The sequence below is a fragment of the Gamsiella multidivaricata genome (assembly GCF_025024155.1).
Source record: "Gamsiella multidivaricata strain RSA 2152 chromosome Unknown BC939scaffold_9, whole genome shotgun sequence".
NCBI classification, from domain to species: domain Eukaryota; kingdom Fungi; phylum Mortierellomycota; class Mortierellomycetes; order Mortierellales; family Mortierellaceae; genus Gamsiella; species Gamsiella multidivaricata.
In genome coordinates, this window is record NW_026251717.1 from 66446 (window position 1) to 334716 (window position 268271).

Sequence of the window (268271 nt, forward strand, 5' to 3'; positions counted from 1 at the left end):
ATAAAAGTGTAACGATTTGCTTATCATCAACTCGTTATACGCATGCAACATCATATAGCGGCCAATTATTGTGTCAGTGTCCATGGTTCTCTTTGTAGACCTCCTCTCTTTGTCGCCAATGTTTCTTGTTGTACAAGGGCTAATACGATTGTAACTTTAAATAATGCTGTGTGCATTTTCCCTTTTCGGCATAAACTTAGTTTTGTGTTTGTACTCTCACATAAGTCGTGAAGAAAAAGGCTTTTATTTCTATCCTAATATATCCTGCTCTTCATACCTCTACAGTCGGATTATCATATCAAGCCAAGAGGCCACAGATCAAACACGGAAAAAAATATGCTATTCACCGATTCCTTTCTTCAAACCTGTTCATGAGGGAAGTGGGTCTCAAAGATCAAGTTGATGTTGCTCAGGATCTCGTACCAAACTTTGTTCTGGATAGGTGTCTTTTCATGAAAGTGATAGTTCGCGAACAGCAACATCTGGCGAATCGTCTCTCTGACCTCACCGGATATGGGGTAGGAGGAATGACGAAAAATAACGCTGAGCTTTTCAAGACGCTGAATGACCGCGTCGTGCTGTCGCTGAAATGCCATCATCTGCAGATCGGCAACGGCGCTGTTCGCGTTTTTACTCATGGCCCAATTTGAGGGAAGGGGTGTGGATTCAGGTGATTAAGTAGGTGAAGAGCGCGTAGATGTCTAAAGAGGGTGCGAGTGAGCAGAAAGCGAGCAAAAAAGAGATGGATGATGAGATGAGAATGCTGGCTTTGTGGCATCATTTTTTCCTTATACACTCAAAGCAACAAGCCTTTGGTTGATACATACTCACGCTCTCTAGTTTCAAGGCTAGAAAGCCTTGACTGCTGCAGAAAAGGAGGCTTCCATTGCTTTTGTCGATGGGAGTTGTAGTCGGAGGTGTCACCTCGTTCCTTGTCACTTTGTATGTTCTGTCCAATTAAGGATCGTCAATAAAGGGTTTCTGCGATACCGCTCCTGTAGCACGCGTCGTTCTGACCATAGCCAGTTTAGCCATTCTCGGTAGAGTTGTTTACCGTACTCCGTGTCCTCTAGACCCAGAGCGCATCATGCGAATTCAAACAACAACTCAAGCCACACAATTAGTACACATCAAGCCTTTCTTTACCTGTGCAGTGTACAGTAACCTAGCTTTCCTGAAATAATGCTCATAATGGGTATAAACCCAAAGGAAACATAAAAGCCTGTCTAGATTGGCGCTTCGATGGGTGCGATCTCGTCATTGGCACTACTGCTTAACCATATGTTAAGGAAGAGCATCACTTGACCTTTTTTCCCCTTTTTCGCGTCGGCCATATATTTGTAAAAACATCCGAAAGACATAAGCGTAAGCATAAGCACGGTAAAGGAGGGTCATCGTGTCCTTACGATTCCGCCATCTAGATGATTCACGTAGCACAAACTTCATTGTCAACTACAGAGGGGGCGGGAAAAAAATATTACAGCATCTGCTTTGGTCAACAGAAGAGGTCCCCCTGAAAATTTCCTCCCTGAGAATCCTATGTATGCGGTTAACATCCTGCTCCATACGAACCACCTATATGTTGAGCAGTTATTCGATGAGGATCTGGGAAGCCAATCTTTTTAGGACAGAAGTGTGCCTCCAGCCTGCATATCCATCTAATTTGAGAGCCTAGGGTAGCGTAAACTACACCGCCGGTTGCAAAATCGTCATGTAAGGCAGATAGTGTGTTATGCGCATGTCGATGATATTGATTGAGGACGAAGGGATGCTTTGAGCGAAATTTGGCGTGCGTAGTGCATAGGTAGATTAGGCATCTTCTTGGGCTTACTGTCCAGACTCTCTTGTCAGATACTTAGCTATTATGTCACTCCTTCAAAGGATAAGGGACGAGAAAACTCGCGCTGATAGGGTCCCCGTCCACAGGGTAGGATAGGACAGGGCAAAGGACTACTTCGCAGGTGCATGGATTCGACTGACAATAAGGTATAAGTAAGAGCCGTGGATCTGCTCTTCCTCTTTTTATTTTACTCCTTACCACTACCCTCCTTCTTCAACCACAAAGTAAGTTGAGATTGTCTGCATTGGATGTTCATACATAACTACGACCACAACCGCAGATTCCCAACTAATCATTAACACCGCGTTCTCCATCAGGATGAAAACCTACAGAGTCTGCTATAAATCCGCCGACGCCTTCTTCGAGCATGGAAGAGAGATCGAGCAGTTGCTTGAGAAGGACTTAGGACGTCCCCTTATACAAACCAGAAGCCTGCCCCCATTCTTCCCCCCGGTCCCGCTCTCTGAAGAAACCTACGAGAAATTGACTACTACTTACAAGGACAGTGTCACTGTCGATGAAGCCGACAACGACGATTAAAATAGAGTCCGCTCCTCCTCCCACCCTACCCTTCTTCCCCTTTGTACAGATCACTGTATCCATGAAGATAGGATGTAGCCGAGCACTGTGTCAATCTCTGCAGATAGGACCGAATAAAGAAGACGCTCGAGCAATTGCTCATATACGTATAACTTCGACGCCTAATGTTCAGATCCTATTTATGTGAGCGAAGGATGAATGTAGGCCCTATTTGGATGCCTCAAAAATAAAAAAAGACTGTCCTCCACGTATGATGTACGTGTCTGATGTGGTCCATGTTGCATAAAAAACGGCACGTCTCCATGCTAAAAAGATGGGCTGCTGCTTCCCAGTCGCTCTATATTTTCTTAGCAAATATTCTCAGTGGTTTGGCTATCGCATCCACGACCCATCTTCTGAATACCGATCATGCTGTCCCTGAAGATAGACTCTGGCCTCTCCTCGAAATGATGTTCTACCGATGCATAATCAAGGAAGGGTTGCGCCCAAGCGCTCTTCTTTACGCAGACAGTAAAAAGAGAGTGTCTTTTCAACACAACATAAAGTGCTCTTTCCCGCCATCCGTTTATCGCCATTATAGCTATATTATTATTTTAGATTCTTCGCGTCTTTAAACTGAGAGCTGTGATAGTTGAATTAAGCTAAATAAAGTCTGCTCCTCTCGACGCATCGATCCCTGTGGAAATTGTTCAAGGTGGTTGGGGTTGTCACTAGGAATCCATTGAGAACCCCTCTCGTTGAGCGTCTCTGCAGCAATCTACCCATACCAAACATTGACGCAAAATTCAGGATAGAAATTGCATGGGTTCAGTACGTAAAAAAATTTGACGAAATTTCCTCATACGGAGGAAAGGATCCTTCAGCTCTGCGTTGAGCAGCATGAGCGCACATTCGCATTTTGAAAATCCCAGGCGTCTCATTGTTGCTGTTGCCAACAGCCACCGCAAGTACGCAGGATTCGATATTAGGTTTTGAGGTTGTGTCTGTATAAAAGGAGGGTCAAAGCCAGCGGTCTTTTGTTCCTTGTTCCAGTTGAACAAGAAGACCGTTGTGCTTACCACTCGCCACAGTGTGCGTAGTTTGTGCATTAGACCCTTATATTCAGTGTGCAACATAAGCTATTCGAGCATTCAGATTGGGAGTTTCCATACTCCATACAACTGTAAAAGAACTATCCCCTCGAGCAACAATATCTGGACTCAGTCTAGCTATCGAACACAGAGGCAGCGTGTAAAATAGGCTATATGCCACACTCCGCGGCCCGGCTCTTGAGCAGCATCCGATCATCGAAGGTAACAACTCTGCCCCAACGGCTCACGGAGGATAAGCGCTCCATCAACTTGAACGCCTCGTCAAGGTTCCCCGAGGTCTTCTTGTTCTTAACCTTGAAAGGGTGGCCCTCGTGCAGTCCTTTGCAGAAGTGGTGTCGCGGCCTCAGACTGGGCTAAGCAGAGTGATCCTTAGATCAACAACAGGGACAAGGGTACGAGGGGGTTCGGATATGTTTACTATGATGGATGAAGGAAGAACTGATGCTCTATTACATAATGATGACATTTATACTGCTAGGAATCATGTGCAGGGATAAAAGTCAGGTTGCTATGTACTATCTCGTGAACTGGGCTGGTGTGGTATGTAACTGCAACAGGATTACCACTCAGTTACCTAGCTGCACGGTTACGACACACAGAGCCAGGATGGGAGCCCGGCATCACGACAACGCTACAACACTGTACAATAGGCCCCAGACATGTATATATAGACCCTACTTATGATCATTAAACAGCATTCATTTCTACGCATTCCTACTTGACCACTGCCCTTGATCCCCTGACTCTGCTGCTGTTGCAGTAACTGGTCTTGATCTAGTTCAAACTCGTTGCAATAATCGTAGCGATCTTCCATATGGTGACCAGGAATGCCTTTGCGCACCTGGTCCCTTGAAAAAAGTCGTTGCAGAACTCGAACCACGTACGACGATGTGATCCGCTGATTTTCCAATGACACACCAACGCTTTCATTGTGCCAGTAATCTTCTCCACTGAGAACAACGTTCTGCCCAGGGATTCACCTTAGGAAACGGCTCCGATCTCTCGAACCCACCCTGCAACTGTGAGTACATCAGCCTCGGCGGGCAGCCAGCCCGGTAGGCCATCCAAGTAATACTTCAAGTCGGTCGGCATCGTGATTGCTGCCCCTTGCGTAGATCACCAAATAAATGTTGCTCGAGGGGATAGTTCTTTTACAGTTGTATGGAGTATGGAAACTCCCAATCTGAATGCTCGAATAGCTTATGTTGCACACTGAATATAAGGGTCTAATGCACAAACTACGCACACTGTGGCGAGTGGTAAGCACAACGGTCTTCTTGTTCAACTGGAACAAGGAACAAAAGACCGCTGGCCTCGATCCTCCTTTTATACAGGCGCAACCCCAAAACCTAATAGCGAATCCTGCTACCCTCGGTGGCTGCTGGCCAACAATATTAACTTAAGCCACTGAGCAATAAGTAATTGCTCGGTCGCTGTAATTAAAAATCCCTCTCTTGTTCTCATTGATTCTGGACATAGTCATATCCTTCACGGAGGGTGATGCCCCAAGTGACACTGTGTTGCTGGGCAACACTGCTGTTCCTGGCAAGCAGTACGATGGGTTCATCAAGGATTTCCCGAAGGACAAGGTTGAGGAACTCAGTATGGACGAGCTGACCGAGATGTCCAGTGCCTGGACTCTGACAGCTCTAGGAGAGCCCGGCGACAGGAGCCAATAGCATCCCTGTTCAAGGACAAGCTGCCAGCTCGTCGATTAGGGTACAGAGTGTGGAAATACCGATTGGCCAAGCGTTAGCGGTCTCGAAGCCTGGGAGGCACCAGGCTGGGCCCATCCAGCAGCGAAAGAATGAAAGAACTGGGCTTTCGGTTGGACCTAGTTCTCAGAGAAGGAGCGATAACCGTGATAGCCCATCCCCAATTGGTTCAAGCATGGAAGGAGTGATCCAAGTCCAGACCGAGGATGGAATTCACCAGGTTCAGCAAGCCATTCTACATGTAGCTCTGTAAAAGTGTGATTGCTCCCGTGACCAAAACTTGGCACGGTTGTTCTCTCTATTACGACGGTTCTCATTACCTTTCCTTCATCCCACGAGGAGCATAGTAACTTCGACGAACAATAAATACACATACATACACACCCACACTCCCTACACCCCCTTCGTTCTCGTTGTTAGCCAATGGTTGCACAAACCCGCCAGCAGGTAGTCAAGGCTGCTCGCACGGCGGAACAGGCAAAGGTGACAGCAGCAGCAGGCCTTTCGTTTGACGGTTCCGGTCCGAAAGGCAAGAGCAAGATGAAGCAGATCAACAGAAATGCAGATGAGGGAAATGCAGAGATCTCATTGGCACGTCGGACCATCGCTCGAGATGAGCATGGACTTTTGGTAAGCACTCCACCCCCACCCCCAGTTGTTTCCTCCTCGGACAGGGCTGTTAACGACGGGGCTGAGGACATGGAAGTAACCATGGACGAAGCTGAGCACACTCAGAGCGTTGAGGCGACTGAGATCAAGGATCCAGGAGAGGATGCTGCCAATGGCGAAGGCACTACTGAAGTCATTGCCGGGGATCATCCAGAGGAGGGTGTACGTTTCGATGATATCGCCGAGGATATCGACGAAGACGACCCAGGTAATTTTCAAGTGATTCGACGCACCCGCGAGAAGTTCAACAGGGTTCTGGTCCCTCTATCCTCTCTGCGCGGCGAAACAACTGAAGAAAAGCGGGAGAACCTGATGGGGATACTGAAGGCGGCCGAGGTCAGTGTTTTGGCAAGGATCAAGACAAAGAAATTCGATGGCGAACATCTTTATTCGGTGTCAGTGGAGACAGAGGCTCAAGTTCAGGAACTGCTAAAGATGAGGACTGAGAATGCAGATGGAGCCCGCGCTTTCATCTTCCGCCGCGCGAATGACGACTGGAGTCAGGACCGCCGTCGACGAACAGTGGAGGTGTGCGGACTTCCCCCACGCATAACGGGCACGCTGGTCCGTTTGTCATTGCAGAAATATGGAGAGATCGAGGACATTTCGCGTCACATTTGCAGCCGCTGCAACAGGTTTATGCTCGGTTAAGTGCATTATGATGTCATCAGCGCTTCGCCCATCTTTCTACGACTTTCTAGAACACTGTTGCTATCTATCCAGCCAGTTTATATAAACCCCATCCACACGTAGAACTAGACAGCAGCATTGATACGAATAAAGCCTCCTTTCCACCCTAGATCCACTTCCACCTGATTTGACCGTTTGCAGCCGCGGTATCAAGGTAACCCTTGCAGTGCGTTTCACGTCCCAAGCGGGCATTGGGAAATTGGTAGAAGAGGGCACTACCTTTCTCTTTGTGGGCAATGAACTCGCTCGTCTGGTTCGCCTTGGTGCCGTGTCATTGCAATGGAACACGAGGCATGTATGCAAACTGGCGGGCTTGCCTTCTCAGACGAGCCCTCTCGATCTCTCGGATTTGTTGGAATTGAAGGCTATTTACATTGATATACCCAAGGTATTTGTGGATAATCAAATAAAATACCGACGAGAGGCGTATGTTTACTTCAATTCTGAAGAAGATATGAGAATTGCAACAGCCAATCCTATCAAGCTAGGAGACAGGATTTGGAGTGGTGCAAGGCTGGCCACAAAGTTTGCTACTCGTGTGGTTCAAGTAGGCATCTCAGAGCCGATTGTACGACGCGTATCGATAACAAAGAACGATATCTTCATGTGGAGGCGGTGAGGAAATGCAGTCAAGGACAGCCGCTGCGAGTGAATGCTTCGCGGTCGTACGCCAAAGTCGCCAGCACCAACACCCAGAAGCAACCCGCACAGGCTGCATCGACCAACGCAGGCACCAGTGGCGCCATTGTGGAGGAAACGACGCTCAACACAAACACAGATGTTATTGCCGCGATCCTGGAGCAAATGCGTCAGGACCGAGAGAGAGCTGAGGCCCAGTTCAAGACTGTGGTGTAGTAAATGAGAATCAGTTGGTTGTTCTTGTAAAGTTAATATTAGATCACGGGGAAGAGCACCGCCCCCAGAATAAAAGAATAAACGGTCTGGTACCTGAACCAGAGTCTTCTTTCCACCAAAATCATTTGTATCACACATTGTATTCGTCCAGATTGTCCGGATAACACCGCATCAACGACAGGTACTGACTACCACCGTCAGCAACCCATGCAACGAGATACAATCAATAGGGAATGCCGATCCTGATCATTCGCCACCTTTGCGCCGTCAATCGCTCTTATTTAGACATTGTACTTGCCCCGCAGCGCTTCCCCAATTACCGATCGTCTCATTGAGCATCCGTCATCGGCCCACCCTCGTGAAACGGCATTATAAAGGTACAACGGAGGCCTGATCAGCAACTATTGGCATACAACGACTCCAGAGGGGTGGACTTCATTGTCACGACTCCTCACCTCATCGGACATCACAATATGCGAACTCCTTGCAACTACCCCAGTCATTCCCAAAGGAATATAGTCCTAGCTCGCACCATTTAGCTAAACAGATCCCCATATTTATTCCTTTCCATTTACGTCTAGTCTATTTTACCTTTGTGTTCTTACATTCCGATCTAAAGGAGGACCCTGCACCACGAACCAGTAAGTGACCGAAGCACAGCCTTGCCGAAGTCCTATTCGCGTGGTAACTCCCGTTGTAAATAGAACTAATGGTAGAAGTTATAGAACCCGTTAGTAGACCCCCTACACCGCAAGACCATGATGAAGATTGTTTGTAGCACCCTCGCACAGACGTTTCAAGCACTGCAAGCAAAGGAAGCCCGGCCTGCTCAGGCAGCTACAGCAACGACAACAGGACGATAGTCTAAGGAATGAACAACCGCTCCTGCTATGACATCAAAGACAACGGCACTAACTCAAAAGACAAATGACCAGGACCCGACACAGATGACTTTCCAGCAGCTTTTGGACAAGTCCAAGCAACCTGGAGCCTTTCCAACACCACAGAGCAACATGAGCTCGCTTCTTGCTGCGTGGCAACTTGTAGCGTCGAACTCCGGACCGCCCCACCATCCGCTACCACCTACACCCGCTAAGAAAATGCAACCGGCCGACTACTCAGGAATTAATAATGAATAATACGCCTAATATGCACTCTCTTCAGAATCAATATGGTACATCGGAAAACACTGCAACGGACATCGGACTTAATGACTACAACGAACACAACACCAACAATAACGTAACAATGGAGCGCACACTTCGAGTTGCGACATACAACATTCGAGGAGCAAATGCTCCAGGAAAACTAGACGCCCTCTGCTTTTGGGCAGAGCACGCGGATATATCCATTCTTGGTTTACAGGAAACAAAATTCGCAACACACAAGGAACGATTTACACTCTCTCGGGAGTATTCACACATATACGACACGCATTGGGGAAGCGTCCCACAAAATCCCGCCGCTTCAGGTGTTGGACTCCTGGTGCGCAAGGACTGGAGTAAATATATCATTCACAAGACACGACACCGTGGACGCGGTATTGCCATTGATTTCGCATTCAGGAACCGCTGTACACTTCGTGTGATTAATTGCTATATTCCCAGCGACGCACAGCACCACCCGGAAGGCCAGGCCCTGCAACAATGGCTAAAGCAACAGATCAACGAGGCCATTTTGGGACACTACAAATATATTTTGTTAGGGGATTTCAATGGTACCCTGTCAGTTAGCATCGACAGAAATAACAACAATGGGAGTCACCGACCGGACACGCCCTTTTTGCAGTGGATTTCGGAGCAACCATTGACGGATGCTTACAGATCGCTATTCTCGCTCGAGGCCGGCTTCACCTTCGAGGATGTCAGTCGCATAGACATGGTTTTCCTATATCCAGGGATCTTACCCCGTCTCTTCAACGCGAAGGTGATCGATTTACAGGACCATGTTAAATCGGACCACCAAGCACTGGTAGTGTCCTTAAATCTGTACGCGACATCGCTACTTGGAGACACATCGGCCAGCAAATACAGGAAACCTCAAGGCTTTCGGTTTTGTTTCCGTGAGACATCGAAGGAGGAGTGGACGAACTATGCAGAAGAAACCACGAAAATATTTTCCAGCAGCTCAAGCTTGACCAGGTTGGGTATTAGGGACTTGGACGACAATGGCACGGTTCCCAAGGAGGCCCTAGTTCGGATCAACCTGGAACGCACATGGCAATTTTATTCGGCCTCTTTGGTGAAAGCAGCAAAGGCGACACTCCCAGGCAGAGTGGTAGGTCGCACCGGTTGTCGCCCAGAGAGAGAAGTCAACATGAGCCACATCATCCGTTCCTTATCCAGCCTCCAACAAGCAGCTAAGAGAATGAGGCAAGGACTTTTTGCTGCTCCGGATGTGCAACAAACCCTTTCGCAGGAGGTTAACAGTGCGTTGAATCGGATCGACAATTATTTTCATCGTATGGAGGAAGCGGAAGAAGCCCCACCAATCGACCGGCTAGGAAGACCCCCTGGACACGGCGCAGTCAAGCGATTGGACGCGATGGGTAAAGGAAATCGGGAAGAGATGGTCCACTGCTTGCGTAGCGATTCAAGCACAGCAGGCAGCGAGGCTACAGACACGAATTCGGGAAAATATCAATACTCTACTTTCCCGATGGCAATTGGCCCCACGACAGGTTCTCGACAGTGTCCTTGAGAGGACAAATGGCAAAGTTGCTTTTGGATCGAATCCAGTCACTCAGGATGACCACACACAAAATCTTTTGGAGCCGCAGGAAATCAAAGAGTATGTCCGCGATTGGTTCATCAAGTGGCATGGGCCCCGTCCTGCGCAGCCTTTGGAGCCTGGGTCCAGATGGGAACAACAGTATCGACCCAAGGAGTGGATCGACGAGGAGTGGTACTCCACACTCATGGACCCACCAACGTACGAGGAATTCGAGGAGGCACTGGACGAAGCGCCCAAGTACAAGGCGCCGGGTGTATCAGGGCTATCAAATGACCTATTTCAGAAACAAGGACAAGATGGAAAGCACATTTTGTACCAACTGGTCGCAGGTTGTGTCACCCAGGATCATGTTCCCAAGGATTGGCGCACTGGACGAATTTACTGTATCCCAAAGGCAGCAGAATGGTCCGGTAGCATGGCTGATGTCCGACCGATTACGCTTCTAGAGCACGCTAGGAAGGTCATGTTTACGATCCTCACTGAGCGGCTCAGTACGATTCTTACCCAGCACAACATCCTCCGAGGTCCAAACTATTCGGTTCTGAAGGGTACGACGACAAAGGATCCCATCCACGCGCTGAATTGTGTCATGGAGGATGCAACAGAGTTCAAACAAGAGCAATGGATTGTTTTCCAGGACATGCGTCGCTGCTTCGACTCGGTCAACTGCCATCAGGACGGCATGCTTCATCGGGCAATGACGCGCTTGAAATTCCCAAAGCCCTTTATTGACCTTTGTATGAAGATCGCTGACACCAAGGTCAATCAGGTTATCACTGATTATGGAGTCACGGAAGAGTATCGACCACAGTGCGGATTGGATCAAGGAGGAGTGGAGTGCCCCCTTTTTTGGCGAATAGCTTACGACGCTCTCTTGTGCGAGGTCATGGAGCAAGGACGTGGATATGCGATGAAAGGTGTTGCACAACCTCTTTCTTTGTCGTGTTTCGCTTTCGTGGATGATACTACATGGGTTGCAGGATCTAGGGAAGATATGCAACATACGCTCGACATTGCAACGTCCTTCTTCACACTCAATGGCGTGGAAATCAATGCAAAGAAAACCGTGGTCATGGTTAACCTCCAGGACGCGCAGGACAACACCAAATTGATTTTTGGAACACCACCAGAGGAATTAACACCACTCCCACCTAAGGAAGCAGCACGCGTACTGGGGGTATGGGTTAACTCAGCCCGTTCAACAACGTCTACAACTCGCATTTTGGAAACAGAGGTCGCCCAGCTCTGCAACATTATGAGCCGTAAGGCCATCACCGATCGCATTGCAACCACTATCGTCAACAGCGTCCTGATCCCCAAGATTCTGTATCGCAGCACCATTTAAGTCATCTCGCCGTCGTGCCTCAAAAAGCTCACGGGGAAGTACACCCAACTAATCAAACGCAAATCGGGTCTGCCTTCGACTACGCCCAACAGCATTCTCTTTCACCGGCACCTCGGAGGTCTCAAACGATTGTCCGACGCTCAAGACGAGGAACAGATCAGTTCACTACATAGCCGACTCAACGATGGAGGTATTGTAGGTGATCTCTGCAGAGCACGGCTCGCTGCGCTTCAGCGACGGGGCGGGCTGGAACAGGTGCCCACGGCTACACCGCTACGTGTCAAACCATACCGCCATTGTCTTATCTCCAACGTGTGTCGTTTGATGGCTGACAGGAACATCACATTTACCCTGAACAATGCTGACGCTCTCGGCGTCCCTCCGACAGCACGGAGCATCATGGACTGGCGCACGCAGCCGTCAGGGGAAATCGCACGAGGATTTGCGAGTGTTGGTCTTTTTTCAACAGATCAGATCATGATGAAGGATTGGAGGTGCGGTCGTGGTCCTTCCTTCGCAAGCAGCAACGAGTCAAAGGGCCATCCAGACAATGGTTTCATGATTTCCAGTCCTGGATCACAGGCGACGATCACCGGCGTAGCTTCATCAGCCAGTGGATTGCAGCAGAACGATGCAGGATAGGCGAATGCGCACACGACTGCCCTCGCTGTGTTGACCAAGTTGTACCCCCGCCACAACAAGAAATCCTGCGAGAGGTGATAGGGCCCCTCACGGAGACCGAGGACAGACAAGCGAGGCGTACTGCTGAGGATGCTTTGCATACGTACAATATCGCGGTCCGACTCAAGGAATATAGACAGCGACAGCGACGTGAAAAATATAATGGCATGGATGAGGACCAGAAGGTACATGAAATGGAAAAAGCAGCACTCAAGGACATGGATTCACAGCCAACTACCATTCAGGATGCGGAGCGCTCGCGTCTTGGCTCCGCCAGCACAAACTGATCGATTTCCCATGGGTTGATATTGACCAGGAGACATGGCGAACGATCCGTGAGACTCGATGGAGGATCCCGCCTGGGCTGGAGGCAATTGTCCTTTATTCGGATGGATCAGTGAAGAACGCTGGCTCGGACACAGTCAGCCAATCGTTCGGTAGTGTCTATAGATGCGTCGACGGCTCATTTCAGACGGCTATCTGTGGTACAACGACGGATTACGCATCATCCACCAAAGCAGAACTGGTGGGTCTGCTCGCGACAATTCTGTGCTGTCCCCGGGATCGCAACGCCATTATTCATATCGACAATAGAGCAGTGGTCCAACAGTTTGCGGCGTTAGTTAAGAATCGACATACAGCTACTCCACGACGGCGGTTGAGAGCAGCATATGCCAACTGGTGGGCTGTGATCTACGAGGCGTACGTGCAGCAGGGCAGCAAAGTAAATGTTCAGTGGGTTAAAGGACACAGTGGCGATACTGGAAATGAGGCCGCCGACGAACTGGCGGACAACGCACACGACAGTGGGCGACGGCCATGGCAACTGAACACACAATATTTCACGAGCATGAAGACACATACGACTTTCTGTGGTCAGCCAGCGGAGGACGACATTCGCCAATTGATCAAGCATCAGTCTGCAGCCAGAAACCATCATGCATGGACTTGTCAACAACGAACGAAACAATTTATTCAGCAGTGGGAAGAAGTGGAGTGGCGATCCAGCCTTGCTATAATACATGAGAAAAATCCGCCAGGGGGTTTTTTCACCAGCCTTGCGGATTGCAACCATCGGTCCCACAGGATCAAGAAAATCCATGGTATGCTGCCAACCATGCAGTACATGCACAGGTGGAAGCCGAATCTGTATACCACAGACAGATGCCAAGTGTGCCTTACCATGGTGGAGGATACCCAGCACCTCTGGGTCTGCAGAGTCACACAGAACAGACGACAGGAAGAATGGAGAAAGACACTTGATGGGGTTCTAAGTCTTGGACGCACCTTGGTAGATAAGGCGAGGAAAAAGTGGTTGTGCGACATGGAGGAGGCAATCAAGGATGGTCGACAATTCACACGCACCGAACCGAGTTTTACCCCGTGCGAGTTAGACACCCTTTGGTGGAGTCTGCGTGATATCCGGGGAGTGGAAACGATGGTGGATACGCGGGATGATGACTGGATAAGGCTGCTGGAGGAGCGGCGAGACAGGGACAATGGTGGCGAGGACAGAGAGAATGTCCACGAGGAAGAAGGAGAAGGAGTGAGCAGTCAAGAAAACGTACAGCAGGCAGCACCGCCTACCAGGCTATGGACAACGACAGACATATATCACGGGCTCGTACCAAAGTTCCTGACAACGGATTGGGCGCTACTCTTGAAGACGTCGAAGAGCATCGCGGCTTACCTGGTTGGACGTTTTGTAGAACGAGTTGAGGCTTTTGGCCGAGAGGAGTTATGGAAGGAGCGATGTAGTGCCACAGTGGCATGGGAAAAGTCCGAGGGCATATGCACGAGGATGAAGAAAGCCGGGGTCCAGGTAGGAGGTGAGACCCAGGGCTTTGTGAGACAACAGCCCCAAGAGGAGGTTACGACAGCGGCGAGGAGGAGAGCAGACAGCCGCTTGGTGGACCATCTCCAGGGAAAGGTGGTGTTGAACGAGATGGAGAGAGAAAGGAGGATAAAATTCATATTGGTCCGTGATTTTGACTAGGAGAGGACCCATCGGACCTGATAGGTTGCGTAGCGGTTTTGGGCCCCGGCTCAAGTATTAGAAACCATGCGACTCAGAATGTGCATCATAGGTATTTGGTCCCTCATTTTACATTAGTTTAGTGGGGGCCTTTTGTTAGCTATCTTTAGGTAACTATCGGCCGGCTGACAGTCCAAGCCGAGGCTTGGACAATGCAGCCTGTGGCACACCTGCGCGTCTGGGGGGATCTGGCGTCAATAAAAAAAAAAATTACGACGGTTCTCATTCGCCCATTTTCTTTACGCTTTCTCTTTTGAAGGTTATCCCTTACCGACGTGTCTCCTACGCGCTCGTTTAGAACTCATGACCATTCCTAGGAATCTAACTCCCCTTTATCGATAACTAAGTACCAACGCTGGTACTCAACACTTTATAACGAGCTAGATATCTTACATGCCTTGAAGAGATCTAGACGCATCCTTTTTTATCTTTATTTTTCTATATAAGCTGGAGTGTGTTCCCCTCCAAGGTTAGTTCCTCAGTCCCTATCACACGGATAAACACTCTTCTTCAATACACTTACCTGCCTACTCTGCCTCTCGAACACTCGAGCCCCCCACGACTCGTAAGTCTTGTCAACTTACTCCAGATCTTGATTCATGATTACTTGACTTACCTTGATCGTGATCGTGATCCCGATCCTGACGTACAATTTGTTCCGCCCGCATCGCACTCCGTCAGTCGCCAAAAGCGAGCAGCCCATCGCGACCCCGACTATTGTTAGGTTTGAACCTAACGCGGAGGTATACCAGGGAATAGATGAAGTAGTTGCTGGTAAACCAAAGTGCGTCCGGCGACCGGTGTTTCCAGATTAAGTATTCGTGAAAATTATCGAAGGGCTGAACTTTGACATAGGTGCCATCGCCAAACACAGTGGCAAAATCGCGTCGCAGCTCAAGGTAGCCGTGAACACCGTATGGTTCAAGAATTACCCACCGACGCAGCCCAGTAAATTCAAGGGGACAGTCGCCACCGCAAGGCGAGTGCAAGGAGACATTACAGTGTAGGGGTCTAACAACGAGTTTTGTAACTTCCACCACTAGTTCTATTTATAATGGGAGGTGCCACGCGATTAGGACTTCTGCATGGGAATGCTTCGGTCGCTTACTGGTTCGTGGTGCAGGGTCCTCCTTTTAGATCAAAATGCAATAGCACACAGGTAAAATAGATTGGACATAAATGGAAGGAAATAAATGTGGGGATCTGTTTAGCTAAATGGTTCGAGCCAGGATTATATTCCCTTTGGAATGACTGGTATAGTTACAAGGAGCTCGCATATGTGATATCCGATGAGGTGAGGAGCCGTGACAATGAAGTCCAACCCTTTGGAGTCGTTGTATGCCAATGTTCGCTGATCAGGCCTCCGTTGTACCTGTATAATACCGTTTGGCGAGGGTGAGCCGATGACGGATGCTCAATGAGACGATTGGCGACCGGGGAAGCGCTGCAGGCCAAGTACAGTACCTAAATAAGAGCGATTGACGGTACAAAGGTAGTGAATGATCAGGATCGGCGTTCCCTGTTGATTGCATTTTGTTGCGTGGGTTGCTAACGGTGGTAGTCAGTACCTGTCGATGGTGCGGTGTTATCCGGACAATCTGAACGAATGCAATGTGTGATACAAATGATTTTAAGAAAGAAGACTCTGGTTCAGGAACCAGACCATTTATTCTTTTATTCTGGGGGCGGCGCTCTTCTCCGTGATCTAATATCAACTGGGCAGACGGGCCCCTTATAAAGCACTACCCGTCTGCACCACGTTAAGGGTACTTGTCTCTGCTCGTACGTACTACATAGGTCAATATAGTGCATCAACTTTTTAAGGCCAACCGAATGATTCCCGTTTACTACACCACAGTACGTCGCGGATCTTGTTGTCTGGAGTCTCCAGTGTCATGGACCCCGTGTCGATCTCGAATCCTAAGTGCTGCGGCGTCCGTGAGGGCGTCAGGCTGGACTTGGATGCCTTGTTCAAGGAATCCAGACTCTTCAGTTCGCGTAGCGCCATCTCTGTTGCCTTGAGAGACTGCTCCTCTGTGGCCGCCGCGATACTTAAATCGTCCGGGCATGCCAATATCCGTATGATTTTCCGTCTGGTCCAACGTAGAAGGGGCTTGAGGACCTTCGTGAATACTAGAGGCGCTAGCGACAGACCGAATGGGAGAACCTTGAATCGATAAAGTTGGTCCCGCCATTGGAATTGAAGAAAATGTCGCGATGACGGGTGAGTTGGGATATGTAAAAATGCGTCGCTCAGATCTATAGATGTCAAGTAATCGTTTCGATTTATTAAGTGGCAGACGTGTCTCGGACGCTCTCTGTATCCCTCCTAGATTATCATTAGGGTGTCGGGGTCGTCAGTAACAGTCTACCAATTGCTTGTATCGTGTGTGATAGCTCCCGGCTCTAGGGAGCGATCGCTCCCTCTGCTGCTGCTCCTGCCTCGCTGTTGGCTGTATGCCCTTCGTCTGTTGTTGCCCCTGTAAAAAGAAAGCTGGTGACCGCCAGTATCATTATGGTGTGTATAGTTCGGGTCCCGATGGCGCCGGTCCCATTGTGGCGTACTAATGCTGACTCCAGTATAAAGAGGTGATACCAACAGTAAGACAGCACGTTTTCATACCTTGAGAAGTGACGCAAGGAGACAATTCGTTGGCAGGGAAACTGTGAGGGAGCCATGTAGAGCACATCATTCTTTACACTTGGATAAACGATGGCGAACAATAGAATGGGCGACCGCCACTCAGTGCTACTAGTAAAGAAGACCGAGGGTGGGTGAGTAGAGAATACAATTGAGTTAGAGGTCCTCAGAGTGATTACACAAGAAACTAATTGCTGAGCATGTACGGCATCTACTTGTGGCAGAATGGAGACACACAACTCCGTCCCTACTCTTGCTGGGCAATACGTATGAAATATTTTCTGTTCAGAATGGGCAACGTCGATCAAAGTATTTCTGGGGAATAAAAGGACAAGTAGCAAATTTGGCTCTACCCAGTGCTTTATTATTCCTTTTATTCACGTGGATCAGCATTCGGTTGCGTCACTTTCTGGTTCTTGGAGTACGCTCGAAAAAGCCCCCGAGCTCCTCAGGGATATTGTGCATGAAGTCAGAGAGGGTCAGAAAGTTTGACTGGAGGATATTGACGGGCCTCAGCTTCGGAGAGCTAAAAAAACAGTGCTGGACGTCGGTTCTCGAGGATCTCTATCCGTGCTGTTGAAGCCTTGAAGATGAGAAGTTCGTTGATGGACTCATTTGTAAATTTGGGATACTTGAAGATAAAGGATGGGTTTTTTACGTAAAAATACGCAACTGCTTGATACGTCGTATTTACATACAATATGTCGAATAGCATCTTCACAGTATCTTTAACCCCGGATTCCCAACATCACCACTTCAACATTAACCTGTTAGGCCTTTCGAATTCTAGTCCTGTCATTTTTTGCCTCCAATTCGTCCCGAAAAAATCTCAGAGTGTATTTTACATCCACATCCAATTTGAGAAAGACTATCTGCTCGAGCTGACGTGGAAGCAAAGAAGGAGTCTGACCAAAAGGTATGATGAGTGTGAGAGGGGTGTCACTTCTTCAGACGGCAAACCGAGTAGCCTTTGGTCTGAGTGTCTGTTTGCCACGAGGGATCAGATACAAATCTCGTCTACTGAAGAAGAGAGCCGAGCTTGAGGGTCTCATGACGGCGATGTCAAGTAGAGTTTCTGGTTATCGAAGCAAGGTCTATTTTTTATTAGCGGAGTGTTTGGTTCAGGGCTGGCTGTACTATTCCCATTAGAGAGGCACTCTTATCGACACCAGAGCCATGAACCTGTTGTTCCAGGATATTTACAAAATATGGGTAGCTAACGAGGCGCTCTACATGACAATCAAGGCAGATCGCCCTCATTGAGCCAACCTTGGCCAGCCAACTTCAATAAATTATGGAAATTGGCGTACTACAAGACGACTGGAGAAGCAACCTCCTTCAATTGGAACGATATCAAGGACAAAGTGGGGCGAATCATGGACCAGCAAGACGAATACTCTTCACGGCATCTATAACTGCAACGAGACAGGGATATATCTAAAGCGGAGTCAGGTTGGACTCCCGACGTTGTCGTCTTCTGACGTGAGTCTCAGTGCTCTTTTGCAAGAATGGTATGAGCACTGACAAGCGTAAGTCCTTATCCTGAGTAAGTTACTATGCGCCCGCTTTATCCACTCAAAGATAATATTAGTCAAAGCAGGATGCTTTTTTTTTTTTTTCCTTCGTCCATCGCGCTGTGAAGTACCTGCGAGGACTTGATTCACAATTATTGACACTGAACCGGCACAGCGTTCCCCCTACGGCTGGTGAGGATGGGATTGAGCCCACATTACTCTTCTGCTCTTCAAAATACACATTCAAGGTAAGTTATGTTGCTTTACATGCCGATCATCCAATTTTTTAAACCTCTGCACTTGTCTCAACGCCCGCCCGTACTTCATGCTTCTAAAATTCACCATGGCGAAAAAAAAAAAAAAAAAAAAAAAATTCTTCAGCAGCACGTTCGACCAAAGTAAAAGGCACTTCATCAACGGACGGGCCTGGCACTACCGACTATACACGCTTGCGACAAAGCCATTTCCATTAAATGAGGTTCAGCATTACCCACATACTCGCAAGTCTGCTATTTGCAAGAAATTGAACCTGAAATACAACGCCGCCGCCAATGTACTTTACAGTCAAAACAAAGTCCTCCATGAAAAGGGAAAAATGCTCTCCAAGGCTGTCAAGGCAAAAGCGCGGTTCTTTAGGCGACTTTTGGGGGCATTGGAGAAAGTCGTCCATGAATATATTTGAAGCCAAATAAGCCTAGGTATACTAATCATCCGCTTCCTGGACAAATTTCCGGGTAGTTTCTATTGCTAATCATTCACCTTTTACGACGACGGAAGGCTTCTCAGTCACAGAAAGCCGCATCAAAGGAACAACTATCAAGATAATGTGTGAATTGACGAGAACCACCACCATGATTATTCGGCGGTCAGTCTACCATTCGTAAATGGATGGCTTCGTAGCTCCATGAGGTAAAGACGTCTCAAGCAATACACTGGCTCCTGTGAGAGAGTTGATGTCGATGCGAACAAGCTTCAGGCATGCCTTGAAGAGACTCGGCAAGCACACACAGCGTTTAGTATGGATGATTTCTATAACTACGATGAAACTGGCTTATACCTCAAAACTATGTCTAAAAAGACTATTATGGCTGATCCGATTCGTGCGTCGATTCCTTTTTGCAGCAATGCGACAGGCGCAGGCAAACCGATACCAACCATCCTCAGTAAGTTTTTCATCAAGTGCTGCGTTGCTGCGTAAATTTTTACTATGGTAGATGCTGGGAAACTAAATGATTTTACCTCGAATGTTTATAGACATGCACTGCCTTAAATCATTAAATTGCTGTCTAAAAAATCGCCAGTACTACTGGACACTGGCTTCACAGACAAGGGGCTACACGGCTATCCCCTTTCATGGCTGGTTACTAGATCTGGATGAGAATATGTGGAACCAGGGGCACAACATCGCCATAGTCCTCGACATGGAGCTTAGTCATAAATAATGCGAAGTTATAAAGCTTACCGATATTACAATCAGTTTGCACCGAATGCCTCAGGTAGGCGCGCTACATGGGAGTTGACACTGAACTGCCCTCAGGCCAAAGGAAATAGCACCTTACTGTTTAAAATACTCTTCTATCGTCTAAAGATTAGAGGAAAGATTATTGATTAATGTTCGTTGTTAGACACAGCTGCAAGGTAGCGATATTCAGCATATTGTACATGGAAATATCCATTTATTGACCACATACCGAGGTGCATTCAGTAGGTAAGTACCGATAATGGGAGTGAAGGAGGAGTGCTGTTACGAGTGCTATTACAATTGAAAAAGATGACGATTGCCGTTGATTACGAGTGGGGAGAGGGTGAGCATGAAAAGCGAGGTGAGATAGCATGTATCTATACGAACTAGGGAAGAGGCAAACAGCCCAAGGAAATAAAATAATAAAAGTGCAAATGAATGACAGAACCGTTGTTACCGACTCATGGACATCCCAATATGTTTTGCACTATCTCCATCAAACCATGATATCCACTCGCTCTTCGCTGTGCGTTGTCAGTGATGAACCACTTATTTGTTATTACATCCAAATACCAGTACGCAACGCGTCGTTCGCTCAGACATGGCGAATGTTATTGTTGCAACCCGCAGGAAGATGTTCCAGCGCTTTATTTCCGTGTTAAAGTACATCTAGCGCATTTTATACATATAACTGAAGAAAAAAGACGCTTGAGAACTGAGGGCGGAAGCGACAGACGAACCAAATGTCCCATCAGGCGGCTATGCTATTAGTCAAGTGTCTGTTTGAAGCGGCAAACTGGGCACGTCGATCTCCAAGCTGCGTAGCAAGCTCCATGAAATCTATGTCCGCATCCAAGCGATCCTACGTCCTTCATGGGCTTCAAACAAATAACGCAGCTCTCGTCATCATCTAGGCACAATGTCTCAATAAGCAATCGTCGCCATATCGCCTGCTTGCTGTGAGGGAAAAGTTCGTAGCATGCCTCGGGCTTGACGATCCTCCATTCAGAGGTATACTGCTCCCCTGTGGCGTCCTTGATCCCATGGGTCCTATATTTGCAGTTCATGAACCCAGCGATGATAGGGACAACATTTTTGTTCCCCATTGTCTTGACAAAAATCGTCCATTCGCCCTTGTTTACAGCTCGATAGGTCACAATACTGCCAAAGACAGAGTATTCGGATAAAGGCAGTTGAGTGTTGGCTATAGGAATGCCGTTGATATAGAGGGCATGTTCCTGGATACTCTCCTCAATTTTACCAAGCATGTGAATGATGCGGCTTAGGATTAGATAAGCAGATTCCTGGAATCGAAAGGGTACTACAACGAACCTACCCGGGTCGGTAGCAATGAGAACCTTTAAAGTAGGGAAAGACATTGTGAATGATGTGATAGAGAACATTAAAGGAAGAAAAGACGAAAAAGATCAAATTCGCAGTGCTGTAAATAGTAGAAGCGGAAAATGAAGAACTATGGACAACGACAAAAAGCGGCAAAGGACAAATTGCAAGCGACGGTAGAAGATAAGAAATAAGAAAGCCTTTATAGCGGCACGGCTTTGTGATTTAGGAAGGCGTTTCGTAAGACATTGTTTCTTGACGATGCATGGGAGAGTAGCCGGGCGCGTATGAGTGCCATCTCAAGTAGTTGCAATCTGTGCATGGTAAGATTTTGATTTGAGCCTTCGCTGGCAAAATCAGATTCAGGATAAGATGAATACTGACACAATCGTGCTCCCGCGACCGCCCTGTCGTATCGTCGATAGGGTCCAAAATGGCCTTCCCATTCTCAGAAGAGGCCCAGGAGGGATTGTGCATTAATGCCTATAATGAGTAGTCAGAGTAGCGAGGCCAGTGTCCGCGTGCATGATTGAAACGAGATGACTCTTATTAAGATGACTTACCCGCTTCTTAAGTTCCAATGAAAACCTGTAGAGGTGGCCTCCTACCATATCGGACAGTGTTCTCGCACACTGGCTCATGAAGGAGCCTTCACAGACGTCTCTATCCTTCAGTCGGAATGGTGGTGCCTGGCGTTGCGAGGTGATCTGTAAATACTCCTGAAAAATCTTGTCGGACGCCATTAATGCAGGTGAACTAGCCTTCTTGAGATCGGAATCGTCACTGTCCCATCTGATTAACCGATTCAAAAGCCGCTGAAAAAATGAATCTCGTTTACCCTTCAATAGGATATTGTTGAAGTGTTCCATTCTTTTGTCGCGATGCACTCGTCCTCGATCTCCGTCAATTGCTGGGAATGTTCCGAACGTTCATGCTATGTAGAGATTGGTCACCAAAAGGCCCTCGCGTAGCAAATCAGTATGGACTCTTGCCATCGTCTGCATGGTCTCGAGGAGATGGTCCAATAAGAGGCTACGGTCCTGGTCATTCATGCAAGGGAGCGACTCTTTGAGACTGTGAATAAGACACGACTCAATCCGGCCAGGCCTCATTGCGCGCATTGGATGCAAAGATGCAACAGCGTCGACCACCAGGTTTGTTGGGTTGATCTTGCGGGGAACAGCGTTCTCGTTCAGTGGTACATCGGCATCACGAGCCTCCCTGGAGCTCTTGGTATATGTAATCTTCTTGAATGCCCTTTTCTTGGGACGTTCTGCATCGATAGGCTGGTCCTCAGCTTGTTGATCCCCCTCGTAATCGCTTCCGTTACCAGAATTGTCGTCAGAGTTGTCGTCAGAGTTGTTGTCAGAGTTGTCTTCAGACTCATTTCCGTTCATTGTATTCTCTTCAGCTGAGACAGCAAGAGGAGCAAGGAGGTTCACCACTGCGGCATCATTCGAGATATCTGCATTGTCTGGGAATGTATCATGATCGTCGTCGTCGTCGTGATCTATGAGCACACTAGCCGTGGATCCGGGCCGACCGATGGTCCGATCTTTCACGCTTACAGGCTGCGTGTTTTTGTCCTGACTTGTGAAGGCTGACGTGAAAGCCCTCGGACGGTATTTGTGGCCAGTGGTGTATCTTTGAAATCTGTTTTCCGCAGACGAAGGAGAGAGAGAGAGAGAGAGAGAGAGAGCAGCTAATCAGACATATGCCCTATTTTCAGTACGTACATAGCTTGATTGCACACATTTTAACTCAAATAAACTTACCCATTGGCATGGTTTCTGACTGCAATGCTATCAACGTTTCTTGTCACTGTTCCTGCAGAGAAAGCCATGCGAGCTACCAGTGGAGGCACATGAGGTGCCGTGGTCGACCTTGATTGTAGCTGTGGGAGCGCAAGCATCTCAACCACATTGTCGTTGCCTTCAGTCTCTGAGAGCTGGACAGGGATGGAGTTAATTGGCGTGAGAGTCAAGGGTCTTTGGCTTGGTCGGGACTTCTGTGACCAGTGGCTCCTACGGCTGTGTAATGGTACGAATTGGTGATCAGCCAGTACCTGAAGCAAGTTGGATCGACATAGATATCTACATTTCATTCTTACCAGAGAGTCAATGCCTCGACTCGATATATGATCCTTCTTATGGACTCATCAATCTCGTCATCTCCTTGAGTGTATTGGTCCAGGGGCGTCTCAACCAATTTCACAAAACTGTCCAATGGCTTCTTGACGTCGTCGTGATGAACATTTTTCCTTCTGCAGAGTTCTTTGACATATCCGTCTACCGAACGGTCCTTGCTTTTCTTGCGAAACCAGTCTTTTCTGATCGCAGCGATATCTTTGATAGCCGTGCTGAATGACGTCCGACCCACACTTGGGTCATAGTCATTAAGGCTGACGACAGCGGCAGCGACCCACTCTTCCGGTGGTTTGAGTCCGCAGTGACGAATAATATTCTCAATAGGGTAGCAGTAAAAGCGTATCCCTTTCGGATGTAAGCGGATGAGCCGTTCAGCGCCTACGAACATGAGATCACTGTCGGTTGAAACGACTACGAGACCTGGGTTCTCTCGTACCTTCCTGCCGACACAAACGTCAAATTGACCAGCACACACATGCGCGTTCCAACCGTGAGACTCTTGTAGTTCATTGACGATGGCCCTTGAGGCTCGGGGATCCACACCACGGGTTTTAATCCAGCAGGGAAACAGGACTTTGCTGAGAAACGATTTAAATCGAGAGACCTGGCTGTTGGATAAGTTGGATTTTGCCTCCATTAGCGACAGTCGTGCCTCGGCGATTCCGAGATACTCGGACAACTTGAGGATTTGTTTTTTTGTGGCCCGCTGCCGTCTCTCATGGGCAAAGGCTTTCTGGGTTGTCGGTGGACCATCATAGTGAATGAAATCTGACTTTTTGTAAAATCTGTCGTAAATCCTGTTCAGGACGTTGGCTACGAGGGGCCAAACAACATCGCGAGCGGAGTTCAGTTCGTGATATACATCCATCGGAGGATGTGAAGGAGGTGATAGTGCAGCAGAGGAAAGTGCTGGTGCCGAATAGCGCAGGCCCGATGACGATGATACCTGTTGAGTAGTCGTTGAGTTGATCGAAGAAGCATAGCAAGCGGAAGACGATTTCGGAGCCGTAGACAGATTCAGTGCAGACAGGTCCGATGCGAGACCCTTGGTCGTTACCGGGGACGGCAAAGACCATGATTCTTGATCCCAGTGGGCAAGGCGAAGGACAGGACCAGGGATTCCAATGGAGACATCTTCCTTAGCCATATTTTTCAGTTGCTTGAGCAGTAACCGTCCCTCTGTGGTCTTGAATTTCATGTAAGAAACGGCAAATCCATCAATATCGCATGGACCTTCTTTCTGTGGATCAACAAGCTTGATGGCTTTGCAATCTTTAGCGAGTTCGAAAGCCTGAGTTACACCCATCCTGGAGACAGATAAGTATCGTGATGAGGTAATGAGAACAAGTTTGAGTTAATACTTAGAATGGGGGTAGGAGGGAAACATGTCATTGTTCGCGGTGATCTAAAATTAAATAAAATTGCTGCCTCAATCTTACGTGCTTCCATTCAAGAACGCAAGTTTAATGAGGGAGATTCATCCACTCAAGGGCCTAGAAAGTAAGGACAAGAAAAGGCTAAGAACAACAGTAACCATTGTGCAATGCATTGGGATAAAAAGAGCAAAAGGACGTTACAGGTCGGAACAACGTCCGCGGCTCAAGCCCGGAGGTGTGGCTCTTTCTTGGATTAATCGGATAGAGGATAAGGCCAGAGAGAGAGAGAGAGAGTGAGAGAGAGAGAGAGAGAGAGAGAGAGAGAGAGAGAGAGAGAGTGTGTGTGTGTGTGTGTGTGTGTGGGTGAGGAAAAGATGAGAAGGAAGAACAAACGTTTAAATTTTAACGGCTAGGGGTTGCTCCATGCTAGGCTTTCCCGCCCCTTTTATGTCGTTGCAGCGGCCTATGCCGCACACAGCCACATATCTCTAATTGGACAATCCCTAATTGCACACGCCCTTATTTGCACATGCCCTTTATTTGCACGCCCTCTTCACCTGCACGACTGCTCCTTTTTACCACTGCACTATTTTTGTCCAGGCTGCGCCCAAACCCGGCTGGCTCCTGAACGCTCTCCATCTCATCTATACCCCGTTCGCGCTCTCCATCTACATTTACCCCTGAGTATTAGTCAGCGCGGCACCGACCCAGGCCCCGCTTCTAGTATAAAAACGCGATGCCTACCATGAAGAATAAAGCGGTTCCGAACACCCAGAGAAAGACATACTACCTTTTGCGACTTGACTGAAGTTTATTTCACTTGCCCCGTTTTCCCTCCTACCCTGACCTCTATCTACCTATCTAGCTACCTTACACCCCGCCCATCTACCTTACCCACCTTGCACTTATCTTGCCTACCCCATCCACCCCTTGCCTTCCCCTATAAGCCTACCCTATCTTGCCCCGACTCCGATTACCCGTAACATCGTTGACAAAAATTAAAATGATTGTGTATCCAAAGCCCGTCGCATCGAAGACCGCCTGTTGCACTTGGCGATGTTCTCTCGTGTGCCACTCTATGATCTTAGCCAGTGGGGGTAGCCATCGTCCTTGACTCGGTCTACCCTGTTTTGAATCATTCGTGTCACCAAACACCGACACCCTGTATTTATCTTGACTTCGTTGTTATGTAAATGGGCTTATGATTCGAGCATTTGATTTTCTGATATTCTACGGTGCGATTTGTACTGTTTCACTGCTCGCTCTGCAGCCTCCATTGGCAGTCCCTTCCTGTAAGTGTCCATATATCTAAATGCCTTCCAAGCATACCTTCGTATGGTTTCAATAGGCACCGAGTCCAGAGCCTCAGAGATGATTGACTGGAGACCTCGGAAGGAATAGTCGCAGTGCTTCCGGGTATAGCACTTGCTTGCTCCCCAGTACATCTCTATGAAGTTGAGCTCACAATGACATTTGGGATAGAAGACAATACGCTGTCCTTCCTCCCTTGCAATCTCCTCCAGTATCGAGCCCTGAGCAACAAAATCGGGCTGAAGTTCTAGAATTCGTTCTGCGCAACAGTCCACTCGATCAGGGTGTTTGTCGTCAGCCCTACATCTCGAGCATGTTCTAGGGAGTCCATCAACCCAGAGACCTCGGTCCTTGAGAACCTCTTTCATTCCCTTGGGTTTTCCTCTTAAAGCCTCGTTCGCGTAATTATCTGGAAAGACCATGGTGTAGTGAGTTCCATCTACAATGGTGTCCCGCATGACCGCTTGCTTTCCACCAGATGAAAGGTTCATCCTACTCATCACCAGTGCATCTTTGGCAACACAGTTGCGGTTTGATGAATTATCGAACGCCCAAAGTCCAATCAGATTCGAGTGGTTCCTCTTGTGTATAGTGATCGCTTTCTTGAACTACCGAGCCATGTCTTCAGCGGTCCAATAGCCATCATGAATTTTCCCTGGGTTGATGATCTCTCGAGCACGTATCACCTCGCCATTGTCATCGATCGTCTTCAAAGGTCCCTCAAGTTCGGAAAGAAACTCACTGACCATGATGGATCGACCATAACCTTTCTTGCGCAACGGATGTTGACCATCTGGATCCCAAAGCATAGAATTTCCTTCGTTCGAGTAGAAGATGCTCTCATCGTGAGTGTAAAACACTATCGCCTGTTCGCCTGCAGCCTAGAGCAAAGAGAAGTAATTTAGCGGTGCGAATTAAATACCCACGAGTTATCTCCTAATTGCAACAAGCACTTACCAGAGTGGGCTCGATGATCTTTATTTGATCTTGGCGTCTACGGCTATCATCCTCTTCTCGTACTCCTCCATTCGTACAAGAAATATCTCCCGACACTCTTTCACGTCAGCTCGCTCATGGCGATCGAAATATAGGCCCTTTTTTGCCTCTGAGTATATCCAGCCCAGCGCATGTAGCTACTGACCTGCTGTTGACTCGCTGATTGAGAATTTGATGCCATTTGCTGGGAGGAAGACGTTATTGATGTGCCGCCGGAGTATCGATGGCGTGATAGTGTATTTATGGTTCAACAATATCCAGGTTCTCAACTCGTTAAAGTTATCGCCTTCGGTTAGTTGATTCCTGGTTTTGGCATACTTCCTTTGATGCGACACAGTGATTTCCTCATTGTTCTCCCACTGAGTAGCCCATATCATGATCCTTCGTGAAAAGTGCACGCCTCTGCCAAAACCTTTCGCCGTAACCAGAGCTGCTTTAGTCTTGCTCACTCCTGGGACCAAGCGGCGTAGGTACTGCTGGAGTGCTTGCAAATTAAAGGCCTCGTCACTGAGGGGCGGATATTTCTTGTACTTGTTATCCAAGTAACCTTGAATTTCCAATACCATCCCTGCATCGCGGCGCACATCTACATTCCCGAAAGGTGATATTGCATATATGTTAGTATTAATAATTCATATTATAGGCACACAATATCCAGTTATCATACCTGAAAGTTCCACTTCCTGGATAACTCTCTTCCGGCGAGGAGCTGTCAGTGTTGGCACAGTGAACCCAAACGTAGAGAGGGGAGGGGTGCCTACTGCAGCCCTTTTGAGGACCATCTTTCGGTGGTGCAAGTTTTGTCGAGTGGTTCCATCGCAAGGCTTTGTCGTCTTCACTGAAGCAGCTGCCAATCGCATACTCGTAAGGAGTTCACCCCATTCCTCGTTATTCCCGAGAGTTCTTCTGACTGCCTGCCAATCCTCGTCATCAGTGTCGTCTTCAGCAGGTCCATCATTGTCCGATTCCGCGAGAACAGCATTCCATTCCTCAATATCGCGACTTGACTCCTGTATCTCATAGCCCGCTTTCACAGGCACATAAATGACGTTCTCCTCCTGCTGTTCTTGGTAGACTGGGTCAAGAATAGGCGGGAGTGGTTTGGGTTTTTGCGCTATTCTTCTTAAATGCTGCGTGAGTTTCTTCACTCGAGGTATTCCAAACTTAGAGGAAAGGAATGCTGACGACGATGGAGTGATGATGAGAATCACGGAAAGGGTCGGTTGAATGGAAAATACACATGGACGCTCCAACAATAGGACTAAACGTCAATTGTGACTGCTGCGACCCAATTATTTGACAAAATCCAAAAAAGTGTTGTCTTCAGATGAAGTGCATCATATGGTAGTAAATTACTCTTAAGGTTCAGAGCGGTAGAGGTAGCACAGCTGGGGGTAAGGGATAACACAGGACGCAAAGAATATGATACCGAACAAATGATTTGATGTCAGCCCTGTGCATTGGCCACTGTGCTTTTGTTCTGCTTTACAGTCTATTCAAAATGCGAACTTATTCGAAAGTAGTGCTCAATCGCTCTTTGCAAAGTGAGTGTTTATGTTATGGGCCGCAGTGAGACATACACCGCTGAGGCTTTCTCGCTACAAGCACACCGCATAGTATCTTGTCCGCATGGAGCGAATCCTAGCAGCAATATAGACTTTATGAAAGATGTGAACGAGTGTTTCTTTATTTTATATAAGATGCAAGGTTTTTACGAAAAAAGACACAATTTTTGTTTCTGCCCAAGATGTTGCTCAAGATAAAAAAATACGAGCGCTTCGCGTTTGCAATGTAGCTCTCGTTCACTTCTCAGTATACTCCAGGAGGAAGTTCTCTAGGGACTGAGAGCTGAGAGAGTGACTCCTGTGGAAAGATATCGTGGAAGCACTGAGTAATATGCTTCCAGGCTTCTCCCAGATAAAGCTGATCACAGGCGTGATAGCTTATACAGAAAGAATCAAGCCTGATGTTGTGGTCCATAAAAATGCGATGCCATGGTTTGATTCCTTTCGCGCCTTTATCTGTGGTATTGTGGTTATGAAGATGCATTCCAAACACCACATATATCCTTTGTTGTCGACTAACGCGTGTCTCAATGAAGGGGAGGGGTTTTTTTTTTTACCGAAGCTTTATTGTGCTCTGTTTGTAGATAATGCACGCTTCTCGCAAAAATTAATAACCTTCTGACTCTGCTGCCTAGAGAAAGGCTCTTAGCTCACTCTTCACATGTGCTCTAGTGTTGTCCACTTTAAGTAATAGAAGAATATCTTCGTGCGATTGCTTCTAGTCAAAAAGCAGCAAAATGAGTGTCTGGATGAGAGGGGGAGGGAGGAAGGGGGGTCTGTAAAGAATAGAGCACTTTGAGGTAAAAGCCTTTTCCTCATCGGCGTGCTGGCTCTTGCTCACTATATGATTTGAGAGCAACCTGATATCATGGATCTCCTCTTCTCTGTGGATCTAGTTTTTTGAGATATCGCCTTTGAGAACTACAAGGTATCAATTTAGACAATTTAGAGAGTACGCACGGACACAATGCACCACTTTGCTTTTTATTGCTCCTATCCAAAACACTATTTCGAGTGATGACTACGCCTGGCAGCATTTCATTCTGGAAATTTCAACTGAACCCTTTATCAATGCCTTCAAAAAAAAACAGCAGCCAGATGTTCCTGGTAGAAGGCGTATCTCGGAGCTGATATAGTATCATATCCAGAGATGAATTCTATGTAATTATATAGATGTCGTAGCAGCCCGAGTGAAAGCTTGCACGTTTCCCACTATTTAGTCAGTAAAGCCAGGACCCTCATCTGCTCTGGGGCCAGGCCACATGGATATTAGGGTTAGCGGGGTTTCTATAGAGTCCAGGTGTCATGGACTGTTAGTGCCGCTCGCCTTTTCAAGACCGCTGATGTTGGGAGTAGCGGCGTTCATCATAGACGTAAGGTAAGAAAGCTGGGTTTGATGATAAAATGAGCAGAGGAAGCAAACGCTTTATCTGAAATGAAGACAGTGTATTTATACTCTGAAAGCCTTCAAGCATTACATGTCATTGTCGTTCATGTCAAAAAAAAAAAAAGAATTGAAGCTATCAAAGCTGCGAAAATGGGTTTTTAGAAGCAATTAAAAAGCCATTTGCCGACTTCATAGCGCTTTTCATTGGTTTTTATTGAGATTAACGAGCTGGCTATTATTGAAACGCTACGTATTTGTCTCATGCGATATGTGCCTGTATTCGTTTTCAATTCTGTGCATGAGAATACTCTTGGTCCTGCAAGTATCCAGGGCCTCAAAGACCTGGAAGCTGCTCGCCGGGAAAGTTGGAGACGAAGACCTCGATGATATCCTCGTAGATATTTCCCCATGTGAAGTGATCCGGTGGGGTATTCCACTCATAGTGCGTGGAGACTAGAATACGCAACCCTCGAATATGGTCCTTGACAAAGGCGCTCAACCTCGAATGATGTTCTCGATACAAAAGAATAAGTCTGTTAACGCGTATTATCACAACTCTTTGTCGTTGCTGTTCTGGAGTGAGCTCCGAGACGACATCATTATCAAATGCGCCATTGGTATCGATTAAAGCGATATCACGGAGCTCATTTTGCTCATTGTTTTCGGTCTTTACAATTAGGACTGGCATGGTGGGCGTAGTTTCTTTTTCGTTGTGTAGTTATGTAGTTGTAGGGGGAGTGAAGAATAGAGGGAATGACAGAGAGCCATATAGCTTATATAAGACTTCGAAGTGAAAAGATATCAATGGTTGAATGTGGTAGCAGGCGGCCGTAAGAACTTTGCTGATTACAAGTGAGGTGTTGTGGAAGCCTTTCTAAACAAGACGTGTTCATAGCCTTTGGGCCAAATACTCGCGACTAATTCAGGGTTCGTTTGCAGGGAGATCCACGCATTATGCCGTCGTGTTCCAAGCTCCACTCTATTGTCGATCGATTCATGCCATTGCGGTTGTCCCTTGCTGATTTGCCAATCTCATTGCTTTACCGCTTTTACAAGAGATCCACAAGGGCGACGCATCGAAAAACACAACTGGGAAACAGTCGGCCAGCTGGTGGTGTAAGGGTACGCGCCTCATATTGATTTTCTCATCACTTCAGCATCAACTCATTCATATCCTTCATCATTAAAGGTCTCTTTTAACATAAATAGCAAACTCGCTAGATCCCGCGGACCCTCATCTTGATCGGCCAATAGGCTCTGCTGTGGAGTGTCATTGAAACATTATCTCTCTTATTCGTCTTCAAGATACAGGTATTTCCCTTCAAGGAGCTCTTGCTCAGCCTATCTGCCTCACGTTATTTTCGACAAATGCTCCTCCGCTCTTTTGGAATACCGCTGCTATACAGGTCGTCAATCGAATCCCCCTAGGACTCCTACAAAAGTATGTGTCGTATACATGGATCTTGAGCGACGAGACTTTGTACAGCCGTATTCTTCGGGATGAGTAACTATAGCACATGAGATTCATAAGACTGCAGTGGATTACGGCGCAGGGGAGTATTGAAGAAGATCTCAGATCTGCGAGCCCCCCATCTGAACACACCGGAACCCGCCACACCAGACGACACCATCTGAAATAGACTGAAGCACTTCGAAGACCATTGGCTAACAACCAATTCATTACACTATCGTGACGAACACAGCAATATATTCCTTGCGATCAATCGCCTCGGTATTCCAGGATACTTGCGACGAGAAATTGATATCCATCTCTCAAGATGTTGGGTATCGAGGGCGCTCTTGTTCGATTGATCGACTACTTTTCGCACAGCTGCCCCAATTTCGGATCTGAATATGTTTTTGGATACGGCGAGCTGGAAGAACCCTGGGCCTTTGAAAAATATGGCGATCAGAAACTGGGCCCTGATACTTTTTGAATATGAATCCGGAGGGATAAGAGGTATCGGTGGCGTACGCAACCGAGGAACAGTGGGCAGCCAGCATATGGTTGATGATGCAAAACAATATGTAGTGGGGGCTATGAAACTGAATGGACAGCATCGGTTCAGAGGGCGAGCAGTCGAGTTTTGAGGCCAAAATAATGATCGCATTTTTCCTTACCTGAACAACTCCCGACACGATCTTCTTTATCAGGCCAGACGATGGGGAAACGCTTGGAGACCTGGTCCACTAGACTGGACGAGCGCGAGGACTGAACAGTCCGCCATCAAAGTGACTAAAATACTGACATCGCTTCCATAGAGATATTATGCGACATAAGGGCTCATTTGCCCGATGTGTAAGTTCCATATGCAGTTGTTGAAGGAGACAGCAGAGTGAATGATACCAATGGTGCTTTCTTTGTTGCAACGAATATAAAGATGTTGCTGCCGGGCAATGTTTTTTGTACAATACATATTCAGCAACTTTTTATTAAGCTTTTCGGGCTGCTCTACAGCTCCATGGCTTCGCCCTCCGTAGTCGTTGACGAAGAACTAGTTTCAACAAGCATATTCGAAAGCAAATAAAGCAATCAGTTAGTAACGACTCTCACAGAAGAAATTCAAGGGTGAGCTGCGTCGGAACGAAAATAAACACCTACTCGGTACTACTCTCCGAGTTCTCTGCAAGAGTGCTCGTCCTGTTCTTCTTGTTCATCTTGCTTTTCCGCTTCTTTTCCCGCTTCTTCTCCTTCCTCCTCTCCCGTCGCTCTTCCTCCAAATCCATCGCCGAATCCTCTGAACCTATTCCATTACTCTTCGCGACCTTGTGTGCTACTCCATCCGTCCCTGACCCCTCGCCTTCAGAATCTGTGGTATCCGGATGGCTCTCTGAACCCGACTCTCCATTAGAGCTCTGTCCTACCTCTGTAGAATGATGATGATCGTCCTCATCCGTATCCGCTGTTCCTTCGGCATTCACGCTGCTGATCTGACGCTTTTTCTTATTCTTCTTCTTCTTCTTGGCCTTCGTTGCCGCCGGCGCAGCGCCATCCTTCGACGCAGGACTTGATCCGTTCAAGCTTTCATTACCCTCACTTGCAGTCGTCGTCATTGTCGCAACAACAGGGGTTTTCCCATCCGGGATGATCAGTTTGGGCTTCCCAGCAGCGCCGCCTTCGCCTTTGACCTGGTTGATTCCCAGCACGGCATTGATAACGCGCTGAGGCGGGATCAGTCTCCAGTCCACATTCGGCATCAAGTTTGCGAGCGCCTTTTGGACCTGAAGCTCATGATCCTGTTCTGCTTTCTTCTTGACCTCCTCTTCTGCAGCACGGTCGTACTTCATCGGCACTCCAAACCCAAGCGAGTTGCTGTCTATTTCCGTAAAGATAATCGTGAAAGAATAATAGCCAATTAGGCAAGAATTCGCGTTTGTGCCGATGCGCGTAAAAGATGACTGCATGTTTACATTGTGATCCAAGATCGATGCCGTCGTTGCCTCGAGCTGATACACCAGGGATCCCGATATGTCTCTTGGTGAGTGGCGCCTCATTAGGATGCTTTGACTGAAGCGGAGCAAATTGAAACCGCAAGTTCGGGTCCATATCACATAATGTGTCCCGTATTTGTTCTAGCGTCGCCGCTCGCAGTGTCTCCTGAAAGTTCTCCCACTCCTGGTTGACGCGAACCAAGTTCGTCCAGAATGTTGGTGAGATCGAGCCTGCCTCTGTACTGGCTGTCGCACTCTCAATTCCGCCCGCACTGGTCTTTTGCTCCAATTCCACAGACAGTCGAATGCAGTTGAGGATTAGAATGATGTATCCCCTCGACCCTGTAGGCTGCTCTGTTTTTTTGTAGTGCGCAATCAAACGGCTGACGAAATTGGTCTTAACAAACAGTCGGTCGTATACAGTCGCTTGCTCTGAGTACAGGACTACACGGAACAGTTTGTAAAACTGTACATGAAAGGCATTGTTGAAACTATGATGAGTATTGAAAGTCATCGAAAATCAATTTGTGAGATTTTTGGACACTTGCGTCTTGATATCAACGCTGTTTTCCTTGACCCACGTCGCTCACCGAAAGCGGAAAAAGCTATCGACCAAAAGAGTCCAGAACGCCTCTGGAATAGACTCCAAGAGGATAGGGTCATCCTTGACGTCCTCCAGACAATGGTATATTGAGTCCAGAAGCCACAGGCGAGCAACGGTGAATGAGCAAGGAACTGTGTACCCGGGCAGCATAACCCTAATAAAAAGAGTGGATGGCACAAGAGGTAACTAGAGGTCAGTATGTTGACAACGATCAGAGTCACAGCATAGACGCTCAGATAGTTGCTCCATCAGCGTACTGTTCGCCACTAGATTCCGATCCGGTGAAAGCGCGGCATAGGTCGGGTATGTGAGGTGCGAGGTGCTTTCCGAACTCAATGGAGATCCGCTCTAGATGAGATTCGACTCTGTCAAAGGACCGCTCTCTGATATAAATACTATTGAGGAACATGTCCTGGAAAGGTACTTGTATACTAAAATTGTATAGTTCAACCGTCAGAAAGGGTATATTGACCCATATCCTATTCGTAAAGATTAAGGCAGTGGCCATGCACTTACCTGCGAACCAGTATGGAGTAGATGATTTCAATACAACCATGACGTTTAGCAACAGATGCAGATTGAACTCCTTGTGCTAGACGCTCGGCCCAGATTGGATCATCTACCAGACAAGTCAAGACGATCTTCGCCTCCTTGGCGCGCGTGGCCTCGTCCAGAAGGGAAACCACAAAGTCGGCCATATTTGGGGACGGATCTATCAAACAGTCATATCTAGTCATTAATTTCATCCATACCAATTAATGTCGTGAGTATACTGCCATAGATGCGGTTAATACACTACCCTCCGTCAGAGTGACCATGGCAAGGAGCATTTCCATGAAATGGCCTGTTTGCAGGATCTTGTAGTAATCCTGAATTTTCTCCGCAAGGCCGTACGTAAATGTCGGAAATAGAACTTTGACCATCGACAGAGCCACGGGCGCCTGATCCAAGAATGGTAGCATGTCAAAGATCAAGGGCGTCTTGATAACGCCCGTCTCTGAGTCCACGTCTTCAAAGAGGGTCGTCATCGTTTGCGCTCTGAACTTCTTTAATATGGTCTCGAACACTTTCTGGAAGTGATAGAAGTTCCCCTGCGACTCCGGTCTGAAGATCTTAAATAGCTCTTTGACTAGGCCAAAAAAAAAAAAAAAAAAACTATTAGAATCAAGCCTCAGAAAAGTGCCTGCAGTTCATTCCTTTTCGCCATGCATTATGTCCTTACCGATCGACTGGTGGCTACTACTGAGAATGAACTCGTTGTAGACATCATTCCTTGTAAGAAAATTCATAGCGGTATAGGACTTCTTCATGAGATCCAGATCGGAGTAGTCGCGCATTCGCCGGCACTGCTTCACGCGTGTCATGAATTTCGTCTCTTGGTTGTAATTATCGTCCATGCCATTGCTGATATTCTTGGCGATCTCAGGATCCAAACGAGTGATGCTCTCAATAACATATGGTATCATGCCTACCATAATTGGTGATAAAAAAAACGTTATTGTCGCGCTGCGTAGCAGCTCAAATGCAAGGCAATACAGATATCAAATAAAGCGTGCGCTTACCATTAATCATAAAGACCTGAAGCAACTTGTCGTTTAGCTTGGTGTTTTCGAGCTCCAGGAACCGACTCACAATGGGCTTGGCAGCCTCCAACTTCGCCTCCTCTGTCGCCTGCCGTGCTGCTGCGGTACTCAGGGAGCCCTTGCTGCTCTTTGCCTTGACGGACTTCTTTGACTTTTTGGTGATCTTTTTCGTGGGGGTTGCAGAGACGATCTTTGAGGGCGAAGTCGATAATGATCCAATAGAGGCACGTTTCTTCTTTATAGGGAGACCAGTACGTGAACGTTTGGAAGTGTCCTTGCGTCCATTATGTTCCTGCGCACTGCCCACTCTGTCTGCCACATTCTCCATGTCATCGTCGCTATCCTCGGATGTTCCTTGGTCCTGACTGGAGTTCCCTTCGTCGTCATCATCGTGGTCGTGAGCATGCGCGTCAGCGTCATTCTCGTCATTGTCGTCACTCTCCGCAGCATCGCTGCTGTGGCCGCTGCTGGAGCCGTTGCTGCTGGAGTCGTCGTCCGCGGATGAGATATGGAGACGGGAGGACGATATATTGAGGATGTTCTGCGCAGTGTCCTCGTCGTCGAGCATATCTTCGTCCACTGCGTCCTCACTGATGGCGTCCAGGTTGGTGGTGTGAGATGCTGTCTCTGGCAAAAAGGTGCTGGCTGTCCATGCTCGGCCTTTCTCTTTTTTCGCTGCCATCAAACGGTTGTTGTGGAAATTGCTGATTAAGTTGATTCTTGTCGTGTATTTCGGAAGTCGTTTTGGTCATGGGCACAGACTGATGTTCGCTTCCAGCTGTCCGATCTAAAAGAGGGCGGGAATCCTTTTCCAGTCCAAGGGATTGGGGAGCTAAGGGCCTTACGTAAACCTATAAACATGCATATGATTCTTTACGAAGACCTATCTGAAATATGCATTATCACAACCGCGTAAAAGTCCATATGAGCTCTCTATCAGATGGGGAATGCGATTTTCTGCGAACAATAATCTTATCAGCATTGTGCATTTCTGCAAGGGAACAACCCGCCAAAAATAAACAACAGTAGACCTCGCACGTGATGTAACCAAGGCAATGGAAGCTGCAGGTCCTAGACAACCTGCAGCTTCATTGTTAGAAAGAGTTGATGAAACGTCATGGATCAAGCATGAACAACGATTCAGACAATAGTGCCACGCAGGCAGAGATCGCCGTTATCGACCAGGAACTGAGCGCAATCGAGGAGCAGATCACGGACTTGAAATGCCGTCGCATCGAGCTCGAAGAGTACAGGGACACTCTCCTGATCTCTCTCTCCTCCAACAGCGCGTTATCTCAAGGCAAGGGGCAAGCATCTACAGCTCAGGACAAGGACTATGGTCGAGAGGATTTCTCGTGGTCTAAGGAACTGAAGCGGTTGGCACGCTCACATTGGAATATCACCAATTGGAGGGACAAACAACTGCATGCCATGAATGCCTCCTTGGACAAGCGGGATACATTCGTTCTCATGCCTACAGGTATGAAAGCATCGGCTCGCCAATTGTCTTCTCAAGATGGTATCACTGTGGGTGTTAAAGAGATTGAACATGGTCTGTAGGTGGTGGCAAGTCGCTGTGCTACCAACTCCCAGCACTGGTCACCCCAGGCATCACCCTCGTCGTATCCCCGCTCTTGTCGCTGATCCGGGATCAGGCCTTTCATCTGGAAGAGGCCTCGATTGGAGTGGGCATGTTGACATCCTACACGTCTAAAGAAGAATCCAAACGGATCATGGATGCCATGCTCGGACCAGTTCTACCAAAAGGAAGCACATCCAAACAGCAGAACAAGAACTCTATTACATCAATCAACATTGCGGACTCTGACACTGCAGCACAGGGCCCCAGTATTACTCTCAAACTAGTCTATGTCACGCCTGAAAAGATCAGCAAGTCCAAACGCTTCATGAGCCACCTGGAAAAGGTCTATACCGCAGGGAGGTTGAGTCGGATTGTTGTTGACGAATGTCATTGCTGCTCCAACCTTGGACATGACTTTCGACCGGATTACAAAAAGTTGGGTATTCTACGGGTTCTTTTCCCGCACACCCCAATCATGGCTTTGACAGCAACAGCATCTCAAGCTGTCATACAATCTGTCTTAACCACGTTGAACATGGCGCCGATCGAGCAGACTGGTGGGACACTTCTCTTCGACTCGCCTCTATTCCGACCCAACCTCGCCTACAGAGTGTTGGCTCGGCCGAGCTCCAACGATGAGACGTTTCAATTTTTGGCCAGTTATATCCAGAAACAACATTCCCGGTCGAATGGAATTCTTTATTGCCTGTCCAAGAAAGATACTCATGTGTTTGCGGAGGGAATCTCGAAAGCAAGCAATGATCATATTGCCACAAGTGCCTACCATGCCGACATCGAGGATCATGAGAAGGACCTAATACATGAGCAGTGGAGAGACGGCCGTATTCAGGTTGTTTGTGCGACTATTGCATTTGGACTGGGTATCAACCACCCCAACGTCCGGTTTGTCATACACGTCTGCATGGCAAAGTCCCTGGAGGGTATGCTACTTAGTACCATTGTCAAAGATTGCGAACTTCACTTGCGTTGAATTTAATATTTAACCTTAATTATAACACATCTAGGGTACTATCAAGAATCTGGTCGCGCTGGTCGCGATGGCTTGCCGGCAGACTGCATATTGCTATACCGCGATCAGGACGCCTCCCGACTCTCGACTCTTTGTATCACAGAACCCGAGGGAATCACAAATGGTATGAAATACCGTGGGCGGTTCGCATCCATCTCATCTCTCAATGTCAAAATTGTGATCTTAACCATGTCTGCATATCATCTCAGTATACATCATGACCAAATACGCACAGGATGTCCGAACATGTCGCCATCAATTGTTTGACACTCACTTCTCGAAGCATCTTGCCCAACAACTACCTCCATGCGGATTCTGCGACAATTGCATCCTAGCAGGATCGGATATTTTCACGGAGGACTTGCGAACAGAAGTCCGCGCCCTATGTCTTCTTGTCGATCGGCTGAAGGCTGTGAACGAGCGAGTGACATTGAATAAGCTAGTCGAAGCGTGGAGGGGGGTGGGGTCTCTCCGGGCTATAGCCAAGGTCGTCCGGGACGAATACCAAACAGACGTTGTCCCTAAGCGAGCCAACAAAGATGTAAGGGGTACCTTGCGCTTTACCAGCTATTGTCTACTGATAGAGCTGATACGATGAATCGGCCAGCCCTAATGACGAACGGTCATAATCTCATTGATAGGACTATGAACGGATAATCAACCACCTTATTATCAACGGCTATCTTCGAGAAGACTTTCACTTTACAGCATATTCTACACTGGCGTAAGTATATTTGTTAAAAATTGGCCATTCACTGTTTCATAAATGTGCGCATCTATTAACGACACCACTCTTTGCTATAGGTACATTGTCAATGGGCCTCGCGCAAATCCTTTCCTTTCGAAAGTTCCATCATCTATACTGCCTTCTATCAAAATTGTCTTTGGCAGAGATACATCGAGGATAGCAGATGACAACAGTGCTGGTACACCATTTGGGATAGGGAAGCGTCCGTTTAAGTGTGCAGCTGGTCGCGTAAGCAAAGATGACGACGTGGGTGGCGAGATATCTGAACGACACATTCAGGAGATTTTGGATGACGAGGACTCAGCGGAGGATGACCATGCGTCACCCCTTATGGAGCGGCGAAAGCGGAAAATAGGCAGCGAAGGATCATTGAGGGGTCGTCATGAAACGAACGAGTCCTCTTTGTCGTCCAAGAATCGCAAACTAGTCATTACTTAGCAATGGACGTCCTGAACAATAAATACATTGTTCATCTGCCTGACAAACCTATCGTGCCTGAATGCTATGCCTAGCCATTGGGTAGCGCGGAGACAACCACATCCGTCAGCCTTTCTCAAGACTGTTCAGATGCATCTCTGGTGCCCGTGTTAAAGAATGTAGGCATTGATCCTCATCCCACCAATTTCACACTGCGGCATTGAGGTGATGACCAAGTGCGAACAAAAAAAAAAAAGACGCGGAGCAGTAATGGGATGCTCAAAGGTATGCCGATACGGAAAAGGAAAGGAATCGAAAAGTAAAAGTTAAAATGTAAAAAAGGCTGCTCTCATGCATAAACCTTTACATGGCGATGAGGATAACACAGTTGAGATGGGAGCTGAGGTTGGTCCATCGCCCTCATTGACATTTGTTCGGGAAGTTGAATTCTGAATCTGATTCCGCATCCACTTTTCTCTTTCTTCTTCATTTTCTGTCCCCCGTGCCTGAACCACATTTACACACACTGCCTCACACAAATAAGAGTCCCCTGCTGCCCATATCCACATCTTCACACGCACACTTCCATTTTTTCGTAAGGACAACACTCCTCTTCATCTTTCTCACCCCGTACTCTTTCTGATCCATTAATCCTTCTTTCTGAGTATCACAACTGAGTACTCTGCCTCTCATTGCCATCTCCACCTTATAATCCTTTTCACCTCATCCTCCCCAAGAGCCAAGTACAAGACGAGCACGGTCCAACCCTGTGACCAGGCTAACTTTTCTGTTGTGCTTCGCCCAAGCATTCAACAGTGTGCTGTAACACAGTGTAACTGATATTCCAACAATGAGCCGAACTCAGAGTGTAACTGGCGTCTACTCTCCCGATAGCCAGTACGACAATAACAAGGACGACAACAACTCCACGGAAACGCTTTCAAAAATCGACTGCAGCCAACGACAAGGTATAGGCTATAATTGTTATTAATGCGCATAAACTAAAAAAAAACGTTGGCGAAGGAAAAATAACAAAACGGCTTGTTTGTTCATGAACAAGTTGACTAATTGTCGTCCCGCCTTTTTTTTTTACCCGCCATCCCTTCCGTCTTTCCCACTGTTCTCTCGCCCAATCTTTCCATCTCCCTCTACTATCATCGCCATCGCCATCGCAAATAGCACACTCTCACGACCCTCAGACATCTCTCAGCACACCTCCCCCAACACCCAAAACACCTCGGAAATGCACAACCAGCACCATTAGCGACAATATCACACAAAGATCTCATCTCCTCCCCAATCCCCATCTCCATCTAACAGCTGACACCATCGCGGATCCAAAGGATATAGATACTATTGCTGCAGCCCGGGGAGATGTATCTGAGAGCCCACAACTTCCTCTGCATCCGCTACAACTACTGCTCGACCCCTCCCTCCTCCCTCGCTGTAGCTCGACTGATACGGACGAGCGCGAATCCTCTGAAGAACATGGCACTTTAGAAGGCAGTCTAGGAGGTCCACATAGCATTGTAGGAGAGAAAAGGACAAGGGTAGGAGGAGGAGAGTCTAGAAGTTCGTCTTCCACTCGCGTTTCACGCGCCGGAGGATTACGAGCTACAGGAAGAGACGTAACGAAGGGTCCTCCTCCTGTTAACGAACGACCCCGCTGGGTCGGCGCTTGGTCATCACTGGCGACCTGGAAGGACCTCAACAAGAATGATACGAAGAACAAGATACCAACAATGATGCCCGCAGACCGACGTCAATCTATCACAACATTGTCTCGGCCATCCACCCCAACCTCCCCGTCCACGACAGCACGTCCTTCGAAAGTACCATTCTCTCCAGGGCTTAGTGGGGCAGCAGCACGACGTATTTCCCTTCAGCCAAACCACCTAAACCACCGAGGCGAGGCCGATAACAACAAGCCCTCAGGGCATGCAAGGGGTCGTTCAGACTCTATCGCCAGTAACACTGGGAGACCTTTGAGCACACTTAACCCCACGAACAACAAGGGCAATAATAGCAACAGCAGAAAGGGAAACATTACCAGCACCAACAAGGATGGGTTGCGTCCCAAAATGCTTAGCAGCCAAATCAGTGCATCGTCTAAAGAGAGGCAAGGGCCCGCCAAGAGCACCAACAGCAGTGCAGGCATCGATTTCATTGTCCAGGCCCCTGTTGTGCAAAGGGCGGAATCTTCTCAGGAGAACAATAATAACACCAACACCATTCACGAAAACCGAATGAAATCTTGTGCAACATCAAACGCCGACGCCCAGTCCTCTCCCGCACTAATTCGAAGATTCTTGTTTAGTACTACGACCGCTGCCAGCAGTAGTGATGTCGCGTCCACGACAACACAGTCTACGTCCGAAGAGGCCAGGACCTCTTCTGACGCATCTTTTAATACTGTCGAGGCCGCTAGCAAGATGCACAATCTTACTGCACCTATGGCTGTTGTCGCGTCCTTCGTGGCCAATGCCACATTTGACCACCCTCAACAATACGCGTACAGTGACTCGAGTTCCTCCAGTTCTCTCCACCGCCGCCGTGACTACGGCTCTGCTGCATCATCCATTGCATTCGCTGATGACGCTATGTCTTCTATGTCTTCGATGACTGCCGGAGAAATGGCTGCCCGTGAGAGTCAACCGGCCCATGCACCCGGCTACCCCTCCTCATCTGCCTCCTCGATCACCGCTCCCACTTCACCATCCACCTCGTCCGCCCACCAAGCGTTCTCCAAAATCATGGAACAGAACGACCGCCAACGCAGTGTCTTTGACGTGCTAGCTTCCAAAACTCGACTCTATCTCTCCAGTGGCAGAGATTCAAATACCATTGAAGAAGGACAGCTTCGATCAGGACGACGAGAGTCCAGTTACAAAACGACCTCCCCGGTCACGCCAGAGAAGAGATCAAGGCTGCCGATGGAGTTGGCCGCGTCTGAAAGCGATGCTTCGAGCCTTTATCATGTCCGTGTGTCGAGCATCGAGTCGTTTCCGAAGCACGTCATGTCCAACTCCTCGGCTCCGACGATGCAATATCTCCGGGGTCTATTCCGCCGTGCTTCGGTATCGGGTGCAGAATCTACAGTAGCAGCAAGAGTACCGGCTGATGGAACGGATAGCAAAGCAGTTAATAGCTGAAAAATGAATAAAGATATGAACAAGTAAAAATGAACATGCACTTATGTCGTAACATCAAGAGATATCATGCTCAACGTGCGTCTATCTCAAGCTATGTGGGTACCAATCTAGCTGCGTGAACTCGCATATGAGGGACCCGATCTAGCAACCTTGAACTACAGCATTGATGTTCGCCAGCCTATAGCCCATAGGAAGAGCGCATCTGAAGCTGCTTCTGTTGTCCATGTGCCCAATATTCAACTCGCAAGCACCTACCACTGGTTTAACGCATCCTTGTTTTATGGCTCTCTCGAGCGGAGATGCCTCCGAATTGTCGCATTTACCAACAACGGTTTCGACCCATCTCAACTAGCGCTGACGTTTTGCCGGTCAAGTCCCTCATTGCTTCCTCGGAGTCCACTTCTGAACTAGTGGTCAAGAAGTCCGGCGTCGAGTGGGGTGAAAGAGATGGGTTTGTTATCCAATAGCTCCAAATGGAACAGCCTGTCTATTTCTGTGCCGATCTTGGTTGGAAAACGATATGCGAAAAAAATAAAACTATCATTAGATATCAACATAGCAATAGGTTGAAGCAGATACTGATGAAGCTTGCTACCCTATACAGCAAGAGCCAAAATGTCATAGCTCAGGAACATCCTTGACGAGCATGCTCATCAAATGAAACATCCCGCTCCAAAGCCGGCGAAACAACGAAATGCAGCCTCGAAGGACGTATTGAGGTTGCGATCTGATTGAGTTTTGCGAGACGCTCCATCTTCCATCCAGCTTCCACGCTGCTTTTCGTCCAATAATGATTGAGGCTCAGACACGTGCCCCGCATCTAGAGTCTTCGCGGTCGGCTTTGTGGTTTGTGGTAACAGACACAGCTGCTAAACCGCGCGGAATGCAATGTGAGCATGTCAACAAATCAAAAAACTGTTAAACAGATGCCGTTACTCAGATTATCATCTTACCTTTGGTTAGCGCCTCGAGTATTGATTTCCTCGACTGCCTTTTAGTATCATATTCCAAGGAGGACAGTCATTGAAGACAATAAAGTGTCGGTGAAACACAAGGAACCTTGCCATCGACGACACGATCCATACCACTCACAATTTCGATGTAGGGCCGCCGCGCGCAAGGTCCACACAAATTAAATGCCATCTGAAGACGATCCTGCTCTTCTCTTGCGCGCGCAGTTGTAGTTCTCTAACATTCTTTGAGATGATGATGCTGGCACGACGGACAGTGTCGTATCCTGTCCTTATGCCTGAAGATACATAGAAACCGTCGTTGTGATTTTGACAATCAAACAAACACTTGGTTTCTTTCAACGAATAATGTGCAGCTGTAGTATGTCTTTACGCCTCGAACGATGTCGGAGGCATAGCAGACAGGGCGGGTTTTGCGTAAGAACTCCCCTTAGAACGCGTCGGAAACGCGCCTGGACCGTGGCTGTGATGGTTTTATTCGTATAAATCATGTGACATAATGACTTTTAGACCCTCCGAGCAAGTTGCAGCGCTGCAAGCTCACCCAGCAACGCATTTTCTCTTTTGTTTTTGTATGCTTTATTCTCATTTATCTGCTAAGAAGAAGAAGCCGCTATATCCACCGCGGGTAATGCTGGTGCCAGCCCATTGTCCACCCTAAGAAGCGAAAAAAATAATAGAAAATAGTAGTTGCCCGGCAATGTACGTAATACGCAATGTACCAGAAAGTGTGCGCACCATAGGGATACCAATGCACCGAATGCTCAGGAGGCGCCAAAGTGAGTCTATTGACGACACATAATCGCCTTGATCCAAAAGCGGAGAGGGGAAAATGTTAAGTCGCGTTCTGAATGTTTGCCACTAAAATTGAGGGTGACGTACCAAAAATGTTCAACTCTATATGCCCAAGGCCCCGAAGATTGACCCTCGCTTCATTACTGATTCATTCACCAAAAGGTACGTCTGGACAACGATCATTTCTTCAACAACCGCAATAAGATCAGCACAACGGGATGATGATTACAAACACTTCAAGTAATCCGAGTTCAGCTCAGGTTGGGGTTACAGCCTCATAAATACAAAAAATACAGCACTGCAGCAGGCATGAGAGTGTTTCAAAGCGATGAATGCGGATAGGTACTCATGGAAGGTTCTTCAGAAAGAGGGTTCGCGTCCATGATACGACGTTCAATGCACATCCCCTCGGGTTCATCCGTGACATTTCCCCGGCCACGGTAGTATTTGGGCGTTGGCCGACTCCTCTTCGATTGTCCCCGTATTCATACTCGCTTAGAATGGATGCAAGTCCTTTTTTCGCTGTGGTTTGGTACGGATCGAGGCCATCTAGTTTTGTGTTCTGGTTTCCAACATCACAACCAAGCAGATGGATTGAGGAGTCAGCGTGGGATATGGAGGATTGTCCTGTGGATGGTTTTGAGTCAACGGCGCGCCTCATTCATGACTCCTTTCATAATATTGAGACTCTCCATCGCCATATGCTTCCGCTCTTCTCGCTTGCTAACGCAGTTGCTTGCGTTTTTGTTTAGCCTGGATTGTACCTTGACTTTAATAGGCACACGAATGAATCCCTTTCCTTTGCCCCTTTCCAATTGCTTGTCCTGCCAATGCTCCTTGACTGACCCTGGCCACTTCATTTTGATGCCTAGAAGAGCCTACTAGTCCCTGCTGAGGCACTATCGCACCACGGATTCGCGGTTTGACCGAAGAGGCGCCAGGGCGGACAGGAAAACACCTGGACTACAGGGATAGTGGTCTCGTCAATAAGTCGCGATATTATAGATTTTAAAATAGTCCTGTCATGTCAAAAATATATGGTGGCATTTATTGACAAGAACTTTAGAACTTTATGTCGCCACCAATGTCTTAAAAAGACCTTCAGATCGCGTCTTGAGGCATGCTTCCTACACTTCATCATTTCTGATCCAATCCTCATCAACACCATGTCGTCTGCCCAACAATGCCGACAGAGGGAGCAAAACTCTCTGGCGTGCACGTCGATCCTCGACAATGACCTCTACAAGTTCACCATGCAACAGGCCGTGCGCCAACACTACCCTAACACGCCCTGCGACTATCTTTTCACGAACCGATCCCCAGACCTCGCCAAGCTGCCGCATAAGGCACTTCCATGGTTGAAGGAAAAGATCCACGACATGGCCGCCCTTCACCTGACGCCAGACGAGCGTTTGTTTCTGGAGGCTAAGTGCCCGTATCTGACAAAGGATTATCTCGACTGGTTGCAGAATGAGTTCAGATTTAAACCGGAGGAGCAGGTTCAGATCAAGTTCGCGGCAGTAGCAGCAGCAACAGGAGCAGGAACAGAAGCAGAGAAATCAATTGACACTAGCGAACATGGGTCAGAGTTGGTCAGGATCATGATTACGGGCAAGTGGGACGAGGTGATCCTGTACGAGGTACCGATCTTGGCGCTCGTCTCCGAGGCGTACTTCCGGTTCGGTGACCAGGACTGGAGCTACGATGGGCAGTTCGAGGCAGCACAGACAAAGGCCAGGCGATTGGTTCATGCAGGAGCCAAATTTGCAGAGTTTGGAACCAGGCGTCGACGGGACTATGAGACGCAGCGGATCGTGCTCGAAGGACTTATCGCCGGATCGCCGTCACCTGCAGAGGCTGTCAAGACCCAGCCGGGGCAAGGGTTCTTGACCGGCACGAGTAACCTGCATTTTGCGCATGTGATGAACCTAGTACCGATTGGGACAATGGCGCATGAGTGGTATATGGGCACGGCCGCGATCCTGCGGGATGCCAGCCAGGCGAATAAGGTGGCGCTCGAGCGATGGTCAAGGACCTACCCAGGCCAAGTGCTCGGAATTGCATTAACAGATACGTTCACAACGGCTGCGTTCCTGAAGGCGTTTAAGGGCAAGATCGCGAAGGAGTGGTCAGGCGTGCGACATGATTCCGGGGATCCATTTGAGTTTATGGATCGCATTATCCAGCATTACGATCAGGATCCGATGGTGGGACCCGAAATGCGCAAGATGAAGAGGATTGTGTTTTCGGATGGGCTGAATACAGAGAAAGCGATCCAGTTGCAGGAAGCAGCAGATGCGAAGGGGATTCAGGTGTCGTTCGGGATCGGGACGCATTTTACGAATGATTATCAGTGTCTGGAGGGGGCAAAGGGGACAAGCAATGCGATGAATATCGTGATCAAGTTGTATTCGTGTGCGGGCAAGGAGTGTGTCAAGCTGAGTGATGACCATGGCAAAGAGAGTGGAAGCGATGAGGCTGTGTCGGAGGTGAAGCGACAGATCGGCACGCTTTTGTAGCGCAGAAAGCAAGTAAACACTTACTCATGAGTTTCATTTCAGTCCATAGTTGGTGCAGGGAAAAGCTGCTGATTTGTATTGTGGATTTCTCCGAATAGAGATTAGCACAGGAGCATTCACCTGCTGGTTGCCTTGCTTCTTGCGGTACTTTCTCTGCGACTATCTCAAATATCTGTCAGATCTACCGACAACTTCGTGCTGCTATGCGTCTGCTCGATTCTCTTGAATCGATTGTGAGCCAGGTGTAAAGTGTGCTGAGACCCAGAGACGTGTTCAGATATAAATACTACTTCACTACAGTCTCATTAGCATGCCATTAAAGCGGAAAAAAAAAAAAAAAAAAAAAAAGAGCCAGCACACGCGTGTGAGGAGCCTCACAACACCAAAATATCAAAGAGAAGACGAGGAGATGGCAAGGCGAGGAAGAGAAGGGCGGAGATGGAACAGTATGCTCTAGCTTTTCGTTTCAGCAGCAACCAGCTCGCCATTCTGGTTGAGTTCATGCAAGCTCCATCCAACTTCACGACACTCTACAATCATGGCAAGTCAAAAGGCATGGCATCAGAGAAATTTGGATTTCGGACCCATCTCCATTTTGACATATTTTAATGGAGCTATAATACTCCCCTTGGAGGCCATCCTCGGCCAGACAAATTTCAACGCCATTATCGCCTATGCCTATGTAGCCGTCATGGATATTGCCGCCGTTGTTCTCTAGGTTATCCGTTGATGATGAATCTATAATGAAAAGGTTGCTATTATCATAGGGATCAGCAGCGTTGATCACCTCAAGGGCTCCTGTCCATGCTTCTTCTCCCACAAGATCCTCATTCAGCATTGCCTCTTCATGGTCCTCCTCCTCCTCAGGCCCTTTCACTAAAGGCGTTACTGTCGTGGAGGCTTGCGCTGGTTTATTACCGACTGATCTCGTCCGATTCTGACACTAGCTTTCTACGCAGAGACAAAGGTACTAGGAGGTATGCCTACAAAGCGTCTATCAAGCATCGTCTTGAGATTCAGGCGTGACAGGTCCCCTGTGGTTTGGCTGGCGACCATTTGCTTGACGACTGCCCAGATTTTCTCAATTGGCTGGAGCTCGCAATGTTAAGGAGGGATTTTGTATATAAGGCGGCCATCATTGTCAACTGCAATGTCATAAATGGTATAGCTGGATCGATCGGGGAGGTCTTTGATGTGCTGCAACATTTCCACTTTAGTTGGTACTCCGTTTGGTCGTGTAGTCGCTGGCAGTTCATGGCCCCTGTCCTGAACCCATTTGATCATACCATCCACCTTGGTGGATCTGGCAGGCTTTTTGCTGATTTTGCGGAAGTGGTAGTGAATATTGCGAAGACCATATCCCATTTGTTCAAGGTTGATGTATAGCTGCCTGAAGATGCTTTCAAATAAATATGCCAAGAAGTTGTCATGATAATCGCGATTGTCAGCAATGATGTTGGAATCGCGGATCTCCTTTGAGATATTGCGCTACAGCGCAGAGTCGTACTGCTTCTTGCCTTCTTTCGGTTTCGTCGCAAGGCGGGATTTCCCGATCGCAGGCCAGATGTATACACTGTCCTGCACAAAATCGGGCCTGCAGCTTTCGTTTGTTCTTGTTCCATGATACAGCTAATGTGGCGAATATGACAAGAAGCGGTTCCCGACCTGGTTCCGAAACGATGCCACCCTTCTTAGGACCCCATCGGTTTGCCGCAGCCTGATCGAGATGACAATATGACTCGTCCAAAAAACACCTCGAGACGATGTGGTCTGATCTTATCACCTTTGTTAATCTGGTTCTTCAAGCGGCGTTCAAGATAGCCGAGTCGATAGGTAACATTTTCCTTTTCCTCAGTACAGCCCTGGCTTGTGGAGGCCGCATGTAATCGATCGTGCAGACCTCTCGATGTTGTATTCTGCCCTCAGTTCGTTCGAAATACGGCTAGCTGAGTTGGGAATGCCCTTTTTGTTGGATTGAGTGATGATGTCGCGAATCTTGGTGGCAAAGTTCTCGTCCAGTCCATCTATAGATCGTCCCGATCGGTCAGTCTTCTCTCTGTTGTCAATGGTCCCACTTTCTGCGAAATCCGCTACCTTTCTGCAGGTGCGCTCTCCTGCACCAGTCAGAGCCGACAGCTGATGCGATAGTCCCCTCCCAAGAGGTTTCATCCAGTCTCGAACGGTGGGAGGAGTGTCAGTTGAGGTCAGCTTCTTGAAGACATGTGCCAGGAATCGGTATTCAGAGGGTGCGTAGACTGAACTGCCATGGTTGAACGTATCAATGCCAATGCTGGCGTCGGCAGGAGACTCCACGCTCCAAAACGGGTTGCTCTCTTGACCGGATTGACTGCAGGGGGATTGCTGTCATTTTTTAGAGGCGGCCTCTCTGGGCTAGGTACAGGAACTGGTGAAGAAGTGGTACCAGCCTTGTTGCACTTAGGGATGACTTTAGTGGAAGTACCGGCGTAACGAAGTGGAGAATTGGCTGGGATCTGTCACCCGTAGCGGATGGGGGAGCTGTTGAGCGATGTTGTGCTGCGATGGGGGGAGTCGCCAAAGTCCAGCGTTTTCAGGCTAGGGGAGAGTGAAACAAGTCGCGCGCCTCTCCTGGGCGAAATATTTAGAAGCTGGGTCCTGGTGGGCGTGGTCTTTGTAGGCGTGACGACTGACTCCTCAGGAACAAGAGATCCAGCAGGAGCAGACACGTCTTTCCGTCCAGACATAGGTTACGCGTTTTAGAAACCATTTAGGAATTGGGGGGGAGATGATGGTGATGGAGTTCGTGATGAGGCAGTTGCGCACACTTTTTTCTTTCTCTCTCAGCCCCTTATTCCTTATCCCATATATGGGACGAATTTTAATAAGAGAATGCACTTTTTTGCAATTGTGTAAAATACTATTATGATTGCCACCCCCTCTTTCTAGGCATATATTGACACCTGGTCCCTGGTGCATCTAGATATGTAACTTGTTTGGCATTTGCTTGGAATTAGTATTAAGGAAGGAGCCGAAATGGGATCACCCTCATTGAGAATGCCACATATTTTTTAAAATAAAAATTTCAATTCATCAGGGAGGTGACCCGTCTAAAAGGCATGCCATCCCGTATTTTCAAGCAATACCATTTCTCCACTCAATTGTGAGGGTCACACATGCATGCCGAGGGCGCAACGGAAGCCACGGGCACATTGCAAGAGGAGCATCATCATCAACAGACTCATTGCGACTATCTATTCAATGGAGAACCCGTTTATTACCCCTGGTGCTATGCCTACTGGCGTTGGTACTGACACTGACCAAGACACCAGCCCTGTGGGGTCCCCAACTGACTTCCTGTCCGTGCCAAGTGACGACCCTTTACAATATCTCAGTGATGTCGCGTCTCCTTCTAGTGATATTGAGTCCCCTCCAAGCGGAGCTGTTGCCGCAAACAGCTCGCCCAACAGCTTGCCACTTCGAGTTATAGCTGCATCTCCCGACAGGTACCTGCACCTTCGCCTCAATGGAACTCCTACTCGCTCGCCACGACGTCGCGAAGAGTGACCTCTACTAGGGACAGTAAGCAGCCTCATACCTCCATACCTCATACGTCCCAATACGGAAATCATTCAATCAATTTGAAAAAATATATGGCGCGTTACTTATTGTCGAGGACTCTAATTAACAATCCAGTTGTCTAGGATAAATGATTACCTTCATTCTTGTTGCTATCATGCTATCCTCCAGGGAGACTACAGTCTAGAAGCCTATGGCGCCATGATTTTCTCGTAGGCTCCCTCCTGATACGAAATACATTATCTTGCAGCAACTGCAGTTTTTCGCTGCCCCAGTCTAGGTGGTTTATGAGAACAGTGATCAATCACTGTTAGATACGAATGAAATAATCGATAATCAGTGTGGACACTGCAGTTTCCATAACATAGTGCATGAATATACAAACATTTTGGACGTAGACTTTGGAGTCTTAAAAGAAATATCATTCCTCACATCCTTGACCCCACTTCTTCCCTCATCCACTCCCTTATCAGCTCTCAAGCACTGTCGCATATTCTCAACGTGAGTCTTGAATGCTTCTGCGAATGGATACGTGCACCAAACTCGATCTTCATTAGCTGTCTACTTTGACTTGGCCTTTATTGTAGCAGATGGGAGTCACTGGGCTACCCAAAGCTACAAAAGACACCAAAGGAACGCTGGCTTATGATCTGCAGGGCAAGAAAGTTCATGTCGATGTCTTACATAAGTCTGTACTTCGGATTCTTGCAAACAAAGACCTTCAAAGCGACGTGTAACAGAGTCGCCAAGGAAACGAGAGCTGAGGCAACGGCTACGACAACTACCAGCGCATCAGCGGCTTCTATCCTAACAGCAACGGCGACTTTTCTCGCAGTGCCCACAGCCCCCGCAGTTCCCACAGCCTCAGCAGCGCAAGACGCGCCTTCTGTTGCAGACGGCAGCACTAGCAGGAGAAGCGGGATCAAGAAGCGCGCCCTGAGTTTCTCCGAGGCTCCATCCAAGCGAGGAAAGGCTTGCTCTAGTTATACGAGCGAGGTACAGGCTGCCGGAGTGCAACATCCTGCACTGTTCATTAGCCCTAATGGACGATTGACACCAGACCGACCTGGAACAACAGAGCAGGTAATTAAATGTGCCAATGGTTTCGTATCAGCTTACGCAGCATACAGTGCTGTTCAAAACTGAGCCAATGTTTTGCAAATTTTTACTCGGAGAGCTGATACTCACAAACTAGCGATCGGATTACCTTGAGACTTTGTAAAAGTGTTCTTTGGCCATTGTAGAAGACGTTTATAAAAGATGAAGTCGGTACCAGCAACCGTTATAAAGTATAGTCGTTGGTAGAGGCCACATCATTGGCTCAGTTTTGAACCATACTCGTAAAAAAATACTAAACGTAGTGTTATAAATATTTTTACATAAACAATGGATCGCTTTCTTTTGCAAATAGTTACATCTTACCACGGTACATCACTCTGCCAAAAATGAGGCCGATCCCTCCACTCAAGGTCAAGGAAGCTATAAGCCTGATGATGGATAATGTTTCGACTCGGGAAACCGCTCGTCGACTCGATATTTCGCAAAGAGCAGTCGCAAGGATCTATTCCGCCAATAAGGAAAAGATGCCGATCAACAAGGGAGGCCGTCCAAGAAAGATTGGCAAGGAAACTATCGAGTTTCTCAAGCTAAACCTGAAGAGAGGAATTTTCCGGAGCGCTGTGGTGTGGTAAACCCACACGGAGTATAGACGGGGTATCCAGGTACAAGGGACGGACACAACACCTGATATGACACGATGGGAGGAATAGGTACAGGACACTCATACGATCATACCAGGCACGTGCTGCACGTGCAGTTACAGGATGTGCAAGTAGAAGGACATGCAATTAGACAAGAGTCAATAGGGTTTGCATTTATAGAAATTTTCTTTGGTCAATAAATATCACAGAACGACAGGACCAAATGGTTCCTGGTCTGTTTCCTCACTATACTTTGCTCAACACTTGCCCCCGCACGACACTTCAAGTCGCTCCACGCATCCCTGTCCCAACACACTGTACCCTTCGATCGGTATACTCTGCCACAGCTGGCCTTCATAGCATATCGCCCAGCAAGAGTAGAGACGGGACCCGTGCGTCTGAACTGCTGCACCTCTAGTGCCCCCCCCCCCCCCCCCCCCCCCCAAGTGTTCCTGCGAGTCCGCTCACATTACCTGCCTGCCCCACGACAGGTAATGATCATGGTCTCATAACGAACAAGAGCGGAGGATCAAGAACAGTACCCCTCGATGCCGACGTCTGGACACAGGAGTCAAGACAGAGTCCCTTTGACCTTGCAGATCCCTAACCCGAGTGTGTTGTCGCCTTTATTATTCTTGTAAATAGTTTTGCTGTCTTTATTATCCTCATCGTTGAAAGATCTCTTACCAGTGCCCCCACATCTGGAGCTTTATTCATACACCGTAAGATAATTATTATGTAGAGACTTCGTAAAGCAGAAGAGACTTTTATTGAGCAACATATTCACAGCTAGTACTTTTACCTGATATAGAGCCACTACACCACACCGGGAACCACCGAAAAGTTGCAAAGAGCTATGGGAGCGCATCTCGAAGGAATGGTACAACATTCCTAAGGAGTACTGCCAAAACCTTATCAGCAGCATGCCCAGACGGCTTTGTGCCCTTCATAGGGCTAAGGGAAAGCGCACCAAGTACTGAAAAAGATGGGTTTTTAATAAAAATGGAAATTTTGTGGGTATGGTTCAAAACTGAGCCAATCATGTGGCCTCTACCGACGACTATAACTTTACAATGGCTACTGGTAACGACTTCATCTTTTATAAACGTCTTCTACAATGGCCAAAGAACATTCCTACAAAGTTCCAAGGTAATCGGATCACTTGTTTATTGGTGTCGTAGGACTGAGGAACTAATCTTGGAGGGGAACACACTCCACCTTATATAGAAAAATAAAGATAAAAAGGATGTGTCTAGACTCTTATCAAGTGATGAATACTTGAGCGTCAGCTCAAGTATCTGGTTGTTAATAAAGGGATCTAGATGTGTAGAGACGGGCCTCGGCCATAGCAGTGCGCGTAGAAGACGCGTTGTTTAGGGATATGGAATCGTAGAAAACATAAAGGTTAATTCTAGCGAATGAGAAAGGTCGCAAACAGAGAGAGCAATGTGGGCAAGGTTCGCCTGGTCCACAAAAAGCAGTCACTTTTGTTAACACGGAGCTCCATAAGGATAGCGCGCTCATGGTCTGATGGTTTAAATTCGTTGGTGAAGGCAGTTTTGAACTCCTCCCATGGTGTGTCGTCGGTGAGGGTAGACATACGGTACTAGGTAAGAGCAGTACCCCGCAGGTGGTCAGCAGCGGCGGAGGTCTACTCCATCGGGGTGAGCTTGGTACATCTGCAGTATCGCTCGAGCTCCTCCAACCAGTCGCGCGTGGCCAGAGCGTCGCGGCCGCCATGGAAGAGCTGTGGTTTGAGGGGTTTGCAGGCAGAAACGGAGCGAGATGAGTCTTGGATGACCGATTGGATTTGGTGGTAGGCGCGCTGCCTGTCAACGGCATTCGAAAGGTTTAGGCTGCTAAGGCCGTTGATGCAAATAGTCAGGAGTCGGAGGGGTTCTAGGGTGGAATCAGAGGTTTATTCGATGATTGATTACTGTCTAATCCTACGTTTGAAGGGCTCTTATATACTAGACACAGTTGTGTTGGAATGCTCTAGAAACTAGGCGCAGCATGGTTATGACCATGACATCATTCTCGAATAAACAGTTGTACCTGTTGCAGTTGACAAGGAAATCGATGGAGTCCATGATGCTGGTTCGAGTGGTAGGTAGTGAGGTGTCTGGGGGTGTCTGGGGTGTCTGGGGTGTCTGGGGTCTGAGATATCTGGGGTGGGTCGAAAGGTACCTTTGCTACCAATGCAAACGGTCAGATCAAGTGGAAATGAATCTAGGGTGGAAATGCGGTGTAGGGGGTCTATTAACGGGTTCTATAACTTCTACCATTAGTTCTATTTACAACGGGAGTTACCACGCGAATAGGACTTCGGCAAGGCTGTGCTTCGGTCACTTACTGGTTCGTGGTGCAGGGTCCTCCTTTAGATCGGAATGTAAGAACACAAAGGTAAAATAGACTAGACGTAAATGGAAAGGAATAAATATGGGGATCTGTTTAGCTAAATGGTGCGAGCTAGGACTATATTCCTTTGGGAATGACTGGGGTAGTTGCAAGGAGTTCGCATATTGTGATGTCCGATGAGGTGAGGAGTCGTGACAATGAAGTCCACCCCTCTGGAGTCGTTGTATGCCAATAGTTGCTGATCAGGCCTCCGTTGTACCTTTATAATGCCGTTTCACGAGGGTGGGCCGATGACGGATGCTCAATGAGACGATCGGTAATTGGGGAAGCGCTGCGGGGCAAGTACAATGTCTAAATAAGAGCGATTGACGGCGCAAAGGTGGCGAATGATCAGGATCGGCATTCCCTATTGATTGTATCTCGTTGCATGGGTTGCTGACGGTGGTAGTCAGTACCTGTCGTTGATGCGGTGTTATCCGGACAATCTGGACGAATACAATGTGTGATACAAATGATTTTGGTGGAAAGAAGACTCTGGTTCAGGTACCAGACCGTTTATTCTTTTATTCTGGGGGCGGTGCTCTTCCCCGTGATCTAATATTAACTTTACAAGAACAACCAACTGATTCTCATTTACTACACCACAGAAAGGGGACTTTATTCGTATCAATGCTGCTGTCTAGTTCTACATGTGGATGGGGTTTATATACACTAGCTGGATAGATAGCAACAGTGTTCTAGAAAGTCGTAGAAAGATGGGCGAAGCGCTGATGACATCATAATGCACTTAACCGAGCATAAACCTGTTGCAGGAAGGCCCAGATTTTCACATTTGCCATGTCCTGGTGCGCTGTCGATTAGCAAAGCGATCTTGCGTCTCTTCCTGTGCATGTCCCAGTCTAGTTCCCAGAGCCATTCGGCGAACAGATCGTGTGTCATGTAGCCGCTTCCTTGAAATTCAGCATCCATTTCCATCATTGTCGCTGTGGCCAACCCATTTGGACGGTGCTTAGCTTCATTTAAAAAGAAAAGAAAATCAGCAAGCAACCCTTTTCAACTCCACTGTCGTAGGCCTTGAATAATGCTTTATTACTTACAAAGAATTAAAGCTTGCGCTTGTCTGTGCCCGTGGCATTGCAGCGCAATAAAATTGACACTCGAGCAATTCGGCTAATCTTCTTGCCGCGGATGGGACCAGTGGCTATGGTCTTGTTTGACATAGCCTTTAGAAAGAGACCCGTCTCATCGTAATTGTAGATGTTGTCTGGGCCAAAGTCCTCGAGCCTCATTTGGATGTTCTCGATTTGGGGCTGGTAGAGACTTAAGTCGACTGATCCGCTTCCACCATGGCCAATGTATCTCTTGAATCCTTTCTGTTTCTTGAAGTTTCGAAGCCAGCCATTCGAAAAGCTAATCGGCTTTGGCAGGTGCTCGGGACGAAAGTAACTCTTCATGAGGATCCATATCACCACAGCAGTTCCTTTCAGGCGATAATCAGACACGTTGATGCCTACTAAAACATATGGATTAGGAGTATGCTTAAGAAACGAGCAACTAAGGGTCAGAAATTGACTTCCGTACCTAAAGACTCCTGCAGTTTATACCAGGCATAGAGGATCTCTTCCACAATCTCCATTGGCCTCCGTATGGCGCGTGCAATCGCTTTTGTTGCCGAAAGCGGCCGTGTCGCCATTGCTTGATGGATTTTGTCTTCCTCCTTGAGTATACGGGCGGCTGTGTAGGGGTGTATACCCAACGTTCTTGATATGGCGACATGGGACTCAAATGGGTTATGCTGTTGCTCTGCACGATACTTTGTAAGGAATTGCCACTTGTCGTAAAGAGTGTACTTCTTTCGAGACATGTGTGATTTGGAAGCGGAGGTACCAGAGCCAGCACGTTTGGTGTTTAGTGGACTAGGAACTGGAGCCGTCTGACCAGAGCGCGTTGTTTTGGGCATGGTAGAAGTAGAGGACAGGTTGGGTTCAGGAAGTGAGAGTGTGTGAACAAATGTTTAAATTATTACGTATTTTCAATTGGACTGAATACATGACTGCTTCTCCAACATAAGTTGCAAAATAGAACTTATGTTGGAGTTCGACCGTACGTTGCTTATCTATACAGTCCGTGTTCGCATCCTCTGAAATTTTTCAGACGATGCGGGCTTCATATGTAATCCTGCATTTTTATTGGTCAATTCTATTTTCTGCTCTTTTTCCCTATTCATTCCTCAACATCCGTAAAATCACAAGGAGACAGATATCAACCGCGCTTTCTGCCTGGGATGTATGCCTCGACCAATAAAAATGCAAGATTACATATGAGGCCCGCATCGTCTGAAAAATTTCAGAGGATGCGAACACGGACTGTATATGAAAAATACAGATTGTGTGGAAGGCCGAGTCGTAGTTTTGTTCACATTTCTCGATTCCAGGGACCCAGGCGTCATTCCGCGAACACTCTTCAGCGTGCGAGCACACTGTTACTGCGTCCTTGTCCCCTCCTCGACTGGAAAAGAAGTTTGCCCCGACAACCCCCGGGATGATGATTTTTGCGATGAGGAAATAAGTCTCGCGAGTTGCCAGCTTTTTTTTTTTTTTTTTTTTTTAATCAGGGTGCTTTGATCAGTAGGGTGAAGGTACCAGGGGAAGGGCGGTGGGAGGGCGTGAGAATGCGTGGAGATGTTCCCTGAGAAATAACCTTATTTGAGGAAGAGACATTCCACCAATGAAAAGCGGTGCCTGAAAAGAACAGGCCATCTGCTGAAGCACGGGCCCCTCACCCACCCGAAGGAGGAGGGTTACACTCTGTGGGAAGAAAACTTCCCAATAAGGTTTACCCTAATTAAGGTTCTGTCAAATCATCTTTTAGCTCCTTCCTTCCTCCACTCCATCCTCTCCATCCTTTATTTTTTCCTCTAAACCCTTTCCATCCCTTTTAAATGCACCCATTCTCTTCCTTTTCATATGTAATCAACCTTCCTACCACTCTACTACCCTAACCTCATCTGCACCCCCCTCCTTACCCTACTTTCCCTACCCTCTTTACCCTTCCCTCCCTATCCTACCCTCTTTATTTTACCCTCCTTCTACTACCCTCCCTACATTACCCTACACTACCCCACACTGCCCTACACTGTCCTGTACTACTCTGCAATTCCCTATACTATCGTTTGCTACCCCATATCACCCTACGCTGTCCCGATATGCTGAATGGGCTCCTCTGCTTGAATGGGCTCTACAATTAGACTGTGCTATCGCCCTGGTGCTATAAAAGCTGCGAGAAGAACCCTTGCTCTTTCTCAAGAACAGCACCCTTCTTAGAGAACACTCTCTGGCAAGACTAACATTTTTCTTGCACTTCAACTCTCGCTCTTGCTCGCACTTGTTCGTCACCATTTTTCTGTCATTGCTACTAAGATATTGTAAAATAAATGTTTTTCTTTACCTTGGCTTCCTGTTATTCTCGATCAGCGTGAGCCTACTTGGTGGAGCTCCGCAGGGCAACAAATATTGTTGGATGCAAGATACCAGTCTGAATGGCGGTCGCCTGGGAAAGACGGCTGGGTCGTTAGTTGGTGGGCATTCTGCAGGTCTCCAGCGGAATGGCAACCAGATGAAAAGCCGATGGTGAATGGCGAATGTGGATTAGATGGAGGGATGAGAGATGATGAGTCAAGAGAAGAGTATAACCCACCCGTCCTGCGCCTCGCGGAAGATTCTCTGCTCTCTGCGCTTTTTCTACTTTGCCTTGCTCACTTTCTTTTACTTTGCCATGTTCTGTTCGCTGTGTAACGTCGGCGGGAAATTATGGACCCATTTGGTTACAAGGATTGGAGCAAGAGCAACAACGGGAGAGTCAGGTTGGAGAGTCGACCGAGACGAGCAGTGCTTTACCACAAGGTCACCATGGAACAATCGTGGTCTACTGCACCGCCATAGTTTCCGGAATGTAGCAGGTTCTTTTAAAAGACTCCGCAATCGCATGCAACACTTAGCAATCGAGCTCCATTGGAATCAAGCGGGACAATACAAGATAGAGTAGGAGTCGTAGCATTTCTACAATTATATTTATGGCCGCTACATATCGCCTTTTGTTTTTTTTTTTGGATCGCTTTGACTCTTCTTCCTGGTCCTCAGAACGCCGCTTACGTCCTTTTACTTTGTCCAGAAATTCGACGTGGCGACGCGGGAAGATCTTTGCAAAGCTGTTGTCGTTGATACTGATGGATACACTTTGGAGGCCTTCAAGTTCGGGCTCAGGATCTGGCCGAACAACCTGAAATTTGACAACCTCGGCAGGGTAAGTGATTACCATGCTGGTATATGTCCCGTTCGGGCAGTAGTCCTGCAGTCGTGGTGATTGTTGTTGATCAGATGAGTTGGACTGTGCACTTGATGTTGAGTCCCCTTTCTGATGTTTCTGTTGCTTCCTAGGCCCCTATTGTCTCGGTAGACTCAATGTCGACAGGGAATGCTTCAGAGGTTGATTCAACACAAAACATAACTAGGCGATTGTCAGTGTTTGTAAAGCATCATGAAATGGATACTGAAAGGCAGAAAGTGAGAGATGAACGAAAAGAAGGATGAAGAAAGACAAAGGAAAGGATGGGAGTGTCCACGTGGCAGTGGCGGTAAAAAAAGGGCCAGGCACAGAAATAAAGAGACCGGCGTCAACATTGAAATAAATAATTTTATTTCCATGCAAATTCAGCAACCATCATTTTATTTGAGTAGAGCACTTTAGAGTTCTACACCCTGGAGGGACGATTAGCTATATTCCTGAAAAGCTTCTCCATGAGTTGCTCGAAGGTGATATGTAGAACATCTGGGAACTTGTTAACCAACTCGCGGTGCGCAGGTTCGCCAGGAGAGCCACGGATGTAGACTATGCGAAATCCAGGCACAGGCACACCGTCCCTGGTGACAACAAACCTGTTGTCCTTTATCCTCGCAGAGTGACCAGCACCATACAAATCGTTTAGGTAACGTTCAATCTGATTCGTACCATCCTTATCCCTGTCGTCGAAGGCCTTTTTGATGTTTGCCGAGTCCTTCTTATTGTGTTGTCCAAAGTCGCTGATGGATGCCTGAATGAACAGCGGTCCAAGCATGAAGTTAAACCGAGGTATCCTTCGTAGCCGCGGGTCAGAACTTTTTCGTGACCGGATCCAAGAGAAGTCCTGCCGATTTGGAGGGTATCACAGTGGGAAAAATCCAGTGAAATGATAATCGGGTTCCTACCGTTGAGATCTGTCGCATTGAGCATGATTGGTTTGGTGGTACATATGAGCTGATGACATAGTGCCGTCTCAAAATCGTCCTCACTGAGGCTGCCGTGACAAATTCGTTCCTTGGTATCCTCAGGTAGTGGAAGCGTCTTGAACAGCTCTAGAAGAGCTTGCTGGGCGGGGCTGCATAAAATGTGGTGTTGAGTCCCGATCTTGCCAACATCCTTGCTCCGATAAATGAGTCCTAGATCCAAGAAGTCCCATTCGAAATCGACTGTGCTTGTGCTGCCCAGAAACGTTTGTAGAAGGGCTGTGTAGAATCGATTCTTGCTATAAGGATCAAGACTCTTGAAGTACAGCTCCGCGATCGAAAAGTAATATTTGGTTCGGCTTTTCGTCCATTCTTGAAGGTTGTCCACAGAGATCGGATCTGCGAGATCCTTGACGCCGTCTGACAGTTTCACAAGCTCTCGTGGAACACAATTCGTGATTTCTGCCACTTCTTTTCTGATGGCCGGTGCTACCAGGCGAGGGTACGTGTCCAGTAAGTTGGAGAATACATTCTTCGATAAGGGGCCTACAAAAACTACCGAAGTAGGTCTATAGCTCTCATCCAGGATCCCCATTTCGTATTTGGCGTGTGCGGTCCCTGTGAAAATCACCCGGGACCCTTTGGCGTTTTCTCCCCACCAGTGGTACGACTTCAGAGGAACCAGCGACTTGAATTTGTCCGGCACATAGGGCTCTTTATGGAACAACTTTCCATGCTCGTCAACAAGCAGCAGCGTCTTCCGATCCCACGACATGAGCAAATCTCGGAAGATCGCCCAGACAGCGTGCGTTGAAACGTGGTATTTGCCGTTGTACTCGTTTACAAGCATCTCCAATTCATTGCCGGTCAAAATGTCTTTGTTGAGTGCCAGGAATCGCCTGACCAGCTCCAGCTTTGACTCCTCCTCCGTTTCCGTGTGCAATAGCCCCGCATCCGGAATGTAGAGGACGAGCCATCCTTCCGCATACGCCCTTGCCGCAAGGAAATAGGACAGATAGGACTTGCCAACGCCCATCGGCCCGAACAGAACTCGTCTGTACGTTCTGTCTTTGTCGCCTTGCATATCTCACCAAAACTCCAGCATCTGCTCCGTAACGAAAAGCCTGTTAGGTTGGCCGTGAAGCCCAAAGTCCTTCGGTTCTTGACCTATACTTGGCATAGTGATTGAAACACCGGCTCGAAGGTCGTCTTTGAGATGATTGAATTCTATGCGTGGTTCGGGTACAAATTTTGTGCTCGCGAGAATTTCGATCCACGAAGGAGGTAGATCGACAACTTTTCCATCGAAAGCCGTATATTGTTTCCAGCCTTCGGTAATACGGATTTTTTTGTTGCTTGGAAAATCTAGTTCTATTTCATAATAAAATAAGATTAGACGAAGCACGAAGTCGACAGGAATCAATACACGAAAGCATACAGGAGAATTCTCACCATCAGGAGGTAGCCTCTTGTGAGAAATGTTTTCGCTGGCAAGAGGCGATGGGACTAAACAAAAGGGAGCATAAGAATATGGAGAAATTAGTTTAAATTTGTCCACATGGAATGGACACACCATGAACATGGCTAAATTAAAGAAAGCAAATCTGCATTGCCTGGCGGAGGTCGCTGTACAAGGATGTGAATTGTTTTCTTAGGCGGCGTCTTCAAAGACGTCTGAGAGGCCGTCTGTTGGGTCAAGGTCTGTTGCCGACTCGTATTCGTTCAGGAAAATCGGTTTGTGTTTGTTGGCAGCAACAACTGATATTGCGACGCTCCAGAGGATGAGCTGGTCCACGGTGATGTCGTCGAATGCGGGTGTTTGTTTCGTTTTGATTAGGTCCTTGAGGTGAGCAACGGTACGTGTCGCAGAGACCTCTATCTCGAATGCCTTGGATGAGGGTAGTCCATCAACAAGACAGAGCAGAGTCAGGCTGTCGTCGGTCATGGTGTTCGGATGTAAAGTGGATGGAGAAGAAGAGTATTGAGGGTGCATAGGTCAAGAGGAAAGGCGAAGGACGAAAGAAGAGGAAGAAAGAGGAGGAAGAAAGAAGAAGGGATGAAAGAAGAAAGGCGAGGGGGATGGAAGTGAAAAATGTGAAGGCGCAGAGGAAGAAAGGGGTGTGAGTGGTGGCAATGGCAAAGTGAGGAAGCAGTGGCAAAGGCATGGTGATGGTCAAGTCACTGAAGAGAAAAATGAAATTGACTTGCACTTTGCCCTCTGAAATCGGCACGAGTACTCCATACAAGTAAACAATCCAGAAGCGCTTATTTGAATGATGCTTGACAGATATGGGAGGGAGAACGAACATAAAGGGATCAAAAAGCAACGTCGCTATGAACGCTTGGCTGCCACAAGCCAGGGGGGAGGGGGGGGGGAAGGAGGATGAAATAGAGCTGCGCATTTGTATACTAGACAGAGTTTGATGATGGTGCGCGCGTTTGGATGGTCTCTCAGTTGCTAGGACTCTTAGCCCGCATCTTTTTTTTTTTTTTTTTTTTTTTTTTTTTTTAATAAAAGTTCGCGGCCCGATGCTATATGCACACACCTCGCAAAGACGCGTACAATATCATTGCTTCCTTTGAAAAATACGGCGAGTTCATTCGTTTTTTTTTTCTTCGATAATATACAATTTTTAGCCTACTTTGCCAAACAGAACTCCTCCTCCTCCCTGTCTTCCTCGTCTTCCTCGTCTCTCTCGTCATTGCTTCTTCTCATCCTTCTCATCCCGTCCTCCTCTAATGTTTGCTACCACATACAAATATCCTACACCACAATCTCTTCCACATTCGTCGTGCTCATATCCTTACAGCTCCCATCCGCCATCCGTACCATCGAGTCCACACTATGTCTCCGACTCACCTGCCCACTACCAATACTTCCATAAGCACTCCACCCAAACGACTGTCTCAACGACGACGGCCTCGCCTGGGTCTGCCTCTCCTGCGAATCCTCCTCAACCTCATCCGCAAAGAACGCCGGCATCCCATCATCGAACCCCCGTCGCATCTCCACCTGTCTATTGTTCGTCATCGTCGGCAGATACGGCTCCTCACCATCAAACATCGCCGCCGACAGAGAACTCGTCTCGAGCTCGGTCTTGATCCTGCCAGTGCTTCGACGATGATGCAGGCTGCCACTGGAGTTACTACCGATACTGCTCAGGTTCGAGGAGGAGCTGTGACTCAATTGCCCATCGCTCGAGGTATGTCGAAGGGTATGCAGGTGCTGGCTATGGTTCCTGCTGTGAAGATGCTGGTGCTGGTGCTGTGGTGAGCTGTTCAGTGGTGCCTGCTGATGAAGCGAGGTGTTCGTCGTCGTCGGTGGCGTCGCACCGAATCCTCCGTGGTCCTCCTCCATCTCATCGAACCCCCCAAACGCCTGAAGTCCTGAATGTGCGCCATGTCGACTGAGGTTCAGCTGCGAGTGCAGACTCCGTTGTTCCATAAACTCCGAGGGCTCGTACGAGAACGAAAAGTCCCTGTTATTCAGCAGCTCAGAGTCCTGTCCGATGTGGATCGTGCCCCGGACGGGAGGTGATTCCGGTGTCGAGGCAAGGAGCAGATGTGATCTCGATCCGGAATAAGAGCGAAGCGAGTATGAGCGGACAGAGGATGCGGGTTCGCTAGGACTGGACGCTGGATGATGTGGGATATCCTCCTTGGAGGGGGCAGTATCCGGCCGCCGATGGTGCTGCTGTCCACTTCGTAGATCCACGCCATTGCTATCGTCCGTAGTGGATGCGTTCTGATTCTCTCCCGCTTCCTCGGAAGCGCCCGATGGCTGTGGATCGACCATTTCATAGTCAGAACTCTGAGAATCCTGCTCGGTTGACTTCGTCTCCAGTCCAGCAGATTCTCCCGTCAATTCATCCTTCTCGTCGTCATCCTTCTGTACCTCCAAAGCCATTACGATCCCTTCGGGTGATGGTGACCGCCCGTCGGACTCCTTGAGGGTTTCAACATCCTGGTCCCTGTCCAGCTTCACTGTTTCTGAGGGCTCGTTCGTGGAAGATGCCGTATCCTTTGATGTTTTCGCACTTAACTCCTGTGTGGACTGGACATCGTTCGCTACAGATGCGGTTGTTGTGGTGGTGGTAGTGGTAGTGGTAGTCTTTTTGATCACGACCTCCTTGGACTCCACAGACGAGGCATCTCCAAAGAGGTGTCGGTCTCTGGTCGCAGCGTTGGTCAGATTCCGTGCTGTCGAGAAGGTGTTATGCTCGTGGTACCCATAAAAGTTGGACATGATCGCATCCGGCTGTGGGGTCGTTGTCCCTGTCGTTCCAGCACCTGATGTTGGGATGATGGGTGTAGGAGGTAGAATAGAGAAGATCGACGAAAATTCATCCGTGGTCGGGTAGATGCAATACGGGTCCGGCCCCTGTGTGGTCATCTATAATAGTTTTCGAGAACGAGAAGTTAAATACAATCGTCGTCAGTAATGTGAAAAACTTTTCAGGCTGCGCGCGCATATCTGAAAAGGCCTCTCTTTTTTTTTTCTTTTTTTTTTTTTTGTCAAAAAGACTTACGGGCTCCAGAATTGCATCGTTCAAGCCTTTGTTTGCGATCCTTTCGTAAATATCGACCTCGGCTCGCACGATAGTCGACGTCTTCTGTAAAATCAGCTGCAGGTTTGCCTGCTCGCTCTCCAAGTTGCTGAAGTAGTAACCCAATTTGATCCGCTCCAGTTCATCGACCTGCATCGTCAAGGTCGTAAGTGCCTGCCGAAATTGGAAGAGGTCTAGATTCGAAAACGAGATAGTAAAGGGAGGTGAGTCAATTAGCTATGCATCAGCAAACAGAGAGGGAATGAGAGAGATAGCATGTCTGGTATGGTTTGGGATGGTGCTGTTGATCCCTTTTTCACACTCCAGGTTTCCGGGTGTGCAAGTGATTGTGCCGCAACGCCTTTCGACTGCGTCTATTTTGACCCCGCAGAAGGTCGAAGCTGGACAAAGCAAGTGTATGGTCTCAAAAAAGGAGTCGAACGAATCAATAAAGCGCAGGGTCGAGGGGTCGACCAAACAGGAAAAAAGCCTAGGGTCGTGATCTCCATAAAGTAGGCAGTAACTGGCCAGCAGCATCAAAAGGGCTGGATAGGATAGGTCGTAAGCTGTAAAAAAGGAATGGGGAGGGGGGTATCGAACACGGGGATGGTGATGATTGGAGACAGGCGTCGCTGTCTGCCCAGCAGATAAAGGGGCAGCGCGTGCACGGCATAAAAAAAGAAATATAGCGTCGACGCGTCTTGAGGGTCGATTGTCCTGCAAAGTCGATCGAGCAATAGGAAGCCGCCACTGGCGAAGCAAAAAAGGGGAAGGAAAAGACCGCCCCATAAATGTAAATTGCTTTGATGGCCATTTGCGGCAGTTTCCCCCTCCCCCTCTCTTTATCCCCCTTCCCTCGCCCGAAGGAATATTCTGTGTGCAAAACCCGATGAAAAAGCTGCCCCGAAAAGGAGAGCAGTACGCCATCTGCAGCCCATATGACCCATGTCGAATGCATATATACTTCATACTGCATGCATGATGATTGGTAAGGAATAAATACTGGGCTAACAGGAGCACCAATGCATTGTGCCTGGTTTTATCAATTGGCCCACACTCACTCCAATTCCTTCAACTCCAATTGCTAACCTGGCTAGCTTGCCTGCCCAGGGCTAAGAGAAACTTTTAAAATGAAAACGAGGACTATCTTGACAAAAGAGAGCAAGACAAACAGCTGTACCAAAAAAAAAAAAAAAAAAAAAAAGAGAGTATGGTATGTTGATGGATCGCATAAGCATGGAACGAAAACCACAACAAAGAACCAAAACAACCAAAACTCAATGGACAAACCATTTCCCCAAAGCATACCGCCACACAGCAGTGGGAAAAAAGGTTTGAAGAAACAAAAGAAAAAATGCCGAGGAGATTGAATGTGTCAGAAAAACATACCTCGCTGTCGTTTACGACCGTTCTGCAATGAAGTGGCCTCGGTCTCCTTGATCTTCTGGCTCATATCCCTCATCGATCGCTCATACTGTGCCTCACTGGCCTCGATGTTGGCCTTGTGGGTGTCGAGGTGCTGGAGCAGTGGAATCTCGAACTGCTTGTACAACGTGTCACTCTGAATGATGACAGTATAAAGAAAAACAAAGTAGAGTCAGGCGATAGGTCGGGGATCCATCTTTTTTTTTTCTTCAAATAAACCAGGCGTTACTGGTAAAAGGGTAACGTTTCGCTTCCTTACCAGGATCTGATGATGGTTCGACATTAGATAATGCAACCCCGCGGCAGCTTGGAGACTCGATGCTGTGACCAATAATAAAGGTAGGAGTATTTTTTTGCTGGTTAGGAGCATTGTCAGTGACAAGACAGGGGCGGACTCATGCTGATCATGAGTCCCAGTCATACCCATGATGACGATAACGGTGATGAACGATCTCAAGTTCGAGTCAAGTCAAAGTCAGTTGGGGTGTGTACGTACAAACATTGGATGGATCCCGAACTGCGGCCTTGGAGTGTGCGATTTTCTCGAGGGCGTATCCAAAGTTGGCGGCTGTCTTGGAGAGGGCAAGCATCTGCAGGCGGTAGGCCTTTGCGCTTGTGAGCAGTAACTGGATCTGGTCGACAGAGGTCTGCTGGTCCCCACGGGTGATGATGACCGCAGGTCTGCCCATTCGACTGTTCTCTGGGCCCGAAAAGGACGGGTTGAGGGTGGTGGGATCAATTAGCGAGACAGTTGACAACATGGCGGGCATGTCTCATGGGAGTAGAAACTGGTAACTGAATAAAAGTAAGAACGAAGAGACAAAGTGGACAGAGGACAGAGAAGCGAAGGGGAGAACGTGAAACGGAGACGTGGAGGGAGGGAGGAGAAGGAGGGGAGGAGAGGGGATGATGGAGGGAGGACGAAGGCTGCTGCTAGTCGGGATGGAATGTAATCAGGAACACGGAATCAAGAGAGGTGCGAGAAAATAAGGGCGCGAAGAGGCAGAAAAAGAGGGCCTTTGCAACGTGGATCCAAGGGGAAATATAAAATGGAGAGGGGTGCTGTGGTCGCTGCTGAGAAGTGGCCCCACACTCCAAATGGACTCCCTATTCAGTCGCTGCTAAGCTCCTATTGGCAATGCCATGCGCCGTATTATCTCATCCGAAGGGGGCGAATGGATCATGCCATGCAGCAGCAACAAGGGGTTGGTTCGTCGGAGTAGAAAACACAAAAGAATGTGCGTGTTCCTGGCTGTGGTGCCAAGATGATTACCAACGTATGCTCCATCGTGCATCCTATTTCGTTCCAGGGGCTACCCTGACCCGTTCTCCATCCCTCGGCAGGAAGTCTCCAGCCTGGAGCTCACCCTCGAGTCCTATCTCTCAGGAAACTAAGACTAATTTTTCCCACCAAATGCAGTCTGTTTCAGGCGCAGTCGACCTTATTGGTCGCCACCAATCGCGTACCAATCAAGGCCAAAGAACGACATGCTAGAGACCATGACGCCTTCCTTGGGGACCTGGCAGCAGTAGGAACCGGTCTCCGATTTGCAGCGGTTCCTTCTATCACAGGTGAGCTGAACAAAGCTCGCCTTAGTTGCTTATGTAGGTAGATATATGGATTGTGCTGAACAGGAGGCCGCTGGCTCCTCATCCCAGCCTGCTCTTTTCCTCGACTTCCTTCTCATTCCTCATCGTTTACATTCCTCATGACCCGGAAAAACAACAACGACTGAGTCAACCTCAGCAGTCTGACCGAGGAGACGTATTACCCCGCAGTAAGGGCCCGGCAATACAGGGACTGCAGAACCGTATCCGAACCCAGGACCTGAAGGCATACGCACTTGCCTGTCGCTACTTGAACAGGCATTACAGCCTACACCTGCTCCCTTCGAGTTTATCCAGGCAACACCTCCTATAACACTCGCCCTCCCCTCCGACACGAGGGAACCTGTGCGAACTCAACCACGGAAATAAAACTGGCGCCCTTCAGCACCACGGCGACCACATCGACACATTCTACTTCATCTTCGCAGACAAGGCCACACTCAAGTCCATCCGAACCTACTGCCCCTCTGTCACGACCCTATCCATGCTCTTTGGCACCATGGATCATTGATCAATACCGGCAATAGTGGGAAAATTTCTTCAGGAGGATGCCCCAACTCACAACGATTGAGGTCCAGTTCGATTCATCTTGGCCATATTCATGAGCCTCTCTCACAGATACGGGACCTCAAATCCTTGACCGTGTATGTGTATTACTCAAAGTACTTGACTGCCACGCATTTATCCTCCCCAGGCGTCCATAGCGATTCTGGACTGCTGCACCCATATCCAGGAACTCCCGAGCCAGCTGAAGGAGGGAAATAGGGTCCACGGTAGGGGACCTTCAGGTAACGTGGTGGAAGAACAGATGAGACAGCCGAGACGGTCTCGACGAGAGAATACATCGAAGGTAGAGTACGGCTTTCGAAGGCCCATTCGTATGAGTCTTCAGAAATGATGGATTCACTCGTTTCGTTTTTCAGACGCAACCCTGAAACGCCAGACTACGAGCTGATGGAACACAGGACCTGAAGGCTAATACCGTGGTCTTCGACGATGAATATCGAGGTCTTCTGCAATCTGACGGATCATTGTCCATTCCTGGAGGAATTGATCATGAACGGCAAATAGAACGAGTCCACGGACAACATCTGGAAAACCCTCGCGGTATTGGGTGTCCCTGGCCACGAGCGTTGGTGATCCACAACTGCGAGAGTCGGCATCTGTCCAGCCCCTAAACGCTGCTCAGTCATTTTCCTCAACTGAGGAGGTTCAATGAAAAACCAGATCTGTCGAACGTTGGGTTTAACCTCGAAAGTAACCGCACAGGAGTTGAAAGGAGATTTATCCTTTCAAGCACCTTCGTCTTATGGGATCGATTTTCCTGACCGATCAAAGTGCGTATGGGTATCATCACCAAGCGTTCGGTGACCGTGTCCGTGTCGGCTAAACGAGCGATAAATTCACGACAGCGACCAGCAGCGCTACCGGTGCCATATGAGCTCAATATGGTGTGGCCATGTTAGAATAGTATCACATCTGGATCTGATGGTGACTTAATTCCTGGACGAGGAAGTTTTCAGGAGAGGTCCTTGGTCAAATCCAGCGGCTACCACGACTGCGATACCTCGATAATCCATATCCATATGCTCCTGGCCATGGCAGCGGCGAGGGTGTCTCGGCCAACGAAATCTACATCTAATCTGGGCCACCACGATTCGACAACGCGGATAGGGTTCTTTTGAGCTTCCAGCATTGCAAGTCTCGGTGGGGGGCATTAGAGTTGAGATACCGATTATGTTTGATGAGGTTGCATATATGGTCGATGCGTCTCCGTGAGGTTGGTATCTTACACGTTTGGAGATAAAGCGCTCTCGGAGGGTTTTCGTAGATGTTGGCATTCCTCGGCTGTGTTAAATAAAACGAGAAGCTGAGGACGACCAGGCGGCTGTTGGCGCAGGGTCTGCTTCCTGTGCCCTGAATATGTTTTGCCACCAAAAAAAAAAAAGAGAGATCTGGTTCACTCAGAAGCAACGGACTCCTCATTAGTCGCCGCTAAGCAAGTATCCAAAGAAACCATGGTGCCCTCTCCAAGCACCATGGGATATGCAAGTACTGGTTCTTTACATGCCCATCCCTTTCATCGGCACTGGGATAAAATAATCTACTGCGCTGCATCCTGTCCCCCAAGTTTACTGCAGCAGCAGATAAACACATCTGCAGGAGCCTCATCTGGGCCTATTCCCTTCATTGCCTTTTCTCCCATTCATCATCATTTACATGCCTCATGAACCGAAAGCATCAGCAACTGAATAAACCCCAACAGCTCGGCCAAGGGGCTGTATTGCCCTGCAGCAGGGTCCTGGCGATTCAAGAGTTACAGGACCTTATCCGAGCCCTCCTTCCCTTTCGGGACCTGAAGACATGCACACTTGTCTGCCGCTACTGGAACAGGTACTGCAGGCACCTCCAGTTCCCTGTGTCCCTTGGATACCCTGGCGGACTAACACCGCATCCTCCCTTCTCCCCCTCCTCGGGGTCTCACATAGACTGTTTGAGCCATACCTATGGACACGACTGGACTTGCACCAACTCGACCGTGGCAAGCGAACGATCCTGCGTCGCCACGGCACCTACATCGATGCACTCTACTTTGTCCACGCTTGCAAAACCAATTTCAAATTCATCCGTACCCATTGTCCCTCTCTCACGACCCTCTCTCTAGTTTTCGACAGCGACTCCACCTGGATCAGCTACTCATACCTCGAAAAGTTCTTCAAAAGGATGTCCCAGCTTACCACTCTCCAGATCCTCTTCGATGCCTCGACATTCAGCCCCGGCATGTTCTGGAGCCTCTCACAGCTGCGAAACCTCAAGTCGTTGATGATGGATGTGTATTACACAAAATATGAGAGCTCGAAACATTATCCTCCGGAAGCCTACCTGGCAATACTGGATTGCTGCACCCATGTCCGAGAACTGATCGCGGGAGGGATGTTTCTAGAACCGACCGAAGTGGCAGGGCTCTATGTCAAGAGCTCGGTTATGCAGCGGATGAGCAAGGTGTTAAGGCCTCTGCGAGAGAACGCACCGGCAACTGCCCTGGAGGCCATGGCGGCCGTGGAGCGGTCGAGTTCGCATGAGCGGTCAAGATCGACAGGGTCAAGGCTTTCGATTTTGAAGCGCAGCTCTGTAAGGATGGCGACATTTCATTCGAAAAGCCATAGCGACTCCATGAAAGCGGCTGCAGTCTCTCCAGTGGAGGTGCCTTCGCGATCGGTGACGTATCAGATCCGGAGACTGGAATTGAAGTCATCCAGGATGGATATCGATGTGTTCTGTACGCTGACAAGTCGTTGTACGCTTTTGGAAGAACTTGTCCTGGACGGCCTTTGGATCAGGATCACAGATGACACATGGAGAACACTTGCTGTGAAGTGCCCACGGCTACGAACCCTAAAAGTATGTGGCAGTGGGGATCAGTACCTTCCCAGCACACAGACCCTGATCACTATTTTTCCTCGGCTCGAGACCTTAAGCTTGATGACAATCGAGTTCCGCACCGACCCGGATTTGTCGAATTTAGGGACAACACTGCAGACGATCAAGCAGGCCCAAGGCGATACGCATCCGCTCAAGAGCATTCATCTCTCAGGATCGATTTTGAAGCCGCTCAAGGTGCTCCTGGACATTGTCACGCAGAGCTCGACGGTCGAGTCCTTATCTGTGGGGTTCACATTGACTGCGATGCGGGACATAGCCCAGGAGCCAGGGATGCCCTATGAGCTCAAGAAACGATGGCTGTGTCAAGAGAGTCTGATGCACCTCGATTTGACGTCGATCGCGTTCCAGGACAAAAAGATCTTCAGTAAGGTGTTTGGACATATTCAACGACTGCCGCGACTACGATCTCTCCGGATCTCTGTGAGCCATATCCGTGAGGCCTGGTTCTTTACGACGCGTAGTCGTAGCCGGGGCGAGCCTCGAAATGGAAGGTCTTCGAATCGAGAAGGAGCTTCACCATTGACGTATTCGATATCCTCGTCCTCGACGCCTGATCTAAGAGGATTGTCGTCGAATGGGTCTAGGTCTAGACGGACAGGGTTCTTTTGCTTTTCGGCGTTGGAGGTATTACGGATCGGGGTGCCGTACTTTGTGAACAATAACTCGTTCGAGACGCCGATCGTGTTTGATGAGGTCGTGTATATGATCAACGCGTCGCCTCGACTGAAGCAGGTTGAGCTGAAACATTTGTCCGAGTCTGGGATGATCAAGCGACTGTCCGGAGCGTATCCGCGAATGGAGTTTTCGTAGGAAGGCACCCGTTTGCTATTCTATAAACGGACTGGGCCAACACTATTGTCCAGTGGGATTTAAGGTTGCATGCAGCAGTCCCTTCTGTGGTGTTTTGTCCAGCTGTTTGGATCGCTATTTGCAACATACCACATGTCACGATGCCGTTGCTTGCTATCATCTGTAGTACGAGAAACTGCTTTTTTTTTTTTTTTTTTTTTTTTTACTTAGGGCTATGTACGATATATCGGGTTATTATATACAATTGTGGAAGGACGAATGCAGGGCAGGGAAGTCTTTTTTTTTTTTCTTCTTCCTGTGACTCCTTCTCCTGCTCCTGCTTCTGCTCTTCCCTCTAGTGCTCGCATGACGAGATATGGCGAACGGGTGCACTCGGTCCTCTAGAATAACCTCCCCTGGTCGACCATGCCGATCTTTGGGTAACGTCTGGGTGCTGGGCGGATGGTGAAAGATTCACTGGTGTGTCCGTTATAATCGTAGATGTGAAACTTGCCCCTTGAGAGCTGCAGATCCAGGGTCGTGGGGATGGTCCATTGAAAGGAGTCGGCTCCGGAAGGGACCTGGCCAAAGGCGGAGATTTTGGTGGCGCGATTGTCACAGTAGCGCTCCTCGTCTGGCAGGGAGCCCCTGCAGGCACGGGTGGTGTATTCGAGGTAGAGCATGGTGTTATTGCTGTCGTTCTTGGACAGGGACCGGCCTAGACAAGGGTGGGCATGAGCATGTTAGCAAGGGCGGAGATGCAAAACGAAGGCGATGCCTGATACGGTGGGTCGCCCCCCCCCCCCCCCTTGGGTGCAGAAGATGCATGCATGCGAACATTTCTCGAGGAAGGGAAAAAAGGGGGATGAGATGTGTGTGTGTGTATGTATGTGGTGGCGGTGGTCAATCGCTTGATCTGTCGAGGGGCAAGAGAGAGCGAGAGAGAGAGAAGGCACTTACGGAAACGGATGTTGACGGTCTCCCCGAGGTTCCAGGTCGTGTACCTTGAAGGGGAGGTGATGAATTCCGTGGAGGGGGCTGCGGAGGCCTGGTTGAGGGAGGAGGAGGAGAGGACGGTGAGGGAGAGGAGGATCATGGAGGAGAACGTGCGCCTCCACGAGACGGAGGAGTGTCTGCGGCAGTGCGATGCACCAGCAGCAGCAGCAGTAGTGGTAGTAGTCATATTGTAAGACAAAGGGGGGTCTGATTGGTGGCAACGACTCTGACTATTGTGGACAGGAATGTGGACGGAGCGAGTGGGGAAGAAAGGAGAAGACAGAGAGGGGAGAGAGAGAAAGAAAAGAAAGAGAGTGAGAGGGAGTGGTAATCGATTCGCGAGCAAAAGGGGGCACACATGCTGGAACCGCCTTTTTTATATGTATGCTTCCTTATTTTGCGGTTTGACACAATGCACAGGTAACAAACAACCGGCGGTATGCACCACTCTTATCCCCCCTAAAATAGTCTGGTGCAAGAGAGAGAGACATGCATCTCCCCGTCCGTCGTCATCGTTTTCCCTTCCCAAGTCCGCTGCATCGCTTTTTTTTGTGTTTGTTTCTGGCTAGTATTCAAACCCAAAAATGCTTGGGCCCACCCGCCTGCTCCAGCACACCACACAGTCCACTGCCCACTCATACGGTGGTCATGCATCAAGAGGAGACCCTCTTCAATCGTCATCATGATCGCCGGTCACCCACCTCCTCTTTCCTTATCCACATCTCTCTCTCTCCCGGCAAAACCCCCAAGAGGAAATCTTCCTTCTCCCAATCAATTGCGGACCCACAGTGAGCGAGAGATTGAGAGAGAGAGAGAGAGGGCTCCATGTTCCAGCTCAGCAAGTGTGCAGCTAATTTCACGCAGTGTCCATGGAAGTCCTAGCCTGAACCTTCTGTTTCGACTGCCACACCCCAATAGACTATGTGAGAGCACATGGCGCAACTCCGGGTCCACGTCCATCGCCCTCCTCCCCCGATTCAGTGCCGCCCTCTGCCTCTCTCTCGTTGTTAACACTAAAACATAAAATATAAAATATACAGCAGAATAATTATTTCCCACCGCTCTCATTCATCTCACTTCGCCTCGCTCGGCTGTTTCCCTGTCGATTCGGTGTTATATTTTTTTTTAAATTGCATTTGTGTCCGTACAGCGGGGCGTGTACACCTCTTCCTCACGCTCGCATGCTTGCTCCCTGCTCTCATCTCCTATCGATTTTCCGTAGTTTCCATGCCGTCCAAAACTGGGTTATACCATGGCGGCCGTTCTGGGTGTGTGACAGTTATGGACCCCATTGGAGTTTTGGGTTTGGATAAAAATAGTCAATTGGGTAGATGTAGACTACTCATCAACCGCGGAGCCTTAGCTCCGAGGCGGAATGTTTGGAGAACCCCCCCTCTCCTGCGCCGACATAATTTCGTGGCACAACGAAATAAGGTTAAGAGATGAACGGATGACACAGCCATGTTGATGCATCGCCTCGGATTCGCGAATGGCGAGGTATCCCTCCTCCAGGCGCCACCAAGATAAGGAAAAGCTTTTTTAGCGCCGGAATGTCTTTGCACTTCGACCTGCATTCCTGGGTGGCCGATCGCGTCTAGACTAACCTGACACCAACAGGAATGGGCATCCTGTCATTGCATTATACCGCGCGCAGGGATCAGGATAAATCGACCGTCTAAAAGACGGTCTCCTGCCCTGACGTTCTTGTTTATTTTTTCTCATTCGATGAAGAAGGGCAGTGCATCACTGGTTTACATCGAAAAAAAATAGAAGGTGCGCTTTTTAATTAGGTTTCGACCTCGGACAGCTGTTCTTGAGCCATCTACTCTCGTTACTCTGCTGGAAAGGAATTCCTCAATCGGTCTGTACCACTGTTAACGTGACAAGTTTCGATGGAGCGCGGGAAGGGTTTGCCCCTTTCAACATACATCCGCGCAAAGACCCTGTTACACAATATTCTAAGCAGGCACTGCGTGTCAGCCAAAAAAAAAAAAAAAAAAAAAAAAAAAAAAAAATATGGGAAGCCAAGAAACAGAACTAGTCCAATGGAGGAAAGCGGCTTTCGCACAAATTGCGTCACTGCGACGAATGGGCCAGGGCCTGCAAATTTGCTAGTTAAACCTTACGGTTAAAGGGTACGGCCACGTCCTTCACATCGAATGTTCCACGCATCCAAGCTTTATCTGTCCTGTCGCGCTCATCCCTCTTGAGAAGATTTTATGAAGAAGTCGCCTAAGACATCATAAGAAAAGCTGAAAATAAGCCTCGGTTCTGTCCATGTGCGTCTTTATTTGTCGTCCATTTTGTTTGATTACCTGTGCAGAAATGAGAGGTCCCAAGCCAAGCAACAGTCCAGACTCGTATGGGCTCGACACCAGCCTGAACTTCCCCAGATTTTTCAGCTTGTAAAATGCCTCAGAGCGAAGACTGATGCTGTAGACATCTATCTCCATGCCTTGTCCATGGATCAGAATCACAGGCGTAGGGAACCCATCTTGAAAGAGACCGTCGGCGACCTTCTTGCCCATTATGACCAGCTTCTTGTAGTCTTTTCTCATATCCTCTGACGATGCGACAACCGGTTTAAATTCATCAGGAATATAGGAATGCTCGCCGAACGATACCTGGTAATCAGGGAACTCCAGAACGGAGTCAAGGTTCGCCCTGCTGGCAACATTTGTGATTAGAACATGATCACATACTTACCATCGAAACATAGAGCCCGCAAACATGCCGAATGCCGCTGCAAGAATGGGCTTCAAGAGGGCGTTTATTAATGTATCCTCGCTACTGCCTCCCCCTGGCTGATACTAGTTTGTGTGGGCCCACAGGCTAACCTCGCTGAAAAAAATTGGACACAGCACGGTACACCATTGAGCTCCCAATCATCTGCTCCCCTTTAAACCAATCCTGAGTGGCCTCAAAGCCGCACGCATGTCCCTGGCTGTGCGCACAATTGCGCCACGAACTTCTGCTCTGAAGGGGAAGCGCATGGGGCCTTTGCATCCGGAGAAACGTCGTTAATGACATCACTTAAAATATCATCAGGCAGCACAGACACCAACAAGGCCTTGGTAACCGCAAAGTTGACCAAACTGTAACTAAACAAGCAACTAAAAGATGAAAGGTTGAACTTGAAAAGATTGCAATAAAGCACCATTAAACCAAACATACAGCCGCTCGTGCTCCGTTGTTGCTTGTGCTTTACTGGCATGGGTTCCCGGCCCTACGAACTAATCGATGTCTTTTGGACATGGGATCTCACCAGTGATATTCTCATCACTTGTATCCTCTAACTGGATCAAAGTTTGGATTATTAAAGTGCGCATTAGCCTTCCTTCTACAAATCAATGTTCATCGTTTGTCAATATGACCTCTAGTCCAAAGACTTTTGGGTTTCAACGTTTTCTACATATAGTCGCGACTAGATGTCCCGCACTATAACCAAGCGGTCTGGCCTAGAGAGACGCAGAAACAAATTGGAGAGAGAGGCGAGATTAGTCGTGATGTCTTTCAAGAGAGAGAGATTACAGGGTCGCTAAGGATCATCATCGACCACTTACTTTCTGGACAAAGTACGATTGGAATGACTCATGCAAAGAAGATAGTTCGGTCTCTGGAGGCCAGTTCCCCAGGCCCACGCCGATCGCGACCTTGTTGCTGTCTTCTCTTTTGGCGGCAGTAGATCCCGCCGGCCGATTTGATAAGACGGTTGGCAATCCACTTGTACTCCTCGCCTCGCGCCCTTCTTGCATCCCATTTGTGTTTCTTGAGGACCATGTGGCTGTTGTAAAAGGAACCGGAGTGTGCCTCCAGGTCCTTGAGCTTGCCAACGTAGACTCTGCTGCTTGCTCCAGAGCCGGCTCACGGAGAAGGAGTCATCTTTGCATTACATATCCTCAACGGTCGCGAGTGCTTGTGTGAAAGGTCTTAAGAAGTGTAGGAGGCCTACAAACTGCTCTGTTGTCGATGCACGAAAACTCCTAAAGAGGTACGGAAGTCCTCGCTGGTCACATTCTTGCTAAATACTTGACTATGATCTCCGCATCTGTCAAAAAAAAAAAAAAAAAAAAAGAAAAAAGAAATGAAAAGGAAAAAGAAGCCATCATCAGAACACGTCGCAAGCGTCGTCAAACACAACATTGGACATACTGTCCTTCAAGTACCTGATACTTCTAATGATATGATAGTCTCGTGGCTGATAATCATCCCAAGTGATGCGATGTGGCAACTGTAGTCGTTTTTAGATGCACCCTGGAGACACAAAGATTCTGCAACGCACTAGGAACGTCGCACACCAAGATCTTCCTTGATATCTTTACTAGATGGTCCCTGTAGGCGATGTGCAAGAGGGTTCTCGAAGCGATGCACTGGGTCTGCAGCTCGGAAAGAATAAATTGTAACAGGCGTAACTTTGGGCGATCTTTATTGCTGTTCATGGAGTGATTGTATATGCTTATCTCCTTGTTCCTAAGTGCTATGCAGTCTGGTTTACTGCGACAACTCGCGAATGAATGAAAAACAAATTCAGGGACAGAGCGTCTGCCTGAAAGAGGACACCGGATTGGCGGCCTTAGGCCATGGTTCCATCAACTAAGTGTCTGTTGAAGCGACACACCGGGCACGTCGACCCCCAAGCTGCATGACAGGCCCTATGAAATCGATGCCCACAAGCAAGCTGTACGTAACCGCACATGGCTTTCAGACAGATGGTGCAGTCGTCAGGCTCATTCAGGCTTACTGATTCGATAACTACTCGTCGCCAAATTGCCTGGGTACCATCATGGTAGAGCTCGTAGCCTGCCTCAGGCTTGACGATCTTCCAACTTGAGGTATACTGCTCCCCTGTGGCGTCCTTGATGGCATGGATCCTGTACTTGCAATTCACAAACCCAACGGCGACAGGGATAACTTTTTCATCCTGTGTCTTGCAGAGCGAGCAGTAGAAGGTCGTTTGAGATATTTCGAGAAGCCCATATCCCTGTGGACAGATGATCCCGTATCGCAGATTACATTTACATTCGCACTCAACGTTGGCGCCATCGTACGCCTTTCGTCCACGTGGAGCATCCGAAGATTTTCGTCCACGCGAAACATGAGATGATAGCCTGAAGTTACAGAGACCCGGTGTATCCCATTCACCCGAATGCAAGATTCCCGGAAAAGAAAGTTCGCCGCCACCACCCATAAACGGAGCGGCAGTTAGGGTCGATCCAGATCGGAACTTGTAATCCCTCAGGGTCTTATTATTCTCCAGCTGTCTGCCTCTCACGCCGATGAAGAGCGTCAGCTCGTCCAGGTGTGTCCCTCCCTTGGCATAGATCTTCTTTTTGACTTGGCGAATAGTGTCATCGGGGTTACAGTTGATGTCGGTGACCTCGCCAGAAAATGTCCTGGCATGAATCATCCATTCGCCCTCCTTCAGATTTTGATAGGTCAAACAACTTCCAAAGATGCTGTAATCGGAAAGGGATTTTTGGAGATCCGTGATAGGAATGCCATTGACGAAGAGGACATGATCCTGCTCACCGCAACTATTCTCCTTTAGCATGAGAGCGATACGCGTTAGGAGGAAGTGAACGGGCTCCTGGGGCTGAAAGGGTACGGCTAAAGACTTGCCAGGTTCGGCAGCGATGAGGACGGTGACGGTTGGGGGAGGCATTGAGAAGGAAGTGGCGGTGAAGGCCAAAGGAGGAAAAGACAAAAAAGTCTTTTTTTTCTTTTTTCTTTTTTGCCGTACTTTGAATAGTAGACGCGGAAAATAAAGACCGCGATCAAGGACAGCGGTAGACGAAAAAAAAAAAAAAAAAAAAAAAAAGCAAGCCTTGAGAGTTATCTGGATGCGATACGGCTTCGCGGTTTAGCAATGCATTTCGTTAATCACCAGGTCTTGGTGAAGAACAAGAACGCGACCAGGTACATTCGCGTTTTAATCCATGAAAGGACAGCAGATAATTCAATGAATATATCCTATTGCTTTCACCAAAGAATTCATGTCCTGCACTTCGCTTCACGTCCATCATTCGAGCCACATTAAACGCAACACCAGAAAAAATACGAGGAAGGAAGACACATTCTGGATCGTGATATCGATGTACTGTATTACTGACGACGAAAGCAGGTCCAAAGTATCTTTTCTCTGAGGTTCAATCTAATGCGGAACGCACAGAGACAAAACTTCTAGCGAGAGCGATGCCATGAAAAGGCTCAAAACGAGGAACTTCAAGCGATATTTATTGCAAGCGCATGGCCAACGACCATACTCCTACTGACATCTTAATGCACGCGACGTCTACTTGAATTGATTTTCCGGCAAAAGACTGGAAACCGTAGTGACGGAGAGTAATGACACGGCCTCAAGCCGTAGTGCCATCAACCAAGGGTCTGTTTGAAGGGGCACACCGGACACGTCGATCCCCAAGCAACAAAACAAGTTTCGTGAAATTGATGTCCGCATGCCAGTTGCTTCCCATTGTTCATGAACTTCAAACAGACGATACAATCCCCAAGCTCATCTAGGCTTACTGTCTCAATAACAACTCTTCGCCAATGTGTCTGGTTGCCGTCTTTAAGAAGTTCGTAGCTTGCCTCAGGCTTGACGATTTTCCAGTCCGAGGTACACTGTTCCTCTGTGGCGTCCCTGATCCCATGGAGCCTGTACTTGCAATTCACGAACCCAACAGTGAAGGGCAGAACATCTTCGTTCATCCGATTGCAGTTTCTGCACTGCAAGGTCGTATGAGTTATCTCGATAAATCCATATCCCCGAGGGCAGATAACTCTGTGGCCTGGGGTACACTCGCAATCGCACTCGATGTTGGCCCCATTGCAAGCCCGCCGTCCAGCGATTTCGTTATAAGTAAACATGAAGTTGAAAGTGTCCGTGTCCAACGCATCCGGAATCAGGATTTCAGGGAAGGGAACGGTACCGCCCCCACTATGATACGGGGCGATGCTAAGGGCCGATCCAGATTGGATCTTGTGATCGCCTAGGATTTTATCATCCCCTAGCTCTCTGTCTCCAAGGAAAATCTTCTGGATATCAGGATGAATCCATAACCTGGCATAGACCTTCATTTTGACTTGACGAATGGTGTCGTTGGGGTTATAATTGACGTCGATGGAATGACCATGAGATGTTGCGACATGAATCGCCCATTCCCCTTCTTTCAAGCTATGGTAGACCAGACAACTGCCAAAGATGTTATAATCAGAAAGAGGTTTTTGGAGATCCGTGATAGGAATCCCATTGACGAAGAGGGCATGATCCTGGTCGCTGTAACTATCCTCCTTTAGCCTATGAGCGATACGTCCTAGGATGAGGCAGACTGATTCTTGTGGACAAAAAGCCACTGAGAGGAGCCTGCCGGGCTCGGCAGCGATAAGCACCTTGAGAGTAGAAAGAGACATTGGGGAGGAATTGGTGGTGAGGCGAAACAATGAAATGGTAGAAAGGAATAATTTCAATGCTATGCATAGCGGTCATGAACAAAAGAGACAACAGACAAAACGAAAGCGACAACAAGAGACAGCAAAGAAGCAAGGCTTGATAGCTTCCTTGATGCGATGCGGCGTCCTGGGTCATAGAGGCGCTCCACTCGACACCGGTGCTCCATGAACCACAGGAAAATGCCCAGAAGCTTTCCACGTAGCCGCGATCCTGCCTTACCAAAGACAATTAAGAAGACGCCATATTCTATGCCAGCAATAATGTTTTCTCTACTAGGGATCATTCACCGTAAAAAATAAGGCTGCAAATTATCGTCAATAATTATCGGAGTGGTTCGAAAACAATTGCTCCAACTGCACGTCGACATAGAAGTGTTAACATTGAGGAGCGTAAAAAATCACACACTGACAAGTCATGGCAAGAAGGTCGTGTCCAGGCTGAAATATCGTCCATGAGGTGATCGTTGGGCCGGCACGACGGGCACGAAGACCCTCAAGCTTTGTAATGTCGCCTATAGAATCGACGTCCACAGTCCAGCGTTGCCGTATGATCGATAGAATCCAGACAGCAGATAATACACTCTTCACGTTCGTCCAGTTTTACAAAATCAATAACCAAACGTTTCCAACTAGTCTAATTGCCTACTTCAAACGCCCCGTAGTCTGTCTCACGCCTCACGATCCTCCAAGCGGGTACGTGGTTTTTCTCCAGTGCTAGCTTTGATCCCACGGAAACGGTATTTGCAGTCCAAGAGCCGAACGATTACAGTAATGGCGCTCGAGCTCCCCTGTTTGTATTTCGGACATTAAAAGATTATGCGAAACAGCTCCAGGGACTAAGATCCTTGTGGGATGATTACTCTGTATTCAGGTGCGCAATCGCAACTGCGCTCCATCCGTTTTTCGAACGCTAGTTCCGAGTCAAATAAAATCCCCGGAGTTCGTGGACGGGGGCCCTGCAAATTTCATAACAGGTGGAGCGCCAATGTGTTCTCGAGGTTGCACTCCCTCACCATCTGTAAGCAGCGGAACAACCTGCCTGGATAGCCAAGACTCTGGTCAGACACTAAGATCCCCTCTCGGAGCTCGACCGTCCTCCTGGCGCGCTTGACAGAATCACCGAGGTCTTCTTAATGTCCTTGCGGTAGACGAGAAAGGAGGAGGAAACCCGGTTCGCGGGGTCAAAAGTGCACGGAGAAGGATTTACTGAGTTTAGCAGCGATAAGAGCATGGGGAGTCGAATCAGATATGTATGAGGACTGAAAAAGATGATACGAGAGCTGTGTAGAATTACGAAGAGTTCAGAAGATGAAGACGATAAGACAAAGGAAAGTGTGCACTACAACACATGTAGTTTCCCTTCAGAGTCTAAAAAAGTAACGCGACAACGACAACGGCGTAAGAGCAAACGTCCTCTCAGGCTAAGAAACCCAATCAATCTTGGGCTCATGCAGCTTCTTTTATGACTAGCGCCTTTCATCTCTCAGGAGCACATCAACATGAAAGCATCCCCTAACAATGTCTTCCCTTCACGTCGTCTTCACTATTACCGTCGACACGATGCAATCGAAACACGGACTAAAAAGATTATTAATCGCTTATCGGTCGCGGAAGCGAAATTTATACCATTGTGTTAGCTCAGCGAGTAGAAGTAGATCCTTCCTCTATTTGAGCGAATGGATGGTGCCTTGTTTCTCAACTTTTATCTACTCTTCTCTAAATAATGACCTTGAAGATTTATTTGATAGATAGGTGGATATATACAAACGATAAATACATTTGTTCGCTCAACGCGTCCTCCTGGCTTCTATGCAGATTCATGCGACATGCGCGGTGTCGTAAAATCGCCCAGGTTCCTCTCCCCTCCTGCTCCTGCAGTTCTTCCGAGGATCACGTCCGTACTACCACTCTCTCCTTTCTCATCCGCAAACGTCACGTCCGGACCTCGCTCGTCCCGCCCCTTTGCCTTAGCATCCGCAGCTGACGATGGTCCCGCATGGGCCACCTCCAAATCCTGAATCACCTCTTGCGAAAGTCTCGAACGCTCTCTCGCATGATGCTGCTGCTGCTGCGAATGATACTGCCGTGCCTGGTCCAAGATATTATGTTGCATTAGGCTTGGTGGATCGCTCGATTCCCTACCATGGTATGTATGGTAATGACTTCCGCCCGTCGACACTGTGTGCAACCTGAATTGACTCAGTGGCGAATTGAAGTCTTGATGATGGGAACGGCTTTGCTTTCGTTGCGAGAACCAGCGGGACCGGACGACGAGGAGAGAAGAGATCACGCTGGATTGCATCATCTTGTCAGCTGCGATGCCCAGCATGACCTGACATGTCGTCAGGGTATGAGAAGAATGTGCCTGTGTGTGGATCGACCCTCCGCTTGCCGCGGGCGTTTCGGCGCGTCGACCTCGGGACAACGAACTCATGGATCGGGTTTCCTTGCTGCGAGATCGATCCGAATCTGTTGCGTCAATGGCAGCCGGTCGACCAAGTCGTTCTTCATCAAAGCTGGCGCGTGGCTGAGGCGTCAATGGTTGGCCCGCGGTGCTGAGTCCAGGTGTCGAAGTCGTCAATGCGTTAGACGTTAGATCATGCAGTGATTGTATTCTGTGAGAAATATCCGATCGAGGAGGCGAAAGACTGAGTCCACGTCGTTCCAGAATCGAGGGCGGTGATGCAGACGTCGGGTTTGAGAGGATACGACTATCTGGAGAGCTCAGATGAGCCCCCTCCATCGAGGGTACACGCGAGATCCCAACGGCTTGCTGGCGCGGACTGGGCATACTCTGGCTAGTGGCGGTCTGGGTTGAAAGCGCGTTCGAATCAAAGCCCATGATCATCAAGTCCTGCGCCGTCAAGTAAGTGCGTGCCCATTGGATAGCATCACTCAGCTCCTGGAAGTTCAACGTCATGATGCCCTCCTCTAGTTCGTTCTCGTCAATATTCTCGTCCAGAAGGTTGTATCCCACTCTTGAAAGACTGACATTTCGTTGCAGGATCCGCTGTTGGCGGTGGTTGTGTCCACCCAAGAATGGAGGTTTACTGGGAAAGAATTTCTTGTACAGAGTCTCGTCGTCCTTGGGGACAGTTGTGTCTACGGGCGCCGTCCACTGCTGCGAGGAGTCCCTTGAGTGCAATCCTGCGGCTCCTGGTGTTGGTGGAGCGGATCGATCACTCGAAAACTGACGCGAGCGAGGTGACTGCTGACCATGCAGCTGGAATGTTTGGCTTGGAGCACCGGAGTGGGGCGTGCTCTGCAGCTGCTGAGCTCCTTGTGGTGCGGACGAAATTCGGAGGATGGTGACAAAGCACTGTGCACTCCTTGCGAGGCAGGATGCAAGGCAAAGTGCCTCAAAATCATCCTCACCGCCGAGCAGTGGTACCACCATGTGCTCAACACCACCAAACAGACCAAGCCCGCGATCGACGAGAACTGCAGTGGATATGTTGGAGTCGGCGCTGGATGGAATCAGCTTGGAAAGGACCTTGGTATTCGAGGCAATGCTGGTTCGGTGGCTTGCACCGCCCTGAGAAAGATCCACGTGGCCACCGCTAGCAATCTTTTGCGCCTCGTCGTGATCGAAGTACCGCGAAATGTTATATGGGAAGCCAAGGGGAGGTGCTCCTGGGGGTACTGAATCGTGGGCCATCGATGGAGAACCTGGCATCGACATAGTACTGATGCCAGTTGCTGCTGTATTGGCCATGGAGAGCATGATGCCCGGGTCCAAGTGATTTTCGTTCGACGTCTGCCCTGCAGCATATGATGGCAAGTCAACCAGGTGAGAGGAGTTCCATGGAAACACAATCCAGCCCACGCTCAAATCCTCTGCCCTGTCCAAGATATTCTGGGCAACTGTCGATTCTGCAGCATCTGTCGAAATTGCGACCAAGGGCTTCAATGGGATAGAGTTCAGCTTGGCGAAGGCCATGACCATCATCATGACTGTATCCTTGTAGAGTCGGTCCATACATCGAGAGGCAGTCAACATAGCGGCAGACGTTCGCTCAGAAATTTGCAGTAGGCGGATGGCATAGATCTTTGAGAAGTTGATCTCGCACTCTGGGCCTGACTTGCCGACGTTTGTGGTGCGACTGTTGCCGTGTGGGTCCGAGATGTCGATAGATGGCTGAAGGACGTCCAAATACTGCTTGCCATTCTCAGAATTGCGTCCGGGCTTCCCTGTCTGGCCTCCCGCATCGCCATTCTTAAGTGTAGGGTGACTAACGCGACTGCGGATCATGGCCCCTGAAAACAGTTGAAGCAGGGTCATCACTCCGGGAGCATTGGGTGTCTTGTCCAAACAGAACATGATCGAGTTGCGCGCCTTCCATGGCTGCTCAATCGCCTCTTCCATATCGTTCAAGTCCGCGTTACAAGTAGAGCCATCAATACGCACACTGTCCAAATCCTCGAGCCCTGATCCAGAGTTGGCATAACCTTCCTGGTGTTTCTCTTTATCCATATCCTTGTCGCCTCGCCTACGTCTCAGCTTGCTTGTCAATTTGGAAAAGAATCCCCCTCTTTTCGCCTGGGTATCATGGATATCGTCCTTGTGGCCCTTTGGAGGCAATGCCATGCGTTTGCGCTCAGCTTCTCTTTTAACCTCCAGCTCTTTTTGATACGACACTGGGTAGAGATACCCGACAAAGGGCGTGGAGATCATTGTCAGGATAACGCACATCGCAATCATGATGACAAAGACTCGGTCGCTGATGACGCCGGCGTCATGTCCAATATTAAGGATGATGTACTCGACGAGTCCCTTGCATTGCATGAGAAAACCGATAGAGAATGCCTCACGCCAAGTCATCCCGTTGGCTTTGGCAGCAGTGGTGCAGCCTAGCATCTTCCCAAACATTGAAATGACTGTCACCATAATGACGAGACCCCACGTCTGGCCGTTGTTCAGGAGACCCACTTGCGTCTTTAAGCCAGAGCAAGCAAAGAACTGCTCGTCGCGAAGAAACAATGACGTCGTGTCAGTCTTCTAGCATCTTAATGTGTTTCGCATCCATGTGTCTCAACAAAAGTAACACTTACGATAGGCAAAAAGTAGACACCCACAAGGTCTTCGAGACGACGGGTAAGACCCTCAGCAAAGCCAGAGTCGTGTGGAATCAATAAGCCGACCAGGAATCCACCGAAGATAGTATGAATTCCGATGATGTTGGTGATGAATGAAGTGGACAGAACGATGACTAGCGTAACCGCAATCATTTTTTGGGATGGCTCTTCCTCCTAAAATTAAAAGACCACCAAGGATCGCGTAAGTGTCTATGGTTCCACACGGTCAAGACAAAATAAAGTGCAAACAGTGGTGCATATTAAGGACTTACTGAGTGGGTCAGTCGCACAAGAGACATCAAAATTGGACGCACAACATAAGCCAGGATAAGGCACAATCCGATGCCCATGAGGATGACATAGAGCGGCATGATCGGGGTTGTGGCATTGATAAGACTGACCAAGAGCGCCAGCAGGATCCAGGCTACAATGTCTCCAGCAGCGGCTGCGCATACGGTGATAAATCCGACAGTCGTACTCATAAGTTGCATCTCTAATGACAACACAGGATAACCATAGTGAGTGAGTATTTGACACCATGTACGTAGGATACCGATGAGTCTCAAGTGTTATCGCTTGCGTTTTTGTTACCTGCGAGAATACGAGCCAATACTGGAAATGCCTAAAATTTGGCGGTAAAAAAAATCAGAATTACTCTGATCCTTGATCCTTGATCCTCTTTACTTGCATATAGCATCTCACGCAAGAACTCATGATCTATGTATGCTTCACTTACCGTCAAACTCATCGCAACTCCACAGGTCAAGAGGAACTGCCCAAATGGAGGCGCTGGCCCAGTGTCGGTTCCCTTTTCAAACTCCTTATACAGTAAGAGGGCGACACCGCACGAGAATACGAATGGGATCAAAAGACCTGCGACAGAAATCCCCAGGGCGTGTTTTGCGCGTTTCAGGATGAGCTTTGGATCAAGCTCCAAGCCGACAAGAAAGAGGAAGAGACACAGACCGAGGTTGGCGACAAGGGTCAGAAAGGGGATGGATTCGGACGGGAAAATAGTATCGTTGAAACCGGGGATCTTTCCCATGATGGAGGGACCGAGGATGATTCCGGAAATGACTTCTGAGACGACCTTCGGTTGCCTGATGCGATGCATGAATATGTTTATAAAGTAGCATAGCGACAGGATGATGACAGTCTATGGGAGAGATTGGAGCGAGTTTGCGGTGAGGAATGTGTTGTAGTAGACGTAGACACGCAGTATGATTGGGGTGTGACCAAGCGACATACCTGGACAATGAAAAGCGGCAGTGGATCGGACAAATTAAATTGGATCGGATTCTGACCACTCAGGATGTTGCCTACAGGATCGTATTAGAGACGAGTGGGCATGTTGGTACACTGACTTAATACACCCACACATTGCTATAGGATCAAAAGAATAAGATCCGCCCGTCCTCCTCCCCGCCCAACAGGCAGCTCTGGCCGATCAGGGGTGGACAATGCATCGCATAACATGTTGCGCTACGTATTCATGCATTCGGCTGCCCAAGGGGGAGGGGCTAATCGTTTTCCCCCACAGCACATCATGCCATGTCAAGTCATGCCACACAACATTGATAAGCAACAGCAACAGCAACAGCAACAGCAACAGCAACAGCAACAGCAACAGCAACAGCAACAGCAACAGCAACAGCAACAGCGAATGTGCTGATAATAGGAAAGCTGCGTATGGTACTAGGGCATGTAAGCAATTGCTACGATTCATGGGGAGTGAAGCTGGCTGTGTATAAAAAAAATAAAAAATAAAAAAACACACGCCTTCTGTGTGCAGTGTTATGCTGTCATTAGCGAACAAACTTACCACCCTCGGACGATGCCTTTTCGGTGGTACCATTGGCGGCACTCATTGCGAGGTTGGGATGGAGAGAGCGACGATGAGATTAAGGAGCGGAACTGAATGCTGTTCACTGGCAGACAGATGAGGACACCCCTTTGGAGGGAGGAGTCCAGCGGGAATTGTTTATGTACAGGACAAGGAGGGAGGAGAGGGACAGCGGACTTTAACCAGCTGAAGGACAAAGAAAGGAGGTCAGCAGCCAGCGAAAGAAGCAGAAAAGGGCTGGCTGGCTGGTCGGGGTGTTTGAGCGAGCGAGGGAGGGAGGGGATGATAAGGAAGAACGAGAGACAGGACGTGGGGCAGAAGAGAAGAGGCGAGGAAGACGAAGGAAGGAGAGAAGGAGATGCCTTCGGACGATCCTAGCCCTTTGTACTTGTGTGTGTGCATGTCTGCAGGTCCGGTCTAGCCAGGCGGGGCAGGCTTAAGGACCAAGGATCCAACAAGGTTCAAGTGCCAGCCATGTGCTGGAAGCGGCGATGTGTGTGCGTACGAAATTGTTTGTGCAAGGAGGGGGGGCCAGGGTAGGAGGATCTAAGCGAGTACGCTTGTTACACTAGAGACATGGAGACTATGTCATCTTGCCTGGTGCTGATCACCAGGTACACACTATGCTGCATCGGTACACATCCAGCTATCCACAACAGGGGTAAAGGACAGAAAAAAGTCATAGACACTCAATGCTGCCACAGAATGAGAGGCAAGGACAGGCTGATTCGATCTGACACCATTAAACTACTACTCACATCTGGGTGAGGCTGGTCCACCCCGCCTCAGTCCGCCTCAAACACTTTCTACGCCCAGACACACAGACACAGATAAGGAATAGTATCGATGCAGTCGAGCGGAAAAGAGATCAAAAGCTTGTCAGTTATCTCTTACAATGAAGCCTGAAGCCCATGCATGTACTCGCCCTTTTTGGGGCATGGCGACCGTTCGAAAAAGAAAGTGTGGAGGTCATTCGCCACAGTAACGGCTGTAGATCAGAACAAAAGGGTCGGCCAGCCAGCATGAGAGACTACCAAATGCAGACAACCACCCTTGTTCTATCTTGAGCGCAGATCATTGGCCCGGGATATTTTATGGAATTGCAATCTTCGTCTTCGTCGCTACAGGACCTCGCTTTCTTGTGCTACATGTAGTGCAGGAGTCCATCTGTATGGTCATGTGGCACTTGTCGTGATGAGGATGACGGGACTCGTGGTCCTTCTCCTTCCTCCAAATCCACTAATGAAAACACCAAATCTGGGAACAGGGCCTCCTACGTAACATTGCATATGCACCCGTGAAAAAATACAGATAACGCCGCGTCGTGGGCAGCACATTCATGCCCATAGTATAAACAAACAGGAATCACCCCCATACTGCACTTTCTTCTTTCGATGGCGACTTTAACACACGAGTTATTGCTTAACCATACGCGGGAATACCTCTGGCCGTGAGGATCATTAGCTTTAGTATTACTTCACGCACCGTCCACAGCATCCTTTGCATGCTATTTTATCGCAGCGATTGACTTCCGCCAGTACAGCCTTTTCGGTGAAATAAAGAATGGACTCCTCTTCACGAACAATATATTTGTCCACAATTTCTTCACGTTTGCTAGTCATGCGTCTTCTTTTATCGCTTTTAGCAAATCCAAACGCAAACACATCTGGTCACAGTCCCACAGTTCATCAAGTACCAACGTCTAATGGAACGCCTTTCTGGCCTACGAAACCGTGCCCATAGAGGCCGCTACCAAGCCTTGCTTCTTCTACATCTCTTGTTGTCGATCGCATTTTATCGTCTGTCGCACTTAGCTGTTGAGTAGTTCTTATTTTCCCCTTTCATTATCCAGAGCACTACAGTTTCGTCCTTTCTACGTTTACTTCCTTTCATACTCACCCACTTCCTTCCCAATGTCTTTCTCGACCGTCACTGTTCTCATCGCTGCCGATCCTGGCAGGTTCGTTGTAGTACCTTTTCATTTACAGGAGCCCATATACCTCCTCTTAAAACGCATCGTTCACATGCTCAAGAAGGATGGTGGTAGTGATGAGGATCATGCCCTCTTCGTCAATGGCATTCCTATTACGGACCTCCAAAAACCTTTTTCCGAATACAGCATCTTTGGTAGCGGCCTGACATACCAATGTTCGAGAAAGGGCAAATGGAATATTCATGTTACAACACTGACTGGCGCGGCCATGGACATCAACTGTAATTCCAGTGATACTATTCGTCAGGTCAAAAAGACTATATACGTCAAGGGATGGATTCACCCACAAAGGCATGCGCTCTTTTTCCGGAGCAGAGAACTGGAGAATGATAAAGCCCTGGGCGATTACAAGATCAGATTTGGATCAACCCTGCGCTCTGTCCGATATCTCCGTGGCGGCGGTGGACTTCCTTTCCCTGGTATCCTTCTTGTAAAGATGTCGGATACAAAGGGAGTGTGCAACTTCAAGTTCTTGTCCAACGCTCCGGCTGGACGACAGGCGCGCGATGGCGCCAACGTCGAATGTAGTTGTGAATGCACCCCAGAGTATAGGGTTATCTGCCCTCAGGGATATGGATTCCTCAAGATATCTCAAACGACATTGTATTGCCCAATCTGCAATCAAACGAATGGAGAAGTTATTCCTTACACCGTTGGGTTCGTGAATTGCAAGTATAGGATCCATGGGATCAAGGCCACTGGAGAACAGTACGTCTCAGAGTGGAAGATCGTCAAGCTCGAGGCATGCTATGAGCGTTTCTTACCCCTCAGCAACATGATGTTTTGGCGGCGACTGGTAATCGAGTCAGCAAGCCTTGAGGATGACGAGGACTGCACCATCTGTTTGAAGGCCATGTGCGGTTACGTACAGCTTGCTTGTGGGCATCGATTTCATAGGGCCTGTCATGCAGCTTGGGGGTCGACGTGCCCGGTGTGTCGCTTCAACAGACACTTAGTTGATGGAACCATGGCCTAAGGCCGCCAATCCGGTGTCCTCTTTCAGGCAGACGCTCTGTCCCTGAATTTGTTTTTCATTCATTCGCGAGTTGTCGCAGTAAACCAGACTGCATAGCACTTAGGAACAAGGAGATAAGCATATACAATCACTCCATGAACAGCAATAAAGATCGCCCAAAGTTACGCTTGTTACAATTTATTCTCTTCGAGCTGAAGACCCAGTGCATCGTCTAAAGAAACCCCTTGCGCATCGCCTACAGGGACCATCTAGTAAAGATTTCAAAATGAACAAAGTGGGGCCTTTTCATTCAGATAAAGGCGTATGCTCATGGTACTACCGGCAGTATCGGCCTGCATCTGAAGAGCATGGCTTACTATTATTATCTTCGTTGATGACGACTTGGGCTGAGGCTATAGTTGCCAGTATAAGGTCGAGCTCCAAGAGGGAGCCTCAGTGTCTTACCAGAGTTTCGGCTTATTGGATATGGACGAGGATCGTACGATGTGCCTGGAGCTCATACTCAGCGCGATGCAGACATCAAGTCGGCGGTAGCCACAATCTGACTCGGAAGTTGCTGTGTCTGATGTTAAGATCGAATAGGCGCCTAGTTGATGGTACGATTCCTAAATGTGGCCTTGGTTCACATTTTCAGTCCCACCGACTATTCTGCTAAAGTTGTGTCGTCAGCAGGAAAAGTATTGCTGCACTGCTTTCCATTTGAAGCTACCACGGTAGCTTATAGATAGACATGGTTGATGTTAATGCCCTGCTCTTTTATCTGATTATTCTTGTTTTGCGCGTCCCCCTGGGCGAAGCATCTGATGACATCATAGCATGATAATTTCCATGTTAGAGCACTGGGCAAACGTGGATTTTGCATGTTACAATCATCAGCTGCAAAAACCGACACGAGGGAACCATTGGTACAGCATCCCTACCCCGCTTCTGCACATACACATCTCATCGACAGCACGTCTAACGATTTGGACAAATCAGTAGTGTAGCCAATAAGAATCCCAGTGATCTATACACGACTATCTCAGAGCGCGCAGTAGCCTTTTCTTCGATGTAACTCGAGGTACTGACCACAAGAAAGTGGACTGTATTGTGCTCTGTACCAGAACAGACGGCACAGAAATACTGATCGACGACGATGACCTGGCCAACAGGCAATTTATTGAAGGTAATGACTGCTTTCATTAGCGCTCATGTACACGCACAAGGGCGCATTCCTTCTAACGATTTGCTGCTACTGCTGTTGTTGTTGTTGTTGTTGTTGTTGTTGCCATTTTGGATGAGAATCGCGCAAGGTAGAGTGATGTCAGTCCTGGAACCTTTTAACGCCCTCTTCCACTTTCTTCTATGGGGGTGTATTTTTTTCTTGTAAGCGCCCGTCACGTCCCGCAGGAGAACATTTTCTCTTCAATTGCCCTCTCTCACACACATCGCGTAATTAGTAAGCTGGCGATTCAGTAGCGCGTTTTACGTTTCACCACGAAGGAACATCATGAATGTGTAGCAGCCTAAAAGAGAGACAAACACCAAGACAAAAGAGGTGGATGATAAAGCATTTTGTTATTATGAGAAGTATGGGGGGAAAATGATGCCATCGAGGATTGGGTTCAGACATATATAAAGGACCTGAGTCTCTTCTTCTTGCACACACAAAAAGCTACTTAAATTATTCACACCTCCTCCACCATGGCCCCAACTCGCGTATTCGTCACAGGTGTCACCGGCTACATCGGCTCGACCACTATCGATAACCTCCTCCAGAACCCCACTGCTAAGTCCCGATTCACCTTCCGCGCCCTTGTTCGCTCACCCGAAAAGGCTTCTCAAGACGTCCGCCCCCTCGGCATCGAACCCGTCCTCGGCTCCCTCGACGACCTCGACATCCTCGAACGCGAATCCGCTCAAGCTGATGTGGTTCTCAATCTCGCAGACGCCGATCATCTTCCCGCCGTCAAGGCTATTATCAAAGGACTGCTTGCGCCTCGACAAGACGGGGCAAGGAAGCGACCGATTCTGATCCATACCTCTGGTACGAGTGTATTAGCCGATGGAGCGAACGGAAACCGAGCCAGCGATACAATCTACCACGACAACGATACCGCCAAACTTAACACTCTTGCACCCACACAACTCCATCGCAAGATCGACCTCGAAATCATCGATCCTTCTCTCGTCGGAAAAATCGACACCTACATCGTTGCCCCACCTACGATCTGGGGTTTGGGTTCCGGGCCCGGTAACTCTCACTCTATCCAGATCCCTTTCCAAATCCGTGCGTCACTCAAACATCGCCAGGCCCTTCAAATCGGTAAGGGTCTCAATATCTGGTCCCGCGTACACGTCCATGACCTGGCTCGCGTCTATACCGCACTTTTTGAACGCGCACTCCAGGAGCCTCAAGGTAGCACCGGCAGCCTGCCCAAGAACAAGGATGCTTATTACTTTGCCCAGGCCGGAGATGATTTCGCCTACGGAGATGTGGCCAAGGAGATCGCGAAGGTGTTCAAGGAATTGGGTATAAACGATTCGGGAGAGGTGAAAGGGACAGAGGCGGGTGAGGAGGAGAAGAAGTATTGGCCCGATGGTGCCGCAGCTCTGATCGGCGGGAACTCTAGATCGAGAGCGGTCAAGGCCAGGGAGTTGCTTGGGTGGGAGGCCGAGAGAGATGATTTTTGGGGATATGTGAGGGAGGAGGTTAAGCGCCTGCACAAAGAAGAGAAGTAAGATGCATACTTTTCAACCACTCTGTCCATATCACATCGAAGAACAATAAACAGCTACGAAGGATGTCCAAAGAACTTGTTCTCCTCAACAAAATGATGTGCTTCTCAATGGGAATGAAGATATGGGATCCCCCTCAAGACCGCTGGAATGTGCATTGGTTACGTTCACGTACACGTCTCGCGTCGAATCGGATGAAAGAGAATACGAGCACATTTTACAATGCTACATGCATATAATGCAAGACTCAGACGAAAGAGCAACACGCAACATCGTTCCTGAGGACAAACGGTCTGCAGTACTCGCTGCAGCCCATGGCGAAGGTCACTCTGGGACACACAGGATGGTGGAGGCCATTCACGCTAACAAATAGACATGGCCTCGACTAATCCATGATTGTTTGGACCTTATTAGACGTTTGACTTTCTTGTCTGTAAGTGAATATATAAGGGTAAAATATCGCCGTCTTCCTGCTTCGACAACTAAATCTTCTTCCATGTTTTCTTTGTCACGAGATACCCTTTGTTCGCCGCTGTGAGAGAGAGAGATCAGAAATGGCGAGAGCCATGGTAGAACATCGAATGGGCTGACAACAGGTGGTCGGGGCGAGCTTCTCTTCTTCCAACATTGCCTCCTTTGCGCTTTGCATTCATGAGTTCTCGCCAGGCGTTTTCCGTCATGATGAACTTCTTGGCTGAAGTCAATGAAGTGCTCTGGTGGTGGTCGTGATCAGTGCGAAGACGCGAAGACTGATGAAAACAGCGCAGATTCCAGGATAATGAGCGCGAAAACTACGTCACCGGAGTGATGAACCGCACGCCCCTCCTAGATCTAGACTAGACTGGAGAATCCCCACGCCATTGTATGCCGTTTCTATCTTCCCTTTCCTTCCCGCCTCCTTCAACCACAGCTCCTTCTTCTCGCACGCCTTCTTAACCACCGTCCCTCTCTCATTCCCAAACAATGGCCCCCAACCTCCAAACCACGGGCCCCCTCCGCGTCTTCGTCACGGGCGCCACCGGATACATCGGCTCGACCGCCATCGACCTCCTCCTCCACAAAGGAACCACGCCCTCGCTCTACTCTCTCCGCGCCCTCGTCCGCTCCCCCAAAAAGGCCTCCCTCATCCTTCCCCTCGGCATCGAACCCATCCTCGGCTCCCTCGACGACCTCGCCCTCCTCGAGCAAGAATCCGCTCAAGCAGATGTTGTCCTCTCCTTCGCCGACGCTGACCACCTCCCTTCCATCCAAGCAATCCTCAGAGGACTATCCCAACGCCCCCGCCCCGACGGCGGAAGGAAGAGACCCATCCTAATTCATACCTCAGGAACGGGCGTTCTCCTCGACAACGCCTATGGCGCCTATGGCACCGAGACCATCTACTACGACAACGACCTCGCGAAGCTCAACTCTTTGGCGCCTTCGCAGCCACATCGAAACGTCGACCTCGAAATCATCTCCCCCGCCCTCGTCGGTCTCGTCGACACCTACATCGTCGCACCTCCAACCATCTGGGGGCAAGGCACCGGACCCGGGAACCATACCTCTATCCAGATCCCCCTCCAAGTTCGAGCCTCCCTCCTTCATTCCCAAGCCATGCAGCTTGGTCAAGGGCTCAACGTCTGGTCGAAAATCCATGTCATTGACCTCGCACATCTTTATCTTTCATTGCTCGAACGTGCGCTTCAAGAGCCCCAGGATGACTCTATAACAGGAACGCTGCCAAAGAACCAGGACGCTTATTACTTCTGTCAGGAGGGTGAAGATTTTTCCTATGGCGACGTCGCAAAGGAGATCGCAAAGGCGTTTAAGGATCTTGGGATTAATGACTCGGGAACTGTCAGAGGAACCAAGCCAGAGGAAGAATCAGCGCTCTGGCTCGAAGGTGCTGCTGGATCGATTGGAGGAAACTCGAGATCGAGGGCCATCAAGGCCAGAGAAATTCTCGGATGGGTGCCGGAATTCAAGGACTTTGCAGGATACATTCACGACGAAATCAAGCGACAGCTCAAGGAGCAGGGTCGTCGGAGGTGAACGCACCATACGCCGACCTGTATCTACTGTACGTACGCCTCGAGAAATAAATTAAGAGCGTTTGTTCCACCACCAACCGATACCAACAGCCACTCGAGAACGGATAGTTCCTCCTGGTTTTCTCTTCCTTTTTCATTTTATTTCTTGTCAACATGCAAACGAGAACTACTCTTGGTTCAGCTTGTTCATCACCTGCTCCACATCCGATAGCGGAATGACGGGGCCATGTCCCGAGCACTTGGCCTTTTTCTTCAATTCGGCGCACAGCTCATCAATATCCGCATCATCAAAGTTCGGGTGCTTCGCAATATATTCCCATGCCTGCGGACAAGGAATCGCCTTCTCGCCCTCCGTCAGCGGTGGCAGCGTGTGCTTCTTACAGTCCTCATCATCCGGTAGCTGCGGATCCTCCTTGGCCACTATTGGTACCGTCGCCGTTCCCATCGATGTCGTCGCCGACGCGCCCGTGCCCGCGAACGTTTCTGTGTAATCCAACAGCTGATCGCTGAACAACGTCTCCACCGGATCATCGAACCCTGTGAAAAAGTCTCTCGGATCCGAAGGGTCACGGAAATCCGTAAACAGTGCCTGCGTCTGCTCATAGGTCAACGATGGCATCGACATCGGGGCTGCCGGGGGCGTAAAGTGTACATGGCCATCCTTGTCCGTCTCAAACAGAGGTGTGTTCACAATATCCTCCAAAGTCGGTGACGGGCTATTGTCCGAGAACAACGCCAACGTACTTGCTGGGCTATCCAGGTTTGAATGATGCATCTTGTTTCCGAGTGGACTGCTCGTCAAACTCAGGTTGTTTGTCGCTCCAAACACAGCATTGCTGCCTGGACTATGGCCGCTAATCGTTGACGCTGGACTGCGGATGCTACTGATGTTATTGATATTGGTCGTGCTGTTAATGCTGTTGCTGTTGCTGGAGATATTGCTGTTATTGTGAATGTTGCTATGGTTCAGAATGCTGTTGTTGTTATTGTTGTTATTGTAAGTATTGCCCACTCTATCCAGTAGTGACGAAAAGAGCGCCATGTTCTCTGGCGTGCCGTTCCTATATCTGGGTACAATCCCTGCAGAATCCGAGTACGAGACCTGTGAAATCGAATCCTGCTCTGGCGTCGGCAGGTCATGATCTAATGGCGAGTTCGGTACACTGTCCCCACCCGAGGATGGTGGTGTCCAAGGCAGACGATCACTGCCCACCAGCTTGGATCTACCAGAAACCACTGACGACGATGGCTTCTGAATAAGGCCAAGGTTACTCACGGCGACAGACGACGGCGAAAGCCGCTGCTGCTGGCCAGTTTCCTGGTTCCTAGGAAGACTCTGTATTTGTGTTGTTGCCATTTGTGTTGTGGCGGCAGCAGTATCTCCTTGGGATTTCGCGAGATTGTAGAGTCCAGGCTGGCTGATCGGGAAATCGAACGTGAACGATTGCTCCTTGAGAAAGTAGTTCTCCGTCTCGAGTTTCTGGACCAGTACCTTCAGGTTCATGTTTTCCTCCGCCAGCTTTGAATCAGATTTCGGCTCCATCTCCTCTAATTCCTTGATCCTATCCTCGAGAGACTTCACATATCTCTCCTTTCTCTCACGGAACGCTCTCTGAGCTGCACGGTTTTGCGCCTTTTTTTTTTAATGGGAACAAATTGCTTTTGTTAGACAACGATCTTTAAAAACACTGATGTTATTCAGTTAATATCTCATGCATCCCAATTCTCCCTCGTATACTACGTGTACGTTGTTTTTGTCCCCTTAAACCTCTTTTTTGCCGTTCATGCATAGTGTTTGTTGATTGCCGCTATCGTACACAGGGGGCGACTCTCTCTTCCCAGCTGCCTTCCCGGACTCTCAGCCCCACCTCTTGATCCATCTTCCAGTGATCATTGAGCCCTCTTTACCAGTCACTGTACCAGATCCTTTTCTCTTGTTCAAAGTAAACGCAGAAAACTAACTATCTTCGCTGCTATATTATTTTGACAGCTTCTTTTTAGATGTGCACGGCGCGCAACCATAAACTATAAACAAGCGAAGAAAGAAGAACCTCCGAGCATGTGGGCGATGATAAGGCCAGTCAGATTAAATCATAATTAGAATCAGAACTAACCTTTCGCTTGTTGGTGGGTTCCGTTGTAAGCGGCTTGCGTCCAGCCTTCTTGGGCGCAGGTTTCCCATCCGCTTGCATGTTCGCCTCATCTGCGTATGTATACAACGGAGTCAATGACGAGTCAGATAAAAAGTGAGCAAAAACGACAGAACATGCAACCAAAATCCAAACAATGTTCATTGAACCATACCAGAGCTATTATCGCCCTCCGAATAATGGAGACCCTCGCCATTGGAACCTTTAGAGTCTATAGCATCGCATGCGAATGTAAGAAAAAAAGGAGATAAGTGCCAAAGGGTTTTTTGGGGGGTTATTTTTTGCCACCAATTGAGGGTAAAAATGAAAGTATTCTGTACTTACCACCATAGTGGTCTGACTTGTGGTGGAGTTGGTTGCTGAAGCGCTTGGTTTGGTCCTCATCAACACGATAGTGCTCCTGATGATGGGCGATGGCGTTTGATAACAGGTCCTGGGCATCTTTGTTGTCTTGCAGCATCTTTGCCCAGTCGCTATCGGTCAGGTTGACTGGGTACGCACTCAAAGGCTGTTGCTGTTGCAGCGACATTAGCGGCTGAAAGAGGAGGGTTCCGAAGAGACAAGGCGGAGACAAAAGGGGGGGAGGAGATCTAGAGGGTGAAAAGAGATGGAATGGGTATGTGTGGGATGGACAGGATGGGACGAGGTGAGCGAATGAGTGATAAAGAAAGATAAAGAAGGGTCCTTAAAAAAAAAAGCGCCAGTCGTGCTCACGGGAACACGGCGGCTTGCTTGCTTGAAGCGCAAGTAGTATGGCCAAGGCAAACCAATCGGACTGCTCCCTGCCCATGCCCTTCATTGGTGGCAATTGCACAAATACAAATGCTCTTCTTTCTTGGATGCAGTATCCATACACGAACAAGTACATTTTGTAATATATTTTGTCCTATGCATACCATAACAGCTTCGAGATGCAGTTCAGTACATCAATCCATCTTTCTATACAGCCTGGACAAAGTGGGGCGGTCCTGCCACTGTACCATCTCAACCGAGGCCGTGAATGAATATGGGTATAGCTCCTTTCATGCTTGACACCTTGACGCGTTCAGAAACGTGGACGCTGCTTAGGAGCGATCGGGGTAGAAATGGTCAGAATACCGACCTCTGATACAACGGTACGATCTGAAGCTCAATCGATCTGTAGATTTTCTGCTGAAGCCAGAAAGGCGGTCTGGTATCTTTTGCATCTCATATCCTCAATCATTATACAAAATGGTGCGGAGCAGCGCCATTGAAGCAACGTGCTTGTGTCATTTGCAACACCTGCAATTCTGGGCAATTAGATAACGACTTCATACTGAGAGGAAACTGGCTGGCTCAAGTGACGATTGATACAGTAAAAGCCAGGCCTATTTGGATCTGCGTTTTGAAGTCTTCCTTGATTCGGTCAAGTTTTGGCAATGGTTTGAGCTATTCCATCAATGCATCATATAACTAAACCTTTTCCTTGAGCGCCGTCATTTTGCTAGTATCGTTCCTGGGACTGTCCCTTCCGCACGTACCTCCCGAAGCATTCAAATCTAGTGCACAGTTATTGACACGTTAAGCACCGCCAGTTCTTGGTATGCTAAACCTTTTCGTATCCTGTCGATGGTTTCCTCCACTTCGAGACCCCACGTCGGCAACGAGGCTCTTGCAACCTACTGAGTGTCTTTAAATTTCCAGAAACAGCGCAGAGAATTTCTTGCTAACCATGTGGGAGATCGCAACTTTGATCCACGCATTTCTCGGCATTGCATTTATCCAGGCCTGTATGGGCGAAGCAGTTGTTTTCATCGATTCAATCTGAGCAGGACGCTATAACAACGAACCCTAAAAGTCTCTGTACCGAAAGCGTACCTTGCTCTGGTCGAGCCTCTATAACCTGTTTCGCTGCTCCATCACTGCGTCCTAAACACATATTTCCTGCTTAGCGCATCCCCTAACCCTTCCTGATACCAGTCCTTCTTTTTGTACGCAGCCGGCGGCACCTATCCTTTGAAAGACTTATAATAGACGCCTCCTGCAACTCCATCTCATTTGATTTGATCTCATTATCGCTCTCGCTACGCAGCCAAGCCATCCCTCTGCGCCAATGGCATACTCCGGCAACGAAACCCTTCCCAACCGCTATAGTGCTCTCAAGAACTCTAACAGCTCTGTCAAATACATCGCAACAATCGCCTACTAATTCTGGTATCTAAATGTCTTCCAGCGTCGCGGATAAGGCGTCTTGTCGAAAAAGTATGGCCAAGGCGCTGCGGCGCTAAAGACAGTTGTCGGGAGTCTCGAGCCGTCGTATCTTTGCTAATACCGCGAGCAGATATGCAAGGCCTTCAGTGTCAAGAATGCACTGAGAGAGATCGAGCTAATCAAGAAGTGGACAATGCCACCGCAGTTGCTGGCACAACTGTACCAACTGTGGAAATCCATGGAGGCCCAGCTCCAACAGAAACATCTGGGCGAGCGATAGATGTTCAAGTAGAGAGCTATGTTCGGAGACCGTTGATATTGGTTTAAGTTCATCTTAGTGTTCCTTCGTATGGAGGGATCGCAACCGGAGCTGCCACGCCTGGGCTTGTTACAGTAATAGGTTAGACTCAATATGCCTTTTCTCTCCTTCTTCCGCCTTAGACTATACTTCCCCTCGGCCTCCTCTATCGGGAAGAGTAATTCCGGGGGGTATCCTTCGAAATTGAGCGATTCAATTCCAAGCAGTCGCTCCAACAAATACTTGAATGTCCCTTGGGGTTGGGGGGTGTGGGTCACGAAGTCCGTCAACGGTAATTTCTTACTTGACTTCATCGCTCCCACGACACTGACGACCTCCATGGTTTTTGGCGTAGTTTTCGTCATCGGTATAGAGTGTAATGAAACCTCCTTGACACCTGCATTTAGGCCCAGGTTCGCTTATGGCGAGCATGGCTCACGGTACAGAGCGCTGGTACGATAGGTAGTGTCGATTGGATGCACTCTAGACTAGAATATGCAGTTTAGACTTAAAGGAAGCACCGGAAGTCGAAGATATGGATTGAGTAGCGCGTGAATGCCCTAGTAACTGTGGTGGACCCGCTTGCTTGATGCCGTAACTCGCTGATAAAGGGAATGAAGCTGTTGTGAAAGACGCAACACGTCCTGGCGAAGTCGGCATGGGATAGTGTCTTGCGATGTGGATACTAATATCTAGGATCTTAGGATTCTAATGATAGATTTGCCATCGTGTGTTTAGTATGATGGTGTACATGAATGAGGTTACAGGGCTTTACGGCTGCAACCCCTACTGCTATGACTTTCATTGCTACCTATCGATGGGTCGGATCTGCTGCTGCAACATTCTAGATTTACTGCGCCCATACCCATAACACGACCATAGTCTACTGTGAACAATCACTTCGAGTACTGATCTTCGGCGTTTAATCAGTACCTGCAGCGGGTTTTCGAAGGACCATCGTTTCTTCAAGCGTGCACCGTTGCAGAAAAAATCATCTTTCTGGATTGATCCCGCATATCGGATCAACCAAATGAGGAGAGAACGGATTGCCTGCATTCAAGGCCCTACAAGTAGATCAATCGTGCGCCAATTTCTCTTCTCTCAGATCTTCTCTAACACTATTGTGGGTGTTGAATCATTTTTTATGCTTTATTATTGAATAGACTGTAGACTGTGCATGTTCTTCACTTCGGTGGCAGATCCACGATGATGGGCTTGTTAAGCGGGCGATAATTGATATTGCAGGCTGAAGCATTGATACACACCGTTGACGACCCGGGGTTTTCACCATCCTGGGTCGCTATAGGGCGCCAGTCGATCTGTGAGACACCATACCCTTCGTGGATGTGACCAAAGACGTGATAAAGCGGTCGGACCACCTTCAATCTCTCCAAGAGCTCCCTGCAACCGACATGTATATTATTATCCTGGGGCACAATGTCGCCATGGCCCTTTGGAGGGCCATGAGTGATCAAGATATCCGTATCTACAGGAATATGCTTCCAGATTTCTAATGGAGGTAAAATATGAAAAGAGCTCAGTAACGAAATCATTACACAAGAGACTACAGTGCATGACATCTGATCCTTACCATGGAGTTTGCCCCGCACTTCATTGAAAGCCCATTCATAAAACTCTGGCTGCCAAGGACTCGCCCAGATCCTATATCCCTCGATCCATCCCTCCCTTGGGTCCACCGACTCAATTCCATCAGCAGCAGCAGCGCCCTCCGCATGAATTTCCTGTAACGTCTTCTGTTTCAATTCCAACTTTGCCTGCTTTTGCCATTTCTTGTACAATACCTTGGCCCCATCAACAGTGTAGGACGAATTGTCCAAATAGACGATGCCGTGTCCCGCCGATTGAAGTTTTTCCACGGCTGCCTGATGATCTTCCTGAGCGGTGTGAAACCGGAACCAATTCTTCTCGTAAAACTCCTTGTCAAGGATGACATCGTGGTTGCCAGCAACGATGATTTTGAGCGGTATATGGGTCAGGGATTTCATCCAGCAAATGAACTGGTCGACCTGAGCTGTGGTACCCATCTTTGTGAAGTCGCCTGCATGCACTATTCAATTTTGACAACGATATCCAATGTGTTGGCAGAATAATTGTTATACAGAGCCCACAAAATACTGGATTCGTCGGGTTAATCGCTTCCCTCAAGGCTTACCTAGGATGTCGGCTTCGGGGATAGAATAGTTGTTGATATCGGTCATGTTATGGGTATCGCTGATACAGACCATCCGCAGCCAGTTCGGCCCCGGTTTCTCTGCAGGCATGTCTGGTGCAATATACGTGTTCGGCGGCAATGATGCACTGGGCGTGTTGGATCCGTTATCGCCATTTTCCGCCTCCATTCGCTCTCGATGCAAGTTCCTAAAGTTCTGTGGTGGCGGATGTGGTTTGGAGGAGGACATTGATGAGATGAAGGAAGACATGGAGAAAGGAATTAGACCTCATTGCAAGGGATCATGGCCGAAGACACTGCGCCTCCTCCCCCTCCCACCTCCCTTTTCCTGCGACTAATTCTACCACTACACAGACGCGCCATGTGCTGTGCTCTGAGAGTGCCTCGATAAAGATATATAAATATTAATATGCTTCAGTAGTTCATTTGTTTACTGCAACCATACAATGGGCGTGCCCTGTTTATTCTAATGACGCTTGCCGTACGGAATACTATGCTAGTAAATGGCTTTCGTACTATGGGCGCGATAATGGTCGCCTTAGCGCTTACTAGCTGCGACTCAGATGGCAGACAAGGTTGTCCGATGAGGGCGATATTGTGGGCATCGAGAGTGTCTCGATGGATGTATGGGTTGCATCCCTGTGAAAGATAAAAGCAGGATCTCATGGTGGGCCTGGCGGTATATGTACCGGTGGTTAAAAAAAGCGACATGATATGTATCTTTTGTAAAAATATCTCATGGACGTCGTGTGCAGGAATACCAGCTTCGTGCGAGTGTTGAGCTTGGCACTCCCATACATAATAATCTTCACGCCTAGCGGTCTCTACAAGTAGACCTTGAATAAAAAGTACCACGACTTGATATGATCCACGAAACCTTGTGGAGCCATCCCCCTAGCTGGTGATCTTGCTTTGCATGATGTTGACTCTTGGATAGAAGATTGCATTCGTCGTTTGGATTGTCCCTGGAAGGCGTTGCACCTGCTTTAATGGATTCATCGCTTGATGGGCATCTTAATGGTTGTTACAAAGCGGCTCTCTGCTACAACATGCCCGAAACCGTGTCTGGGCTCATATGGCAATATTGATACCTCATCCTGCGGCAATGACAGCCTGGTCAGGACCAAAGCCAACAATAGACGCATTCGCTAAATCGACCTGATTGGTAAACTTGAAGGCTAGCAATGCTGTGTTTTGATCCCACAGACTCGCCTCGATGTCCATGATGTCGACTTGCCTCTGCCATGTGGTGCCGAAAAGGCGACCAACTTGGCTTACGGAGATCGAAGGCTAGTATCTACGACTCTATACCCTTTGCCCTGACCATGTTCATAAGGATGCAGTGCCTCTGCAACGCGTCTACTTTCCAGAGGTCTACCTCAGGGGAACAACAGGAGGTGTATTAGCCTTATAAGCGACTTTCTTGGCTTGCCTTCGAGCAATCTAAAGAGTGGTCAAATTCTGCCCGAATAGCCGCAAGCTCTCCTTGAAGTAGGTGTTATTCTTCTGGTATACGTATACCAAACTCGGCTCGGCTCGATGGTTCTGGCACCCATACTTGCCTGGGTGGCAGCCATATGCAGAGCTCGAGCTGTGCGGTGGGCTTCCAGGGGTATGAGGGACGTTTGTGTTCAGGGCGATGTCCGAAGAATAGTTGACGGATTAGCTTTCCATAATCTTACCTCCGCAGGCTTTCAGCCTGACCACGCCTCATGAATACTTCATCGCCTGCAGAATGGGCTTTTAAAACTCCTTGAATCCTTGGCTGCTCTTCCTCAATGGGACGGCCAAAGGATTTTTAATAGGGTCTCATCTGAAAATAGCATGAAGCTTTTACAAAGCGTTACCAGGGGGGGATCTGGACCATGCTTCCTGGGGCAATTATACGTTTATTTGCCAAGACCTGAAGTTTAAATCGTCGGTGCCGCCGTTCTGGCGATTTATGGATGTGGGCATGTTGAGTATGTTACACTGTATAGCTTAACGAAAGAGAGGGTAGGATAGGATAGTGTTTGTCGACATATCAGTCGTTCACCATGTTTGCCAAAGAAAAGAAAAAAGTAAATACCTTGTGGTACAACAAAAGCCAATTAGTAATATAGTGCTGTTGAACAGCGACAAATACGCAGCGATCCATCTCCTTCCTTTCAATCGCCTCCACAATGATACCGTCTTCGATAAGTTGCACCTAGCCAATGATACCACCAAGGCCCCTGAAAATCGAACAGCAATCTCTCGATTCCTCTTCGGCGCAGTCTGCCCCTTCGCTCTCATCTTTATTCTCACCATCACTCCCATCCTCTAGAGTCACCACCTGTTGCTTCCCCTTCGGACTATAAACAGCTGGTTGTTTGCGCTTCTCGCCTAAGGCCCTTCCATGACTGGCATCATTCCCTTCGCCATCATTGCTCTGGGAGTCTTGATTTTTATCCGCCAGTTTTGCGACCCTTGCGAGATAGCTTGACAGGCTGATGGGCACGTTCAACGCGGTCTTCAACTTAATCATTGGTTCCAGACGACCCTTACATGCGTGGAAACCTCGACCATGCTGGAGACATGCAGGACAACGGCATGGAACAAGTATTACTGCAGATCGCTGAAAATGTGAACGATGCTATCCTGAGATGACACGGCCTAGTTCACGTTGTGTCTGAGCAAGTGGCGAAGACTTCCCTCGATAGAGTCAGCCGATAAGACCAAAATCAAATATACATCGTCGAAGGCACTCTTGTATTGGCCTTCCTCTCCATTGAGTGCGCGTATCAGCTCCCCTATCTGTGGTCTTCTCGTCTGGATGTCCTGATCTGTGACCTTGCCTATATCGTCTTCCTTAGCCTACGAAGAACGCGCCTTGATCTTAAATTGTTTGCCGTCTTTGAAGATGTGATCGGAGTCCAATGTGATTCGACAGTTGGTGATGTCGCAACGATATGTGTGAGATACTGTGAGCCATCTCCAGGCTTGAGAGACCTGTACTTGTTATAATCCAAAGGCCTGTATACGTACGAAAATGACATAGAGAAGAGGTGAAAGCTGTGAAAAGCTGAGGCGAATATGCCGGCGGTATGTGTCATTAGCTAAGTGTGCTCGACAAACTTTCGGAACAAGGCGAGAAAAACGCGTAGACTCGTGCGCATAGGTTGTTTCTATTCAATCATACGGCTTCTCCTTACCATGGGCAAACAGACGGCAGGTTGGACCCCAGCGAACAGTCATTGCTCGGTTGGGATTCTTCATCTGACGAGGACAATCAGAGCGAGAGAGGGAATAAAGAACCCAATGCAGTGCGTAACACAGCGACACAACCAATCACAGGAGCACAGCAACTGGCCAGTGCGCGCACGACAACCTTCCCTCCTTTATTTGAGCCTTGGCTCATAACCAGCCTGAGGACGTCAATGGCCGTCGATGACTATGTTTATGTTTTATATAAGGTCGCAGCGTCTTTCAATTGTGTTGTTTCCACAACCCATGATCTAATTCTGATAAAAGGGACTTCCGGATACATACCTAAATTCTCTAGATCGGGAAGCCCTACGTTGATATTTTTCGATTTGCCTGGCTCAGAACCTTCCGGCATGCCCAGTAGTGACGCCGAAAGAATCCTGGTCGAGGCCCCTGGGACCCGTGATTTGCTGTTTTTCGGAGTAAGTGGGTGCGGTAAAACGCGAACAGTCATGGAATTGTTGTCGACGAGATGGGGACTCTACTTCAACGCCGGCGGAAAGGATTTGGCTCGGACGACATGCGGATTATCACCGATGCGCTATCGGAGAGCCAGAACGTTTACTTGTCACCAAACAAACATCAGAACAATACCAGAATGCGACATCTGACTCTCGGCCTCCTGCATGCGCGGCTGTTGATCCTTGATTACTGTTTGGGTATCCCCGAGAGCAGCACTCTGTTCACATGCCAGAGGTGGATGCTCCTACAAGTTGCCACAACTGCGTTCCAGGACGTGTTTAGGAGCCTTTTCGAAGATATCGCTCAGCGCTTACACAAGTACGAGGTGTCAGGTTTGAATATCATCCGTCTCGTACTGGGCTTATTCGACAAAGTTCAGGAGCTGCTCCTAAACCGAGTAGACTCTTCGGCCACACAATCCAAGTTTCTTCTGGTTTTAGACGAGGCACAAGGGTTAGGCCGGCTTGCGGACGGTTATTTTCTGGACAGCGACCTTGAATCTACTCGCCCAATTCTAGCCCCTATACTCCAAGCATTCAGACGTGTTGCAAACAACCAGGACAGGATTTGTGTCATACCTTGCGGCACAGGCTTAAGCTACTACGAGCTGGTATGGTCTAGAGTCTCCGCGGGTGGTCAAAATCTCTCGAAGGGTGAGTACAATGCTTTGTTGGCAACGGGTATGACTCTCGACTTTCCTGGCTGGACGAGCGTGGACGAGATTTCCTCTTACGTGGAGCGGGGATTGGACGATATCACGAGGACAAAATTGACTCGTCTGTTTCCAAGGCATGTGGTCGAGGAACTTTTCAGAGATTACCATGGCCGATTTCGCCCCATCATCTCTATCATTGAGGACATAATCGAGATAAACAATCCGTCAAAGTGGAGAGAGTGCGTTGCCGAGCGGGAGCACCGGTTAGCGACAGCAGAGATCCCCACAACCTCCAGCAAGAAGGAGCTCCTTGAAGGAAATCTATGTCAGGAGCTACGCAGGATTTTGACTCGAGCCCGGACCGACGAGACGACGACATTCGAAGACTATCGATACGTCGAGAGCACATTGAAATTTGCCCTGGCCTCATTTAAGTTATTAGGCGGACTTTTGTCATGTAAAGGAGAGCTTCCTGCGTTGGTGGAAGCCTCATTTTGCCGAATCCGACGATTCACAGGGGAGTGCTACACGGTCATGGACGAGCCTTTTGCGTTCCGGGTAGCGGACAATTTCTTCCAAAAGGATGATCCAGGATGTTTTGTCTTACCCTGCCGAGATCGCCCAGAATTTCAGTAGCGAGCCCCTCAGGATGGAACACAGCAGGGATATCACCGAGATTGCGCTTACGATTGACAGCAATACCATTCGCCAACTCTTTGTAGAGGAACATGTCGCCTAGTTGGATCAGTTGAAATGATTCGGAGACGAAATGACGAATGACGGAAGGGCAGGAGCTTGCTACCAAACGATCCGGGACATGACAGATCGCTATCACTTAGTCGACAGACTTAGTACGCTCACATACGCTTAAGAATAAAACAAGTTACCGCAGACTACACCCCTTCACTTCCAGTTAATATTTTTATGCAACTGAGGCTTTTGAGTAAAGAATCTTTAAAATTTTCGTCCCGAGCCGACAAAGGAGGAAATAGCCTTCCCACTCGTCCTCCATCACGCTCCAATATCTGGAATTGTTGGAGGTCGCGTTTGGGCGGGCCCGAGGATACAATGGCGGACTCTGTGTGGTGATCGACGAACAATTTGTGTTCTAGCAGCAGACAATTTCTTGTGGCAAATAGATCCAGGATACTATTAGCTTCAATATGATATGCTGGCGACATCCCATAGCAAGGCAAGCCTCAGAAGGCTCTGGGAAATTAAACGTGCCAAAGCTTGAGTGTTCATTCCCCTGTCAAAGTCAATGTCCTGCCTGTCATGCCTGCCCTGCCTGTCCCTTGCCGGCCTTTCTTCACCAACTAATAGGAGCTGTCCTAGTTTTCCAAGGCCAGTTCATCAGAATGGGGACGCTGATGCTGGCAGTAACTAGGGCCCCCGCTGCTCTTGCAGTTACATTTGTGCACCCTGTGTTCATCACATACGCATGTTGTCCCCTCGTGCCGCTGGCCTAAACACGCAGGAGCAGAGAAAGACCCTTTAAAACCGCACCAAATCCATCAAATCCGCCTGCCGCTCAACCAAATCCTCCAGCGCTCGTTAGACCAGCTCAGTTACCGCTGGCTCTGACTTTTATCTCTTATAGCGAGTTCCTGTGCTACACTTGCAGCCGACATGCCACAACCGTTCACGAATTCAGTCCCGGGCACATCACCAAGGGATCATCACTGAGCTTGGGACAAGAGGGTTACTATACGACACAAGTCCTCGAGGCGTTGTCCGTGAAGTGTAAGGCAGAGTCTACGCTGCTGACTCTTTAAGAAGCAATGAGATGAAACTTGACAACGGTGGTATACGCAGAAAAAGGGCGCGACGTGACCGCAACAGTCACTAGCACATTCGAGAAGGCGAGGACCGGAGCGGTCTTTTCTTCTCCGGCGACGAGATCCGGTATCGGCTGGATAACAGAGATGACGGATGCCAAAGTACCGACAAAGACGCGGAATACATACATGTGACTGAACCGCCAGGTCAAAGGTCAGAAAATTATTGTGATTTCTGGCTCACCCTAATCAAGTTATCCTATAGGATGCGTCCGGCTATGCACGCATGCCTATGATATAAACCTTGTACCACATTCCTCGTCGAGTACACGCGTGCTTCCAGTCTTGTTCCGAGTCCCAGTTCCCGTAGAACGTATAAATAGTTCCATAGATCATAGCCATAGCTCCTCAGTCTACAATACAATACCTCCTTGTCTTGAACCTGTTCTTGTTCCTTATTTGCACGCTACTCTTATTCCTATCTATCTGCCTGTCCAGACCTTGGCAGACAGGAACTTTTGGGTTGGGCAACCGAATCGCTTCTAGGACACGAGTTGATGGCGAGGCCAATGCTGCGTTTGTGGAAGAGTAGGGGGGCGCTTTCTTCCTTCAGATCAATAGCTCTTTACACACAAACACTCTTTCCAACAAATAGCAACTTTTCCACACTATTGTTTCGCTCATTCACATTCGCGCGCTCCCGCGCCTTGTAATTCTAGTCAACTTATTCTTGACTATCAGCTCTAACCTTGACTCGTTCTTCCCAGACCAGCTTTGCTATATCACCTCTCTTTCTCTCACTTCGTCATTATTATTTTCCTCCCACAAACCCACTTCAAAATTAGGACTCGCAGCGCTGTGCTAAGAGACGTTTATTGAACTCAAATACTTGACGATTGCTTCTCATGCGCTCCTGAAAGTGGCTCAAGGGTCGTATGATATTCTTTTCTCTCGAACTTAGAGATTGCAGCAGAATCGTCCATACATCTTTGCGAACAGGGCGTGCTGTTGGAAAACCAGGCTATCTCTACCTGAGTGTCAGCGGATATTCTTAATTCGACTTAACCTTCAAGCATTTTCATCTCAGAACGGAAACAACTGCGGTGTTGCTTTGGGACGTGGCTCCGATTGCCTCCAATTCGGTGGTATTGCGTCTATTACCAGTGCCATCATGACTAAAAATGCTCCATGCGGAAAGTCAAACATTTGCCGTACTGGTCGCGAAGTGGAACTTGATGAGATACTCTTGAATTACCGCGACTACGTGGACCCTACAACCAAGGTCGTGCAGACGAAGGGGTAGGGACTGTAGCGCATTCGATTCAGGTCCACAATCTATTGCTTTATAAAAGAAAAATTGCTAAAGTCTCCCAGCTATACTCTATCCTGCGGTCTATGAAGTAACTTATTCAATTTGCCATCGCTCGGTCATGGTTGGACCCAACAATGCCGCTTCACAATGTAACACACTGCGGTTCCGCTGATGTCTCCATGGCCAGATCTTTTGCATCTTCCTCCCCTCCGCTCCACTCGTTCCTGTTGCAGATCCTCTAGTCAAGCCGCCTTGGACTTGTCCAAATATCATGGTACTTCCGTTTGCGGACGCGCGCTGCACAGAGGGCGTTGTCGAGCGAGTGGTCCCCGAGCCTCGAATGCGATACTGTCGCACTAGAAGAAGAAAACATGAAACACGGCATTATTAGTACTTTGGTTGCTTCAGGCGCTCTAAAATGTTAACCTGCATACACATTTCATGGAGAACGATGGTTCACGTACTAGCTTCCTTGAGCCCTTTGTTAAAGTTGCAAAGCATAACGATCGCGTAGATCAGGGCCAGAGCCGTCATGAATAGCGTTAACGCCGCTAAATTGATCCGAGGCGGATGAAAAAGGTCAGCATCGTGCTCACTTGAGACCAAACAGTTTCTTTCTAAAAAAATAAAAAGAGGACGCTACCAAAGACGGTCAAGGTCTTGCGGCTAAAGAAATATGGATCCGTCTCTGGATTACCCGTCAAGGTCTGGTATAATTCTATCTGCCTGTAAATCATGTACCCGATCAACAAGGTAAGGCATGCTATAAATCCACCCATCGTCACTTTATTCTCATGACGCATCTATTCAGTGAACGTTAGTATAATCCGTTCATTAGTCTCTCGACTCTCAAGAATCGTACTAGTCGACGCTACGAGGATAAAAAAAAAAAAAAAAAAAAAAAAAAGTGGGAGCTTACAGCATAGAATCCAAGGAGGATGATAATCGCCGAGAGCGGGATTGCAAACGAGACCTCGATCAGTCCTTTGGACCAGTGCTTATCTGTCAACGCAGCGACTTGGATCGCGTATCCAAAAAAGAAGAACGCGTCCAGCTTCAACAATGTGAACAACAGACGGTACTCCTTCATCATCTCTATTTTCAAATAAATAAAAAAAGGAAATGAGCACTTCAAATCCCATTGGTGCGCATATGATCTAATAAGCAATTCACTATAACCTTCTCCCTTCCCCCACTTACTCCTGAGGGATACATCCGCGCCGAGTTTTTGGAAGACGAGCCATCCGAACTCGAAGTACAATCTCCAGGTCAGGAGCGTGATCCCCAGACAGGCAACGACTTGGGCGCCGAGCTGCGAGAACAAGATCATCCGCGTGGTCGAGTCGCCCAGCATAACGAGTTCTTCATTTGGGGTTCCGATGTCCCTCATAAGTTGGTCATGCTGCCAGACCTGCAAACCCGAGTACGAGACCATGCACCATTCGAAGAGCGTGAACGCCACCAACTGAAGTGAGTTCTTGTGGATCGCCTAAACACCCCATAAAAAGAGGTGGGTTAAAAAAAGAACACACCCATTATAAAGACGCGATATTGGCGGATACGGTCAACGCGGTGTTTGAAGAGGGAAAAAAAAAGGAAGATTGACGACCGCTAACGTCGTCCTCACGGCCATCTAACTTACGGCGTCCCAAAGCAATCCGACTGCAAACACTTCTGCAAGAATGAAAATCAAATAGTACACCATCAACGGCCGAAAGAACGAAATCTCTATGGCGCCCTTCGGATGGGTCAAGCTAAACGCCATGGACCTGTGCCGCTGCAGCAGGATCGCCTCTAATGTGATTGTCACCAACGCAAGCACGATAGTCGCCACCAATGTCTCACGCGCTTGCTTCGATGTCGGAAGCAACTATTCGAATCCAAATTAATAGAGAGAAGATCAAAGCCTTAGTCAAAATAAACGAAGAAAGGTTTCTCAATCCCCGCTCGTCTTTCTCCAAGCTTTTACTTACCCCAGCCTTGAAGGTCTCCCAATCAGGAACTGAGCATGAAAGGCATAGCCTCCCCCCCTCCTCTTCATCTGCCGCCTCACGTTCCTGTGTCGTCGGCGCACCCAGGGTAGTACTCGATTGTGAAAACGATCTCTCCGAGGAGGAGTATGCATTCGAGGAAGCTACCGTGCTTCCACCATGGGGGCTGCTGCTGTTGCTGGCCATATTAATCGAAATCTCATCATCACCACTGCTGGGGTCTCTGAGAGGCGAGGAATCACGGAACGAACGGTATTGCTGTTGACTTGATGTTATGGTTGCAGGCATAGAGGCGCTCTCGCGAGCCTGCAGTTTCATCTCTGTGCTCATCTTCGATGCCGTACGACTCACTTGCATGACATTTTGGTTATGGTTACTGCAGAGTGTTAATGGTGAGGAGGTCAGTGGTATAGTCGGTATCAAAGGTATCGGCGCCTCTGAAGACGAAGGTGAAGCCGACTGTGTATCCGCAGGATAGGACACCATCGTAGTTGTCGTCGAGCGTGAGTGAGAGGTAGCCATCGACGGGGTGGAGGAAATAGTGGAGGAAACAGAACAAAAGGTCGAATTCAAAGCCAGCGAACTTGAATAATTATGTTGCCAATTTCGCTTTGTCTGGAGCTTTACGATTGCCCTGTGGACGATCGGGATTCCGTTGAAATCATAGCCTTGATCATGGCTTTGGCCACGGAGTTCGTCCTGTTGATGCCTTTCTCCAGCAGAATGACCATCCTCGAGATCGGTTGATCGCGATCTGTGCAATGGTATCCTGTCGCTGCCGCTGCCACTGTTGATGTTGTATTTATGATCGGCAGAGTGAGTCAAGATCCCCGTAGTTAAAAATGGTCGTTCATCGCTGAGTCGTCCTTGGTCTTCGGGCGATCGTAGTTGCTGATCAGAATACATTTCAGTGGTGTAGTGCAACGGCGGTCGATCGTATCCCTCACGGAAACTACTTCTGTGCGGTGAATAGTAGAACTGCTGCATCGAACTGGCAGAGTCCTGTTGCTGGTGTCCCATACTACTGAGTACACTGCCTCGCCAGAATGGTGCCATGGGCGGGTTGTGAAGATCAACCGGCTCATAATCTACACTGTCACCAGGTACACCATACTCTTCTTTAATATCGGTTACGGACGATCGATCTCGGTTAGCCTCCTTCATGACCTCGAGGATCTCTTTCTCAGTAGCGCCAGATTTGGTGTACGGTCCTCTACGGCCCCATGGTATTGAAAAGCCTGTCTTCCAGCGAGGTGAGGAGGGGTCTTGTGTGAGGTTGGCGAAACTGCTCTGTTGATGTTGGTTACTAGGAGGAGGCAGGGCGGAGTCGCGCGTATTGGATGCCATGTATTGTAAGGGAGGATGCGTGATTCTATAATGCGAAAAGTTAATGAGGTGAGCATATGAAGTCCACGGGTGGTCCGGTATAACAGTGTGTGGTATGCTATGAAGAGACGGCGAGGATGTTGTGGAAAACAACCAGAAGATGAATGATAGTTGAAGGGACACAGCCTTGATCCAGTTGTATGGCGCAAAAAAGGAGAAAAAAGGATAGTGTTCTACCAGTTTCTCCGGCAGTGGGGCCGGTGTTTGCTATGGAGCCAAGTGGAAATGGATGATCAAGAAGGATTTCAGGAGGCGGAGTGTAGGTGCGAGCGGATAGAACTAACAGTAACACGAAAAATACGAAGGCGTAAAAGGGAGGGTGACTGTATGGTGACTAGAAGCGAGACAGACAATAGCAGGAGGAGAAAGAAAGAAGAGGGATGTCGGCTGGACAAAAGAATGTGGATTGATGGATGAATGCAAGTTGACCGTTGGGGGGGGGGAGGCGTGCAATTGCTAAAATAAGGGTGTGTGTGGATTCTGGACGATATTTTAATAATGTAAAGAAGGTCGAACAAATGCAGGCGCAGGCAGAAGCGTGTGCAGGCAAGGCATAGCATGGGCCCAAGTCGAGTTGACAAAGCAGAAGGTAGCGCCCCTGAGTTCAGTCGGGACAGCTAGAATGATGCTCCAAGATATCAAGACAATATACCGGGAAAAAGAAAAGGACTAGGAGAGGAGGCTATTTCTGTAACAGTGGAAAGATGTTGTGGTCCCCTGAAACAACGTGTAGTTGGGATCCAAGTAAACTTATCAAAATAAACGACCCTTTACTCTGTTACTTGGTTGTGGTTTCTTTTGTTGGGCGGATTAGCAGCTGTAGGAGGGTGTGTTTCTTGGAAAAAGCTATCCTTACACTTCCCTCCTCTAACCTCTCTCGGTTCAGAGGACAATGTGACAGAGACAGAAGGCGGACCAGATGGATTGTTGGAGTAACATTCCAGCATGCCCGCACGTTCCAGTTGTGGACTGTGATGCTATAAATTTAGAGTTGACGTTGCGGTCCGGGCGAAATGGATGTGAAATGCAGCCAATAATGGGGCAAGGACAATTGGTGGCAAGAAAATGCAACGCAAAATATAAGGTGATGGAAAAACAATACGATAAGGAAGACAAAACAAAGAGAGCAAAGTGGAGAAGACCATAGTATAAATCTAACCTCTCATTCCTGTCTCAACGTTGCATGGCTCAATCCCCGCTCTGTCTCCCTGCGACTATGTTTCTTCTCCCCTTTTGCGCAGGACATGGTCCTGACATATTTATATGAAGAAAGAGGGGATTAGTGACAATAAAAATGCGCCCGAAAAGTATAGTGTGATCCAATGCATCATTGCTGTATCCTAAATCCCATGCATGATGCATGTCCATGTATAGGCCCACCAACGATAGTCAGATTGTATGTGATAAAGAAACGTTCCCCCAATACGAACGCTATCCCCCCGGCTCTACAACGTCACTAAAGGCTCTATTGAGTCCAGATAGCCGGGTTTCACAGCGCGTTTCCATCGTTTGTTTTGAAGGGTCCACATCGCTACAAAGTTTTGTCGTTTCTTTATCACCCTTGGATCTTGCTTCCGAATCGACTTTTTGCACATGGGAGCACGCCGTTGTCTTCTCAAGCACCAATTTGCTTAGATTAGCCACGAGTGTTTCTCTCCAAAACCATTTCCCCATCGAAGCCTTGGATGCTGTGGAAGATGGCTTCGACGACTACGATATACAAGTTGCCAAAACCATATCCTTGTCTGAAGCCCATGCTACTTCACCGGACAAATCATCCACGAGGACTTCAAGGAAACGCCCCTGCCTTGATTCATCTTTCCGAAACTCTGTACAACGATCTGGAAAAAGAGGAAGAGCCAATAGTCTCGGAGACCTTGGAGATGATTGAGAAGCTGCAGGAGGTCAAGCTATTGCAGAGCCAGATCAGAGAATTGCGAAAGGTCGCGCCTCCCAGCAATACGTTCGTTTCAGTCAAATAGCATAAACGGCCTTAAGGAAAAAGGGCGGCTGTTGAGGAGCGTAGAATAGTACTTCATTGCTACGAGTTTTGCAAGGGAGAAAAGGAGAAAGCGAAACTTGTTACGACATCGAATCCTTTTCTACGAACCGCCTATTACATGGGATTCTCACTTAATACTGTCAAGAATATCGTGTTGAAAAGGATAACGGAGAAACTCGAGCCAAGCATCCACGCTACAATCACACTCCATCGTTTGCTTCACACCTTCGACAAATCACAATGGAAATGAACACCAAGGGACAAGCTGTTAACCTTATAGTCCTTTTTAATCATATCAAGATGCTCAATTCAAGGTTCCAAGCTAGGAAACGACTCGCTTGTTGATGAAGAATATAGGTTTCAGTTACCAGGATGTCGGGAATACTAGGGATTCTGTCGAGACTGAGGATATCAAAGCCGAGAGGCGGTACTACCTTCAATAACGAGGTCTGACAAGTATAAGGACACCGTCTTTGTGTATTTGGACGAATCCTACTGTAACCAGAACCATAGGGGTTGGCTATTTTGAGCGATCCATCCCTTTATTAGTCTCTCTCGGTTCAGAAGATAGTGCGACGGAGACAGAAGACGCGCCAAACAGATTGTTCCGCAGGGTTTATTCTGCGTGCATGAATAAAAGATTTGACGCGAGCTAGTCTCAATCATAGACAGAGATATATCAGGCTATCAATCACACCTTGTCCTGCAAGTCCGAGCCCAACAAGCCCAGCACACCCAGCTCGCGCTTTTCTTCTGAGCTACTCCCTATCCTGGTATCACCAGCTCTGCTATCACCGCCAGTCAGCAAGCACTGGAGTCATCTTCAAGCTCTCGACATCCACGAACGATGGGGGGGGGGGAAGGCTCCCAAAGTGGAGAGGGAATTATTGTAAGATGAAGACGATATGGAAAGGTTGTTTCAGTGCTCTGGTATTTTATTCTACTAACTTTTTCTCTAGGGAATGTTGGCGCACTAAACAGAGGCCATCCAATCTACTTTCATCTCGGTACTGATGTACTTCATTTTTTTCTAGAGCAGATAGAGCGGCCGAGGAGAGACATTGTTTTTACATAGTCTAAAAGCGCCAGTAGGCCAGTTTTTGGCACGACAGTTCAAACCAGTTGTCTGTGAGATACGGAAGTGCTGTCGTTCTACCGCGCCTATGAAGGGTCTGCGTGCATGTAAAATATCCCTGTCTATTCTTAAAGGTCGTCATGCCTCGAGGATAGATTCACACACGATTTTGCGGTGACATATCCATGTGGTATTCCATATTTAAAATGAAAGCGAAACTATACCTATTGGGGCGCTTCATGGCACAGCAGTTGAGTTATAATTAGTTTTATTTCTTGCACACTTTGGACATAGCCTCCAGGTCTCGCCTTCCTAGTAATACCCTTCGACCTCAAAAGTACTCTTCCCGCCCATCCGCTCCACCAACTCATCCATCTTGCCCATCAGCTCCTGCCTCCACCGTTTTATCTCCCTATTGCCTCCACTCAACCTCCACCACCACACCCTGATCTGCATCTTCAAATCAAGTTGCCACTCCCAGATCCATACCGTGCAGTACGCAATCGTCGAGAACACCACCAATGTCGCCACCAGCCAAAACGCGATTAACCGGCCCATCGTCCAGAACTCTTGCAGCGACTCCCACCGACTCACCCAGATCGTCAACAACGTTGCGTCCAGAATAAAGCACACTGGCATCAACGCCAAACAGACCACAATCTTCCATGTCGCAATCACATCCCGTCCCGGCCAGCGCGATACGGGGAGATACGACTGGAACGCCAACATTGCCTCGCGGCCCTTGTGCTTTGCGGCCCATGTTGCCAACAGACCCACGGGTCCGAAAAGAAGCGTTCCTGGAAGTGAGAGCAAGAACATGGGCGGGAGAAGGAACAGTGCAGGCAGGATATAGACCAATGCGGTCCATATACTAGGGTCGGCAGTCACCTGCCAATCCCGGATGCCCTTCTGAGTGAGATTTCTGTCATAGGCGTTGATGTCGCGCTTCAGTGCTGCCATGTTGGGTGTCATCACCAGGTTGGCGTATCCCTTCGCGAATCGGCGGGTAAGTTCCAGTTTCTGAGGAACGGAGAGTTTTCGACCGGTGCTGTAAAGTCGTCGAGTCGCTTTGTACAGTCGGAGCTCATCATAGTTTGGCGCATTTAGAGTCAATCCTTCGACCGCTGCGTGAATTATTTGTAGCAGCTCCGTGCATGCTATTGATATATATATCGAATGAATGTTAGTTATATCTCATTAATTACGATTATAAAATTCTTCGCCCTCAGACGATTAATGCCTACCTTTCTTCTTGGCCTCTCCTCCTTCACGATACATGGTCACCAGGTTGTCGGGAACTGTAATCGGGAGGCCGTAATCAGCATAGAATCGGGATCGGAACCGATGGCGGTTAAAGAAATTCAGTCCACAGGGTATAATCCTCAAAGACTTGGACGGGTGCTGTGCCAGATACCCCAAGACCATGATCGTGCATCCGTACTTGAAGTCCAACAAATGATAGTCATCACTCGAGACGCCCTCAGGAAAGACCGCGACTGTGCGTCGGTCCTCAAAGTTTTTCCAGACACTCTCGTAAATCACAGAATGGTCGATCGGTCGCGAATATTGGAACGGACAAGGTTGTGCAGGAAAATGCGCGACGGGGCTGGCGATCATCGGGGACACGAGGCTATCCTGGCCGCTGGAAGATCCCGGGCTAGTGACAGTAACCTGTCCAGATCCGTGTCCGTTCAACAAATGCGAATGATCCGCCTCTTCCTCTCCATCTCCATACGCACTTGGCGAGGAAAGAATCGACAGCTTAGCATTGGATTCGCCATGTCTTGGGTTCGCATAAATCGCTCGAGCAGAGGAGTTGAAAGATCGGACCCTCTTCAGCAGGGGTGTTGCCTCTGTCGTATGGAAATCCTGTGGCGCCCTAAGGGATCCTGGAATATCGGCGCCAGTGTCCACAGTCTGCATCAGTTCCTCATGATCTATCCTCTCCGCATCCGGTGACTTCGAAAAGATCTTCTGCACAAACTTTCCGATCGTTCCTGTGGCACTGCTGGCCATAAACGTGCCATTCTGTTCTTGTGCCTTTAGCGCATCATTGATCCCATTCCAGGTGTTGCCACGCTCCACCCTGATCTTCAGCGACCCATAACGGACAATCTTTCGGGACTTGATATAGGCGATATCGCGCTCAGAGGTCAGAGTAGCGGGTATCCACTTCAAGCCCGGGGGTTTGAAAACGACTTCGTTGTCGCTGACGACGCGCTCGACGACGGCGTAGCATTGGGTGACACGACTGTCTCTGGCTGCATCCTGAAAGGAGCCGCATTCGATGTAGACAGTATCTCCGACGCTCAGCTGCCAACCTAATCCCTCGCCGACGATCGAGTTGCCGTCAGGGGATATGGTGACCTGACTTGTGCCGTCGTATTTCGTTGCATCTTGTGGTCTAATCATTTGACCCAAATTGCAATAGATAGAAGATCGGAATGTCAGCAAAAAAAAAAAATACGGAGACGAAGGACAGGGGCAACATGCCAGAAGTCTGGCGGTTGCAATAGGGGGATGCAGGCAATAGGCAGCTGTCTTCAAGGTTCAGTTGTCTCTAGCGGTTGCTGGCCGCAATCTGCATTCTTGGGGAGCATAATTCAGAGCAATTGGCCCTGCTACTTTTCTCTCACCTTTGCACAGGAATGGCGCCAATCTTTCTGGCGATTCCTCCGATAGCGGTCTTAAAGTTGGGCTGTGCCATAAGGAAGGATATCTGACCGGGATAAGTTGCGAGTAGGGCGAGTCCGTCGAGGAGATAGTTGCCATGGTTGGAGACGACGAGGAGGGGTTCGTTCCCTGGGATGAATTCAGTGTGAAACGCGTCATAATCTCTGAAGAAGATATGGAAGAGAGTCCTGCACAGCAGCTTGACGAAGCTGTATAGCCCTGGGATTTTTCTGTGGACCATGCCCGGTGTTGAGTTCATATCTTTCTTTTCTGTAGAGGTAGTCAGTCGGTTGCTAGTGTGAAGTGTGTATCGTGGTGTGGTAAGATTGCGTGATGATGGTATAAAGAGAGGTAGATTCGATTTTGTAGGAGAGGAATGAGTGAATGAGGAGGATGGAGGAAGCGGGGTCCGATTGTAAGGATCAATCCATCGTAGCTTGACACTCCGTGGAAGAAGTGGAAAAGAAATGACAGAGAGCCATTCCATGTGTTTTTTTTACGGTTGATGAATCTTTCCTTCAGCCCACACTTTCTTACTTTCTTCCAAGGAGCGACGCCCAGAACATGTCCAACCTGCCCAAAAGAGGCAAAGTCTTTTTTTTCTTTCGGCTCGTCGGACAGGGCTAATTCAGTGGATGGCGCGTCCCACTTTTGCCAACAAACAATAGTAATTGGTGTTCCTTTGTTAACCTTTCAACTGTTCTACATAATATCCCCACTCTCCTCTGTCTTGATAGACAAGATCCAATAGGCAGTTTGGCCACTCAATTGAATGCTGTGCAGGAATAGACGGATGATATAAGCAAGAGCATCAGCCATTTTATTACAGGTTTAAAAATTTTGTATGGTTTGTTCTTGTACTCTCGTCCACCTCCCATGTATCCTGCGCAATAGCTCTAAGGTCCACTATGCTTCCGTTCCTCGATCTGCTATACATCCCCGAGGTCTGAGTCGGTGCCACAAATCCGGGTCCACCGATTTTGGAATACGACTTCCGTCGCACAGGTCCCCCATGATTTCTGAGTCCCAGGACCTGACTATTACAAGGTTGTGGTCCAATATCCGTCAAGATAAACTGCCGCAGATCGCTCGTCCACTGGAACGAATTCAGTATTGGCGAGAACGCGCTTCCAGGTGACGAAACTGCCGATGAACAGGACGAATACGTCGCAGAAGGCGGTGAGGACGACGAGAACATGGGTGAACAGGCAGAGTGAGAAAAAGGAGAGAGGGAGGACATGTTGATAGATAAACGCTGGTGGGGTTTATTGGGCCTGGACTCTGAGGTACTGTCAGGGCCTGGGATGAAGATATCATCGAACAGCATGGCGCGCATCCGTTCTTCTTCTTTTGGGATGAGTTCTACGTCTGAGAACTCGTTTTCGTCACCTGGAAGTTCAGGAATCGTTGTGAGAGGTATGCCAGATGCGATTATGAGAGCTGAGAGGTTGAAATCCATGTCCATGTCTGAAGCGATTTCTGTGTTCATGCTGGCCATGGTCGCGGTATTATTTTGCCAAGTTATTAAGAATTATGGATGTACGAATAACGTGATGTCTTTGCAAAGGGCAGTTCTGTGTACACTGAATGCGAGACGGTTACGACGGCAGGCTGGATGGGGTTGTGCGATTCCGATGTGCGTAAAAGGAGGTGAGATAATAAGGTGAATCGTTGTAGCTGGATAAAATGAATGAATAACAGTGTAGACACTAGGCAGTGGAAATGGATGAGGCAGATACGTTCATATGTTAAAAAAGGATGGAGTATGGGCAAGGACGATTGAATACCGATCCTTCTGCGCTGTCTTTTATATCCACCTTCTTGATCTACCGGTCCCAGTCTCGCTTACCTCTCTATCTCAATCAAAGCGTGTCAAAAGAAAGACACGCAAATGGCACGGCAATAGATACGAATTGTGTCTCTCTTTTCTGTCTCCTTTGAGAAGCAGCGGGCGTCATGCAAGGTAAGGAGGAGAATATTATCAAGGCAGGACTGAATAGCATCTAGAGGAAACGTAACTCCTGTTGGCGGTTGACGAGCACCAAGCTGAGTTAAGTGAGCAACAAATAAAAGAAAGATTGAGATGCCGGCACTTTTTTTCCTGGCTCCTCACTCGCATGGACCCTTTGGTGCTTCTCCTCAAAAAAAGTGAACATTTGCATTAATCCTGTAAAGCATTGTGCCGTTGAGGAAATGATCCTGCATTTCTAATTGCTGTATATGAATAGCAATTGAGCACTAGACGATAAAAAGGAAGGACAAGGGATTAAAATGCTGGTGACCAAGTACAGAGTCTGAAGAGTGCGCAGGGATGGACCTGAATAACGGGCAGTTATATATATAGGAAGATGAGCAGTCGAAGTAACGACAATGATGCATGGTAGCTATCAATAGCTCCCGCCTTTTTTTTCATGTCTTTCTGTTAAGGACGCTCGGTAAAAAAAAAAAAAAAAAAAAAAAAAGAGGCCCCGAGAAACGTCGGAGACTGGGAGTGAAGAAGCGTTTTCTGGATGCTGAGGCACCCTATCAGCTGTTGTAACAAAGGGCATGGCCATGCTCCTGTGTCCTGTGTTCTTGTTGAATGGTCGTTGAAGGGTTGTTAAAAGTTGCAAGGAGAGAAAGAGTAAGAGTAGTAAGAAAAGTAAAAGAGAAAAAGACATAGTGGTGGCGGGTGGGGGTGAACGCACTTTTTTTTTGTCGCCCTCTTCTTCTTCCCAAAAATGAACCCGTACAAATCCCATGTAAACCTAGATGTGTGTCCCCTATTGATTCCTCTTTTGTGGAGAGGGTGTCGTGGAGGACATTTATTATTTAAGTTTACGTCGAAATGCTCTTTGTAAAAAAACAAAAGTCCAGTTCTATTGGAGTTGAATGCAAGTCTGATGTTTGAGGCTACGTCAGACCAGTTTCGAACACCAGTTTCCACAACTATGACAGTTGTACCATCGTTGCGTTCTGCAAAGATAACAGGAATGCCTTCTCGTTGAAATGCCTCGACAATGGCCGTCTTGAGTTCATCGTGTCTTGTCGGCTGAGGGAATCTACACATGTGCGTTCGAGTTCCTTCTTGAGTGTTCACCAGTAGGAAATCCATTATGTATGCAACTGAGCTCTGTAAGAGAAAGACGGGGAATGGGTGAAGAGAGGAAAATGAAGAAGTTCATGGAGGAATGGAATTCCAGGCATGAACTGCTTCACGACGTTTCGGTATCACTGCGGGTTGAAAGTCAGATCCCTAGAAGAAATTGGTGCCATGCATTGGAGAAAAAAAAGCAATCCAAAAATAAAAAAAAGAGGTGATGCTATCATACCTGGAACGCGCCAAATACAAATATTAGGGGGGAGGGGGGGCCGCCTTTGTCTCTTACCCTTTTAGTTGGGACTGAAGGGAGTAGAGCTCATTCCAAGGGATATGCAAATACGAGTATGTAGCAGCAACAGGGAGAGCCGGCTTTCGATGCTCCAGCTCCTTGCAGCCATGTCTTTTGTTTCTCCAGAAGAATAGAAAACACGCCAAAAGGACAGGTAGACACGATTGGCACCATGGTCTGCTGTGCAAGTGTATCTTCGCTACACCGGACGATTTAAACGCGCGTAGGATGGTAGTCTAAGAGACACACGCGACCTGAAACCCCCCACTGGTGCAATTGGTGGCAAACCTTGATTGCTTATCATAGTCTCTCACTAAGATGCATACGGTCTTTTCCTTCCTCGGTGCTCACATTCTGCCCCTGTTCATAGCCCAAGGGTCCCTCATTCTTCCTCCACATCCTTACACCTCTTTTCCATTCCATTCCATTCCTTCAATTCATTCGCCATGAAGCCCAGTGTGCTGTTGGTCCCCATAGCCTTTCTCTCCACAACCCTGGCCTGGAATAGAAACCCACCGCCAACACATGCAGAGGACCCCCTCCTGCCTGCAAAAAACCGTCGTTATGATTACAAGCAATCTCTGAAGAAGCCTTTCATGTACAACGGGGCTATGCCCTTCTGGGAGCATATTGGCAGTTACGTGCTTCGACTTCTTTTGCAAAGGATACCCGTTCTATTCATGACATCAATGAGAGAAGGTCGCTCTAACCAAAGAGTGTCTCAATTCAATTACTAATCGGGTATACCAATGCAGACGCTTTCGTGGCCCTGGACTTTATCCGTCTGGCGCCTTCTGTACCAGGTCTGCGCGGTGCAGTCTGGCGGTCAGCCCCGAACGAGTACAAAGAATGGGAGGCCGAGTTCTCGTTCAAGGCCCATGGTCAGAACTATGTTGGTGGCAAGGGCCTGGCCTTCTGGTACACGCAAGAACGCGCCATTGAAGGACCAGTCTTTGGTAATGGGGATAAGTGGAAGGGTTTGGGTGTCTTCATGGACACAAGTGATCCAGCCAATCAGGTGCGTGCACAACATCGAACCTCTTTTGTCCGTCTGCCCTGATACTCGAACACAACAAACATTGTATAAACGAGCACAGAGGGTGTGCACGGAACAGCGGCGCAAGGGGGGAGGGAGTGATAGTGAATGTGCTTTGTTTCCACACAATGGGTTCTCTTAAGGTACTGATTTTTTTTTTTTTTAGAGGCTCAACTCTATCATCTACGCCATCATCAACGATGGCACAAAATCTTATCAAGAGGATCAGGAATCTAGCCGGCTTGGTGGATGTCTTCGCGATTATAAAAATTCCCCCGTCCCTGTTGTCATCCGAGTCTCGTACATTAGCAGAACTTTGCGTGTTGCTGTTGACACGATGAACAAGGGCAGCAAGTTAATGACCTGCTTTGAGCGCAACGATATCGATCTTCCCGCTGGATATCACTTTGGATTTTCGGTATGGCACCATGTCTTGCTTGTCAGCGTTTTGAAATTGTTGCTCTCAAGTAACGATTTATCATTGATACTTTTTTATGCGCGATACATAGGCAGAGTCTGCGAGCACAGGAACGCCAGATGATCATGACCTGTTCTCGTTCGAAGTGTATGAAGTGAACCCTCCATTAAAGACCCAGGTACTACTTTCTGTGGATGCTCTCTGATTTTATGTATGATGAACTGAAGTTTGAGGCTACCAACACGGTTTCTTATTAACACTACTCTGTTCATGTATGATAGAAGCATCTCAGGCCTCACGAGGAAGAGATGATCAGGAAGGGAGAAGAGGTCAAGGTTGATGAGTCTGACAAGCTAGTATTTGAAGAAGTTAAAAAAATTGTCGAAGAGCAGCAGCAGAAGATCCAGGAGGAGATCGATGGACCCAATATCCTTTCCGCCGTGAGTTCAAGTGACCCCTGAATAGACCTATCTTCTGTCGACGGACGATGGATTTTTTTTTTGCGCTAACATCTCGTACATTTTTTCATCACGGATCGCAAATCGTGTTAGGCACAGCTGGCTGCAACGGTTTCCGATACGCAGTTCAGGATCGTTGAATCGCTTAATACTATTCACAAAAAACTGGAGTCACTGGGAGCTCCCATTCAGCCTCATGAATCAACATCCAGGAGCTTGGAGGAGATCAACAAGCAGATCAGCTCGATGACAGGGTCACTGCATGCAATGGAAAACGTCGTCAAGGGTTTAGTCGATCATATTATTCAGCAGGGACGCAAGAATGCGCCGGAGATCACCAAGGTCTTGAAAGAGGAACTGAAGAGCCTCAATGCCAAGATGGAGGACATCGATGTAAGTAAAATATACTCGTTTTCGTCTTTTTTTTTCTTGAAATAATGACTGTGGTGTACTAATGCTTGTCTCGTTCGTATTTTGTAGCATCGTCAATCATATCAGCATCAACTGACGCAGACAAGGCTGGTCAACTCGAGCTCATGGTTCTCATATGTAGCCTTCTTGATACTGCTCCAACTCGCCGCAATGGTTGCGTATAACTGGTACAAGAGACGTCTTGAGTTGAACGAGAAGAAGTTCATCTAAACGCGAGCAAGGCTGCAAAGTCGACATCGCCCGTTGCATCACGTGCAACACCCATGAATAAAATGCACTTGTAGGAATTGGAACTGGAATTGGGTGTCCCCTACTTTCTTCCCCCCCACAGACTCCCACAGACCAAACATACTCAGGGTTAGTTCGATTCCCAAAGTGGATGCTCGGCAAACGAATGCTTCATTTGGCAGTTGTCTCCCCATTCCGGTCACTACTACTTCTCTCCATACAAAGAGCTCTTTGAGCAAGTACTCTTCTACACCTCTTCCTCCACTCCCTTGTTAAGTTCTTGTTTGATCAACTCTGATTCACATACACAACAACGCACACGCACTTTGCATGGTTGTTCAGAAACACAAAGGCACAGCAACGAATGAGCAAGGCGGGGGGAAACTATGCGGTCGAAGCTGTCTGCAGTGGCTGTCAATCCTCTCGAGGGTGAATGTCTACATTGCTGTGTATACTTCATTTTGGAGGCGATTTTTTTTTTTCATTCCTTTCACTGCTCTTAATGATATCTCTGCGTCTACTTTTTATTCATTGCGTCATTGTAGATACATGCTGCAACTGTGTGTAGGTGTCTGAATATTCTGCTGCGTATATTCGTATGGGTTGTTCTACAGAGCAAATCGAGTTGCTGGTGTTTGAAGCATAGCAATGAAAGGAGGGCTGATTGTTACTTGCACCTTGTCCTTAAAAAAATGAGGGTGCAGGGGGGGGGGGGGGGGGTGAAAATGGGTTTCTGGACATTCTTTTTGCTCAATAGAGTCTTCTGCACTTATTTCCTATCCTTCCATTGACGTGTGTTGTTGATATGTCGCCGGCAAATAGGCGGTGCACTGCAAAGTCTCATTACTAGGTTCTTCATATCCCTTACTTTACGCCACCACCCCTTCTCTCGAGTACTATACTAAACAACAGAGATCATTCGTTCATTTTCAGTTGTTGAGTTTACTGAGATATTAGATAGATTGGGTATTGGCATGGTATAGCTGGGCATGGGGATGAGATCCGGCGCTATTGCTACTGTTGTTTGTTTTTCTCCAATATAAATTATGCTTGTTGTATATGTGCAGGTGAAACTGCAAAAAGAAAGGCTCAAAGAAAAAAATGAGGATCGCCTGTTTCTTTTTTCGGAGTAAGCGACCAAAAGAGGAGAGAGCCTCCCGTTTGCCAGACAATTGACGCACACGCGTGGGAGTAAAAACGACAGCAGCTACTATGTTATCACCATGGTCTATCAATGGCATATGCCACATGCCATATGCCATGTATTCTTATCAATGCATCTCTAGCTCTTTTATTAAACCCCACTTTCCTGATATATATAAACTTCAAAGCTAACCAGCTACCTTTTTTTCCTCCCACTTTACATATTTCTGGATATTTTATTATCTGACAACCACCCAACTGACACCAGCCCTTTTCGACATCTACAGGAACCAAAAAGGCATTGACCAACCAAGGCTCAACTTCACGCCTCGGACGTAGCCTAGAATAACATCGCACGTGTGCACACCAACCAACAATACCTCCACAGTCAAGCAAAGAACAAGAACATGAGTGCAAAAAGGAACCAGGCCCAGGCGATCGGGAGCCCTTCTTCCAGCACAGGCAATGTCGAAGGCAACTCCATGAACAATGACGACCATGTCGATAAGAAGTTCAAGCAGGTCCATGGCGATGGAGACGAAGACGATGATGACGATGATGATGATGACGCGCCCAAGAGCAACAAGCGAGCTGGGCGAAGAAAGATCAAGATCGAGTACATCGAGGACAAGAGTCGACGACATATCACATTCTCGAAGCGCAAGTCTGGCATTATGAAGAAGGTATGTCAATGTCGTCTATGCACAAATTTGGAGATAAACGCGTCCTTGATTGGATAACTTCCTTCTCTGTGCATGGTGTCCCGTGCTATTTGAAAATGAGCTTCAGCCCATGTCTATACGACGAGTATGGCCCAACAGCCGTTTTATGAGCTGAAGAGACATCCCATGGCATGGCTACATCCGTGTAATGGTGGGGGTGTTCGGAAGCGATCGGCGCAGCTAGCGAGTTGATCAGCCGACGTTTCCCCCTCCTCCTCTCCCGAAATCCACTTTTTTTTCCCTCCTATCCCTCACTCTCCCGGAAATCCTCTTTGTGGCAAATTGGTTTCACATTCCCATCCTAGGGTGTACGGCGCGATCGTAATGTGACACCATTCTAACTGATAACATATCTTTTTTGTTTGTTGTTGTTGTTGGGTGGATGGTTAGGCATACGAATTGAGTACCCTCACAGGAACCCAGGTCCTACTCCTCGTAGTCTCGGAAACAGGACTAGTCTATACCTTCACAACACCGAAGCTACAGCCCCTCGTCACCAAGGCTGAGGGCAAGAATTTGATCCAGGCATGTTTACACGCCCCCGACAAGGAGCCCACTCCGGTATGTTCTCACGAAGTCAACATGGCTGTTCTGATATCTCGTCTTTTTTTTTTATACAAACCATGCACAACTCACACGTGCACACCCCTCGCTTTTTTTTTTTTTTTTTTTTTAGGAAAGCAATAATGCCGCAGAGGCCGACACCCCTGAAGCCATGCCCGTCCCAGACTATGAAGACCGCTCCGGCACGAGCCCACAACAACCTTCGACACAGGCCTCGCCACAACAACAACCAATGCAGCCTTATCCAGGACAACCGCAAGCAGGCTATGGCAGTTCTTCGGCCATGAGTGTCCCGACCTATCCTTCGCCTTACAGCCATATCCCATTTCCAGCACAGTACAACATGAACATGCATTATCAGAACCCACCGCCGAATGGACCGCCAACGGCGACCACGAATTATGGAGGAAATCAGTATTGGTCTGGGCCGCCTCCACCTCATCAAGCACAACAGCAGCAGAGAGGTCAACAGAAAGAAGACGCTAAGCCGGTCATTGACGGGAAATGAAAAAACTCTTCGTGTGTTTGAAAGAAAGGAAAAAAAAAGAAAAAGAAAGCCTTGTCCTGTCGATAACCAGGACCAGTTTGTACAAATAGTGAAACCAAAATAATATAAAAAAAAGCTCTCCCGAACTCTAGCTATGTAATTAATGCATTCTTTGTGTGAACTGTCCAAACGCTCTGCGTTAGGGTCCATTTTATTACAATAAGTGATGATAAGCGGATCAAATACGGTACAATGAATCGAGTGAAAGCAATCGGCGCTCTTCTTGGTTTCTATGGCGGCGGTGCCAGTTTCGCCATGCCCTGTCCCTTCGGCATCTTCTTCTTGCTATCGTCTTCCAGGTCTTTGTCCTTGTAGTAATGCGGAGCAACTGAAACCCCCAATAAAAGATAACAAAGGTAACTTGTCAGTAATCGAACAGTATCGAATCAACATACAACACAGAAACAAAAGCTGAAATGAAAACAAAACGTACCTTCTTTGAGCCATTCGCTATCGATCTCCATGACGATTCTCATAAATTCCTTGCTCGTCAGCACCAACTCAAAGTACACAACCCATCGCGGATTGACCTTATACAACGAGCTGCTCGGATGAATCAACACTGTTTGATTACTCTTCACCGTCCTGTACGATTCTCCAGACCGTGTCAACCTTGCCGCATTGTAAAAGAATCCTGAAGTAATCGCCTTCCGGATCGGTGCCGTATCTGCCGGATTAGGATTAGATACCATCGCCACCTCCGTCCGCTCCATCAACCCGACCATCTGGTCCCGGATATCGCGTGCCCTCGACATCGACCGATGCTGCAAAAAGTTTTCATAACACCACTGAATCGAATAGTTGGATTCCACCCACTGTTCCCATATATTCAGCAACGTCAAATGATCGCCTCCAGGTTTCGTCAGATTCTGCCGTGCCTTGTCCGCATGCAACTTCTTGTCCTTGGGTCGGTAAAACACCGCGTTCTGGACCGACAACATGGCGACAATCGACGCAATTTCCTCCGTGCATTGGTATTTCTCCGCCATGATCAATGTCTTCGCTAGCATAGGGTCGCCCGGAAACTCGGCCATGCGTCGCCCCAGCTTTGTCAGCTGTCCCTTATCGTTCAGCGCTCCCAGAGCATACAGCTGCTCCAATGCTCTCATCAACGTCTCTGCTGGTGGCGGGTCCATGAACTCGAATCCCAGGATATCATTAATACCGAGCGACTTGAGAGTCAAGACCACAGAGTTGAGATTGATTCTCTGGATCTCCGGAACAGTGTTCTCATCCAGTTCGTTGTAGTAGGCCCATTGCGTATACAGCCGGAAGCACTTTCCTGGCCCGACTCTTCCAGCCCGTCCCTTTCTCTGGTTGGCCGATGCGCGCGAACAGGGCGTGACAACCAGCGACTCCATGCCGGTCTTGGGGTTATAGCTCAGCATCTTTGAGAATCCCGGGTCGATCACAAATTTGACTCCATCGATCGTGATCGACGTCTCCGCAATGTTTGTGGCCAACACGACCTTACGTGATCCCTCTGGCGTCGGCTCAAAAATCTTGCCCTGCATATCCGATGGCAATGACGAGTAGATCGGACAAATAACCAGTTCCTGAATCCTGTCTCCAAGTACGCGACATGTCTGCTGTAGATTCTCGGCCGCATTGTCGATCTCATCCTGACCAGTCAAGAACACCAAGACGTCGCCGGGCCCCTGAGAGATGTGGATCTGCATGACGGTTGTGATGGCGGCAGCGAGATAGTTGGCTTCAGGTGAAGTTGTGTAGTGAACCTCGACCGGGAAAGGTCGACCGGGGATGTTGAAGATCGGAGCGTCGTCAAAATATGCAGCGAATTTTTCCGCGTCCATCGTTGCGCTCGAAATCAAAACTTTAAGATCTGTCCGGAGGCGAGCAATATCCTTGACCAGTCCAAGCAAGATGTCCGTATGCAATGTTCTCTCGTGAGCCTCGTCGATGATCAGACAGCTGTATCCGGCCAAGTCAGGTTCACTCATGAATTCTCGAAGCAGCATTCCGTCCGTCATGTACTTCACCATTGTCTTTTCGCTTGTGCAGTCCTCGAAACGAATTGAATATCCAACTTCGTAACCCAGCTTGACGCCCATCTCCTCTGCGACACGCGCCGCGACACTCATAGCTGCGACACGACGAGGCTGTGTGCATCCGATCTTCATACCTCCTTTAGTATACCCTGCCTCGTACAGATACTGGGGTAGCTGCGTCGTCTTTCCTGAGCCTGTCTCTCCGACAATGACGAGTACTTGGTAATTTTCGATCGCATTCAGCAAGTCTTGGCGGTGCTGGTAGATGGGCAAAGACTCTCTGACCTGCTTGATCGACATCTCCTTGCGCTCCAGTTCTGTAATACGCTCCAACAATTCCTCCGATTCTCTCTCCTTGGTCTCCTCTTCCTTATCCATTATAAAATCGATGGCCTCCTCGTCAAAGACGTAATCGTAATCCATCTCCTCGCCCTCCTTTACATCAGATTTCCGTGTCGCATGCTGTCTGGACGCCCTCGTCTGTAGCTCCTCCCACTGATCCTGCTCAGACACAAACTTGTCACCGGGCTCTTCCTCGTACCTCCTGTACAGCGCATCGTGCTTTTTCTTTTTGTCCATCTTGCCCTTCTCGGTGATATAGTCCTCAGGCATCTGATACCCATCGTATCTGTCGTTGATGTTCATGCGCTCCTCTGCTAGTCGCAACAGCTCCTTCTTGTATTCCAGATCCTCGCGCTCCTTCTTGGTCAGTTCATTGATATTGAACAGCTGTTCCTCATCCCGGACCTGCATCCTCAGCTTTTCGATCTGCAGTTCCTCACGCTTGGCCAGGTATTCTTGACGCGCTCTCTCCCTAATTGACGGAAGGGCAGCTTTCCTGGCCTCGGGATCGTCAGCCAGGTTCCTACGCGAGTCGGATTTGGATGACCGATCTTCGACCAGCTTTTTCGTCTTGCCCTCATCCTTGTTCCTCAGACGGTTAGCAAACTCATCTCGCTCTTTCATATCCTGCTCCCGCTCGCGTTCCAGCCGTTCTTCCTCAAGCTCTTCTATAAATATTTGAAAAGGAAAAAATGTTAATATATAAATCATGCGTGCAGTCATGTTAATGATGCGAAATGTCATACCTTCAGTCTTGGGTGGCCGTGACTCCATTTCTTGCTCTTCCATCTTCCTGCGTTTGTACTCCTTCTCTTCCTCGTCACTCTCCCATGCATTGCCGTCGTCCTTCCTTCTGATCTTTTTCTCGCGCTTCTTATCGGCAGAGTCTTTGTCCTTCTCCTTGCCTTTTGATGATGACGAGCTCTTCTTACTCTTCTTTTTTTCCTGCCGACTGTCCTCTTCGTCGATAATCAGGCCGTATGAGTCATTTATCTCCAGCAATTTCAACGCCGCAGCCTCCTCCTGTCGTTTCTTCTTGGCTGCATCAGAAGCAGCGCTGGTGCTGGATCCAGGCGCTGCTTTCCGACTTTGTGTCCTTGGCGTGCGTTTGTAGAGCTCCTGAACAAAAGATTGTGTGCTAACATTGGCTGGGATGTCCATGGCTTCCAGAGACCGCATCAGATCGGCAGGAGATTTGGCCGTTTGAGCTAACAAAACGTGGGTTGAAAAATGACAACGGTCAATATCCTTGCTGTACAGAAAAAAGCAACTATCTGCGACATAAGACTTGGAGAGCCTGAGTCTATCAGCTTACCGCATGCGATCAAAAAGTCTCTGGTACTATTGTCGGACATTCCGAGGACCTACATCGTGTGGAAATGCGTAGAGGATTAGAGACATATCCAGACTGATCAAAGTTGTTTGCCATTCGCTCCAAAGAGATCTTGAAGCTGCCCTGGGTACCTTGATAGAGGTGTCCGAGACCCATCTTTTAAGTTCCTGCTGGTCCATGATCTGATTAACTACTGCTTTGATGCAGGCGAGGGGACGAATGAACGAGTTTAATGATTGAGGCGAAGCAGATCGTTAATGGACTATGTAGGCAAAAAACTACGTATTAAAGAACTAAAACCAACGTCCCGACGTCACCGACGAATAATCAAAGATATCGGGGCAGCTACGCTCGCTTGGGCACACGGCGGGCGGCAGGCCCTTCCGCAGAGGCTGCTTGCTTGCGCGCTTGAGTTCCCTGTTGTCAAGAAGCCGTGTTACCAGTGCTCGAATTGCTGGCACTGTTAATAGGACTCATGCTGGTGCTGATGCTGCTGGTGCTGCTAATGCTAGTACCTGTTTGTGACTTCGTAGCTTGCTCCCAAGGGCAGTTCCCGCTGCCATCCACTGGTTGAAGATATAACGGTCGCCGTTGATGGAGCATGTGCCCATGAATCGCATTAGCAATGTTGTGCCCCGCCATGATATCGCGGTGCATGTACAGTATGTCATACAAGTCTTACAATACAACCTACGGATCTCCACCTCCCCGACAAACTGCCCGCAGGTTGGACACTTCTTGGATGTGTAATATTCGTTCACTCCAACCGTGATGTATCCACGTAACCTAGCCTATGTGAGCGTTAATAACAGAAAAAAACATCGATAATATTCACAATATCCAAACTGATACAGTTCTGTATACTTGTTTGATGATGTGTTACCTTTTGAACAAAGTAGGACTAGAAGGACTCGTGCAATGAGGAAAGCCTAGTCTTTGTTGAGAACTTGCCTAGGCCGACTTCGATGACAACCTTGTTGGTCCATCCCTTTTTCTGCCAATATTTCCTCCAACTGCCCTGAGAAGACTCTCTGCAATGAGTCCGTATTCGGCATTCCGCGCTCTTCCTACGTCCCACTTATGCTTCTTGAAGCGATTGTTGCCGTTGTAGAACTGACGTAGTCGCTCTTTCACTTTCTCCAGCTCTACTACTTGGTTCATGAAGCTGGTACCCTGATCGCGCAGCAGTGGAAGCCTTGTCTCAACGCAGTTAATGGATTCAATTCCATCGCCTGGCACGATATTCTTCTGCTCTTCCACCCATCATTGATGCTTGAATGTAGGCTGGTAGACAGCCTTTTAATTGACTATAATATTGCGAAAGCAACGGGGACCTGAGGCTGAGAGGTGTCTTCGGAAGGGCTGACTATATCCACATCGTCGCATTTTTTTCCAGTCACTGTCGTCGCGCTGCTGGGGCCATGGTTTCTGAACAGCAGCACGCCGGCACCCACGGCACACGCTTGGCCCAGATCGATACCCATAACCTTGATTTGATCGGGCGAACAATCCCAAAGCTCGGTGACATCCTGCCTGTTCTTTACAATGTTTCGGATCTCGTTCAAGAAATAATCCACCCCGCCAAATATGGAGGTCAATCGATAAGGTAGGACATTCTTCGGAAGATGTCTGTATCTGACTGACTGCAGTTCCTTCATCTTGGAAGCTAGCAGTTTCAGACGAAACCCGTCTGTACTAACGGAGCCTCGATGGACATAGTCGCGTTTGGTGTAATTCCTTAGATCAAAGTTGGCCTGTCAAATGGATTGAATGCGCTCTCGCATCGTCGCCAAGTCCATCATGAAAGTTAAGTCCTTGAAACTCCTGGGCCTTTTGCGTGGTTCTGACCTTCCGACGTTCGAGAGTAGTTTTGTAATGATGGTGCCGGCAGGCTTTGACTGAAGCTACAAAACTACATCCGACTGGGACAAAGGCGTGTTCGTACTTGAAGATCCTCCCATATCAATTCTCGAAGATATATCTGTAGAATTATGCTCTGCCAGAATAAAATGCAGAATTCTCTCTCGAAAAAAGACACGAAAGGCCTTTATGGTCCCAAAGTAGAGCCATCTTACGGTAAATCTGACTAGAGTGGCTCAAGAGCATGAAATTCCCATTCGCCTGAAGGCTCGGATCAACTTCGGTACGAGGTCCTTCTGTTGCTAGGCCCTTCGCCTTTTTGGCTTGCAACTGTTATGAATATCATGAATATGCCGTCGACGTTAGTGTTGTGGCTCATTCTAGCGTCTTCAATGTTTCCTACATGTATAGCTAGAAACGTTTACTGCACCTTTTTCTCGAGCTCTATGCTCCCATTTCTGTATATCTTCTTGATTTCGACGAATAATTGCTGCGCTACGGAGCGGAACAAGGCAGTGGCCGGATATAGCATCCTGGCCCTGATCTCAGGTCTGTTATCTTGTCGGCAGCAAACCGAACTGCTCCGCCCGACGGACAAATCTCTGAATACGCTCGCCTACCGTACCACCCGTACTGTTCCGTGAGTAGTGATATGAAAGCAGTGCTGTATGAAACTGGGGGTGCTCAGAGTGTTTGAAGCGTCCCGATGTTTTGTCACTGTCAACAACTTCATCATCGTCAACATCTTCATCATCGTCATCATCATCAGTATCACCATCTTCACCATCGCCTTCCTCGCTATCATGATCATCATCCTCGTCACCGGGGTCGTCAACTGCATCATCATCATCGAACGCCTCCGAACCGTCCTTGACCTTTCTAGTTCTTGTTGACCACCCACGCCAACAGTTTTCCCGGCTTTTTTAGGCGACAAACATGGACAAAAGTTTCGCAGGATATCTTTGTTTGATTCCTCGGGCACGTCTTGGGCAAAGATGCACTCAAGGAACCGCTCGATGAGTCGCTGGCTCCGTCTCTTGGTGTCTGACGCGATGTCGACAACCTCCTGCAGACAGCTCTGGATTATTGGTACCAATTCCGACTCTCCACGACCTCATTGTGGATTCGCAGCGACGGTTCCAACATCGAGGGTCACTGTGAGGTATTTGATGTCTCTCCTGCCCTCTTCTTGCCTTTTTCTTTCCTTTCTTCTTCTTGCCCTTCTTTTTATTTTAATTTTGCCCAGCTTGACAATGTTAGCGGCAGGGCTCAAAGGATTTTTCGGCATCTTAGTCCAAGGTTTCCACGTATACTATTTCAATACTTCCGGCGGCACATGCTGCTTGAGTCGAGTGCGCCCTTTAAAAAAGTACCATGGGCAATGGCGTGGTATCCTAGCCCGAGGCGATGGCAGGTGCCCTTCAACTGCGTCAGTTGATTGGTGTGGAGCAGATGGCAGCAGCGGTGATAATGCGTCCTGTAGCGGAGGAATTATGCCGCCGCACTCTAATATCGATTGACTCGCTAAAGTTAAGAACAATTGGGAAGCCAAGTACAAGTACCCTCTCTGTGCTAACCGCGCCTCTTCAAGCTCGATCCAGATTTGACAATAGCACTGGCGAAGGATCTCGAATTGCTGTCGAACACTATCGCGGGTTATACCACCTTGATCTGTGGGAGATTGGACTGGACTAACCTGTACAGGCGTCTGTAGTAGTTGCAACAAGTACAACGGTTTATTCGAGAATGATGTCATAGTCATAAGAATGCTTCGCCCAGTTTCTAGAGCATTTCAACGCTATTTTGCTTAGCCCTATCCTTCGTATATAATAGCTCTTCAAACATAGGATTAGATAGCAACCAATCATCGAATAAACTACTGATTCAACCTTAGAACCCCTTGCCCACTACGAACCACCGACTGTTTGCAACAAACACTTTCTGTGAGATGGCGAACGATTCTTGGACGATATTCCTTCGGAAGATTTGAGGATGGACCAAGTAGTGCTTGACCATTTTCGCTACGTCTAAAGTAAGGCGTCAGAATCGGAGATGTATTCTCTTTTTCAGTAGCATTCAGTCAACTGTCAACCATTACCTTCTTCCCTCAGCTCTTTGATGATTTTGAAATTTGTTCCCCTCCGAGAGACCGAATGTTCTGATTGTAATCGTTTTTAGAAACCACTCCAAGTGTCATGGGCTGAACTTGACTGGGACCGATAGTCGCAAGTATGCTTCGAAGGTGGTACGCAAGGAGTTCCCCCCCCTAAGCACAGCAACTCCCTCTAGTGTCAAACAATTGGAGTTGGTATAGAGAGAAGTTCTCGGAAGAATATGACTGGAAAGGGATCCAGAAGCTTTTAAGGCCTCGCCAAGGCAACCTTGATATAGTAACTGTTGACTTGGCTGTGCATTCGTGTTTTCTGTCATTCGCGGCAATATACTTAGCTCTCGTCACGAAATTGAGTGATTGCTTATTGTAATTGGAGCAGAAAGAAGAAAAACCTCCCTCCCGGGCTTCTTATCAAGTACGATCATATTCGAGGAGTCATTTATCAAGCGCGTATAAAAACTTTCAAGAAGCCAAAGATATTGGAGGAATGGATCGAACAAATCGGAAAGACAAAGGCAAAGGAATACTCTTGGACATCATTGATAACGAACCCACAGCAATTCATAATCGCCTGGCGCTCAGCTTTTCAGTTGAAGGTAATACTGAGTAACATCTCAATCATGTCTTTATGCCTTTAACCGTGCCCTGAAAGCCTGCTTCTAAATCTCTCTTGTTCTTTCGGTACTTTTTTTTTTTTTTATCTATCTGTCTGCGTCTCTGTTGCTGCTACTTATTCTCCCTTCAACAGATTATGGATGAAAATAGGCTGATAGCTTGCATGGACTCCACACTTAAAACTGTTAAATCTCTGAGGCCTATCGAGGACGAGTCGGCTGGAAACCCTCCCGTACACACGTCCATATCTCCGTTTATAATCCTTGTGAAAGACCGTCAAGTCCACCGAGGAATCCTTATTGCATATATGATTACTAGTTCTGAATCAAAGTATGGTCATTCGTTGAATATGCTTATTTATGAATGGTCTTTATGAGAAAATAACTAAATGATGCTTTTGCGCTGTGCAATGGATACCGCATTATCAAGTGGCTGACTTGACTCAAGTTCAGAATGCGATTTAGAGATGGAGAAGTTCATGGCGGACTGTTCAGTGGTCGAATCCCAGGCGCTGAGGGCAGTGTTTCCTAATTCATCGATAGACTATAGTATTGCCATTTCCATGTCGGCTAACTTTGGGAACATCGTCTCCACAAGCATGTAACACGAAACCAAGGTTTCATTTTGCCGCACTGCATGCATTGAAGTGCATGACACTGAAATGTGCAAAAACCTTGTTCGCATCGTTGGGTGAAGAAATGCGACCGTTGCTGAACAAAGTTCACGCTACAGAGTCCAAGGAGAAACTGCTCGAGCTATGGGACGAGTTCAAGGGCCAACATGTACAGAAAACCGGCTTAATCCGTTATATCGAGAAGAATTGGATTAACGATGAATCTATGCCAACGTGGGCGCAGGCTGCAAGGGCCTAAATGGAGGTGGCGAAGAAAAGAGCGCGAGAGGAAGCCATTGCCGAAGGATTCGAAAATTACCAATGTGAGCTAGAGATCTTGTGGGTGGAACTGGCAACGTTGTCCATCATCAGACAAACCGGAAGAGTAGAGAGTGCACACTGAAGTATATGCAAGACGCTAAGGCGACTCTTAGGGCTGCAATCCGTGGGGTAAAAGGAATTGATGAATCGGGTGCGGGGCGCAGATGCAATGGGCAGGGTCAGGGAGTAAACAAATAAAGAAGACAGTACTTTTTTTTTTTTTTGCTGTGCACATAAGCGGACTCGACAACTGTCTCTATTATGTCATCCAAATAAAGGATGGTAGTAGTTTAGAGACCTGTCTGTAAGCAAACTCGATCAGAAGGACTTCTCTGTCCTGAACTATCTCAGCATAATCAGTAGCGAAGGACCTTCACCAGCGATTGTCGAAGTCACCCACGAGATAACAGGCCACGAGCAATACAAAGAAGCTTTCCAGCAACTGAAGGAGAATGGTTTCGTGGATGAGGACAATTCTGAAGACCCTGATAACGATACGTGGGGCGACGACGATGAATCTGACCTGGATTACGAAGACCCGAAGCCAGTTGTTAGTGACCAAGAGATGCAGGTAGTCGAAGCCGCTCTCCGTAGTCGCATCGTCGAGAAGGATGTTCTCTTCGAGGGATTTTCGTCACCACCTTCAAGCCTCTACGCAGAAGGGGTCTATTCTCAAAAGTATCTTCAAGACGCTGTAAACGAGTTCATGTCTGCCGCTGTTGATGTTTAGAAAACCAATTATTATGTTCTGTCGAGGACTCGCCTTCAGGTTGTTCTGGGCGATATGGATGTGTTCGTTGATTGTCATAGGCTTGGGTTATAACATAAAATACCAGTTTCATATATTTTTTCGATTGGATTGGATACGGGACTGGCTCCTCGGAGAGTCAACTGTACTTGCTTTTGATATGCTTGACTAGATATCGCCCTTTGTCTTTTTGGATCGATCTGGACCTTGCTCATCCTCTGCACCGCGTTTGAGCTTCTTCAGCTGGTTAAGGAAGTTCACATGGTGCTCCGGAAAGATGTACGCGAAATTATTGTCGTCCACCTCGATGGAGACGCGAATCAGTCCGGTAAGTTCAGGCTGCGGGTCTGGGCGTACAATCTGGAATCCGGCCACCTCTCCAGGGCAAGTGATAACCATGCTAATGTAGACCCCAGTGGGACAGTAATCTTGCGGTCGCGGCGGTTCCGATTTTTCTGATTCGGTACATGTTATTTCTTGCTGATTCTGTTTCATTTGTTGTTTTTGCTGCTCCTTTTGCTCCTTTTCATGCTTCTTCTGTTCCTCATTCAACTTCTCCTGTACGGAACGGCCACTGACAGTTGCAAGCGCTTGCTCGGCATCAGTAGTCTCAAGCACTTGTCGCAGTTTCAATTGGATGAAGCAGGGGTACCTCTTATTGTTAATCAGGACAAAAAAGATGATATTCGGTCTGGGCACCTGGGGGACTGGGAAGTAGAACGGAGGGATGTCTTGGTCACCTCGCTTCGAATTATCCTTGACGTGCGCTTTCATAAAGTCTAGCGTTGTGATGTCCTTGTGTGAGATGGCGAGTTTAGGTTCCTGTTCATTGTATCCAACAATCGTCACATGGCCGGTGAGCATCTCAGGAAGAGCATCCTTGGTCAGTAGAGGCCATGAAGAAATAGGCTGGTTCTTGAACGTCTCTACGAAAACGGACGGCATCATGGCTTCCCACATCCTGCCATGTACAGAAGGATTATCCGAATGCAGCATCGCCCCTTCTGCAGCAGATACAAGCAAAGGATCCTTTACCCGTAAGTAGTTATAGATCGCTTTCAACACAAATGGCTCGTCGAGAACTATTCTTGCAGCAGCTCCAAAGATCTTGATCCGGCCGAACGCTGCTTCCACCAATTGCGCTTCGTCTTCAAGTATAATCTCGGCTGCGTCCAGCAAACGGTGACGGAAAAGGAAGAGTCCAAGTGCTTCTCTGATAGAAAGACATGAAGTAAACTGTTCGAGGTGTTGGGCGATCTTGTTCTCCAAACCTACGGGGAGTCGCGTGAGTAGAACACGTATAATCTGGCGCGACGCACAAGCTTGAGGAATTTGAAAGGTAAAATAGCAGCGATAAAGAAGGTAACTTACGCAGGATCTCGCCACATAGATTGTTCCGGCGTTCCCGATCCTTCCAGGATGTAAGCATAGTCTCGGCGTCGTTGATTTCACTTTCCCACTTTGTTGCGTCGCCACTCGAGATAATCCCCTCGATCGCTGTCACGATTGGCCGAAACCTGCCTGTGAATCTCCTGTGCAGCATGTCGACCGCCTCCGGAGGGATTAAAGTATCCACCATATTTTTCGACTCGCTATCCAGCAAGTGTTCCTTCACACGATCGATATACGACTGGATCGAATTTCGATCTGTCCATCCTGGGAAATCAAACAGGAAAAAAGTTTCCGAACGCGGCTCCTTGATGCCGGCGCCGGCGCCGCTGCTCAGTGCCGAATGAATATTTCGCATGCTCAATCCTGTGCCACAGTAAATGATCGTAAGCTCCTCTCGACCTCCAGTTGTTCGAAAACCGTTCAGTATAGGAGACAACATGGGTCGAGGATCGATTTCTAGGTATGACGACTGGAATTTTGTACTACCCTTGTCGCTCAGAACCTGCGCTTCGTCTACGACCAGCCGCAATTTGGTCCCGCTTGAGAAATTAGGATAGCCGTGGGCAGCAAGACGGTCTCGTACTTGTAAGAGCTCTTCTTGGACAACAATCATTAGATCTAACGCGTTAACTGTGTGCGTATGCAGGAGGTCAAAGAGATTCCCGAACAGAATCGAAAACACATCCATGAACATGTTTGGGCAGACTTGGAGTATGGCCCAGGATGCACTTGTGAACGTCTGGCGGCAGTCATGGACCTGCAAGCAGTATCTGAGGACTAAGAGTCTGGAGAGGAAGAGCATGAGAGTCATGCTTCTTGCGAAGACGGTGTTGCGGCCAGGACTCTGTTCCCCTGATATTTTCGCATCAAGGAGCTCGGCAAGATGGCAGAGATCGTCCGAGCCTAGGTCTTCCTTCGCCGCGTTGAAGTAGAATCCCCACTGAAGACAGAGCATCTCTATCACCGAGCGAGTTTTCCCGCATCCTATATTGGCATCAAGAAATGCCTGTTAGTTGATAGAAGAGCTCAACGCGGATGTGCAGAATAGACCTTCAAGGCCTTGGATTGCAAACAGAAACTAGTCTGAAACGCCGAACACGGGAAAATCTCCTGAATGCATCCTTTCCAGCACGTCCAGTAAGACGTTCGATCTGAACTTGTCTGGAATAGGATCGTCCGTGCTTGATGGAGGGACTGGTAGATCCAAAAAAAGAAGGTTCGGCCGTGAATCAGGAGCCTTGATAACGCCACGCCGTACGACATTCGGTAGCCCTCGGACACCACTTGTAGCGAGGGGCAATGCCTGCTGACCACGCACAAAGGCGTCAAGAAACTCGGCCGCAGGCGATCCACAAGCGAAGAACTTATCCGCAATCCTTTTGATACCCATTTTGAGGCCGCCTATTTGATGAAAGGACAGTGAGACACAGGGAAGACCATTGAAATGGAAACAACAGCGCGTTTTCACACTCACCAGAGAGCGGATAACTAGGAGAAGATCCTTGCAAGAGATGGCCCGGAACGTTGACAGGAGCAGCTGTATAGCAAGGAAGCACATGAGAAGGAGGAAGTGGCGAGCAAGGTTAAACACAGTGCAATGCAAAGAACAAGCCTTCTGGACGAGTCCCAAGCACCAACGGTTGATGTTTACCTGGTAGTGGTCGCTGAACAATGATGTGAATTGTTTTCTTCGGTGCCCCCTCACTAAACACTTCCGAGAGATCGCTTGTCGGGCGCAGCTCCTTCTTCTCATTCAGAGCGTCCAGCAGGATGGGAAGGTCCTCGTGCTCGTCGTCGTCTGTATCTAGGATGGAGACCCGCCAGAGCGTGAGCTGGGAGGCAGTGACATCGTCAAATTTTGGCGTTTTCTTGGCCTTAATGAGGTTCTTGAGATCGTCTACAGTGCTTCCCGATGAAGCGATAACGGAGAATGCTCTCGAGATGGGGTCTCCGCTGACAAGACAGAACAGTCTCAGGTGGTCGTTGGTCATGGTGTTTAGGCTTTGCGGCGGAAATGAGTGTTTAGGGTGATAGAAAGCATGAGAGGAAGATAGATGGAAGAGGGGTGATAGAGGACGGTGGTGAATCTCTTTTCTTTTTTAAGTTGGGAGTGGTGGCAAAAAGAAATGCTCGGTTCCTTTTTGTGGAAAGAGTTCGATTGACTTGAACATCTTCCCTAGGCTCGACCTAGGCTCGGATCCAGCCCTCTCTATCTGTAAAGGAGGCCAGGAGGCACCCAGTTTCCTTTTTCGGCCACTTACAGTATCAGTATACGAATTAAGGGAGTCTGAGCGGCCACGCTCCAAAGCACTGGCACATCTTGCACGTGTGCCTGTTTAGGAGATTAGTACTTTGCATGTCCCGCTTTCCGGGGCCAAACCGTTTTTAAAAGTCTGTTTGTGGGAACTTCCTTTGTCGCGGCTTGCTCAGTCTAGATACCAAGCAACAAACAGCTACACAGCTTTTGGCGCGCATTTAAGCTCTATGCAGCAGCTTGATGTTTACCAGTTGGAAGTCATTGGACGAGCAATTTCAGTCGTCTTGGACGAAGTCCACCATCGCGGAAGCGAGTTTGATCCAGATGGGTGGGTTGGAGAACATGAGACCTGCTAAATTTGGGAATCTCGTCGTAGAAGAAGAGGGCCAGGCGCGCTTGAACGCGTCTTTTTGCGTGTGTGTGTGTGTGTGTGTGTGTGTATCTTTCTTATGCAACAATTCAACAATTCAACAATTCAACAATTCCATGGATCACGTCAGACATCTGGACGCATGAGGCTCCAGGAGCCAGACTCTCGACTGAGGTGCAAAGTGTTTTGGTGTTTTGTATTTGTGTTGCTGCAGGTCAGACCATGGCCCCCGCGTCATGGTCCGGTCATGCTGTTTCGTGCGACGAGGATATGAGAGTATTCGATACACGTGGGATTGCTACGAGTGGCCTTGTTTATGGAGTACTACGCCCATTCCATGAGACACTCCCAGCCCGTGCCTCAGCTGACAGGGACGCTGCAGCGAGAGCAAAAAAACAAGAAAAAAAAAAGGGGGGGGAGGATATATTCTGAGCAGCTGCAAGCGCAGGTTTGCCATGTGTGGGGACAGCGATATTCCGCGGCGGATGCAGCGTGGTCGCGTGCACTGACTCGCTTTAACCGCTTGGTCTCATCCCTCACCCCACACCTCCCTCTTCTTTTTTTTTATTTTTTTACTTTTTATTTTTTATTTTTTATTTTTTCCTGGTTTCGTCTTCGGATCCAATACCCTCCTCCAACCTTCACCATCCCCTCGCAGCCGTTGACACATCGCCGCATCGCCGCACTGCTGCTGTCCCTCTCCAGTTGAGCCAAGCACATATCGACTTTCCTATTCTCCCACTCCCGCCAGTATTCGCAACCGGATCAGAAACCGAAAGAAACCAGCGTACCGTAAGGAATTGCTCAACTCCCAATAAGGATGCCAGCCTATTCAAACCTTGATGTCCTCGGAGCAGACTTCTTGCGACTACTCAACTCGCCCGTAGGATCAGATGTGCGGCTAATCATCGGTAACCGATCCTACTCACTATGGGTTGCGAGGGCTACTTCTCGAAAATCAACCACCTCCTTTATCACTAACAAAAACCAAAAACACATGTGCGATGTATAGGGGAGGAACAGGCGGTCATGCATGCGCACTCCCTTGTCCTGCAGGCAAGGAGCGCCTACTTTGCTCGAGCACTCAGCAGCGACTGGAAGGAAGCCAACCACGGAGTCATACACAAACCCAACATCAAGCCCGCCGTCTTTGAGAAGATCCTGGAGTACATTTATGGAGGGCGACTGATGGTGGATGACAAGATAGTGATAGATCTGATCAAAGCTGCGGACGAGCTCTGCATGGAGGACTTGCTACATGGATGTGAGCAGCATGCGCTGTCGATAGTGTGTCGTGCTAATGTTCTGGATATGGTCCATCTAGCATCGCAGCACCATCTCAAGGAGCTCAAGGCCGAGTGTCTCGATTTCATTGCGGCCAACATTGATTATCTCAAGCGCGGCAAACCCATCCTTACCCTGGACGCGGATGTGCTCAGGGATATCCTCTCAATGGACCAACTTGACTTGGACGAACTGGAGATCTGGAAGATCGCCGTCAGGTGGACGTACTATCAGCAGGGTCTTGAATGGGACCATTGTCCCCTTGTGGATTTCCCCAAGGGCTCTGGCTGCATCATTGTACAGATTTTGTCGGACGACAGTCCATGGAGTCAGTATAAGGACGAAGACGACTGTTTGGATAGCGCAGACGAAGCCTTCGGCGATGCCCGGGTGCCCCTGCATGGGAAAAACATCCGCATTGGACGAGAACAGAGTATGGGCGAAGACGGATTCCGGTCAACTTCTCAGTCTGTTTTTCAGACTGCTCCGAACCATAACATCCTTCAGCTATCAGCCGCCCTCCATGAGAGCCTTCGAAATCAAATTGCACCTTTACTCCCTGCTATCCGATTCATGAGGATACCGAGCATGGACTTCCTACGGCTTATAGAGGGCACTGGCTTGCTTCCGGTGCAGCTGTGTGCCAAGGTGTATCGCTATCATTCAGTGCCTTCGATGGCGGATCCATATCAGACTTCGCTGCGGCGGCGCATGGCATTCTCGACTATCTTGGGCAAGGAGCACAAGGACGTCGTGCTCGAATGGTTGAAAACAGCATCTCAGGACAATTCAACGGGCAACGCTAATAACGCATGGCGTAGAAGGAGTAGCGGCTATACTGGCCAGTCAAACCAAGGAACCTTATCCGCAATAAGGTCGTCGGATCCAACCCCCTTCACTTGGTCGGGGGGACTTTCGTCTACCCGCTTATCCTCAGCATCATCACCAACCATCTCGCCATTTGCCGTGAATATGCCTTCATCTTCACCTCCTCTCAGCCGTGGCATTGGCTTGTCGTCACCTACCAACCATCGAACGATACCAGCAGGAAGCCAGTCGCCGACTTCTGCAAACTCTCCGCCAAAGTCGGCGCAGTCAACCCAAAACGCAGCACCTCAGCATAAAATGATTCTGCAATACCGAGCGACCCGTGATGGATTTGATGCCGCTAATTTCCACATGGCCTGCGACCAGCGTGGCCCGACATTGACGGTCATCCGTGCAGACAACGGCATGATTTTTGGAGGATACAACAGCTCTTCGTGGTCGAGTCATCCGTCGGGTGTGTATTCTGCCTCGCGAAGCAACTTTCTATTCACTCTCAAGAGTCGCGAGCATCCGCACAGGGAAAACGCAATATTTGGTATCAATGGAGACGGCAACACGGCTGCTTACAACAAGGCGGACTTTGGACCGACATTCGGGATTGGGCACGATCTTTATTTGGCCACGGTAAGGATCGCTTCATGTTGTGATCTGGCAGCAAATGCTAAGTTTGTTGGATGTACTATCTAATATGACCATTTCGGTGCTCTGCGCGTAGAATTGTAACCTGAACTGCCAGTCTTCGTCGATAATGCCATCATCGTACAATGGCGTTGGTGCATCAACAACGACGCTTGCGGGATCGTTTTATTTCAGGGTGCAGGAGTATGAGGTTTTCATGGTCCAGTCATCATCCTCCTCCTCCAGCTCGCAGCGTTAACAATAAAAACCCCACGTGGAATAGATAAATTAGTGGAATGAACTTTTTTTTCGTTTCTTCTGTTCTCTCCTCTCTAAACTATTGCGCTCGCGACCATGCCCACACAACTCTTTCAGGTATGAGTCGGCATCTGGAGCAGGTCCCTTTCCACATTCGCGATTATTCAGCTCAACTGGATACGAAGGGCTGCATCTGGCGGTCGACTCATCTTCTCTTTCAACCTCTTTTCACTTGTGCCACCAAACTACTTCATGCACCAGCAGGCGCCCAGGTCTACCGCGGATACCAGGACCCTTACCCAACTTCAGTCCCTTGCCATCACCAAAAAGCTCCTCCGCACGTCGCTTGGCTGCATTGCCTATCTTCGGAACCTCTTCCCAGAAGATAACTTCAAGGACGACCGCGAAGGTGATGTCAGGATCAAGTTACTGCAACAGGGTCGCTCGATCGAGGCTGATACGCTTATCAGCTGGTTGGAAGGTGGGATCTTTGACGCGCTTACGAGACAGTACCTCAAGACTGTCGTACTCGGAATTGGGCTAGATCCTGGTAACCCACAGGAGGTAGTTGAAAAATATACGTTCCATTTAGGGTACCATGATGGGCACGCGTCACTCCGACACGTTGATACACAGAGGATAGATGGTGGCAACAGTAAAGCCGTGATGAAAGTCGATGCCAGCAGATATATTGATCCGATCGAAGGTGAGAGGGATTGGACACAGCAGCGGCAGCATAAGGTTATGAACGTAGGGGATGTCAAGAAAAGCGTGGAACAGATGGTTCGACGTCTGATCTTGTTCACCCAAACCATGCAGGTAGGAGGTATAAAATTGTACGTGTTGGGACGTCCACATCCAGATCACGTTCGTTAATTGCGCTTTGAGCTTTCTTTTTTTCTTTTTCATGCATTCGCTCAGGCACTTCCCGGCACCAAGTCGATTACAGCAAGGCTTTATTACTGGGACGATGTAACGCCTGAGGACTATCAGCCAAGTTTCTTCGCGCCAACCTCGAACGAGTCCGAGGACCATCTACGTCTTGAATCCGAGTCCACAGCCGTCTCCATGGGCACTCTCAGGACCCCATGCCACACGTAAGCCTTCAGACCATAGTTCTGGACCAAAAACTTGACGATCCCATCCACTGATTGATGCCCGTTATGCAGCCTTGACATGCAAGTCGAAGCTGTGGATAGGGATCTGAGGACGGGTGATGTAGAAGGCGACACTCATATCTGGATCCCAGACTCAAGTCCAGTCCCTGCTTCCTCGCAGGCTGGCATGGATGATGTGCTCATGATAAGCGATCTGGAATACCGCGAGGTTACATTGATGCCCTAGAGATCGATATGTGGTGCCTGTGTCCAGACAACAGTAGTTGACATGCATTGGTATGACTATTCGATTTAGGATTCAACCATTCCAACCCAAGTGCTGGATGCTACACAGACATTTTCCGACAAAGCCGTCCCTACTCAACTGCTGGGCGCCATGGTAATCCTCTCCAATGACGCGACCCCTACCCAAATGCCGGATACTGCGAATAGCCTGTCGGACCCCATGGAAGATGATGCCTCGAGTGTCGCTTCAAGCGTGGATGGATCTCCTGTCACTGGTCCCATCGAGCCCCAGAACTCGATTCTGGTCGAGGATTCCATGGCTCGCATCACTCTCACGCCCGCAGCTCTGGATATCATCAATATATCCCGTACATCGACAGAATTATCTGAAACATGCTCATCCCTTGTATCTTCACAATCTCCACTGCCCGAAGGCCTCGCGGGCAAGGTGGTGGTGGAGTTCGACCCTGTTATGGATATCGAGAGACTGAGAGCTATCTGGCAACCACGCAGTACGGCCCTCAAGACATTGGTCAAGCATTCGAACAAGGCGTGCGCGAAACAGTTTTATTCAAGTCCCAAAGATGGCATATCTCCTGAGGGTGGAGATGATGGTGACGAATTCTGGTGTGTCTGCGGCTCTTCTGAAGAGGACGATCTAATGGTATGTTTGAATAGCGTGGTGCCGTCTTTGAAATTGTTCGATATTTTTGAGAAGCACTCATACTGAAAAATACGATTTTGGTTGTAAAAGGTGCAATGCGATGACTGCATGACATGGTCCCACTTGTGGTGCTATGGATACACTTCATTTGAAGATCCTCGCATTCCTGAGAGTCATATCTGCGCAGACTGCCTTGTTCGACGGACAGGATGCGTACGGTCAGATGAATCCTTGGATCTCGCAAACATCCGGTCCGCTGCCATCATGCGTCGGAGTCTGGTCGTTGCCTGGCTAGAAGGATACACGGGAAGTAATGACATGTGTCGAAGACTCGGTTTGGTTGCTTGGCATCGTGCACATACACTTGAAGAGAACTTGATTTCAGCGGGATATCTGAGGCAGGAGAAGCCGATGACCAAGACACGATCGGCTTCAAATATCGCTTGGACGGTGGTCAAGGATCCTGGCACGCGTGCGAAACTAATAGGGGTGTTGCAGCCTCTCAGGGATGTTGTTATGGAGGAACTCGCATCTGGAGCCCATACGGTTCGTGGATCGGAAAGGGCAGCGCTTTCATCGACAACTGAAACCACCATGACATCGAGTACTGCGAAAGCGAACAGGACCAAGATATCCACCAAGAGTCCGCGGACGAGCAGTGCCATAGTTGCATGCCGCGGCACTCATTCTTCGTCGGATTCGGCCGCGTTCGCTGCCACCTGTGCAAGAGGAAAGGTATCTTTCGCTGTTCATAACAATGTGTTTTTTTTTGCATCGATATTTAATAGGATATCTGCGTGTTAATGCGTCGCTGTTTTTCCATAGGGGAAGTTGTTTCGACCATTGTCTGATATCACATTGCAACAGGGAAAAGAACCCTCCGGGGCAAAGACAAAACGACGCAAATGCTCGAAGGAGCAAGTTTGTGTCACTGTTCGCTAACTTGGGTCAAGACCCCTCCTCCCCCCGAGACGATCAAACAAGGATCTGCCCGTTCACACCATGCACGGTTGGGCAAATCAAGTACAAGTGCCAGCAGAAATATGCGTGTTCAGCAAAGACATTTATTTTTATTCTAACCTAGCAAATCGATTACAATAATGTATCAACGAACAAAGAAGAAAAAAAAAAAAAAAAAAAAAAAAGACGCACAAAGCGTATGTACGCGCAAAGTGCGCAGCAGCAAATCCTCTCCCAAGCATAATTCACCCAAATAAACAAATATGCAATCCGCTTGAAAGATTTCGAAAGTGCTTTTTTTCGCAGCCGAGATGTTTGTTATTTTTCTTTCCTGAAAAAAAAAGAAAATAAAAGAAATGAAAAATGAAATATGAAATGAAAGCTTATGCAGCAGCTGTCTGATCACCACTTCGGTTCTCCGGTGAGGATGTGTTCTTCCCGTTCTCGCCATTTACGTTATCACTCGTAATCGGATGATGCTGGTTCGAATAATGACTCTCCTGCGGTTCGAGCTTGATTATATTCGAGGGATCGTACAGGGCTTGAGCGGCTCCAGCTGTAGAGTAAGAGATGTTATTTGTGCCATACTGGTCTGGATGATATCGCTGTTGTTCCTGCTGTTGCTGAAATAACTGTGGCTGCATGAGATATCCGCCATGCTGCTGCTGCGGATAAGGCCCCTGCTGCTGCTGTCCCTGACCCTGTCCCTGACCCTGACCCTGACCCTGCCCCTGTCCCTGAGCTTGTCCCTGTCCTTGTCCTTGTCCCTGTCCTTGTCCCTGTCCTTGCTGAGCCTGCTGAGCCTGCTGTTGACGCTGCTGTTGAATTTGTTGCAGAATAAAGACTTGCTGTTGCTCGGGTGTATGTTGATGGTGTGCCAGATGCATGTCCCCTCCCAGGGGTCCGACACCGCCTTGGGCTTCGAACGAGGCCTGGAGACGATCCATTTCTGCGATCTCTTGGGATGTCAAGAACCGGCCTCCGGGGCCACGTGGGCGACGCATCGCATGTTTATGGCGGGATTCGTGCAAATATGGCTAGGAAGTGGATGTCGAGAAAAAAAATAAAAAAATAAAAATAAAAATAAAAATAAAAAAAGTGGCGGGCGGGGGAGAGGAAGGGGGGGAGCATAGAAAAGGTTAGTGATGAGAGTAAAAAAAAAAGAAAAAAAAAAAAACTCCACCCAAAGAGAAGAGGGGAAGGGAGGGGAGGGAAAAGCTGTTTTTTTTAGTAAATGCAGCAGTAGCAGTAGCAAGAGTAAGTAGTAACAGTACTAGCAATGGTAATAGTAGTAGTCATAGGCCAAAAGAACAGGAGAGAAAGAGAAGGGGGAGGGGGGGGGGGGGGGGGTGGACGACGGTACCTTACGGATTTTGGCCATGCGGTTCAATTCCTCGAGCTTTGCCCTTGCGGCGCGCCTCTTCAAGATCCGATGGTACTAATAAACATAAACGTCCAAGGAGTTGTCCCAAAAAAAAAAAATGACGGATGCCAAAAAAAAAAGCAAAAGACAGCGGCAGCAGCAGCAGCAGCAGCTTCGTTAGCATCTCTCGCTAGCATCATATCCTATCCAAAAAAAAAAAAAAGAAAAAAGGTCTTCCATGCATCCAAAATCGGGCAACGACCCTCCTCCATACCTGCTTAGCGTTGACATAGAGCGGTTCCTCATCCACGGCTGTAGGTTGTCCAAGTGCTCCGTCTCCCATGAGCTGCTGTGGGTGTGCCACATCCGGTTGAAAGGATCCCGCCTGTGGTTGTTGTTGATTCGATGATTGTTGTAATTGTTGTTGTTGTTGAGGATCCTGATCGTGTGCCACCCGAGAGTGTGAGGACGTGGGTGATGAACCCGTAGGACTTTGCGGAGGCATCATTCCGGGCTAGGTACGGGAAGTGAGTCAAATGAGGTTGTTAGAAATAGGGTGTGCTACTGCTGCATAGTTTAGTTAGCCAAGTTGATGAAGCTAGCTGGTATCGTTACCAATGACTGAAATGATTGCTGGTATCCTTGATATCTTGCATGGTCGTCATGCTAGAAACGATAGCGGGAAACAAAGGCGAGTTAGTTCAATGTGGAGTTGGTGGCATGGGAAGGATGGGGGTTTTGGTTGTTGGTTGACTGGCTAGTTAGTTAGTTAGTTAGTTAGTTAGTTAGATGGTTAGTTGGTTTGTGGGTGGTAGAAGATGAAGGAGAAGAGAACTTACTCCTTGGGGATGTCCATAGACTAGGCTGGCCTGGTAAGCATGGTGCTGCGACGGTTGCTGGTGATGATCCTCCATCGTATGTTCCTTGGTTTGATAGGCAACAAAAGGTGGGGGACTGGCCAAAGGGAGGAGGCGGGAGTGAGAGAGGACCGAGGATCTATCCGTTATATCCTTGGAAGGAAGGGAGCGGAGGAAATAAAGGAAGGAGAGACAAAAGGGAAGAGCTGTGCTGCTTGTCTCGTTTGTGCAACAGGATTGGACCAGCAGGCGACGGTTGAGCGGGGGAGAAGGGAAGGAAGGAGGGTGAGGGATGGATAGGATTTAAAGCCGAGTGTCCGTGTGGGGGGTGGATACAAAGTGGGCAAGCGGATAAGTGGGTGGATGGATCGCAGGCCTGTGGTTGGTCGATTGGATGCAGCCAAACAAAAGGCGAGAGGGGCACGAGAGCGAGTAGAATGACCCAAGCGAGCGAACAAAGGAGTGTCCTTTTTTTTTTTTTTTTCCTTTCTTCCTCTTCTTCTCCAAAGCGAGCGTGGATCTTCTTGTTCTCTGGATGATGCTGCCTCACAGAAGGAAGGATGATGATGATGATCAGAGAGAAGAGATGATGATGATGGAGCAGATGTGCATGATTGAGTGGTGAAGAAGGAAAGAGAGAGGCGAGGAGAATCAAGCCCATTTCCCACACTCACTCACATCCGTAAGCAGCTGTCTCGTCCATTTGGGACAGACCCTCTCTTTATTTTATTTTTTTGCCCGTCTTCACTGCCTGCCCCAGCTGCAAATACACGTCTAAGAATTTATTAATTGCACAAAGCAATTACGCGTCCTTCTCATATTAATAGGACCTGTAATTGAACAATGTTTTGGCTCACTATTCTCCGATAGAACCGATTGTCTTCTCGCTTCTCGTCACTCCGTCTTTCCTCTCTGCGCTGCACACATCCTCGAGCCCTTCTTTCTGTGTGTGATACGTCCCAGCATCTGCGGATGAGAGAGCACTGAGGATGGAGCACTGCCATCGAAACGAAAAGACACACACACACATCTTTCATTATTTTCATTTGTGATACAGTCTTCTCAGACGCGATTGCAAATGTTTCAGAAGCAAAAAGCCCCCTCAAACAACGCGAACTTCCCTTTCCTCACTCGTGTCTGAACGACCCGACCTAGACTGTGATCTCTCCGATTCGGCCGCCACGAGAAGGGGGGTCGTCCCTTGCGCTGGGGGTTGTATCTGTGGGTCGCGAGAGTCGATGCCCGCCTATTCCGAATGACATGTGCGTGGGGCCCGGGTGCCCCGATGAACGTTCCTTCATACATGACGCGCATAAAACACTAGGAACATCATTCACCTTCCCAAACATGAAAAAATTACACCCCCCAGCATCATCCTCGTCGCCTTTAAATTGTCGTCATCGTCGCTCATTCTCAGTCAACACTCTTTCTCTTCTCCTCTCTTTCCCTTCAAGCACTCCATTCCTCTCACTTACCTCAACCAAGCAAGCAAAAGGCCCCTCTCCAAGACTCCAAAAATGAACAGCAACAACAACAACAACAACAACAACAACACGAACCCCACAGGCACCTCGGCCTCGGGCACATCGCTCACGGATACGATCAAGGGCTACGCCAACATGGCTCAAGCCAAGGGTATGGAAGCCTACCATATGGCCCAGGACCAGCTCCACAGCGTCACTGCGCAAGCTAAAGCCAACACCGTTACTTCGCAAAATGCCAACCCCGAGAGCTTGAACGCCAACAGGGATATGGGTACGAACCAAGGACAAGGCCAGGTGCCCCAGATGAATTCGGCCCCAAACAGCGGTGCGTTTGCGGATGTGAAGCAGTTCGCGGCCAGCAATCAGCAGCCGCAGCAGCCGCCACTCCAGGGCTCGACCGGTGGATATACGAACATCAAGTCCCCAAACAATAACCATCACCTGTAAATAGACCGTGGACGCTTGCTCATTCCTTTTGTACATACATACATTCGTTGCTGTCCATAGCTATGCATGCATTCATACATGCATGCATGTATTGAAAGAAGACCAGGTCGAAGCAGACTTGAATCCTTTGTTCATAAAACCGGGAAATAAAAATATTTTCCATCACATAAGCTAAAACAGCGAGGCGCTACAGTGACACATCCTTAGTGGTAAAGGTTCTTATTCCTTTGTCCATTGTCCTTTGTCCTTTTTGAGATTCGCCCATTGCATCATATTGTACTTGTCGCTGCTCTTTTATTTTTTATTATTATTTTTCCCCCTTCCCTTCCTCTGCCCAGGTGTATGCAAAGCATAGTTGGTGAGAGGATAGATCGCCTCTACATTTATTTTTCTTTTTTCTTTTTTCTTTTTTTTTTGTTTCCTTTTCTTTTTTTTTTTCTTAAGCAGAGACGAGGGCCTCCAAGGTCCTTGTGACATCGCCTCCATGTTCCTTGAGATACTTTTCTGCCAAGGGCTTCGACAGTTCCATCTCTGTCATCACCAACTCAACATCTTCCTTTGACAACGTCAACTTCTCGCCGTCCTTGTGTGCCGTCGTAGCCTTCTCTGCCTTTTGCTTCTTCATCACATCCGTGATCAGACCCATTGCCTATCCACAACAACACATAGTGTTAAAAAAAATGATGATATTTGCAAGAAAAGAGAGGCATCGTTAGTTCAGTTTGCTTTGATCTCTCCATGGACAAGACCCAATTGCTCCTGAGGTTTTGGGAGTTCTTTTTTTTTTTTTTTTTACCTTCTCCAGCTTTGCAGAATCAACGCCCTCCCGCTCAACGTCCTGCTGGTACCCCGACATATTCTTCATCGCCGCCTTCGCTTCCGCACTCTGACCCTTCTCCGTCTCCTTCTCCTCCTCTTCTTCATCCTTATCATCCCCTCCTGCTCCGTTCTCGCCTTCCTCTCCGTTCTCTTTGTTGCCGTCCTTGTCCTTGTCCTTGTTATCTTTGCTGTCCTTCGTATCCTTGCCGTTGGGTTTCGATCCTGATGCTGCAGCATTGGCAGCGGCAGCACCAGCACCAGCACCAGCAGCTGGAGACTTGCCTGCCTTTTTAGCAGCCTGAGCAGCTTGTGCAGCCGCGACGGCCGCAGCGACGGCTTCCGCTCGCTCGGCGCGTTCGGCCGCTGTGAGCGTCTTCTTGGCTGGTGTGCTAGTAGCGGGCTTCTTGAGAGAATTCAACATCCTGGACTAGAGAGTTCTTGCGGGGGTGGAGGGGGAGAGAGAGGATGAGACGAGTCGCGTGTTTTGAAAAGGGAGGAAGAGGAAGGATTATGTGGGCTGGCTGAATGTGAGCAATGTCCGTCTAGACTTGCAAAAAACACAGGATGGAAGAGGGAGTGTGAGAGAGAGAAAGAGAGTGCGAAGGTCAGGTTGTTTTTGTGTCCCTGATCTGGTGGCTTGCATTCCTTCCTCCCCCCCCCCCCCCGCTAAAAGTCGAGGGAGGACTCCCCCCTTTCAAGCGGATTACACAGCAAAATGACACGAAGAATAAAAGATAGCATTGGCAATGCCTTTTTTTTTGTCTTGTGCATGAATTGTGTGTGTTTGTGTTGTGTTTGTTTGTGTGAAAAAAAATATATGTCGACCTCGTTTATCTATGTCATCCAAAACCCCTCGCTGCTACTTTCTTTTTTCTCTTTCTTTCTCTTAAGCACTCTCAGCGCGGACCTGCTTTCCGCTCTTCTTCTCGCGCAAAGTGATCGTGGTCTTGCCCGCAGCATCGACCTGAACAGTCGCCTCGATCTTGAGCGAACCAGCCTTGGCACCAGCGGGCAGATCCTTCAACACAACCTCAGCCAACAATGTGGTCTTGTGGTAAGTAGGCTTCACAGGCAACTCCTCCTCCTCCTCGTCCTCATCATCCGATCCAACGTCATGCTTCTCAACCTTCTCCTTCTTGGGAGGAAGGGGATCCTGCTCACCCTCGTACAGCGCAAAGTAAACCTCCTGTTGACCATCGGCCGCCTGTCCAAACTCAAAGACGCGCTTGGCGGGCAAGGGGGTGTGGTTAGGGATGATGGTGAAGAACTCATCGTTGGAGCCGACAACACCAATGGGCTTGACCGTGTGAGGCGTCACCGTGATGTTCTCCTTGGTCGAGGCCACAATGTCCTCCTTCTCGAATCCAGCAATCAGAGAAGCCTGGGCAGCGCATCCGACCGTGATCGCCTCATCCGACTCCTGGTCCAAACGCATAGTCGTCTCCGGGAAGATATCACGCAGCTTCGACTGGAACTTGGGCATACGGGTAGCTCCTCCGACCAACAGAATCTCGTCAATCGCGCCGGCAGTCAAGTCAGCCTTCTCCAAGATGTGCTCAATCAAGGCATTGCACTTTGCGAACAAGTCCTTGCAGGCCAATTCGAAGCGGAGACGGTTGACCGAGCCATGGTAATCCAGACCCTCAGCAACAGACTCGACCGAGCAAGGAGCTGCGGCCGAGCGAGCGAGCTGCTTCTTCGTGATCTCAGCAGCGGTCCTGATCTTCAAATACGCCTTCTTGTTGCCCTTGACATCGACCTTGGACTTCTTCTTGAACTCCTGGGCGACCAACTGAACCAACTCATGAGTGAAAGCCTCGCCGCCCAAAGCCTCGTCATGGGCCGTCTCCAAAATCGTATAAATACCACTGCGGACGGAAAGAACAGTGATGTCGAAGGAAGAAGCGCCCATGTCGAGAACGAGGGCCGTCTTGTCCTGAGGGTCGCTCTTAGTTGGGTTCTGTCCAAAGTTGTAGGCAAGCGCAGCGGCGACGGGCTCCTGAATGATCTGCAAGACGTTGATTCCAGCATCCGCAGCAGACTTTGCGAGGACCTCACGCTGGTGCTCAGTAAAGTAGGTGGGGACCGCGAGAACAGCACCAGTGACCTTGCTTCCGAGGTAGGCCTCGGCCTCCTCGAGAATGTGCTTCAACTGCTTGGTGACGACCTCAGGAACGGTGAAGATGTGCTCCTTCTCGTTGAAAGTGACCTTATAAGCGGGGACACCATCCTTGGAGACCATGTCGGGGTGGGTCACATCCGAGGGAACCTTGACCTCCTCAAATCTATCATTCAGATAAATACAAAACCAGCGATCCTTGATCAGTTTTTTTTTTCTCTTTTTTTCTTTTTTCTTCGTCATGGTTATAAAGGCGCCCTGTAGAACTGTCCAGAGATAATGTAGTAAAGCATGTCGCGATATGGGATCGATTTGCATTCCATTGAGCCGAGACTACAAATAAAGATAAACACGTACTTCTTGCCGATCAACTTGCGGAAACCCTCGAGGGTGTTCTTGGGGTTCCTGACAGCCTGCTGGAGAGCCTGAGTACCAGAGAACTCCTCGTCGCCGGAGAAACCGACGACGGAGGGGATCATACGCTCACCGTCTGCGTTGGCAATGACGTTGAAGTGTCCATTGGGGGCCAAGACGGCGATGGAGCTGTTGGTGCTTCCAAAGTTGATTCCAATAACGACCTAGAATGCAAGTCCAGGACGACAAAAAAAAGAGAAAGAAACGAAATGGTGAGTTTTGGTGAATCAGATTCTTTGCGGCAGCGGATCCACTGCCTGAGGCGGAAGAGAATGTCCCCGGTTGAGGGGGGGATTGGCACACATACAGAGTCCATTGTGGTGTTGGATATAATACAAAGACGAGAGGAGAGAGGGTTGAAAGTGATTCGACTTTTTCTGTGTCCCTCTTTGAAGCAGCTCAAGGTTGGGGCCCGTACGAGCGAGTGCGAGTGTGAAAAAAAAATAATAGAAAATAGAGAATCGACGTTCACCGAATGGGGGCCCAATCGCATGTGTAAACGAACCCTCAAACAACAAAAGCAAAATAAGCAGTCCACTAGCCCAAACCTCCCTTCGCCCACCCTGCACTCCCTCCTTCTTTGATACCCCTTCCTCTTTTATTCATACGCTATAACAGCAACTGTTCTCACCAGGGCCACACCTACGCTCCTACCCCTACATCATATCATAATGCCACACGCGACGTTTCCATAAAGACAACGTCAAGAAAATCACCCGCCTCAGTGTTCATCTGGACTTTCTACACACTATCCACTGTAAATAATCTACATCTGTCGATCATCTATTACATCCTTAAATTGGATCCTTAGGTTTGATATGCTTTGTCCGCGAAAAATATACTCTCGGTCATCCATGTCAACTTTATTATCAGAGGATTAGTACAAGGCTAGACAGATCGTGAACAAGCTTTATGACGACGATTCCGACGACTTCGGCAGACCACTTTGCGAGTACGACAAAGGCAACAAGGGCCGTTACACAAAGTCTCTCACGCAGCGAGCCTTCGAACCAGCACCCATCTCCCACATCCGCATGTATCATCGACAGCATCAAGTCGGATACATCGTCTGTTCGTATTAATTGTGTTAACCCACTCTACTGGTTCAAAAATCACTGATACTCACTTTCCATTTATTACAACATCTTTTAAAAGGCTGCAGCGGAAAATAATTTGGTTCTGCAGAGCCTTCATCACTACCCTGCTGTGCAATCTCGAAAACAACAACAGCACGCAGGACGAGAGCAACCGGACTCACCATGATAACGAGACCAACTTTGACGCAACCAGGAATCATATCGTGCTCTTAATGCCCTTTGATCATTGCGTTTGGGAACTCGATTCCCAACCCCCAAAGGGACCTCTGTGTTTTGGGCCCAAGAAGGTGATAGTAGACCGAAGTGTCGAAGAAGATGAGAGAAGATATGTCGAGGTTCTCATCATCTAGATCATCATTGCCTTCACATGTTGCGTTCTTGGTCTGCGTAGTAACTTTGGATGAATTGTGGAGCTTATACCCCATACATAGGTTTCTGTTTAGTTAAAGTATGTATTATAATCCAGAGGTACAGCTAGTAACTAATAAAGAATGCGCATAACTTTGAGTATACATGGACCCGGAGGCACTTGTTTAACAGCTTCCTCCAGGAGCCAAACAATATGGCTGAAAATAGTTTTCGTTTTTCCTCGCTCCCAGTACTTACCGTTGAAAATGGATGGATGGCCCTTCGTACATCCGAAATTTTTGGGAAAGATTGCGGTGTGTCGGCATCCTGTTCAATCCTTGCACTCCACGAACCCACCAATTATTTGAATCCGCAACGATCCCGTATGATAGTGAGCTCTGCGTATGAGTGCGGACTACCTTGGGTACTTGGGTCGGAATCCGTTATTGCGAAAAAAGGTTCTGGGGGGGGGAATGCCAGTCAGCTTCCGTACCTGAGATTCCCCCGGGCTGTGTAGCCAGCAGAACATGTAGTAGACTAGGGTGTCTCGGACCTGGGGACGCATAGGGAGGTTGAAAGATGTTTATTGGCAGCCCAACATTGACGGGACGAACTGACTCACACGAGTTGTCTGATTGGAGCAAAATGGACTGAGGCATCAGTGCACAAGAGCACAGCCTAAATGCTTTTCGCCAACATCTTTGTACTGTGACGTGGATATGCATGCATGGTCCCGTTGTTGCTTTTTTCTCCTACGCTACGACTTTCTCCTTTATCTCAACAAAACTGAGAAGTATGTGGGAAAATAAGTCTGTGAAAAACGATATGCCTTTTTAATAGTGGCAGATCGTGCCTTATATACTAGGGAATAGCTATAGATGCATCCAGTAGGGGACTAGGAATATAGGGGAAGGTCCCAGAGGCACAATGCTCTTCATAAAGGATCGGCACCGGGTGGTGGCGGGTCCGAAGAAAATAGGGCGCTTTATACAAGCAAGACAATGTGGTGAATAGACCACAAAAACAACTTTCCTTCACTCAATATCCTTTCCCATAACACCTTCTGCCTCCTCATTGTTGTCTGCAGCCTTGAGGTACCCTGCCTTTTCTCCCGCTGTGGGAAGAAGGGAAAAAAAGGGGCCCTGTCCATGTATGCTTGGGCAGAGCTGATGCCATAGTCATCCCGAGTTGTCTCTCGACATATAAAAGGCTTCTTCCTCATCCTTTCGTCCCCAACTTCTTCATCCTCAACGCTCTCTTCTCGTCACTCTTCACTTGTTCCTCATTACATCTCGCCCTCAACAAGGTAATCAACTCTTTTTCTCTCTTCCTTTTCTTATTGCATTACCTATTGATCGTCGTTTGTCGCCATCTCAAACTCACATCTATATATCTCTCTCCACTATTATCAACAGTTGCGATTAACCCTCCCTTCTGAGTTTCCGTTCGACGCCTCCCCTCGATACATAAAGGATTCTGTCCTCCTCTTTTCGCCTTGTTTTTTTTCATCCTCAGCAAACAGCCTCCGCCAGATCATCGTCCTATTCCACTTCCATCGCCACTTCTCCTCGCCACTGTCTGCCCGGGATTGCCTCCTCTCCTTGATCTTCTCCCGTCGCTGCTGTCCCTTAGTACCAGTGCCATCACCACGATTATCTGGACTTCCAATACATATTCCTAAATCCCTCCCCAAACCTAAAAGCCATTCACAGGTATATATATGGAACCCTATGTGAAGTACCATTGTGCATACTTGTGTTGCTTTTCTTTTAACCCTCTCTATTTGTCTACTACACTGCTACAGGGTTTCACCATTCTAACTGAGGCCCGAGTGGTATTACATAAGGATCATGGGTTCTGAAGCTACGTGTTTGTATGTCCCGGTAGAAGGAGAGATCGAAGTCATCCCTTATACCTCTACAACTCTTCGAGACTATTTGGGACCGCACTATGAAGGTATATGCTTCCCCATCCAAAGCTACAGACTCGCTGGGTTTCTCCGAATCCTCGACTGTCCCACTCCCGTGAACAAGAGGTGCACCGATATTTATATTGCGGAAATCAGAGGGCCAGTTATAATTTTAAATGAAGACGAAGATGCAAGCGTTGAAGGAGTGAAATCTTTAACAGAAAAAGATATTCCAAAGATATTTAACGTTGGCAATAGTCGATAACTACTTCTGGCTGCGAGCACTGCAGATTACTATATGTGAATAAAATATGCGAATTGCTTTTACTTTTTTTACGTTTTTTCTTGTACTCGGAACATACATTGCACCCATACACTTTTTGCACAGCGAAAAACGCGTGCAAAATTTAGTGGTACACAAAGAATAAAAATGCCTAATCCTGGTTGTATTGAGAACCGAATTCGTTCAGTAATAAAATTACACCTTCATATGTACAGGAGGCTCTCGCACAACGCTTTTGTTCACTACATCAGTCGGTGGGTTACCGTATATTCAGGCTACAATATAGCTATATATATATATATTTTAAATTGAACACGGACCAGCGCAACTCCAGTTCGTGTCACAGTCGGAGTCCCCATTGCAAGTAACGTAAAGGCGGTCTTGAGAAGCTCCCTTGGTAGTAGTGTAGCGCCATTCAGCACCGACTCCCACAGCTCTACATTGGGCCTAGCAGTACCCTTTGTAGCATCCACCATTGAAGCTTTCCGCTTGACCAATGCAGCCCGCGAAAACCAAGGATACGGCAGAGATAGAGACGAGCAACTTCATGTTGTAACAATGGACAGACTGTGATGCAGCGAGGAATAGACTGCGTTGCATCGAGAGACAAAAGTGCGAGTGTGCGACGGTGTTAGTGGGATACACATGGTAAAAATATATGTAATGCAACGAATACAGGAACAGAAAGAGGAACCCTACTTAGCTTGCTTGCGAGTAGAGTGTACTGGAGAATAATTGAGTACAGAAGAAGAGGTCAATGGTTCTCTTTTATACATACTCAGGTGGAGTACTTGTACTGTCTATTTGAAATCCGTTAAAAACGCAGGGAGTTCTTGGGCAGTGAAAATGCGCCGAGAAAGGCACGATACCACGGTAAGTTTTTTGCATTGAATATCAGCGGCCGAAAATGTAGGCAGGGTTTCTTGCATATTTAGTACTGACTTGCCCCCTTTACTCGACATGAGTTCCTTCCATCGAAGATCAAGGGGGCGAACATTCTTTCATGGAACAAAGATTCGTTCATTACCCGAAGTCGTCCGCAGTGTGGCGGTTAAGTCACGGGCAGTAAAAGGTTGTCTTTCTTGTACCCTATCTATCGTACACTAACACTATATGCGGAATTGAACAACCCTGATGGGCCCTCGAGCAGGTCAAAAAAAGATACCAAGAATTTAAAAAGACACAGAACGTCCTTTGTTGGTGCTCGGTATACCAAGAGAGAAGCGGAAGTGATTATTCATGGTTTACCATTTTTTTTGAATCGGACTCTCAGCATGAATATCAAGGGACAGCATGAGTTTCAAGGAATCAGCTTTAGGGGGGTAATTGGCTTGTAGACTAAGCAGCCGAGCGTTCATAACGACGTTGCTTTTTGATCTTTTTATGTTCGTTCTCCCCACCATATCTGTTCAGCATTATTCGCCTGGATTGTTGCGCAAAAGCGCAGCATTTGTAGAGTCCGCTGCAAAAAAAAAAAGTTCCAGCGCAAATAATTTTTTTGGGGGAAATTAAATAACTTCCTTTTTTTGGAACCATTCTCATTCTCTGCCTCTTGTTTGGACGCGTCCACCTCACTAGGCGAATGGTTGCCGTCCTCATCTCCGTCCACCTCGTCCTCTTCGTCGGTCTTCTCTAGTGTACATGAAAGCATTCCCTCACATGGAGAATGAAGCCGAATGAATTGAAAATTTTATTTGCGCTGGCACTTTTTGCGGCGGACTCTCTTTCAACGCTACTTGTTAAGGATGATTTAAGCTCTCTGGAGTTCAGTTGCCATCACGCATGCAGGTTGATGGATTCTATGCTTGTCCTTTATGCGAAATGGCCTATAAATCCGAGTCTGACCGCCAAAGATATCTTCAAAGTCGCATATGTGTAGATAAGCAATGCGAAGTATACTTTTTGAACCAGGAGTCAATGAGATCAAAGAGAAGGATCTTTAATTATCAATCCACCGAGAACACTTTATATGTTACTCGGTGGCTGAAGTGAATTGATAGGACTTACTGGATCTAATTAAATACACGCGGTGGCAGCATGTTATATGGGCTATATGCCACAGGGCGCGTTACTGGGGGTTCTCAGGGCAGTCCCTGGAGGTGATTCTGGACTGGCCAGTTTGGCCGCATATACATGTTCGAGGTGCTCAGACAGGTCCAGTAGCAGGACTACAGATTCGATAGATTCGTGTCGAGTCAACATGAGGACCAATATTGATATAACAAGTAATAAAGGCACACTTCACATACGCTTAGTTACACGTTGTATCCATGTTCTCGGTAGTCATTTTAAGAGGGATGCAGTGGTTGGGGGATGAGCAAAGAGAATGGTTTTGAGTGATAAGGGTCAAGCAGTGAATGTGCAAGGATGAAGGGTGTTTGGCAGTGGTGGATGTGGAGGAAAATTATTTTTGGGCAAAGCAAGAATTGTGTTGTTCAGAAATTTTGCATCAAGAAAGGGCATTGCAAAGGGCTATCGAGATCTTAACATTAAAGAGTTTATTTGTTAGATTTGTTAGATATGTAAAATAGTCTTTAAAGTCATCGAATCATCACGGTTAGACTAAGCGCCCACTGTGGTTGTTGCGGTGTGAAAGGAGCGAGCGACATGGTGACATGAAATACCTTTTCGGACATGCGTAGTAAGTCTGGCAGTCGTGGTTTTTCTTGCACTTTTCGCATTTGGGCGTGTCGTAGGGGTTTTAGAGTAGGATGATGGTAGGCGGCGGTGATAGAGACAGATAGAGAGTAAGAGTGGATGAGAGAGAAAGATAGATAACATTTTTTAATTTCTTTTTATTTCTGGCTCTCGAGTCCATCGAGTCTATAAGAGAGGTAGATCTACGCGACATGGCAGAGCACCAACCTCTATCCAACTTTCAGCTTGTATATGAAGAAAGAGGAAGCTCCCAATCTGAATGCCACCATCTCCTGTGCCTTGCTCTGATGGTGGCAAAAGCTACACGCACTGAAAACAGTGGCAACGCACACGCACACATCACTTTGGCAGACCTCGTCTCATTCTTGTCTGGTTCTCTCCTCTCTTGTTCTCCTCGTCCTCTTTTCTGCCATTGTGCTCTCTTCATTCTTCCCCTGTTCTCCTCCATACGCCAACGAACTGCGCTGCCTGATCACTCCATCACCCTTAGCTTCGACCATGCCCGACCTCACTCTCTTCTGTCTCACCGACGGAGAACCCATATCGAACGCATTTCCAGTCTCGATACCATCTATGGACGCTATCGGTAACCTCAAGGATCTCATCAAGGCCAAGAAAACGCCAAAATTTGACGACCTCGCTGCAGATGAGCTTACGCTCTGGCGTGTCTCGGTTCCTGTCGTCGCTACCAACATCCGCAATGCGGTTTTCCTGAACGAGATTAATTCCAAGACGGAACTCAGTCCAATGGATGATGTCTCTGGTGTCTTTCCAAATACGCTAGCCAAGAAAACAATTCACATCATTGTGCAGCGACCTTCGCGAGGTAATGCAGCTTTGCTTTCTACTGATTAACTCTTGCTCATAGTATGTCCATTACATGACGACTAATGTATATATACTCCATGCTCTTATACTCCCTTTTGTTCAGCCCAACCGCCTCCTGTCAGCGATTACATTTCTCAGAAGAGGCCAACTGCTGAAGGTGAGAATTCTCGCAAAGGCTTTCGTGTATATGATTCCTGTTGACTTCGTGCTTCGTCTAATCTTATTTTATTATGAAATAGAACTGGATTTGCCGAGCAACAAAAAAATTCGTATAACCGAACGCTGGAAACAATATACGGCCTCTGATGGAAAGGCTGTCGACCTACCTTCTTCGTGGATCGAAATTCTCGTGAGCACAAAATTTGTACCCGAACCACGAATAGCATTCAATCATCTGAAAAGCGACCTTCGAGCCGGTGTTTCAATCATTATGCCAAGTATGGGTCAAGAACCGAAGGACTTTGGGCTTCACGGCTAACCTAACAGGCTTTTCGTTACGGAGCAGATGCTGGAGCTTTGGGAAGATATGCGAGGCGACAAAGACAGAACGTACAGACGAGTCCTATCCGGGCCGATGGGCGTTGGCAAGTCTTATCTGTCCTATTTCCTTGCGGCAAGGGCGTATGCGGAAGGATGGCTCGTCCTCTACATTCCGGATGCGGGGCTATTGCACACGGAAACGGAGGAGGAGTCAAAGCTGGAGCTGGTCAGGCGATTCCTGGCACTCAACAAAGACATTTTGACCGGCAACGAATTGGAGATGCTTGTAAACGAGTACAACGGCAAATACCACGTTTCAACGCACGCTGTCTGGGCGATCTTCCGAGATTTGCTCATGTCGTGGGATCGGAAGACGCTGCTGCTTGTTGACGAGCATGGAAAATTGTTCGAAAAAGAGCCTTACGTGCCGGTAAAGCTCAAGTCGCTGAATCATCTGTTGCCGTACCGCTGGTGGGGAGAAGACGCCAAGGGGTCCCGGGTGATTTTCACAGGCACCGCGCACGCCAAATACGAAATGACTATCCTGGACGAGAGCTATAGGCGGGCGTCAGTGGTTTTTGTAGGCCCCTTATCAAAGAATGTATTCTCCAACCTGCTGGACACGTACCCTCGCCTGAGAGCACCAGCCATCAGAAGAAAAGTGACAGAAATCACGAACTGTGTGCCACGGGAGCTGGTGTATCTGTCAGCCAACGTCAAGGATCTCCCAGATCCGATCTCCGTGGACGACCTTCAAAAATGGACGGAAAGCCGAACCAAAGATTTCCTATCGACTGCAAAGATGTACTACGTCAGTCGCGGTCCCTTTAAGAAGGAACGATTCTACACAGTCCTTCTACAAACGTTTCTGGGCAGCACAAGCATAGTCGATTTCGAATGGGACTTCTTGGATCTAGGACTCATTTATCGGAGCAAGGATGTTGGCAAGATCGGGACTCAACACCACATTTTATGCAGCCCCGCCCAGCAAGCTCTTCTAGAGCTGTTCAAGACGCTTCCACTACCTGAGGATACCAAGGAACGAATTTGTCACGGCAGCCTCAGTGAGGACGATTTTGAGACGGCACTATGTCATCAGCTCATATGTACCACCAAACCAATCGTGCTCAATGCGACAGATCTCAACGGCAGGAACCCGACTATCATTTCACTGGATTTTCCCACTGTGCTACCCTCCAAATCGGCAGGACTTCTCTTGGATCCGGTCACGAAAACGTTCTGACCCGCGGCTACGAAGGATATCCTCGGTTTGACTTCATGCTTGGACCGCTGTTCATTCAGGCATCCATCAGCGACTTTGGACAACACAATAAGAAGGACTCGGCAGACATCCGCAAGGCTTTCAACGACAGGGATAACGAGGGAACGAATCAGATTGAGCGTTACCTAAATGATGTGTTTGGTTCCGGTCACTCCGCGAAGATAGAGGACAACAGGTTTGTTGTCACCAGGGACGGTGCGCCTGTGCCTGGATTTCGCATAGTCTACATCCGTGGCTCTCCCGGCATACCTGCGCACCGCGAGTTGGTTAACAAGCTCCCTGATCTTCTACATATCACCTTTGAGGAACTCACGGAGAAACTTTTCAAGAATATAGCTATATAGTTAGTCGGTCCTCCAGGGAGTAGAACTTTAATGCCTCCTCCAAATAATCCGAGTGCGCATTGCTCGATGGGGCAATAGTGAGAGAGTGCAAAGTGGAAACAAGAAAAGATGTATATTTGAGATTGCAGACTGAGGGAACAAAGACAGAGAGAAAGGAGAACGATACTGTAGCGAGTGATCAGCACAACGGCAGGGAACAGAGTCCAGTAACGAACCAGAGTATAGCGTGCGACCAATTACATCCGTATCAGTCGAAACATTCTCGAATAAAGCATCGCTTGCAATTCAATCGGATTATTTTGTTACACATGCCGGTGATCGTACGGCACGCGAGAAAGATAATCACGTTGCGCCCAGAGACGTTAGTACCCATGTCAGTAAAAGGCATCACATTGTTTGCACAAACGCAGCTATCTCGGTTCACCGTGGATTACCTATTTACCAACTTACTAACTCCAGCGATGGAGGGGAAGGCAGTGAGGGACCCACCACGGCTGAGAAACAGGCGTCAGTCCAATTCAGCACCGCGCTAGTTGATTCCAATCAGCTATGCACGGACAATGACCAAGAGGTCATTGACCTGAGTACGAATGAAGACGATGAATATGGAAAAGCGTGCGAGAATTACACAGTGGAGCATAATACTCTCAACGACTTTTACGATGGTTATTCTACACTCATGCCTGACAAGAATATAACATCCATAAAAATCAGTAATTCTGTATGACGCAAGGGCGATAACCTGGATAATCGCATTATTACCCCCGTCTACATTTATGGCGACAAGCACATGGCACTTGTTGATACCGGTGCATCGCATTCTTTAGATGTCTATTTCTTTCTCATTTTCTTCATCATTCACTCTTTTTTTTTTTTTCTTTTTTTGGCATGTGTGTGTGGGGGGAGGCAGAACTTATTCCTTTAGTGTCAGCTCCAACTCCAGACAACGGTCGACTCTTGCTCGGTCACCCCGGTCTTTTGGGGGATGCGTGATCATAGCTTGGACCCGGTGATAGATACCATTGCGCAAGATCATTTTATACATCGTCATTTCATGCCTTATGTCAGTCAACAAACTGGAATTAATTGCCAAGGAAACATGAACAAAGACTGTAAGAAAGTAAAAATCGCTAAAAATTGCTTTAAAAAAAAAAAAAAAGACTAAAGACGTGAATGGTGAGCATAGTGTTGATATCAAGATCATATTCCATATGTAAATCAATCGCATCCTTGCAAAGATCTGCTCTATATCGTGTAAAAGCACTCCTTGAAAAATATGTTGCTCAATGAAGTTCCTACGCGTCAACAAAACTTTAATCAAATTAAGCTTACAGTAACATGACGCGTACCCAATTGGTTGCGAAGTAAAAAAGAGGGTGGGTATAGCTCGGACTTGGAGTCCGAGTCTGGACACACTGACTACATAAGAATATTGAATAGAAGCGAGTTGAAGAACTACAAACAAAAACAATAAGAGTATCAGATGCAAGCATTCTTAAAAAGAGATCTCTAGGATCGAGGTCTCAAGGAAGAGCCTTGTTCCTTTACAGGTCAGGAGATACTATTTAAAAGAATAGTGATGTGACGACGCACTCAGCTTAGGGATCAGTTAGGACGAAAGGGACTCTGCCTTCACTCCTGTGCTTGGATCAACGGCCATCGAGGGATGCTATTCTTAGTCCTCCACATCCAATCACTAAGGAACCATGATCGTTATCTTGCCGATGCTTGCGAGGCTCGCAGAACGGATAACGGCATAAGAGGGAATGCTTGCGAAAAATATGATTCCAGAGAAGGGTGGAAGTGTCCGAAACGGACTAACAAGAACACTTGGACGAACTTGAGTTGCAGTGGTTCAGACGCAAAAGCCCCATCTCTACTCTTGCTAACAATTAGTGATGGCTAACACTGACAGAGTATACCAATCGGATGTGGTATAGTTGGAGAGATGACTTGTGCGAGAAATGACTTAGTGGATCGTACGTGGCAAGTGTTGCAATGGAAGATTATTGACAGATCGAGAACCATTTGGCTCCGTGCTATGTTATTTATCTACCTAGGGAATTCTATAAGTGCACACCCTTTACTGACATCTTTCTAAGCTGACCTCCTGTAACTGCACGCTCTCCAAATGCACGTACTGTATGATCCTATGAGTGTCCTGCGCTCATCGTATCATGCCAAGTGATATGACTGGTCCTTCCACCTGGATACCTGGATACCCTGCTTAGGTCTCATCCGGATCCGCCACACCGCACCTCCAGGAATAGGGCGGCATCCCTTTCCGCTCTTGGCGGTTTGATTTCCATAAATGCCAACTCATAGCCATCCGGCTTGAGCAGATTGCCACGGCGGTACTTAGAGCCCTGTGCAGGTTGGCTCGCCCATATAAGAGAATAGTCCATTCGGAAAGATTGTGCTGAAGGAAAGATCCAACGCGTCATGTGCAAATGAACCTTCCATTCATTTCACAAATCGCGAGGTATCGACTGGAGATCCTCATCGACCTAATAAAGAAGAATAAGCTGGATACAAATGCGAGCAGTATACTAATATACACATACAGCGACTGGTAGGAAGAAACGATATCGTCCAAGAAGGTATTTGTTGCTGCTCACCCTGAAATGGTCTGTGTCTGTATCAGCTCCAGCAGTATAACCTCTCTCATGACTAATAGTGGGATGAATTGTATTTGAGATATGGAGTGCAGCTCGCCTACACTCTCGGAGGATAATCATGTACTATGGCACGTCTTTTCAAGAACGAGGCTATTAGGTATCCTTCACTTAACAACTTTCCTTTAGGAATAACAAATGAACGTACAAAAAAGAGTGAAGAGTGAATGCTATCAGCTCTACTTCCAATCGATTCCATAAAGATACGAACCACCACAGCAGTTCCTTTCAGGAGAGCATCCGATGCGTTGATGCCTGTCAAAATTATATGGATGAGAAATATGCTTTCCGATGCGTGTAAAAACATGGAGCAAGGATTGGTTTTCAAAGTCTCCTGATGCTTATACCAGGCATAGACGGCCATTTCTGTGGTCCCCATTGGTCTCTACTTAATGCGCGCAATTCGTTTTGGTCACCGAAGACGAAAATCCCGCTACTGCTTGACGGGTCTTGCCCTCCTCTTTGAGTATGCTGGCGATTACCTTTAGGTGCATATCCAGTATTTTTGATATAGCGGTATGGGAAATATATGGGTTGCGTCCTTGCTTTACGTGGTACTTTTAGATGAATTGTATTCTACCATGGAGCGTATGTTTCTGAGATTTGTGACTTGGAGGCATTAGGCCGGGGCTGTGCGACTAGAGTGTTTCGCCCTGGGAATTATGGAAATACAGGAGAGAATGAGCCGAAGAGGGTGTGTGCAAACAAAATATGCTCGAATGCTTACTGAACGGGTTCCTGGGACTGATGATGGTACATGTTGTGTATCAGGAATGATCAAGACCCCCCTGTCCCTGAATGCAAATATGCAGGTTGCCTATCTAAATGAACCTCCCCTCTGTAGGTAGCTCTGTAGTGTGCTTTGCGTACACAATAGTACACTGGAACTGAACTGTGCAATACAAGATAGACTGGAGCCACAGCATCAGTGTTGCTATGATGAAAATAAAACTCGGAAGACCAGAAGAATGCGTCCGTTAGAATACATCCGCAGCCATGAACATGCGTTTTTTTTAAGCAGCAGGTGAATAGGATCATTAAGCCGCTTAAAAGGAAAATTTATTTTTTAGACCAAAGAAATTGGGCTTGCGAGTGTCTGGGGAGATTCTATTACAGAGCGAATATCCGAGTGAACTAGGTAGCTAGTCCAGTGATAGACTACCTGGTGCGGGTCAGAACAGGCAAAGAGGGTGTGATAGCGTGATAGGCTGAGGAAGTAGATAGAATAAACAAGGATGTTCTTTTATTGCATACTGACGAATTCATGTGCGCCAAATATTGGGCGCTATATATTCTACTGGACTTGACAAAGGTTGAATATGAGAAGCATGCCAACGGGCGGAATAGTCATGGTGGTAGTGAGTGAGCGCTTTTTGAGAAGTGGAGTAGGACGCCATCTCATTTGTGCCCTGTGCGCCATTTTTTTTTCTTTTGGCATTCGACTGCAGTGTGTGCTTATCTCGCCCCATCTCACCCACTCCCTTTATTGCGCGACTTGATAATCTCGTCCTCCTTGCCAATTATCCACCGCGAACACTTCCCCTCCTATAAAACATTCTCAGTAAGGTCAGTCTTTGTTTTCATGCGCTCATTACCCTCCTCCTCTTCCTCTTCCAGTTTCTTCTCCTCTCTCATTTGCTTTTCCCCTCATCTCATTCACTTTTGTTACCGACTATGACAGCCTCAGAAACGATATTCAATCACAGAAATCCGCCGTCACACGTCACCTCACATCCGAAGTCCCTGGTACCATTCAACGATGATGCCCTCCAATCCGGTGCCTGCCCTGGCGTTTCTCTGCTATTTGGTGCCTCGGAGCCTCTGCGGATACTGCGGCCGAACTTCTGGACCGACAAGGCACTGAACATCCCCGAGATCGTCTATTCGATTCAGGAGCAACTCGACCGAGCAACCCTCAATCGTTCCCTCCTCGTCTCACGCCTCTGGTATCTATCGGGACACCCCTTGGTGTGGCAGACTGTCGATTGGGACAATACCCTGGAGGGATCGTTTCAAGAAGAGGTCATGCGGAGGTATGCGTATCGTATCGAGACTATGAGATGTACATTCCATTCGCAAGGCGGGACGAGTAAGGTCGACTCGTCGTCATTGTTACGGGAATTTGTTGTCAACACCAACGAGGAGGGACTATCAATACATAGAGCGCTTTCTAGCAGCGACGATGACGGTGACGATACCATGGCGAAAAGTTTACCTGCACGAGGACGGAAATTCGATAAGGACGGAATCCTGATTCCCACAAGCCTTGTGCGACCGAGAATGCGGCTCAAGCAGCTTTCCCTCAAGGGACATTTCGATTTACAATCGACCGAAGCTTTACATTCGTCCTTCTCAAACTTGGGGCTTGCGATGCCTGTATATATCACTTTCAATATCCCAACACTCACTCGGCTGGATATCCATCCTTCAGTCGATGCTGCTGTCGACATACATCTCATTCTGGATTGGGCGAACAATCTACAGCATTTGATTATTCGCTCGCATGGCTCGTTTACGAATAGTAGGGGCAGCCAACTTGCAGAAGACGAGGCTGTCGATTCTGTGGAGCTGGGATTCCGCAATACGGCACATACATCGCTGGTGTCACTTACGATCCAGCACTTGAAGATCAGTCGTGAGGAACTGGAGAGTGTGATGGGAAGGTGTCCGAGTTTATTGGAGTTTCAGTCTGTGTGTAGCCCGGGAACCCTCTGGAAGGCGCGGCCACCGCCTTTGCAGTTTGTGCCTCAACATTCACAGCAACTTCAGCAACAACAGCAAGGACTAATCGAACACGCCTCGGGCCCTACCGTTACCCCTACGCCACAACAGAAGAGTCTCGTTCGGACTCTATCCGAGTTATGCCCCGACATCCAGCGGTTTCATATCGGACTTCAGCAAGGGGGTTTCCATGCAGATTCTATTCGCGAAACGCTGCGGTCGTTTCCAAGGCTCGGGTCCTTGGGTCTGCCGGCGTGGGATTGTACAAAAGTAACGATAGAGGCGATCAAGGCGTTTCAGATGGAACAGCAGCAACCACCACTTTCGCCTTTGAAGACGCGGTCGGGAGGATTCCTGACGACGATTTGTATCATGAACGTGTGTTCGAGTGAGAAAGTGAGCCAGGCGATTCATGAATATCTGTGCTGGACGCCCTATTTGAAGGAGTTTTGTGCATATAATACGACGCTTTACGTGGAGCAAATGCAACAGGAAGGGGAACAGCAGCAGGAGGCGGGGGAGGTTGGAGAGGTGGTGGAACAGGATGCCGTTAACTCGGTGGATGCGCGCTCGGCTTGCCTCCCACCCTCATCCACGGACTACTCGGACCCACAGCATCGACCCAGCACGAGCATCGCTTCTCCTTCTTCGTTTCCCATTGGGTCAGTAACAAGTTCCTCACGACAACCAGCTCGGAAATGGGCATGTGCGAGCCTGGAGACACTAGTCGTTCGGTTTGCGCACCTACCTTGGAGGAACCTATCGGACCCACCGAAGCGATCGAAGGACACATTCGCGTTCCTGAAACCACTTCAGTCATTGAAGCGCCTGTGTATTAAGGAAGGACTGATGCTGGAAGCTGGACGAGAATACGAGGCGCTTGCGGAGCTGAGATCTTTGGAGGAGGTGGTGTTTACGACTTGCTATCCGATCCCGATCAAGCCGAAGGATCTAGTGTGGATGGTCCGTGGCGGTCAGGGGAAGGATCCGTTGAGAAGGGTGGTGGTGAGAAAGCAAAAGGCAAATGTGGAGTTGGATAAGGAGATGAGGGGGTGGTTTAGCGAGCAGCGACCGGAAGTGAGGTTTGAGTTTGAGTTGACGGACTGTTGCGAGGAGGAGTATAGCTTTCGGTGAATAGCTCTGGTGCGAATAAAAGGCTGTGCTTTGGGGATTATATGTGGACTTGTGGACTAGCATTGCCACGGAATGCAAAGCAGAGAGCTAGCTGGGTTTATGGGTTTAAAAGCAGCCAATCATATTGGAGGAAGCGCGTTTTTCGACCCATTTTATTTTGGTGGCAAACGAATGAGAATTCGCGGACAGTCTAGGCTTCCTATGCCAGGATAGATGGATATGTAGCAGATGCAATGCTCACCATGCGAAATAGCAAAATGCCACCGAAGAAGAGAAAGAAGGAATCCTGAAAGCAGAGCCAAGCTCGGTGGAGCCGGTAACAAAGCGAGCCCGCTTACTGCATACCATCGCCTAGTTGAAAGGGCGGTGTTTTTGTGCTTTGCTTTTTCCGTGTGGGTCAGTCGTCCTTTTGCCACGAGAAGGCCGATTGCGCATCGCACCCGTGACCTGTCTCTTCTCTCTTCTCTTTTTTGGAGCTTCGCTTTATTATATGACCCACACGCGTAAGGCCAACCATTGCATCCCTTCTTCCTTTCGTGCCCCATTTCACGTCCTTCACACACATACACACCTCCCATTAACCCATCCACATACACTTCCCATTCACAACACAAGCAAAACCACGCCAGTAACTTTAAACGATTTCCAATGGGGATCCTAAATTCCATCCTCAAGGTTCTGTCCGGTCGAGGCATGGCGCCCAAACCTAATACGGCGGTCACAGAGACTGCTCACGGCTCAAGCGACCTGGACTCCACCAGCACCACCACGACTTTGACTACTACAACAGATCCCAGCAGCGATACTGCCGAGTCTTTGGCAACCCTGCTGACTGAGGATGTGGACATGGCCTCGACTTCGTCATCGTCTTCTTCCCCCTCAGAATCCTCTTCAACTTCAAGCTCATCCACCATGAGCCTTTACCCATTCGTCTTTGGAGCAATTGAACATACCAACGACAACACTGTTACTACTACTGCAGCCATGAGCACAGCCACGGCAACGGCTGGAGGACAACACAAAACGATAGTGAGAACGACGACGACAACAACGGACCGCTCCAGCACACTAGCGACGGCTGCGACATCCTTCAAGTCCATCCTGAGACCCAGCAAAAGGCGACAAGAAGGCGACCTGACTGCGGATATTGAGGCAACGGTCATGGCCCTCGACATTGACCGGGATTCCACAAGGCCGCACTCTTACGAAGGCGACCACCACGACACCCAAGGCTTCACCTCTAGCGAAAACGACGATGACCCCACGGCCTTGGCCCTCTCCAAAAAGAACGAAAAGGCAACCACGTACCCACTCGTCCAGAACCGGATGTTCGATATTCCCGAGATCATTCGCTCCATCGCCGAGTTCCTCGACAAGCCCTCCCTCGCCGCTAGCTGCCGGGTCTCCAAGATCTGGGCCACCCATTGTACACCTTTACTCTGGAAACATGTTGTCGACAAGTACTGGCGTGACTCACGATTCTACGCCTCCATTCGTTCTCGTGCACACTATATCCGGACCATGAAATGCGAAGACAAGACCGATTACGAGGAGATGCTTTTATGTGACCTGCCTCGACTCCGCGCGATTGGATTTCATGGAAACCGGGAACCGATGGCAGTGAAGGATAAGGTGCTGACAAAGGTCCGGAATACGTTGACCTCGTTGGTTTTGAGCTCAGTGTGCACGGTTCTACCGGGCGAGACCGTGAGGGCGATTCGCGAACTGAGACAGTTGACGACGCTGAAGCTTCTGAATGTGAATCTGGAGGCGTCACAGTTGGCCGAGATCCTGATGGACTGTGAAAATTTGGAGTTTTTATCGTTGTCGAGGGTCCGTCTCGCGTTAGGAGGAGATTCCGGCGCAAATGCAGAGGGCGCTATCGAAGGCGAGGGAAATATCTGGGCCGGAGTCATAGCAGCAGCGGCGGCGGCGGCAGCGGTGACGGCAGCAACGGCTACAATAACAGCAGCAATGGCAGCAACAGCGGCACCGCCAGGAGTATGGGGAGCAGGCACCTCGGTCTTGGCTGCTACTAACAACGCCACAACGACGACGACGACGACAACAGCAACGACAGTAGCAACAACAACGACGACAATGAGTACGGCGGTGACGAGAATCAAGTATCTGGCGCTGAAGGAGGTCACAGTCCTATCGTCGTATCTCACGAGCCTGATACGGAACTGCCCTGACCTTCTGGAACTCTCAATGGCCCGGAACGAAAACCTATCGGTTTCGACGGATATGATCCGGACGATGAGGGGGTCTTGCCCACGACTGTATGCCCTTGACCTAGGATCATGCAAACAAATTGACCGTGGGGCCTTTAGCACACTGTTCACTTCGATCGCCCAATTGACGGTCATCAATCTGTCAGGAACAAGAGTCGCGGATGAGGAACTGCTGCTGTTGGCGGAGAGCTGTAAAAACGTAACACGCTTGGATATTCAGTACTGTACCGCGATCACATCGAAGGGTCTGCACCAGTTCCTGAGCAATTGCAAGCCGTCGTTGAGGCATCTAGAGGCCTCAGGAGTGACGATTGAGCCGGACACGTTTGATCATAATCCGTGGACATGCACGAATCTAGAGATTCTGTTTGTCCATATTGGGTTGGTTGGATCTGCAGTGCCGAGCCGGATGGCGTTAGTGGAGGAAGCGAATGCAATGGGAGAGGTAACGGCCATGACAGTCGATAGTGTTGCCAACGAGAAGAAGCGGTCTCAGGACGCAATTGTCGTTACACCGGGCGCTAGCAGCACCAGCAGGAGCAGTGGCAATGCCGCCGCGAGTTCAAATCAAACCTTCACCGCCTCCACCGGTATCGCAGCATCAAGTTCAGTCTTCTCATCAGGCACGGAATACGACCCGGCACATCTGACAGACAGCGACGGTGATGTGGTGATGCGACACCCTCTGCACCCGATCCAGGATATGTGCAATATCCAGTACCTTGGCTTGATGGGGTGCGGGCCCAAATTGACATGCGCGACCCAGAACCAGTTGATCCAAGGGTTCCGGTCCGTGAAGCGGCTGCATGTACTCGGACTGTACCAGGCGTTCAAGAAGGAGGACCTGAGGTGGTTGGTCGAGAACCTGCCGGAGCTGTGTAGGATTGATGCGGAACAGTATAATGTGTCGGACGAGGTCATGAAGTGGTTCGAAGAAACATATCCGCGTATACAGATCTGTCGGCAGGAGTGATTGGAAGAACAGAGAGACAGGCAGACAGGAAGGCTTACAAGCAAAGTATTGAGCAGGCGGTAAGGACGAGCACGGCATTTAATAGGGGGATTTATAGAGGGAAGGAGTAGGAATGAAAAGAGGTATACGTGCTCGCCATTTGTATATAGTGAACAAAGAAGGCATTTTTTTTCTTCTTCAATCGATGCGATATGTATTCTTGACAAATGAACTACTAAAAAAAAAAAAAAAAAAAAGAAGTGGTCTTGCTGTTCCTGAAGACCGCGAATTACCTAATCACAGAGGCAAACGCGCGCTGAAGGCTGCCCTTAAATATTTGTATCCATGTCCAACGATCCGAGCGCGGTACGCGTTGTTTCACGTCGCTGGTGAGAGGCGGTTTGGGCCGATGAACCTGTCAAAAAAAAAAGGAGGGGGGGGGGAAACGATTCTCAACATGAAGAGAACCCCATTCATTTATTTCAACGAAGTCTAAAAGTCTAACGATGCTACTATAGTCCCCTCTTGTAGACAATTCCGTTGAGGGTGATGGCCTTGAGCTGCTCAAAGGCCTGTGCGTGTTTGAACACAGCCTGCAAGAACACCCGGCTGTGGTCACGACCACATGTCGCTCCCCATGTCTGCATTCTCCAGCCGAGGATCGACAGGTCCGCATCGCCCACTGCGGCTGCCGCTTCAGGGCCGTCAAGGCATATCCCGCCAAACGTCAAGTCATAGCTTTTGAACGCAAGACTCTTCAACGAACCAGGGTTTTTCCAGTTCGCCGTGTCCAAATACGCGGTCATGTCCCATTCGTCCGCTCCGTCTTCGTACTCGAACGACTCTAGCTGATGACAGGACTGCAGGATGTCGAGCAGGAAGGGCTGTGTTTCCTCTTGCTCGACGGTGCTGAGTAGCTTCAGTTTTTTCAACGTCGCGGCATGATGCTTGATCCCATGGCTAATCTCGTCCGACACTACATCCACCTCCGCTTCCAATTCTTTGATTCCCCGGCGGTGGGCTCTGAGTACCCTAGCAAACTTCTCATCTCCTGTAGTTGTGGTCCAGTTGACGAGACGGGGACAGCCTCCGGAATGGAACAGCTGCACTAGATGTCCGACGGACAATTGGCTAAGTACGTCCACATCAATGGTTTCTAGATTCGGACATCTCTGCGGCAGCTCTTCAAAGACCCCGACACAGTCGCCGTCGAGGCGCAACAACTTGAGGGCCGGGAGGATCAGTTGTCCTATACAGGCAACTTGAAACACAATGGCGTCCATGTATAGTGACACCAAGCTCGATGATACCGGCTCAAGGGCCCTTGACAGGAACCTAGGATCCAAGCCGTTAAAGACGACTGGGGACATCATCAGATGAAGAGTTCTCAACTGGGTTAGATGACTGAACAGGAATTCGTCTTCTGCCCTGGGTCTCCATGCGCATAGACTGAGATTCCGCAGACACGGACTCGCCAGGATCAGATCCTTTGCTTCATCAATATAGGTCGACTGAAGCTCAATGAGCTGTCCATATTGAGGCTGTTGTCGATTATGAAAATTTCTCTGATAAGAAAAATTACGGAGGACCCTCACATGGTCTTTATATTTTCGAAGGAGGCTCAAGGGAACAGCACACATGATGTATCCATCAACGATGCGCCAGAACATCGGCAGGAGGGTCCTGCGAAAGTGTTTGGAGACAGATAAACAGGGAAGGAGGTTCTTTGGAAGGAAGATTAGATCACCTCGGGGGTTTATATCCCAGAATGGGATGAATTGGCCGACCAGGATGAGGACCTCCGTGATCTCAAGCGGATGTTTCTTCTGCGGAGGAGGAAGAGGAGGAGGAGGAGGAGGAGGGGAAGCAGCAGTGGGAGCGGAAGGCGGCATTTTTTTTTTATTTATTTTTTATTTTTTTTTTATTTTTTGTGAAGAACAAGACCTTGGAGTAGGATATACTGGAGCTGAAGAGGGATGGAAAAGCAATAGCCTTTTATATAGTACGACTTTTTCTCATAACTGTGGGTATCGGTACGAATTGTGCGCAAAGGAACGGCGACGAACCAAGAAAAAAAAAAAAAAAAAAGGCTTTCGGTGATAACTAACCACAATGTCTCTTTCACCGCCGTGCTTTTCTTTCTAGATCAATCGAAGGACTATGAAAGCCAGGTGTTATGTAGTACATACGGTTAGACAGCAGCTGGCGGTTGCAATAAGAAAGGCTTACCACAGTTGTCTCTTTTTGGTGACCCTTGCTCGAGTGTTCAAACAGGTCGCTTTTTGTATACAGTTACTCCACAGCCTGCCGGGATAAAGATACCGCCACGAAACCACATTTGAGTTGGGACCGAGGGCGGTTGCTCAAGACCCATGGTGTGGCCCGTGCTAAAGTCATTTGAAAAAAAAAAATTAATTGGACAGCATGTAGCGCAAAACCTTAGTTGTTTCAGTAACGTTTTTTTTTTTTTTTTTTTTTTTTTTTTTTGCAGGAATGCCTTTTGAACCTATTCAAGGCACACCACTTCATCTTACGATCAACACAACATAGCCAACTCCATCTCTGGCCTCTCTAATCTCTCTGGGATCCGCTTCCATCTCACCAAATATTTAGCCAAGGCTGGTATCTCCCGGGCATGCTGTGTATACGGAAATGGATTCCGAGGTGATTATGTCACATATAACTCCATTTGCACCGCAAGTCCATAACAGGACTGAAAAAAAAAATCGAGTATTTCTATATTTTATCACACGAACGACTCTGGTCCTCGAGCTTCGTACTTGATAGCCATCCCAAGGGCCCGAACTGACAAGATGTATGGCCTGGTCAACCGTGGCAGTGTAGGGAGGCATGTCTTGGTGATCTCTGTAAAGCGCGGACACGTCGTCAGGGACGTCGTGACTGATATTCTGAATGTAGTGGCGGTCTGTTCCTTTGGCTTCGACTAACGTTCTTTTAGGATCGGCATCTTGGAATAGCGCAGTGACCATTCTGAAGTGGATGACGAGGTTGCGCAGCTTCATGAGTCTTTGTAGGCGGCTCAAAAAAAAGAGAATATGGTGACTTGAGCGGCGCATTGGATGAGCGCAGGTCGAGAGATTAAAAACTAACAGCGCAGGACTAATAGGGGACTGAACCTTAAGCTAGAGGCAGAAATGGTGGTCAAAGGATTCTAGAGTGTAGGGCGGGACACATTATTCAAGGCCGCGAGGTCGAGAGGGTAGGAGAGAACCGGGTGGCGGAGGGAAGAGAAATATTGCATGGCAAAGCTGATCGCCAGGAGTGATGTTCAAAAGCATAGATCGATGGACAACCTGGTCGCTTTTGATCAGTGGGCATGGCAAGGGTCGGAACTATCAAAATCGTTCGTTAACGTTGCTGCGATTGCTTTTCTGGCAGAGGGAGAGATGACCCTGAGGGAGTATCTGATCATGGCTAAAGTGGAACGTGACGTCGTGGAGGCTAAACGAGCTAGAGGCCTCGCATAAGAGAAGGTACGGCTAGCTTGAAATGGACCAGACGGGGACATGCTTGAATGAGGGAGCCTCAGGTGGCGACAGAGTTGATGATGGTGTATCGAATGCATTTGAATGCTCACAGCAAAGGGCGCTGTCTGATGAGAAGGATTAGGATATCGACGCCGGGCAGGACCGGAGACTGAAAATTCCTCTATTATATCTTGAGTAACTGCTCAGGAACAAGGAAGGGAGCAAGGAGGGGCCATTGCGTGCATCGCGTCGAATCTTCAGGTTCTTTAACGATGTGCGCGTAAGGATTCATCCGAGGTCAGGCATTCAAAAATATTGGGCTCCGGCGCATCTTGTTGCGTATATTTTATTTTTCAGCGTCTGGAGACGCCTCGAGAATGCCAAGCAAGGTAATGTCGGATATTTGGCCTGGCGCGGGAAGATGCCAGTAAATTCAGCGACACAGGAGCCAAGGATCGGGTGTCCGAAGAGGAGGTTTGAGGGGTCGTAGTCTATCGAGATTCCATTGCTGACATGGATTTTGAAATGCGGGCTAAAGTTTTGGTCGACAGGAGAGAGTCTCGATTGAGATGAGGAATGAGGCGATCTCGAGAAGGATCTCCGAAATGGTGAAAGTCTTGGATTGATCTGTGGCGGTAGTGCTGATGTTGGCGCTGGTCATGGCGGAGGAGTGCGATTCAGATGAGAAAGAGTAAGGCAATGAGTAGCCTAGGTCTTTACCGCGCTTGTCATCACGCGTTACTACGCGCACTCAGTCCAACGCACTCATTCCGTCGTTGCTCATTCAAATGCATCATCCCTTCACCAAGGTCAAGATCCAGGAGTCTGGATCTAGTTTGTGCCCTATTTGAAGGAGACATAGATGTCCCTTCATACATCAATGAGGATTTCAAACTGTGTGTCTGTCTGAAGAGTGCTGGGGGACCAGCATGATACCCTTGTACCGAAAACGCGCTAGTGTCACGGACCACTCGGGATCAAGTGTCCAGATGCTCAAGCAGCTGTCTGTACTACTCTCCACCAGACTAGATGTGGAGCCGACCAATGAGCGCCCACTGGAACTTAGTCAGTTGTGGAGGAGGAATGGGGCGGTGGGTGCCCATTACTCGCCGTCGCTGAGAGTCGTGTGGCACGACTGAAGTCGACTTGGTCTGGAGAACTATGATCGAGGATGCTCAGAAATGCTCAGAAATGCTCCCGGGCGGAGGGCGCAAGGTAACGGTGAAGATGATCCACAAGCACATGCGTGTCTCTACATATTCATGTACTTGAAGAATTTAGGACACAGAGGCCGGGCGCCAGTTTAACTGGTCGTGTCCTCCCCTGTGCCCTCTCCCGTGCCCTCTCCCGTGTCCTCTAGCTGTTTGCTTCCTTCTTTCTCCACAAACAAACAGGCGAACAAACGAGCAAGCAAACATGTAAATAAACAAACAAGCGAGCGAGCAAACAAACATACAAACAAACAAACAGGCAAACAAACATATCTCTCCGTTCAATGAATCGTATGTTGCTTGTTTGCTGATTGTCTAGGAATGCACACAAACAACTTGTGTGCCGCTTTAAGAAGACGAAAGACAAGGAGGACCATCGCATTGCCACGGAGCAGGGCGAGTCCAATTGGGCGACAGGTTCAGCTGAGTGGCAACCTTGTGGAGAAAAGCATCCGCGGCAAGCAATGTTTTTGGTCTGTGGTGGTGTGGGGTCGTTTACAGCTCTCTGGGGGAGACATGGGGTGCGGCGGAGTGGTGCACATGGATGGGTTTGAATGGCTGACTCAGATTGGTAGGGAGGGCGACCTGGACGGGTCTGGATATTAAAAAGGCGCGGGGGTGGACGGGGGGGTGTGGCATGGTGGATGAATTCTGTGTAATACAGTTAGTAAGGACAAATGCACGAATGCACAAATGCACAAATACACAGAGGAGGACGGATGGTTGCGGATAATGGTGCTGACTGAGTTGTTTGCGTCCTTGCGTCTTTGTGTCCTTGTGCCTTTGTGGAGTAGGCGTGAGGGCTCCTATTCGCCCAAAGACTCTCACAAAATACAAGGTTCATTATCCTAAGGCTGCTCATTGCTCTCTGTCAAAGGCCCATTCCCGGTTGGTGTGTCCGTACCTTAGTCTACCCTAGTCTATCCACCTCTTTTTTCTCTCCTTATCACATTCATATCAAATGAGCACCTCGCCGATCCATCTCCCTCTCTTCTCCTCTTCCCTCTATTTCCTGCCTTTGTCGAGCGATGGAAAGTCGTGGTATTCGGCTCTGTATCCTGCTGATCCCGGATTGGCAACAACAGTTCGGATATAGAATCGCGTACGTCCGCTTATCTTATTTGTGGACTGGGATTGAATAGAGTGGAACACAGATAGCCGGCGCTATTTTTCGTCCTCCTAGTTACTCATGCCCTAAAATAAAGCTTAACCAATACTACGGCCTGGAATGTGATTGTGGAGCCGCAAGGTAGCGTTCCATATGTCCGGCAGTTCTGTCTCTTGCTCTCATCGATTCTCTAGAAAGGCACAAGAAACATGAAGAAAACGGCTCCCGCAAGGGAGGCTGCCTTGTGGCACCAGGGAGAGTCGTCAGTGGAGCAGAGACGTTCATGTTTTCTTATTTGAGCACCTGCAGGAATTCTCTTCTCTGTCCCCAGTGTTTGTAGCACAAGCCTTCTGTTCGTTGCACAGCGCGCGATTGTTGTCTAATTCTATAATTTTAGTCTATTCACTGGGAAAAATTGCTCTCACACCGCCGCACTTCCCCCTTTAATCATCCGATCGAGTAGCGCCCACTCCTCTCTTTACCTCTCATCTTTTGTTGTTCTGTCAGACGTTCTTTTGTCTGTCTTCATTGACTTTATTTTTATTTTCTCAAGGGTTCCGCGCTCACAACTGTGTCTCTTCCGTGCTTGTGAAGAATCGATCAGCTGCATTTAAGCGGAATAAACACTCATCTCCTCGAGCACCACCCATTCATTTCACAGCCTGACTGGACACAAGCTGTAACCTACACTGTCTTCATGCGTTATCCTTCTTCACTGTACTGTGACGATATTTTGCAAAAAAAGATCCTAATTTACATTAAATCAGTGCGAATTGAATTGAATCCTAGTGCTTTACAATAGAGACCACTATAAGGATTGGGAAACCAGGACCCAGATGTTGTTTACTGAACAAACGCGTCGCACTCAGGCACACTCAGACACTCCACCCACTCCATCCACCATCATTCTCGACAAAGTCTACAGCAATGGAGCACCCACACACCCCATATACCCACGGCCCCAGCAGCCGAGCTGGCTCTTCTTCCCAAAACCCAATTCCTAATGGTAAATGCACGCTCATCTTCAATGACAATCGACGCGACATTCGTCTAGACGGAGCACGTCCATGGCAGACTGGCGCTCAACGGTTCGCTCTCCTTTCGCCTACATGTCTGCATAGCAGCGTTGTCCGTCGGCGGTTCCGACAGAGGAGAGGAGCTGGAGGAGCTGGAAGAGGTGGAGCAAGAGATGGTACCCGAGACTCTTTTCGAAGGCCTCATTACTCCCTCCTGTGATGAGGTTGTCGACATGGGTCATGGCCCTTCCATGCAACCGCAATTCTCTCAACAACATGCAACCCAGCAACACCTGTCACCAAGAGCTCTAGAGAAATCTGTTCACCGTGAGATGTATCCTCGGCCCTCGGCCTTGCTTTCCAGCGGTTCCAGCGAGGCGTCCTCCTCTACATTGGTGACCAGCCTGTCGTCCCGCACGCGAAGCCGGCAAACAATATCCCAGGTCCAGGAGGGTCTGCGAGAACAACGTCGACGAGCTGTGGAGAACTCTCTGGCCGAGGCAGGAGTAGAAATGGAGCTTGCGGATGGACAGGTTTCAGGACAGAGATTAGGAATGATGATGAACACGCTGGCAGAACAAGAAATCGACCTTATGATCCAGCAAGAACGCCAGGCACTTTTGACCAAATCGACCGTATCAATGTACGAACGATACCAGCGGCATTGGGTGGTAAGTGTGAGGTTCGCACTGCCTCTAATACCTTATACTCGCAACAAGCACGCGTAAAACCTAATGAACCTGACCTAATGCTTGACTTCTATCTCTCCAGGAGTGGTGCCGTCGAAAAGGATACCCAGATATCAACGTTTACTGCAAGAAGTTTCAGCGATATATGGCTGAGAATGTTGCTGAGGAGCCAGACCCTATGAAAGGTATCGAACCTTTACGCGCCAACCCAAAGGTCCGATCTCAGCAACGGCTGGCGTACGATCCAAACCTGCCCCTGCCTTCCTACGAAACGGTGGATGCGTATATCAAGGCCGCCATCGATCTTTATGTCAGCCAGAAATCCGACTCCTCAAACAAGGCCATGCAAAACGAGCCCCACCCACGCTCCGCTCATGTCCGGACGCTCATGAAGAAGTATCAGCTAAGAGTGGCCGCGCTGAAGAAATCTATGGTCTCGACCGATCTGACCTTTGACGAGGGAAACGACTTGGAGGTGTTGAGGCAGACGATGAAGACAGCTTGGACCCACAAGTACCGGCATCTAGGCGGTGGAAGGAAGCACGATGTCGTTGGCCTCCGCACTCGGCTTAACGCTGTATGGTCCCACTATATGGTAATGCGCGGTGAAAACATGAGGATGGCTACATTGGCTGACCTCGCCACTCACACCGTCAATCAAGGAAACTCTGGAGGACAAAGTGTTGTTGGTATCTCTCTTTCGATGCTACGAGGGAAAACGAACCGCGAGGGCAAGGAGAATAAAGGAGTTATAGTGCGAAGCAAGGATGTTGAGGTCTGCCCCGTCGGTGCCTTCGTACTCTACCTCTATGAACTGTGGATGGTATGATCTCTCTCCTCTATTCCTCTATTTTTTTTTAATTTTTTTCCTTAATTTTTTTTTTTAATTTTTTTTTTAATTTTTTTTTTTAATTTTTTTTAATTTTTTTTTTTTTTTCGCGCTCATAACAATCGCCTTTTCATTTCTTCCTTTGTAGCATCCAAGAAGCCCTCCGGATTTCAACGAACACTCCTGGAGCGAGATCTTCATCCTATATGCAGGAGGGGATCCGTTGAAGCAGTTGTCACACAGTGCACAGTACAGGCATGCCGCCACAATGTGGAATAAATCGGCCAACCCAACGAACAAGCCCACTCATGCGCATCGAGGTTCTGGAGCGCGCCATGCTCTCGCGGCCGGGGCGGACATCGCCTCAATTGCGCAAGCTGGACACTGGAGCGTTGATCGCGTGGCGACACATTATCTGGACCGACATTCTGCGCAGGTGGCTCTGAAAATGGCCGGGTGCACATTGCCAGGGGAGCGTCTATGGCTCGCGCGAAATACTCTCATCCCGCCTATTGACCTTCAGCGACAAGTCTTCCCATTTATCGAACACTACTTCACGGATTCCGAGGATTGGCTCGTATGGACTTCCAATATCATGATGGATCGCGATATATTCGAGGATCGGCCTTCCAACACCAGGATGAAAATTCTGAGCCAGGACATCCCCAAGCTGCGCATCCTTCTTCTATTGACACATCTGCGCAAAGTCCTTCTTCAAGACGCTGCGGTTCTCATCAATCTTCGAACTTCCGAATTTCGTTACGGCGAGCACCACATCTTCAGAGATCGTTTATTTGGCAGCACTCTATTCTTGAGGTTCCAGGAACGCTTACTTCACAGCATAGAAACTACACGCTCCCCGGTATCGGACAGCCTTGCCGCAAACGCTCCAGCCATCAACCACGAATTCCGCTCGCTGCACATGCGAGATGAGCAGAATAACCGCGTACTCAACGAGCTCCTCAAGACCACATCTGCTGTAAGAAACGAGCAGAGAGAAGACCTCATGGAGGCTACCTCCACCATTAAGGCTCGAATCGACGATCGATTCAGCGCTCTCGTCAGCTTTGCCTTCGACATATCATCTGGCCTCACTCAAGCGATAACCAATTTATCTCAGAGGGAGCAGCAGGGAGCAGATCAAGGGCGTCAACCACAGAGTCAACAGAACTTGAATGGCTTACGACAACTTCAACAGGATCAAATGCAGGGGTTGCAGCTACTCCGAAATCTGGGACCCAGCCCGCAACTAGCGCAAGCGCAAGAGCTGTACATCCAGCTTATAGAGAAAACGCAACAGCTAATTCAGCCCCAAGGACATCAGCTATTGCATACGCTCCAGCCGCATGTTCGTGTTCAACGTTCTCAAGTAGAACGACAACTGCCGGGTGAAGAACAAGAAACAGCGGCGGAGCAGGAGCAAGCGGTGGTGGAACAAGAAGATGAGCAGGAACAGCAATCGGAAATCCATCAGGAAGCCACCTTGCATCTACCGGACCAGGAACAGGCGCTTCAACCGCCAGAGCATCAACCACAGCCTGAAGAGCATGACATAGAGGACCAAATGGACCAAATGGAAGAAGCGCTGGCGTACCCTAGATATCAACCACCTTTTATTGCTGACCACATCATGCTTGGACGCGACGATCCTCTTCGAGACCAATGGAAGGAGTGGTTCTTTGGACTGAATGGGCAACCATCACTTTGGCAACTCAACAAGCACTACAAGTCCAAGTGGCGGAAGGGGAGCGACCAGAAAGCTAACACGCGGTCAAAGCAATTCTACTACAAGAGGCGTCTGATCCGCTCGGTGTTGAAAACCTCCTTGCGGATGCCTGGGTCCACATTGGAGTTGAGGGTTGAAGCAGCTCTACAATCAGTAGAAGAGCAGCTCCAAACGATGTCTATGAACCGGTACGTGAAAACACTTGACGTAGAGAGATAGAAAGTGAATAAAAAAAGCTTGCCATTATGACCATTAAGACGTGCAACATGCGACATGAGAATGGAGATGAGATGGTGCAGCCAGCCTTTTTTTTTTTTTTTTTTTTTTTATTCTACAGACCTACAGACAGTAGAAAAAAGTGAGTGCATTGTATTGGGATCCTAATACTACACTAGGAGGAATCCAGAGTAATATCCCCCAAGTATTTCTTTCGAATTTGGGATACTGGCACAGTTCCCCCATCCAAAAAATTTTTAGGACCCCAATAGGAAATATACTGTACAGCAAAGTTATCCCACTCCTCCGGGATCAGTTTGTTTTCATCAACGCGGCTCCAGAAACATGGCCCCGTTCCACCATGCCCGCCTCTATTGTTATTTTTGCACATGCTTCAAGGCTCCAGTCCAGCATATCGTATTTGTTATGCGTATTTGTGCTGACTGAATGCTCTTTAGCGATACTGTCTGTTGCAGCGCTACAGCTTCTTTTCATTCTATGCTGACCACTGATATTTAGACAACAAAAGGACAGCAAAAATAAAAATATAAACAAAACAACGCACTACTAATACTAGTTGGCACAAAATACTTACGGAGCAAGACAGCACTGATAAATGCGCGTAGACGAGTAAAGTAATGTTGTCCCTGTCTTTCAACCGGAAGAGAATGGTACGAATGGGAATGAGTCTGGGGGAAGGAGCGCCTTGTTCGAAGAACCGCTGCAGACAAATTACGCGCATGAATTCGGAAATCGCTCTTCGCAACATATACTTTAATGGGTACCAAGATTGGTTGTAAAGTAAAACGGCGTTTTCTATTGTTCCACGAACCTGCTCTTGGACACAAACAATCCAACCCACGTCTTAACCCGCATTAGCCTTGCAGCCCGATGAGTCTGGCCCTCAACCCAGGCATTCATTCGTAATATCAACGTATGCGACGTTCAAATGAATTGTGAACACCATGCTTTTGACAGTGCTTAGGCAGAGTAGATGAATTACCAACTTGGGCCTCTATATGCATCAACGTATATTTGCATACATAACCGAACGATCACAAGCTGCACTCTGTTTTTCCAAAATACGAACGAGCTGGCCACAACAAAAGGATGAATCTGAAGCGCAGATGTTGTTGTTTATCGGTGGACAACGGTCCTTCCGGTTTTCATTGTATGCACAAACACTCTGTTTGTGCCAACAGAAGCCCTTCCTGTTTGTATATCCAACATTTACGCACCCAGAATATTGCAGGTGAGCACCTCGCCCTCCTTATAAAAAGTCATTGTACTTCCCACATATTCATAGCTGCTTCGCTCCGTCGACTGAACCTCCTCCTTCGGTGTCCATCTAGCCTAGTCCGCCCCTTCTCCCATCCTATCCAATCCACGTCCGGCTCCGCCCTCCTTCCAGACGTTCACCTTCCCCTCACACCTCTCTCCACGACTTGACACGTTTCTTCCGCCACCGCTACCCTTGCACCACTAACGCCTCCCACCATAAGAAATGGCCTTCGACATCCGCGACGAAGACGAGCCTCATGATGAGTTCGACGAGTATGAGGAAGTGAAGCAGCCGGAACGTCCAAAGTTCTATCGCCGCAAAAGTTCTGGATGTTCTGCATCCCCAACGCGATCATGCGCTCATCATTGCCGTGGTGCTGGCGCTCTATGTGATTATGCCCAAGATTGCACAGGGTTCATGAACAAGGCCACCATCAACTTTTCGCAGCTTGTAAGTCCATTGCCTGCTCCTACTGTCTTTCTGTCTGTTTCTATCCAATTCAATATACTTTTCTGCGCCTCTCGGCACTTTTCTGCGCTTCCCACCATATACCCCCCACATCTCTGCTTCATCTTTCACACCGCGAAAAAAACACACATGTAGTACATACGCTCCTGTGTGCACTGCTAGGTCGTACGCGGCTGTTGGCTGAAACGTATCTGACGCATCCAACGCATCCAACGCATTTAACGCATCTAACGCATTTAATACATCTGTGCCTGCATGTACCGTGCATGCCATGAATCTGCTCTGTAACTCTACAGGACATCACCGACCCCTCGCCCACATCCATGAACGTGGTGATGCAGGGCGAGATGCGCAACACCGGACCCTTCCATGCCGACATCAGCTTCCCTGGGACTGTCACTGTCTCCTGGAACGGCATTGTGCTCGGCACTACCGAGATCCCTGGCACCAGCACTGCTTCGTACGTATCTGTGCAATACCAGCTGTGTATCTGCTGAATGATTTGCGGGCCGATGATGCTCTCGGTCTGCTCGCTGTATCTCACCCTGTATTCTCTCTATCTCTCTATCCCTCGTTATCTCGCTATCTCGCTACCTTGCTGCTTTGCTATCTCGCTCCCGGCTTCTCCACTCGTCCCTCCCGACAGTGGCGGTCATGGCGACTTGAACCTGCAGAGCAGTGTCACCATCACTAACTCGAGCGGCTTCGCAGAGTTCTCGAGCTACATGCTCAATGCCGAGTCCTTTGTCTGGCACCTCGAGGGTAAGCTGAACGTCAAGGCTCTCGGCCACACCGTCAAGGACCTCGACCTGAACAAGGACATCACTGTGAAAGGTAAGCACCCGTATGGACATGCATCCGAGCAGCTACTCGAGCATGCACTCAAGCATGCACTCGAGCATGCATCCGAGCTGCTATCTGTGCACTCTGTTATTGTCTCTTCACGCAGACGTGCATGTTCTTGACATCTGCCACGATGCCTAACCCTCAATTGTCTGCACCTCCTTTTGACCTCCCCAGCGTTCAACGGTCTGCCCGGTACAACTATCCAAAAGTTCTCCCTCCCCGGCGACGACCCCTCCGGCAACGGCATCATCATCGAGATCGACACCCTCGTCACCAACCCCTCCGCCATCCAGATGTACATGGGCAGCTTGACCTTGGCCATCTCGTATAAGAACACGGTCATGGGATATGTCACTGCCAACAACCTGACCATGGCCCGCGGCCCGCAGACGCTGAGCATGAAGGGCGTGCTGATCCCCCAGGCCACGGTCGAGGGTCTCGCAGACACCTCGGAGATGATGTCCCGCTACATCGGCAATGCCGTGACGGACACCATTGCCACTGGCTACGAGGTCAAGCCTGACGGCGTCAACTCGGTCGACTGGCTGTCTGCGGCAATCAAGAACCTGAAGCTGACGGTCCCGCTCCAGAGCCCGACGCCACTGCAGCTGATCAAAGCCCTGAACCTCGGGGCCCTGGGTCTGACCTTCACTCCTCCGACCGCGTACCAACCCGTGACGACCTCGACCGGTGTCCTGGCCAACTACACGCTCCCCGACGGCTTTGGGTTCAACATCCAGTTCACTCAGGTCGCCAACGAGCTGGCCCTCAGCCGCAACAACATCACCATTGCCAACCTCAACTCGTCCTACAACCCCTCGACCTCGAACATGGCTGCGGGCACCCTCAACTTTAACCTGCTGGCCACTCCTCTGCTCGTCCCCGAGGACGCCCACCAGGCCTTTCAGGAGTTCAACCGCGACCTGACTGTCGGCGCCAATCTGCCGTTCAATGTCGTGGGCAAGGCCTCGGTCTTTGCCAACACCTCCATCGGTGTCGTCAACCTCGTCAACATCCCGCTCAACGCCACGACCGAGCTTAGCGGTCTGCAGAGCCTTGCCAATCCTGCACCGACCATCACGGCCCTCCAGGTGGTGTCCGGCACCGCCACGGACCTGACCATGGCCATCACCGTCGTGATCGTGAACCCGTCGTCGATCTCGCTGAATGCGGGTGACATTGTGCTTGACCTGATGTACAAGGGTGTCCGTCTCGGAACAGTGACCATGCCAAACCTGGCTATTGTCCCCGGCGCCAACACTGTCGAGGCCTCGTCCACGATCAATCCCGCAGCCTCACCCGAGGGCATGGAGCTGCTGACCCTGTACACCAGCGGCGCCGGTGCCGAGGTCAGCATTGCAGGCACCCCCACCAGCACCACTGTCGATTCGCTGACCCTGGCCTTTGGCGCACTCAACATCGGCACACAGATGCCTGGGCTGCAGTCCAAGTTGCTGGCAGGAGCCTCGCTGGTTGTGCTCGACACCACCCTCGCCAACGGCATCGCCCAGACCGTGGTCACGGTCAACAACCCGTTCGTCCCAGCCATGAGCATCCTGTCCATCGACTCCAAGATCACCTACAACGGCGCCTCGCTCGGCACCGTGGTGTCAACCTTCAGCTCGCCCCCCGTCATCCCCGGCACTGGTCAGGGCACCATCACTGCCAGCCTCGCCATGAACACCGACCCACACGACCTCGTCACCCTGATCCGCGCCCAGGCCGTCAAGAACGGCATCAACACCGACGCCTTTGACGGCCTGCTCTCGCTCCAGCAGGGCGGCAACCCTCCCGCCAGCCTCTTCGACGGCTTCAACGTCGCCGACTTCACCATCAAGGCCATGGCCGGCCTCAGCGTCGACATCGAGATGACCACCACCGTCAAGCTGGGCGACTACCAGGTCACGATCCCCTACACCCAGACAGGCGTCCCCACCGCCACGGACCAGACCATCCTCAAGCTCATCCCCATCGTCGGCACCCCCATCGCCCAGCTCCTCGTCGAGCGCTCCGTCCTCGGCTTTGACTCTATCAAGATCCTCAACCCCACCGACACCAACTTCCAGACCGACATTATCGGTGCCATCACCGACACTGGCCCACTGGATGCCCAGATCCAGTTCCCCAACCCCGTCACCATCTCGTTTGACGGCAAGCCAATTGGAACAATGATGATGCCGACGGTGGACGCGGTCGCCAACAAGGGTGCGCCACTGAACCTGGCTGCCGTGCCCTTCATCATCACCGACCTCGCAGCCTTCACAGACTTCAATGTCTATGCGCTCAACAACGAGAAGTTCGACTGGACGATCTCGACCGAGGGCCTGGTTGTCAATGCCATGGGCACCTCGCTCCCCGGCGTGACCATGACCAAGAAGGTGACGCTCGACGGCTTCAACAAGCTGCAGGGCCTGGAGCTGTCGAGCTACATCATCAACACCATCGACGCCGACGGTCTGCACATGGTCATCAGCGCCTCGCTCGCCAACCCCTCGACCATCGGCCTGACCATCCCGGTCTCGAACTTCGACACTGGCTTCCACGGCAAGGTGCTCGGACCAGCTGTGGCCGAGGGCCTGACGCTGCTCCCGCACGGCAACTCGAGCTTTGCACTGAAGGCGACCATCTCGTCAGCCAACGGTGACCTGAGGCCATACCTGGCTGCCATCTTCCAGAACGCGCTCGGCGGTACTGCGACACCGCTCGATGCTACCGGAACGGGCGCACCCGGCCTCTCATGGCTGGATGCGGCAATCAAGTCGCTGGTGCTGCATACCAGCCTCCCACCTCTGACGGAGCCGCCAATCGAGTCGGTGGCCATCGACGCCATGTCCATGGACTTTTCCTGCGACTCGTGCGTGTGGTCTCCGACCGCCATCTCGACCATCACGGCCAAGACGAACCTCCCCTTCGCAAACGGTGCGCCGATTGTCCAGCTCAGCCAGAACGTCGAGATCCTGGACAAGGATGGTCAAGTGGTCGGAGTCCTCAGCACTCCCTATGCTCCAGCCACCACATCCGGCAACACGGTGACATCCACGGCCCCTTCTGCGCCACTGGTTGTTGCTGATGGTTCGCACGAGATCTACTCTGCCTTCATCGGAGACCTCAACATGGCCACGACCTATGAGCTTGGGCTTCGCGGAACAGCCGACTCGATCCTGGATCTCGGCGCACTTGGTCAGGTCGAAGTCAAGGGCATCAAGTTGGACGTCAAGACATCGATGGCTGGCCTCCAAGGACTGCAGAAGATCGAATATGTTACCAATCTGGGCTACGACTTTATTGGGGGTATCACTCCACGCTCCTGGTTAACATTGTCAATCCCAGCAAGCTGACCCTCAATATTGGAGATTTGACTTTGAAGATGGGCAAAGACACCACAGATGCAGGCTTTGCTGGCTACTCGCAAATCACCGACTTGATATTGGTCCCTGGAGACAATCTGATCCAGGCTGTGGCCGCTATCGATAATACATTACCTGGTGGATCTGAACTGGCGACTGAACTCTTCTACCAAAACACGACGGTCACCATGTACGGCTTCCCTGGGGTCAGCAAGAACCCTGCCCTGGCTGCTGGATTGCAAAGTCTTGTTACTCAGACTGTCATCCCCGCGGGGTTGGAAACGTTCCAGAACGCTCCTCCCTACAGCGCGACCTGGAAGATCAAAGTTCCGCCAACTGCAGTAGACGATGGCATGATCGAGATCACGACTACCTTCAGCAACCCTTATTTCTCCTTGCCACTCCACATGCTCCTTCCTGTCTCCGATCCAGCTGTGTACACGGGCACGGATCCCAGCCACATTGAGGTTCCCATGGGCAACGGCGGCACCCCAAACCGAATATTCGATTTCCTGAACAACTTCAAGTTCGATCTGGCTCCCAATTCCTCAACCACCATCACGATGCAGCTGCAGTTATCGACGATCGGTATGAACGGAACACCTAGGAGCTACGTGGAGGGGGTGGTTGAGCAATCCAAATCCGGAACCGTTCCGATCTACGTGATGCTTTTACCTGAATGTACCCTGGGCAAAGACCCCCGTAAGTTCCAAGGCTACTGGGCTTCGGACACTATCTACCCTGACCTCACCTTCTTGACGCTTGAGACCGGACCGGACTTTGCGCTGATTCTTGACTGGTTCGATAAGAAGTACCCACCAATGCCTTTGATCGCAACCAACCCAGTCTCAGGGGTTACTTCGCCAACGGTGTCCCCCAGCGTAGTCTCGCCCACGTCGACCGTTACTGCCCCGACGGACCCCTCCTCGACGACCCCATCCACGACTGCGTCAGCAGCACCCAATCCCGAGCCAACGCCGACGACGACAACGACAACGACAACGACAGTAACACCGTCTCCAACACCAGAAGTGCTGAATCCGGTGTGAGCGCGGTGATGCCATGATAGAAATGCATAACGTTCTCTAAAGATGTGGTTCCTTCCACATAATATAGGCCCGTATTGCCCGTATTTATTCTTCATCTTCATCTTCATCTCCAATCTCTAATTACGTACAAAGACCTTTCTCCCTTCCGCCTTCCAGAAATCTATATTGAATAATTTATTTCAATGGATGTTACGACCTCATTCTTCTGCCTTAGCGCTGTTGTATTGGATGAAATGAGATGTGCTGAAATGCCATTAAAATAAAAGAACAAAAGAAAGAACAGAAGTACGGCAGAGAGTATCCTAAGTCCTGGCCCTGCATACGACCTACGGTTGGTTTGCGGCCGATCGAGTCGCTCGATCTACGCGGAGAGCTTTAGCCCTTGGTTCTCTCGTACAAAAAAAAAAAAATGGTCAAGATTAACTTTATAGTTCTGCACGCACTTGCTCATGAATCTCCAATGGATGCTAGACTACGCCTACGGAACTTAGGCGCTTGCTTCTTAAGCGTTCATGGTCATTTCGTTTGCTCAGGCAATATTTTTTTTTGTAAATGTCTTGCAGTAAAGTAAATTACCTCGGCTTCAACTCATTCCCTCTGCATTCTATCTGTTCCTTTATCTGCTATATCCGATTGGACTATATCGCATTGAACTGTATCATATTAAGTTGTAATTCATTGTACTGTGCTGCATTGTATTGTGTTGCATTGCATTGGTAGCATGTGTCCGGAAAAGATTGTGGAACTAGACTAGCTTTTGTGGAGGAGCCCTTTTTTTCCTGTTCATTCTTGTGCTGTCGTCCTTCATACGCCTCTCTATTGCCTATTGTAACACCAAGCGTAACAAAAAAAAAAAAAAAAAAAAAAAAAAAAGCACTAGCTGTATGTGTTTAGAGTCAAGAAGCAATAGTAAGAATGAATTGTACACTAAACAAAAGAGAATAAGACTCTTTGTATAGTAAGAGTATTGCTGGAAAACAGTATCTCGGCTAGCGGCTATCGCCAAAAAAAATAAAAAAAAAAATATCGGTGTGTGCAACGCGAGAAGCCGACATATAGTTGCCCAGCACCAAAAACGTGCTGAGAGAGGTAAACATTAACGTGCTGAAGTTTCTGCCCTTGCGTCTTGTTGATGGTCATGGCAAATGCGGCCTTGACAGGGAATTGTCGCCTAGTGAACTTGGTTGGCGCACTTCCGTCGTCCATGGTCGTGAGTAGTATACGCCATGAAGGATCTCTGCGCCTAGGTATCTCTGGTGGAGTGCCCGAACGACCAATCAAGTGCTATTGCAGAGGTCTGATGTTCCATACATATTTCGAAGGAAAATGATAGGCTGGCCAATCTTCAACAGTAACACATGCGGAGGCATACCTGGAAAGTTGGGCGGAATTCAGGCACTCTACAGGATAAGCGGCAGTGTACACGCCGTCCGCTATGTCCTGGCTGTTATAAACCTTCCCTTCGCCTTGTCTCCCATTAAGAAGCATCTGAGTTACCATAAAATTGATTCTGTCTACATCGACATTGAATGTCGTAAATATTGCCCGGCCTTTTAAAATATCTAGTTGCTGGGGGGCGATCTCAGTGTCTGAATAAATCTCCCTGATGAACTGCCTTTCAGACGGGTTGTTCTCGGTTACGGGATTGGCTGAGTTGAACACATACTGGTCTGGTATCCTGATCAAATCGCCATGCGGACCTGGAGTGAAAGTTGGCTCTGTGCTGTTACCAGTACGGAGAAACCACTCTGTGAAAGACTGGCCTAACGGGTCAGCCTTTGTTCGTATGTTCTCTCTAAGAGTTAGAGTCTGCACATGCGGTCAGATTTTTCGAGAGTTCTCGAGGCAAGCACCCCCAATCTGGGCAGGTGTTCCTCGAGGCACAACGGGCAAGACTTGACGGAAGTCTCCCCCAAATACGGCAACCTTGCCGCCAAAAGGCGTGTCCGTCTTTTGCATGGTGTCGCGGAAAGTGGCATCCCCTGCTTCGAAGATATGCGGGTGGTGCATCAGTGCCTCATCCCAAAAGACTGCATCTGATTCTCAGATCCTTGTTACCATTCCCTACTGCACAGGAATATTGCACGTTGAGTGCTCCATGATTTGGAGGGGAACCTTGAAGGTCGAATGGATTTACGGCCTCCTTCCAGGGTTTGTGCGATGATTCCCGACGAAGCGACCACGATTACGTCTTTCTCCCCCCTTCCTCGGATGTGGGCAATTAAAGTATTGTACAAAAATGACTTTCCCGTTCCCCCTGGCCCACCAATAAAGAACATATTTGAAACTTCCTCGTCCTATTTATCCAATGCTGCCGCAACCATAGACTACAGTATCTTTTGATCGTCGTTGCAGAGTCCCCAGTTGTAATCCGCCTTTACCGCGAGTCCCTCGATACTGAGTTCTGCCTGTTGTCCGAAGTCATCGTCATTAGCTTGATGGTGAAGTTGTGAAACTCGCTAGACATCTCCTCATAGACCGCAAGACTGGTCCCAGTACCCATCAAAATCTCATTGATGGGGAACAGTACAGTACTCCCGGCGTCTTCTTCAGTGTTCGGGCTAGCTCCAGCATGTTCCAGGAAATCCTCAGAAAGGTCTTTGGTAAAAGCTTGCCACAGCTCGAGAGGGTTAAACTGGCCGCAAAGATGGAAAATCATGGCAAAAAGATGCCGCATTGCCGCCGGACTTTGGTGATCTGCAGCTTCCTCAAGGTATCGACGCCATGCTGAATCTTCCTCCAGCAATCCACGCGCATTGGCGGTCTCCCAGTAAGTGGCATAAATCTCTCCTCTACGGACTCGTGCGAATATTTTCGAAATTGGTTGCTCCTCTAACGTGTAGGAGCAAAAGGCGCAAGCAATACCGACTACGATCGACGTTAATTGCGAAGTTCGGGGTCGCATAGTGCAGTTAGCCGATGGTGTTCGAGACTCCTTTTTGCCTGGCGATCCAAGCATGGGCGTTGTTATCCCATGCGTAGTGCTTGGAAATTTCGGAGTAGACGTACTCTCTAGCCTCCGGATGGCGCCTGTTCAACTTAAACCATGGCATGAGGTTCGTATCATGATTTCTTTCCTCCAATATCGTCCCTGGAGACTGTCGAACGCCTATAATAATATGGCGCCTGTCCTCAACGTGAACCTGCCACCGCACAATATTTGGGGTATGACCTTGTAGTGGGAAGGCAAAAATCCTCCAGAGTGCCCCGCAGGTGGATATATACAGTAGTCGGTCGGCCATCTTACCCTCTTGACTGACCATTAGAGTGTGGATGGCCGATGATGTTGATGGACTGCATGGGCGCAACCTCTCTGCTTGATCTGTTCTGGTCCATGGTCGCTTTTAACGCTGGGCCCTTCTTTATGACATCTTAAAGTCAGTATCATTCAATCGCAATCTGACATTGGGCTTTTTTCTCCGATATGCCGATGATAACTGGGAAGGGACATTGAAGCATGATTCAGACAACTATTGCGACAAGTCACTGCCAGCGTACCTTCCTTACTTGTGCTCGATGGGAAATGTAAGCGGAAAAAAGGGGCCAATCAAAACGCGCGCCCGAAAAACCATACCAATCCCTCAGGACGTATTTGATTTTGTTCCTTCAATACGAGTACATGGACCATCCTTTGTCAGATAGAAGAAGATATAGAAGTATCTGCAACATGGAGCGATCTAGACCACCATATCCATCACGACCCCGATTAGGTCAAACTGCGATCACTAGCACCAATATCCACAAGATTGAAGGTATGGTTGCTTATCGTCATCAGGACGACTTATAGAAAAATAAATAGCGCGTGGGTTTCTCAGTTTTCCAATTGCCTCCTTTCAGCCCCCACGCCCCCTTTCAATAACTGAATAAGATCAAGGCCAATAGCCGTTACAGTATTTTTGGAACATATCCCACGCTCCTCTCAATGCCGATGCCATCTTGCGGTAGCTTCCATTTAAGGCTATGATAAAAGCAAGATTACTGTCGATATGGAAATAAGTGAGAAAGAAATATGGGTATTCTAGGGCTCAAAGTACACGTAAAACTAGCTCACTTGTAGATTATAGTGCTGGACTCGGCTGATATGCAGCAGCTTCCCTCCCCTTGGAGAATGAGGCACAAGTTCTAGGCTGGAAAAAAAGGAGCATGGATTTTTGCTTTTCCAGCACATGCTGGAGGAGAAACAGGCATGAGCTGCATGCAAAACAGGCACAAACCTTATATAGAAGCAGCACGGACCTCTTCCCGAAGGGTGCTAACCGCTTGTAAAAAGCAGCATACGCACAGTCAGCGCGTATGCTGGTTCACATAGCAGGGTCTCCTTGTCTCGTCCATTCTCAACAAAACTCTTCGCACCACCTTTTTCACACAACATACGCAATTCCCCACTTCAGACGTATTTTGCAATGGGCTGTCAGAACGAATATGACACCGATTTCCCTTTTGACGACGATGTCGACGATGTCGATGATGATTACCATAACAAGGACTGCACCAATGAAAGGCCTATGGACAAACACCTAATGGTCAGCGAGGATGAAAACGGGGACGACAGAACTGGTTGCTAAGTTGCACTTCAATGGCTGACAGTGGAAAGATGAGAGGAATGGTGAGTCGGTGAAGTGTTAGCAAGCAATGTGGACCAGCATGTGCGCTGATTGTTCCCATGCTGCTTTTTACAAGTGCTCTTTGCGAAGAGGTCCGTGCTGCTTCCACAAAAGGTCTGTGCCGCTTCCCAGCAGTTTGTGCTGAGTCCTACTCAAGCGCGCTTATGATGGTTGAATCCATTGGATAGAAATATCAGAAAAAGAGCCAAAAGTTGAAAATAGTGCACAGTAAGATTGACCAATAGGTGATAACGCGTGGGAACGACAAATAGTTCCTGGCTTAGAGTTCAGCGACAGTATGGGGTAATTGACGCACGAACACTGCGCCTGAATTTTTTTAAAGTGTGATCATCTGATCTAACGGGACGAATCATCTGATAAAGCACGCCATTTCATCTGGTCACGATGAACCAATGAGGATGAAGGGGGGTCATGAATGGGTTCATTAAGAATGAAGGATGAGAATAAGTGAGATTGATTCCTCTTTATTTATTTTTTATTTTTTATTTTTTTCATACACCTGCACTCCTCATACCATCAACCTTCCACACCTTAGTCTCTATATCACTTTACTTGTCATCTTGTCTTCTGAACGCCGCTCAGCCACGTCGTATTTTGCGGTCCCTTACTCCTCCAACCAAAGCTGTTCCATTGACACAGGCCATTAAGGAAAGACTTTCACCAACATTCGGTTTTGCACCATGGACGCGTCGGTCAACTTTAACTCCGAGCATAGTATTTATGTTCCTGGCGATTAAAATGACGTTAGTAATGAAAATCGCCCTGACATGTTCGCACAGCCACTGCCAGGCCCAACGTCTCTTCCTGTTGAGTTTAGGAGTCCGGACGCGGGTTCGAAACCATATTTGCGTCCTTCAACGCATTCCCGTCGACCTACAGTTGGCGTGGCCGTGTCTCGCATGCAATGCAAGCATACACTGGCAGAAATTTGTAACCAGTATGAGAGTGTTTGCAGGATACAGCGAGGTTGCTTAAGCACGATGACATTTCGCCTGTGAGGCGGCAGATTCTTGTGCAATTGTTCAGTGGGAGATATCTCAGACGGCATCGTTACTGAGAAAGTTGGAGCGGCTGTGACATACACAAGAGGTGAGGATATTAGATAAGCTTCATGCGTTGGAGTAACGTGCATTAGAAATGGATTTCCCATGACCATGGTGGTTGTGTCGCAAATGTGGCCGGTAGTCAAATGAAGTTGACTCTCAATCGCCCTCAATTTAGTGAAACATACATATCACCTCCCTCATCAACTGGCTTATTACTTGCCCTTCCATCGCCTCGCTTGCCTTTATCTCTCCACTACCTCACTTACTTTCCTCTCTTCATCACCTCGCTTGTCCACCTCTCCATCACCTCTTCACTCGCCTCTTCCTCACTACCTCGCTCCATGGTGGAAGTGCTCAAGGTAAAACGCTTGAGGTCATCACTTCCTTTTAATTCACCTTCCTTCCAGAGATACCACGCCTGGTCCCCACTTCCCATAGTAACGGACTTGTCAAAACCGATGGAAGGCTGTAGACTGACGGACAATGGGCATTCGGGGTGATCCCGTGCAAAGCGGTTCGTGGATCCATTGTCCTCCACTCCATAACTGGAAAGCCTTTAGCCCAACATTGATAGTCTGCAGCGCCTTCAGTCTTGTGAAGGGTCTTTCTCCTTGCGCTTGAATTCGAATCGAGCAAAGCCACTAATCAGCAAGGTTACCATCCAAGGTCTAGCTTTTTCGCCCCTACTTCACAGTGCCTTCAGTTCTTTGGAGGGTCTGCCTTCTCGCGCACGGCCCGAAATGAGTCTAACTCTTCATTTCCCTTGTTCATGCTCCTTCTGAGAGCGGATTGTCTAGGCCATGTCCAAGCGACTGTTTGATCACTAAGCCTCTGTAGCCGAGCAGGAACTTGAAAAACGACATCGGTACATCCTTCAAAATACGTCTCTGATGGACCTCGAGGCTTTGGCGCAAGGGTTCTTTGCGAGATTCGACTTTACAAATAAAAGTATTGCGCACGATGCGCTGCGCTCCTCGCTCATCGCAACCGGACAGGAGCATCTCGCCAACGAGACAAAGGTTCGAGCTAATATTTTTTACTTGTTTGTGGATTTCACAGCGGCGATGCTAACCTAAACTAACCGCGCATTTGCACACTGGATAGACGGAGGAATTTAAGGAATGGATGACTCGTCACTTCAATGAGAACAAGGTGGCCAAAAGGTTGAGTTTACAGAATGTCCTCAAGCGGCACCGTACCCAGCGCCAAAAATCTGGAGTTATCAAAAAGTTCTCATATGATACAATCCGGAATGGATCTTCTAGCCCCTGCGGTAAGAACTCGACCATTGTCTTCGTGATGAGATCACGCCCTCGTTGTCTCCGCTTTGGCGTTTGTTTTATTCATCTCGACTTTTATCTTCACTAGGAAAGCTCCACAGCCCAAGCAATTGATGAGGCAGGGGAGTCACCTTATTCGACAGATAACGAGTCGCAAGGGTCGCCGTGTGTGGCTCATCAGAAACGAAGAGAGGCCAGAGTAGGTAAAGCAACCACAATGTGCTTGCAGAGCGCGCAATTGTGTTCCATGAATAATTGTTGATTAGGCTGACTTATAAATGGATATAATGTGTAGATGGCAGCATTGACAAAGAAGAGCGAGAGACGGCACTAGGCGCTACTTCGATCTTGATCCCGAAGTCGATTCCATTGAGAGAGTGCAGAGCGAATTTCCAGGTACGTCGTGGTTGAGGTGTAATGAATGCGTGAATAACTGTGATCAAGGAAAACATGCATGGTACTCAATGTCTATCTTTTTGAATAGATCTCACGCTTAGCCTGGTACACTTCGCCACCTTGGGTCAGGCAATAGTTTGGAGCGTTGGAGGCATCGACATGGTCCAGAAGTTCTGTGATTTTTGTCCTGGATATCTGAACCCCTTCTCTCTGGTCCGTGACGGGATTGCTGACCTGACGCGTGAGTCAACATTTTCCTAGGAGCTGAGTCCGACTTTACTTTCAGGCGCCAGACTTGCGGACCCTGCTCCGGATATTTATGAGCGTTGGCCCACGCTAGGCTCCATCTGCGAACGTGTCTTCGTGTCGAACAACTATGATGAGGTGGCGCATGTAGTTCGCTCCGAAAGCATGCACGGCCCCATCGCGGCGTACTTGTTCGTTATTATCATGGGGTAGTACGTGTATTTTGCTATTTGCTGCCTTTGCCTTTTGTCACTATGCTATTTCTTTCTCTCCTGTCACTCTTAGCACTATCTATCTGTTGTGTTGTAGTTGGCAGCACCTCCAATTTCACGAGGAGATTTCGGAGAATATCAACGAACGAGAAGGATTTTCAGGGTTAACGCGGTCTTTCATTCAGACACCTTTGACTATGTATGAAAATCCAATCGCGTTATCTGGAAGATCTGGTCACGGCAGTAGAAGGGAGGAAACCCCAGGACTAAGGTCTCCTGCTGGATGTGAGGGTGATAGGACAGTACACCGACGTCGTTGCCATTCACAACAACCAGCAGTTGCTGTTAGCCAAGACTTCCCTCATTCACTACCCCAAGCTCGAGAAGTGCCGACAAGATTAGTTCAAGCTGGCGAGAGCATTGAGAGATTCGTGGATTAGTCATGTTCGATCGATTAGCAGTCTGGTGGCCCCTCCTCGTGGTCTGACCATGTTCGAATCTTTATCGTTCAAGGAAGACCAAACTACTACGCATGGATTTCCAAGGTGTTTTCCGGCTGCAACAATTCGATTTGCTCATCATTTCGCTGAGCAAGCACGATTTCGGCAACAAGATGAAGACAGCGGTGGTCGGTTCTCTTGAGTTGGCTGCTCGTCTTCATCAGGAAATTGAGCGCCGGCGCCAGGCCACTGTTACCCTCGAATATTATGATCGAGTAGTATTGGCCGATGCCTTGCGTCTTATTGAGAAGACGACTTCCACTCCCTCCAAGACCACCAAGAGGAAGTAAATACAGTAAAGCGATCGCCTTCGGATATGTTCATGATAGTTTTTTTATTTCTATTTGTATGGCTTCGTTCTTGTCGTCCTATCTTCACTACAGTATCTGTCTACTAGAAATCACCTAAATTAAAAAAAAAAAAAAAAAAAAAAAAAAAAAAAAAAAACTGGTGTTCATGCACGCTATTTTGCATGTTGAATATACAAATTTTGAAAGAGAGTTTGATGATATGGACTTGGTAGATCGGTACTGGTTCTGGATTTGCGACAGAGATACGGTGACAATGAGTCGACATCGCGATCAAAGTACATTCGACAGCTTTGACGGCATTTTGACCGCCTCTTGTCGGACCCCAAGAACGCCATACACAGATCACGAGGGCACCGAGCACTGGTGTAGTATCCATGCATCCCGATCACAATGTGTTCCATAGCCTTTGTCTATCAGCAGTGTCAAGGAACAAATAGACAGATGAGAAAAAGTTGCATTGCAAATGAGAGATGGTGTGCCACCCTTTTTTTTCATATCTTGCTGACAAATTTCTTCTCAAGGGCGCAATGCTTGCTTGGCAGGCCAGTTTGCGAATCAAAAGAGCCCAACCCCATCGCAAACATCACTTTTACACCATCTTGCGAGCTCAGCGGTGACCAACAAAGTCCTTACTGACGGCAAGGTCAAGCAAGGCCGCAACTGCGTAGTCATACGTTGCCTGTTGAGCCTTTTGAAGATCCCAGCGCTTCCTTAGCATCCATTGACTGTTGTAAAAGTTAAAAAGGCGGACTCTCATGGTGGTTGCGGCGGTGCCGTCCGTGCCAGGCGCCTCCAGATACGTCAGATACTCCTCGATCTTCTCCGCGGTAAATGAGGGCAGTATTACCTCAAGGACATCAATGCGTGCCGCGGCCTTCTGCTTTTCTAGGAGACACTTGAAGAGCATATAAGGCCTATAGAGAAATGCCCTGTGGATCCGTAAAGACTCTCTTTTCGTGGGTAAGGCGGCGGGGTCGATTCTTGTCGCTGTCATTGTGTAAACCTCACCCGGGTCAATGCCGATGGCCACAGTATCGCCTGGTGGACAAGCACCAGGTGAGTTGAAGCACACCTCCACGTTTTCCAGAACCTTTGATCTTCGCCTCTAGTTGGTGGTGTTGCGTATGACATCGATCGTATCTGCGCCTGACGCTGGACCAGATGAGGCTTCTGAGCCGGGTAAGGACGAAGTAGTCGCAGTAGGGTCTGCGGGTGACAGTTGATGTATCGGCAGCCTCTGCTGCTTTGAACTTTCTGGCAGCGAAAACGGGAGCGTGATGCGTTTCTTCTTGACGGATCCTGCCACTACTGCGGCCGGATCTCTGCCAGGGTCGTCCCCTCCACTTTCAAGAAACGCGTCGTCGAGGTCATAGTCACCGTTAACATCGTAGAACAGGGTCAAATCATCGTCGTCGTCGTCATGTTCTCCTTCATCATCGTCATCACCCTTAATGTTTTGGCGGGATGCTCGGCGTCGCGCTGTCGTTGTGCCATGCGTAAGAAGATGCAACACTAGTCCGTTCGTGCAGATGATGCCCCGAAACTTGAACCTTGTGTAGTGCTGTCTGTCACTCTGAAACGAAACCTTCCTGTAATACCGTCAAAGAGCGTTGCCGGGTCCAGTCAGTATAGCAGCTTCTCGATGAGGATCCCTTTCTTGCCGACGACCTTGGCTTCTGCAGCGCTGGCTGTTGTATCGCTCAGCATTCGGACTATAATCGGCCGCGTCTTATCGCTTGTATAGAATAAATGGACAAGGTTTGCCTCTGACAGGAACACGAAGCCAGCTGCAAACTTTGCCTTGACAAAGTCTGCAAACATGCGCTTCGCAGTATTCTTTTCGAAGAAGTAGTCGATCGGATTGACAGTTCCGGGGCGCTCTTAGTTCTCGGAAAACTATTAAAGAAAGTTGAAGAGCTAATGGTCAACACTAGTGCTCCGAAAAGCAAGGAACATAACGGCTACATCTTGCACACTCTTTAATATACCTTTGCGCCATATTAATGGACTCGCACTGCATTGTAGACTGCCGCAACAGCAAGCCTCGAGGTCATCGAAGGGAACATCTCTGGTTCATGTCGGCGAAAGGGGACAAAGCCGGCGAGCGTCGTGTACGCATCAAAGACACGTCGGGCATGGGTGGCTGTTGGTTGTGCTTGTGCTTGTGCCTGTACTTGTGGTTGCGGGACAGCAGGGACCAATGGCGTATTTCGAGTGCTCATCCTGCGCGCAGGGGCAACCGATACTTGAACAACCTGAGAATCTCGTCCTTCTTGACTACTGCAGAAGAGTGTGTTGAGTGCAAAGTAGAAGGCCTTGCTGTCGAGAATGTCTGCAATGTCCTCCTTCCGCTGTGCCACATCTGTCGCTGTGTCTTTAGAACGAACAAGCCGCGCGATATCCAGGGCAATGGCCTCGTACATATGCATCTGGATCTTGTTAAGGAATGTAGCCGTTGAACGTAGCCTGTCTGAAAGGAGCTTGCTTTCTGCAACCAAGATCGAATCCATTGGCTTTATGTTGGCCTGGATATTCCCTACAGTGAGTGCCTTGGCTATATGCAGCTTGCGGAGGCGGCGGTCCGCGGCAGTTGCAGAAGCGCGCCTTGGGTTCGATGGGTCGGCGGAGCCCACCCCTTTCCGTTTCCTCGGCAGTGCCCCCTTCTTCCTCTTTTTCTTGTTCTTTTTCTTCACGACTGCCTTCGGAGTCTTGACACGGGGCTTTGCTTTTGGCTGTGGGCGATCGTGAGGTACGGCAGTCGAGAAGTCAATCGATTGTCGTGGTAGGATCGATTTCTTGTCTGAAAAGATTGGCCGGAACTGATTACGCTTTGAGTTCCTCGCAACGCCGAAGGGAACCGCACTAGTAAGTGCACGCATGCATCGCCATGTAAAAGGTGTTAGAGAACTTGATGTCTGTACAACACGTGCGTGAATGAAGCGGTGTCGCACTTAAATTACCTTCTACTCGCATGCTGATATGCAGCGACGGCAAATCGCTGCAGCTTGAGGTGCCGGAACTGCGGTGATGCAATGTTGAAATCAAAGCTGAGCATGTCCTCATCGGCAGCCTCATCTCCTGGCTGCAGTTGGAGCGCTTTCTCCTCGAGACCCAAAAAGATGAGTTCCGATGGCTTGAATCGGGTCTGGTCGATAGAGTTGCGGGTCTTGATGGCTGCCATGAATATGTAAGCACGAGCATCTGGCGGATATCAGGCGACTGGGGAAGAGCGCGGATGATCTCCAGGTTGCAAATTATTCCAAGGCCGCAAATGTTCTCGGTATAGTCGTTCTTGGACACGATACCCAGCTGCGTCACATAGTCTGTGTTGGGTGAAAGGTATGACTGTGTTCAGAATCAATGAGAACAAGAGAGGAATCTTTAATTACAGCGACCAAGCAATTACTTATTGCTTGGTGGCTTAAGTTAATATCTGGACTCAGTCCAGCTATCGCACACAGAGGCAGTGTGTAAAATAGGCGACATTCCATAATGGGAACCTGGAGTGCATTGGTAACACTCTCTTTGGTGAACGCATAGACCAGGCTGTGGAAGATCGGCCGCAAAACCTTGGTGATCGACGGATATATCAACTGATCGGAGTCGGCTGATACCATGAAGCGGTCGGTTGCCCGGGCCAGTCTGCGTGCAGACAGAAAACCCCTTTTCTCGTAAGGCATCCCGGAGTGTCAGCTTGGCAGCCGTATCAAATCTGTATACATCATGAAGGCCCTTCTTGATCTTCGTCACCATGCTCTTCGGGGCCCTGTCGCTTACTACGACATGATCGGTCGACACTTGGCAACGCGCGCGAGCGTTACACAGAAACAAATAAGATATCCATAGTTCCGTACCTGTTTGTCCCCCATCTAGTAACTTGAATACACTCCTGCGCTTCCTCTGACTTTGCTTCCTAGAAACCATATCACCCTCCCTTGATTTGTTCCGCCTTGCTTAGAAAAGGTCATTCTGACTCTGAATAAGCATAGGTTCATTACAGATCCATTGGCTGTTCGACGACTTCGCGCCCATGACTTTCAAGTTCGCCTTCAACGTCTTGAGGTCCGCTGTCAGTCTGTTCCTTCGCCTGATATGCTCATTCCGCTCCTGCTGGGATGGGACGCCATCGATGTGAATCGAACATTGCGCAGGGGTAAAGTCCTCCTCCAAACGCGCTGCCATCGTAAAATCGACAGTTCGGACCTTGCTTGGGTCGTAATCATCCGTTATCTAGCGAGCGAGGGGTCCATAAAACGCATCGAAGAGATCAACCTCAACAGCTTGGTTCTGATAATCCTGGGGATCCGCGGCAACTAGATCCAAACCGCGCTTCTTCAGAGTATTATTTGAAGCCTCTTATGCCCATCCTATGATCACTGTGGTGGATTGATAGCTTAGCAGTGTTAGTGAAACCTTCTCGTAAGGACGCTGAAGATATGGAAGAGTAGGCTTAGAGGGTACATTACCTTTTCTACAGGCGTATGGTATCTAGCGTGAAGGTGTATATGGATGGTAAACTATGGGCGAAGAGCGGTGAGGTGAAAGGATGACGAACGAAAGGTAAAGAAAAAGGTGCTGTTGTGGTGTCGCGAATAGAAAAGTGTGACGAAGAGGGCTGTGAAGTGTGTGACATAATGCTTATAGGCGAGAAGTAATGTCTGCTTGTCCACAATAAAAAAGGCTTTGATAAGGAGTCGCCACACTGATGGATGCTGGCCTCTTGACACGAAGCGCGATCATTGTTGTACAAGTAGCTTTGCCACGGCCTGACACAGATATACACCCACATCGCCACCATCGCTGTTTCCAACGTACGCGAGGCAGGCGCAAATCCAGGTCGCTGGCGATGCAACGCAGGGTAGGGAAATCAGTCAAGTAACGCGGTCAACCTTCAAAGTTTGAAGGACGAAATCCTATGGGAACTTTTGTTCGACGGTGGTCTGGGATGAGTACCAAGAGTTCCAAGAAGCCAGAAAGCAGCTAGGACGCGGACTCAAATTGGAGAGGAAAACAAAAGGCCGCACTCGATCATAGCAGGACCTCCTAGTAACACCATCGAGGAGGCAATACGCAAATTCGAGGGTGAGAAACAAAAAAAACGGCTTTGACGCGATCAACAAGTTGGTGTCACGGATAGCACCAGAGTCCTCGCCAAAAAGTCGTAACCCCACCCTTTGAGCCCACAAAAAGTCATAACCCTTATATAATGGCCCGACTCAAATCAAGGAAGATAAAAATTTCCCCTATGCTTTTTGTGTTTGCATTTGTGGAGGTCGGCATGAATCCCATGCATAAAATTTCTATTTTTTTATCTTCCCTTGATTTTGAGTCGTGCCATTTTGTCTTCACTTCCGAAACTCTGCGATCCTATATAATAGTTCCAGGAGCAAGGCCCCAAGCAGCGCCATAAAGACCAGATTGCTAATAGTACTTGATGCATGAGGAATATCAAAGAAATAGTAACATTGTCTCCGACCAGCACGCAAAACGCGTGGGTTCTTCAATTGAAGCAATGGGATGTAAAATGTTGCGAACGTGCTTGAAGGCTCTTTGGCCCCTAAGCATTTTTTTTTAATAGCGCCGTTAAAAATTCCTAATTCTCTTTCTCTTTCTCTCTATTTTGGGAACGACGATATCATTGCAAAGGCAAACGCTGGTCCAAAGGATTATGGGAGTTTGAATATAATTCCTTCAATGATAGGGTTCCCATTTTCCTCTCCTCGTATCATCTTTTGACTCCATTTTCTGCTCTTTGTTTATACGCTAGGCTATAAAATCTATTAACAGGAGCTGAAGCGAGCATAGCAGCACGACCAAGAGCAGCTCAATATTCGTATGTAGCGCACCTTCTCTCCCGCTGTTGTTCACTTTTAAGTTGACAGCAAAGCAGAGGCGTATTCATCAGTGAATAATAGGAAATGGGCACATTTTTCCATTAGAGCCACGAAGTCGTATTCAAGGTTTGGGTCTTGGCCAATTAAAATTAATATTCCCTATCCTTTCTTCTTTTTGGAGGAGAAAGGCTTGACACCCTCTTTCCTCACAAACCACCATTGAAAACGTTTATCCAAATTAGGGCTGAAGACATTCTTCAGGTCATTATTCAGTGATGAATACACCTCAGATATACTGCATACCGGGGGCGGAATGAGCACCACAAATCGAGACGTCCCATTTGAGGCCTTTTTCGACGCCATCCTAAGGCTCCAACACATTCTTGCAACATTGGTTTTTGACGTCCTCGTGAGCAAGTTGACAGGCGGTAGCCTCACCAAGTTATTTACGGGTTTTAGTCAGGGGATATAGACAAAATCCTTGTTTTGCGCCCGAATGGATAGAAGAATTGGGGTGCACGACTCACATGTTGGATGCTGCCACGAGAGAGAGATTGCTCGCAGTTCACATGCACACACATAACTGGTGACCATCATCCAACATCCACCTACCTGCAAGCGACGCAATACCCCTCGGAACCGTCATAATTGTCTCGTGGACATCTACAGTACGGCTGTATCATTATCAATGGAAATTTCCAAAATTCTTCTTTTTGTACACTCTGTGCTCACAGAAAACATTCTTCCGTGTTTGGGCAAGAGACCAAAAAAATTAAACTCCGCGAGATACACGACGCATCTCTTTTCACACGCCTTCCTCTCCACAGCACAAACATGAAATGTAAATTTATGCGCTACATGCCAATCCAGATATGTGAGCCCCCTTCGCCCTCTATCTCTGAGATCGACTTTGCTTAATCGATACAGCGCCAGAAAAACAAAAAAAAAATGAGGGCAAAGTGGCATGTCTCACAAACAATCGTATTGTTTTCTTCTGTATTTGCACATGCCTGTGGTGCTTGCTTGGCATATCACTTTATTCGCCCTGACTGAGTGTTCTTTTGCGATGCGTTTGTCGTGTGTAGTGCTGATACCTTCTCTGTCTTTTTTTGGTCAACGAAGAGACAGTAAAACTTTCCATGGTCGGCTGGTTTTACAAGGCAGCATTGTTTATGTATCGCCATGGGGAACATACTCAGGTGGCAACGTTACGATGGTTAAAAACAAAACCAATAAGAGAAAAAGAGCGATAGAAAGAGAGAGGGAGGGAGTGATGGAAGAAGAGGGGAAGGGGAGGACGTTGGAGAGAATGGCTGATAGATTCATAGTATACCAGGCACCAAAAAGTTACCGAAAAGTAGATGGAGATGCGGTGTGGGTGAATAGACTACGCGGAGTCCATCACTTTTCGCCCTCCACAACGTACAGTACATGTACACTTTAATCGATATATTAAGGTTCGCTGAATAAACGACATCTTTCGGTAGTCTGCTTGCAGTTTAGTATCTTTCTATCCCCCACATACTGCACGCAGTCCAATCAATGCAATGCGCAGACACTATAGGAAAATACAGAATGACAAACCAAGATTAGCCTCTCAGCAAATTCGATCTTCAGTCTTTTAAGTTCATTTACAACCCTTTCAACACGGCCCATGCGATACACGTGATGCACTCTACACCTTCCTCCTCCTCGAGCCCCTTCTGGCGTTAGTCTATGGGCGAAAATCTGCGTCAACAACATATCAACTGTTTGTGTCCAAAAATGAAAGAGGAGATGTAGGCCAAGTGGCATTTTATTTTTTTTGTGTCCAAAAAGTATAGGCAGAACGATTTAGAGGACAATTGTACACTGAGATGCACTCCATGATTGGTTTTCTTTTACGCATTACATGCACAGCAAGGCGTTCATGCTGGCGGGCTCCTAGCCATGTATGCGTGTGTGTATACTTCGGAAGCTATTGGCTTAAAGAAAACTAGGAGAGCAACTTACCTTCACCTATATAAGGCCATAGTATCCGCCCACACCTACCTGGTTGTTTCGCTCCGTCGACTGAACCTCCTCCTTTGGTGTCCATCTAGCCCTAGTCCGCCCCTTCTCCCATCCTATCCAAATCCACGTCCGGCTCCGCCCTCCTTCCAGACGTTCACCTTCCCCCTCACACCTCTCCTCCACGACTTGACACGTTTCCTTCCGCCACCGCCTACCCTTGCACCACTAACGCCTCCCACCATAAGAAATGGCCTTCGACATCCGCGACGAAGACGAGCCTCATGATGAGTTCGACGAGTATGAGGAAGTGAAGCAGCCGGAACGTCCAAAGTTCTATCGCCGCAAAAAGTTCTGGATGTTCTGCATCCCCAACGCGATCATTGCGCTCATCATTGCCGTGGTGCTGGCGCTCTATGTGATTATGCCCAAGATTGCACAGGGTCTCATGAACAAGGCCACCATCAACTTTTCGCAGCTTGTAAGTCCATTGCCTGCTCCTACTGTCTTTCTGTCTGTTTCTATCCAATTCAATATACTTTTCTGCGCCTCTCGGCACTTTTCTGCGCTTCCCACCATATACCCCCACACATCTCTGCTTCATCTTTCACACCGCGAAAAAAACACACATGTAGTACATACGCTCCTGTGTGCACTGCTAGGTCGTACGCGGCTGTTGGCTGAAACGTATCTGACGCATCCAACGCATCCAACGCATTTAACGCATCTAACGCATTTAATACATCTGTGCCTGCATGTACCGTGCATGCCATGAATCTGCTCTGTAACTCTACAGGACATCACCGACCCCTCGCCCACATCCATGAACGTGGTGATGCAGGGCGAGATGCGCAACACCGGACCCTTCCATGCCGACATCAGCTTCCCTGGGACTGTCACTGTCTCCTGGAACGGCATTGTGCTCGGCACTACCGAGATCCCTGGCACCAGCACTGCTTCGTACGTATCTGTGCAATACCAGCTGTGTATCTGCTGAATGATTTGCGGGCCGATGATGCTCTCGGTCTGCTCGCTGTATCTCACCCTGTATTCTCTCTATCTCTCTATCCCTCGTTATCTCGCTATCTCGCTACCTTGCTGCTTTGCTATCTCGCTCCCGGCTTCTCCACTCGTCCCTCCCGACAGTGGCGGTCATGGCGACTTGAACCTGCAGAGCAGTGTCACCATCACTAACTCGAGCGGCTTCGCAGAGTTCTCGAGCTACATGCTCAATGCCGAGTCCTTTGTCTGGCACCTCGAGGGTAAGCTGAACGTCAAGGCTCTCGGCCACACCGTCAAGGACCTCGACCTGAACAAGGACATCACTGTGAAAGGTAAGCACCCGTATGGACATGCATCCGAGCAGCTACTCGAGCATGCACTCAAGCATGCACTCGAGCATGCATCCGAGCTGCTATCTGTGCACTCTGTTATTGTCTCTTCACGCAGACGTGCATGTTCTTGACATCTGCCACGATGCCTAACCCTCAATTGTCTGCACCTCCTTTTGACCTCCCCAGCGTTCAACGGTCTGCCCGGTACAACTATCCAAAAGTTCTCCCTCCCCGGCGACGACCCCTCCGGCAACGGCATCATCATCGAGATCGACACCCTCGTCACCAACCCCTCCGCCATCCAGATGTACATGGGCAGCTTGACCTTGGCCATCTCGTATAAGAACACGGTCATGGGATATGTCACTGCCAACAACCTGACCATGGCCCGCGGCCCGCAGACGCTGAGCATGAAGGGCGTGCTGATCCCCCAGGCCACGGTCGAGGGTCTCGCAGACACCTCGGAGATGATGTCCCGCTACATCGGCAATGCCGTGACGGACACCATTGCCACTGGCTACGAGGTCAAGCCTGACGGCGTCAACTCGGTCGACTGGCTGTCTGCGGCAATCAAGAACCTGAAGCTGACGGTCCCGCTCCAGAGCCCGACGCCACTGCAGCTGATCAAAGCCCTGAACCTCGGGGCCCTGGGTCTGACCTTCACTCCTCCGACCGCGTACCAACCCGTGACGACCTCGACCGGTGTCCTGGCCAACTACACGCTCCCCGACGGCTTTGGGTTCAACATCCAGTTCACTCAGGTCGCCAACGAGCTGGCCCTCAGCCGCAACAACATCACCATTGCCAACCTCAACTCGTCCTACAACCCCTCGACCTCGAACATGGCTGCGGGCACCCTCAACTTTAACCTGCTGGCCACTCCTCTGCTCGTCCCCGAGGACGCCCACCAGGCCTTTCAGGAGTTCAACCGCGACCTGACTGTCGGCGCCAATCTGCCGTTCAATGTCGTGGGCAAGGCCTCGGTCTTTGCCAACACCTCCATCGGTGTCGTCAACCTCGTCAACATCCCGCTCAACGCCACGACCGAGCTTAGCGGTCTGCAGAGCCTTGCCAATCCTGCACCGACCATCACGGCCCTCCAGGTGGTGTCCGGCACCGCCACGGACCTGACCATGGCCATCACCGTCGTGATCGTGAACCCGTCGTCGATCTCGCTGAATGCGGGTGACATTGTGCTTGACCTGATGTACAAGGGTGTCCGTCTCGGAACAGTGACCATGCCAAACCTGGCTATTGTCCCCGGCGCCAACACTGTCGAGGCCTCGTCCACGATCAATCCCGCAGCCTCACCCGAGGGCATGGAGCTGCTGACCCTGTACACCAGCGGCGCCGGTGCCGAGGTCAGCATTGCAGGCACCCCCACCAGCACCACTGTCGATTCGCTGACCCTGGCCTTTGGCGCACTCAACATCGGCACACAGATGCCTGGGCTGCAGTCCAAGTTGCTGGCAGGAGCCTCGCTGGTTGTGCTCGACACCACCCTCGCCAACGGCATCGCCCAGACCGTGGTCACGGTCAACAACCCGTTCGTCCCAGCCATGAGCATCCTGTCCATCGACTCCAAGATCACCTACAACGGCGCCTCGCTCGGCACCGTGGTGTCAACCTTCAGCTCGCCCCCCGTCATCCCCGGCACTGGTCAGGGCACCATCACTGCCAGCCTCGCCATGAACACCGACCCACACGACCTCGTCACCCTGATCCGCGCCCAGGCCGTCAAGAACGGCATCAACACCGACGCCTTTGACGGCCTGCTCTCGCTCCAGCAGGGCGGCAACCCTCCCGCCAGCCTCTTCGACGGCTTCAACGTCGCCGACTTCACCATCAAGGCCATGGCCGGCCTCAGCGTCGACATCGAGATGACCACCACCGTCAAGCTGGGCGACTACCAGGTCACGATCCCCTACACCCAGACAGGCGTCCCCACCGCCACGGACCAGACCATCCTCAAGCTCATCCCCATCGTCGGCACCCCCATCGCCCAGCTCCTCGTCGAGCGCTCCGTCCTCGGCTTTGACTCTATCAAGATCCTCAACCCCACCGACACCAACTTCCAGACCGACATTATCGGTGCCATCACCGACACTGGCCCACTGGATGCCCAGATCCAGTTCCCCAACCCCGTCACCATCTCGTTTGACGGCAAGCCAATTGGAACAATGATGATGCCGACGGTGGACGCGGTCGCCAACAAGGGTGCGCCACTGAACCTGGCTGCCGTGCCCTTCATCATCACCGACCTCGCAGCCTTCACAGACTTCAATGTCTATGCGCTCAACAACGAGAAGTTCGACTGGACGATCTCGACCGAGGGCCTGGTTGTCAATGCCATGGGCACCTCGCTCCCCGGCGTGACCATGACCAAGAAGGTGACGCTCGACGGCTTCAACAAGCTGCAGGGCCTGGAGCTGTCGAGCTACATCATCAACACCATCGACGCCGACGGTCTGCACATGGTCATCAGCGCCTCGCTCGCCAACCCCTCGACCATCGGCCTGACCATCCCGGTCTCGAACTTCGACACTGGCTTCCACGGCAAGGTGCTCGGACCAGCTGTGGCCGAGGGCCTGACGCTGCTCCCGCACGGCAACTCGAGCTTTGCACTGAAGGCGACCATCTCGTCAGCCAACGGTGACCTGAGGCCATACCTGGCTGCCATCTTCCAGAACGCGCTCGGCGGTACTGCGACACCGCTCGATGCTACCGGAACGGGCGCACCCGGCCTCTCATGGCTGGATGCGGCAATCAAGTCGCTGGTGCTGCATACCAGCCTCCCACCTCTGACGGAGCCGCCAATCGAGTCGGTGGCCATCGACGCCATGTCCATGGACTTTTCCTGCGACTCGTGCGTGTGGTCTCCGACCGCCATCTCGACCATCACGGCCAAGACGAACCTCCCCTTCGCAAACGGTGCGCCGATTGTCCAGCTCAGCCAGAACGTCGAGATCCTGGACAAGGATGGTCAAGTGGTCGGAGTCCTCAGCACTCCCTATGCTCCAGCCACCACATCCGGCAACACGGTGACATCCACGGCCCCTTCTGCGCCACTGGTTGTTGCTGATGGTTCGCACGAGATCTACTCTGCCTTCATCGGAGACCTCAACATGGCCACGACCTATGAGCTTGGGCTTCGCGGAACAGCCGACTCGATCCTGGATCTCGGCGCACTTGGTCAGGTCGAAGTCAAGGGCATCAAGTTGGACGTCAAGACATCGATGGCTGGCCTCCAAGGACTGCAGAAGATCGAATATGTTACCAATCTGGGCTACGACTTTATTGGGGGTATCACCTCCACGCTCCTGGTTAACATTGTCAATCCCAGCAAGCTGACCCTCAATATTGGAGATTTGACTTTGAAGATGGGCAAAGACACCACAGATGCAGGCTTTGCTGGCTACTCGCAAATCACCGACTTGATATTGGTCCCTGGAGACAATCTGATCCAGGCTGTGGCCGCTATCGATAATACATTACCTGGTGGATCTGAACTGGCGACTGAACTCTCCTACCAAAACACGACGGTCACCATGTACGGCTTCCCTGGGGTCAGCAAGAACCCTGCCCTGGCTGCTGGATTGCAAAGTCTTGTTACTCAGACTGTCATCCCCGCGGGGTTGGAAACGTTCCAGAACGCTCCTCCCTACAGCGCGACCTGGAAGATCAAAGTTCCGCCAACTGCAGTAAACGATGGCATGATCGAGATCACGACTACCTTCAGCAACCCTTATTTCTCCTTGCCACTCCACATGCTCCTTCCTGTCTCCGATCCAGCTGTGTACACGGGCACGGATCCCAGCCACATTGAGGTTCCCATGGGCAACGGCGGCACCCCAAACCGAATATTCGATTTCCTGAACAACTTCAAGTTCGATCTGGCTCCCAATTCCTCAACCACCATCACGATGCAGCTGCAGTTATCGACGATCGGTATGAACGGAACACCTAGGAGCTACGTGGAGGGGGTGGTTGAGCAATCCAAATCCGGAACCGTTCCGATCTACGTGATGCTTTTACCTGAATGTACCCTGGGCAAAGACCCCCGTAAGTTCCAAGGCTACTGGGCTTCGGACACTATCTACCCTGACCTCACCTTCTTGACGCTTGAGACCGGACCGGACTTTGCGCTGATTCTTGACTGGTTCGATAAGAAGTACCCACCAATGCCTTTGATCGCAACCAACCCAGTCTCAGGGGTTATTTCGCCAACGGTGTCCCCCAGCGTAGTCTTGCCCACGTCGACCGTTACTGCCCCGACGGACTCCTCCTCGACGACCCCATCTACGACTGCGTCAGCAGCACCCAGTTCCGAGCCAACGCCGACAATGACAACGACAACGACAACGACAACGACAACGACAACGACTGGCACCCCAAGCCCGGTGACGAACCCAACACCTGCGCCATGATCTGGAACTAGGACATCTTTTTAATATAACCCCGCAGTTATCATCGCCATCATCAGCTACTCTAATTACGCGCAATGTTAATCCAGCATTGGATAATTATTTTCAATGCCATAATACCAATATAAAGACTTGATTTTTCCTGCTTGAAGGTAATGTGCTGCTAAGATGCTTGCTGGACTGGCGAGAGGACTACTGTGTAACTCGCCCCATGAAGGAAAGGAATGAAGCAAAGTTGGCGCAGTGGGACGGGTCTCCGGAGATTGGTCTGTGCGCAGGGCTCCCACCTGTCGGTGATCCATGGCCATCAATCCGTCTATCCCCTTCCCCCTCTCTTCACCGCTGTGCTATAAGCATCACTAAGAAGATGGTGTCCATTGCTTACAAAGCGGCTCAAACGATGCTGTATCATGGCGTGATTCCTAGAAGGAGGAACACGGTGCCCAATGGACTGAGCCGGAAGAGGCCTGGAACTAACCTGCAGATCATCTTTCATCTTTCATCTCTCATCCCTCATCCCTTTCGTCACTACATGTTGTCACAATGAGCACTCGTCCTCCAACAACCCACGCTCTCGAGATCAACGAGATCCTCTTCCTGGTCGGTAATTTTATACAACAGGCTGACCTCAAATCCTGCTCGCTCGTTAGCCGGCGATGGCACCTCATCTTTGCCTCGCACTACTGGTGGACGATCCTCATGGATTTCTCAGCCCTGCACGAACGCAAGTTTTCCACATACGAGAATATCAAACTCGGACGACTCGAACAGCTGCACTATGAGGAGTCAAAGCAGCCGTCCCTGCATATTGACTATGCAAAGGAGGGGAGGCGCATGGACAAGGAGTTCTATCGCGCCCTTTGCGATGCCGCTCTGAGGCGCGCGCAAAAGGTGGATTGCGTGTTGTCCAAGGAGATCGCGATGGAGTCCTTTTTGGGTCTGATGCTGCTCGCAGGCAGGCGCTACGATCTCAGAAGACTGATCTTTGTGAAGCATTATGATGTCGCGAATATGGAACAGCACCTGATTCAGGTCCCTTCTTCGGCTCTTCCGGATGGTACCCCTGCGAACGACACCGAAGAATTCCTGTCACTCGGGCCGACGACCCAGGAAGCGGTGGATCTCGCCGTTAGGATCATTGAGCAGAACCGGGATTTGGAGGTGCTGCGGTTCGGCGAATTCTTGCCAGAGTTGGTATGTCGGTGGACCAGGACGGAGTTGCGGATGGATCATCTTATCAACGCAGCATTGGCAGGACGTTCCATTCGCCCGCAGCATCCCAACATGGACTCGACACTCTCCTCGCTGCATCAGTCCTCGATATATCAACAACGGTGGCCAAAATTGACGAATGTGCACCTGCAGGACTGTACGCTCCACGGAGATTTTCTTCGGATCTTGTTACTCAATGCCCCAGTACTCGAACGGCTATGGGTGCAAAACATCGTCTGCGATACGAGACTCGTTACAGTTCTCCCTTTGTCGCTTGAGTATCATTACGACTCATCATCCGGCTTGTCGATCATTGGAGTGAATGTTGGCCTGAAACTCAAAACACTCGGTATCTGCAGCGTCATCGGCCTCCCTCTCAGTTATCAACTACAAATCGCAAAGCAGTTCCCGAACCTCGAATCGCTGACCTTGACTCTAGTCCGGACCTGCGATATCACACTGAACCATCTGGCATCATCAGCGTCCTCGCCCCCTCCGAGCACTTCCTCATCTTTCGGTGCTACAAATATTAATGGTACTGGCGAGCCTACGATCGCGTTCCAACCTCTGCATAAACTGAACCTGATCTTCCCTCAAGTGGCATCAAACAACAACGGCGACCCTACGGCTCCATCAACTTACAGGATCGCGCACATCCTTGCCTCGCTCCCATCAACACAGCTGCATGATCTTTCCATCTATGCCTCAGAGTTTCAACTGGGCGATTTCACAAAGCTGCTACGATTACACGCGCAATGGCTGCAGAACATCGAGATCGAGAACTCTACAGGGGTCTCGGGGATGGAAATCCTCAGTCTGTTACAAGTTTGTCCGTCGCTACGGAAGCTGCACGCGCCCAGTGTTCAGATCGAGTACTTTAAAACTCCGTATGATCTGCAACAGGAATGGGTCTGCGGCGCGACGTTACAGAGTCTGACCATATCAGTAGAGTGTTCATCAACGGTAGAGAAATCCATCGTTGCGGCCATTGACGCCTGGTCATCCGGTGCTTCTTACGCCTGCGTCCATTTCTCCTCTCATGGCGATAATGCTCACAACATCCATTCGGAGCCGCCATGTCTGATCCGCCAATTCCAGTTCCTAGACAAGCTCGCGACGCTCACGCGCCTGCAGAATTTAAATCTGGTCTGCTCAAAGGAAGGAACTTGTCTGGAACTTTCGCTAAAGACAGGATTAGGACGTCTAGCACCGTTAAAGCAGCTTCAGGTGCTGGATGTCCGGACAAGGGAAGAACGAGATGCGGTTGCGGCCGCCGTCGCACAGACAGCTTCGCATGGACAGCGTCAACGGACAGCAGCGTGGCTTTGTCGCGAAGGTATGTTCGAGTCTCGGATCTGTCGTAAGTTGACAGACATCGAGGCCATTTGGATGGCGAGGGAGTGGCCAGAGCTGAGAAGGGTTCGCGGGCTCGGAAAAGCTGAGTATGAGCAAGGTCGGCCGCAGGAGGAACAGATAAACCGACCAAGTGTGTTTGGGCCGACTTTGAGGGCATTGCGACCAGATATTGAGACTCGTTAAAGGATGTGCTCGCCTCAGGCCTCATGTAAAGCGCCAAGCAGACGCGGCCTTTTTATTTTTGCAGAACATCATCATCGGAAGTATTGTCCTTTATTTATTTATTTGCATTTCACTCTTTCAAAACGTTTTCTTTTATTAGCAATAAGTAAAGCCGAGAAGAAAAAGATAGGAATGATTACAGCTGACGTACAAGAGAATGACAAATGGATAACTGAATGCTGGAATAAAAAGAACAGGGAAGAGAAGACATATTATGCAGAGGCATTAATGAACTGGCGCACCGAAAAGAAGCCTCGCGGAGAAAATAGTCCAAGCACAATGTCAATTTATATGCTCAGGGCCGCCTCTGGTGCTGCTGCTGATGCTGTGGCCTCTGGTGCTGCTGCTGATGCTGTGGCCTCTGCTGCTGTTGGTGGTGCTGATGAGCTGCTTGCTGGAACGCTTGCGGTGGTGGCGGTGGTGGCGGTCCATGTGTCTGGGAAGCAGGGCTCCAGCTCTGGTAACTCTGCTGCTGTTCCTGTTGCAACGATCCGCCGCTGGCTACGCCCTTTGTGGCATACGGAGACTGATTCGCCGCTGACGGTGAGGACATGATGGGCGACGATCTAGTCGATTCACTAGAGCCGCCAACAGCATGGCGCAAAGGGGGACCGCCCTGTTTTGGAGATAAACCCGCATAGCCAGTTTCTGCAGATGAATGTGGGTGCTGCTGCGATGGTGCCTGTTGCTGTTGGTGAAATTGTCCCGGGAATGATTGTTGGTATCCATACGATGATCCACGTTGGTCGTGCGCATGCTGTTGCCATGTGTCCACAAAGGAAGATGACTGATAACGACCGTTCGGTGATGGATAGGGTTGCTGCCGTTGTGGCGAGCGTGTGGCTGAGGTGCGTTCCACGAGTCCAGAGTATGGCGATGACGAGGCGGATGTCCGTGGAACAATGACCGGTACACTCTCCGATAAGCCTGCTGCTCCTGATGACGGTGATGATGATGGCGCTGATAATGGAGACGATGACCCACTTAGCCTTGGGGACTCAATTGCATTTTTTATAGATGTTGCGGTTGGAAATGAGATCTGTTGCGGATACCGCTGTTGATTTGAGGTGATAGTGGGCGAATTGGATTGCTGGGGAGTGTTTGCGGCGGTCACTGCTGGCTGGGAAGCTTCGATCGTGGAGAGCAACCCAGGTTCTGGTTCCAGCGGTAGAAGACTCTTTAGGCGGCGATTGATTTCCAGGAAAGTTGAGTTGAACAAGTAGAGCAGTTGATCTGCCAGTCTCTCAATTGGCCTCCCTAGCGGTGCGCAAATAATTACAGCGTTAATAAGTGCACCATTCGCTCAATTCGCATACCGAAGACAATAAGTAGCCATAGCTCCAATGGTTACCTGACCGCACGACGTTACCAATACGGTTTTCCACTTTTTGGTCCACCTTATCCCACACAGGGTGATTGTCCGCCACAACCACGAACGAATTCTGCATATACCAAGCCGACAATCGCCTGGTCACCACTGGCAAAGGCTCATCTCCACCAGGGATCAGGACCACACACGACACAGTCGCCATGACGTCCTTCTGTCGCTGGTTCATAAACGAAACCAAACTGTGGCATCCAAATCCAGCACCCAACAAGACGATGCGTCGCGTCCCTGCGGCAAGCATGCCAAAGTTGTCCCAGATATCCGTCAAAAGATCTGTAACCTTTTCTTTGAGGGTGATCCGTTCTTCCTCCGTTGCTGGTTGATGAGGTACGACAATGTCGATCAGTTCATTACCCCCAGAGACGATTTTGTCCACATACTCGGCCACAGAGTCAATAAGAACGGTCTTATCTGGCCGGATGATGTTGCTCGCGCCCATTGTCCGTGCGCAGAAATCGCCACTAAAAATGACAAGAGGCGAAGAATAAAGTTTTAAGGTTAGTCTCACCTTGATATGGGGCTCCTTCATTTCTTGTATCCGCGTCGTTTGCCAGCTGTATTTTTGCATACATTCCGTGGATGAAAACATAGAGAGGCTTACTGCTGTGGCACATTGTGGGTCTAGAAAAAAGAAAAGCAAAAAGAAATGATCAACCTGGATATTCTGCAGCGGTGCCCATTATGCCAAATCCTAGCAGTCCGTGCCTGAACGTACGTTGCGTGCACACTGTCCAAAAACTCCGTGACATAGGACGGATTCGTCAATGGCAGCTTCAACATCTTGTGGCGCTTGTACAGGAACTCTGTTCTGTACACACTGAGAACCTTAGCGAGTTCAACCACCATCGTACCTTCTTTTGCATCTAAGCAGGGGTAAGATGAAGTAACCAATAGAGGTGTCAGCACTCATGTCCAAAGAGGCGATTGCGCGGTCAACAAATAGCTTATTCTTGGGACCACTCCGTTTACCCTGCAGCGGATCGATGCACATCGGCGTAATGCTCTTCCAATACCGCGACTGAATTTCCATGACCTCGTGAATTGTTTGCACGCATACATCATTGGGAATAGCCGGCTTTAGAGCCTCGATCGGATCGCTAAGTAATGCTTTTGTGCACGCCAATCCTGAAACTGCAATTGAATCCAAATTGTAACCTCCTTCCAACGCTAAAATAATCTTTCCGCCAGCTAGAGACTTCAGCATGTGTGTCATGTGTCCGTATGCTGCCGGTGTGACAAGATTCTCGCCAATGTGATCTCCTAATAGAAATCAATATCAAATAAACAGTACTGTTAGGTTCGAAGCTCCAATGCACGCAACCATTCAATATTACTTCACAGAACTGGCTGTTACCTTTTGCGGCGTCGAATCCTGCGCTGACGAGAATGAAATCTGGAGCAAATTCGTAAACGATTGGCATAACGACTTTATGAAATGCATAAATATATTCAGAGTCGCCCATTCCAGGACGTGGCCATGGGATGTTGATGTTTCTAAGAGACACAAGGTGAAATCTGATGAGAAAAAAAGCGTGCGGACCAAATTGATAAAAGACAGATTCGGTCAAAAAAAGCTCTTACCTTCCACGTCCAGCACCTTCGCCCACGGCGGTATTTGCAGCAGCTACTGGGTCGCCGGGGTAGAATGTCCCATCGTCGTACCGATGAATAGAACAGTACACAACATCTGGATCATCGATGAAAGCCTTCTGTGTTCCGTTTCCGTGATGCACATCCCTATTTTCCACAATAGATTGCAGAAGTAAGCATATGACGGTATAGTGTGTATTCATCATCCTTGTGCAAGCTCCTGATATCATGTCACTTACCAATCCATAATAAAAATCTTCTTGAGTCCATGGCGCCTCTGTAGGTATCGTGCTGCAATCGCCACGTTATTGAAAAGACAAAAGCCTCCTGCCTCATCTGGTTCAGCATGATGACCAGGCGGACGAACGATTGCCACTCCATTCTGAACCTGTCCTATCGCCACAGCCTGACAGAGCTCCAGTAAGCTTCCACAGGATAGGCGCGCGCAAAGGGCTGAGTGGTGGTTGAAATAGATGCTGTTATAGTTTTCGGCTGCATCCAACAGTTCTTCTTTCGACATTTCTAAAATTAATACAAATGAAATATAATACTGCAAACGATTAATAACGAGCGTCACCAAGCGATATTTAGCCCTTTCCTGTCAAATTGAATTTTGTGCATGGTCAGACCACAATCCGGTCGTACCTGATGTCTTTTCGATACTCTGAATGAGATTTTCTGTATGGACGAGTGAAAGCTCCTGAAGAGTGGCCTCACGGGAGGGGATCTTGACCATCCTGCCGATGCATCCTGCGTTCTTAAGAGCCTCGAAAATTCTCCAGATCCTCCTGGGGTCCTCGGGATGCCCTTCTTCTCCATGCTCATTGCTGTGGAGTCTGTGGAATCCATAGATAAAAAGTTATTGATAAACGTATGAGCAAACTACAGAAACATATGTATGTGTACCAACTATTGCAGCTCTGAAACAAACATACTGCGGTTACCTCATTCGCACGTCGTAGACGTATCCTGTCCTTGTGCTCCTTCCGTCGATCCTGTCTGGTTGCGGTAGCGGCGCAGTTATTGGGATCACCGCATTGGCGCCAGTACCGTTGCCATTGATGAGTGCGGTATTAACGGCCCCATTGGGCGAAGAGTCGTTGCCTATTGAGTCATCGCCTTTGCTCCTGTCTCGCATGGACATATCGATCTCCTCCAATATGTTCGAAGACTCCACGAGAGCCTGGTGTTCTCCTGCAGGAAAGGGGTCGGGATTGACAAGCGCTGGCTTGTCTTCATCAACCATCATGTTTGAGGAAGGAAAGGCGGCAGACGGATCGGCAGTAATGCTGGTGACCTGTGCTGGTACTAGAAGTATGTATTATCAAAGTATTGGGCAACAAGATTTCGGAAAGGCATGTCAGTAATAGTAAGCGATGACTGCGGCTATGTAGGACGGAAAGAGGCTCTATTGTTCGCAAATGCAATCGCCCTAGGACAGGTGCGACGCGTGTCATATGGATGGATATATCCAACTTAGAGAGTGATTCTCAGAAGGGGAGAGTGATGTGCAGTTGCGGAGAAAAGATCGAAAAGAAAACGAGGCCACCATAGCTTCCTCCAGCGCTTGGCAACCGGGCAGCCATCATCCTTCTTCGGTGCAGAGAATACTAAATGCATTGGCGAAGGGCGCTGAGTCTGTCTGGGACAGAGTGCCATTCGGTGATGACATGGTTGCTGCTGATGGAGATGAGAACCCGTGTTACCGATATTATTTATTCTATCAAATGCCACTCGGATGCGGGGAAGGAGGCCAAGATGAAGGAGACGGGATCTAAGGCGAGAATGACCAAAGATGCTAATGTGATAAGGAGGGATTGTTATTAGAGAGAGAGGAGGGATCTGGAGTTGGCCTGTTTCCATGTCTTTGTTACCACAGGGAATCAAGCTGGGACCACGCCTTGAGGGGCTTGGAGGCCATGACCTCAAACGAGGACTGAAACTGCACAGCTGGAAGCAGCTATCATACCAACTCCCCTTCCCTCTCGTTTCCTCACACCACATTTCCTCTACCCTTCACACTCTTCGTAGACCAATACCGATTCAGGCACCAGCCTCTACAAACTAGCTCTTATTCAGACCACACTAATAAATACATTTACTACACCGGTTTCAACATTTGGCTTATTCTATTGTCATCAATTGGGAGAAGCGATCAAGTCTACTGCTCCGTCCTCTCGTCTCCAGCCCTTGAGCATTCTTCTGTAAGTCCTCCCATGCAGGCTCAATCATACTCAGCTTGACGCGGTCGAAATTTGATACAAACTTGTCCACAAACGTCGTGATCTTCAGGCGTAACTGGATCTCCGCTACACTCGACTTGTCTACTGCAGATCCATTGTTGATGGAGCTGACAGTCGAGGCTGCGGTTGTGCTTGGTATCAATGGCGAGAATTCTCCTTCTGTTGATGCGGATATGATCTGTGATTTCTGTAGCACACCATAATCGCCAGTAGGACCATCCAAACCGATGGCTGGGCTTGAAGGCGGTGGCTGCGAAGTGGGCGTGAGGACAAGGTGTTCAACCAGAGCGAGACATCCAACCAGCATCCCCAAAAACCGAGGTACCATTGGTCTCATGGCCTCAAATTGTTTTCGAGAGCGAGATGAGAGCTGGCGCTGGGTCAATTGCTCCGACAGTGTCATTATTTTGCCTGTAACCCTCAGGATCGCAGCGTGAATACTTTGAATAATAATGATCCAAGCAGGCAGGTTATTGGCGAATGTCGCTACGGCTGGGTCATCGGGCTTCTCAGCAGGCCAGGCAGCGAGACTAGTGCGCAACTGGAATTGAAAAGTTTGCTCTGAGGAAAACGATGCAGTATTGGAGAATACAGCAGCGTCATCAAACTTGAAAATGACTTCGATGGTTGGCGTGAACTCCGTTGAACTGTCGTGTTCGTTCGTCATGGTGAATGTCGCAGAACTGTAGGAATCATATTGTACCAGCGTTGCCTGGCAATGAGCAGCTTCCTTCCGCAAGGCCGACCACTCATCGAATCGACATGTTGAGTACTGATTGATCCAGGAGGTGCATCCTGCTATTTCGTCTGAAAGACTGGCTGAACTGGGTGGTGTATATTTGTTCAAGAGAAAGATGATCAATCCACTGTAGTAGCTGAACCAGGGCGATTTTGTGATATCCATGTTCAAGTATACGTTGAGTTCGCCGTGGCTAGCCTTATCCCTCAAACGCGGTCCATATCCTAAAAGAAATAGGTCGTTGAGCAAGTTCTACGGCAATAAACATTTATCAGTATCATCATTTTATGCCACAGTCTACGTTGCTACTAAAGTGCCATGAACTGGACTCTTACCATGACTTGATCACCGAATTCCAGATAGAGATTGTTAGGTATCCTGGACGCATCGTATTCTTTCAAGACTGGGGACTCGACATCGTAGTATTCCGCAGGGACGATCCTGTCTAGGACTACATCCAGCGTCAAATAATACTCTCCTGCTATCAACGCGCTCCTGCGATCCTCCTTGCACTGATTCACCGCGACATAGACCAAGCGAAGCGCATGCTCAACCAATGGCAGAGTAGACATAACAAACACAAAACTGCTGTTATATACACCCGACTCCAGGTTTCGGCACGCTTCCGCCCATTGCGAGATGGTTCCTGAGGTGACAAAGGCACTCTTACCAATGAGGTTGTCCAATATACTAACTAGCTGTGATGGGTCCAAAGAAGGCGGACTTGGCCCAAACGCCACCTCTTCAAACATAGAATCGAATCCATCAGATGCCGACCGCTGTCGCTGCCCAAAGTAATATGATTTGGGACTCTGATGCCGAATCTGTAGAGGGACGGCTAGCTTTGCTTTAGCTTCATGCGTGATAGTCATAGTGACAGCAATCAACATCGCGCCGTATGCGTCCAAGGGAATTGGGTCTCCTGGGATGATGAACCCATGCCAGAGCAAGTTGCGGATGTTGAGTGTGAGCGGTGATCCAATCATCGTCTTGAGCGTGCGTATCTAGACATTGGACAAAGAGTAGTACGCGGTTTAGGATGCTATAATTCAATAAGTCGAGGTCAAGAACACGGGAGTCGTCGCAATTACCAATGTTCGATCGATACAATTTGTCAAGCAAGGAACTGTCAAAAGGTCTCGAACCAGAAACGGAATGAATTTGTCTGGTCCCTGAAGTGTAAATATAATCTATTTTATACATATATAGGGGACCGTCCTTTGAGAACAGCGATCGAGCAAACATGTTCCTTGGCATGATCCATTTTACACGCTAGAAAAACATACATTGCTGACCAGTTGCTCCAGGACCGTCGACCCAACAAGCCATGCCTGGTCATACTGTCCATTGGTATACAACTCGAACCAAATCTCTGCCGCCCGTCCGCCAGACACGCCCAGCCATTTCAGCTGCTCTGCATACATAGTTCTGAAGGATACTGCGGTATCGTGCTTTTGCACTTGCAGCTCTGATAACACGAACATACATGCCCTCTTAAAAAGATCCAGATCGCAAGGGTCAATCGAAGTGGCGACAGGTCCTTCTATGACCGCCTGCGGCAAGCAGCACTGGATGGATTCGATGGAGAGCAGTCCTTGGTCGCTGAGGAAGCGCGAGGGAGGCTCCTGGGAGTTGCTGAATGACGAGATATGGATAGCATCGTAGCACACAAGGTCGCTGACCAACTGTGGGAGGAATGCGGCCCCTGGGGACATGCTGCAAAGTGTATGTGAATGGTGAGTTGAAAAGCAGAGAATGCAACGATTCGATCTCGCTCACCAGGAGAGTGCACAGCCCAGTGGATCCACGGCGAACTTTAATTCTTTGATAGTCAGGGACGGGCACGACAGACCAACTCCATCTTTGACATCCCTAAGATCTGTCATCTCTTCGTAGAAAAAAACCTCTTCACGGCTGACCTTGCTGGGGGCTGCCATGTCTCTTTCAGCTGGCTATTACTGCCGCCGGAAATATCGCCCTTCAAGCAACAATCAAATACCACTAAACCGGCAACTGCATACTTTTGTTGCAGCCCTCGCTACTTCTCAGCATAACGACAATAATGCTCGGACGACGACTCTAGTGGACTAAATTATCACCATTGAAGTGACGATAAGCGAAGGGCAATAAAAACATCGAATAGCGCTTCTTTAAGCAAAGAACTGCCTCCTTTACAGATAGAGAGGGCTGAGTCGAGCCTATCCCAGTGATTCGACTAAAAATGGAAGTTGCATGTTTCCAGCCGATTCATTTAAAGAGGGCTGGGTCCAAGCCTACGCGATGTCGTACTCAGGCTGTAAACGAGCCTAACCAACTGCGAGTGTTGCGTGCATTCATGTGTCAAGAAACCTAGCCTGTACTCCTCCTTCCGTTCTGTTTACACCAGGGCTGAGGATAACAGACATGAATGTATGTTTTTCCTGGACAGCCCTCGCTTCTCGCGCATATATGCTTAGAGATAATGTTTATTCCTGTGCCACATTTTGATCCTTCGTGCACTCATCTCTCCAGCTGTGGAAACTGGGGGATATGAACGTGTGCGCAACTGCTTGTCTGTACAGTCTCTCGACAGCCCTGAGCTTGCTTCTCAAACACCTTCGTGCGCTCGAAGTTACTATCAGCGGAATCAATGCACACAATCGCCTTGTGTAAAAGAATTCTTTCTCAGCATGCTTTACCTCGCTGGACCCTCTCCTCAAACATACTGCTCCACAATGGGTTGTCTCGATGTCAAGGACACGAGGGGACCCTGTTGACAGTTCACACAGCTACAGATTATCCTGCATCTAAGGCCAACTTGCACCCCAGTTTAGGGTCGACCAAAGCTTTGCGTCTTGATGACTTGTTGACTTGTTATTGTTGTTGTTGTTGTTGTTGTTGACCTGCTGTTGTTGGTGTTGTTGTTATCTCGCCTTCTTTCATGCTCAACATGCCAGTTACTTTATGCAGTGGATACATGATTTACACATTGCGCCAACCGTTTTCCTTTTGGACACCTGTCAGCGAATATTACACAAGGAGTCGGGGCACTCAGTAGACCATTTGATACGCGTCGAGCCCTGTGGAGTATGCGCTACACAAAGAAGACCTGTGGGCGTAAAATAAGCACAGCACATACATGGCCAATATTATTCTCCAATGCAGATGGCCATGTCGAATGCGTTCTCGGCTCGAAGCTTCCGTGTATCCTTCTTTTTCCTTATAAAAAGAACAAGGAGCCTTCTTTCTTTTCTTTTTCTGTTATCCATCCGCCTCCTCTTCACAACCCTGCCCTCCCAAGCTCCTTCCCAAGAAAAATCAAGAAAAATCAACCAAATCTCCGACCATGAGATTCACCGCTATCGCTGCCCTTCTCCTTGCCGCCGTCGCAAGCGCCCAGTCTCCTCCCTTCTCGAACTGCGCGCCCGGTGCCACGGATATGACGGTGACCAGCTTCAGCTTGAGCCCCGATCCTCCATGTGTCGATCAAACTTACTGTAGCAATGTCACCGGAACCCTCAACACCCCTATCATCGACGGTGCCAAGTTGGCGATCACTGGCAGGTATGGTGGACGCGTCATTTACACCGACAACCATGACCTGTGCACCCTCCTTGCCGCCTCTGGACACCCTTGCCCTGTTTCCGTCACCACCACCAGTCTCTCTCTCTGCGTTCTCTTGAAGCCTAATTCCCCCCTTAATGTAAGCCGGAAACACGATACTAAGTGCTTATAGGTGTTTTTCTTTTTTTTTTTTATTGACGCGCTTCTGACCATCTTTTCTTTTTATCGATGACTTCAATAGTACCCCATGGCGCTGACTATCCAGGCCAACAACGGCAACGGCAATGTGCTCTTCTGCCAGGTCGCCACGGTCGTTCCCCGGGCGTGCTCTTAAATCAGTCGAGCAGGCTCACACTCTCCACGGTTCTCCAAAACATCCCCTTCTCTTCTTATTCCTTCTTTTTAAAAGAAAAGCATTTGGCAGTAGGCGAGGGCGATTTTTGTTTTCTAATATTTACTGCTGATTTATCTGGCAACAACAGAAAATAAATTATTATTGGAGGTCAAACCATATATCTGTCTCTCGACTCGGGTGATGCCTGGACGCGTATGACACGCGGGGGTTGGAAGAAAAGGAAGAAGTAGGAGGTGGATCATAAATGGAAGAGAAATGTACAACTTCTTGATTAGCTGCTAATACTAATCCTTGCGAGACAGAAAAAGAAAAGAAAAGATGCGCTGTTGATTTGTGACGCCATATTCCTGCGCGTCGTGCATTTAACCGCGGTCGGTCGCTGTGTCACACAGCTGCCTGTTCATTCTTCCATCTGTACCGCTTTCATGACCTGGTTAAAAGGGCTTCGGCGCCATTGACAATGAATTCCTGCTGCTTTCCAAACCAACTGCGAGCACTACGTGCATCCATGTGTCAAGAAACCTAGCCTGTACCCCTCCTTCCGTTCTGTTTACACCAGGGCTGAGGATAACAGACATGAATGTATGTTTTTCCTGGACAGCCCTCGCTTCTCGCGCATATATGCTTAGAGATAATGTTTATTCCTGTGCCACATTTTGATCCTTCGTGCACTCATCTCTCCAGCTGTGGAAACTGGGGGATATGAACGTGTGCGCAACTGCTTGTCTGTACAGTCTCTCGACAGCCCTGAGCTTGCTTCTCAAACACCTTCGTGCGCTCGAAGTTACTATCAGCGGAATCAATGCACACAATCGCCTTGTGTAAAAGAATTCTTTCTCAGCATGCTTTACCTCGCTGGACCCTCTCCTCAAACATACTGCTCCACAATGGGTTGTCTCAATGTCAAGGACACGAAGGGACTCTGTTGACCGTTCGAATAGCTGCAAATTATCCTGCATCTAAGGCCAACTTGCACCCCAGTTTAGGGTCGACCAAAGCTTTGCGTCTTGTTGACTTGTTGACCTGTTGTTATTGTTGTTATTGTTGTTGTTGTTGTTGCTGTTCTCTCGCCTTCTTTCCTGCTCAACATGTCAGTTACTTTATGCAGTGGATACATGATTTACACATTGCGCCAACCGTTTTCCTTTTGGACACCTGTCAGCGAATATTACACAAGGAGTCGGGGCACTCAGTAGACCATTTGATACGCGTCGAGTCCTGTGGAGTATGCGCTACACAAAGAAGACCTGTGGGCGTAAAATAAGCACAGCACATACATGGCCAATATTATTCTCCAATGCAGATGGCCATGTCGAATGCGTTCTCGGCTCGAAGCTTCCGTGTATCCTTCTTTTTCCTTATAAAAAGAACAAGGAGCCTTCTTTCTTTTCTTTTTCTGTTATCCATCCGCCTCCTCTTCACAACCCTGCCCTCCCAAGCTCTTTCCCAAGAAAAATCAAGAAAAATCAACCAAATCTCCGACCATGAGATTCACCGCTATCGCTGCCCTTCTCCTTGCCGCCGTCGCAAGCGCCCAGTCTTCTTCCTTCTCGAAGTGCGTCATTTACCCGAACAATACGGCCTATCCCACGGAATTGACGGTGACCAGCCTTAGCTTGAACCCCGACCCTCCGTGTATTGGCCAAAATTACTGTATCAATGTCACCGGAACCCTCAGCACCCCTATCATCAACGGCGCCAAGTTGGCGATCTCTGGCAGATATGGTGGACGCGTCATTTACACCGATAACCAGGACCTGTGCACCGTCCTCGCCGCCTCTGGACATCCCTGCCCTGTTCCCATCACCACCACCAGTCTCTCTCTCTGCGTTCTCATGATGACTTATACCCCTCCTGTAAGTCGGAAACATAATACTAAGTGCTTATGGGGGGGGATTATTTTAAACAAAGCTATTGACGCGCTTCTGACCATCTTATCTTTTTGTCGACGACTTTAATAGATTCCTCGCAATATGACTATCGAGGTCACCAACGGCAACGGCAATCGGCTCTTCTGCCAGGCCACCATGAACCTCGTTCCCAAGAAGTGCACTTAAATCAATTGAGCAGGCTCGCCCTCTCCACGGTTCTCCAAAACATCCCCCTTCTCTTCTTATCACTTCTTTTTAAAAGAAAAGCCTTTGGCAGTGGGGAGGGCGATTTTTGTTTTCTAGTATTTATTGCAGATTTATCTGGCAACAACAAAAAATAAATTATTATTGGAGGTCAAACCATATATCTGTCTCTCGACTCGGGCGATGCCTGGACGCGTATGACATGCGGCGGTTGGAAGAAAAGGAAGAAGTAGGAGGTGGGTCATGAAGGGAAGAGAAATGTACAACTTCTTGATCAGCTGCTAATACTAACCCTCGCGAGACAGAAAAGATGCGCTGTTGATTTATGACGCCATATTCCTGCGCGTCGTGTATTTAACCGCGGTCGGTCGCTGTGTTACACAGCTGTCTGTTCGTTTTTCCATCTGTACCGCTTTGGTCACATAGCATGACTGGTTAAAAGGGCTTTGGCGCCCTTGACAATGAATTCCTTGCTGCTTTCCAAACCAAATACGAGTACTGTATGCACTCCATGTGTCAAGAAACCTAGCCTGTACTCCTCCCTTCGTTTCGTTTACACCAGGACTGAGGATAACAGACCTGAATGTATGTTTCTCTTGGACAGCCCTCGCTTCTCGTGTATATATGCTTAGAGATACTGTTTATTCTTGTGCCACATTTTGATCCTTTGTGCACTCATCTCTCCAGCTGTGGAAACTGGGGGATATGAACGTGTACGCAACTGCTTGTCTGTACAGTCCCTCAACAGCCCTGAGCTTGCTTTACAAACAGCTTCGTGCACCCGAAGTTACTATCAGTGGAATCAATGCACACGATCGCCTTGTGTGGACGAACTCTTTCTCAGCATGCTTTACCTCGCTGCAGCCTCTCCTCAGACATCCTGCTCCACAATGGGTTGTCTCGATACCAAGGGCAAGAGGAGACTCTGTTGACTATTCGCACAGCTACAGAGTATCCTGCAACTAAGGCCAGCTAGCACCCCAGTTTAGGGTCGACCAAAGCTCTGCGACTTGTTGACTTGTTGACCTGTTGTTGTTGTTGTTGTTGTTGTTATTACCGTTCTCTCGCCTTCTTTCATGCTCAACATGTCAGTTACTTTATGCGGTGGATACAAGATGTACACATTGCGCCAACCGTTTTTCATTTGGGCACCTGTCAGCGAATATTACACAAGGAGTCGGGGCACTCAGTGGACCATTCGATACGCGTCGAGTCCTGTGGAGTATGCGCTACACAAAGAAGACCTGTGGGCGTAAACTAAGCACAGCAGACACATGGCCAATATTACTCTCCAATGCAGATGACCATGTCCAATGCGTTCTCGGCTCGAAGCTTCCGTGTATCCTTCTTTTTCCTTATATGAAGAGCAAGGACCTTTCTTCCTTTTCTTTTTCTGTTATCCATCTTCCTCCTCTTCACCATCCAGCCCTCCCAAGCTCCTTCTCGAAAAAAGCAACCAAGTCTCCGACCATGAGATTCACCGCCATCGCTGCCCTTCTCCTTGCCGCCGTCGCAAGCGCCCAGTCTTCTTCCTTCTCGAACTGCGTGACCGCTGCCGCGGACATGACGGTGACCAGCTTCAGCTTGAGCCCTGATCCTGTGTGTGTCGGCCAAAATTACTGTATCAATGTCACCGGAACCCTCAGCGCCCCTGTCGTCACCGGCGCCAAGTTGGTGGTCACTGGCAGGTGGAGTGGACACATCGTTTACACTGACAACCAGGACTTTTGCACCGTCCTCGCCGCCTCTGGACGTCCCTGCCCTGTTCCCATCACCACCACCAGTCTCTCTCTCTGCGTTCTCATGAAGCCTACTTATCCCGCTAATGTAAGTCGGAAACATGATACTAAGTGCCTATGAGTGTTTATATATCATTGTTTTTTTATTCTAAAGCAATGATATTGACGCGCTTCTGATCATCTTATCTTTTTGTCGACGACTTCAATAGGTCCCCCTGGCGCTGACTATCCTGGCCACCAACGGCAACGGCAATGTGCTCTTCTGTCAGGCCGCCACGGTCATTCCCCAGAATTGCTCTTAAATCAATTGAGCAGGCTCGCACTCTCCACGGTTCTTCAAAACATCCCTCCTTGTTCTCATTCCCTTATTTTTTTTTCTTTTTAAAAGAAAAGCTTTTGGCAATAAGTGAAAGCGATTTTTGATTTCCAATATTTATTGCAGGTTTATCTGGCAACAGCAAAAAATAAATTATTTTTGGAGATCAAACCATATATCTGTCTCTCGACTCGAACGAATGTTTGGATGTGTGTGAGGCGTGGCAGTCGAAAGTGATGAAGCAGAGAAAGAAGAGAAATGAAGTGAAGTGAAGATAAAGGAAGAAATAAAAGGCGCGTAAAGGCTTGGCAACGAGGATGCAGCCAACGAATGTCGATCTTGACATTATTACTGTCAAATGCTAGCGCGGATTCGTATTGTAAAGGCTATCAGCATTCATTGCGCCCTGGAATGACAGCAGGGGGCCTAAGTTGCGCACTGGATGTGAGACGAACAAAGTTGCTGAGACGGGCTCTTTGCGTGTGTCGTTTTGTTATTTTGTGGGGAAGGGTGGCAGGTCGACAGTGTGAGTGTCGACTTCCTTCTTTTCTGAAGAGTGCCGATGGGAAAGGAAGGTACGCCCCAATTGGCCAACGACTAGAGCCAGTACAATTGCTGCAGAAAACACTTTTGTTAGGTGGAGGAGAGGAGCCCCGGATGTCGTGGCTGTCCTTTATTCCCCGATATGGTTCCTGGGTTCCCTTTGCGCCCCAAAGAAGTCGACTTGGAGACTGTTCGTGGCGCGGAATGAAAATTGTTCCAAGGAACAAATCAAAAGGACAGCCCACGTCCCTCCCCAATGGGACTGTCCCTTGCTGCGAAATAAAGGACTCTCTCCCAAGCTTGCTCTCACCCTCCCTCTCGCACACTCTCTCTTTTGTCCACACCTCCACCTCGTTCCCCAAGGTCCGCCTACTCTCCATCTATCGCACCGCCGCACAATGGATCCCGCAGCAGCAACAGCAACTACAGCCGCTGCACCTTCTCTGCCCCAGCGCAGCAGGACTCCTGTTCTACCTCCACCAATCACACTTACTTCCCATACCGCCACATCAGCAACAGCAACAATATCAATGCCGCACACAGAGAACAGCAACAGTAATAGCAGCGGTCTCTTCCGCAGACACCCCTCGATCGTCATCAAAACAGAGAAACGCAAGGGCAAAGGCAAGGATAAAGATAAGGAAAAGGATAGGGACAATGAAGGGAGCTCAAAACACGATGGTGACCCATACTACACAAAAGTGTCCCTAAAACGGTCTCGGTCACCCATCAAGCTGTTTAAGAACATCAAAACCTACCTCCACGTCCACAAACACAAGTACTCAGGCAATGGGAGCCATGGTAGCAGTGGCACTAGCAGCTCTTCTCAACAGCTCGGATCGAGCTTTAGCGGAGGTGTGTACTACTACAACAACAACAACAACAACAGCCTTGCGCCCCCTCGGTCTTCCTTCGATAATGTTAGTCACCAATACCGCTCGGCCTCGCTTCCATCCTCATCCATCTTGGCCACCGCCCAACTCGCCCAAGACGACAGCTCAATACCCAAACCGCCAAGAGAGAGACAGTCTCCGGATTCGCTGACCCCCGAGAAGCAAGTTTTGTTGCTGCAGGTTGTGTCTTATTTCGAGCATGCGGGTCATCGGGCCGATGAGGATACGGCAGAGTACCTGTTGGGTTCATATCAGTGGGACATTGATCAGACGATGCAGTACTGCCAGGATCTGGTTCAGGCTGTCCAGGGAACACTTGTGCCCGTCCAGCAGGAGGTGCAGCTGACTGGGGCTGTCAATGACCAAATGACCAGCTGCTACATCGGTAAGTGGCAAAAAACGAAAAAAGAAGAACGGGAAGGAGATGGTGGAATGTTTAACCAGAATAGGGTTTGTTACCCTGAATATGCAATGCGATCATCGCCGAGATCAGTAAAGGGACTTTCCACTTTCACGAGCTTGATGACGGATGCTGGACTGATCTTTATCTTTATTTCCATGTACCTGGTCTTTCTTATCGATCGATAGATGCACTACTCTTCGCCATGTTTGCGCGCCTCTCGGTCTTTGAGGGCCTCTTGAACGTCAACCTGGATGCAGAATGCGACAGCGATAGCGATGGTAGCAGCGAGACGGGGGGGGATTCCCGCAAGGAAGAAGAAAAACAGGAGGCACTGCTGCATACCCATCTGCTCCAGACCTGGCTCCGGATGTTTGTGAACCAGCTGCGCTCAGGACGACTGATTCAGGCACATGTGGTCAAGGAGCTACGACAGCACTTGTACAGCTGTGGGTGGAACTGTCCTGGACCGTATGACCCTCCAGGAAGTAGTCGGCAGGAGGATTCGAGCGAACTGTTCATGTTCTTGACGGAAAAGTTGCATCTGCCGTATTTACCACTGGAACAGAGGCTGCTGCATGGCGCCAAGTTCTCGGCGGATGACGATAAGGTGATCACGGAACGGATGCTGCAGATTTCGATCCCGATACCAGAGCCGGCGTCTTTATCGCCGACCAGCAAACTTGAATCGACCTTTTCGAAGCTCTTGTCGTCAAAATCATCCTCAAGCAGCAGCAATCGAGATGGCAGTGGCAGTCCGGGATCGGTGTATGAGATTTTGTCATTGGAGAAGCTGCTGGCTCAGCATTTTTATGACAACACGCTCACGGGTATTCGACGACTCGTCTCTTCAGGAACAGGAGTGCCGCTGTCCCCAGGAGTAGAAGTACCTGTCTCAGCATGGCAAGTCCTGGAGTTGCTTCCGTTTTATTCATCTTCGAATGAGCAAGGAGGAATTATCCATGCCAGCCAATCCCAGTATCCTGCGGATGTTGTGATCCTGCCCTTGATTTTAAAGAGGTATTCCTTTGGAGCGGACATGCAGGCGCGGAGGATCAACACCCCGATTGATATCCCTCGGCGGATCGATTTTTCGAGGTTTGTCAGCCGACAAACATCAGGTTCGTCTAAAGCAGCAGATCCTTCAGCAAACAATGCTACTAGCGACAGTATTGCTAATGGCGTCAGCAACGGAAACAACAATGACCTACTGACAGGGCCACAAGAACCGTCTGGTGCGGCTTCCTTGTCATCGTCATCATCATCAACATTGTTCACAGCTGAACCGGGAACTCTTTCAGATAACATCTCGACAGTGGGCGCATCTGCTTCCGTAAACAGCCTCTCGACCATGGGCGTCAACACACAGGCTCCATCTCGTCGCAAGTACTCGATGTCGTTCCTTCAGGCTATAGATTCTCCATCAACGCCGATCACCCCTCCACCACAGTATTCGCCCACGGTCCAGAGCAAGACATTTTTGAATCTTGGAGACGACAAACGGGAATGGTCACCGAACCCACCGCCGGATGATATCTTTGAGGGAGATTACATGGACTGCGGACAACCGAAAATCAAGTACATGCTGGAGCTCAAGTCGGTGGTCTGCCATCTCGGCTCACGTCTGGATTCGGGACATTATCGAAGTTATGTGGCGGACACGGTCAGCAACAAGGCTGCTCCAGCTCCAACATCGGTTCCCGCCCCTCCTGTCTCGAGCGGGAGCACCAATACTGCAGCGGCTACGAATGCTGCACCGCATCCATTATCGTTTCAGGAGCCGAACTGGCTGAGACATGATGATCTGGACCCTTCGGGACAGCGTGTCCAGTTGATCACCAGGGATTCGACCGAAGAAATGGAGATGGAGGCTGACTGGGCACGGAATGGATATATTCTGTTCTATGAGCTCCAGACGGTCCCGTCCTGAGATCCACAAAATAAAATAAAAAATAAAAAATAAAAAAAACCCCCACGGCATCCACTCCTCACTCAAAATAAAGAGAACTCTTCAAAGGGACATCTAGTACAATGTGTATAGGATCGATATGCATTTGTGTAATAAGGAGGGTATTCTTTTTTTTTTCTATCTATCGACCGCCATGCGCAAGATCACCGTCGTCATCCAGGATAAAGGCCTCATGAAGAGATGCATCCTTGCGACTCGCAGCTACCACTTCATGGTTCCACGGCTGTTCTGCCGCCTCCATCACCGCCACCGCCTCTTCCTTTCCTGCTTCAGGCTTCTGCTGCTCACGCGCCGCCGACTTTTTTGCCTTTGCACGTTCCTTCTTTCTCGCAGCCCTCGCAAGCTCCACATCCGCGAGTTCCTTGGTCTCCCGTCTGGTCTTGGCCTGCATCTCCCTCAGCTTCATGAAATGATAGAAGCCGATTCCTGTGAGCGTGACAAACAATCCTAGGATATTCACGATCGTCAGCTGGTCATGGAAGACCAAGGAGGAAATGACGATCGTGACAACTTCCTTGATGATCCCGAGTACCGATAAGGTAACGACGCTCGTACGGGCGATGAGGTTGAACTCGGCGAGGACCATCATAAAGGCAAAGAGACCGCCGAGGAACAAGAGTCCGAGGGTTGAGAGTGCGCTGGAGAAGGTCGAGAAGAAGACGGACCCAAAGATGGTGGAGTAGCCTTCAAAGATACCGGCGACGATGGAGAGGCAGATGCCCATGATTGGGGAGAGGAAGAAGATGGTCGAGATCGGGTTGGCGAGGCTTCCAGATTTGGTGTCGGTTTTCTCGAGCAGGAGTTGGGTCAGGGACCAGCGCAATCCGCCCAAAACGGAGGCCAACATTACTTGGATGAATCTATATATATATATTGAGGGGATGGAAGAGTATAACGATCAGAAGTCTTTTTTTTTTCAAGATAAAACTGTAGATGCAAATGAAAAGAGTATGCGCCTTACCCGATGAGCACAAAGTCGACCTCGGACATGACCATCATGAACAGGCCCACGCAGATAACAGTGATGACACCTGCCAAGGTCCAGGTTGGCCGCTCCAATTTGAATGCAAACGCGAACAGCAGCACGAACGCCAGCGACGAAGACTTGCACATCGCTATTGCATAGCGGGGGGGAAAAAAAGCAATGGACAAAAATCATATTGTTAGCGGGGGCTTCTTTTTTTTTCCTTCCTTATTGCAACAAGCGTCGGCAATTCCAGCTATTCTCCAGAAAAGCTCGAGCGGGGAACGTACTGTAGAACGCAAGGGTGATGGTCTTTAGACTGCTGTTGCTTAACCCGATGTCCAATCCAGAAGCGACAGCGCACGGCATGATCTTTGTCCTACAGAGATTGTCGATGATAAACAAAAAAAAAAAAAAAAAAAAAAAAAAAAAAAGATCGAGTGGACAGTGTTAGCAGACAATTTTCGCTAGCTAGCATGGGCAGGCCGGAATATCCAAAAATGTCTGTGGACTTCTTTTACCCAAAATCCTTGGCTGAAGGTGCAGCCTTTGGTCGTAAAGCAGGCAAGAGCGCGAGAGTGAGGGATGAGAGTCCGAATTGGGCGACCATGTGAAGACTGGTCGTGAAGAGCGGGTACGTAAAGTTATGGTGGTTTGGCGAAAACAGCCATTTGTTGTAAAAGGACAATGCTGTGGAGCAGGAGTACCTATATTATAGGAATAAGTACCAAACGTTTGTTAGTCTCAATCCAGCTTCCCCTCAGAAACCCTTGACCAGGCGGAAAAAAAACGGAGGCAATGAGACCCAGTTTGCTTGGCTTACCATGCGAAAACATAAAAAGCGTTCCAAAACATGTTCACTCGGAGCTGCTTCTTTGCCAGCGCTGCGATCTGCTCTGACCGAATCGCGCCAAGTCCCAGCCGACGTTCTCCCTCCAACTGTCCGCCTCTACGCTTCTTTGTCTTCTTCTTCCTACCGCCCTCTCCTTTGCGTCCTGAGCGCCCAACAATCCCTTCTTTTGATGCCTCGATCGCATCGTGTGCTCGCCTGGTATTGACTATCGACAACGGCAGGGTATCATAATCGTCATCCTGATCCTGGCTCTGTTGGCGACGATTAAATGATCGGGTTCCGTGAGGCTCCAGGTCTAACCCGATCATGGTACCGGTTCCAGTCTCGCCCACACGCATGCCCATGCCCATGCCTCCGAGTCTAGTGTTGGTCGAGGTCAATAGCAGGCGCTGAGTGTCCTGCTCATCGTCCTCCATTGCGTCGTCTGCGGTCTCATGGTATGCAGTTCTGTGGGCAAGGCCGCCATCGCTGCTGTAGTCGCTAGCGCTCAATTCGCCATCATCATCGTCGTCGGTTTCGCTTTCGTCGTCGTCAGCGGTATCATCATGAGAGTCAAAAGAGTCGTATCCAGGGTCACGGCGGCCGTTCTTCTGCAACTGAGTCCTTGTCCTGCCCCCATCTTCTCCGTCGCCAATGTTGTCCGCAAAAGGATTCTTAGGAGCGTGATAGCTGTCGGCGGTGGCATCAATAAAGGACTCATGCTCGTTCTCGAAGCTGCGAGGACGTAGGAATGGGGCCTGGTCATCCTCGAAGGGGTCACGCTGAGTCATTGGGGCGGATATTGGGGCCATTGAGGTCGTTGGAGAGGGCGAATTGATAGCGGTGTTCAGTCGTCTTCCTCCGCCGTCTCTTCCTGGAGCTGATATTAGATCCTGGGATGATGGGTCTGTCATATTGGTGCTTGTGTTCATAGTAGTGGGGGCGTTGTTCTGAAGGCGAGGGTGGTGGTCGTCGTTGGCGAGAGTCTGTCCTCCGCATCAAGAAAAAAAAAAGAGGATGTGTTGAGTGTGGATGATGAGTCTGTTGGGTTGAAGGCGAGGAAGTGTGAAGGAAAAGGGGGGAATGAAAGTCTGGAAGGTTTCCTTGGAACAACCGTCCTTTTTCCCCTGGCTCCGCTCCTATTTTCAACCGTTCAATTTCGAGTGTTTCCACAAATGGCGGGATAATGTTGCACCGTCATCAAACCATTCAAGGGTCTGCAATTGCAATGTAAAGAAATGTGTTGAGAGCACAATCCTTTATTGAAATAAATATGTCCATGCACCCTTGGAACCTGTAGAACTTGAAAACCTGTTCGATTGCAAGTCCTACGCATTAGTCTCCCAAGTTGGCGCCATGTTGAGGGGGAAGGGTACACCATTGACAGCGTCAATGCAATCAGCAAAGCCGTGCTCTCGCTTGAACCAGTCCTTGATTACAGTCTTGCATGCGTGGTCTGACCAAAAAAACATATTGTTGGAACAGCTAGTCCAAAACGTTGATGCATCTCCAGGTGTACTTAACAGCCGATCCAATATTGACGTCCAAAATCCATGACACCTTCAAAACGGAGATTCCATTTATACCAAGGCGGAAAAGCGTAACCTTCAATTGAATGATGATGTCCTCCAGCGGCAGGTGTTCGTCTCCGCGTCTGAAACGCTCGATTCTGCTAAGCAACAATGTGGTCCTCTGGAACTGGTCTTTGGTGAGATTCATGATGCTCTTGAACCTGTCTTCATCATATGCGTTGAGGACGCGACTCCTTACGTCTGTGGACGATATCTAGGGTATAGGTATCTTTCATAGCGTAAATTCGCGCGTCATTGTCATGATACGCGCTGCAAAATCTCGACATTTGCCCTCAACAATAGTAACCGAGCAAGCCTTCTTTCCTTTGGAGTCCTCACGACGGCAAGGGGAGCATCGGCAAGTTCTCCCTCATACTTGCTAACAAAAAAAGGACGCAAAACATGTTACTCTTTCTCCACAGAAGCGGCACGAACATGGTCAAATGGGTAATTTTTGCTATTATTATCCTAGCGAATCAGAAAAAGTGCCCGGTAGGAACTTCCCTATCCTCATATTTCGCATAGAGCAGGTTGATCTTGGTCTCGTCATCCGTGTTCTTGAAAACACCACTGATTAATTGAAGCATGGGGGATGATACCAGCGCTTCTAGCGATCAAGGAGATGGACTTGTGCTGGTTTAGCTGGAGAGGGTGCTTTGAGATAGGACCTAAAGTCCACAAGACAAGTTAGCGAAAAGATGGCGGGGCAAAAACATGTATGTTGACCTTTGAGAAGGGCGAAATTACGTCGCAATCTGACAAATCAATCCAACCCACTTATGCTGCTTCATCGTCCCAACGTTCAACAGACTCTCCTCTTGCCCTTGATAGTGAGTGTATCACCGACTTTCAGGTTGTGGATGTGGACGGACATGACGCCAGCTAACAAGAGAGAGTGCGATTGATTGCAATTAAACAGCATGACTGGTCCTCATTTTTTGTCTGCAAGTACAATGCCCTGTTTCGCCCGACTTGATTGATGAATGAATGCATATCATCATATCGCTTGGTGAAAAGTCCGAAGGATCCCTTAAGATCCACATCAGAAGTAGGGGTGTAAGGACGGGCTATGGCCACGCCATTAGCGTTGACGAACTTTGTGACGACGCAGTAAGCAACGGTCAAGCTCAGGGTCTGGTCATCGGGCAGGGCAAAGACGAACTTTGAGGTATTATGCGCCCGAGTGCGGAAGCTCTTCAGCTTGAAATCCACAAAGGCATCAGGGTTCAGAGCAGTAGCAGTAGACAGTGTCGACAAAGAAAAGAAAGGAGACGGGTTTAAGCAGGTGAAGAAAGAACGGCCATTTTTCTCACTGAAATAAAATCGGACGCGCTGATTGGACAATGATCAGCACGGCTTCTGCAGATCACGTCAACCCTAGGATTCCTATTAGACGCGTCTTTTTTTTTTTTGATGGGTAGCGGGTGGGAGTGGGGTCGAGGTGCACGGATAACTGTCAATATCGACATCCGCTGCTCGCAACCCTCGATGTTCTTGTTCAGACAATCCTCTCATTACGATGGACACCTCCTCCTTGCTTGCTCTCCCACCTCTGCACCCCCTTTCCCATCTGTTTCTGCGTCTTTAGCCACATGGATCATTTAATCTAATTTATGTGTCTACGATGGCATTGTGGGGGGGAAGGAAGGAGGGGTAGTGGCGACAACAATCCATCTCTCCCATGGGTCTCCGTGTTTGTTGTCGAATGCTCTTTTTGCCCTTTTCCCCTTTCATTTACTTTGTGTAAGCAACCAAAAAGAATAAACGCAATCGAACCATCGACAATAGACACAAGTGGGGTGGACGTATACAAGAAACACAGCTGACCGTTATCGGCTGCTGTCGTGTTGTTGCCCAGCCCACCTTGAAATGGACACTTATGCTCTGCTGCCGCCTAGGAATAAAAGGGGCCCAAACAGAATGGGTTTTATTTTCGCGAAAAGGAAGGAGGTGCAGCAAGGGAGGAGGTAGGCCGCGGCCGGTTCACAAGGGGCAGGAAGAGACAGAAAGTACTATCGTATCTGATCCCCCAGTCAGACATCTGCATCTGCGTCTGCGCCTGTATCTTCATCTTTGAACTGTAGAAAAGCGAAAGTAAAGAAAACCCTAAAGAGAAGAGATGAGTCTAGTGGCATTAGTGAGCATTAATGGCATGGGATGGTTCGTGTGCTCGATCGTTCAAGTGCAGACACAACAAATACTTCAGACGAAAGTGCTCTCTTCCTCTTCTTCTTTTCCTTCTCTCGCCCTCTCCACCTCTCATCTCATTCCATCTGTTCATCGTCGTCTTCTCCATCCTCGCCATCTCATCATCCTCATCTCGACTCATCAAAGAAAACACTCGCCGTGCGGAACAAGCACACCTGCCTCGCACTTTTGACCACTACAAACCACTGCTGAGGAAAAGGTGTGGAGAAATACCAAGAAGTTTTTTTTATCTGACGATGGTCTTAGGCCAATTGATATTCACCTTGCTCCTTTGACCACTCTTGACTCCGACCTTCTTCTCCCCTCTCGTCCACCCCCATCCTCACCGCCCTTCCACCCTATTTCTTGCTGCAAACCCGTGCCTTTACCCCTGTTCAATATATTTCACATTCAAATCCATAAGACCCATACAAGTTGCTTTGCCCACCATGGCTGTTGCTATGCTCTCCAAGAAGAAGCTAAAGGTAGCGGCAGAAAAAAAAAAAAAAAAAGCGTTAAAATATTCTTATGCATGTACGATTGACCGCTATTTTCCATGCATGTCATTTCTATAACTAACTTCGACTATTGGCTGCACGGTCACACCCCCCTTAGAACCGATCGAAGCAACGCTCGCTATCTTCAAGAGCGTTCGAGGAGGAAGAGGAGGATATGGGCATCATCAGTCGTCTAGAGAGCGAGCCCTGGCAACCCGATCTCCTGCTGGAGCGCCAATTTGATAACAAAACAGCATCATCTCCATCCTTCCTCTCAACATCCTCCACAACAGTTGCAGCAGAAGGCGCATACAACACAATAGCATCGATCGATTATCTCAATAGAAATGAAGGACAGAATAGTACAACAACACCGGGTTCTCAGCGGGTGATCCCTGTTATTATCAAGTCCCCATCCTCAGTCATCACCACCGCAGACGACAGCTCAGACTGCGTGGAGTCCGTCTTTGAGGACCATACGCTCAAAAGACCAGGGATCCAGGAATACCTTCAACAGACACATCAGGAGCAACAGCTTCTGCAGCAGCAACAACAAGAGATGCAGACACAGATGCAGTCCGAGCTACAGCTGCACTATCAATTGCCGGCTCATCTACAGAGCACCCTTTCTACCCACAACATCACCAGGAGACAACAGCAACCACCGCAACCACATCTGCAACAATACCGAAACTCGTTTCATGGACACTCAGGGGTATCGTTAGGGTTGGAAGAGGACCCTACTGGGTTTTTGTCAAAGCCTCTGTTGACTAGCGCGAGGAGTGAGTTTTCTCTGGAGAACACTTGCGTGACCGACAGCGAGGTAGCCAGATCATCCATTTTATTCGCATTCGCTCTCGATATGTGTACTGGTCTCTTGAGTTTCGACAGCTAAAACAAAGAACATTAACCGATTCGCAACGGCTTCTACTTTTTCGTACATAGAGTGTCACCCAGTCGCTGCAGTCTCTCAAGAACATTACGATGCTGGCCCTAGACAATCTGCTCCAGCATGTCGTCTCTGATGTCACAGCCAGCGACCCTGTGCACAACCCTGATGAGACCACTCTTCACGCTCGGGCGTTCATCCGACGGAAGTCCAACCCTTTACTCAATCTTGTCGATCAAGAGCAAGACCCATTCGGAGATCAGCAGTATCAGCAGTATCAGCAACAGGACCAAGAGGAGGACCTGCGCCCAACCATTACCAATCATGGCTCACCCGTTCAGAGATCCATTTCAAGCACGCCGATCGCTAGCATGGCCGCCTCATCGCGTGAAAGGCTCGATGAGTTGACCCGAAAGGTGGATCAATTGGCAGCCGTCACCCACGCAGAGGACCATCGCCAGCTGTCTTCTGAAAGAACCTTCGAGGTCCTTCACGAGCCTCTAGAGATACCCACGCGACAGCGTAGCCATCCCACGACCTGCAGCAGCAACAACAACAAAAACAACAACAACAGCAACAACAACCCGTTCTCAGAACAACCTGTTCAACAGCAACAGAGACAACCTCGATTAGATCCGTCCCACATTTTTGAGAGCCAAGAATACCAGCTCGCCTGTGCACTCGCGGCCATGTTGGCCTGCATTTACCGGATCCTAGACCACATGCCCGAGCAGTCCGAGCAGCCCCGTCGCAAGAAGACGCCTCAGCGGACGGAATCGGTGGATTCGGGGCTGGACCAGGCCTCAAATTTGTGGAAGCGACTTTCGTCCAATTCGTTTATGCCACGCAACACGACTCGACAGCCGTTGTCGTCCTCTTTGGGACCGAGCAACAAGTGGAATTCACAGGGCTGGAGTTCAGATACGACCAACACTGCCTCGCCTCTGTTCTCATCCGACAACAAGGCCCTCGTGATGGGGTCCGAGGACGCCGGAGGGGCCACGGCGACAACGAACTTTATGCAGACGATCAATAAACAGGTCCGGACGCTCAGGAGCAGGAGGTCACAGTCAACGTCCCAGATCGAGGTAACGGGCAGCAATGGCCACTCTAGCAAGTCGCTACATGACCGATTACTCGGCGGACTTGGATTCGGCTCAAAGACCAGAAGCGCCCCCTATCTTGAGAATGCGGCCCAGGTAGAGCGTGCAAGGGAGCTGGAGCGGGAATGGTCAGAATTGGATAAACTGATGGAGGAGATGGGCCACTTGTGGCGACTGGTAGAGACACTCGAGGATGAGTCGAACGAAGAAAAGGAACGACCGAGGGCTGTGGAGACGACCTCAATCTCCGAACGGGACCCGTTTCATGACAGCAATCAAATCCCAGCGAACGCTTACTCTGTCGCCAGTGCACGGTACTTTGACCAGCAGACTCTGGATATGACGACGGAGGCCGCCCCAGGCGACGACCTTCCGCGATACGAGGACAGCAACGCGCCAGAGTACGAGCTCTCTGAAAAGGCCGGACATGAGGCGACTCAATTCAAGGATGCTCATTCTGTGGAGGATCTGAGACGCAGAAGCAGCCGAAATGGTCTCCATGGGATCCCGGGACTGGAGGACGAGAAGACCCGTTTTGATCTGAACAACGTCATGTCGGCGATCGAGCGGCTCTCGAAAGTGGCCCCACGGATGGACAATCAACGGGTCCAGCTCTCGCCGAGTCAGAAACGTCAGATGGCCCAGGCGAGTGTTGCGCACACGATCGATCGTCTGTCCAGGGATCGTTGGGAAGGATCCGGAGCCACGACCTTGTCCTCGTCCTCGTCCTCGCCCTCGACTCAAAAGAAGGATACGCAAGGACAGCATCAGCAGCAGCGTCAACTTTCGATGGAACGGAGCAGGGATCTGAACAAGCTGGTGAACCAGATTGTAGAGTCGGCCAACAGGGCTAGTTTTGTGGCACAGCGCGCAGAGTTTAGTCCGCGTCAGCAATGGAAACTGGAGGGTGCGCGTGTTGGAGATAAGATCGAACGTGGGGAGAGGTTGCGCATGTCGGGCCAGGTAGGAGAGTTTGTCTATTTTCCTTGCGAGCGGGAGGGGAGTGATTGATACAGAATAGGGATCATGCGAGCTTACTTTTTTTTTTTTTTCTATCTCTTATTTTTATTCTTATTCTTATTATTTCCATCCTGCAGGATTGGCAATCTCCAGAAAAAGTACTGCTGAAGGACATGACCCGGCTCACGAACACGCTCTACCAACAGTCGGCGTCGTCAAAGTCGTTTGCGACACAGAGGTACACCCTCACGGATGATAAGGCACGGAACATGGCACTACAGGAAATCATCAGCAAGATCGAGCGTGTCTCTGGAAGGAGGATGGATAACCAGGATGCCCTACCGCCTTCGTCAAAGCCCAGATCCGTATCCTCGTCGTCATCGTCCTCACCTGCCATGATCGAGAGCAGAAGTAGCAGTAGCAGCAACAGTTGTAGTAGTGGTAGCGGTAGTGGTAGCAGGAAGAGCAACAATAAGGCCAAGGATCTGCAGGAGATGATGAAGCAGGTGGCTGAGAGCGGTGGAGGGCCGACAAGGAAATCGGCCATGGCCTCGCAGCGCGCACAGTTTGGTCCGAAGCATTAGACCACGTTCTTTTTTTTTTTTATTATTCCTCCAACTGATATTCCATACAAACTAGCTTGCATCATCAATGCTCTGTAAAAAAAATATATATATATAAACATATGCAACTTTTTTTTTTTTTTTTTTTTTTTTTTTAATAAGAAAACCTGCATCTTTGGTTTATGTGTCTATTTGGAAGAGATCCTCTTAGCAAACTCGATCAGAGCCCTGGCAGGCCGACCAGTCATGCCCTTGGCGTAGTACCCGCTGTTACTCTGCGTGTCCATGACACCCGCAATATCAATATGAGCATATCTTACACTGCCTGCCTTCAAGTCCTCGCCCGCATCCTCCTCCAGAGGCTTCCCAACCTCAGTTGTGGGCTCGCCCTCTGTCTTTGCAAAGCCATCGTCCCTCTGGATTCCGTGGACAAATTCTCTCAAGAAGACGGCAGCAGTACAGCTTCCAGCACTGCGTCCGCCCGTGTTGATCAGATCCGCAGTGGTGTTTGCTGTGATCTGTGGCAGGTACACGCTATGGAGTGGCATCCTCCAGAAGGCCTCGTGGGCCTCTTCACCGGCCTGATCCAACTCGGACCAGAGAGAGTTGCTGGTGGAAAAGACACCGGCGTAGGCGCTACCGAGGGCAACGTCCATGGCGCCGGTGAGGGTGGCAAGATCGACAAGAGTGTGGGGCTTGTAGGTCTTGGAGATGTAGGTCAGGGCATCGGCGAGGATCAGACGACCTTCGGCATCGGTGTTGTCAACCTCGATGGTCTTGCCGGACATGGAGGTGACGACGTCGCCGGGTTTGGAGGCCTTTCCGGAGGGCATGTTCTCACAGAGGGGGATGCCGGCGATGACGTTGAGTGGGAGCTGGAGAGCTGCAATACCGTAGAGAGCACCGGCGACGGTGGCAGCACCACCCATATCGCCCTTCATCATGCCCATGTTTGCGGAGGGCTTGATCGAGATTCCACCGCTGATGGTCAAAGGAATCGGGAGGGAGGCGCATAAAGGGAAAGGGAAAGGGAGATTTGGGTTAGCTGGTGAGATCAAAACTGATCCATGAGGACATTGAGGGTATGATTCTTGCGTAAAGAGAAGGAATCCTGGACTTACGAATCAAATGTAACACCCTTTCCGACGAGCGCCAAGGGCTTATCTCCATCCTTACCACCCCGATACTCAATCTCCAGGAACCTGAGCGGCTCATCACTTCCCTTGGCGACGCTCAAGAACGCGCCCATCTTCAGCTCCTCAGCCCAGGCACGATCCCTGACCGTGATCTTCAATTTCTTCGCGTCCACTCCGAGGCCCTCTAGCTCCTTGCGAACTCTCTCGACGAACAAGGTCGGCGTCATATGGTTGCTGGGGGTCTCCATCAAGATCCTGGCCAAGTTTTGTGCGCGAGCCTGGATCACTCCGTACTCAAATGCCTGGACTTCGTTGGGGCTCTCGAGGTCAAGTGCCGAAATCTTGACGTCGTTGGGGGCGCCCTTCTTGCCGGATTTGAACTGGTTGAAGTTGTAGAGTCCCAGGGATGCTCCTTCGGCCGCTGCTTGGTCGTGACCCATCCCGGCGATCCCGATATCCTTGGCCTCCTGAGCCTTCAATGCCTTCACGCCCGTGGCCACCTTTTTTTTTCGAGAGATCAAAAAAAAAACGTAGCGTTGGTTATTATGGACAATATCACCCCCCACATTTGCATTAACTATTTGGTCTCTATTATAAAAATAAAAAAAAAGGGCAACATACCGCCATACGAATACGATCCTTCGCCGCCGCACTAGTGCCCTGCTTTCCGAGTCCCACGACTGCGACCTTCTGGATATCTGAGCCGAGTCCAAAGTTTCCATAGAGAACTCGACTCTCGCCGGCCTTGCCCTTGACGCCCGCAGCCTTGACCAGACTCGTCAGAGACTCCTTTCCGTCTGCAGCGATCGATCGAGGCATGAGCAACTGTCCATCGACATGAAGTCCGACAATCGCGGCATCGTGCAGCTGTGTTGAACTCGTGTGGAACGTTCGAGTTCGGACCGCCTTGGTGATAGCTCGAATGCGGAACATGGTTTTTTTTTTTTTTGAAAGAAAGGAAGAGAGGAAGGGGGGGAAAAGTGAAGTAAAAAAGATGGTCTCGGAAGAAAGCGCCGTCCTTTCAAATGCATGCGACCAACCAATAGTCGTGGCTTTTTGTAGAGGGAGGGTAAAAACTGAAACTGGGCATTTATTATAGGTCGGTCGATCTGCTGCAACTAAAATACAAGGGCCGAGAAGGGAAGGGCATGGTCTCTATCGGTAGTGGCCCATGGTTCTAGTCATCTTCATAGCGAGATCGGATGCGGTTACCACCCACATCGTCGGCCCTGTTGGATGCACGTGTGTGAGCCGTTGCCTCTCCTCCGAACGAGATCTTGGAGTGGTCGCCAATGACGCTGTTAAACAAAGACAAGAAAACCCCCCCCCCCCCCGTTGATGCGTTAGAATTAGGATAAAACAACCCAATTGAGAACACTCGAACCGTCCATATGGATAACAAGGATCGTTTCTTACCGAGGCCTGATGATGTGGAAGGCTGTAAAGATGACTCCTAAACCGGCGCAGAGGACTGCGAGCACGATGTATCCGATCCCAAGGAAGTTGTTGCGTCCTCCTGTCGCACCCAGAGTCGTGATCACAATGTACTTCTTGCCTCCATACGTATCGATCGGAAAGTCTACACAAGCATCGATATATATTAGCAATTCACTCCTTTTCAAACCCAACTAAACAGCATAGTTCTCCTGTATGTAACTTACTCATATCGATCGACATCGTATAATTCCCTGCCTTGAGGACATCGTTATCGTTACGGCCATAAGCCTTCAAGAAGGTTGGCCATCCAGCGGTTCTCATCCAAACCTGGAAATGCTCATCCACCGAAAGATCTGGTGGTGGAAAATTCGCCGAATAGACGCCGCCGGGATAGCGGGGGCGCCAGTTGACCGGCGGAAGAATCTCTGTGAGATCTTGGTAGCCGGTCTTGCCATACTTTTCACGATCTGACGACCAAGCGATTCCCGTGTCCCCAAAATTATAGTTGACGCCCGCTGATTGTGTTCCATCTGTTGGTGCCGCAACAAACAAATCGCTGATAGTATCTGAGCAAATCGTAATAACAAAGAGTAGAACGAAAATATTAATCATAGGAACAACAAGAGAGGGTATAAGAAGCGAACCTTATAGCAAGTAGTTGCGACTCTTACCGTTGAACATGGAGTTGGCAATCAGCCCACAGGGATAGACCAGCTCATTGTTTTGCAGGTTGCAACCCTTCCTTGACTTAATAGCTTCGACTGAGCTGGCCTCTCCGCGGAGTTGCTTATAATCCAGACTCTTGGTATATCTGCGATGGTTCTGGTAAAAGTGCGTCAGCTTGTAATACATCATCACGGGCGGCTGGAGATCTACAGGGATGGTCAGATCGATCGAGCATCTCTGGACGGGATATTGATAGGGCTGAGCCTGGCTTCCCTCGACAGGATTAGTGGTCCCGGATTGGTTCAACAGGATCTGGTAAGTCGGCTTGTCGAACTCTAGGACCGCAGAGGAGTGCATAAAAGTTGATTCAGGGACTGGAGTGCGGGCGGTCGCGGACTTGCAGGCTGTGTACTCGAACGACATCTCTGTCACCTAAGTGGATGCGAGTGTCAAATGTGGATAAAAAGGATTTTAGTAAAATTAGATAAGGTAGGATACGGTTCTCCTTGGCAGGCTGTGTTGGATCGACAGTTTATCAGTATCCAGAGCTGCTGACAAAGTCATATGTGTCCTCAGGGTTGGTCCTTTACCTGGCCGTTTCTCCAGACGAGAAGTCCTCCCAGGGGAGCAAACAGAATGCCGATGATGAAGAAGGTCGGGAGGACGGATTTTGCTGTCAGAATAGGCTGCCATGCTTTCAGACGCTGCTGCTTGAAAGAGGTGTCTATGGATACAGAGAAGTGGGGGGTGTATTGTTAGCAATCACAAGAACGATGGTCTTTAGATATGGCCAAGGCTGCCCCCTGTTGCTGCTGCTAGTAGGTCGTACTTGGTGGCCTCCTCTTTGGTGGTTCATCCATCATCAAGAGTTGGGATGAGTTGATGAGCTGTTGGCGAAGGGTAAGTGGTGATGGCCTGCTCTTTACGATTCAAGCTGGAATAGAAGTAGACTGGGCTGTAGGATGGTGGAGAAGGGGAGATGAGGAGATGCTCTTTGGACACGCGGGAAGGATGGCAGTGAAGTGAGGGCGCATGATGAGGAATAAAAGGGAGGGAGTGCAGAACGCCCAAGTGGACCAAGGCACGTGCTGGGCCGTCGCTGTTTCTATGCTCCAAGCATTTTGTGTGGTGCGGAAATACCACGCTCTAAAGACGACCAATTGCTCGAAAGCGAGCATACTAAATCGCCCTTCCAGTGTAGACAAAAAAGATGCGCAGGTCGATTGCGCTCCAGAAGGCATCATTCATTCGACATTGATATGTTCATCCTGAACGGTCAACTTGCCGCAGAATATTGCCCGTGCGGAGGATTAATATCATTCAAAGTGGTTACATTCATCTGCGGTTTTTTATGAATACAATGGACAAAAGGAACCATGATAAACCACGCTGCTATATGTAAAATCGACTGGCGCTTCAGTCTGGTTAAGGTCGAAAACGTGGTTTAGTATACTCGCTTTCGAGTAGTTGCTTTATTCTCGAGAGGTGTTCCATTGAATCTTATGGATAGGCTCAAAGATCTAAAGTGGCTTGATGGAGTAGAAAAATAATAAAAGTGCCCCCTCCCCGCAAAACACTTTGAATCCTTCTCTTTTTTCCACACACTCCACCAAAAGGTACCCATGAATCTCAGCCAATTGTTTACTTGATTGCAGCCAAATCAGCCGGATCAGCTTCACCAGCACTCTCCAGGATCAGGATCAAACAAACCTGGGCGTGTTTGTCCAGATTGATCATCGCGGGATTCGATTGCCAGGAACACGCATTCCGTCTAGTCGGAGGAGACAGCCATCATCCCGATCATCGCGATTCTCATCATCCCTGCTATCTCCAGAACTCGCTCGACTAATTGGATTATTTTTTTACTAACTTCTAATTTCGTGTTGACTCAACCGGACCCTTTCTCTTCTAGTACACATATATTCAAAATGGGTCGCATGCACAGCAGTGGTAAGGGTATCTCGAGCTCCGCTCTCCCCTACAAGCGTTCTCCTCCTTCGTGGTTGAAGACCTCGCCCGAGGATGTCTGCGATTCGATCTTCAAGCTCGCCAAGAAGGGTATGACCCCCTCCCAGATCGGTGTTATCCTCCGTGACTCCCAGGGTATTGCCCAGGTCAAGAACGTCACCGGTAACAAGATTCTCCGTATCTTGAAGTCCAACGGTCTCGCCCCCGAGATCCCCGAGGATCTCTACCACTTGATCAAGAAGGCTGTCGCCGTCCGCAAGCACTTGGAGCGCAACCGCAAGGATTGCGATGGCAAGTTCCGCCTCATTTTGATCGAGTCCCGTATCCACCGTCTTGCCCGTTACTACAAGACTGCCGGCCAGCTTCCTCCTACCTGGAAATAGTATCAACCTTGTGTCGTCCTTGGACGTGTGTGGTTTTGGGTTGGGTTTTCTATCTTTTGATTTCTGTATCTTATACCCTTTTTTGTTTTTGGTGAAAGTGCGATCCTGGTGGTTTCTTGATATTTTCTAGGGCATCTCGGCTTTTTATTTTTCCTGCTTAATGCTGTTTTCTCGGTTGTTGATGCGTACTATTACTATTGTGTCTTTTTTCTTTTGTTGTTGTTGTTGTTGTTGTTGCTTTTGCCTTTCCCTCATCAATCAAAACCAAAGCGGGTCTATATTCGACAGTACGTTGAGTGTCAAAGGGGGGAGATGGACAGGCGAGAGGAGCGAGGCATTGAGCCTCTCTTCTCGAGCGTGTCTGCATTGAACCCTGCTCCGTATTCGTCTGCCTTAACTTGATTACCCGCGCCTGTCTTTGTATGTGTTTTCTATCTGTCCTGTTCCATCCTAATAGCGAGTCTGCCACTGCCTCCGCCCTTGTCGCCTAAACGGTCCCCATCGTACGATCCTGGTCCTGGTCCTGGCCCCTGCTCCTGTCGTAGTCCGGCTGAAAACAAAAGCCGTTCGATCATTCAGCTCAGCCCAATAAACGAAACTTTAAACAGGCAAATGAAAATACGGAAATACGAAAAATGCGTTCAATTGGCTCGGTTGCAACACGGCCTTTCTTGTTTTGGAAAGGCGCCGAGAGGGAGGGAAAAGTCAGGCCATGCTGAAAGCAGAGCAAAAATGGGCCGATGATGCAGAAAACAACAAAGAGTGACAGAAGGTCTGCTTGCATCTCCGCAGGTCCGTTGGGGAGAAACATATGGAAGCTAGTGCTCAGCAGCGCCAGCACCAGCACCAGCACCAGCACCAGCAGTAGCTGCAAAAGGGCGGCAGCGGTAGTCTCCTGCTAATGAGTGAGAGGACAGGATCCAGCTAGCTACTTCGGTCCGCTCTTCTCTACATTCTCCGTGCAAGTATAAAAGATCATCCGTCCACCGCTGCTTCATTCCCTTCCTCTCTCCCTCACTCTCTCTCTCTCTATCTCTCTCTCTTTCTTTGTCCGACAGTTTCTTTCTTTTCGTTTCTTATCTTTCCACCCCACTCCACTCCACTCAAACACTGTTAATATCTACCCCAATTGCTCTCCCGCCCCACAAACTATCCCATAAAAAAAGAATGTCGATTTCCGCAAGACTGGCCACTCAGGTGCGGGGCAAGGTGTTGTCGAGTCTCCCCCGATCTGCGGCCACTGGCCTGGTTGCCTGCTCTTCCCTGCGGATTGCCCAGCAACTGAGACCGCAGCAGATGTCCTGTTCTCCTTCTTGGACAAATCATCCGACGCAGTCAGGAGTCCACATGCGCAGCTACAGCAGTCGCCCAGCCGAGCCCGATCTTCATCACGGTAAGCCAAAAACAGCAAGACCCTCTGTTGCCCCAGAAGGGGGGGGGAATGAAATTTTTATTTTTCATCCTCTTGAACGCACCCACAGACATCATTAGTCAACCGACACATTGCCCAATCGCACAAACCAAGCATCCAAAATGCCATGTGGCAGCACATACACATGCAACCACGAATAAGGGGGCAGGAAGAGAACAGAACAGAGGGAAGCAAACAATAGGGCATGAGTGGATGTCGTACCTGTCTATGACTATCTATACTCTATCCATATGTGTCAATGTGTCACTGTGTTTTCCCTTCACCTTTGACACATGCTTGAGCATCATGAACCGCATTGTGCAAATGTGGGGGAAGTGGTTCACAATATGCTGTGCTCGCTGTGTCCAATTAAGGTTGGGTCCCTCCTCCCTCTTCTGTATCCCCTGCACACGTTTTTCTTTTCTTTTCTTTTTTTTTCTTTTCTTCCATATTCTGCACACGGAGCGTATACATTGCGCCGGTTTGAGATGACGGCATTCAGCACCGCACATTCCTGTTACACAAACACAGCCTTCATATCCATCCCGGGCCCATCGAGCCTCTGCCCCTACTTTCCATTCATTGCAGCCACGTACCTACACCATATGCACTCTTGCACTTTCCACACGAGCGCATACACTCATCCTTCGTTCCCTCACAATCCCTCTAGTCCGCCCAAAGGTCACACTCGCAACCCTGCGCAAGCTATACAAGCGTAAGGAACCTATTACCGTCATGACCGCCCACGACTTCCCTACAGGCTCACTGGTCGACAAGGCCGGCATTGATATGACCCTGGTTGGCGATTCCCTCGCAATGGTCGCACTCGGCTACACTTCCACCTCTGAGATTACCCTGGACGAGATGTTGCACCACTCCCGAGCAGTTGCCCGAGGTACCCGTTCCAGCTTCTTGGTGGCCGACATGCCCTTTGGCACATATGAAACCAATGCGGACCAGGCTGTCAACAACGCTGTGAGGATTTTGAAGGAGGGCAAGGCCGAGGCCGTCAAGTTGGAAGGTGGCAAAGAAATAGCCCCTACGGTCGCTCGTCTCACCCAGGTTGGCATCCCAGTTCTGGGCCACATCGGCCTCACACCCCAGCGTCAAGCCAGCCTTGGAGGGTACAAAGTCCAGGGCAAGACGGTCGCCAAGGCTAAAGCAATGATGGAGGATGCACTGGCGCTCCAGCGAGCCGGATGCTACGCAATTGTTCTTGAGGCTGTCCCCGAACCCGTCGCAAGGCACATCACGAACATTCTTTCGATCCCGACCATCGGCATTGGCGCAGGTGCAGGTTGCTCTGGCCAGGTACTTGTCCAGCAGGACATGCTGGGTCTGTATGGTCGTGTGCCTCGCTTCTGCAAGACATACCGTAACCTGGCGGATGAGATCGTTGGAGCATTGCAGGAGTACAGTGCAGATGTCAAGTCCGGAGCGTTCCCAGCGGAGGAACACTGTTATCCTATGCCTCAAGCGGAGCTGGATCGGTTCATGCATATGATTGCAGAAGAGAAGCAGCACGAGGAACAAAGCGTGAGTCCAGAGGCAGTTGCTGCGGGACTCGCGTAACATAGGAGCGGACAAGCAGCACGATCTATCTATCTATCTATCTATCTATCTATCTATCTATACCTGTATTATCTACTTGCTACATGATATTCATCACTCTTTGAGAACACAATAAAACACGGGGAGGCGACTCCAAAGCAGAGATAAAAAAAAAAGACATTATGTGTTTCGTGGAAAAGACACAAAGGGTGTAGCTGGAATCTTGGGCTGAAATATCTTGACACATTTTTTTGTCCGTGCTATAGATAAATGCGATTCTTTGCCAAGATCGAGATCGCGAATAGAGAGATACCAACTGTGTTACACGGATTCGCAGTATACATTTCGTTTCTTCTGTGCGCGCATCCTGCAGGGTAGATGGTAATTCCCATGGTGGCGTTTTTATCTTTCGAGGAGAGGAGAGGGCTATAGTGGCAATGGGCCATAGTCCAAAGGTTTGATGTCCAGTAGTACTCCACTCAGTAGAAGTAGTAGTGGCGGTACCGGTGGCTCTACTCAATTCTCTCCACAATAAAATTATTTAGCAAACACAGCAACTTTAGACACGTGGTGCCGGAAAGAAGGTTCGCTCATTCCGAGCAAATGGCAATAGTCACAGGCCCTGAAAACAGTGGCAACGCATCACTTTATCCACCCTCCCTCTGGCTCTCTCTTCTCTCATCCTCTTCTCTACCACTGTGCTCTTCGCTCGTCTTCTCTTCACTCCTGTCCTCCTACAGACGCCAACAAACTGCATTACTTGTTCACTCAATCACGCTCAGCTACATTTCAACCATGCCCGACCTCCTTTTCTTTTGTCTCTCCGACGGAGAACCCATGTCGAACGCGTTTCCAGTCTCGATACCATCTACGAACGCCATCGGTAACCTCAAGGAGCTCATCAAGGCCAAGAAGACGCCAAAATTTGACGACCTCGCAGCAGATGAGCTCACGCTCTGGCGTGTCTCGGTTCGAATCACGGACGACGATGAACTTCCCATCGTACTCAGCACCCTGAAGGAGAATGAGAAGAAGAAACTCTGCCCAACGACTCGTCTCCCCAAGGTCTTCACAGAAGAGCCACCTGAAGAAGCAATCCACATCATTGCGCAGCGACCATCACCAGGTAATACATCGCGAGTTACATTCCTAATAGTGCATGGACTTGCCCGCCGTATCTGTTTTTTTGTGCGAAATACTGACTCTCGACCTAATCTTTTCTTGTCGCTTTTCTTGCTCTTCTTGTAGTTCAATATACAGATCTTATATCAGAGTACCAGTTCGTGCAACGTGCTTTCGAACCTGTCACCGACATACACCAAAGGGTGCATGGAATGATGACCGACACGACTCGTACATACTCGTTGACCCCTACGTTAGTTGCCGTGTGGGATGGCTTTTTAACCCTGGTGTGCCAAATGCAACTTAAGACTGAGCCAATCCATCCACGTCCAAGCTTTCTACCGGTCAGGACGTTTGTGACCGAGCCAAATCTGCATGCCGCCTTCCAATGCGATGTCGGCTCCGTCCAAAGCTTGCCCCCCTTTGCAAACACTCTCAGCTCCACTGGCCTGCGATATAGTGTTCCCGATCTGGTATGCTCACGCCAGAATGACCCCGCCTCGATATTGTTTCTGATCGAAATGAAAATGCCCTCCTATCTGTATTTGGATGACGGCACCGGTTATTCAACCGCTTATAAGGCACAAGAATCACGGACACAAGGCCCGGCTGGTGCGCTAAGGCAGATATTCGGATACATGCGGTTCAACGGGTTTCACTATGGCGTACTGTCTACCTACATCCAGACTTGGTTTATCAAGAGAGTCAAGGAGCGTGAGAACCACATCCTAGTCTCGCCTACAATCCAATACGACAGCACGGAGCCAACACTACTTCAATGTTACTTGTGGTTGATCAGAATGGCAGACAAGGAGGTTAAATGGCAGCCGGTCATTCCCGATAGTCCTACGGTTGACAACATGCTCGCAAACGAACGGCTTGAAGACGAGATTGAGGAACGTGATCCTGACTGGAGGCAAAGCCCTGGCGTAAGCGTTGAACCAGGAACGAAGAGACCTCGTACGCGAAGCATGTAAGAAAGAGACAGGTTGATGCATTCCGGTTGGAAAGGTTTCTTTTGGGCATAGATGATTGACCATCCTATACTATGTGGTAATACAGTGCCAATGAACAGGCAGGGGTCACGGAACGAGAGCTTACCAATACCCCTGCCTTCGAAAACATGGAGCTTATCGCTCAAGGTGAAGGTGCCCGTACGTTCCGGGCGTCATGGCCAAACGGGGATGTTGTGTTTAAGAAAGCCGACAGGTGGAATCAGCAAGAGGTTGTTCGCGAGTTGGAGCATGAGGCAAGGGTTTACCAGGTTCTGCAGAAGCTGCAAGGGCAATGGATACCCAAGTTGAAGATAGCCGGAATAGCAGATGAACTGGAGATGATTCTGGTCACGGAATTTATAGGACCTGACCTCTGCGAAGGACGCTTGGATTTATCTGATCGGAAAAAGATACGGGCGGCACTGTCAGCAATCCACAGGCTAGGTATCCTGCATGGTGATATTCGACCGCACAACATTGTGGCACGGCGCGATGGTGGAAACTCGCAGTTTTTTTTCATCGACTTTGGACGTTCGGTATTCACAAGAGAGAAAAAATTTCTGAAGCACGAGGCGAAAGAGTTGGAATCGCTGCTTGGCACAATGCCTTGGCCAGAAGGTAAGTAGCCATAGTTCATGATACGTGTCGGGTCAAATTAATTTCTCACTCTACTAACCTTGTTCTCGTACAGCATTGCGTCCCGAGATAGGAGAAACCCCACCGCTCTGAGCCAAGACGCCGCGCTCTACCCCAAGAGTTGGAATTTGCTGTCATGCTAATGGGGATATTTGCTCAAGACTATTCAGCTGCTGGTCTAACTCAAGGGGGGAACTATTCGAATGCCGATTTGTTTCCTCCACTCTACAAAGCATCAGAACGATAAATTGCTCGTTCTCATGTTGGAAGCAAGAATGAAATTGCACAGAAATAAAACGACATACTGTGATTCACCTATGAGAGCACGAATGCTGACATGATGTGTGTCCCCTAGACCCTTGATATTAAAAAAACCAAAAGTGGCTGTAATTTTCCGCCTTAAAGGTTTATATCATTCCTGAAAGCCACGAGCGAGCCCAACTATTATTTATTTATATTGCCTCGGTACGTATGCCACTTGCGCTCTATTCCAGGTCAGCATAAGGATACACTCGACATCATAATCTTAAGGTATCTGTGGCACCGCCTTACTATTCCAGCCCTCTTGTTACAAGCGGGTCATGGGCGTCCTCATGTTTTATATGACCATACTAGCAGAACCACCCGTGGCACACGCCACGCGTCCAAGGCAAAAAAAATAAAATAAAATAAAATCGTCGCTTGATTGTATGTTCAGCACATTTCTACAGATGATATTCTGGGTATAAATGCCCCTCCCTTGCATCTCTGGAGCTATTTCTGACCAGAGCCTTGAGGTTATCTCGGTGTTTGCAACGCGAGAAGCCGACATACAGCTGCCCAGCACCAAAGACGTGCTGAGGAAGGTAAAACACCAAACGTGGTCAAGTGTTTAGTCCTTGCACCTTGTTAATTAATGGTCATGGCAAACGCAGGCTTGACAGGAAACTGGCGCTCAGTGGGCTTGATTGGCGTAGACCCTCCGCCCAAGGTCGTGAGAGGGGTAAGCACCGTTCGATCCTTGAAGTCGACGTTAAGAACCTAGGCACTGATGTATCTCCGACGGAGTGATCAAACAATCAAACGGGTAACCATTGCAGAGGCCGGATTTGTCGTCCTAGTTTCAAAGGAGAATGATGGGCTGGCCCACCTTCAGCAGCAACTCGTGGGGAGGCAGGCATACCTGGAGGATTGAGAGGATTCAGGTACTCTGCAGGATATGCGGCCCCCTTGACATCATCCGCTACTTTATCCTGGCTGTGATAAACCTGTCCCTGACCTTGACCCCAACTACTGTAAAAAGCATCGGGGGTTGCCATAGCATTGACCCTGTCAACATCGACATTTAGTGTCGTCAGTATAGCCCGACCTTCCAAAAAGGACTGACTGCAAGGGAGCGGTCTCAATGTCGGGGTAAATCTCCCTGAAGAACTGCTTTTCGGGAGGGGTTGTCCCTGGTGACGGGGTCGGATGGGTTGAAGATAAACTGATCTGGAATCCTGACCAAATCATCGTATAGTCCTGAAGCCGCTGTTTGGCTCCGTGCCACTGTGCGAAAAAACTGCTTAAGCGGATCTCCCTTTGTTCGCATGTTCTCTCTAAGGAACAATGTCTGTACGTGCGGCCAGTTCTTTCGAGAGTTCTTGAGGCAGGCATCCTCGATCTGGCCAGTGGTCCCATCAATAAAGAACACTTTTGTGGCGTCTTCGTCCTTGTTATCCAGCGCTGCTGTGATTACAGCGCACAGCGCTTTTTTGATCGTCGTTGCAGAGGTCCAAGTCATGAACCGCGTTAGCCGCAAGTGCCCCCCCCCCCCCCCCCAAGTGTCGAGCTCTGCAGCTCCCTTCAAAACCTCGTTGACACAGAAATAGTGTAGTGCTCTTGGCATCCTCTTCAGCATTTTGGGCGATCTCGAGCAATGTCCAGAAAGTCCGGAGATAGATCGTCAGTGAACGCTTCCCATAAAATTCGAGAGGATTTAGATGGGGGGCTGCATAGATGTAGAACCATGGCGAAAAAAGATGGTGTAAGGCCGCTAAGCTTCAACTCCCTGTCACTAAATCTTCAATGAAGTGCATCTAAACCCAATGCGCTATGCCCGGCGATTGTAAGCGGCAATTAAATCAGCGCGCCTGGTGGGAGATATAAATTGGCTCTAGACCTATGTCTTCATTACCTTGGCTGATTAGTTGTCCTCAGTCTATGGATGACATCGAAGCGCGGAAGAATCTTCAGGGGGTAGGCGGGAGGGAGGGGACCATTGATAATAGAGTGATTCTGAGTACACACAACCCCCCCCGATCGGTGGCAATGAATCTCTGAAATTCCTTTGGATCTGAATACATAAAGACGCATGTGTCTGTGGGTATGTATGTCTTTGTACCTGAACTTTTTTTTTTATCGCAAATCGTACGACCTCCCCTGCAGTCTCCCTATTTTTTATTTTTATTAAAAGTCTATGGATGGTGCTTTGCCTGGCTGTTTACATGTGTTCATACTTTCTTTTTTTCTGATTAATGTAGACTTTAATGCTGTTTTCCATCCCCATGATACGGGTATGAGCGCTAACAAGAGGGAGGGGAGGAAGGGGACGTTTTTTTATCTCCCTGGCAGCACATTGCGTATGTACAGTGCACACTTCATACGATTTCGATATGATATGAAATGTGGGCTCCACCACTCTTCCGTGCTCCTTTTCTGTGGGGCTAGAACTTTTATTTTCGCACTTGCTCCGTGCACCGGTTTAAAAGTCCGACCCCAGCATTCTCGTGTTTCCGATGTGGCTCGAGAGCATCTCGGAAGGGTAGGGTGGGTGAGGGGGGGAAGGGGATGGACCATGTCCAAGAAGCAACCCACGGATTGTACGATGGATCCGTGGATCAATGGATCAGGACCATGAAGACAATTACAACGAAAATAAATAAATAAATAACTAATACAGAACATTACGCACTGATCTCCTCCCCTGAGTGGTGTTCCTTTGGATCATTACTCATCGGTTGACATTCTTCATTCTCACGTATGATAACCTCCTTGGACTCGCAGCTGGCAAAAAGAGAGAGACGGGGGTGGGCATCTGAGCCGGTAAGCGTGTCTATCATGTCTGCATATGGCTTGAAGTTTCCGTGTATAGAGACCTACGAGGACCCTCAAAGTGAAGAGGGGATTATGGTAAGATGAAGGAAATATGCTGTTTCAGTGCTCCTGTATTACATTACATATTACTAACAGTCAGTTCAGCTATGGACTATGACTACAAGACATAAGGCAGCCCCATTCGCCGCGGAACAGCACTTAGCATGGTTACGATGCATCCATCTGGAAAGACCGAGAGTCAAAGTAAAGCAATTCAATTTGTGGCATAATTGACCCTCTCCACAGCAGCAAATGCCTAGTACAAAGAAAGAAACGCCCCGTTCACCTCATCGTCATCATCATCATCATTGTACACAAAGAAAAAAAAAACATGCCAAAGGGGGGAAAGGATAGAAATATGTACAGACCAATCTATGTCATCGTGAGAGGTCATGCGTAGGATACGTGGTATATATGAGTGCGCAGGTACATGGGACATGGACATGGTGGAAAAGGCAAACATCGCACAGACAGAGAGAAAGCGGACACAAGGAGGACGATCGACTGTGCCACGACATCATGTCAGGCAAGTAGTAGCTGCTAGCAAGAGGAGATCGGAGGGGGGGATGTTAATTGCTGTATCTCAAGGAACGACGCAAGACATGATACGATATGATTGATATTCCATGACATGTGTGGTGAGGATTGCGAGTGATAGCAACTGCATCAAGGAGAAGATTGTGGATAAGATAGGGCATTGCCTACACAGATACTTCATTGGGTAGGACTCGAGCTCGACTGGAGTAGACTGGACCAAGTGGGATCTGTCATCCTTGCAGGACGGATCTGGGTAGCCATGTTCGGGTGGGCGGGTAGGCCGATTGTTCTTCTTCTTGTTGTTGCTGCTGCTGTTGTTGTAGTAGTTGTCGCAGAAAGGGAAGGTGCGTGGGGTAGACGGTGGTAATAAGCGGAGTTTGATCCCCTGTTCCCTGTGCTCAATGGGGGTGGGGTCGATGTTGGATGGTATAAAAGTGTATAGCACCCTAAATAGAGGAAAGTCATATCTGAAAGAACCAATTGTTTGCCACCCTCAACTTCTCCTTTTCTTCTTCCTCTTAATCCTCATCTTCACTCTTTCATTCCAAATCTCATTCCGCATTCCTCTCATTCCTCTCCCCCTCTCGCTTCAACTTCTAGATTCCTTCCCTACCGCAGTGTACCTGTAAATACTACTACTCCACCATGTCCGCTGATACCAAGACCCTGAACGACCTCATCAAGGCCACCCAGGACCAGACCGAGGCCGGGGACAGAAAGGCCGAGGCCGCAAAGGTTGGCGACGAAGTCAAGCGTCTCGGTATCGTCAAGGCCTTCCACGATGGCAATCTCATCAAGACCCTCACCACCTTGCTCGAGAGCAAGAAGCAAGCCAACTTTCGGGAAGCAGCCTACGACATCCTCGCCAGCGTAAGCAAAGCAGTCGGACAGGCTGGTGAGCCCTATCTTATCCCATTGGTCCCCAAGGTCCTGGATGGATATGCCGACAAGGTTGCCTCGGTCCGTGAGGCTGCAGAGGAGGCCAGCAAGGCTATCATGGCCCTACCCTCTCGCTATGCTGTCAAGCTGCTGTTGCCTGTCCTCTTTGATTCGATCGAGAATGGACGCTGGCAGTCCCAGTGCGGAAGTCTTCAGCTCCTTACTGGACTCTCAAAGACCTCACCCAAGGTATGTACGCATTCGACATGCGAGTCCACATCAATTGCAGTAAGGAACTACTGCCTTGGTCAGCTTCAATTGCTAATGCGCCTTTGTTTGATTGCTCGCATTTGTTTCTACAGCAAATTAGTCTATGCCTCTCAGAGATTGTCCCAGTCCTCAGCGCCAGCATGTGGTCCACTCGTCCCGAGGTAAGGAAAAGTGGCTCCTTGGCCCTTTCGCCATCGAGGGATCAATGAAACAGTGGCAACCTGCGTGACGGGATATAGCCGCGCGACTGCGAACCTTGATTGCTGACAGTCTCAAACTGTGTTGCGCTTCTTTTGATTAGGTTCGCGCCGAGGCCACCAAAACCACGACTGCCTGCTTCGAGGTCGTCGGTAACCCCGATCTGACCTCATCTATCCCTTACCTGGTCGGATGCATCAATCGCCCCGAGGAGGCACCAGAGTGCATCCATCAGCTAGCGTCGACCACATTCGTTACTACAGTCGAAGCCCCAACGCTCGCCATCATGAACCCTCTGCTCATCCGCGGTTTGGCCGAGCGATCACCCGCCATCCAGCGTCAGACCGCTGTTATCATCGACAACATGTGCAAGCTCGTGGAGAACCCCGCTCACGCCCATCAGTTCTTACCTAAGCTATTGCCTGGACTGGACCGTATGATCGAAATCGCTGCCTCTCCCGAACTCCGCTCCGTTGCTGAGCGCGCCCGCGCTACCTTGGTTCGAGTCGGAGGAGGAGAGAAGGCCCAGGAGGAGAGCACAGTCAACATTGCTTATGAGGTCAAGCCCGCAGAGGTGCTCGAGACTCTCAAAAAGACCATCGGGTCTGCACTCAAGGTTAACGATTTTGTGCTGACCAGCTTGAACTACAGCGCCACCCTTTGCTCCGAATTGATCACAAGCCGCGACTTTGAGGCCGATGCATGGCATGCCTCCATCGTCCCTTACCTGTTGACCTTTATCTCCAAGGACGAGGCCAAGCGTGTTGCGAGCGAGGTCCACAAGTTCTACGTCGACTTTGATGCCAAGAACACTCTTGCGAATGCCGCTGTTGCAGATGTCGAGGAGGGTGAGCTCCTGTGCGACTGCGAGTTCTCTCTCGCCTATGGCGGTATGATCTTGCTGAACAAGACCCGCCTCAATCTTCGCCGCGGCCAGCGTTATGGTCTCTGTGGTCCCAACGGTGTCGGCAAGTCGACTCTCATGCGTGCTATCGCCGATGGACAGCTCGAGGGCTTCCCTCCACCAGATGAGCTGCGCACAGTCTTTGTCGAGCACAATTTGCAGGCAGAGGAGGCTGATCTGCCCGTTGTTGAATTCATGTTTGCGGATCCCAAGCTCGATAACATTCCCCACGAGGAGGTCGTTGAGAGGCTGACCAGCGTCGGATTCACGCCTGCGATGCAGCAGCAAGCTGTGGGCTCTCTTTCGGGTGGCTGGAAGATGAAGCTGGAGTTGGCCCGTGCCATGTTGATGAACGCCGATATTCTACTTCTGGACGAACCCACCAACCATTTGGACGTCCATAATGTCGCTTGGCTTGAGAACTACCTCACCAGCTTGACCAATGTCACCTCGATGATCGTGTCACACGACTCCAGTTTTTTGGATACTGTCTGCACAGGTATCATCCACTACGAGAGCCGCAAGCTTAAGAAGTACCGTGGTAACCTGTCCAAGTTCGTTGAGCAGTACCCCGATGCCAAGTCCTACTACGAACTCAAGTCTTCTTTGGTCTCGTACAAGCTGCCCGAGCCCGGTTTCTTGGATGGCGTCAAGTCCAAAGACAAATCTTTGCTTCGCTTTACCAACATCTCGTTCACGTATCCAGGCAATACTGTGCCTACGATCAAACACATGTCAGCGCAGATTTCACTCAACTCCCGAGTGGCTGTCATTGGTCCCAACGGAGCTGGTAAATCGACTTTGATTAAGGTCGTGACTGGAGAGACCGTCCCCCAGGACGGCGAGGTTATCAAGCACCCCAACTTGCGCGTGGCCTATGTTGCCCAGCATGCCTTCCACCACGTCGAGCAGCACTTGACCAAGACCCCCAACGAGTATATTCGCTGGCGTTACCAGTACGGTGAAGACCGTGAGTTGGCAAGCAAGGCCAGTCGTCAGATCACTCCCGAGGAAGAGGCACAGATGAAGAAGCTGATTCAGTGGGAGATCAATGAGAAGATCGAGAAGCTCCAGATCGAGGATATTTATGGTCGTCGCAAGGCCAAGCGCTCATTCGAGTACGAGGTTCAGTGGGTTGGCCGCACTTACGAGGACAACGCCTGGATTTCCCGTGAGAAGTTGGAGGAGTGGGGCTTTGAAAAGCTGGTTCAGTCGTTTGATGACAAGGAGGCGGCCCGCGCTGGAGCCTGGACCCGTTCATTGACGGCCGTTGAGGTCGAGAGGCACTTGGGTGACCTCGGATTGCCTGCAGAGTTCGCGACGCATAGCCACATCAAGGGTCTTTCGGGTGGTCAGAAGGTCAAGGTGGTTCTTGCGGCAGCCATGTGGCTGAACCCACACGTCTTGGTTCTGGATGAGCCCACGAACTACCTGGATCGCGATTCCTTGGGCGCATTGACGGAAGCCCTGAGGGAGTTTGGCGGTGGTGTTGTGATCATTTCTCACCACCGTGATTTTACAGAGGCCATCTGCACAGAGACATGGAGCATCAATGCTGGAGAGCTGACGGTGACGGGCAACAACTACACACAACGCGCGGAGAGCAAGATTGTGCAGAAGGAAGCGGATACGAAGATCGATGCGTTCGGTAACATTGAGAAGGTCAAGTCAACGCGCAAGTTGTCGCGCAAGGAGTTGAAGGAGAAGCAGAAGCGCCGTGCAGCAGCGAAGAAGCGTGGCGAGGAAGTGTCGGAAAGTGAGGATGAGCTGTAAGGACCCCCTCCCCCAGGAACTCATTCATACCTCTCTCCTCCCTCTTTCTGTTCCTGTTATGTCTTTGTTATGTCTTTGTTATCTCTTGAGTCAGTCAAAGCAGTGCAGTCTATTTCTTTCCTCAATTTGCAAAAAAGCAAGCCAACTCAATTCAATCGCATGCACATAAAATAAAAAGAATTGGTTGTACAGAAATATCCTGAGGACTGCCACCACATTCCAGCCAATTCCAGTCGATCGTTTGTTGTTACACCAAACACAAAGCAAACGGCAAAGTCGATCGAAACCCATTTCCAGCTCGCAGCGGGCGATCAAATTTTTCATTCGTTCCCTAGTCGTGATGCCTGTGATCCCTTGGTGGGTTCATTTTTTGAAAAACATGTAATGCCTAACTGGCTACTTTTGGCTCTTCATTTTTTCTTGTGCACAAAGCCAAGCATAAACTTTTGCAAGAATCGGTTTGAATGAGAGAACCCTCGTCAGCGCCCATGATGCCTCTTGAAGGCCATGTATGTTCTCCATGTTCTCCAGTTAAAACGAAAGGAAGGAAAGCAGAGCACGTTTAGTAAACGAAGATAACAACCGTGGGAGAGGCCACACGCGAATGGACCAATGCTGAAGCGGCCTCAGATGCAATCGGTAGAGGAAACTGTCGCAAAGCGAGGGTTTCAGGACATGTGTGCGTGGGATAGAAGAGAACGAAACAAAGCGCCGTTGTGACTGTTGTGTCCGCAATCCCAGGACACACGAGGGAAGAGAAGAGAAGACAGGGGAGAAGGAGAGGTTGAGAGCAGGAAGAACTGGCGCTTGTGGAGAATCATATCATGGTACTTGCTCGTAATGGTGCGCAAGTATCACTGACCCCGTTTTGGCGTAGCGTAAATTGAAGTAAGAGCTCGAAAAGTCGATCGCCATATTAATGAGCTCTGCAGAAAATGGAAAAACGCTTCGTGCGACCCTCGCTCTGAGGACTCTCGTGTTCATACACACATTCGTTTTTTTTTTTTTTTTTTTTTTTTTTTGTGTGTTCAGTGAGGATCAAACCCTAGCGAAATGATTGGATCTTAGACGCGCTCTCGTCAGTTCTCTTCGGCGCCTTGCTAGAGAAAGGACATAAAAACTGTTTTTGCTAGTAGGATGATCGAATCATTGCGCGCTTCAAGGACAGGACCAGCAACAGCACCCTAGAGATCCCAAGGAACTTTGTTCCTGATAAGATTAAACGCGTTCATGTTTGAACGATCAACACGGTACGTTATATATCATTGAACTATATACATCCTACCCGGCGCGCAAATCGATAGGGGGTCAATTCCATTACTTGGTCCTGGGGTGGCTCTTGACGGGACTCCGCAAGGGGAGACGCGTTTCATATGCTTAAAAAAATAATAATCGACGCGCGATAATGTATGACCAGCACTGATGGAAATAAAAAAAAAAAACTAGGTTAATGCCATGTAGAAGAATTACATGTACATGCATGTATAGTGGATGGATACCTTTGCCTTTAGCTATTACGCTAATGGACACATGGGCAACGTTCTTATCACTGGTTCCATTTATTACGTGCTCTCACTCACTCTCCACACTTCACGCTCCACTTCAGTCGTACTGTTGGTATCTTGTTGTTTCGATCACAGCACTTTTTTTTTTTCCAGAAACAATTAAGAGCTGGGTTATGCGGGCGTATACCCTAGCTTCGTTTCCATTGTTATTATTGGTTGTTTGGCATTTAATATCCTGCGCTGTAATGCAAGTATCGATGCTTCCTGCTCTCGCTGTAGATGCATAACTAAACACATGTCGACGCCACGAAGTATCTCTTTCCCCCCCCCCCCCCCCCCCACCTACCGCTAATTCATTTAAACGGCTTTAATGCATAGTCCTTGTTTTAGCCTAGGGACCTAGTAAGGGGAAGGAAGGGGTTGGATAAAGTCAATATGGTTGCAATAAGTCCTAAGCTACACAAGATAAATTAGATGTTTATATGGTAGCAGGTTTGTATGACGACGGTGCGCTGCAAGTGAGGAGCATATAGGCCATGCACCGGATTATTTTCTTTACGAACCCATGGATACATGCCAAATGCATGCGAGGTTGCCAAAAAAGACGCAGACGCTGGAGGCCGATATTCCTTAAGGCATGCAAGGTAGGTTACACTTGTTATTCCCCCCTAACTCCTCATTATCATCTAGGCTTGAATAAGGTCTCTCTTTGTGTGCGGTCTACGCCGATGTTGAACGATCAATGTTATTATTGTTTTTTGTTCATCAAGCTGCAAGAAGTATGTGTGTGTGTGTGTGTGTGTGTATGAGAGGGGGGGAAGTGATCAGGTGCAGTCTGTGTGTTGCGGACTTGCAGCTGTGAGCTGAGCTGTGAGCTGAGCTGTCCTCTTCTTTGTTCGTTCTGTTCGTCAGTAGAGGATTGCGCAAAGGATCCAGAACGAGGGCGACTGAGCATCGAACTGACGGTTGTCGTCTTTGTTTTTTTTTTTCTTTTGCTCTTGCTCTTGCTCCTCAAGGTAACCGCACAATATGCTCTCCCTCTTCTCTCCACGATCGAATTTTTGTTGTTGTTTTTTGCTTGAGTAAACATTTCTCTAGTGCTATGATGCAGACAAGACAAGACAGGAAACATGGCATGACCTGCCATTGACTGTGCCTGGCACTCACTCCAATTCATAAAATAAAATACAGCCCGCAGGCAGATTCCAAACCTAAACTCCATAGCACGAGGTCCATGCATCCCCCACCACTCCCATCCCATCCCGCCTCGACAGCCAAACATAGTAAGCAGCGGAGCATACCATACAAACAAACAAAATCCTTCCTTGCCTGCCCTTTGCCTCGATTGACGTAAACAAATCAATAGGATGAAGACTGAGAAAAAAAAAAAGCGAGGTGGGAGGGATAGGCCATAGAAGGAAACATGCAGATATCTTCCATTCCATTTAATTCAATTCAATTTAATACATGCATCGCATACAGCAGCAAAAACCCTGCACCTGAACCTGACCTTAACCTCACCTCCACCGCCCTGTCCTCGGGAGCTGCATGCTTGCTTGCAAAAAAAAACCAAAGAACAACGAAGAACTGCTTCGGAGGAAACGTTATATAAGGTATCGGTGTCCTCGACCATCCCGCGTCTTTTTTTCCCTTACATATCAGCCCTCAGTGTCATCGTCCATTCTTGCTGTCTATCGCCAACTCTCTTTCTCTCTTTCTCTCACTTTCTTTCTTTCTTTCTCTCTCTCGTTTCGCTTTCTCTCACCACGGTTGTGAAATAGCTTCTTCTGTAATTATTTCCGAACACCCATCCTTCCTCGTCTAACACTATATACCCTATCTTTGTCTATACTCTCACGCCCACCCTCTTCACGTTTCTCTTCTTTGTATATTCCTTCCCATTCCTTTAAAAAAAAACACTACATTTACCACCTACCACATGACGCACCTCTCAGATCTCTCCTACGTCCAGCGCGGAGTCTGTTCAGCTTGGTTCTATGGCTGGTTCATAATCTATGTCTTCCGCTGGGATCGCTTTGAGGCCCTTCGCCTACGACGAATCGCGCGCTTTGAGCTACGCAGCGTTGTAACGTTACTTATCCTGATCGCCTTGGCCCTTCAACTATCGTAAGTCGTCCATATCCTTCCACCTACTCGTCAGAGCTTATACCCCCATTCACGCTTCCCATCAACAATCACAACAGCAACTACTACAACAACAACTACGACGACAATAACTATAACAACAACAGCACGCTACACTCTTGTCTATAAACACAACAGACCCTCTTGGTCGTGGACCACAACTCCTTTGCCTCCCAATACACCTTTCTCGTTGTTGTTGTTGTTGTTGCTTTTTGGCTCGTGATTCTGTCAACATTTGGGTTACCCTCCATTTCCTTGCTCCTGAGCTTTCAGCATCGCTAGGTTACAGTGTTGACCTTTATTACGCGTGAAGTGCTTTCAAAAAAAAACACACGGCTTTGACAACCCGCTACCATGCACTGCGGCATAGAAGCATGGGCCCCCTTATTCCCTCTACCCATCTCTACGCTTTAATATTCTCTCGCTACACAAGTGCGACCACAATCATTGTGTATAACATATCGCCTGGGTATCCCTGTGCCACCACAAGTGGAAAAATAAAAGGTTTTCCAATCGAGGAACCAATTACATAAATGGACTAGGGTCGTTCAGGTAATACAGGTGCAGAGGGCGCGCTTGTTTGGGGGCGACAATCTTACTCTACTAGACACACACTCAAGCATGGTGCACCTCGCCATCCCCGTCCGGCGACGCCCATGCTGGGCGCATTTCGGTCTTTTGCCCTCCATCCTTGTGTCACATCGTAGAACGAAATCGGGATATGTTCTTGACCCTGGATTACGATACCACACCATGCTCTTCCCGCCAGTCATCCAAAAAAACAAAAGCCGAAAACTAAAATGCAAAATGCAAAATGCAAAATGCGCACTGCCGATTCCAGCACTGATTGTCTCATCACCCTCGTTTCTTTTTTCACTTCTTTCAATGACATCCATACCATATTAGCTATGATATAGGCAGCGCTCGACTGAAATATCTCGAGGGTTTCTGGATTAATCCGCGGACCAAGGAGATCCAGTCCAAGCCAGCACAGGCTTGGAGTCCGGAGGACATGGTCCATGTCGAGCCTCTCTACTACACTCTGGCCTGCTGTCTCGCATTTGAGAACTCATGCTTTTTCTTGCTCCTGGCATTCTGGTCCTACATCTCAAAGTCCGTTACAAAGTCGTCGTTTATGTCGAGCTTTGAGTTCAAGGTCAACATTGTTTGCTCCTGCATCGTGATCGTCCTCTTCCCAACGGTCCAGTACCTCTTCCGCAAAGACTTTGTCTACCGTGAGGTCGTTCCCCAGATTCTGTTCAGTATCCTGACGTTCATCACCGGTGTTCTCGGTATCCGAACGCATTTTAAACTGGTTGTCCTGATCAAGAACGCGCGCGAGATCATGAACGAGACTACGTTTCATGTTCTTCAAAAGCTTGAGTACTTTAAAGACATGGTAAGCCTTGGGGGGTTGAACCGATCAAAGTCGGGGTGTAGAGCGTAGGGGGATTTCCTTGGTACCATGCCAATATACTGATCATATTTTTTTTTCCCGCGCTTTGATTTCTTTTCCCGTGTCTTACCAAATCATAAATAGAATCTGATCTTGACGTTCGGACTCTTTGGTACGTCCATTCCTCTGGGGATCATGTCCGCGGATGGTCTGACTTCGAACCCTGTGATCGCGACGAACAAGTTCGCATCCGATTTTTTGATTACGAACCTCAACTTTTTCGAGTTCATCATCTGGTAAGTGAACAACAAAGTGCGCACAGGAAAAAAGAAGGATCTTGGACCATTTGCACAATGCGCGGGCGATGCATGCATGAATCCAAAGGGCTGAAAATAGAACAAGACGTCCTTGTGCATGCGGAATGTGGCGAAGCACATCATTCCTGACCCTCTTTCCCCCTCCCCTTTTCTTTTTTGTTATTTTCTTCCCGTCACGAATGTTTACTCTAGGGTGACCTTGGTCCTCATTTTCTATCCTCGGAAGACCGGTACGGGCTCGCCCTTCGATGGAGGGTCGGGCGGATCTTCAAACATGGTCTCGCTTTCGGCCTATAACCGCAACTCCAGAGATGCGCATCTCCCTCGGTTCAACGATGTCATGCCTCAAGACAACGATTTCTACTGCAAAGTCGAGCCCGTACAGGATTTGGAGAACCCTGTTTGGTCCGTGGATCGCTCTGCGGGTCCACGTCATCAGCGCACGCTAAGCAATGAGAGCAGATATACGACCCATACTCCCATCCCCCTTCCGCCTGCTGCTGTCACTGTTGCTGCATCGACATCCAAGTCCAATAGCAAGCCCGAATTGATCTCTACTACGATTTACTACCAGGACGGTCTCGCCAAGGCCCAGCAGGAACAACAACAGCAGCAAGATCAGGAATTCTACTCCAGAAGTCTTCAGAACGGTTCCCTCCCCAATCCCAACGGTACCTCCTTGCCACACCGATCCTTCAGCCAGAGCAGCCATTACAGTTTGCCAACCCCCCACCAGCCCCATCGTTCGGGCAGCCAGGCTAGCCAGCGTCCATTGGTTCCTAAGGCAAGCAAGCGTGGTACACGAGTTGCCCATAGTTCTATGGATTTCCGTCCATCGCGAGATTATCCTTCGCTTGCGCAAGAGGCATCAAATTGGGATCAGTCGAATGTGTCGAGGTCACAGTCATCTGGCAGCAGTCGTCCTCTGCGTCAGCAGCAGCAACAGCCAGTGTACCACGATGAGACAGCGAACACCGCGCGCGCTGCTTCTGCAATGGCGTATCCATATCAGAGGACGAGCCTGGATAGTGACCGGGAGATCATTCAGATCGCGTATGTGCGGAGCATGAGTGAGGATAATAGTGCGAGCCACAGTAGTTTTTAT

The 268271-nt window shown here is 49.0% G+C and overlaps 70 protein-coding genes across 70 annotated transcripts in view; 35 read left to right on the plus strand and 35 right to left on the minus strand.

The window, feature by feature from the left end:
* The first annotated feature begins 5564 nt into the window (after positions 1-5564).
* BC939DRAFT_440327 (uncharacterized protein) lies at positions 5565-6936 on the plus strand. Its single transcript, XM_051554069.1, has one exon. It carries the CDS (start codon positions 5610-5612, stop codon positions 6504-6506), a length of 897 nt encoding a protein of 298 aa, XP_051415798.1. The 5' UTR covers positions 5565-5609; the 3' UTR covers positions 6507-6936.
* A 14441-nt stretch (positions 6937-21377) lies between these two features.
* On the minus strand, positions 21378-24605 carry BC939DRAFT_523300 (uncharacterized protein; the record flags this gene model as incomplete). The annotated part of the gene is made up of 5 exons (XM_051561240.1): positions 21378-21635; positions 21716-21991; positions 22106-22805; positions 22928-23245; positions 23308-24605. The coding sequence occupies 5 exons, from the start codon at positions 24603-24605 to the stop codon at positions 21378-21380; spliced, it is 2850 nt and encodes a 949-aa protein (XP_051415799.1).
* Positions 24606-27604: 2999 nt separating this feature from the next.
* On the minus strand, positions 27605-28038 carry BC939DRAFT_440388 (uncharacterized protein; the record flags this gene model as incomplete). Its single annotated transcript, XM_051554070.1, has 1 exon — positions 27605-28038. A coding segment is annotated over exon 1 (223 nt), but the record flags the coding sequence as incomplete, so codon positions are not given.
* A 2230-nt stretch (positions 28039-30268) lies between these two features.
* On the minus strand, positions 30269-30622 carry BC939DRAFT_473933 (uncharacterized protein; the record flags this gene model as incomplete). Its single annotated transcript, XM_051558383.1, has 1 exon — positions 30269-30622. The coding sequence occupies one exon, from the start codon at positions 30620-30622 to the stop codon at positions 30269-30271; it is 354 nt and encodes a 117-aa protein (XP_051415801.1).
* A 1686-nt stretch (positions 30623-32308) lies between these two features.
* BC939DRAFT_440389 (uncharacterized protein) lies at positions 32309-33368 on the minus strand. Its single transcript, XM_051554071.1, has 2 exons — positions 32537-33368; positions 32309-32429 (listed from the first exon to the last, which is right to left on the minus strand). Exons 1-2 carry the CDS (start codon positions 33337-33339, stop codon positions 32387-32389), a joined length of 846 nt encoding a protein of 281 aa, XP_051415802.1. The 5' UTR covers positions 33340-33368; the 3' UTR covers positions 32309-32386.
* A 254-nt stretch (positions 33369-33622) lies between these two features.
* BC939DRAFT_319928 (uncharacterized protein) lies at positions 33623-36511 on the minus strand. Its single transcript, XM_051551516.1, has 8 exons — positions 35533-36511; positions 35193-35438; positions 34770-35099; positions 34487-34682; positions 34395-34401; positions 34228-34318; positions 33948-34124; positions 33623-33832 (listed from the first exon to the last, which is right to left on the minus strand). The coding sequence occupies exons 1-8, from the start codon at positions 36233-36235 to the stop codon at positions 33765-33767; spliced, it is 1818 nt and encodes a 605-aa protein (XP_051415803.1). The 5' UTR covers positions 36236-36511; the 3' UTR covers positions 33623-33764.
* Positions 36512-36650: 139 nt separating this feature from the next.
* BC939DRAFT_440392 (P-loop containing nucleoside triphosphate hydrolase protein) lies at positions 36651-39391 on the plus strand. The gene is made up of 6 exons (XM_051554072.1): positions 36651-37033; positions 37114-38076; positions 38161-38289; positions 38375-38706; positions 38807-38889; positions 38970-39391. Exons 1-6 carry the CDS (start codon positions 36661-36663, stop codon positions 39349-39351), a joined length of 2262 nt encoding a protein of 753 aa, XP_051415804.1. The 5' UTR covers positions 36651-36660; the 3' UTR covers positions 39352-39391.
* Positions 39392-39704: 313 nt separating this feature from the next.
* On the plus strand, positions 39705-42506 carry BC939DRAFT_440394 (uncharacterized protein). The gene is made up of 2 exons (XM_051554073.1): positions 39705-40298; positions 40510-42506. Exons 1-2 carry the CDS (start codon positions 40181-40183, stop codon positions 42480-42482), a joined length of 2091 nt encoding a protein of 696 aa, XP_051415805.1. The 5' UTR covers positions 39705-40180; the 3' UTR covers positions 42483-42506.
* Positions 42507-45308: 2802 nt separating this feature from the next.
* On the plus strand, positions 45309-46875 carry BC939DRAFT_440400 (nicotinate phosphoribosyltransferase). The gene has a single exon (XM_051554074.1). It carries the CDS (start codon positions 45415-45417, stop codon positions 46765-46767), a length of 1353 nt encoding a protein of 450 aa, XP_051415806.1. The 5' UTR covers positions 45309-45414; the 3' UTR covers positions 46768-46875.
* A 1628-nt stretch (positions 46876-48503) lies between these two features.
* On the minus strand, positions 48504-49490 carry BC939DRAFT_523337 (uncharacterized protein; the record flags this gene model as incomplete). Its single annotated transcript, XM_051561241.1, has 2 exons — positions 48504-49114; positions 49438-49490. The coding sequence occupies 2 exons, from the start codon at positions 49488-49490 to the stop codon at positions 48619-48621; spliced, it is 549 nt and encodes a 182-aa protein (XP_051415807.1). The 3' UTR covers positions 48504-48618.
* Positions 49491-49919: 429 nt separating this feature from the next.
* Positions 49920-52013, plus strand: BC939DRAFT_525902 (uncharacterized protein; the record flags this gene model as incomplete). Its single annotated transcript, XM_051561340.1, has 5 exons — positions 49920-50050; positions 50160-50249; positions 50910-51405; positions 51518-51540; positions 51734-52013. 5 exons carry the CDS (start codon positions 49920-49922, stop codon positions 52011-52013), a joined length of 1020 nt encoding a protein of 339 aa, XP_051415808.1.
* Positions 52014-53320: 1307 nt separating this feature from the next.
* On the minus strand, positions 53321-53602 carry BC939DRAFT_440410 (uncharacterized protein). Its single transcript, XM_051554075.1, has one exon. It carries the CDS (start codon positions 53544-53546, stop codon positions 53328-53330), a length of 219 nt encoding a protein of 72 aa, XP_051415809.1. The 5' UTR covers positions 53547-53602; the 3' UTR covers positions 53321-53327.
* Positions 53603-59130: 5528 nt separating this feature from the next.
* Positions 59131-60725, minus strand: BC939DRAFT_473940 (uncharacterized protein; the record flags this gene model as incomplete). Its single annotated transcript, XM_051558384.1, has 2 exons — positions 59131-59267; positions 59624-60725. 2 exons carry the CDS (start codon positions 60723-60725, stop codon positions 59131-59133), a joined length of 1239 nt encoding a protein of 412 aa, XP_051415810.1.
* A 1440-nt stretch (positions 60726-62165) lies between these two features.
* Positions 62166-66665, minus strand: BC939DRAFT_320165 (uncharacterized protein). The gene is made up of 5 exons (XM_051551517.1): positions 66110-66665; positions 65873-65934; positions 65578-65749; positions 64171-64382; positions 62166-64034 (listed from the first exon to the last, which is right to left on the minus strand). Exons 1-5 carry the CDS (start codon positions 66381-66383, stop codon positions 62406-62408), a joined length of 2349 nt encoding a protein of 782 aa, XP_051415811.1. The 5' UTR covers positions 66384-66665; the 3' UTR covers positions 62166-62405.
* Positions 66666-69356: 2691 nt separating this feature from the next.
* On the plus strand, positions 69357-71647 carry BC939DRAFT_440424 (uncharacterized protein). Its single transcript, XM_051554076.1, has 2 exons — positions 69357-69615; positions 69711-71647. Exons 1-2 carry the CDS (start codon positions 69449-69451, stop codon positions 71473-71475), a joined length of 1932 nt encoding a protein of 643 aa, XP_051415812.1. The 5' UTR covers positions 69357-69448; the 3' UTR covers positions 71476-71647.
* A 208-nt stretch (positions 71648-71855) lies between these two features.
* On the minus strand, positions 71856-72637 carry BC939DRAFT_499862 (uncharacterized protein; the record flags this gene model as incomplete). Its single annotated transcript, XM_051559986.1, has 2 exons — positions 71856-72172; positions 72415-72637. 2 exons carry the CDS (start codon positions 72635-72637, stop codon positions 71856-71858), a joined length of 540 nt encoding a protein of 179 aa, XP_051415813.1.
* A 2030-nt stretch (positions 72638-74667) lies between these two features.
* BC939DRAFT_525907 (uncharacterized protein) lies at positions 74668-78129 on the minus strand (the record flags this gene model as incomplete). Its single annotated transcript, XM_051561341.1, has 4 exons — positions 77192-78129; positions 75157-75260; positions 74766-75114; positions 74668-74682 (listed from the first exon to the last, which is right to left on the minus strand). The coding sequence occupies exons 1-4, from the start codon at positions 78110-78112 to the stop codon at positions 74668-74670; spliced, it is 1389 nt and encodes a 462-aa protein (XP_051415814.1). The 5' UTR covers positions 78113-78129.
* Positions 78130-79380: 1251 nt separating this feature from the next.
* BC939DRAFT_381238 (uncharacterized protein) lies at positions 79381-79602 on the minus strand (the record flags this gene model as incomplete). Its single annotated transcript, XM_051551752.1, has 1 exon — positions 79381-79602. A coding segment is annotated over one exon (222 nt), but the record flags the coding sequence as incomplete, so codon positions are not given.
* Positions 79603-84389: 4787 nt separating this feature from the next.
* Positions 84390-87314, minus strand: BC939DRAFT_486128 (Sodium/hydrogen exchanger; the record flags this gene model as incomplete). Its single annotated transcript, XM_051559325.1, has 8 exons — positions 86798-87314; positions 86224-86294; positions 85712-86131; positions 85567-85597; positions 85248-85468; positions 84952-85149; positions 84552-84859; positions 84390-84429 (listed from the first exon to the last, which is right to left on the minus strand). The coding sequence occupies exons 1-8, from the start codon at positions 86841-86843 to the stop codon at positions 84390-84392; spliced, it is 1335 nt and encodes a 444-aa protein (XP_051415816.1). The 5' UTR covers positions 86844-87314.
* Positions 87315-88989: 1675 nt separating this feature from the next.
* Positions 88990-89211, plus strand: BC939DRAFT_377251 (ubiquitin; the record flags this gene model as incomplete). The annotated part of the gene is made up of 1 exon (XM_051551701.1): positions 88990-89211. A coding segment is annotated over one exon (222 nt), but the record flags the coding sequence as incomplete, so codon positions are not given.
* Positions 89212-91470: 2259 nt separating this feature from the next.
* BC939DRAFT_393297 (NAD(P)-binding protein) lies at positions 91471-92508 on the plus strand (the record flags this gene model as incomplete). The annotated part of the gene is made up of 1 exon (XM_051552082.1): positions 91471-92508. One exon carries the CDS (start codon positions 91471-91473, stop codon positions 92506-92508), a length of 1038 nt encoding a protein of 345 aa, XP_051415818.1.
* A 480-nt stretch (positions 92509-92988) lies between these two features.
* Positions 92989-94621, plus strand: BC939DRAFT_320256 (NAD-P-binding protein). The gene has a single exon (XM_051551518.1). The coding sequence runs from the start codon at positions 93469-93471 to the stop codon at positions 94537-94539; it is 1071 nt and encodes a 356-aa protein (XP_051415819.1). The 5' UTR covers positions 92989-93468; the 3' UTR covers positions 94540-94621.
* Positions 94622-94704: 83 nt separating this feature from the next.
* Positions 94705-97217, minus strand: BC939DRAFT_499869 (uncharacterized protein; the record flags this gene model as incomplete). The annotated part of the gene is made up of 4 exons (XM_051559987.1): positions 94705-96171; positions 96653-96741; positions 96843-96899; positions 97013-97217. The coding sequence occupies 4 exons, from the start codon at positions 97215-97217 to the stop codon at positions 94705-94707; spliced, it is 1818 nt and encodes a 605-aa protein (XP_051415820.1).
* A 1643-nt stretch (positions 97218-98860) lies between these two features.
* On the minus strand, positions 98861-99699 carry BC939DRAFT_440436 (uncharacterized protein). The gene is made up of 2 exons (XM_051554077.1): positions 99566-99699; positions 98861-99450 (listed from the first exon to the last, which is right to left on the minus strand). Exons 1-2 carry the CDS (start codon positions 99588-99590, stop codon positions 98975-98977), a joined length of 501 nt encoding a protein of 166 aa, XP_051415821.1. The 5' UTR covers positions 99591-99699; the 3' UTR covers positions 98861-98974.
* Positions 99700-100281: 582 nt separating this feature from the next.
* BC939DRAFT_440438 (Metallo-dependent phosphatase-like protein) lies at positions 100282-102041 on the minus strand. The gene is made up of 3 exons (XM_051554078.1): positions 101332-102041; positions 100750-101226; positions 100282-100668 (listed from the first exon to the last, which is right to left on the minus strand). Exons 1-3 carry the CDS (start codon positions 101597-101599, stop codon positions 100343-100345), a joined length of 1071 nt encoding a protein of 356 aa, XP_051415822.1. The 5' UTR covers positions 101600-102041; the 3' UTR covers positions 100282-100342.
* Positions 102042-104927: 2886 nt separating this feature from the next.
* Positions 104928-106583, plus strand: BC939DRAFT_490080 (uncharacterized protein; the record flags this gene model as incomplete). Its single annotated transcript, XM_051559441.1, has 3 exons — positions 104928-104996; positions 105161-106249; positions 106284-106583. The coding sequence occupies 3 exons, from the start codon at positions 104928-104930 to the stop codon at positions 106428-106430; spliced, it is 1305 nt and encodes a 434-aa protein (XP_051415823.1). The 3' UTR covers positions 106431-106583.
* Positions 106584-109019: 2436 nt separating this feature from the next.
* On the minus strand, positions 109020-112119 carry BC939DRAFT_499872 (uncharacterized protein; the record flags this gene model as incomplete). Its single annotated transcript, XM_051559988.1, has 7 exons — positions 109020-109129; positions 109246-109332; positions 109425-109584; positions 109701-109876; positions 109982-110270; positions 110424-110651; positions 110755-112119. 7 exons carry the CDS (start codon positions 112117-112119, stop codon positions 109020-109022), a joined length of 2415 nt encoding a protein of 804 aa, XP_051415824.1.
* A 3351-nt stretch (positions 112120-115470) lies between these two features.
* Positions 115471-118398, minus strand: BC939DRAFT_440452 (uncharacterized protein; the record flags this gene model as incomplete). Its single annotated transcript, XM_051554079.1, has 3 exons — positions 115471-116392; positions 116480-117639; positions 117872-118398. The coding sequence occupies 3 exons, from the start codon at positions 118393-118395 to the stop codon at positions 115548-115550; spliced, it is 2529 nt and encodes an 842-aa protein (XP_051415825.1). The 3' UTR covers positions 115471-115547.
* A 315-nt stretch (positions 118399-118713) lies between these two features.
* BC939DRAFT_440455 (uncharacterized protein) lies at positions 118714-119691 on the minus strand. Its single transcript, XM_051554080.1, has one exon. It carries the CDS (start codon positions 119404-119406, stop codon positions 118732-118734), a length of 675 nt encoding a protein of 224 aa, XP_051415826.1. The 5' UTR covers positions 119407-119691; the 3' UTR covers positions 118714-118731.
* Positions 119692-121620: 1929 nt separating this feature from the next.
* Positions 121621-123930, plus strand: BC939DRAFT_440458 (legume-like lectin family-domain-containing protein). The gene is made up of 7 exons (XM_051554081.1): positions 121621-121915; positions 122035-122297; positions 122482-122733; positions 122825-122911; positions 123015-123173; positions 123285-123584; positions 123672-123930. Exons 1-7 carry the CDS (start codon positions 121726-121728, stop codon positions 123831-123833), a joined length of 1413 nt encoding a protein of 470 aa, XP_051415827.1. The 5' UTR covers positions 121621-121725; the 3' UTR covers positions 123834-123930.
* A 1660-nt stretch (positions 123931-125590) lies between these two features.
* Positions 125591-126265, plus strand: BC939DRAFT_376459 (uncharacterized protein; the record flags this gene model as incomplete). The annotated part of the gene is made up of 2 exons (XM_051551691.1): positions 125591-125677; positions 126107-126265. Coding segments are annotated over 2 exons (246 nt in total), but the record flags the coding sequence as incomplete, so codon positions are not given.
* A 6771-nt stretch (positions 126266-133036) lies between these two features.
* On the plus strand, positions 133037-133999 carry BC939DRAFT_320622 (uncharacterized protein). Its single transcript, XM_051551519.1, has one exon. The coding sequence runs from the start codon at positions 133367-133369 to the stop codon at positions 133889-133891; it is 525 nt and encodes a 174-aa protein (XP_051415829.1). The 5' UTR covers positions 133037-133366; the 3' UTR covers positions 133892-133999.
* A 2950-nt stretch (positions 134000-136949) lies between these two features.
* BC939DRAFT_473957 (uncharacterized protein) lies at positions 136950-140164 on the minus strand (the record flags this gene model as incomplete). Its single annotated transcript, XM_051558385.1, has 4 exons — positions 136950-138052; positions 138153-139157; positions 139648-139710; positions 139825-140164. 4 exons carry the CDS (start codon positions 140162-140164, stop codon positions 136950-136952), a joined length of 2511 nt encoding a protein of 836 aa, XP_051415830.1.
* Positions 140165-141620: 1456 nt separating this feature from the next.
* BC939DRAFT_499879 (uncharacterized protein) lies at positions 141621-143789 on the plus strand (the record flags this gene model as incomplete). The annotated part of the gene is made up of 3 exons (XM_051559989.1): positions 141621-141711; positions 141813-143536; positions 143628-143789. 3 exons carry the CDS (start codon positions 141621-141623, stop codon positions 143787-143789), a joined length of 1977 nt encoding a protein of 658 aa, XP_051415831.1.
* Positions 143790-143851: 62 nt separating this feature from the next.
* BC939DRAFT_320659 (DNA-binding protein) lies at positions 143852-145086 on the plus strand. Its single transcript, XM_051551521.1, has 2 exons — positions 143852-144607; positions 144710-145086. The coding sequence occupies exons 1-2, from the start codon at positions 144041-144043 to the stop codon at positions 144887-144889; spliced, it is 747 nt and encodes a 248-aa protein (XP_051415832.1). The 5' UTR covers positions 143852-144040; the 3' UTR covers positions 144890-145086.
* BC939DRAFT_320647 (uncharacterized protein) lies at positions 145031-146942 on the plus strand. Its single transcript, XM_051551520.1, has 3 exons — positions 145031-145795; positions 145886-146530; positions 146621-146942. Exons 1-3 carry the CDS (start codon positions 145283-145285, stop codon positions 146735-146737), a joined length of 1275 nt encoding a protein of 424 aa, XP_051415833.1. The 5' UTR covers positions 145031-145282; the 3' UTR covers positions 146738-146942.
* Positions 146943-146973: 31 nt separating this feature from the next.
* BC939DRAFT_440474 (uncharacterized protein) lies at positions 146974-147872 on the minus strand. The gene has a single exon (XM_051554082.1). It carries the CDS (start codon positions 147757-147759, stop codon positions 147139-147141), a length of 621 nt encoding a protein of 206 aa, XP_051415834.1. The 5' UTR covers positions 147760-147872; the 3' UTR covers positions 146974-147138.
* A 2372-nt stretch (positions 147873-150244) lies between these two features.
* Positions 150245-151127, minus strand: BC939DRAFT_320708 (uncharacterized protein). The gene has a single exon (XM_051551522.1). It carries the CDS (start codon positions 150940-150942, stop codon positions 150373-150375), a length of 570 nt encoding a protein of 189 aa, XP_051415835.1. The 5' UTR covers positions 150943-151127; the 3' UTR covers positions 150245-150372.
* A 112-nt stretch (positions 151128-151239) lies between these two features.
* BC939DRAFT_440479 (uncharacterized protein) lies at positions 151240-152372 on the minus strand. The gene is made up of 2 exons (XM_051554083.1): positions 151703-152372; positions 151240-151555 (listed from the first exon to the last, which is right to left on the minus strand). The coding sequence occupies exons 1-2, from the start codon at positions 152144-152146 to the stop codon at positions 151346-151348; spliced, it is 654 nt and encodes a 217-aa protein (XP_051415836.1). The 5' UTR covers positions 152147-152372; the 3' UTR covers positions 151240-151345.
* Positions 152373-152475: 103 nt separating this feature from the next.
* Positions 152476-154713, minus strand: BC939DRAFT_490091 (heat shock protein 70 family). The gene is made up of 3 exons (XM_051559442.1): positions 154566-154713; positions 154202-154422; positions 152476-154010 (listed from the first exon to the last, which is right to left on the minus strand). The coding sequence occupies exons 1-3, from the start codon at positions 154572-154574 to the stop codon at positions 152612-152614; spliced, it is 1629 nt and encodes a 542-aa protein (XP_051415837.1). The 5' UTR covers positions 154575-154713; the 3' UTR covers positions 152476-152611.
* Positions 154714-154830: 117 nt separating this feature from the next.
* BC939DRAFT_440481 (uncharacterized protein) lies at positions 154831-155424 on the plus strand. The gene has a single exon (XM_051554084.1). It carries the CDS (start codon positions 155171-155173, stop codon positions 155375-155377), a length of 207 nt encoding a protein of 68 aa, XP_051415838.1. The 5' UTR covers positions 154831-155170; the 3' UTR covers positions 155378-155424.
* A 4014-nt stretch (positions 155425-159438) lies between these two features.
* Positions 159439-159983, plus strand: BC939DRAFT_440497 (uncharacterized protein). Its single transcript, XM_051554085.1, has one exon. The coding sequence runs from the start codon at positions 159562-159564 to the stop codon at positions 159772-159774; it is 213 nt and encodes a 70-aa protein (XP_051415839.1). The 5' UTR covers positions 159439-159561; the 3' UTR covers positions 159775-159983.
* Positions 159984-160357: 374 nt separating this feature from the next.
* Positions 160358-160749, minus strand: BC939DRAFT_440500 (uncharacterized protein). The gene has a single exon (XM_051554086.1). The coding sequence runs from the start codon at positions 160674-160676 to the stop codon at positions 160458-160460; it is 219 nt and encodes a 72-aa protein (XP_051415840.1). The 5' UTR covers positions 160677-160749; the 3' UTR covers positions 160358-160457.
* An 18-nt stretch (positions 160750-160767) lies between these two features.
* On the plus strand, positions 160768-163487 carry BC939DRAFT_523399 (uncharacterized protein; the record flags this gene model as incomplete). The annotated part of the gene is made up of 5 exons (XM_051561242.1): positions 160768-161379; positions 161485-161538; positions 161621-161730; positions 161887-162925; positions 162961-163487. The coding sequence occupies exons 1-5, from the start codon at positions 161052-161054 to the stop codon at positions 163485-163487; spliced, it is 2058 nt and encodes a 685-aa protein (XP_051415841.1). The 5' UTR covers positions 160768-161051.
* Positions 163488-167836: 4349 nt separating this feature from the next.
* On the plus strand, positions 167837-170017 carry BC939DRAFT_499887 (uncharacterized protein; the record flags this gene model as incomplete). The annotated part of the gene is made up of 1 exon (XM_051559990.1): positions 167837-170017. One exon carries the CDS (start codon positions 167837-167839, stop codon positions 170015-170017), a length of 2181 nt encoding a protein of 726 aa, XP_051415842.1.
* A 3632-nt stretch (positions 170018-173649) lies between these two features.
* Positions 173650-175291, minus strand: BC939DRAFT_440513 (uncharacterized protein). Its single transcript, XM_051554087.1, has one exon. The coding sequence runs from the start codon at positions 175093-175095 to the stop codon at positions 173716-173718; it is 1380 nt and encodes a 459-aa protein (XP_051415843.1). The 5' UTR covers positions 175096-175291; the 3' UTR covers positions 173650-173715.
* Positions 175292-175703: 412 nt separating this feature from the next.
* Positions 175704-176405, minus strand: BC939DRAFT_321032 (uncharacterized protein). The gene has a single exon (XM_051551523.1). The coding sequence runs from the start codon at positions 176278-176280 to the stop codon at positions 175813-175815; it is 468 nt and encodes a 155-aa protein (XP_051415844.1). The 5' UTR covers positions 176281-176405; the 3' UTR covers positions 175704-175812.
* A 13044-nt stretch (positions 176406-189449) lies between these two features.
* On the plus strand, positions 189450-190478 carry BC939DRAFT_473968 (uncharacterized protein; the record flags this gene model as incomplete). Its single annotated transcript, XM_051558386.1, has 1 exon — positions 189450-190478. One exon carries the CDS (start codon positions 189450-189452, stop codon positions 190476-190478), a length of 1029 nt encoding a protein of 342 aa, XP_051415845.1.
* A 4518-nt stretch (positions 190479-194996) lies between these two features.
* Positions 194997-196185, plus strand: BC939DRAFT_321214 (uncharacterized protein). Its single transcript, XM_051551524.1, has 2 exons — positions 194997-195196; positions 195639-196185. The coding sequence occupies exons 1-2, from the start codon at positions 195142-195144 to the stop codon at positions 196076-196078; spliced, it is 495 nt and encodes a 164-aa protein (XP_051415846.1). The 5' UTR covers positions 194997-195141; the 3' UTR covers positions 196079-196185.
* Positions 196186-196936: 751 nt separating this feature from the next.
* On the plus strand, positions 196937-199073 carry BC939DRAFT_525931 (uncharacterized protein; the record flags this gene model as incomplete). Its single annotated transcript, XM_051561342.1, has 7 exons — positions 196937-197168; positions 197254-197422; positions 197725-197825; positions 197927-197995; positions 198087-198280; positions 198381-198482; positions 198797-199073. The coding sequence occupies exons 1-7, from the start codon at positions 197040-197042 to the stop codon at positions 199071-199073; spliced, it is 1041 nt and encodes a 346-aa protein (XP_051415847.1). The 5' UTR covers positions 196937-197039.
* A 628-nt stretch (positions 199074-199701) lies between these two features.
* On the minus strand, positions 199702-200119 carry BC939DRAFT_525932 (uncharacterized protein; the record flags this gene model as incomplete). The annotated part of the gene is made up of 1 exon (XM_051561343.1): positions 199702-200119. The coding sequence occupies exon 1, from the start codon at positions 200086-200088 to the stop codon at positions 199702-199704; it is 387 nt and encodes a 128-aa protein (XP_051415848.1). The 5' UTR covers positions 200089-200119.
* Positions 200120-200199: 80 nt separating this feature from the next.
* BC939DRAFT_499895 (uncharacterized protein) lies at positions 200200-203276 on the minus strand (the record flags this gene model as incomplete). The annotated part of the gene is made up of 5 exons (XM_051559991.1): positions 200200-200683; positions 200866-200972; positions 201110-201956; positions 202055-202268; positions 203093-203276. 5 exons carry the CDS (start codon positions 203274-203276, stop codon positions 200200-200202), a joined length of 1836 nt encoding a protein of 611 aa, XP_051415849.1.
* A 2645-nt stretch (positions 203277-205921) lies between these two features.
* On the plus strand, positions 205922-206758 carry BC939DRAFT_440546 (uncharacterized protein). Its single transcript, XM_051554088.1, has 2 exons — positions 205922-206486; positions 206614-206758. Exon 1 carries the CDS (start codon positions 205935-205937, stop codon positions 206370-206372), a length of 438 nt encoding a protein of 145 aa, XP_051415850.1. The 5' UTR covers positions 205922-205934; the 3' UTR covers positions 206373-206486; positions 206614-206758.
* A 6460-nt stretch (positions 206759-213218) lies between these two features.
* On the plus strand, positions 213219-216526 carry BC939DRAFT_473973 (uncharacterized protein; the record flags this gene model as incomplete). The annotated part of the gene is given in 5 exon segments (XM_051558387.1): positions 213219-213869; positions 214041-215223; positions 215566-216008; positions 216048-216269; positions 216281-216526. 5 exon segments carry the CDS (start codon positions 213219-213221, stop codon positions 216524-216526), a joined length of 2745 nt encoding a protein of 914 aa, XP_051415851.1.
* A 222-nt stretch (positions 216527-216748) lies between these two features.
* BC939DRAFT_393118 (uncharacterized protein) lies at positions 216749-219580 on the minus strand (the record flags this gene model as incomplete). Its single annotated transcript, XM_051552075.1, has 8 exons — positions 216749-217375; positions 217564-217715; positions 217822-218112; positions 218207-218346; positions 218434-218589; positions 218682-218964; positions 219088-219278; positions 219387-219580. 8 exons carry the CDS (start codon positions 219578-219580, stop codon positions 216749-216751), a joined length of 2034 nt encoding a protein of 677 aa, XP_051415852.1.
* A 966-nt stretch (positions 219581-220546) lies between these two features.
* BC939DRAFT_440552 (uncharacterized protein) lies at positions 220547-222210 on the minus strand (the record flags this gene model as incomplete). Its single annotated transcript, XM_051554089.1, has 2 exons — positions 221760-222210; positions 220547-221676 (listed from the first exon to the last, which is right to left on the minus strand). Coding segments are annotated over exons 1-2 (1522 nt in total), but the record flags the coding sequence as incomplete, so codon positions are not given.
* A 441-nt stretch (positions 222211-222651) lies between these two features.
* BC939DRAFT_321288 (uncharacterized protein) lies at positions 222652-223392 on the minus strand. The gene has a single exon (XM_051551525.1). The coding sequence runs from the start codon at positions 223137-223139 to the stop codon at positions 222690-222692; it is 450 nt and encodes a 149-aa protein (XP_051415854.1). The 5' UTR covers positions 223140-223392; the 3' UTR covers positions 222652-222689.
* Positions 223393-224749: 1357 nt separating this feature from the next.
* Positions 224750-225469, plus strand: BC939DRAFT_440557 (uncharacterized protein; the record flags this gene model as incomplete). The annotated part of the gene is made up of 2 exons (XM_051554090.1): positions 224750-225106; positions 225209-225469. 2 exons carry the CDS (start codon positions 224750-224752, stop codon positions 225299-225301), a joined length of 450 nt encoding a protein of 149 aa, XP_051415855.1. The 3' UTR covers positions 225302-225469.
* A 1337-nt stretch (positions 225470-226806) lies between these two features.
* BC939DRAFT_473977 (uncharacterized protein) lies at positions 226807-227379 on the plus strand (the record flags this gene model as incomplete). The annotated part of the gene is made up of 2 exons (XM_051558388.1): positions 226807-227178; positions 227284-227379. 2 exons carry the CDS (start codon positions 226807-226809, stop codon positions 227377-227379), a joined length of 468 nt encoding a protein of 155 aa, XP_051415856.1.
* A 1488-nt stretch (positions 227380-228867) lies between these two features.
* BC939DRAFT_499901 (uncharacterized protein) lies at positions 228868-229438 on the plus strand (the record flags this gene model as incomplete). The annotated part of the gene is made up of 2 exons (XM_051559992.1): positions 228868-229224; positions 229346-229438. 2 exons carry the CDS (start codon positions 228868-228870, stop codon positions 229436-229438), a joined length of 450 nt encoding a protein of 149 aa, XP_051415857.1.
* An 882-nt stretch (positions 229439-230320) lies between these two features.
* On the plus strand, positions 230321-233225 carry BC939DRAFT_440564 (uncharacterized protein). Its single transcript, XM_051554091.1, has 2 exons — positions 230321-231273; positions 231477-233225. Exons 1-2 carry the CDS (start codon positions 230394-230396, stop codon positions 233216-233218), a joined length of 2622 nt encoding a protein of 873 aa, XP_051415858.1. The 5' UTR covers positions 230321-230393; the 3' UTR covers positions 233219-233225.
* A 102-nt stretch (positions 233226-233327) lies between these two features.
* Positions 233328-236171, minus strand: BC939DRAFT_407243 (triose-phosphate transporter family-domain-containing protein). Its single transcript, XM_051552867.1, has 5 exons — positions 235045-236171; positions 234743-234928; positions 234512-234600; positions 234219-234372; positions 233328-234117 (listed from the first exon to the last, which is right to left on the minus strand). The coding sequence occupies exons 1-5, from the start codon at positions 235983-235985 to the stop codon at positions 233379-233381; spliced, it is 2109 nt and encodes a 702-aa protein (XP_051415859.1). The 5' UTR covers positions 235986-236171; the 3' UTR covers positions 233328-233378.
* A 2705-nt stretch (positions 236172-238876) lies between these two features.
* BC939DRAFT_440567 (uncharacterized protein) lies at positions 238877-242946 on the plus strand. The gene is made up of 5 exons (XM_051554092.1): positions 238877-239031; positions 239236-239296; positions 239427-240131; positions 240254-242263; positions 242398-242946. Exons 2-5 carry the CDS (start codon positions 239261-239263, stop codon positions 242842-242844), a joined length of 3198 nt encoding a protein of 1065 aa, XP_051415860.1. The 5' UTR covers positions 238877-239031; positions 239236-239260; the 3' UTR covers positions 242845-242946.
* Positions 242947-242969: 23 nt separating this feature from the next.
* Positions 242970-245011, minus strand: BC939DRAFT_440570 (leucine aminopeptidase). The gene is made up of 3 exons (XM_051554093.1): positions 244581-245011; positions 243945-244459; positions 242970-243804 (listed from the first exon to the last, which is right to left on the minus strand). Exons 1-3 carry the CDS (start codon positions 244890-244892, stop codon positions 243012-243014), a joined length of 1620 nt encoding a protein of 539 aa, XP_051415861.1. The 5' UTR covers positions 244893-245011; the 3' UTR covers positions 242970-243011.
* A 278-nt stretch (positions 245012-245289) lies between these two features.
* On the minus strand, positions 245290-247116 carry BC939DRAFT_440573 (CDC50/LEM3 family). The gene is made up of 5 exons (XM_051554094.1): positions 246892-247116; positions 246653-246786; positions 246068-246494; positions 245621-245962; positions 245290-245538 (listed from the first exon to the last, which is right to left on the minus strand). Exons 1-5 carry the CDS (start codon positions 246923-246925, stop codon positions 245372-245374), a joined length of 1104 nt encoding a protein of 367 aa, XP_051415862.1. The 5' UTR covers positions 246926-247116; the 3' UTR covers positions 245290-245371.
* Positions 247117-247575: 459 nt separating this feature from the next.
* Positions 247576-249025, plus strand: BC939DRAFT_407252 (ribosomal S13/S15 N-terminal domain-containing protein). The gene is made up of 2 exons (XM_051552868.1): positions 247576-248412; positions 248871-249025. Exons 1-2 carry the CDS (start codon positions 247991-247993, stop codon positions 248902-248904), a joined length of 456 nt encoding a protein of 151 aa, XP_051415863.1. The 5' UTR covers positions 247576-247990; the 3' UTR covers positions 248905-249025.
* Positions 249026-249418: 393 nt separating this feature from the next.
* Positions 249419-251457, plus strand: BC939DRAFT_440577 (ketopantoate hydroxymethyltransferase-domain-containing protein). The gene is made up of 2 exons (XM_051554095.1): positions 249419-249806; positions 250495-251457. The coding sequence occupies exons 1-2, from the start codon at positions 249581-249583 to the stop codon at positions 251394-251396; spliced, it is 1128 nt and encodes a 375-aa protein (XP_051415864.1). The 5' UTR covers positions 249419-249580; the 3' UTR covers positions 251397-251457.
* Positions 251458-252170: 713 nt separating this feature from the next.
* BC939DRAFT_499909 (uncharacterized protein) lies at positions 252171-254221 on the plus strand (the record flags this gene model as incomplete). Its single annotated transcript, XM_051559993.1, has 4 exons — positions 252171-252501; positions 252624-253470; positions 253560-254110; positions 254184-254221. The coding sequence occupies 4 exons, from the start codon at positions 252171-252173 to the stop codon at positions 254219-254221; spliced, it is 1767 nt and encodes a 588-aa protein (XP_051415865.1).
* Positions 254222-258424: 4203 nt separating this feature from the next.
* BC939DRAFT_393139 (P-loop containing nucleoside triphosphate hydrolase protein) lies at positions 258425-261803 on the plus strand (the record flags this gene model as incomplete). Its single annotated transcript, XM_051552077.1, has 3 exons — positions 258425-258907; positions 259021-259089; positions 259230-261803. 3 exons carry the CDS (start codon positions 258425-258427, stop codon positions 261801-261803), a joined length of 3126 nt encoding a protein of 1041 aa, XP_051415866.1.
* A 3161-nt stretch (positions 261804-264964) lies between these two features.
* Positions 264965-268271, plus strand: part of BC939DRAFT_440584 (uncharacterized protein) — a 3441-nt gene continuing 134 nt past the window's right edge. Inside the window, exons 1-4 of the mRNA XM_051554096.1 lie at positions 264965-265435; positions 266360-266852; positions 266994-267145; positions 267359-268271. The exon at positions 267359-268271 is cut by the window's right edge and continues 134 nt beyond it. Of these exons, the coding sequence (XP_051415867.1) occupies positions 265248-265435; positions 266360-266852; positions 266994-267145; positions 267359-268271 (1746 nt within the window). The 5' untranslated portion in view covers positions 264965-265247. The remainder of the gene's footprint in view (positions 265436-266359; positions 266853-266993; positions 267146-267358) is intronic.

Excerpts from the sequence above, each read along its gene's own strand:
- BC939DRAFT_407243 (XM_051552867.1), bottom strand. The coding sequence starts at position 235,985 with ATGAACACAAGCACCAATATGACAGACCCATCATCCCAGGATCTAATA. Across the intron at positions 234,929-235,044 it reads GCTTTTTATGTTTTCGCATG|GTACTCCTGCTCCACAGCAT; the intron begins GTAAGCCAAGCA and ends CCTATAATATAG. Across the intron at positions 234,601-234,742 it reads CCTTCAGCCAAGGATTTTGG|GACAAAGATCATGCCGTGCG; the intron begins GTAAAAGAAGTC and ends CAATCTCTGTAG.
- BC939DRAFT_440570 (XM_051554093.1), bottom strand. The coding sequence starts at position 244,892 with ATGTTCCGCATTCGAGCTATCACCAAGGCGGTCCGAACTCGAACGTTC. Across the intron at positions 244,460-244,580 it reads AGGATCGTATTCGTATGGCG|GTGGCCACGGGCGTGAAGGC; the intron begins GTATGTTGCCCT and ends CGAAAAAAAAAG. Across the intron at positions 243,805-243,944 it reads AAGGGTGTTACATTTGATTC|CGGTGGAATCTCGATCAAGC; the intron begins GTAAGTCCAGGA and ends TTTGACCATCAG.
- BC939DRAFT_440577 (XM_051554095.1), top strand. The coding sequence starts at position 249,581 with ATGTCGATTTCCGCAAGACTGGCCACTCAGGTGCGGGGCAAGGTGTTG. Across the intron at positions 249,807-250,494 it reads CGAGCCCGATCTTCATCACG|TCCGCCCAAAGGTCACACTC; the intron begins GTAAGCCAAAAA and ends CAATCCCTCTAG.
- BC939DRAFT_440564 (XM_051554091.1), top strand. The coding sequence starts at position 230,394 with ATGGATCCCGCAGCAGCAACAGCAACTACAGCCGCTGCACCTTCTCTG. Across the intron at positions 231,274-231,476 it reads AATGACCAGCTGCTACATCG|ATGCACTACTCTTCGCCATG; the intron begins GTAAGTGGCAAA and ends ATCGATCGATAG.
- BC939DRAFT_440327 (XM_051554069.1), top strand. The coding sequence starts at position 5,610 with ATGGTTGCACAAACCCGCCAGCAGGTAGTCAAGGCTGCTCGCACGGCG.
- BC939DRAFT_440573 (XM_051554094.1), bottom strand. The coding sequence starts at position 246,925 with ATGATGGATGAACCACCAAAGAGGAGGCCACCAA. Across the intron at positions 246,495-246,652 it reads TCGTCTGGAGAAACGGCCAG|GTGACAGAGATGTCGTTCGA; the intron begins GTAAAGGACCAA and ends GCATCCACTTAG. Across the intron at positions 245,963-246,067 it reads TGCCAACTCCATGTTCAACG|ATACTATCAGCGATTTGTTT; the intron begins GTAAGAGTCGCA and ends CGATTTGCTCAG.
- BC939DRAFT_440455 (XM_051554080.1), bottom strand. The coding sequence starts at position 119,406 with ATGGCCAGCATGAACACAGAAATCGCTTCAGACATGGACATGGATTTC.
- BC939DRAFT_440497 (XM_051554085.1), top strand. The coding sequence starts at position 159,562 with ATGAAGCCGAATGAATTGAAAATTTTATTTGCGCTGGCACTTTTTGCG.
- BC939DRAFT_440513 (XM_051554087.1), bottom strand. The coding sequence starts at position 175,095 with ATGCCGCCTTCCGCTCCCACTGCTGCTTCCCCTCCTCCTCCTCCTCCT.
- BC939DRAFT_440458 (XM_051554081.1), top strand. The coding sequence starts at position 121,726 with ATGAAGCCCAGTGTGCTGTTGGTCCCCATAGCCTTTCTCTCCACAACC. Across the intron at positions 122,734-122,824 it reads GATATCACTTTGGATTTTCG|GCAGAGTCTGCGAGCACAGG; the intron begins GTATGGCACCAT and ends CGCGATACATAG. Across the intron at positions 123,174-123,284 it reads GACCCAATATCCTTTCCGCC|GCACAGCTGGCTGCAACGGT; the intron begins GTGAGTTCAAGT and ends AAATCGTGTTAG.
- BC939DRAFT_320165 (XM_051551517.1), bottom strand. The coding sequence starts at position 66,383 with ATGCCCGCCATGTTGTCAACTGTCTCGCTAATTGATCCCACCACCCTC. Across the intron at positions 65,750-65,872 it reads CGAACCATCATCAGATCCTG|AGTGACACGTTGTACAAGCA; the intron begins GTAAGGAAGCGA and ends GTCATCATTCAG. Across the intron at positions 64,383-65,577 it reads CGGTCGTAAACGACAGCGAG|ACCTCTTCCAATTTCGGCAG; the intron begins GTATGTTTTTCT and ends TTTCGAATCTAG.
- BC939DRAFT_440500 (XM_051554086.1), bottom strand. The coding sequence starts at position 160,676 with ATGTTATCTATCTTTCTCTCTCATCCACTCTTACTCTCTATCTGTCTC.
- BC939DRAFT_440400 (XM_051554074.1), top strand. The coding sequence starts at position 45,415 with ATGTCGTCTGCCCAACAATGCCGACAGAGGGAGCAAAACTCTCTGGCG.
- BC939DRAFT_440394 (XM_051554073.1), top strand. The coding sequence starts at position 40,181 with ATGAGCCGAACTCAGAGTGTAACTGGCGTCTACTCTCCCGATAGCCAG. Across the intron at positions 40,299-40,509 it reads CGACTGCAGCCAACGACAAG|CACACTCTCACGACCCTCAG; the intron begins GTATAGGCTATA and ends CATCGCAAATAG.
- BC939DRAFT_321288 (XM_051551525.1), bottom strand. The coding sequence starts at position 223,139 with ATGTCCCCAGGGGCCGCATTCCTCCCACAGTTGGTCAGCGACCTTGTG.
- BC939DRAFT_440410 (XM_051554075.1), bottom strand. The coding sequence starts at position 53,546 with ATGAGCGCGCTATCCTTATGGAGCTCCGTGTTAACAAAAGTGACTGCT.
- BC939DRAFT_440392 (XM_051554072.1), top strand. The coding sequence starts at position 36,661 with ATGAAACGTCATGGATCAAGCATGAACAACGATTCAGACAATAGTGCC. Across the intron at positions 38,290-38,374 it reads ACCCGAGGGAATCACAAATG|TATACATCATGACCAAATAC; the intron begins GTATGAAATACC and ends ATATCATCTCAG. Across the intron at positions 38,707-38,806 it reads CTAAGCGAGCCAACAAAGAT|GACTATGAACGGATAATCAA; the intron begins GTAAGGGGTACC and ends TCTCATTGATAG.
- BC939DRAFT_321214 (XM_051551524.1), top strand. The coding sequence starts at position 195,142 with ATGCTGCTTTTTACAAGTGCTCTTTGCGAAGAGGTCCGTGCTGCTTCC. Across the intron at positions 195,197-195,638 it reads CCGTGCTGCTTCCACAAAAG|TCTCTATATCACTTTACTTG; the intron begins GTCTGTGCCGCT and ends TCCACACCTTAG.
- BC939DRAFT_490091 (XM_051559442.1), bottom strand. Across the intron at positions 154,011-154,201 it reads CGCAAGTTGATCGGCAAGAA|ATTTGAGGAGGTCAAGGTTC; the intron begins GTACGTGTTTAT and ends TCTGAATGATAG.
- BC939DRAFT_440436 (XM_051554077.1), bottom strand. The coding sequence starts at position 99,590 with ATGCTCGCCATAAGCGAACCTGGGC. Across the intron at positions 99,451-99,565 it reads CGCCATAAGCGAACCTGGGC|CGTTGACGGACTTCGTGACC; the intron begins CTAAATGCAGGT and ends GTAAGAAATTAC.
- BC939DRAFT_440479 (XM_051554083.1), bottom strand. The coding sequence starts at position 152,146 with ATGTTGAATTCTCTCAAGAAGCCCGCTACTAGCACACCAGCCAAGAAG. Across the intron at positions 151,556-151,702 it reads ATTCTGCAAAGCTGGAGAAG|GCAATGGGTCTGATCACGGA; the intron begins GTAAAAAAAAAA and ends TGTTGTGGATAG.
- BC939DRAFT_440546 (XM_051554088.1), top strand. The coding sequence starts at position 205,935 with ATGCCTGTGGTGCTTGCTTGGCATATCACTTTATTCGCCCTGACTGAG.
- BC939DRAFT_440474 (XM_051554082.1), bottom strand. The coding sequence starts at position 147,759 with ATGCGTCGCCCACGTGGCCCCGGAGGCCGGTTCTTGACATCCCAAGAG.
- BC939DRAFT_321032 (XM_051551523.1), bottom strand. The coding sequence starts at position 176,280 with ATGCGCCGCTCAAGTCACCATATTCTCTTTTTTTTGAGCCGCCTACAA.
- BC939DRAFT_319928 (XM_051551516.1), bottom strand. The coding sequence starts at position 36,235 with ATGGCAGCGAAAAAAGAGAAAGGCCGAGCATGGACAGCCAGCACCTTT. Across the intron at positions 35,100-35,192 it reads TAGTAGCCACCAGTCGATCG|TCAAAGAGCTATTTAAGATC; the intron begins GTAAGGACATAA and ends TTTTTGGCCTAG. Across the intron at positions 33,833-33,947 it reads TTCCGCTTTCGGTGAGCGAC|TTTTACAAACTGTTCCGTGT; the intron begins GTGGGTCAAGGA and ends TTTCATGTACAG.
- BC939DRAFT_440481 (XM_051554084.1), top strand. The coding sequence starts at position 155,171 with ATGACGACGATTCCGACGACTTCGGCAGACCACTTTGCGAGTACGACA.
- BC939DRAFT_320256 (XM_051551518.1), top strand. The coding sequence starts at position 93,469 with ATGGCCCCCAACCTCCAAACCACGGGCCCCCTCCGCGTCTTCGTCACG.
- BC939DRAFT_320647 (XM_051551520.1), top strand. The coding sequence starts at position 145,283 with ATGGTAATCCTCTCCAATGACGCGACCCCTACCCAAATGCCGGATACT. Across the intron at positions 145,796-145,885 it reads CTGAAGAGGACGATCTAATG|GTGCAATGCGATGACTGCAT; the intron begins GTATGTTTGAAT and ends TGGTTGTAAAAG. Across the intron at positions 146,531-146,620 it reads CCACCTGTGCAAGAGGAAAG|GGGAAGTTGTTTCGACCATT; the intron begins GTATCTTTCGCT and ends GTTTTTCCATAG.
- BC939DRAFT_320659 (XM_051551521.1), top strand. The coding sequence starts at position 144,041 with ATGCACCAGCAGGCGCCCAGGTCTACCGCGGATACCAGGACCCTTACC. Across the intron at positions 144,608-144,709 it reads TGTTCACCCAAACCATGCAG|GCACTTCCCGGCACCAAGTC; the intron begins GTAGGAGGTATA and ends GCATTCGCTCAG.
- BC939DRAFT_320622 (XM_051551519.1), top strand. The coding sequence starts at position 133,367 with ATGCACTCAAGGAACCGCTCGATGAGTCGCTGGCTCCGTCTCTTGGTG.
- BC939DRAFT_440567 (XM_051554092.1), top strand. The coding sequence starts at position 239,261 with ATGGCTGTTGCTATGCTCTCCAAGAAGAAGCTAAAG. Across the intron at positions 240,132-240,253 it reads CTTGCGTGACCGACAGCGAG|AGTGTCACCCAGTCGCTGCA; the intron begins GTAGCCAGATCA and ends TTTCGTACATAG. Across the intron at positions 242,264-242,397 it reads GGTTGCGCATGTCGGGCCAG|GATTGGCAATCTCCAGAAAA; the intron begins GTAGGAGAGTTT and ends TCCATCCTGCAG.
- BC939DRAFT_407252 (XM_051552868.1), top strand. The coding sequence starts at position 247,991 with ATGGGTCGCATGCACAGCAGTGGTAAGGGTATCTCGAGCTCCGCTCTC. Across the intron at positions 248,413-248,870 it reads CTTCCTCCTACCTGGAAATA|CGAGTCTGCCACTGCCTCCG; the intron begins GTATCAACCTTG and ends CCATCCTAATAG.
- BC939DRAFT_440389 (XM_051554071.1), bottom strand. The coding sequence starts at position 33,339 with ATGCAGTCATCTTTTACGCGCATCGGCACAAACGCGAATTCTTGCCTA. Across the intron at positions 32,430-32,536 it reads AACTCGGAGAGTAGTACCGA|TTCTTCGTCAACGACTACGG; the intron begins GTAGGTGTTTAT and ends TGTTGAAACTAG.
- BC939DRAFT_440438 (XM_051554078.1), bottom strand. The coding sequence starts at position 101,599 with ATGTCTTCCTTCATCTCATCAATGTCCTCCTCCAAACCACATCCGCCA. Across the intron at positions 101,227-101,331 it reads CCCCGAAGCCGACATCCTAG|TGCATGCAGGCGACTTCACA; the intron begins GTAAGCCTTGAG and ends AAAATTGAATAG. Across the intron at positions 100,669-100,749 it reads AGTGCGGGGCAAACTCCATG|AAATCTGGAAGCATATTCCT; the intron begins GTAAGGATCAGA and ends TACCTCCATTAG.
- BC939DRAFT_320708 (XM_051551522.1), bottom strand. The coding sequence starts at position 150,942 with ATGTACAAAAGGAATGAGCAAGCGTCCACGGTCTATTTACAGGTGATG.
- BC939DRAFT_440424 (XM_051554076.1), top strand. The coding sequence starts at position 69,449 with ATGAACCGAAAGCATCAGCAACTGAATAAACCCCAACAGCTCGGCCAA. Across the intron at positions 69,616-69,710 it reads GTCTGCCGCTACTGGAACAG|ACTGTTTGAGCCATACCTAT; the intron begins GTACTGCAGGCA and ends GGTCTCACATAG.